At 42.6% G+C, this 288358-nt stretch overlaps 3 protein-coding genes and 2 non-coding genes across 5 annotated transcripts; 2 read left to right on the top strand and 3 right to left on the bottom strand.

Moving 5' to 3' along the window:
• Positions 1-55395: 55395 nt before the first annotated feature.
• TRNAP-UGG (transfer RNA proline (anticodon UGG)) lies at positions 55396-55467 on the bottom strand. The gene has a single exon. It is a non-coding gene; the product is annotated as a tRNA-Pro (tRNA).
• A 16404-nt stretch (positions 55468-71871) lies between these two features.
• On the top strand, positions 71872-187899 carry LOC142743184 (uncharacterized). Its single transcript, XM_075853679.1, has 14 exons — positions 71872-72034; positions 123999-124057; positions 132291-132408; positions 153784-153912; positions 161451-161525; positions 167849-167987; positions 168084-168207; positions 171770-171845; positions 172162-172274; positions 172471-172549; positions 173653-173740; positions 174759-175882; positions 177548-177674; positions 185008-187899. The coding sequence occupies exons 2-13, from the start codon at positions 124021-124023 to the stop codon at positions 177636-177638; spliced, it is 2193 nt and encodes a 730-aa protein (XP_075709794.1). The 5' UTR covers positions 71872-72034; positions 123999-124020; the 3' UTR covers positions 177639-177674; positions 185008-187899.
• Positions 88661-88732, top strand: TRNAP-AGG (transfer RNA proline (anticodon AGG)). Its single transcript has one exon. It is a non-coding gene; the product is annotated as a tRNA-Pro (tRNA).
• A 2476-nt stretch (positions 187900-190375) lies between the features above and the next one.
• LAMB3 (laminin subunit beta 3) lies at positions 190376-281941 on the bottom strand. Its single transcript, XM_075853677.1, has 23 exons — positions 281829-281941; positions 280536-280584; positions 277592-277746; positions 241649-241763; positions 240834-240907; positions 240357-240539; positions 239614-239677; positions 237823-238016; positions 234627-234747; positions 223229-223417; positions 217966-218121; positions 215065-215261; positions 209958-210054; positions 209167-209536; positions 207939-208099; positions 206903-207108; positions 206296-206499; positions 204415-204559; positions 196595-196802; positions 195443-195584; positions 194991-195167; positions 193392-193545; positions 190376-191094 (listed from the first exon to the last, which is right to left on the bottom strand). The coding sequence occupies exons 2-23, from the start codon at positions 280558-280560 to the stop codon at positions 190955-190957; spliced, it is 3477 nt and encodes a 1158-aa protein (XP_075709792.1). The 5' UTR covers positions 280561-280584; positions 281829-281941; the 3' UTR covers positions 190376-190954.
• Positions 227521-231093, bottom strand: LOC142743183 (uncharacterized). The gene is made up of 2 exons (XM_075853678.1): positions 230006-231093; positions 227521-227601 (listed from the first exon to the last, which is right to left on the bottom strand). Coding segments are annotated over exons 1-2 (855 nt in total). The 5' UTR covers positions 230860-231093; the 3' UTR covers positions 227521-227600.
• Positions 281942-288358: the final 6417 nt, after the last annotated feature.

Below are 288358 nucleotides of genomic sequence, written 5' to 3'. Positions count from 1 at the left end.
TACCATTTTGGTGTAAATGTGACGGTTTGATCACTTTTTATTTCATTTTTTGTGGGAGATTAGGTGAACAAAAAATAGAGATTCTGGAGTTTACAATTTATTTTTTTTACGGCGTTCACCGTGCGGGTTAAATAATGATATATTGTAATAGTTCAGACTTTTACGGACGCGGCGATACCAATTATGTTTATTTATTAAATTTTTTTACTATGCTCTAGGGCAGGGGCGTAGCTAGGGGGGGGCAGGCGGGGCCCCCTCTTCCTGCACTATAATTGTACCTGTGTCGCAAGGACACAGGTACAATTAGAAGCAATGAATGACCGGGTACGTTCCGTGCCCGGCCATTCAGCGCCTCTCCACGAATGAAGCGACTGGTACCTTTTGTACCAGTGACGCTTATAGTTACATAGTTACATAGTTTGTACGGTTGAAAAAAGACACATGTCCATCAAGTTCAACCAAGGGATGGGAAAGGGGAAGTAAAAAATTTCTACACATAGCAGTTAATATTTTTTTGTTCTAGGAAATTATCTAAGCCTTTTTTAAAGCCATCTACTGTCCCTGCTGTGACCAGCTCCTGCGGTAGGCTATTACATAGATTCACAGTTCTCACAGTAAAGAAGGCTTGTCGCCTCTGCAGGTTGAACCTTTTTTTCTCCAGACGGAGGGAGTGCCCCCTTGTTTTTTGAGGGGGTTTTACATGGAACAGGATTTCACCATATTTTTTGTATGCGCCATTCATATATTTATATAAGTTAATCATGTCCCCCCTTAGTCGTCTTTTCTCAAGGCTAAATAGGTTTAGTTCTTTTAATCTTTCCTCATAACTTAGATTCTCCATGCCCCTTATTAGCTTTGTTGCTCTTCTTTGTATTTTTTCCAACTCCAGGGCATCCTTTCTATGAACTGGAGCCCAGAACTGGACTGCATATTCTAGATGAGGCCTCACTAATGCTTTGTAAAGTGGTAATATTACATCCCTGTCCCGCGAGTCCATGCCTCTTTTGATACACGACAAGATTTTGCTGGCCTTTGAAGCAGCTGATTGACACTGCATGCTGAAATTTAGTTTATGATTTACAAGTACACCCAGATCCTTCTCAACAATTGACTCCCCCAGTGTAGCTCCCCCTAGGACATATGATGCTTGCAGGTTTTTCGTACCCAGATGCATAACTTTACATTTATCTACATTAAACTTAATTTGCCAAGTGGACGCCCAAACACTTAGTTTGTTTAAATCTGCCTGCAATTCACAAACATCTTCCATAGTCTGAACTATATTGCATTGCTTGGTGTCATCTGCAAAAATAGAAATAGTGCTATTAATCCCATCCTCTATATCATTAATAAATAAGTTGAATAATAGTGGTCCCAGCACTGAACCCTGGGGTACACCACTTATAACTGGGGACCATTCAGAGTAGGAATCATTGACCACAACTCTCTGGATACGGTCCTTGAGCCAATTCTCGATCCAATTACAAACTATATTTTCTAAACCTATAGTCCTTAATTTACCCATTAGGCGTCTATGGGGGACAGTGTCAAATGCCTTTGCAAAGTCCAAAAACACTATATCCACAGCGGCCCCTCTGTCTAGGCTTCTGCTTACCTCTTCATAAAAACAAATCAGGTTGGTTTGACAGCTTCTGTCCTTTGTAAAACCGTGCTGGCTGTCACTTATAATGCTATTTATTGTCACATAATTCTGTATATAGTCCCTCAATAGCCCCTCAAACATTTTCCCCACAATTGATGTTAAGCTTACTGGTCTATAATTACCCGGCGAAGACCTAGAGCCCTTTTTGAAAATAGGCACCACATTTGCCCTGCGCCAGTCCCTTGGCACTATACCACTCATGAGAGACTCTCTAAATATTATGAAGAGGGGGACAGAAATAACTGAACTAAGCTCTTTAAGAACTCTAGGGTGTAACCCATCTGGTCCCGGGGTCTTGTGTACATTTATTTTATTTAATTTAGCTTGGACCATATCTACATTCATCCAATTCAGTATATCAACTGATATATTAACAGCACCGGCAGCGGCTACATCAGCTGCTCCTTCTACTGTTGTATATACAGAGCGGAAGAACCCATTTAGTAACTCTGCCTTCTCTTGATCCCCTGTGACCAACTCCCCATTACCACTATCTAAGGGTCCTACATGTTCAGACCTGGGCTTTTTTGCATTTATATGCTTGAAGAATTTTTTAGGATTTGTTTTACTATCCTTGGCCACCTGCCTTTCATTTTGTATTTTTGCTGATTTTATTACATTTTTACAGATTTTATTAAGCTCTTTATATTTTACAAAGGCTGCAGATGTACCCTCAGATTTGTATTTTTTAAATGCCCTTTTTTTGTCATGTATTGCCCCTTTCACAGAAGGTGTAAGCCATGTGGGGTTTAATTTTAGTCGTTTATACTTGTTACCTATAGGAATAAATTTTGCACTATAATTACCCAAAGTAGATTTGAAAATCTCCCATTTATCATTTGTCCCATTATTTAACATTAGTTCTTCCCAGTCTGTATCCTGAATTGCCGCCCTCATCCTGGGGAATTTGGCTTTCTTAAAATTAAATGTTTTTGCCCTCCCAGCCTGCGTTTGTTTTTTACAGTATAGGTAAAATATAACTATATTATGATCACTGTTACCAAGGTTTTCACGAACATTGACATTCCCAACAAGATCTGCATTATTAGAAATGACCAGATCCAACAGAGCTTCACCTCTAGTCGGGTCTTCCACAAACTGGCACATAAAATTTTCCTGCAACAGGTTGAGGAAATGTCTCCCCTTTGCAGTTGAAGCCGAACCATGACACCAATTAATATCCCGATAATTAAAATCTCCCATTATCACAACAGTACCCGCCTGTGCAGCCCGCTCCATTTGTTTATATATTTGACCTTCTATCTCTTCAGTTATATTGGGGGGTCTATAGATTACACCAAAAGTAATTTTTTCAGTGTTTACTTTCCTTTGTAATTCCACCCACAAGGTTTCAACCTCCTCACAGTCTTCACCCTCTAATGTCTCATTTACACTCACCTTCATATCGCTTCTCACATACAGACATACACCACCACCTTTCCTATTTGCCCTGTCTTTTCGAAACAGTGTAAAACCCTGTAGATTTACAGCCCAGTCATGTGAAGAGTCCAGCCATGTTTCACCAACACCAACTATATCTATATCTTCTTCCAGTATTAAGGCCTCCAGCTCCCCCATTTTGCTTGATAGACTTCTTGCATTTGTGAACATACACTTTAACTTGCCTTTAAATGTTTCACTTTCACTATCAGAAATGTGATTATTTGACATTTGGGCCTTTTTATTTTCACTGCTGTTTTGTAACGAAAGGATCTCCTTAACTTGTTGCCTGGTCCTCTCCCCACCGTCTGTTTCTCCCCCCACCAATATAGTCTGACCCCTCTCTAACCTAACTACCCCTTTATTTCCAACATTGGCCTCCCTCCTCAGCCCTAGTTTAAACACTCCGCCACCCCAGCTAGAATTCTCTCCCCCAGCACAGCGGACCCCCTTCCATTTAGGTGCAAATCATCTGCAGAATACAGTTTGTACCCCAATGAAAAGTCAGTCCAGTGCTCTAGGAACCCAAATCCTTCTCCTCTACACCAAGACTTAAGCCATGCATTTAACTCCCTGAGCTCCCGCTGTCTTTCCTGTGATGCGCATGGCACAGGCAGTATTCCTGAGAATACAACCTTGGAGGTCCTTCCCTTCAGCTTGTAGCCTAGTTCTTTAAAGTTATTCTTAACGCTCCTCCACTTACCATTTATTCTGTCGTTGGTACCGACATGGACCACAACAGCTGGATCATCACCAGCCCCTCCCAGCAATTTGTCCACCCGTTCCACCACATGCCGAACCCTGGCACCAGGGAGACAGCAAACCATTCGGTTGAGGCGGTCTTGGCGACAAATTATTCTATCCGTCTTCCTGATTATAGAATCCCCTACAACTATCAATTGTCTTGGCTTACCTGCATTACCATCCCGCCGACTACTAGCTGGGCTGTTCTCCCAGCTGTTAGGGAGATCAGTATCCACTAGGGCTGCCTTTTCTGAGACTGACACCCTCGCATCATCACCCAACCTGGCAATTTTGCTTGGAATGCCAGAAACCGGATCGGCCTTCCTTGTCTTTGACCCCTTTCTATTGCCCCTAACTACATTAACCCAGCTACTTACCTGATCCTGCTCACCCATGTCTTCACCCTCCAGTTCTAACCCACTAACTGCATGCTCCGTGAGCAGCAAGCTCAGCTCAAGATTGTCTATCCTCCTCAGTGTTGCATTCTGCTCCTTCAGATCTCTAATACGAGCTTCCAGGTGACCAACATGCTCACATCTGCCACAGGGGTATTCACCCTGGAACTCCGGCTCCAGTCGTGTATACATATGGCAAACTGTGCACTGAAGAAAACCTCCAATCTTGCTATCCATTATCCAAGTTACACCAAAACAGTGAACAATTGTCAAAGTAAAAGAAAAGAAGAGTACTTACTGGGGCTTCAACTCCTCTTTTCAACTCCGGTTTTAGAACTCCACTTAGTTCACAAGCCACTTAAAGAGGCTCTGTCACCATATTTTCCAACCCCTATCTGCTATTGCAGCAGATCGGCGCTGCAATGTAGATTACAGTAACGTTTTTATTTTTAAAAAACGAGCATTTTTGGCCAAGTTATGACCATTTTTGTAGTTATGCAAATGAGGCTTGCAAAAGTCCAAGTGGGTGTGTTTAAAAGTAAAAGTCCAAGTGGGCGTGTATTATGTGCGTACATCGGGGCGTTTTTAATACATTTACTAGCTGGCCGTTCTGATGAGAAGTATCATCCACTTCTCTTCAGAACGCCCAGCTTCTGGCAGTGCAGATCTGTGACGTCACTCACAGGTCCTGCATCGTGTCGGACACATCGGCACCAGAGGCTTCAGTTGATTCTGCAGCAGCATCGGCGTTAGCAGGTAAGTCGATGTAGCTACTTACCTGCAAACGCCGATGATGCTGCAGAATCATCTGTAGCCTCTGGTGCCGATGTGTCCCCGCTCGTCTGACACGATGCAGGACCTGTGAGTGACGTCACAGCGTGATCTGGCAGAAGCTGGGCGTTCTGAAGAGAAGTGGCTGATACTTCTCATCAAAACGGCCAGCTAGTAAAAGTATTAAAAACGCACCGATGTACGCACATAATACACGCCCACTTGGACTTTTACTTTTAAACACACCCACTTGGACTTTTGCAAGCCTCATTTGCATAACTACAAAAATGGCCATAACTTGGCCAAAAATGCTCGTTTTTTAAAAATAAAAACGTTACTGTAATCTACATTGCAGCGCCTATCTGCTGCAATAGCAGATAGGGGCTGCAAAATCTGGTGACAGAGCCTCTTTAAACCACCAAGCTCAGAAAGAGCAAGCTCAAAATGAGGTCTGCTGACTAATTTATACCACCTGTGTCCAGTTAACCCCTTCCTCCTAGACAGCTGCTCAATCTGTGTCCAGTTAACCCCTTCCTCCTAGACAGCTGCTCAGCTGGAACGAATCTGTGTCCAGTTAACCCCTTCCTCCTAGACAGCTGCTCAGCTGGAACGAATCTGTGTCCAGTTAACCCCTTCCTCCTAGACAGCTGCTCAGCTGGAACGAATCTGTGTCCAGTTAACCCCTTCCTCCTAGACAGCTGCTCAGCTGGAACGAATCTGTGTCCAGTTAACCCCTTCCTCATAGACAGCTGCTCAGCTGGAACGAATCTGTGTCCAGTTAACCCCTTCCTCCTAGACAGCTGCTCAGCTGGAACGAATCTGTGTCCAGTTAACCCCTTCCTCCTAGACAGCTGCTCAGCTGGAACGAATCTGTGTCCAGTTAACCCCTTCCTCCTAGACAGCTGCTCAGCTGGAACGAATCTGTGTCCAGTTAACCCCTTCCTCCTAGACAGCTGCTCAGCTGGAACGAATCTGTGTCCAGTTAACCCCTTCCTCCTAGACAGCTGCTCAGCTGGAACGAATCTGTGTCCAGTTAACCCCTTCCTCCTAGACAGCTGCTCAGCTGGAACGAATCTGTGTCCAGTTAACCCCTTCCTCCTAGACAGCTGCTCAGCTGGAACGAATCTGTGTCCAGTTAACCCCTTCCTCCTAGACAGCTGCTCAGCTGGAACGAATCTGTGTCCAGTTAACCCCTTCCTCCTAGACAGCTGCTCAGCTGGAACGAATCTGTGTCCAGTTAACCCCTTCCTCCTAGACAGCTGCTCAGCTGGAACGAATCTGTGTCCAGTTAACCCCTTCCTCCTAGACAGCTGCTCAGCTGGAACGAATCTGTGTCCAGTTAACCCCTTCCTCCTAGACAGCTGCTCAGCTGGAACGAATCTGTGTCCAGTTAACCCCTTCCTCCTAGACAGCTGCTCAGCTGGAACGAATCTGTGTCCAGTTAACCCCTTCCTCCTAGACAGCTGCTCAGCTGGAACGAATCTGTGTCCAGTTAACCCCTTCCTCCTAGACAGCTGCTCAGCTGGAACGAATCTGTGTCCAGTTAACCCCTTCCTCCTAGACAGCTGCTCAGCTGGAACGAATCTGTGTCCAGTTAACCCCTTCCTCCTAGACAGTTGCTCAGCTGGAACGAATCTGTGTCCAGTTAACCCCTTCCTCCTAGACAGCTGCTCAGCTGGAACGAATCTGTGTCCAGTTAACCCCTTCCTCCTAGACAGCTGCTCAGCTGGAACGAATCTGTGTCCAGTTAACCCCTTCCTCCTAGACAGCTGCTCAGCTGGAACGAATATGTGTCCAGTTAACCCCTTCCTCCTAGACAGCTGCTCAGCTGGAACGAATCTGCAAGGGAAAAAAAAAATTATACATTTTTTTTTTTTTTAATTGTGTGAGTTTTTGCTATCTTCTATTTGCTAGCAATCAAAACAGATTCACAAACACAGAAATACAGCAACACAATACAGAAGTACAGCAACACAATCCGGTTTTAGAACTCCACTTAGTTCACAAGCCACTTAAACCACCAAGCTCCGTCGATGAAAGGCGCTGACTGACTGGCAGGGAAAGTCATCCTGCCCAGCCAATCACCGCCTTTCATAGACGCTGTGTTCAACCCCCTGGAGACCTGCGCAGAAGAGAGCAGGTCTCCATGGCTGCCGGACGGCGTGGGAGCGGGAATAAGGTGAGTTTGAATTATTTTATTTTATTTTTTTAAATTGTAATAGACGTGTGTGTCTGTATCTGCGGGGGGGACTTTGTCTACGGGGGGTGTCTATCTACAGGGGAACTATATCTACAGGGGGACTATATCTACAGGGCTGGGCTATATACAGGGGGACTATATCTACAGGGGGGCTATATACATTGGGACTATATCTACGTGGGGGGGTGTCTATCTACAGGGGGACTATATCTACAGGGCTGGGCTATATACAGGGGGACTATATCTACAGGACTGGGCTATATACAGGGTGACTATATCTACAGGGCTGGGCTATATACAGGGGGACTATATCTACAGGGGGGCTATATACAGGGGGACTATATCTACAGGAGGGCTATATACAGGGGGACTATATCTACAGGGGGACTATATCTACAGGGCTGGGCTATATACAGGGGGACTATATCTACAGGGGGGCTATATACAGGGGGACTATATCTGTTGGGCTATATACAGGGGGACTATACAGGGGGGCTATATACAGGGGGACTATATCTACAGAGCTGGGATATATACAGGGAGACTATATCTACAGGGCTGGGCCATATACAGGGGGACTATATCTACAGGGCTGAGCTATATACAGGGGGACTATATCTACAGGGCTGGGCTATATACAGGGGGACTATATCTACAGGGGGGCTATATACAGGGGGACTATATCTACAGGGGGACTATATCTACGGGGGGGTGTCTATCTACAGGGGGACTATATCTACAGGGCTGGGCTATATACAGGGGGACTATATCTACAGGGGGGCTATATACAGGGGGACTATATCTACAGGGGGACTATATCTACTAGGCTGGGCTATATACAGGGGGACTATATCTACAGGGCTGGGCTATATACAGGGGGAATATATCTACAGGGGGGCTATATACAGGGGGACTATATCTACAGGGGGCTATATACTGGAGTGGGCTGTCTATAGAGCACCATATACAGGGGTGGGCTACATAGTATATAGCCCCCTGTAGATATAGCCCACCCCTGTATATGGTGCTCCATAGATAGCCCACCCCAGTATATAGCCCCCCCTGTAGATATAGCCCCCTGTAGATATAGCCCCCCTGTAGATATATTCCCCGTTTATAGCCCACCCCTGTGTATAGCCCCCCTCTGTAGATATAGCCCCCCTGTGTATAGCCCACCCCTGTAGATAGCCCCCCCTGTGTATAGCCCAGCCCTGTAGATATGGTCCCCCTGTAGATATGGTCCCCCTGTAGATATGGTCCCCGTGTAGATAGGCCACCCCAGTATATATAGTCCCCCTGTATATATAGCCCACCCCTGTATATAGCCCACCCCTGTATATTGTCCCCCTGTATATATAGCCCACCCCTGTATATAGCCCACCCCTGTATATAGTCCCCCTGTAGATATAGCCCACCCCTGTATATAGTCCCCCTGTAGATATAGCCCACCCCTGTATGTAGTGCTCCACAGATAGCCAACCCTTGTATATAGTATATACAGGGGTGGGCTATCTGTGGAGCACTACATACAGGGGTGGGCTATATCTACAGGGGGACTATATACAGGGGTGGACTATATGTACAAGGGGGGCTATATACAGGGGTGGGCTATCTGTGAAACACTATATACAGGGGTGGACTATATGTGGAGCACTATATACAGGGGTGGGCTATATCTACAGGGGGGCTACATACATGATTGGGCTATCTGTAGAGCTCTATATACAGGGGTGGGCTATATCTACAGGGGGCTATAAACAGGGGTGGGCTATATCTACATGGGGGCTATATACAGGGGTGGGCTATCTGTAGAGCACTATAGGGGGAGTTATTTGTGGGACACTATATACAGGGGTGGGCTCTATGGCAGGCACTATCTACAGGGGGCACAGTGTGTGACACGGTGTATGGTGCTATTATAATTAGAGGTGCAGTGTTTGGCGCTATTATATTTAGGGGCGTAGTGTGTGGTATAATGATAACTTTATATTTATTTATAGGTGCAGAAAAGTGAGAAGCTGAAGACATGTGAGCGGCAAACTGCAGAAATGGTCTGTGACCGGGAGAAGTCACCATAGAGGTCTGGACCGGATGGAGAGAAAGAACTAGAATCTGAGACGTCACCGGTGAGTCACTTAATGTAAATGTTTATTCTGCCTCTAATCAGCACTGTAGTCACTGTATGATCTGCAGCGAGATGATGGGTGGTATGATTATGATAGGATTTATTTTTTGTGAAACGGCATCTCCCAGCATATCCTTACCATTGTTCGGGCCATGCTGGGAGCTGTAGTTTTACGCCGTACACACCTATACGGCAGGGGTTGCACTAAATTGAGCTGTATTTGTGCTGGTGTTGTATATATGTAGTGAGCTAGCTTCTGGGGCTGTATATAGAACTATATTGCTTGTGAAATGTACAAATAATTTTATGCTCGCGTTACATGAAAATAAATGACACGTCGATTGGTAGAGAAAACAAACACGGCGAGGGGGAAGGAGATGTCGGGAAAGAGGTTGGGGAGGGGCGTGAAACTGTATCTTTGCCCCGGGTGCTGGAGAACCTAGCTACGCCTCTGCTCTAGGGGGAAAATGGGAAAAGGTTTTTTTTTTTAACTTCTAATATTTTATTTTTTTTTACACAAAAAAAAATACTTTATTTAACTCATTTTTACATTTTTTATTAGTCCCCCTAGGGTACTTCAACCAGCGATCATTAGATCGCTTGCACGATATACTGCAATACTAATGTATTGCAGTATATCGTGATTCTGACAGTCTCCTATGAAGCCCTGCCGGAGGCAGAGCTTCATAGGAGTACCAAGATGGCGGACCTGGGGGACTTCGTCAGATCCCCAGGCAGCCGTGTGAACCAACGGCTCCCCCCGATCTCGCTGCGGGGGGGCCGTTGAGACGTTACAGGGGGTCGCCCCCCTGATTTTAGTAATTTAAATGCCGCGGTCTCTATTGAACGCGGCATTTAACGGGTTAAACAAGCGGGATCGCCCTAAAGCGCGATCCCGCTCGTAACCCAGAATCGTCGGCTGTAACACACAGCCGACACACTCGCTCCATATTCCCCCACCCGGCGTGCGCCGTATATATACGGCGGATGTCGGGAAGGGGTTAAAGGGCCAGCGTGCACAAGAGGAAATCATCACCATCAACCACATGATTTCCTGGTCTATAAGAAGGCCCCAGCCCTTCTGATCCTTGCCTAAGCGTTGTTAGTTATCCCAAGTCTGTCTTGCAAATGGTTCCTTAGCGTTTCTCGTTCCAGTTGTTACCCGTGCCCTGTTACCTGTTCCTGTATCCCGCGCTGTTCTTGTTCCAGTGCCTACTAGTGTCGGAGTCGTGTCACGTCCTGTGTCATCTGCCACGTCCAGAGGAATTCGCCACGTCTGGCGCAACCTGCGGCATCTGTGTCATCCGCCACGTCCTGTGTCATCTGCCATGTCCTGAGGAATTCGCCACATTTGACGTTACTTTCTGCATCCATCTCCATCAGTGCCAGAGCTGCAGCCACTGTCTGGACTATCCAGGTACCCTTGTGCAGGACATTGTATTACTGGGGTTCCCTGTTGTTTGTTCAGCTGCCTCCCCGCTACGGCGGTACAGCCTAGTGGGTCCACAAACCCACAACGTGACACTCGGTCATCCTGATTGACTTTGTTAAGGGCTATGGAGCCTCTTAATTCCCTTCTAGGGAACCTTGGTCTGCCTCGGTATAGACTTCTGTGATGTCAGAGGGATTTTCACTTTGAACTACCTGAACTGACTGCGGTAATTATTCTACCTTCGTCTTAGAGAAGCTCTCTAAACCTTTAGTCAGCTCGGTCTATTGACTCATACTTTAACTCACAGATGCTGTACTTGGAAGCATTAACTGCGACTCAGAGTTTAAGCTAGAGAGAGTGTCTGCCAGTGGTATATAAGGCCATAGTCCTGTCTGACAACCTTACCAGTTGGAATAGTATCACCCAGGTAGTCAGGGGTCAAATTGATGATATCATCACATGTAACTCCGGCATTTATATCACCTTGGATCTGTTAGAATCCATTTTTAGTGAGCCCTGGAGATTTCCAGAAGTCAATGGAACTAGGCACGTATTCCCAACCAGCTCTCCCATGCTGAACTTGCGAGGATTCAAGCTGATCAACTTCTGCGATCTGACAAGAGCAGGCACCTACAGCCTAGCCCGCCATATTTAGCTTAGCTGTAGGATAGGTATTTTTTACTTTATTTAAAATAGAGTCTTTGGCTGTCAGGAAATGCTGGGAGGTGTAGTCCCACAACAGCTGGAGTGTAACATCTTGCTGTGCACTTCTGCGGTCCGTAATGAATTCTGCTACTTATCCTGCTTAACAGAGTAGACCCTTCAGGCGCACGCTTGGAGATTTGACCTGACTCAGCAGGTACAACAGCCTGGATGGTTTTGGCCATATAATCTTGGAGGAGGACCTCACTGCTTAAGTGTAGCTAATCCAAAGGAAACATGGACCGTATTCAAGATGTTTCCTCTTCTGCCATCATAGCTTTATTCCAAAGCTTCTTCCACTTAGAAAGGCCTAGGCCCCCTAGAGGTGGAGATGAGTGCTTCCCCCTTGTCAACATCCTGGTCCCTTGACCAGATGGACTTCCACAATTTCCATTAGAATGATAAATTGACTTGAGGCATTGCCCCTGGCAACGTTTAGAACTTCCTGAAGAAGGAATCCAAATTCTTCCATTCCGTATGAATCTTTGAATGGTGCTTAAATCACCCGGTCTCCCATACAGGTGCTTGCAAGGCCTTCAGTTGCATCTTTTCGGCACTTTGACACGGACGGGCACATTAGTCTGACATAGCCATGGACATCATCTCGCAGAGATGGTTCACCAGCAAGGATGCAAGGGCGACAATCTTGGCACCTAAAAGTTGCTAGCTACAGGCAGGGAAATAAGACAGTCCCTGCAGCTACTATGCTCTCAATTGGAGTTTTTTTTTCCTTTAACGGGTTCAGGACCGGGCTATTTTGATCCTTCGAAACCAGACACCATTTGGCCATTTTTAGCACGCATTAAACGGCTATAACTTTTTTATTTGTTGGGCTGCGACGTAATTTTTGCGATGTTTTTCCCGTAGACAATGTAGGTTTATTTTTTTATCATTTTTACACACACCCTTTTTGCTATTTTAGACATTTTAGGCCTAAAGTTTGAAAAAAATTGTAAAAAAAAATTAGCTTTTTTACTTTTTAGCTTTTTTTTTTCTGGTAATAACTTAGTTTTAGCCTAAGGCCTCATGCCCACTTCAGTTTTTTCCTTCAGGGTGCTATCCATTTTTGTCACTGATAGCACCCTGAACCCATTCATTTCAATAGGCCCATGCACATTTCCGTTATTTTGACGAATCCGTTGTTCCGTTCCGTCAACAGTAGAGCATGTCCTACTTTGGTCAGTGATTTCATGACCGTGGGGTCCATAGAAAACGTCCGAGAAAACGGTGATGGAAGTGTCCATGAGGCCTTAAATAGACCTTTTATTTGTGCTTGTCCTTGTCTACCAAAAATTTGAATATATTACATGTCTATATTAGGGTAATTGGGTCAGGGCTAGCATTACGAGAATGACTGGCAGGGGAACGTTTTTTTGTGTAGTTATTATTATTTTTTTGCAGTTTATTTTACTTTTATTTTTTTATTATTATGGTTTGTCTCTCAAAGGTCAGAAAAGATCTTTGGGGGACTTTATTTTTTTGGGTTTCTTCTTTTACACCTTTTTTTTTATTGTAACTGGGGCTGCACGGTTACAGAGGAAATCAGCCCTCTCATAGTGACTATTGTCACTAATAGGGCTGTGTTGGGTCTAGTAAGACCCAGCAGCAGTCTGCCACTTACAGCATCTCGACGATCATGTGAGGAGTCCCTGCCTCGCTGCCAGACAACTGTCCCGTACTGAAAACATGTTTTCAGTATGGGACAGTAGTTCCACGGAGAGGCCGGGACTCCTAGCATCGTACATAACTATGATGCTAGGAGCCCGGCTCCCTGCAGTGTGTTCGGTCCGGGACTGGCGGCCGAAATACATTCCGTCCTTTACGGACCGAACATGCTCGTGTGAATCCAGCAGCCTCACACGAAAGTTTTGTATTTTTTTAAGCTGGTTCACAGAAAAAAATAATTGCAAATTCTACTGGACCAACTGCCTATTTAGAGACCGGCAGCAGCTCAGGAGCGCATCATAAGGGTAGTAACACACTAGGCGGATACGCTGAGTAAAACTCCACAGCTTATCCGCCCCGCTAGCCGCAGGGAATTCCACCAGCAAAACCGCACCAAATAGTGGCGCAGGTTTCGTGAGGCATGTCCGCTGCGGGAATCCTGCAGGGAAAAAAAAGTTTAGACTTGCCCCGGCCGTAGTCAAGGCGACGCGTCTATCTTCTGCACGAAGCCCGGCCTCCTGGGATGACGTTGTAGACCATGTGACCGCTGCAGCAGTCACATGGGATGAAACGTCATGACAGGAGGCCGGACTGCGCTAAGAATAGAGGATCGCGTCGCCAGGACTACGGCCGGGGTAAGTCTAAACTTTTTTATAAATTAAAAAAAATACCTTTTTTTTTCTCATTTGTGATTTTTGCGGCAGAACCGCAGCATTTCCGCAACAAAGGAGCAGCGATTCTGCAGCATAAATTGACTTAAAAAAACACACCGCAGGTCAATTTTTTTTGCAGCATGTGGATGAGATTTGTTCAAATCTCATCCACTCTCCTGCGACTGTTATACGCTGTGGATTTTCCGCAATAAAACGTGTTGCATAAAATCCGCAGTGTTCACGCCTAGTGTGTTCCTACCCTAACAATAAGGCCCAGTTCACAGAGTTTTTGGGCCTTGATATTGACTCGGACACTGCGTCGGAATCAGGGCCACAAAACATCCAAAACGGCCTCCCATTGATTTAATCTGAAATCAATGGGAGCCAGTCGTGGAAAAATAAAAAGCGGCACGTCCTCTCTTGCAGCGGTTCCGCATCTGACCTCCCATCGCAATCAATGGGAGGCAGAAAATGCATTTTTCGCTGCGTTTTTTGTCTGCTGTCCTCAATCGCCGCAGGCAAAAAACGCAGCAAAAAACGCAGCAAGATAGTGTGGGCAGGTCAAAATCTGCCTCAAAATTCTTTAAGGAATATTGAGGCAGATTTTTTCTGCCTGCAAAATACTCTGTGTGAACAGGGCCATACATAATCAGCACTTTGAGACACTTTACTCACTGTGTCAGAAGAGCTGCTGGCTCCCACTCCAGTCCTCGTTGTCAGGCTATGTCTTCCAGGCGATGTCTTCGGTCCAGACGTCCAGTCCTTCACTGCCAGCGAGGCTCCAGAAATGGCGGGGATCATAGAATGCCTGCCGCCGCGCTACATTTGGACTCCTCCCCCTCTCCTTACACAGCTACACGGAGGAGGTGGAGGAGGAGGCGGAGGAGGAGGAGGCGGAGGAGGACGAGGCGGAGGAGGAAGAGGCGGAGGACGAGGAGGAGGAGGCGGCTTAGGAGGCGGAGAAGGACGAAGAAGACTCTTATCTGAGAAACACTGAACTCTACGGGCACTTCCACCCTCAGCTTCCTAGAGGGAGGAAAAGTTTAATGTGCATTTTTTTGGAACAACAGCTAAACCACTAATAGCAGGTTGCAGCAGCAGTCTCCAGACTGCATAAGGTTAAAGAGGTTATGTCACCACATTATAATTGCCCTATGTTGTACATAATGTGATCGGCGCTGTAATGTAGGTAACAATTATTTTCACCAAGTTATGACCTATTTTAGCTTTAAGCTAATGACTTTCTTAATGCCCAACTGGGTGTGTTTTTACTTTTGACCATTGTGGAGAGAAGTGTATGACGCTGACCAATCAGCATTATACACTTCTCTCCATTCATTTACTCTGCACATAGTGATCCTGCGTAGTTCACTATGTGCAGTCACATACACACACATTAACGTTACTAAAGTGTCTTAACAGTAAATAGACATCGCGTCCAATCAGGACACGTTGTCTATTCACAATCCCGACACTTCGGTAACGTTTGTGTGGGACTTACATCACAGCAAGCATAGTTTCGCGAGATCTCGCTGTAAATGACAGCTTACAGCGAGATTACGCTTGCTGTGCTGTAAGTCCCACACAAAGGTTACCGAAGTGTCGGGATTGTGAATAGACATCGCGTCCTGGTTGGACGCGATGTCTATTTACTGTCAAGACACTTCAGTAACGTTAATGTGTGTGTATGTGACTGCACGTAGTGAACTACGCAGGATCACTATGTGCAGAGTAAATGAATGTGGAGAAGTGTATGATGCTGATTGGTCACTGATTGGTCAGCGTCATACACTTCTCTCCACAACGCCCACTTGCTCAAAAGTAAAAACACCAGTTTGGCATTAAGAAAGTCATTAGCATAAAGCTAAAATTGTAAAGGATCTGCCAGACACAGCTTCTGTGTCGACGCCCGTGGTTAGTCAGTCTGCACCTGCTCCTAAGTCTGATAGAGTGACTCCTTCTTCTACCACTCAGGCTGGGAGGCTGAGGAGTGGTAGAGCCTATCACAGCCTGGCCAGACGGAGCTAGCTCCCGCCCTCTGTCTACTTATACCTTCATTTCCTGCTTCTCCTTTGCCTGTGATTCTGCTTGTTTCCTGGCTCTGCTGCTGCTGCTTGTACTATTTGTCCTCTGCTTCATATTGACCCTGGCTTTACTGACTACTGTCTTGCTCTGCGTTTGGTACCTCATACACTCCTGGTTTGACTTGGCTGGTTCACTACTCTTGTAGCTCACGGTGTTGCCGTGGGCATCTGCCCCTTTTCCCTTAGCTTCTTTGTACCCTTGTCTGTCGTGCACATAGTGAGAGTAGGGACCATCGCCCAGTTGTACGCCGTCGCCTAGGACGGGCAGTTGCAAGTAGGCAGGGACTGAGTGGCAGGTAGATTAGGGCTCACCTGTCTGTCTCCTTACCCCGTCTTTACATAATACACAATGTGTTTCATGCCTCCCTCCTGAAACGCTGCTCCCCGTCCTTGGCTCCCTCGAGGAAACCTCCGGTCCCTGTTCTCACCCCTGAAGGGGTAGAATTCAAGGTGGCCAAGATTGTGGACAGCAGGATGGTTCAAGGCTCACTCCAGTACCTGGTCCATTGGAGAGGATAGGGGCCTGAGGAGAGGACTTGGGTACCCGCCTGGGATGTTCACGCTGGGGTATTGCTCAAGAGGTTCCATCTTCGGTTCCCCAATAAGCCAGGTCCACCTAGAAAGGGTCCAGTGGCCCCTCATAAAAGGGGGGTACTGTAAAGGATCTGCCAGACACAGCTTCTGTGTCGACGCCCGTGGTTAGTCAGTCTGCACCTGCTCCTAAGTCTCATAGAGTGACTCCTTCTTCTACCACTCAGGCTGGGAGACTGAGGAGTGGGAGAGCCTATCACAGCCTTGCCAGACGGAGCTAGCTCCCGCCCTCTGTCTACTTATACCTTCATTTCCTGTTTCTCCTTTGCCTGTGATTCTGCTTGTTTCCTGGCTCTGCTGCTGCTGCTGCTTGTACTATTTGTCCTCTGCTTCATATTGACCCTGGCTTTACTGACTACTCTCTTTCTCTGCGTTTGGTACCTCGTACACTCCTGGTTTGACTCGGCTCGTTCACTACGCTTGTAGCTCACAATGTTGCCGTGGGCATCTGCCCCTTTTCCCTTAGCTTCTTTGTACCCTTGTCTGTCTGTCATGCACATAGTGAGAGTAGGGACCGTCGCCCAGTTGTACGCCGTCGCCTAGGATGGCCGTTGCAATTAGACAGGGACTGAGTGGCGGGTAGATTAGGGCTCACCTGTCTGTCTCCCTACCCCGTCTTTACAAAAATAGGTCATAACTTGGTGAAAAAAAAATTGTTCTTCTAAATAAAAAACACTGCTGTAATCTACATTACAGCGCCAATCACATTATGTACAAGATAGGGCACTTAGAATCTGGTGACAGAGCCTCTTTAAAACATCCTTAGTACATGTCCCAGGAATGTCAGAAGTTCAGCATAACAATGAAAACAATAACACAAAGCAAACAAGCAGTGCAAACCCATTTTGTCCAAAGGACAGAAAAAAACAAACACAAGGTAGGAGGTGCTAAATGTCCTTATATAGGGAGAAAACTCTAGTTGATTAGTTTGATTAAATAAAAAATTCCATCTGTTCTACTAGTTCACGTGGGCAGAGATACCCCATTATTGTGCTGCTGCAGGACGTAAGGGAACTTTATTTTGCGGGTCGATACGTTTACAGCAATACCAAATATTTCTAGCATTTTTTATGTTTTACTTCTTTTGCACAAAAGACAGCCTACATCAACGTAGCTTTTTGAGGGCTAGTTTTTTGTGAAACCGGTTGAAGTTTTCATGGATACAATTTTGGGATAAATACGAATTTTTTAAAATGTATTATTAACTTTTTTGGGAGGCAGAATGAAAGAATTGCATTGTTCTTTTTGTTTTAGTTTTTCATGGCGTTCATTGTACGGCATCAATAATATTATAAGTTTAAAGTTCGGGTCAACGGATGCGGCGATACCATGTGTAGATTTTTTATTATTTTGAGTATTTTATCTATAAACTCCATAGATATTTTTTTATTCTCTCTATGGGAATTGAATATGTGATTGTTTGATCCCTTCGACAATAGATAGATCCGGAGTTTTATTCTTTGAAACATGGAACAATAAACCACATTTTTGTTTGACATCAATCTCTTGGAGTGCTGCAATCATTTCTTCATATATCTATAGGACCGTTTGGATCAGGATCAGGTTTGCATAGCACCAACCTATACAGCTACGAAGTGCTGCTTGTTTCTTCTACTATATATATATATACACTGCTGGTGTCAGCTTCTGACATTCTGCACTAACGGCTAGGAACAGTGATGGCACTGTTCCTGGCCGTTTAACTAGTTAAATGCCACTGTCAATAGCAACCGCGGCATTTATAGTGGTTTTCCTATGAAGGACATTTATGACATATCCACAGAATATGTCATAAATGTCAGATGTGGGACCCGCATCTATCTCTAGAATGGGCCCCCTAAGCCCCGTTCTATCTTACCCATCTCCTCTGTCTTCCGGCCACTTCATGCTTACATGGTCGAGTCACGGAAACAGCGTAACTCGCTGAGCTCCGCAGTTTCCGTAACTCCCATAGAACTGAATATTAGTTACGGAAACAGCGTAGCATGCTACGCTGCTTCTGTAACTGCCATTAGTATGGGAGTCACGGAAACAGCGTAGCTCAGTGATATAGGCGATGGCGATATAGGCAATTGGCTGGCGGCGGTACGTGGCGCTCGGGGCCCAGCGTCCTAAAAAGCCCATGGAACGGAGCGAGCAGCCAGGTGTCCCCTGAGGAGGAACCTGCGAAGGTAGGTGATCCTCAGCGGGCGGCAGTCCAGTGCCCCTGGAGCACTGTGGCAGCTCAAGCGGTGATATTGTGCGGCCATCTTGATCTCTGACCTCAGACCGGAGCTGCATTGGGGCCTGTCTCCCAAAAATGTCCTGATGTAACCCTGCGGGGGTGAGGGACGGGTAAAGGAGGGTGCCTTGGCTTTCTTGGATGCTTTCCCCATTAAGAGAGCTGGATTGCAGCGGATTTCAGGTAAGCTGGTGTGGGGGAGCTCAGAGAAACACGTCCCCACTCTCTCATAGCTGGCCACGCCCTAATTTAGTTTCTTTTAACTGAAGTTCGTTCACTAAATTTTTGATAGCGTAGCGACAGTTTTAGAGTAAATTTACAGCGTTATAGTTAGTCAGTTAGTGACGGACATTAAGTTTTTTTTAACTGAAGTACGTTCACTAAAATTTTTCACGTTTTTTACAGCTTTAGGGTTCATTGTTTAGTGCCAGGTAGTCAGGAATTATTTACAGTTTTATATTGGACGTTCAGTAAATTTCTTTCTCCTAAATTTTTATCTTATTCTTTTCTTCTTTTTCTTCTCTTCCTTTTTTTTTTTCTATAAATCTCATATACACGTGTAAAAGCACAACACACACAACCACCTCTATAAAAATAAATTAAGTATTAGTTTCCTTTAGCAGCGTAGTTTCCCAAATGGGGTCAATTTGGGGGGGGGGGGTTTCCACTGTTTTGTCCCTTCTCAGCCCTGCCGCGGTACTGTTTTACTCGAAAGAAATTACTTTACAAATTTTGTGGAGCTTTTTCTCCTTTAGTCCTGTTGGAAATTAAAAAACAATTAGCTAAACCTACATTTTATTTGAAAAAATGTAGATTTTCATTTTCACAGCCTACTGCCAAAAATTTCTGCAAAAAACCTGTGGGGTCAAAATGCTTACTATACCCCTAAATAAATTCCTTGAGGGGTGTAGTTTCCCAAATGATGTCACTTTTGGGGGATTTCCACTGTTATGGCACCACAAGACCTCTTCAAACCTGACGTGGTGCCTAAAATATATTCTAATAAAAAGAAAGCCCCAAAATCCACTAGGTGCTCCTTTGATTCTGAGGCCTGTGCTTCAGTCCATTAGCACGCTAGGGCCACATGTGGGACATTTCTTAAAACTGCAGAATCTGGGCAATAAATATTGAGTTTCTCTGGTAAAACCTGTGTTACAAAAAAAAATGGATTAAAAATGTATTTCTGCAAAAAAATATGACATTTGTAAAGTTCACCTCTACATTGCTTTAATTCCTGCGAAATGTCTAAAGGGTTAAGAAACTTCCTAAATGCTGTTTTGAATACTTTGAGGGGTGTAGTTTTGAAAATGGGGTGACTTATTGGGGGGGTTTTCTAATATATAAGGCCCTCAAAGCCACTTCACAACTGAACTGGAACCTGTAAAAATAGCCTTTTGAAATTTTCTTGAAAATGTGAGAAATTGACGCTAAAGTTCTAAGTCTTGTAACAACCTAGAAAAATAAAGGGATGTTCAAAAAACTATGCCAATCTAAAAGTACAAATATGGGGGATGTTAATTAGCGACTGATTTGTGTGGTATAACTACCTGTCTTACAAGCAGTTACATTTAAACTTGGAAAAACAAATTTTGAAAATGTTTCCCTAAATTTTCGTGTTTTTCACAATTAAATACTGAATGCATTGAGCAAATTTTTGCAGTAACATAAAGTCCAATGTGTCACAACAAAACAATTTCAGAATCACTTAGATAGATAAAAACATTCCGAAGATATTACCACATAAAGTGAAATATGTCAGATTTGAAAAATGAGGCTCTGTCAGGAAGGCCAAAAGTGGCCAAAGCGGGAAGGGATTAACTGCTTGGTCTGCCATATTGAAGGTTCCTATCAAGCGTATGGGTTGGTTAGTAGCTTCCCGTTTCCTAGGGATCAATAATTGTTCCCTTTTCAGGGTACATGCATATTTATATGCCTCCTTTAATATTTTTGATGGATAACCTCTTTCTAGGAATCTAGATTCGAAATCTTTGGCATGTATATTAGAACAGTTCCCTCTGAGGCGGAGTTATTGTCCTTTTGGTATAACCAAAATTGATAACCCATGTACGTAAAGTACACGGGGGTAATCCCAAGTGCTTGTCTTTTGCGGACATAATATGTTCATAATATGCAGGATTTTTTACAAATATTTGTATTTTGATACATTGCCGTGAGAAGCGGAAGGGGTTGATGAGGCAAGGTGTGGGTATTTAAGTGTGTGTGCACTGAAGCCCAGTATGCCTTAATATAGCGTCTGGAGGACGTGAAACGGTCGTAGGCTCTATTGTCTTCAAAATCCAGTGTTATGCCTGCATCAACATAGAATAAAAAAAACATTTTTTTTCAAGTGGTGAGTGCCGTGCTGTCTATTCTTCTACATGTTGATAAAAATACTGAATGTATCGACATAATTTTACTACTAACTTAAAGTATAATGTGTCACGAGAAAACAATCTCAGAATCGCTTGGATAGGTATAAGCATTCCAGAGTTATTACCACATAAAGTTACACATGTCAGATTTGAAAAATGGGGCTGCGTCCTGAACGTGCCAACTAGTCCATGTCCTTAAGGCTGGGTTCACACGACCTATTTTCAGGCATAAACGAGGCGTATTATGACTCGAATTACGCCTGGAAATACGGCTCCAATACGTCGGCAAACATCTGCCCATTCATTTGAATGGGTTTGCTGACGTACTGTGCCGACGACCTGTCATTTACGCATCGTCATTTGACAGCTGTCAAACGACGACGCGTAAAATGACTGCCTCGTCAAAGAAGTGCAGGACACTTCTTTGAAGCGTAATTTGAGCCGTTTTTCATTGAAGTCAATGAAGAACAGCTCAAGATTACGGCCGTCAAAGACGCCTCGCAAAATGCGAGGAGGGGCTTTTACGTCTGAAACGACGCAGCTGTTTTCTCCTGAAAACAGTCTGTCTTTTCAGACGTAAAAGCCACTTCTCGTGTGCACATACCCTAAGAGTTTAAAGGGAAGGTGTCATGATTTTTTTTTATTATTATTATCATATTGCTGTTAATATGATAATAACATAAATTTTATTTATTTATATTCTTGTATTCTACTCTTTACTTTGTTCTACTTTTTACTTCTCTATGGGGGCTGCCATTTTTTTTTATCTCTGTATGTGTCGATTAACGACACATACAGAGATGGAATATGGCACATACAACCCCATAGAGAATGCGAACGGGAGCCGTTCCATTCACATCAGCGTACGCCGTCTGTGTGGGAACGGCGCATGCGCCGCTCCCACACAGACCAAAACAAAGCTCGTTCACAGAGCTAAATCCGGCGCCATTTTCTTGTGGACTCGAACCTGCTGCCGGACAGTAATATGACGACTTCCGGACGCGGCTTCCGGCCATATGTTCAAGGGAGCGAAGGAGCAAGGAATAGGAGCAGAGGCGGCAGCGGTGCCAGGAGCAGGTAATTTATGTTTGTGTATGTGATGTGTGTATTATGTTCGTGTATGTTCGTGTTATACTGTCTGCTGATCACAGTATCTAATCCTCCTACACTGTGCAGTCGCTCAGAAAATGGCGGCACACAGTGTAGGAGGTTTGTAGATTCAAACCCCTCCTTCTCCTGGCACTAGCCAGAATAAGGGAGGGGGGATTGTGTGAGGACACTAGAGAATGTGTCTACCCCAAATTTATAGCATAAAGCAATGAGGTTGCTTTACCACATTGACCATGCTGCAAATTTGGGACCTGCTCCCTCTAGTAGCCAGCACATGGAAATGTTATAAATTAGAATCTAATTTATAATATCTCCTGACTTGTGAAAAAATTAAAAAAAATTAAAACAATGTGTAATCACTCAAATAATAATTGTTTAACTAAAAAAAAAATTCTAGCGAAACATTCCCTTTAATGGAGATGGAGGGGGGGTATGTGTAATATTAATACGTATGTATATGTGTATATGTGTGTGTGTGTGTGTGTGTGTATGTGTATGTGTGTGTGTGTGTGTGTGTGTGTGTGTGTGTGTGTGTATATAATACATATATATTTATATATATATTGTGTATGTCTTATTGTCCCATGCACCAGGTCTGTAGAATTCACGGACCTGGTCACGGGAATCCACTCATAGTTACATAGTTAGGCCTTATTCACACGAACGTGTATTACGTCTGTGCTACGTGCGTGGAAATCACGTGCGTCGCACGGGCTTATGTAAGTCAATGGGGCCGTTCTGACAGGTCGTGATTTTCACACAGCGTGTGTCCGCTGCGTAAAACTCACGACATGTCCTAAACTTGCCCGTGTTTCGTGCAGCATGCACCCATTGAAGTCAATGGGTGCGTGCAAATCGCACACGGAAGCACTTCCGGGTGACACGCGTGATTCGCGCTACAGTTGTTAAAGAAGTGAAGGGAAACATAAAAGCACCTCCTTCTTTACTGTTTCGTAACATAAAAACAGAGTGTCATAATGATGCCGACACGCATCCACGCGCCATATACAGATGCCACACTGAACTTTTGCGCGCGCAAAACGCAGCATTTTTTGCGTGCGAAAAACAGACACGTTCATGTGAATAAGGCCTTTCATATATTTTATACGGTTGAAAAAAGACACATGTCCATCAAGTTCAACCAAGGGATGGGAAAGGGGAAGTAAAAAATTTCTACACATAGGAGCTAATATTTTTTTTGTTCCAGGAAATTATCTTAGCCTTTTTTAAAGCCATCTACTGTCCCTGCTGTGACAGCTCCTGCGGTAGACCATTCCATAAATTCACAGTTCTCACAGTAAAGAAGGCTTGTCGCCTCTGCAGGTTGAACCTTTTTTTTCCAGACGGAGGGAGTGCCCCCTTGTTTTTTGAGAGGGTTTTACATGGAACAGGATTTCACCAGATTTTTTGTATGTGCCATTAATATATTTATATAAGTTAATCATGTCCCTCCTTAGTCGTCTTTTTTCAAGGCTAAATAGGTTTAATTTTTTTAATCTTTCCTTATAACTTAGATTCTCCATGCCCCTTATTAGTTTAGTTGCGCTTCTTTGTATTTTTTCCAACTCCAGGGCATCCTTTCTATGAACTGGAGCCCAGAACTGAACTGCATATTCTAGATGAGGCCTTACTAATGCTTTGTAAAGTGGTAATATTATATCCCTGTCCCGCGAGTCCATGCCTCTTTTAATACACGACAATATCTTGCTGGCCCTTGAAGCAGCTGATTGACATTGCATGCTGTTATTTAGTTGTTTATGATTTACAAGTACACCCAGATCCTTCTCAACAAGTGACTCCCCCAGTGTAGCTCCCCCTAGGACATATGATGCATGCAGGTTGTTCGTAGCCAGGTGCATAACTTATATACATTTAGTTACATTAAACCTAATTTGCCAAGTGGACGCCCAAACACTCCGTTTGTTTAAATCCGCTTGCAATTCACGAACATCTTCCATAGACTGAACATTACTACTTAGCTTGGTGTCATCTGCAAAAATAGAAATAGTGCTATTAATCCCATCCTCTATATCATTAATAGATAAGTTGAATAATAGTGGTCCCAGCACTGAACCCTGGGGTACACCAGTTATAACCGGGGACCATTCAGAGTAGGAATCATTTACCACAACTCTCTGTATACGGTCCTTGAGCCAATTCTCAATCTAATTATAAACTATACTTTCTAAACCTGTAGTCCTTAATTTACCCATTAGACATCTATGAGGGACAGTGTCAAATGCCTTTGCAAAGTCCAAAAACACTATTTCCACAGTGGCCCCTTTGTCTAGGCTTCTGCTCACCTCTTCATAAAAACAAATCAGGTTGGTTTGACAGCTTCTGTCCTTAGTAAAACCGTGCTGGCTGTCACTTGTAATACTATTTATTGTCACATAATTCTGTATATAGTCCCTCAATAGCCCCTCAAACACTTTCCCCACAATGAATGTTAAGCTTACTGGTCTATAATTACCCGGAGAAGACCTAGAGCCCTTTTTGAAAATAGGCACCACAGTTGCCCTGCGCAAGTCCCTTGGCACTATACCAGTCACTAGAGAATAACTGAACTAAGCTCCTTAAGAACTCTAGGGTGTAACCCATCTGGTCCTGGGGCCTTATGTACATTTATTTTATTTTATTTAGCTTGCACCATATCTACATTCATCCAATTAAGTATATCAACTGATATATTAACAGCACTGGCACCAGCTACATCAGCTGCTCTTTCTTCTGTTGTATATACAGAGCTGAATAATCCATTTAGTAGCTCTGCCTTCTCTTCATCCCCTGTGACCAACTCCCCTTTACCACTATCTAGGGGACCTACATGTTCAGACCTTGGCTTTTTTGCATTTATATACTTGAAGAATTTTTGGGGATTTGTTGGCCACCTGCCTTTCATTTTGCATTTTTGATGATTTTATTACCTCTTTACAGATTTTATTAAGCTCTTTATAATTTTCAAATGCTACAGCTGTACCCTCAGATTTGTATTTTTCAAATGCCCTTTTTTTGTCATGTTTTGCCCTTTTTACAGAAGGTGTAAGCCATGTGGGGTTTAATTTTAGTCGTTTATACTTGTTAGCTATAGGAATAAATTTTGCACTATAATTACCCAAAGTAGATTTAAAAAACTCCCATTTATAATTTGTACCATTATTTGACATTAGTTCTTCCCAGTCTATATCCTGAATTGCAGCCCTCATCCTGGGGAAATTGGCCTTCTTAAAATGAAGTGTTTTTGCCCTCCCAGCCTGTGTTTGTTTTTTACAGTATAGGTAAAATGTAACTATATTGTGATCACTGTTACCAAGGTTTTCACGAACATTGACATTCCCAACAAGATCTGCATTATTAGAAATGACCAGATCCAACAATGCTTCACCCCTATTTGGGTCTTCCACAAACTGGCCCATAAAATTTTCCTGCAACAGGTTTAGGAAATGTCTCACCTTGGCAGTTATAGCCGAACCATGACATCAATTAATGTCCCGGGAATTAAAATCTCCCATTATCACTACAGTACCAGCCTGTGCAGCCCGCTCCATCTGTTTATATAGCTGAACTTCCATCTCCTCAGTTATATTGGGGGGTCTATAGATTACACCACAAGTAATTTTTTCAGTGTTTACCTCCCTTTGTAATTCCACCCAAAAGGTTTCAACCTCCTCACAATCTTCACCCACAATTGTCTCTTTCACACTCACCTTCATATCGCTTCTCACATACAGACATAAACCACCACATTTCCTATTCGCCCTGTCTTTCCGAAACAGTGTAAAACCCTGTAGATTTACAGCCCAATCATGTGAAGAGCCCAGTCATGTTTCAGCAACTCCAACTATATCTATATATTCTTGCAGTATCAAGGCCTCCAGCTCCCCCATTTTGCTTGCTAGACTTCTGGCATTTGTGAACATACACTTTAACTTGGCTTTAAATGTTTCACTTTCAGTATCAGAAATTTGATTATTTGACATTATTTGGGCATTTTTATTTTCATTTTCACTGCTGTTTTGTAACGAAAGGATCTTCTTATCTTGTTGCCTATTCCTCCCCCCACAGTCTGTTTCTCCCCCCACCAATATAGTCTGACCCCTCTCTAACCTAACTACCCCTTTATTTTCTACATTGACCTCCCTTCTCAGCCCTAGTTTAAATACTCCGCCACCCCGGCTAGAATTCTCTCCCCCATCACAGCGGACCACCTTCCTTTTATGTGCAAATCATCTGCAGAATACAGTGTGTACCCCAATGAAAAGTCAGCCCAGTGCTCTAGGAAACCCAAAGTCTTTTCTTCTACACCAAGACTAAAAGCCATGCATTTAACTCCCTGAGCTCTTTAAAATTATTCTTAAGGCTCCTCCACCACATGCCGAACCCTGGCACCAGGGAGACAGCAAACCATTTGGTTGAGGCGGTCTTGGCGACAAATTATTCTATCCGTCATCCTGATTATAGAATCCCTCTACAACTATCAATTGTCTTGCCTTACCTGAATTACCATCCTGCCGGCTACTGGCTGGGCTGTTCTACCGGCTGTTAGGGAGATCAGTATCCACTAGGGCTGCCATTTCTGAGACCGACACCCTCGCATCATCCAACTTGGCAATTTTGCTTGGAATATCAGAAACAGGATTGGCCTTCCTCTTCTTGGACCCCATTCTACTGTCCCTAACTACATTAACCCAGCAACTTGCCTGATCCTGCTGACCCATGTCTTCACCCTCCAGATCTACCCCACTAACTGCGTTCTCCATGAGCAGCAAGCTCCACTCAAGATTGTCTATCGTCCTCAGTGTTGCATTCTGCTCCTCCAGATCTCTAATGTGAGCTTCCAGGTGACCAACATGCTCACATCTGCCACAGAGTTATTCACCCTGGAACTCAGGCTCCAGTTATTCATACATATGGCAGACTGTGCACTGAAGAAAACCTCCAATCTTGCTGTACAAAAAAACAGTGAACAATTGTTAAAGTAAAAGAAAAGAAGAGTACTTACTGGGGCTTTTACTCCTCTTTTTAACTCCGGTTTTATAACTCCACTTATATCACAAGCCACTAAATTCACCAAACTCAGAACAGAGCCAGCTCAAACTGAGTTCTGCAGGCTAATTTATGTCACCTGAGACCAATTAACCCCTCCCCCTAGTCAGCTGCTCAGCTGGAATGAAGCTGCAAAGAAAAGAATAAAGGTTTTTAAATTGTGTTCGTTTTTGCTATCTTCTTTTTGCAAAGATTCACAGATTCACACACACAGAAATACAGCAACACAATACAGAAATACAGCAACACAATCCGGTTTTATAACTCCACTTATATCACAAGCCACTTAATCCACCAAGTTTAGAACAGGACAATGACAATTAGTCATAGTCCTGAGTTGATTATCAGAGTGGGAGAGGAGATACTGCCTTTGATCTCCTGTCTCTGCACTCTGCAGGGGGTCGGAGAGGTAATTGGGTATGTATCCTATGGTGCACTCGAGGACATCCCCCACTGATTAACTGAAATCCCTCCTCCACGCGCAGATAATGTCATATCACCACGCCAACACATGTGAGTCGGGTGCGAGCAGCGCTATTATGCCTGCGCCTGACTCAGGAGCGAGTGTATCGGCGGGGTTTGAATAGCCCTGCGCCGGTACGCCTGCACTCTCTGTTCCTGCTTGCCCGCACCAACGGACCTCCTCTCCTGTTCTCCTCTGCCTTACTCACCGCTCCACCGACGTTCTCCACTCTCTGCACGGACGCTCCCCGACACCAACGATTCCCTGGACAACGAGCGCTAAGTATCCACGTGTAGCTGCAGCTACACATAACCCTCTCTCCCCTACATAACGAGCATTTCCCCTCACATACCCTTGCTTCTCCCCACTACTCTCCCACTATACAACGACCTTAACGCTTACTTCTTCCCCCTATAAAACGTGTACAAACCCTTTATACCTACACTTCCCTAGTAACCCTTTCCCACCTGCCTGCACATTATCCCCTGGTCCCCTTGTTTCACAACCACAGTAACCCATTCCCCACCTGCCTGCACATATCCCCTGGTCCCATTGTTAACCCTCACATTACCTGTACTTCCCCTGGTACCTGTTTTCCCCACACAGTAACCCTTTCCCACCTGCCTGCACATATCCCCTGGTCCATTGTTAACCCTCACAATACCTGCACTTCCCTTGGTACATGTTTCCACGCACATTAAGCCTTTCCCACCATTTACCTGCATATCCCTTGGTACACATCAACCCATTCCCCTTGTAAACCCTTTATCATCCACATCTCTTGTTAACCCTTAGTGTACAGGGACAATTATAGTTAGGAGAGAGTGGGACAGAAATAGTGAGCGTGTGTGTATTGTAACGTAACTTATATGTATGTTTAGATAAGTGGTTGGTGGTATAGATTAGTATTGTAATACCTTGTTAATAATATTGTGCCACGTGTAGTGTAGTGTAGTGTAGTGTAGTGTAGTGTAGTGTAGTGTAGTATTCAATACATATTAACTTATTATGTGTGTTGGGATACACTGATACTATACTGTGATTATTTACTCTGTTTGGTGTATTTTATATCGGAGTGTGATAACTGTTTGTATTAATAAATATTACCTGTATTTACTATACAGTCGTATACACTTACTTAGCAGGAAAGCAATTAGATTGGCGTTAATACAAGAGAAAGGTAGGGGAAACTAGGCATAACCCTAATGAACCTAAGATAAAGGAGGTAAAAGTATCCTAGTAATATGCCACCACTTTCCAAAGTAAGTGTTGTGGGGTTTTTTTCTACCTGGAAAACTGTGATTGATTAACTGATTTTTATTTATTGTGGATTGTTTTTACTTGTATACTTTTCTTGTTTATTTTACATAAGACAAATAACTTTTTTTTTGTAAGGCTCTGTTCGTTCTCTTCAGTCAGGGTTCAGTTGCTTTTTGACAGTTAGAATTGCATAGCATGCAATTTGTATCCAGTAAAAGAAAACAAAAAAACGGATACCTGACGGAAACATTACTGATTATAAGTCAATAGAGAAAAAACAAATCTAGTCTCCTCTAAGGCTTCGTTCACATATGTGTCAGGACTCTATTCTGATGTTCCGTCAGAGCTTTCCGTCAGAATGGAGCCCTGACTAAAACAAATGGAAACCAGTGGCAATGGTTTCCGTTTGTCTCAGTTGTGAAAGGGTTCCGTCATTTTGATGGAATAAATAGCGTAGTCGACTACAGTATTCACTCCATCAATACGACGGAACCCTTGCACAAACGGAAACCATCGGAAAGACAAACGGAAACCATTGGCACCGGATCCGTCACATTGAAATGGTGATGGAAATGGAAACCTGATGGAAAGCTCCAACAGAACAGAGCCCTGATGCATATGTGAACATATATGGACAGTGATATCCGTAGGAGAGAAGGAGTCCCAGGCAGAGCGCTAGCGGCTCTGCTTCGGGACTCCGTCTCTGGGGAAACTCCTGACATCACTGTCCATATATAGACAGTGATGTCAGGAGCAGAGCTGGAGTCCCAAGCAGAGTTCTAGTAGTGCTCTGCCCCGGACTTGGCATCTGGGGTTGCCCCTGACATCACTATCCATATATGGACAGTGATGTCGAGCTTCCCCAGAGATGGAATACCAGAGCAGAGCCTTTACTAGCACTCTGCCTGGGACTTCAGCACTGCTCTGGACATCACTATCCATATATGGACAGTGATGTCAGGAGCAGAGCAAGAGTCCCAGGCATAGTGCTAGTAGTGCTCTGCCCGGGACTATGGCTCTGGGGTTGCCCCCGACAACGCTGTCCATATATGGACAGTGAAGTCAGGGGCTTCTCCTGAAGCAGAATCTCCAGCCAGAGCTTTGGCAATGCTCTGGCTGGGGATTACACTCCTAGAGGGAACCCCAAAGGTGCTACCTACAGGGAGGGGGGATGTGTGGCACCACCAGGGAGGGGGGCTGTGTGGCACTACCAGTTAGGGTGGGCTGTGTGGCACTACCTGGGAGCAGGGGGCTGTGTGGCACTACATGGGAGGAGGGCGTTGTGTGGCCCTACCTGGGAGGGAGTGCAGTGTGGCACTACCTGGGAGGGGCTGTGTGTCTCTACCTGGGAGGGGTGGCTGTGTGGCACTACCTGGCAGGGTGGGCTGATTTGCACTCCTGGGGGGGGAGCTGTGTGGCACTACCAGGAAGGGGAGCTGTGTGGCACTACCTGGGAGGGGAGCTGTGTGGCACTACCTGGGAGGAGGGGGCTGTGTGGCACTACCTGGGAGGGGGGCTGTGTGGCACTACCTGGGAGGGGGCTGTGTGGCACTACCTGGGAGGGGGGCTATGTGGCACTATCTGCAGAGGGCACTAAATTTATTCGAGTACAAACTGGGGGCCTAACTTCTATATGTGGGCATTAACAGGGTCTAATGTCCATATGAGGGCACAAAGTTAAGTTTTCTGCGATTTTATTGCCGCCGTGAGTTCCCACGAAATGGGGCCTACTAAGTTTGTGTCGCCTTAGGGCCCATGTAAACCTGGAGCCGGCCCTGGCAGGATACATACATATTGGAATTATTTATATGGTTGTATTTACAGTCTATGTTTCCATTGTATATGGGTTGCTAAAATCAAGAGACGATTGTGGCAGAAAAAAAAAATATATGGTTAGAACACAGATCCCAAATATGGCTAGATGTATGTATATTTACAACATGTGAATGTATATTTGCTGGGATGTTCTGCTCTATGACTAACAGGAGCACTAGATAAATATTAAAAAGGATAGGCTCGATTTTTCTACTTTTTTTTCATGCTCTTTAAAGGAACAGTGTCACGAAAAAAAAATGTTTAACATCAGTTTGATTTTAGTCTTTTATTAAAAACTTTTATATTTATTTGTGTGTTTGTGTTTTACTTTTTTTTATTTTTACACTTTTTCTTCCCTATGGGGGCTGCCATTTTTTACTCAATTTCTGTATGTGTCGATTAACGACACATACAGACATGGAATACGGCAGCTACAGTCCCATAGTGAATGCGAACGGGGCCCGCGGCTTCCGGACTTGTGCACTTGGAGCAGCGGCAGCAGACGGAGCAGACGGACCGGAGGGAGCGGCGGCGGCAGGAGCAGGTAAGTGATTTCTATGTATGTTCGTGTTTCAGTGTGTGTTTACTAGTGTATGTAAACCTACTACACTGTGTGTTAGCTCAAAAAATGGCGACACACAGTGTAGGAGGTTTGACCATTCAATCCCCTCGTTTCTCCCGGCACTAGCCAGGATAAAGAAGGGGGGGATTCTGAGAGCTCACTAGAGCGAGGGATTTTTTTCCAATTTTGCAGCATAAAGCAATGTGGTTGCTTTACCACATGCAATGCTGCAATTTTGGGAATTGCTCTATCTAGTGACCAGTGCTGGGAAATATTATAAATTAGAATTTAATTTATAATATTTCCTGACTCGTGAAAAAAATAAACAAAATTAGAACAATGTTTAATCACCTACACACTAATTGTTTAACTAAAAAAAAAAAAAATTTTTTTGCTAACAACACATTCCCTCTAAGAGGTCGTCACATCAGGATACCTGTTTTCTTATGTTTTCCCAAATGTTGTATTATTTAAATCAATGTCCGAGTGGTCTTAGTCAAGGCTCCCTGCTCTAACTAAAAGAGGGTATGAGTTGTCTTGACATACCTTTTCTCAATAACTCATTCTATATAATTGAGAATGGATAAATTCTATAAATGTCTTAAAGGCTCATGGAAATTACAGAAAGAAGGGCTCATCTGGGATTTGAATCGGGGACCTCTCACACCCTAAGCAAGAATCATACCCCTGGACCAACAAGCCTGATGTCAATATTAGTTCCAGGTGTTTTTGTAAATTTCACATCAGCAGGTAGTGTCAGGTTACATTCCATGCTACAGTTTGTACATGAAGGCATGCTAAATCCCAAACGCGTCTTCTATTTGTTATATATCTCCCATTTGCATGTACCCTATTATACCATATGAATGCAATAGTGGCGGACCCTCATTTTTAGCCAGAGCAGAAATGCGCTATAAAGAATGTCTTTGAATCCAGAGCCAGATATAGACAAAATGAGGCTCTGTTCACATCTGCGTTTTGTTTTCCGTTAATCTGTTCTATCATAGGTACAGAATAACGGTATAAAATAGTTCTGTCAAAGTACCCATTGATTTCAATGTTTTCTTTCAGCCTCAGTTGTGCTCAGTTTGGCTTAATTCCGTCAGGTTTCAGTCTTTTTGCAGGAAATAGCATAGACTGCAGCGCTATTTTTTACGTCCAAAATATCAGAAAGGTATTTTAGCATTAAAGCCAATGTTAACGAATATCTTCTGTTAGTATTCATTATGTATTCCGTTCAACTGATTCGTTTTTTACTACTGCACGTGCACGTCACTTCCTACATTCAAAAAAATAAATAAAAATTAACAAATGCTGAAAAAAACAGATATGTTAAAAACTAACTATAATGGATGCCAAACTGAAAGACGTGAATGGAAAAGTTTCAGTTTTTTTGACGGATCCGGCTAACAGATCCGTCAAAAAAACTGAACGGGTACAGTTTGTTTCAGTTTGGCCAGTGTGTTTTTGCATCAGTTTCCGTTAAATTTGACAAGTTCGTTTAAAGTAGAAGAGCAATGCAGATGTCATCTGCAGAGAGGGAGACATTGAATTCACGGTCACAAACAATTATGCTCTGAATATCTGGGTGGTTGCAAATTCGAGACGCCAATGGCTCTTTGCAAACTAAAAGATGGGATAGTGGGCAACCTTGTCTACGACTATTCTAAATTTTTAGGAGAGAAGAGGAGGCATGGGGCAATTTAAAAGTAGCACTTGGTAAAGTGTAAAGGGAGTTAGACCCTTACCGATCAAATATTGATGGCCTATTCTGAGACTAGGCCATCAATTTTATATGACTGGGAAACCCCTTTAAGCGATAAGCTAAAATTTTTGTGTCAATATTTAAATCTGCATTCAACAATTCAATGGGGCGTTTAGAAGAGCAATCGGAAAGGTATTTTCATGGTTTGGGTATTAGAGGACATGGTTCTAATGGCGACACATGTTGGGTTAGCAGACTGTGCCTATCTATGTACAATTTTTAATCACTCGCATGTAAATGCAATATACAAATTGCAGCGAATATCTAAAAAAAAAAGCCACGTTGGGGCGTTTGAGATACACCACCCCACGGGCAGTGTATACAATAGAAAATAGCTGCAAATAGAAGCTTAATAAAGTGGCAACTTTAACACGGCCCTCTTAACTTTTGAGCTTCAATAGTAATACCATAAAGAATTTAGCTTATCTAAGCTTTTAATTACGAGTAATAAAAGTTATGTTTACGCTTGAAGTTAGTGGTAATTCTTATTTTTGGACTACTGGATCTAGTCTAATACATCCCTCCGGCTTTGGTGTCCTGCTCTGGGATATAAATTGTTCTATTGTTTCTATTGTTTATTTCTGCACGGAAATGACAAACACCTATTCTCATATACTATGCCCAGACGAGGCTGGACGCAGCCTGCAGGGCTTAGGGGGAAGCCTCCATGACCTCCCTGGTAGGGAAAGGGTTAGAGGTGAGGGAGAGTTGGAGGGGAGGGACAAGGAGGAGTCAGGGGGCCGTTGCGGAGCTTCCCGCTGTTATCGGCATTGAGCCGGAAGCAGCGGGAGGAGTGACATAGGGAAAGACAAGCTCCCCGTTGCCCGCGCTTATAACAATGTCGGAGGCTGTATTATTAGAGCGGCTGCGAGCCGCTGCTGTGCACCACGGTCCCGGATGGCTTGAGGAGACCGTGGCTGCATTAACTAGGATCCCGGACGCCGTTTTGCCACGTCAGGCCCGGCGTTCGGGGTCTGTTGCAGGGGACAGGCTCCCCTCCCCCGGCCCCCTTACTAGCATTACTATGGCGGCGGGGGGGGAGTCGGCAACAACCGCTCCTGCTCGGAGCAGGCTGAGAGCGTTGCCGGGGGTGACGGCGACTCAGGCCGGGTCGACCCGTCCCTCCCGGCGGTCCCGACCTCCAGAGCGCCTCAGTCCTGAGGCAGTCCCGCGGACACGGCGTCGCAGAGGGAGCCCGATCTCGGACGCTGCAGGCCAGGCAGCTGGGAGGACCGCCCCTTCCCAGGCCCTGCGTCCTGGCAGGAATCCCAAGCCGCGACGGGGTCCGGCGGTAAGCAGGGAGTCGCAGGCCGGGCTCCCTGTCACCCCTCCCCCATCGGATGGAAGATTCGGAGGACAAGGTACGGCCGCCCCGCCTGGTGATGTTCCGGCCAGGGGGCAGGCTTCTTCAGGATCATCGAGACGGACGCCTAGATCTACAGCGACGACGAGGCAACAGGTCCGGTCGGAAGTCTGGGTTCCAGCGGTCGGGCGGCAGGTTGCCGGCCCATCGGTCAGCACTTCATCATCTCCGTTCCGAAGATGTCGGTGGGAAGGCCAGTCGTCTGCAAGAGAAGAGCTGGAGGAAGGTGAACTGGACGCGTATCGTCGAGGTCAGGATGGTCCGGCTGACGGGAACACAGCGCCTGTGCAGCCCGGTGAGTGTATAACTCCATCATTGTCATATCCAGCGATTTTTATGTCGGGTATCGGCGGGGGGGCTGCTAGCGTCGCATCGGTGGCCGGTAGTGGCGCGGGTGGGCGCGATGGCGCGGGTCTGGCAGACTTAGTGGGTTGCTTGAGAGAGCTGGTCGGGCGCCTAGATAGGGCGGTGGCGCCGGTAGTCACGGAAGTGTCCCCGGCGGTAGTTTGGGAGGGTCCCAGGGAAGTGGGATTGTTACAAGCGCGGCCCGTAACGGCGGTTAGAGAGGCGGTCGCGGTGTCGGTACAGACCGAGGCGCAAAAAGATGGCGATCGGGTGCGTATTGATGATCGCGCTCGTGGGGAGGTGTATGTTTGTTTCGAAGGTCCGTTGGGGGCGCATTTAAAGCAGGAGGTGCGTGAGCGGATCTGGAAGGACGAATATGTTGAGATTTTTTCTCTCTTGCCGCTCGCTAAATTTAATTTGGATAAGAGCAAGCGGGACGAGAGTAAAAAGGACGAGGAGGAACGGCGGCGGTATAGGCTTATCCCGCAGACGTTCGTTAATTGGTCGCAGGCGTTCGCCATATTAGCCAGTGTGATAGGGGAAAAGGCGCCGGAAAATTGTTCGGCGTTGTTTTGTTATTTTGATGCTATTGGGGAGGCTCATAGGGCGTATGGGGGCCTGGCGTGGCTGCGATACGACGAGCAATTCCGTCAGCGGAAAGCGGTTCGGCCGGCGATTCGGTGGGACCAGAAGGATATTGCTCTCTGGTTACGGGTTACGGCTCTGGTTAGGCAGTCCTTTCCCGGGAGCGCCGGCCAAGGAGGCCAGTCTAGTCAGGTTGGATAAGGCGGCGGGGGAAAGGCAGGGTTTTGCTGGCAATTTAATGAAGGCCAGTGTAAGTTCGGGGCCACGTGCAAGTTCAAGCACGTGTGTTCCGAGTGTAATGGTGCATCACACGGGGCGGCAAAATGTATGCGAAAAAGGAGGTCAGGGAACCAGTCCTCCGCGGCTGGTCAAGGGGGTGTCACCGGTGAGGGTGGAAAAGATGGCCCCTTATCTAAATGAGTATCCGGACAGGGCGGCGGCTAAGTTGCTTTACGAGGGTTTTCGTGTTGGTTTCGTTATTCCCCCGCCTCCTTATGAGGTTCCGGTTACGCGGAGGAATTTAAAATCGGCTTACTTGCATGCCAAGGTCGTGTCGGACAAATTGTTAAAAGAAGTTTCGTTGGGTCGCATGTCAGGGCCTTTTGTTGATTCGCCAGTAAAAGATTTAGTTGTGTCCCCGTTGGGTATTGTTCCTAAGCGCGAGCCCGGAAAATGTCGTTTAATTCAACACTTATCATATCCCAAGGGTTCGTCGGTAAATGACGGGATAGATCACGAGTTGTGCTCCGTAGTCTATACCTCATTCGATAAGGCGGTGGGTTTAGTGCGGGCTGCGGGTCCGGGCGCGCTGCTAGCCAAAACCGACATCGAGGCGGCGTTCAGGTTGTTGCCAGTTCATCCAGAAAGCCAACGGCTGTTGGGCTGTTTTTGGAATGGGGCTTTTTATGTGGATCGGTGCCTTCCGATGGGGTGTTCCCTTTCTTGTGCATACTTCGAGGCGTTTAGTAGCTTCGTGGAGTGGGTAGCGAGGGGAGTATCCGGGGTCGACTCGTTGATCCATTACTTAGATGATTTCTTGTGCGTTGGCCCGGGGGGTTCGCCGGTTTGCGGTAATTTGCTTTATGCACTACAGAAGGTGGCGAGGTATTTTGGGATCCCTTTGGCGCCAGAAAAAACGGAGGGCCCAGTAGCGACGATTTGTTTTTTGGGAATTGAAATAGATTCGGTGGCAATGGAGTATCGTCTCCCTGCGGATAAGCTGGGTGCTTTGAGGCTGGAGGTACGGCGGGCTTGTAGACTGAAGAAAATGATGCTGCGGGAGCTTCAGTCGCTGCTGGGGAAGTTGAATTTCGCCTGCCGGATTATGCCAATGGGGAGGGTGTTTGGTAGACGGTTGGCAGCGGCAACGGCGGGAGTGCGTGCACCGCATCATTTTGTGCGGCTCAAGGAGGAGCACCGAGCTGATCTTCAGGTTTGGGATGACTTCTTGGGCCAGTACAATGGTCGCTCGCTGTGGATGGCCCCAGCGCAGGATACGAGTGATTTGAATATTTTTACGGATGCGGCTGGGGCGGGCGGTTTTGGAGCTTACGGGGGAGGTCCGTGGTGCGCAGGTCAATGGCCGGCTAGTTGGGTGTCCAGCGGACTCACGCGGAATCTGGCCCTGCTCGAGCTGTTCCCCATCGTGGTGGCGGCAACCATTTGGGGGGACAGGCTCAGGGATAAGAAGGTTCGTTTTTACTGCGACAACATGGGGGTGGTGCTGGCCATTAATAACATCACGGCGTCCTCTCCTCCGGTAGTTCAATTGTTGCGACATTTAGTGTTGGTATGTTTGTCGTTGAACGCGTGGGTGGTGGCGGTGCATGTGCCGGGGGTACGGAATTGTATCGCTGATGCTCTTTCTCGCTCGCAGTGGGACCGGTTTCGGCAATTGGCACCGGGAGCGGAACGTCTCGGTTTGGCTTGTCCGGAACATCTTTGGGATCTGGTCTCGGTCCCGTAGAACAACTGGTACAAAGGTCTTTGGCGCGCACGACGTGGAGTGCTTATTCTGCTTGTTGGAGGCAGTGGGAGGAGTGGGTAAGAGAGTTGGGTGACGTCAATACGGATAGAGACAGGTTGGTGGCACTTTTGTACTGGTTAGGGGACGCCTGGGAGGCGGGGTTTTCAGTGGCAAAGGTGAACCGGTTCATATCTGCGGTGGCGTTTGGTTTTAAGTTACGAGGCTTGCAGGATGTATCTAAGGAATTTTTGGTGCTACAGGCTTTGAAGGGGTTGCGTCGAGGTAAAGTGGAGGCGGATAGTAGAAGGCCTGTGTCGTTTGCGTTGCTTAGCTCGTTGGGCGGTTCATTAGCATCGGTTTGTCGTTCTTCAGACGAAAGGGATTTGTTTCGGTTGGCTTTTTCGTTAGCGTTCTTTGGGGCATTTAGAGTAGGTGAGTTGGTGTCGCCAAGTACCAAACAGGCAGGGGGGCTGAGATCTGGGGAAGTGAGCTTATTCGCAGATCGGCTGGAGGTATGGTTGCGTCGGTCAAAAACTGACCAATTAGGGAAGGGTAAGCTGATAGTTTTGTTCGCCCTTCCGGGGTCGGTTATGTGCCCCGTAGAGTGCATGCAGGGTTTTAAGCCGCGAGCGGGGTCTCCAGATTTGCCTCTGTTACGTCATGTGGACGGGTCGTTTTTGTCAAGGTTTCAGTTTGGAGCTGTATTTAAAAAATGTCTGACGGCGGTTGGTGTCGCGGCGGGCTCATATTCATCTCATTCCTTCAGGATTGGCGCAGCAACTGAAGCGGGGCGCTGGGGGTTGGATGACGAAGGGGTGCGGCGCATTGGTCGTTGGGAGTCCAACAGATTTAAGTCCTATGTCCGCCCCCATTTGTTATGAGGTTTGTTGTTAACGCTTAAGAAATGTTATATGGTGCGTTTTGTTTTCCGTTAATCTGTTCTATCATAGGTACAGAATAACGGTATAAAATAGTTCTGTCAAAGTACCCATTGATTTCAATGTTTTCTTTCAGCCTCAGTTGTGCTCAGTTTGGCTTAATTCCGTCAGGTTTCAGTCTTTTTGCAGGAAATAGCATAGACTGCAGCGCTATTTTTTACGTCCAAAATATCAGAAAGGTATTTTAGCATTAAAGCCAATGTTAACGAATATCTTCTGTTAGTATTCATTATGTATTCCGTTCAACTGATTCGTTTTTTACTACTGCACATGCACATCACTTCCTACATTCAAAAAAATAAATAAAAATTAACAAATGCTGAAAAAAACAGATATGTTAAAAACTAACTATAATGGATGCCAAACTGAAAGACGTGAATGGAAAAGTTTCAGTTTTTTTGACGGATCCGGCTAACAGATCCGTCAAAAAAACTGAACGGGTACAGTTTGTTTCAGTTTGGCCAGTGTGTTTTTGCATCAGTTTCCGTTAAATTTGACAAGTTCGTTTAAAGTAGAAGAGCAATGCAGATGTCATCTGCAGAGAGGGAGACATTGAATTCACGGTCACAAACAATTATGCTCTGAATATCTGGGTGGTTGCAAATTCGAGACGCCAATGGCTCTTTGCAAACTAAAAGATGGGATAGTGGGCAACCTTGTCTACGACTATTCTAAATTTTTAGGAGAGAAGAGGAGGCATGGGGCAATTTAAAAGTAGCACTTGGTAAAGTGTAAAGGGAGTTAGACCCTTACCGATCAAATATTGATGGCCTATTCTGAGACTAGGCCATCAATTTTATATGACTGGGAAACCCCTTTAAGCGATAAGCTAAAATTTTTGTGTCAATATTTAAATCTGCATTCAACAATTCAATGGGGCGTTTAGAAGAGCAATCGGAAAGGTATTTTCATGGTTTGGGTATTAGAGGACATGGTTCTAATGGCGACACATGTTGGGTTAGCAGACTGTGCCTATCTATGTACAATTTTTAATCACTCGCATGTAAATGCAATATACAAATTGCAGCGAATATCTAAAAAAAAAAGCCACGTTGGGGCGTTTGAGATACACCACCCCACGGGCAGTGTATACAATAGAAAATAGCTGCAACAGACCCCGAACGCCGGGCCTGACGTGGCGAAACGGCGTCCGGGATCCTAGTTAATGCAGCCACTGGAATTGAAATAGATTCGGTGGCAATGGAGTATCGTCTCCCTGCGGATAAGCTGGGTGCTTTGAGGCTGGAGGTACGGCGGGCTTGTAGACTGAAGAAAATGATGCTGCGGGAGCTTCAGTCGCTGCTGGGGAAGTTGAATTTCGCCTGCCGGATTATGCCAATGGGGAGGGTGTTTGGTAGACGGTTGGCAGCGGCAACGGCGGGAGTGCGTGCACCGCATCATTTTGTGCGGCTCAAGGAGGAGCACCGAGCTGATCTTCAGGTTTGGGATGACTTCTTGGGCCAGTACAATGGTCGCTCGCTGTGGATGGCCCCAGCGCAGGATACGAGTGATTTGAATATTTTTACGGATGCGGCTGGGGCGGGCGGTTTTGGAGCTTACGGGGGAGGTCCGTGGTGCGCAGGTCAATGGCCGGCTAGTTGGGTGTCCAGCGGACTCACGCGGAATCTGGCCCTGCTCGAGCTGTTCCCCATCGTGGTGGCGGCAACTATTTGGGGGGACAGGCTCAGGGATAAGAAGGTTCGTTTTTACTGCGACAACATGGGGGTGGTGCTGGCCATTAATAACATCACGGCGTCCTCTCCTCCGGTAGTTCAATTGTTGCGACATTTAGTGTTGGTATGTTTGTCGTTGAACGCGTGGGTGGTGGCGGTGCATGTGCCGGGGGTACGGAATTGTATCGCTGATGCTCTTTCTCGCTCGCAGTGGGACCGGTTTCGGCAATTGGCACCGGGAGCGGAACGTCTCGGTTTGGCTTGTCCGGAACATCTTTGGGATCTGGTCTCGGTCCCGTAGAACAACTGGTACAAAGGTCTTTGGCGCGCACGACGTGGAGTGCTTATTCTGCTTGTTGGAGGCAGTGGGAGGAGTGGGTAAGAGAGTTGGGTGACGTCAATACGGATAGAGACAGGTTGGTGGCACTTTTGTACTGGTTAGGGGACGCCTGGGAGGTGGGGTTTTCAGTGGCAAAGGTGAACCGGTTCATATCTGCGGTGGCGTTTGGTTTTAAGTTACGAGGCTTGCAGGATGTATCTAAGGAATTTTTGGTGCTACAGGCTTTGAAGGGGTTGCGTCGAGGTAAAGTGGAGGCGGATAGTAGAAGGCCTGTGTCGTTTGCGTTGCTTAGCTCGTTGGGCGGTTCATTAGCATCGGTTTGTCGTTCTTCAGACGAAAGGGATTTGTTTCGGTTGGCTTTTTCGTTAGCGTTCTTTGGGGCATTTAGAGTAGGTGAGTTGGTGTCGCCAAGTACCAAACAGGCAGGGGGGCTGAGATCTGGGGAAGTGAGCTTATTCGCAGATCGGCTGGAGGTATGGTTGCGTCGGTCAAAAACTGACCAATTAGGGAAGGGTAAGCTGATAGTTTTGTTCGCCCTTCCGGGGTCGGTTATGTGCCCCGTAGAGTGCATGCAGGGTTTTAAGCCGCGAGCGGGGTCTCCAGATTTGCCTCTGTTACGTCATGTGGACGGGTCGTTTTTGTCAAGGTTTCAGTTTGGAGCTGTATTTAAAAAATGTCTGACGGCGGTTGGTGTCGCGGCGGGCTCATATTCATCTCATTCCTTCAGGATTGGCGCAGCAACTGAAGCGGGGCGCTGGGGGTTGGATGACGAAGGGGTGCGGCGCATTGGTCGTTGGGAGTCCAACAGATTTAAGTCCTATGTCCGCCCCCATTTGTTATGAGGTTTGTTGTTAACGCTTAAGAAATGTTATATGGTGGTGTCTAATTGTTTTTTCCGTTTCAGATTCGCCTCCGTGTTTGGTGTGGTTGCTGGGTCATTCTTACGTGCACTGGGGGGCTTTGAGGGCGGACGTCCGCCCGGACGGTCGCCAGTTGCGCATTCCGCGACAGGATGCGGTTGTGCATTGGCTGGGATTTAGAGGTATGTCATGGAGCAGGGTGTTGGCGGAATTCCAGACATATGCCCGGCTTGATAGGGTTCCGGAGGTCTTAGTGTTGCACGTGGGTGGGAATGACTTAGGAGTCCGCCCCTTTCGTGAGTTGGTGCGGGATATCAAACACGATATGTTGTGTTTGTGGGTTTCTTATCCCAAGTTGGTGATAGTGTGGTCGGACATAGTCCCGAGGAAACATTGGCGGTTGGCTAGGTCAGTGGAGAGAGTCAATAAGGCTCGCATTAAAGTTAATAGGGCGGTGTCCCGTTTTGTAGCAAGAAACGGGGGCATTTGTGTGCGGCACAGGGATTTGGAGTCAGGAGTGGGGAACTTCTGGAGGAGTGATGGGGTTCATCTGACCGAGGTTGGCATTGATCTTTGGAGTTTGGCGATAGCAGAAGGAATAGAAAGGGCGGTGGTGGTGTGGCGGAACTCACAGGCTTAAGGTGGTCAAGGCCTGTTTCGCTGTGGCGGGGGGAGTCCTTGAGGCCAGTCAGTACAAAATGGTGGGGGGGTCGCATCGGGGGTATGCGTCCCCCAAAAAATGTACATGGTTGAAGACTTCATCGGGTGTTATCCCTTTGAAGTGGTCTTCTGGTGGAAGGTATATCACTTGAGGGCTTCATCGGGTGTTATCCCTTTGAAGTGGACTTCTAGTGGTTGGAGCCATCTGCAGAGGTGAACGGTGCTTCCGAGCTGGTTTACGGCTGGAGGTAATTGGTGGTTTGCAGATGGCTAACTCGGTGTGTTCTTAAATAAAAGGAATATCTGAAAGGGCTTCAAGGACTTCCTCTGCTCGGGTTAATGTTAACGTTAAATTGTTATTTACGATTCTGACCCATGTTGGGTCATGTGAATTATTAGAAGGAATTCTCTGGTGGATTCCTAACTAGTTATCCGAATGTTTCGGATTTAAATTGTTTTTATAAAACTGTGAAATTAATAAACGGCTGCTGTGGCCATTTCACATCCAACCTCGGTGTCATGTGTCTTTTCTAAAGGTGGGGGTGGAGGGATAGGATGGGTAAGGGAAGGTTCATTAATACACGACTCTACTTAGGCAGGTCATGTAATTTAGACCCTGAGTGAAGAACTAGGGTTGCCAACTGTCCGTAAATTTACAGAAAGTCCGCAAAAACCCAGTGGTTTTTTTCTGCTGTCCATAGTGTCTGGCAGAAAAATCACTGTCCGGGATTTCTTCCGTTGCCTCTGATAATTTGCACTGCGCATGCGACAAAATTTACATGCGCAGACGCAGTGCAAACAAAAAGGGAAGCGGGACCATGGCAGCCCACAGTCAGCAATTAGGAGGAGTGGACTTGGAGCTGAGGAGCAGTGAATGACGGTCTGTGACTTTCTCTGACTGAGGTGACCTTCATTGGGTTGTGCCGGGACCAGGCAGGAGGGGTGCGGGTGCCGATAGATTGTGTATTGGACTCACCAATCACAACACCGCTGGTAGCTTTGATGCGCTTAATTAGCGTGGGAAAGCTACAAGTGGGGCTGTGATTGGTGAGTCTTACTCCCACTCCCAGTACATACTGCATGCAGCAGCGGCAGCCAGCACTGACTGAGCCTGAGCACGCAGTAGACTGCAAACAGACCTCGCAGAGACAGTGGCAGACAGTCTCTGAGCCTGAGATAGTGGCAATGCCGGTCGTAATTGAATTGATGATGAAGAGATGCTACTACTACTACTACTACTACTACTACTACTACTACTACTACTACTACTACTACTACTACTACTACTACTACTACTACTACTACTATTTGGCAAGTTTACTTTACATAATGGGGGTGAGAAGTGAGAATTTCCAATCTTTATGTAGTTATATCATGTACCCAATGCTTCTTATTCCTCACTGACAAATAAGAACCAATTGAGTACATGATGTAACTACATAAAGATTGGAAATTCATATATATAATTCATCTCTGAGTTGTGGGTTATATCTTTATTAGGCATCATGAGGAACTAACTACACTTAGAACCTGTCTAGCATTGTATGGTATAATGTTAGACCGGTTATAAGTGTAGTTAGTACCTCATGATGTAGTTATCACCTCATGATCTATATATACTGTATATATAGATACAAAAAAAAAAATAATTAGCTCAGCACTCCCAAAAAGCTGTAAATCAGGCTAAACGCACACCTAGACAATACATGGAAATATCAAAAATATATAATTTATTGAATACAAGCAGACACAAACACTACCCATTAAAGACAGTTAAAGAGGTAACAACTAAAGACAGCAAATATAATGCTGACTTTTGCACGGCGGCATCTGTGTAGTTCACAGTTGCCTTATTGCCGATGCAGGCAAGTCCTCTATTTTTGTGGTCTTGAGTCTTTTGCCTTTTTAATTGTTTTAAATGGGTAGTGTTTGTGTCTGCTTGTATTCAATAAAATGATATATTTTTGATGCTTTCATATATTGTCTATGTGTGCACTTTTTTTTAGTATGTTGCTCTTTCCTTTTGTTCTGACCGTGTTTTTTTTTTTATAGCCCAGATAACTTGCCGGTCTTAGTTGGAACTTAATGGGTACATTATAATTTAGTTGCCTTTCTTGGATCCCGATAACCGTAATACACCTGCACAGACTGAGATTACTAACTTTTTATTGTGAAATAAAAACACTTTTTTTCATTCATGACGACATCTTTGGACTCGTTTGATCACATTAAAAGGTGTTTCTTATGGTCTTTATCACGAACTCTTGATTTTGTAATGTGTCCGTAAAAATTGTGGTTTGTCCATGATTTTTAGATCAGTTGTCCAGAAATTACTGAAGTGGAGGTTTGCAAGCCTGTGAAGAACACCGGGAGCATGCTATATGGAGATGCATGTGTGCTTAAGTGTATGGACACTGTGTATATTACATTATATGAATGCAGCAGATCCATAGAATTACTGCAGGAATATGCATGGCACCACTAAAATATTTGTGCAATGTAATCATAATAAAATGTAGACGAGAATACCAAGCAAATTCCTTCGAGGACCATATGGCTCCATGGGCTTTAAAATATTTGAGTACTATTTATTTCCTGAGAGAACTTGAACTAGACTGTATACTTGTGCACTTTTTTGTGATTCATATAACACTCTTTTTGTGTACCTGGAGGAGAAATTGTTTTCAACAGACCAAGAATAAATAGGAAATTGGTCTTGTCATCAAAAAAACGAGCCAACGAGCCAAATTTTAACATCTGGTTTTAAATATTGATTGAACTGTCACATCAGCACCAAAGCAGACGTCAAATACTGTATGTATTATATTCGTATGTGGTAATTTAGAAAAATAATTATAGTTTTTTTTTTATAGGTGGAACACGTTAAAAACATGTTTTACCTGAAAAGGGCAGCGCAAACAATGTTTGCATCACAAAACCAAGACAATTTGAGTTATAACATGTGGACCCAGCCTTAGACTGCCCGTCAAGGGTGAAGGGCAAGAATTTGGCATCTGTGTACGCACATCTATCCGTAGGGTCTGAAAAATTGCTCAAAGAAGCAGAGTTAGGTAGAATGGCAGGGCCTTTTGATAACCCTCCGTTGGCGGATTTGACAGTTTTCCCATTGGGCTTGGTGCCTAAAAAGGAGCCTTCCAAATTTAGCTTTATTCATCCTCTGTCTTATCCTGCTGGGCTCTCAGTGATCAATTTCTTGTACCTCGTTCAATTCCGCTGTTGCCTGGGTGCGCAAGTTTGGTCAAGGTGCTCTGTTGGCTAGGACAGATATTGAAGCAGTTTTTTGTTTGCTGCCGGTGCATCCGGACAGTTTTAGGCTACTGGACATTCATTGGAATAAGCAGTATTATGTTGATTGTTGTTTATTGATGGGGTGTTCAATCTCTTGCGCCTATTACAAAACGTTTAGCACGTTTCTGGAATGGTAGGTGAAGCAGGAGGCCGGCTGGTCCTCCGTGCTACGCTATTTTGACGATTTTCTTCTTATTGGCACCCCATGGTCCCAGGGTTGTTCAGTTCAGTAAGTCCCACAGTTCGGTAAAGTTACTGTGGGACTTACTTACAGCACAGCGTGATCTCGCTGTGCTGTGTGATTAAGTCCCAAATAAACTTTACCGAAGTGTCGGGAGTCTGAAAAGATATTGCATCCTGTCTGGAGGCAATGTCTATTCACTCTCAGACACTTCAGTAAAGTTAATTTGGGTGTATGTGACAGCACAGAGTGATCTCGCGAGAATACAAGTGGACATGAATGGAGAGCAGTGTATGACGCTTGGTTAGCGTCATACACTTCTCTTTGCAACGCCCACTTGGTCAAAAGTAAAAAAACGCCCAGTTGGGCATTAAGAAACGAATTAACATAAATCTAAAATTGTTCATAACTTGCTCAAAAATTATACTTTTTCCAAATAAAAACAACTGTTATCTTCATTACAGCGCTGAACAGATTATGTAGACGATAGGGCATTTATAATCTGGTGACAAAGCCTCTTTAAAAGAAGGGCTCGTCCTGGATTTGAACCCCGGACCTCTAGCACCCTAAGCGAAAATCATACCCCTAGACCAACGAGCCAGCTGTGTAGCATGTGTTCCAGATGTGTTTATAAGTTCAGTTTTTATCTGTACTGTACTGTACTGGATACTGAGAATACAGAGGATAGCAAGGAACATTGTTAAACCCTTAACGACAGGCATATAGTGTTTTTACGTCGGTCGTTTAGGGTAGTTCTGTTGAAGTGTCGGCTTTTCACGTCGGCACTTCAGAAGAACTTTCCCCGCATCGTGCGGGGTGCTGCTGAAGCCCGTGCTGTTAGTAACAGCCTCTGATTTCAGGTCAACGATCGGAGACCACTAGCAGTGGTCTCCGATCATATTTAACCCCTCAGATGCTGCACTCAATAGCAAGTTCCGCATCTGAGTGGTTTGGGAGGGATGGGGCTGCATCGGAGCAGTTTTTGCAGGGATCTGAAGTCCGGACTGCTGGTAACAGCCTCGGGCTTCAGGGCAACGATCGGAGACCACTAGCAGTGGTCTCCGATCGTATTTAACCCCTCAGATGCGGCACTCAATAGCAAGTGCCGGCCGCATCTGAGTGGTTTGGGAGGGAGGGGGCCGCATCGGAGCGGTTTTCCCGGTCATCGGGTAATCTGCCTCTGAAGCCAAGGCTGTTAGCAACAGCCTAAGGCTGGGTTCACACATACTATTTACGGACGTAATCGGGCGTTTTGACGCCCCGAATTACGTCCGAAAATGCGGCTCAAATGCGTCGGCAAACATCTGCCCATTCATTTGAATGGGTCTTACGATGTTCTGTGCCGACGGTCATTTTTTTTACGCGTCGTTGTCAAAAGGCGGCGTGTAAAAAAGACGCCCGCGTCAAAGAAGTGCCTGTCACTTCTTCAGACGTAAATGGAGCCGTTTTCCATGGACACCATGGTAAAACAGCTCCAATTACGTCCGTAATGGACGCAGCGAAAGACGCCTGCACATGCCATTACGGCTGAAATTGCGGAGCTGTTTTCTCCTGAAAACAGCTCCGTGATTTCAGCCGTTACGGACGCTGCAGTGTGAACATACCCTAAGGCTTCAGAGTGATGATCGGAGACCATAACAGTGGTCTCCGTTCATGTGATCACTGTGAGAACCATTCACAGTGATCACAAAACGTAAACAATGTGTTTCTCCTCCCTGTCTCTCTGTCTCTCCTCACACTTGTTACTTTGTATGAGAAGAGACAGAGAGAGAATTTTACAGTGACACCAAAGATACTCAATTACTAAAAATCTAATATATATACTTTATATAAACTTCAATTGTATACCTAGGCTAGGCTAGGGTTATCCTTAGGGTTATCCTTAGGGTTATTCTAGGTTCTATTCTAGAATTAGTCTAGGGTTAGCCTAGGTTTAGTTTAGTCTAGGTTTAGCCTAGGGTTTTTGCGTAGCGTACATGTGTGACGTCTGTGTATTTTTTTGTGTCTTTCCATGGCTATAAAAAAGATAACAAAAATGTTACCTATACATATATACCACAAAAAAGAAGCACTACATGTCCCAAGAAAAAAGTGCAAAATTCACATCGATACATAAAACACATACAGAGTTAGGGTATGTGCACACGATAACTGCAATTACGTCTGAAAATATGGAGCTGTTTTCAAGGGAAAACAGCCCCTGATTTTCAGAAGTTTTTTTAGCAACTCGTGTTTTCCGCTGCATTTTTTGCGGCGTTTTCGCAGCGTTTTTTACGCCCGTTTTTGGAGCTGTTTTCATTGGAGTCTATGAGAAAACGGCTCCAAAAACGTCCAAAGAAGTGTCGTTTAGCTCCGTAATCTCGCAAGATTTCGTTTCCATTGCTGGAAATCTCAAAGAAAAGAGTCAGAAGTATCAGGATTCTGAATACACATGACGTCCAGGCTGGATGGTCATGTGTATTCATTATCAGGACACTGTAGTAATGTTAGGGTTTGTGTATGTAGCTGCACATAGTGATATAACTATATCACTAGTGCAGTGTAAATGAATGGAGAGGAGTGCATGATGCCGATTGGTCAGCGTCATGCACTACTCTGTACAACACCCACTTGGTCGAAAGTAAAATTACGCCCACTTGGGCATTAAGCAACTCATTAGCATAAACCAAAATCGCTCCTAACGTTGTGAAAATAGATCGTTTTTTTAAATAAAAAGCATTACTGTCACCTACATTACAGCGCCCATCTCCTTATGTAGGAGATAGGGCACTTATAATGTGGTGACAGAGTCTCTTTAACATAAATCTAAAATTGTTCATAACTTGCTCAAAAATGATCGTTTTTCCAAATAAAAACCACTGTTATCTTCATTACAGCACTGATCAGATTATGTAGGAGATAGGGCATTTATAATCTGGTGACAAAGCCTCTTTAAAAGAAGGGCTCGTCCGGGATTTGAACCCCGGGACCTCTCACACCCTAGGCAAAAATCATACCCCTAGACCAGTGTCTCAAACTCAGCCAGGTAAGTGGGGCACATATAGAAAAAATGTGAAGTGGTCGGGCCACATTACTTTCAAATTTGATACAATACAAAATTATTGTTAATCAATTAGTTATTTGAACTACTATAAAACTATATTACTAGAATAATAATACTACATTGCTATAATAATACCGCTAGATTTAAAATTTGAGATATTTCTCCACATGCTCATTTCAACAATCCAGTTTTCCAGTTTGAGGCTGGGTTCACACGAGCATGTTCGGTCCGTAATGGACGGAACGTATTTCGGCCGCAAGTCCCGGACCGAACACACTGCAGGGAGCCGGGCTCCTAGCATCATAGTTATGTACGACGCTAGTAGTCCCTGCCTCTCCGTGGAACTACTGTCCCGTACTGAAAACATGATTACAGTACGGGACAGTTGTCCTGCAGCGAGGCAGGGACTCCTTGCGTCGTACATAACTATGATGCTAGGAGCCCGGCTCCCTGCAGTGTGTTCGGTCCGGGACTTGCGGCCGAAATACATTCCGTCCATTACGGACGTAACATGCTCGTGTGAACCCCCCTAAGTGTTGCTAAATGCAGTCCGGCGGCTCAGTTAGCAGCGTTTGGCAGACACACATGTCAAGATTGAGCAGCCCCTTTCTAGATAGTGCCACAGTGCCCTCTGCGGATGCTGCTGCAGTGCCCTCTCTGGATGCTGCCGCAGTGCTCTCTCTGGATGCTGCCGCAGTGCCCTCTCTGGATGCTGCCGCAGTGCCCTCTCTGGATGCTGCCGCAGTGCCCTCTGTAGATGCTGCCACAGAGTCCTCTGTAGATGCTGCCACAGTGCCCTCTGTAGATAATGCCACAGTGCCCTATGTAGATAATGTAACACACCCCTAGATAATGCCACAGTGCCCTCTGTAGATAATGCAACACACCCCTAGATAATGCCACAGTGTCCTATGTACATGCTGCCACAGTGCCCTCTGTAGATGCTGCCACAGTGCCCTCTGTAGATGCTGCCCCAGTGCCCTCTGTAGATGCTGCCACAGTGCTCTCTGTAGATGCTGCCACAATTCCCTCTGTAGATGCTGCCACAGTGCCCTCTGTAGATGCTGCCACAGTGCCCTCTGTAGATGCTGCCACAGTGCCCTCCGTATATGCTGCCACAGTGCCCTCCGTAGATCCTGCCACAGTGCCCTCCATAGATGCTGCCACAGTGCTGGGGAAGCCCCTGACATCATTGTCGATGTATGGACACCGATGTCAGGGAATTCCACAGAGTCCCGGAGCAGAGCCGATACTAGCGCTCTGCCCGGGACTCCGCTCTGGGGAAGACCCTGACACACTGTCCATATATGGACAGCAATGTCAGGGAATTCCACAGAGACCCGGAGCAGAGCCGATACTAACGCTCTGCCCGAGACTCCGGCTCTGGGGAAGCCCCAGACATCGCTGTTCATATGTGGACAGCGATGTCAGGGAATTCCAGAGTCTCGGAGCAGAGCCGATACTAGCGGCTCTGTGTCCCGCGGGCCGCAGATGACAGCCCCAGGGGCTGCGTGCTTGAGACCCCTGCCCTAGACCAACGAGCCAGCTGTGTGGCATGCGTTCCAGATGTGTTTATAAGTGCAGTTTGTATATGTACTGTACTGTATTGGATATTAAGAACACAGAGGACAGCAAGGAACATTGTTAAATAAAGCAATATGTTGAAATATCAAAGAAAACCCATCAAAACAAACAAATAAAAAAATAATTAATTAATTAATTAATTAATCAATTCCTGCTGAAAAATTATCCTTTTGTTGCAGTCCTTAAAGGGAACCTGTCAGGAAGATTGAAGCCACTAAACCACCAGCATGTCGTTATGTAGCTGGTGTTTAGTGTTCCAAAACTGCCTACCTCAAAAATAGATGTTTCAGGAATAGTTAGTAAAGTAACTTACAACCTACTGAGAAAAGTCTGACAGCATCAGGCGTATGCACATGAAGCTGAGGACAGTGCACCTCCCTGCGCTGCGCAAGCATAGTGAGTTGTCCTCAGTTTCATGTACACTATGCACATGCTCCCCGGCTCATCTCTCCAAGTTACTTTACTAACTATTGGCCACTGATTGTGGATCATGTGACCCGACCCGTCCATCAGTGGCCATCAAAGGCGTAGCTAGCCGTTTAGCACAGAGGGGTGAAACACATCTGAGTGGGCCCCAAACCAGTGTAATTACCCCTTAGTAGCCCCCATATAGTATAATGACCTTATAGCTGCCCCCACAATGTATAATGCCCCTATAGTGTCTCCCTACACAGTAAAATGCACCTAAAGCTGCCCCATTCACAGTGTAATGGCCCCACAGCTGCTCCCATTCAGTATATTGGCCCATATCGGCCCCCCTCCCCATACCCAGTATAATGCACCCATAGTGCCTAATAGAAAAATAATAAAATAATGACTTACCTATCCACATTCCCACGATGACTGAAGGAGACCCTTCTCCTCCTTTGGTCTGTGCTATGAGTTACTCGGCGCAGACAGGCGCCCACCTACTCTAGATGACAGGATTATGCTAAATTACTCCCGTAGTTTCCAACACCCCAATAATTTATACCACAGTATGCTACCACCACCTATACTTATCTAGGCAATAGGGGCCTAAGTCTCTATGTTCCCTTAACACCAGTTCCTATAACACAGGTTATCTAAATTGCACCTAAAATACAGGTAACGTTCCTCACCTTCGGAAGATTAAGTTCTGTAAGACTACAAGGAAGAGACTTATAAATATTTCAAATTTAATACACAATAGTGCTAGTGCAGTGGTCTTCTTCCGGCTCTGCTCAGTTTCTGACTTTATTAACTCTCCTCTCCCACTTTCTGACCACAATCTTCTCTGCTTTACTATCAAATATTCTCTGCCTCCTCAGGTCATCCCTACGTATCAGACATACAGAAATCTACATGCCATTAACACTGTGAAATTCATAGACAGTCTACAGTCCTCATTGTCCCCTATCTCTTCCCTCTCCTGTCCCAATCTGGCTGCCAAACTTTATAACAACACTCTCAAAAATGCATTGGATGAAGCAGCCCCCACTACACTCCGAACCACCCGACAAAGACGACGACAACCCTGGCACACGCCTCAATCCCGCTTTCTTCAGCGGTGCTTGAGATGTGCCGAACGACTGTGGAGAAAATCGCATTTGGATGCAGATTTCCTCCATTACAAATTTATGCTCAAAACTTACAACTCTGCCCTTCACCGCGCCAAACAAGTCTACTTCACTTCTCTCATCTCCACACTATCTAATAATCCAAAACGCCTCTTTGATACTTTTCACTCCCTCCTTAGTCCTAAAGTGCAGACACCAATCACAGATCTCAGTGCTGAAGACCTGGCCAATTATTTTAAAGTTAAAATTGACAACATCCGGCATGATATTCTCTCCCAGTCCCCTAGTAACATCGATCCCCTTCCCCCCCACACTCCCTCTTCTTCACTCTCAGCATTTGACCCAATAACTGAAGATCCCCTTCCCCCCCACACTCCCTCTTCTTCACTCTCAGCATTTGACCCAATAACTGAAGAAGAAGTCTCGAGGCTCCTCTCTTCTTCTCGTCCTACTACCTGCCCTAGTGATCCTGTCCCCTCACACCTCCTCCAGTCCCTCTCCCCAGCTGTCACTAGTCACCTCACTAAAATATTTAACCTCTCTCTTTCCTCTGGTATCTTTCCCTCCGCTTTTAAACATGCCATTATAAACCCATTATTGAAAAAACCAACACTTGACCCATCCAGCGCTACCAACTACCGACCAGTCTCTAATCTGCCCTTCATCTCCAAACTCCTGGAACGCTTGGTCTACTCTCGCCTTATCCGCTATCTCTCTGCTAACTCCATTCTTGACCCCTTACAATCTGGTTTCCGCACTCTACACTCCACAGAAACTGCCCTTACTAAAGTCTCAAATGATCTCTTGGCGGCTAAATCGGACGGTAAATCCTCTCTCCTGATTCTTTTGGATCTCTCTGCAGCCTTTGACACTGTAGACCACAAACTCCTACTTAACATGCTCCACTCTATTGGCCTCAAGGACGCGGCTCTCTCTTGGTTTTCCTCCTACCTCTCTGACCGCTCATTCAGTGTGTCATTTGCTGGTTCCACTTCTTCTCCTCTTCCCCTTGATATCGGGGTTCCTCAGGGATCAGTCCTAGGTCCACTCCTCTTTTCTCTCTACACAGCTCCTATTGGACAAACCATCAGCAGATTTGGCTTCCAGTACCATCTCTACGCTGATGACACCCAATTATATACCTCTTCCCGTGACATCACCCCTGCTCTAATACAGAACACCAGTGATTGTCTGTCCGCTGTCTCTAACATCATGTCATCTCTCTATCTGAAACTGAATCTTTCTAAAACTGAGCTCCTTGTGTTCCAACCATCTACTAACCTCCCTAAACCTGATGTCTCTATCTCTGTGTGTGGCACTATCATAACTCCTAAGCAGCACGCCCGCTGTCTCGGGGTTATTTTTGACTCAGATCTTTCCTTTACTCCTCACATACAATCACTTTCACGCTCCTGTCATTTTCACCTAAAAAACATCTCCAGAATCCGCTCTTTTCTTACGGAGGAAACTGCCAAAACTCTCATTGTTGCTCTGATTCACTCTCGTCTTGACTACTGTAACTCATTACTAGTCGGTCTTCCCCTCACTAAACTCTCCCCTCTCCAATCTATCCTCAATGCAGCAGCCAGGCTCATCTTTATGACCAACCGCTACACCAACGCCTCTAATCTGTGCCAGTCACTGCACTGGTTGCCCATCCCCTTCCGAATAAAATTCAAACTCATTACTCTCACCCACAAAGCTCTCCACAGTGCTGCACCTCCTTACATCTCCTCCCTCATCTCTGTCTACCACCCTACTCGGGCTCTACGTTCTGCCAACGACCTTAGATTAAAATCCTCCATAATCCGAACCTCCCACTACCGTCTCCAGGATTTCTCTCGTGCTGCACCCGTCCTCTGGAATGTGCTACCCCAGACAATCAGATTAATTCCCAATATCCACAGTTTTAAACGTGCCCTGAAAACACATCTATTTAGACAGGCCTATAAAATTCCCTAATCTGACTCCTTTTCATGGCCCTCCATTTAGATTAGTCATCAGAATAAGATTCCCTCACACTCCTTCTCTTCATGTCCGTCATACACGGATAGTGGCTGGTGACCGGCTCATGCAGCTTTATGATACCACCGCATGTGTATAAAAATGGCCGGACCATTGTACAGAACAAACACTATTACACTTTGTGTCTCCCTTATGTCCTCATAGATTGTAAGCTCTTGCGAGCAGGGTCCTCACTCCCCAGGTTTGAATTGTAAATTAACTTTGTCACTATGTAATGTCTGATATTGTTTTCATGTTCCCTCTACATTGTAAAGTGCTGCGTAATATGTTGGCGCTATATAAATAAAGATTATTATTATTATTATTATTATTACTACATCGCGCCTGTCTGCGCTGAACCACTCATGGCTCGCTGCATAGTGCATGATGGAGCAAGGAGCCATCAGCTCTTTGCTCCAGCATTGAATTCAACTGTATCTGCGTCCTGAGGACTCAGATACAGTACATTTAGAACCAGGACATCGGTTAGTGACTCGCAACCCCCTGGAGGTCTTCACATGACCACCCAGGTGGGTCGTGACTCACAGTTCGGGAAGCCCTGGCCTAAAGTATCTGGCTGCCATTATTTGCAGGTTTTCCTGATGTCTGACACTTTTCATTTTGACAGTGTGGTCTAATTTAGCTCAAACTTGCACCAAATTTATTATAATTACAGTTTGTTATAAATGCATAAGGCAGGTGCAACATTTACCACGCTAAATACCACTGTAAAAGGGATTTTCTAAGTGTCTATTCACATGTGCAGGCTTTTGATCAGGTTTTGTTCAGGTTTTTTATATGCAGTTTTTGAAGCCAAAACCATGAGTGTATTCAAATAAGAGGAGAAGGAGTATCTGTCTTTTCTACTTTCTCTCCCATCCCTGGTTTTGGCTTCAAAAACTGCATCAAAATACCTGATCAAAACCTGTATGTGTAAAGGACCTGTACCAAAAATCTGCATCGATCCTTACATATGGTAAATTAAACTGTCAGTAAAAACACTTTTTATACATGTGCACCTAAGCTTTCGGTTTAGCCATCTCCTTGCTTTTGTTTGTGAACTTATTGTATATAAACATATATCTGCATATATCATCACTAATAAAGTTGTGTTGTATCATTTTCTGGGGGTTAGGAGCTCGATTTGATGCCATTATGCCGTTTTTTTTTATGCTTAATGACGTTTGTTCACGTTTTATAAAGGTTTTAATGCATTTTTTTAAGTTTGAAGAAATGTAAACTGTTTCAAAATGCATTTGTCAGTGCCACATCAGCAGGGAAGCAGAGGTTGTATGTATCATATTACATTCATAAATATGTCGTTTTCTATCAGCACTGTGCTGGGTGCTGAGAAGAGCTGGGCGAATGTACTACACATTTCTATGTAAATCATTTAATTTGGGTGACAATATCTAATCTATTAAATATCTAATTTAAGTAACGTTTTTTTTAACATTTCGTTTTTTCTTTTATATTTGTACAGATTTTATTTGTGATGACATCCCATGTTAATTGATCACGCCATTTGCATGTGAAATTTACAAATAGATGCACATTTTTGGAAACAGCTCTTAGGACTGTAGTGATCGTGCCCTTTATCTGGAGTTGTTCTATAAAAAAAAATCCTTAAGGGCATATTTACATTATTATATAATGTATAAATGACTAATATTGTATTTATATTTTTCAGAAGTACATTTTAGGAGTTCTTGTTCTGTCATTAGAGACATGGAAACCTACAGGATTTGAACACTTCACACTGCCCACAAGTGGTAATCCTATCCCCATACTAATGAGCCATTAACATATGTATGCATTTTTGCTCGTGGTTCATAGGAATCTTATGTGGTTATAGCTCTATACAGCAACAGAGGTTCACATTTTTTTTACTTTAATTATATACGATAGATGTGGAAAAAAAAAATATGGGCTCGTCCGGGATTTGAACCCGGGACCTCTCGCACCCAAAGCGAGAATCATACCCCTAGACCAACGAGCCAACTGCATTAAGTTCAGACTATTCTCTGTTTTGTTCAGTACTAATTCAGTTGCCACATAGTCGCTAGACATGTAGTTGGATCATATTACTAAAAGGTTTTACAGAAAGCTGAGCACAGTGTACTGCTATAGCCTGAAGCAATCCCCTGCACATCTGCAGTAGGCTTCGTTCACATCTGCGTCAGAGCTCCGCACTGGCATTCCGTCGGAGCTTCACATCAGAACGGAACCCTCACTGAAACAAACGGAAACCATAGGTTTCCGTTTGCATCGCAAATTGATTTCAATGGTGACGGATCCGGTGCAAATGGTTTCCGTTTGTCTCAGTTGTGCAAGGGTCATGTTGTTTTGACGGAATAAATACCATACTACGGTATTGCATCTGTCTAAACGACGGAACCCTTGCACAACAGGGAAAAACGGAGTCCATTTGTACCGGATCCGTCACCATTGAAGTCAATGGTGATGCAAACGGAAACCTATGATTTCCATTTTTGTTTCAGTTTGGATTCCGTTCATGGGTTCCCCTGACGGAAAGCTCAGACGGAACCCATGAACGGAGCCCTGACGCAGATGTGAACGAAGCCTTAGGGCCTGCTCACATCACCATTCACTTTCCTTTCCGGGGTTCCGTCGGAGGTTTCAGTCGGGTGAACCCCGCAACAGAAAGTCAAACTGAAACCACAGCTTCCGTTTCCATCACTATTGGTATCAATGGTGACAGAAACATTGCTAATAGTTTCCGTTCATCACCATTCCGTCAGGTTTCCGTTTTTCTGACGGAATCAATAGCGCAGTCGACTCCACTATTGATTCCGCTGTTTTTCCGATGGAATCAATAGCGCAGTCGACTCCGCTATTGATTCCGCCTTTAAAACGGAAACCTGCCGGAATGGTGACGAACGGAAACCATTAGCAATGTTTCCGTCACCATTGATACCAATAGTGACGGAAACGGAAGCTGTGGTTTCACTTTGACTTTCCGTTGCGGGGTTCACCCGACGGAAACCTCCGACGGAATCCCGGAACGGAAAGCCAACGCTGATGTGAACAGGCCCTTAGCCATATGGAAAATATTTGAATAAATCTTATCTACATGCTGCGGAACATTTTCAACACTTAAATCAACAGCATGCCGCAGATTTTCAAATCCACAGCATGCTCATTCTGTTACAGATGTTCACGGCGGTTCACTATTTTCCATGTAAAAGGGATAAAATCCACTTGGAAGCCGCACCAAAATCTGCATGAATCACCAGCAGATTTTTCTATAGTTCCACTGTGGCAAATCTGCAACAAATCCGCTAAGTGTGGGTTCCCTTAAGGAATGTTTACATGTTTAGGATTTTTTCATTGGCAAATCCAACATGAATTTTATAATAGTATCTGACATTTAAATTTCTGCCGCGGATGTGTCAGTGGATCCGCACTCGGATTAGCCCCATTGAGATTGAAAGTACTACACAGAGGCACAAAGGTGGCCTAGCTACTATATAGGGGCAGAAAGGGAACCTAACTACTATATATCGGGGCCCAAATGGGACCTAACTACTATATAGGAGGACAAAGGGGACATAACTAATGTATAGGGTCACACAAAAGTCCTAACTACAATATGGGGGCACAAAGGAAGATCTAACTACTATATAGGGGTACAACGGGATCCTAAGTACTATATGGGTCATAAAGGGGGCATAACTACTCTATAGGGGCAAAAAGGGGTCCTATAGCGCCAATGGCCGCGGACCTCCCCCACTCCAGCGGCTGTGGCCGTCAGCCTGTGGATACCCACCTCTGCTGTCCTCTGCCTCCTTTCTTCGGATGCCGGCGTGCTCTTCTTTCTGCCCCCAGGACTGCGCACCAGAAATATTGCCCTCAGCTTATCCCTGCATATCCTGGACTACATAGGGAACTCTGGCCAATTTCCTAGTGCCTGAGCAATGTTGTTACTAACCCAGTGTTAGACTGCAAAGGTTCCGTATCCTGTATCCTGAGCAGGGGCGCACCATCCACACCATCCATGGGGCGAGATGAGCATCTCACCACAGGCACCGGCCTGCTGTCTCTCTGAGGGGCGGCGGCGCCACTGAAGCCAGCCGCCGCCACCCCCTCCTGCCCTATAATTGTACATACGTTCCATGCCTCACGATTCTTCGCCTTCGAATTTCATAAGTAGCGCGTCATCTCGCTTGCATTTTTGATTGGAACGGCACCCCGCTAATCAGTGCCTTTCAAAGATGCAAGTGGCGCGATGACGTAATTGAAATACGCTTATTGCCAGGGCAGAATGACTTGCGGCCACTCAGCTCCTTTTACAGACGCAAGCGGTGCGATGACGTCATCGCACCGCTTGCGTCGTTAAAAGGCGCTGAGTGGCGGGGCAAGTCAGTCTGCCCTGCCAATCAGCGTCTTTCAACGGCGCGATGGCGCACTTGCATCGTTAAGCCCCAGCAGACTTGCACAGAAGACAGCAGGCCTGCCCTGCGAGAGGACGGCACGGGAACGGGATATGGTGAGCATGTAAAGTAAAAAAAAATTCTGTCTGAGGGGCTATATGTGGAGCGCTATCTACAGGGAGGGGCTATATGTGGAGTGCTATCTACAGGGAGGAGCTATATGCAGTGCACTATCTACAGTGGGGGCTATATGTGTGAGGGGCTATATGTGAAGCACTATCTACAGGGACAGGCTATATGTGTGAGGGCCTATATGTGTGAGGGGCTACATGTGGAGCACTATCTACAGGGGGGGCTATATATGTGAGGGCTATATGTGTGAGGGGCTATATATGGAGCACTATCTACAGGGGGCTATATGTGGAGCACTATCTAAAGGTGGGGCTATATGTGGAGCACTATCTACAGGGGGCTATATGTGAAGCACTATCTACAGGGAGGGGCTATATGTGTGAGGGACTATATGTGTGAGGGCTATATGTGTGAGGGGCAATATGTGTGAGGGGCTACATGTGGAGCACTATCTACAGGGAGGGCTATATGTGTGAAGGCTATATGTGTGAGGGGCTATATGTGGAGCACTATCTACAGGGGGCAATATGTGGAGCACTATCTAAAGGCGGGGCTATATGTGGAGCACTATCTACAGGGGGATCTCTGGGGCACTGTCTACAGGGGGCTCTATGGGAGTCACTGTCTGCAGGGGTTCTTTGGGGGGCACAATCTACATGGGGCACGGTGTGTGTGTGTGTGTGTGTGTGTGTGTGTGTGTGTGTGTGTGTGTGTGACACAGTGTATGGTGCTATTATAATAAGGGACACATTGTATGGTGCTATTATATTTAGGGCGTAGTGTGTGGCACTATGAAAATGTTATCTTCGTTTATAGGTGCAGAAATGTTTGAAAAGTGAGAAGCTGAGGACATCTGAGTGGAAAACTGCAGAAATGGGGTGTGGCCGGGAGAAGTCATCATAGAGGTCTTTTGTGGAACAGCAACTCCCAGCATATCCTTACTATTGCTCAGGCCATGCTGGGAGCTCTAGTTTTATGCCGTACAAACCTATATGGCAGGGGTTTCACTAAATTGAGCTGTATTTGTGCTGGTGCTGTATATATGTACTGAGCTTTTTCTGGTGCTGTATTTATGTATTGAGCTTGGTTCTGGTGTTGTATGTGTGTATTGTGATTGGTTCTGGTGTTGTATTTATGTATTGAGCTTGGTTTTGGTGTTGTATATATGTACTGAGCTTTGTTCTGCTGCTGTTTATATGTACGAAGCTTGGTTCTGGTGTTTTTTTATATGCTGAGCTTGGTTTTGGTGCTTTATATATGTACTGAGCTTACTATACTAATAAGTATAATGGGGCAGTACCGCCATCATGAAGAGTCACATAGTCCTGTCTTAAAACCCACCTTTCTATGCTTGAATGACACCTCCCTGGCTGTTATACATCACTACCAGTCTCCTCTAATTTTCTCGGATGCGCCATTTCCTTGTACTCCATGGGCACGCACCATGCAATGAGGTGTACTCTGCCTGTCGTTGCACCGTGCATGCCAGTGGAGTAAAAGGCAACGGCACATCCGCAAAACTTTGAGGAGGCTGGTAGTGATGTAGAACAGCCAGGACAATGTCAATTAAAATCTGGGGGCGCCATTTAAATTTTTGCCTCAGGCAGCAGTAAAGTTTGAATCGGCCCTGATCCTGAGTCCTGTGTCCATAACCAGTACTGTATCCTGAGTTCCGTAATCCGACAGCAGTCTACTTCCAGTAGTCCGGCACCAGCCTGCTTCCAGTAATCCGGCACCAGCGTGCTACCAGTAATCCGGAACCAGCCTGCTTCCAGCAATTCGGCACCAGCCTGCTTCCAGTAATCCGGCACCAGCTTGTATCTGCTACCTGCAATCTGAGTCCAGCTGCCACCAAGGTACCATCTACCTGTGACTGTATTATACCTGTCTGGCCAGTAGCTACTCCGTTATGATGGAGTAACCCAGTGGATCCACAACCCCATTGGACATTACTGTTTTCTCAGGCCATGAACCACGCTGACAAACCCAAGACTGCTGTTCAAGTCATACAATACGATATGTGACACATCCGATTACGTCAACATCAGCTTTTGCAGGAAGTTAAAGGGGTTTTCCAGCCACTAAAAATCCATGGCCTATCCTCAGGCTAAAGCAGAAAATTACCACAGCACTGGACCACAAGTGGGTGCACGCCTCAATAGGACCGGATCCGTGGTCCCCAATATCAGATAGACAAAATAGACGAGGAGACAGCACTTCCAAAATATGTCAGCTTTTTAATCACCCGTGCGACGTTTCAGTCCAGCAGGACTTTTCTCATGCTTGAGAAAAGTCCTGCTGGACTGAAACGTCGCACGGGTGATTAAAAAGCTGACATATTTTGGAAGTGCTGTCTCCTCGTCTATTTTGTCTATCCTCAGGCTAGGCCATCAATAGATGTTGGGTGTTGGGTTGGGGTCCGCCACTAAATGCGTGTCGACGACTATTACTGCGTTGGGTGACCCTAGATGAGACATACATATATATATAGATATACTCTACAATGAAACACGCTGTTATGGTAATTTGCAATGAATAATTTATGTAATATGTACTGTTACACTATACCTGGCCACCTACACTGCGTCTATTAGTTTGGTAATTGCCTTATATTTGATATGTTTTTAACTATTTGTGTAATAAATATCAGAATTTTTTATTTGATCAATGTTAGTAGATATTTCCGCTTTGGCCAAATAACGCGCTTTGTTTATTTTATAGACCTTACTTTGCCATTGCATAGTGGCTTTTGTGAACTATAATTGGCAGATGTACTGTAAGGGGCTGGAGAGAAGATTGGGTAAAATCGGAGCCACAGAGAGGTAAAAGGAATTGACAGATGAAAAGTAGGTACATGAGAGGTAAAATGTCCTATTTCTGTATCTTATCCTGAAACAACATGAAATCCAAATAATTGGGTGTGCAAAGCTAATATAATCAGCGATGCTGACAAATTGAAGAAGAAAATCATGACTTGATACACAGGTGGACAGAAACGCTAACATACAGGTAGATTATAGATATGTAAACATACAGAAACATATTTTCAATTACTTTTGAAGTCTGACCAGCAGTTCTAAACACACATTTAAGAATGTGCTGTGTCTCAGATGTATAAATAAATCCTTACAGCGTTTATAATGGCTAAAACCTTTTATAATCGGATCCCCATGATACTTTGCAGTGCAATATACGCTAAATAACTGTGTTTGAAGATAATAAATGTAACTAGCATCTTGCTAAAATGTTTTGCATCCTCTCCTATACTATGTCTTTGTATCCTTCTGAGGCTAGCTATGTGCATTACATAAATGTCCAGAATCCATTGTCTAATGTGCGTGGGGCAGCCTGACTATTCCCCAACCAGGGACGGACACAGATAACTGAAGTACTCTTTCCAAGAACAACGCATGGGTCCCATTTCCCTTGACGTTTCTAGGCACCAACTGTAACTGACCAAGGGGCATAGATTCAGATCACCCAATGGTAAAGTCTTAAGTTTAGGATGTTACAAAGGGCTTGTCCCAGTATGTAAATATCATATTTATTTTATAAATCACAAAAAAATGAATAATATTTGCCATTTATATGCTGTTAAAAAAAACAATCTATGACATTTACATACATAACATGGCGCCACCTTATGCTCAAGGTGTATAGCAATATGCACATCTACCAAATGAGCAGTGCTTGGGGAATGCATGCTTAGTCACTCTCCTGACAGGTATCTGTATATGGATCATTTGTTTACTGCAGAGCAGCCATTAGAGAAAGCTTTCTGCCCTGCTTGTCAGGAAAGGAGCAGAGCCCCTGCAGAAGCATGGCAGTATAGCTGAAGAGACTCCTTTTTAGTTTTGTTAGGATTGTAATGCTCTCTACCCTGACCACAGATATAACCATGCACATATGAACTCAGTCTTTATTGTTTTATTTCATTATATTTTGGTTGGTTTCTAAAGGAGTTCATACTGTGGATGTCCCACAGTAAATAATCTTTACTACTTTGAATCTTATGTTATCTATCTGGAGGGAAAGTAAGAAGGGACTATATTGTTAACTGCCAGAGAAGGAAGCTAATTGATTTTGCTTTTTGCCTGGCCCCAGCAGGACAGATTAGTAGCAGCACCAAGACGGCACATGGAAGCAAAAAAACATGAGAAGGGTATTTTTATAAGTTAGAAACACTTCAACTTACTTTAAAACAGCTATTAACAGCATTTCTGGAGTTTTGGCAAAAAAAAAAACGGATTAATAACTCCTTTAATACATTTTATTCCTGGTAGTTTAGAGTGGATAGGTCATCAGTAGTCCGTGCCCGGACAACCCCTTTAAGGGTTGATATCTAAAACCTAGTTGTCTAGAATAGGAAGGTGATTAACCCCTTCCTGACATTTGTCGTAAGTATACGTCATCATTTCCGGATGTCAGCTGTATCTTACGCTGACACCCTACTGTAATGGTGGGGACCAAAGTTAGCTCCGATCCCCGCCATTAACCCCTTAAATACAGCGGTCAAAAGCGATCGCTGCATTTAAGGTGTTTGCAGCTCACCGACACCCCAGCAATGAAATTGCCGGGGTGCCAGTGAATGCAATGGCAACCGGAGGTCTTATACTGGCCTCCTGGTCTGCCTAGTATGGAAGCCTTTCAGGCCCTGCCCAGAGGCGGGGCCTAGAAAGGCTTGCGTAGCCGAGGGCAAGATGGAGCTGGCTCAGGAGCTGAGCCGGTGTCATCAGCGGTGGATATCAGCTGTATGTTACAGCTGACATCCACCTGTAATGGCAGGAACTGGAGCTAGCGACGATTCCTGCCATTGACCCCTTACATGCAGCGATCAAACGATTGCTGCATCTCAGTGGTTGGCAGCAGATCGGCAGCCCTGCCATGCGATTGCAGGGCTGCCAACTGCTGCTATGGCAACAAGAGGCCTAACAATGCCCGGAGGCGAAGCCTGATCGGCTTGCTGTCAGTAAATGACTGACAGATCTAATACATTGCACTACATAAGTATGACCTCTAGCAGAAATACGTAACTAGTATAGGGATAGGTTCCAGAGACAACGGGGTCGTTCTTTTTAGAACGAGTGCCCGATATCGTTGTCAACAGTGAGGGCTGAGACTTTACTTTAGGGTCAGGTAGAATACCACTGTATACACTTACGATCCTGAACAACACTGCTGTATGCACTCTAAGAACGTTTATCTAATATCTATGGGCTGAATACGTAGGGCTATAGGCACTACAACTATATGGAGTAGTAGCTCTAGCTATATTACGGAACTAACTATAGGGATAGGATCCAGAGACAACAGGGTCGTTCTTGTTGGAACGAGTGCCCGATATCGTTGTCAACAGTGAGGGCAGAGATTTAGTCTTAGGGACAAGCAGAGTACCACTGTATAATCCCATGATCCTAAGCTATCCTGCTGAACTCATTCTAGGAACATCTATCTAATATTTATTAAGCTGAATACGTAGGCTGTATATGCAATACAACTATACTAATATTATACACATTGACATTGTTATTCAATTTTTATAGGAAAAATTAAAAGTTATATTTTAAAAAATTAACCTACCTCAATATATTTATTTCAAGTTGGGAGGTATAACGGGAACCAGCCCATTGATTTATTACTGGGAATAAACATGGAACATTTCTCCTGTTTCAAGTGGCGATTTACCAAGGCCCTAAAATTAGGGAACCAGGAAGGGTAGGACTCAAACATACCTGCTGGAAGCGAGGGTGCCCGTATTATACCAGGACAACACTTCCCAGCAAAACTCTGCAAACTGCAAAAGGTGCAGAGTGTGGACCAAAAGGACGTTTATCAGAGCGACACTGGCCTGTGCAGAAAGGATTGCTTCACAGCGTAACACACATCTATGGATTATTTTATTGTTCTTTTTTTTACCCCATTACTATACCACATGACTATGCCCTGATGTACTCTGCCCAGCTTACATGTACCCCAAAATTCTAAACTAAAATGCCAGTAATACCCTAAAAAAAATTATTACCAAGCAAAATCCACGCTTCAAAATCCATATGTCACTGCCTCCCTACTGAGCCCTACAACCGTGTGCCCAAACAGCTGTTTACTTCCACATCTATGGCATTGCCATACCCGGGAGAACCATTTAAAAAAAAATTAGTGTGTGTGTCTCCAGTGGCACAAGCTGGACATTACATATTTGTCACTGAAATGGCATATCTAGTGAAAAATTTAAATTTTGACTTTGCACCATCTGCAGTGCAATCATTAATGGAAAAGACCTGTGGGATGAAAATGCTCACTACACCCCTTAATAAATGCCTTGAGTGGTGTCGTTTCCAAAATGGGGTCACTTCTCAGGGATTTATTTTATTATTTCACATCAGAGCTCTGCAATTGTGAACAAATACTTTGTAAACCGCCAAATTAGGCCTCAATTTTGCATGGTACTTTTTCACTCCTGAGCCCTGTCGAATGTCCAGGCAAAAGATTAGGGCCACATGTAGGGTGTTTCTAAAACCTGGAATAAGAGAGCTGTCTTGTTATGGTGGCACAAGCTGGGCACCACATATTGGCATATCTATGGAAACATTCCCATTTTCACTCTGCAACATTGAGTGCACACTAATTTATGGAAAACACCTGCAGGGCTAACATGTTCATGACACCCCTAGGTAAAAACCTTGAGGGGTGTAGTTTCCAAAATGGGATCACATATGGGCGCTTTCCACTGTTTTGGTCCCACAGAGGCTTTGCAAGTGCAACATATCGACCACAAACCGATCCAGCAAAATCTGCAATCCAAAAGCCAAATTGCGCTCTTTCCCTTCTGAGCCTTATTGTGTGCCCAAACAGCAGTTTTTTTACCACATATGGGGTTTTGCCATACTCGGTAGAACTTTCTTTACAAATGTTAGTTTGTTTTTTCTCCCTTATTTGTTGAGAAAAGAAAAAATTTTGAGCTAAAGCTACGTCTTATTGAAGAAAAATTATTTTTTTTCCATTTTCACCACCCAATTCTAATTAAATCCATGAAACACCTGTGGGGTCAAAACACTCACTACACCCCTAGATGAATTCCTCAAGGGCTCAAGGGGTGTAGCATCCCAAATGTAGTCACTTTTGGGTATTTTCCACTGTTTTGGTGCCACAGGGGCTTTGCAAAAGCAACATGGTACCAAGAAACCAATCCAGCAAAAGCTGTTCTCCAAAAGCGAAATGGCGCTCCTTCCCTTCTGAGCCCTGCCGTGTACCCAAACAGCAGTTTATGCTCACATATGGGGTATTTCCGTACTCCAGAGAGGTTGCTTTATAAATGTTACAGTGCTTTTTTTTCTTTATTCCGTGTGGACGTTTTTTTAGCTAAACCTACATCTTATTGGAAAAATAAAAAAAAATCATTTTCATGTCCAAATTCTAATAAAATCTATTAAACATCTGTGGAGTCAAAATGCTCACTAAACCCCTAGATTAATTCCTTGTGGGTGTAGTTTACAAAATGGGGTATTTTTTGGGGTGTTTCCTTTGTTTTGGCATCACAAGACCACTTCAAACCTGACATGGTGCTTAACTGGTTCCCGACCGCTGGCTGTATTTTTACGGCCTGCGGTCAGGGTCCTTAGAACCCTAGCCATAGACTTTTTACGGCTCGGGTTTTAACTTGCTGCCCGCGCGATCGGGCAGCTGAATGTCGGGTCTCCGGCTGTCAGTGACTGCCGGGGACCCTGAGGAGAAGATAGAAGCAGCTTTAGCTGCTTCTGTCTTCTCCGATGTCTTTTTACACAGCGCTCAATGAACGCTGTGTATAGGAATATAGACAGCAGCAACAGCGCTGTCTCTATTCCTCCCAGTGATCATGTGACTGGTCACATGATCGCCGGGTGCCGTTACTTACAGACTGCTGCTGGGTCTAACAAGACCCAGCACAGCCCTATTAGTGACAATCGTCACTATGAGAGGGCTGATTTCCCCTGTAACTGGGGCTGCTGTGCAGCTCCAGTTACAGTGGAAAAACATGGTGTAAAAGAAAGAAAAAAAATATATAAAGTTCCCCAAAGGTCTTTTTTGACCTTTGGGGGACAGACCATAGTAATAAAAAAATAATAAAGTAAAATGCAAAAAAAAAATACAATAATAAATACACATAAAATACCCACCCCCAAAAAAACAGTTCCCCCCCGCCAATCATTGTTGTAACGCTAGCGCTGACCCAATTACTCTAATATAGACATGTAATATATTAAAATTTACGGTAGACAATGACGATCACAAATAAAAGGTCTATTTTAGGGTAAAACTATGTTATCACCAAAAAAAATAGCTGAAACGTAAAAAAGCTTCTTTTTTGACTATTATTTTCAAACTTTATGAATAAAAATTCTAAAATAGCAAAAAAGGTGTGTATAAAAACAATAAAAATGAAACCTGCATTGTCTACGGAAAAAAACGTCGCAAAAATGACGTCGTTAGCCCAAAAAATAAAAAAGTTATAGCCATTTTACTAACGCGTGTTAAAAAGGGCTAAACAATGTCTGGTCCTGAAGGCGCAAAATAGCCCGGTCCTGAACTGGTTAAAATATATTCTAATAAAAAGAAGGCCCCAAAGTCCTCTAGGTGCTCCTTTGCTTCTGAGGCTGGTGCTTCAGTCCATTAGCACACTAGGGTCAGGTGTGGGATATTTCTAAAAACTGCAGAATCTGGGCAGTAAGTATTGAGTTGCGTTTCTCTGGTAAAACCTTATGTGTTACAGATAAAAAATGATTAAATATCAATTTCTGCCAAAAAAATAACATTTGTAAATTTCACTTCTACTTTGCTTTAATACTTGTGAAATGCTTAAAGGGTTAATAAACATTCTAAATGCTGTTTTGAATACTTTGAGGGGTGCCGTTTTTAAATGGTGTGACTTATGGGGGTTTGTGTTATATAGGCTTTATATATACTTTACAACTGTACTGGTCTCTGTAAAAACAGTCTTTTGAAATTTTCTTGAAAATGTGAGAAATGTCTGCGAAAGTTCTAAGCCTTGTAACATCCTAGAAAAATGAAAGGACGTTAAAAAAAACTATGCAAACATAAAGTAGACATATGGAAAATGTTAATTAGCAACTATTTTGTGTGGTATTACTATCGTTTTTACAAGCAGATACATTTAAACTTAGAAAAAACGCAAATGTTTGCAATTTTTTGGTTTAATTTTGGTGTTGTTCACAATTAAATACTGAATGTATCGACCAAATTTGACCACTAACTTAAAGTACAATGTGTTACGAGAAAACAGTCTCAGAATCGCTTGAACAGGTAAAAGCATTCTAAAGTTATTACAACATAAATTGACACGTCAGATTTGAAAAATGATGCTTTGTCAGGAAGGACAAAAGTGGCTGCAGCGGGAAGGGTTAATTCAAATATCAAGGTTTAAGGTGAATGTGTTGATGATTAGTCGACTACGTTATTGATTCCGTCAAAACGACGGCACCCCTGCCCAATGGAGACAAATGGAAACCATTTACACCGGAAATCAATGGTGATGGAAACGGAAACCTCTGGTTTCCGTTTGTGTCAGTCAGGGCTTCGTTCCGACAGAAAGCTCCGAAGGAACGTCGGAACCGAGCCCTGGCGCAGATGTGAATGCAGCCTTGTCTAGAGTGGTGAAAAAGTTAATAGTAACTCCATTATTGGTCTAAGGAGTTAATGCTGATATGTCATGTGACCTAAGGCCAGGGCTACACCTAGACTTTTTGTAGTGCTGCTGATCGATTCCACCCATTGTAGTGGGAGTGGGATCTCAGCTGTAACTTACAGACGACACCCGCTCAGCCTGTGAGCGCGCTCCATACTTCCCTTTGGCGGCTGTTACGTACGAGGGGGGCAGTACTCGTACAATTGCTGCTTCCCCTTCATTTCTAGAGCTCACACTGTGAATCGCCAACAAACTTGTAGCGGCGGTTCCAAGTATTACAGCTTTCTCCCATTGACTTCAAAGTGAAGTGGGGTCTAGGGTAGTAAAGGGGTTAATGCCAAAAAAACATTGTGATCTACAGTAGTGAAGTGGTTAATGCCAAAATTCGTTTTGATCTAGGTAGTAAAAAGTTACTGCTAAAATTCCTGTTGACTTAGGGTAGTGAAGGGGCTAATGCTAACATACCTGGAGATCTAGGATAGTGAATAGGTTACTTCATAATATGATTAGCTAATGATTTATAAATCTCCTCTGACTCACACTAGCTGTCTATACTATCTGTGAGTGCTGTGTACAGAATGTCTTGTGTATTCCTATGAGATGCTGCTCCTCACTGTCTCCTGTGCAAAAACTGAATATATCACTAGCAGGCTGAAGCTGCACATAGGAATACACTGAGACTCTCCAGTGTGAGAACATAAGTTCTATATCACTGATCTATCACTTACTCCAGATATTACCCAGAGTAGAGCAAGTGCAGTGTGATGATATTTCTCCCACTTTGCCTCTGCACAGAGGCATCATGGGAAAAGCAGGTTGCATTAGGGGAACCATATCATAGGGGAATAAGAAACCAAAATGGCAGACAATTCATAAATGGCCCATCAACTCAACAGGTATACACAAGGCAGACACAAGTGCCTCTACATCATTTTTTAATAATAGCCTGTGCTGCAATACATAGGCAAAAATAAATAAAAAATAAAAAACTGCCAGCAACACCTGTATTGAAAGTTGCAAGATTCTCTCTTGTTTCTCCTTTCCTCTTGCTGCTTCATCCCAGGACTCTGCTTCAGATTGCTGAGGCACACAGACAATGCATCATCCTCTATCAGCCACTCACAGAGCGGCTCAATCGATAATAAACACTCTGTGATTGGCTGATGGGAATCATGCAGTGTCTGTATAATCTGCAGTGGAAGGTGTGCAGTGGACGGGTGTCGCAAATTTATTTTTTTTATATACATTTTATTCTAGTGTGTTATTAAAATAAATGTTATTTATTTGTGTGTTTGTGTTTTACTTTTTTTATTTTTCTAACTTTGACTTCACTATGGGGGCTGCCATTTTTTTTTCATCTCTGTATGCGTCGATTAACGACACATAGAGAGATAGAATACGGCAGCTACAATGCATAGGAGTCAATGAACGGCTCCCGTTCATTGTATCTGCTCTCTGGCTTTGTACTGCGCAGACGCAGGTCTGAGTCACACAGCAGAGCAGCTATTTGCAGGGAGATAGCAGGCGCCATCATGAAAACCAGCTGCACTGCAGGTAAGGTGTGTGTCTCTGTCTGTCCCTCTCCCTCTCTCACAGACCGCCGCTCTCGTGACCCCCGACGGGCCCCCCCTGATGGCCCCCCCACCCGACGGGCCCCCCTGTAATCGTGAAGGAGACTCTGTACAAAGGACGCATGATGTAACTGTCCTTGGAAAGCTGGGTGATAAACAATATGCCCAGCTTTCCCAGACCCCTAAATCTCTCTTGTTCTGCTGAGACTGAGAGGTTCATTAGTCACATCCCCAAACACACTCCAGTAGGAGGGGTAATGATGGTCACCCAGCTTTCCCAGACCCCTGAATGATAAATGTCTCTAGTTGTGCTGAGACTGAGAGGTTCATTAGTCACATTCCCAAACAGTCTCAGCACAACTAGAGAGATTTACCGTTCAGGGGTCTGGGAAAGCTGGGTGACCACCATTACCCTTCCTACTGGAGTGTGAGAGGTTCATTAGTCACATCTCCAAACAGTCTCAGCACAACTAGAGAGATTTACCGTTCAGGGGTATGGGAAAGCTGGGTGACCACCATTACCCCTCCTACTGGAGTGTGAGAGGTTCATTAGTCACATCCCCAAACACTCCAGTATGAGGGGTAATTGTGGTCACCCAGCTTTCCCAGAAGCAGATATAACCAGGAAAGAGCTGGATGGATGGGCTGAGGGTGCACAGGGTTTTTGGTTATCCCCCTCTGTCATGTGATTGGACCTAGGTTACCGGTTCTGATGCAGACGGGGCTCATGTGACTATAAATCTGTCCATAATAAGAGACAGTGCACTCAGGACAAGCCCTACCCTCATGCCGTAGTTGTGTGGTTCTGTCTGCAGTGATGGCGGTGGGTGGCTCTGACACCCGCCTCCCCCGTCGGGTCATCTCAGGACAGAAGGGGTGTCTGGATTGGAGACACAGCGCCGCACCTGTCCTCAGGTTGTGTCTGGTATTGCAGTTCACCTCCATTGAAGTGAATAGGATAGAGCTGTAATACCACACACGACCTGAGGACAGGTGCGGCACCATGTTTTCCTGGACGACACCTTTAAGACTTTTCCCGTGTGTGTGTGTGGCAGAGCGAAGTGTGCACGGGCGCCGCTGATACTTCATAGCCGCTTATCAGCTATTTTGAAGAATCAGCGGCGAGCACCCCCCCCCCACACACACACACACAAATCCCCCCCCAAACACGCAAAATCAAGTGTATTCAAGCGTCTTTTTAATGTGGTTTTTTGCACGTAAAATGTGCAAAAAAAAACACGTGTCAAATACACGGCGTGTGAACCGGTCAACTGAAAAGTCATTCACTTCACTTTCATCATTCTAAGGGTATGTTCACACACAATGTTTTCAGCTGAAAAATCGGAAGCAGAACGCCTACAAGCATCTGCCCATTGGTTTCAATGGGAAATACGGCGTTCTGTCCCGACAGGGCGTTTTTTACGTGGTCGTTTTCCAAAACCGGCATGTAAAAAGACGCCCACCAAAATTAAGTGCATATCACTTCTTGGGACGTTTTTGGAGCCTTTTTTCATTGACCTTATAGAAAAACAGCTCCAAAAATGGCTGTTAAAAAAACGCGAGTTTGATTAAAAGATGGCTGAAAATCAGGATCTGGTTATCCTTTGTTTAGTAAGTGTGTGAACATACCCTTAGCCTTTTGGTGTTCTATAACTTCTGCCAGCTGCAGAATCACAGCCAACTTGGCTGCCGGACACTGCTTAGCAATTTGAAGACACCTTTTCCTGGCTTGTAAGAGGGGGGGGTAAGATTCCCTCCCACATTTACAGCAGCTGTGAGTTAGGTTGCTTTGCCTTATTCACCTTGCTGTAATTCTGGGAAGTGCTCCCCCTGGTGGCCAACATAGGAAAAGATGTCAAATTATTATTTAATTTTTAATACTTTCCACCATATGGAAGAAAAAAAAAATACAGAAAAAACCTAAAAAATATAATAGAAATAAGTAACGACACTTAAAAAAAAAGTTTAATTTGCGACACATTCCCATTAACAATAGTGATTTTAAAACTCCCTGTGGCTAGAATAGGCTCTCTCATGGCCCCGGTGCAGCTGAACAGGAAGTACAGGCAATAATTCCACCCCTGCACTAAACATCTTCTGTTGTGGGAAACAAGGTTAAACTTTAGCATGTCTGATACTTTATTTCCCTAGGCAATAAGCAATAAAGCTAACCCCCTATGGCAATAAATAGGCATATTTCTAATGTTCAGAACTTGCATGTTCATGGGGGAGTTGGGGAAAATAGCTATCGGCCGAACACTAAGCTATCTAACGTGTATAGGAAGCTTTATGTAGCATTAAAAACATAGTAACAGGGGTTGTAGTAACAACAAGCTAAAATATATATATATTTTTAGTTATATTTTATTCTATTTTTCCTATTATGTTATTTATACAAAAAAAATACACTGAGATAAGATGTACACATGGAGTGGATGCAAATATGCAAGTGATATGTCTGCTAGATATGCAATTGACTCAGGTTTCCTATAGAAAAAGAGCGCAGACATGTTAATAAGCTATGGACTTGCACTACAAGCCTTGGCTTTCTCTGCTGATAGCCCTCTTGCATACAAATAAAGACACATAGATCTCCAGTGGAGGTACTGTATGTTATGTGTCTCATTCCTCCTCCTCTGAAAATGCTGCTTAGTAACCATTCAGTGGTAGAAAAACAGCTCTCCTCCTCTCTAATCCTTGATTCTTTCTAGCAGAGGTACCAGGTCTATTCCGATACACTAGGCTAGGAATGAACATCTGAGCCAAACCGTCCTCTCTACCAATTATCAGGTAAGTGCAGTAAAATGTATATTTTACCTACATCTCTTATGTAGCTTTCGTTACAGTTATCCGGTATACGTACAGCTCTGGCATATACACTACTTTAAAGCAGTGGTTTGAGGAAATCTGTGGAATATATTTCATGTTTCTGAATTGTCAGTTTAAGTTTACTGCAGGGGAATCTTGTCCTTGTTGTTACTCCATAGTCTGTTGTATTCTTGACCTTAAGGGCTGAGTTTTGAATATTGAGTAAATGATGATTCTGCTTATGCTGATTTAAGCTTGACCAATCCTAAACGTATCAGCGCATTGCAGGACTTGATCTCCTAGTCATAATGTATCATTTTTCATTAAAGGGTTAACACCAATCACCATTGAAGGCAAGAATAGGCAAGGGTTAGTTTAAACAGCATTCTGATGCAGAGTACAAATTGCTGCAGTGATAAGTTCTGTTATTCCCTATCTCAAAAGAGGGAAAATTGTATTTGAATGATAGTATAAGGGTATGTTCACACGCAGTGACCAAAAACGTCTGAAAATACGGAGCTGATTTCAGGTTAAAACAGCTCCTAATTTTTAGACATTTTTGTGGCAACTCGCATTTTACGGACGTTATTGGAGCTGTTTTTCAATGGGGTCAATGAAAAACGGCTCCAAAAACGTCCCAAGAAGTGACATGCACTTCTTTTTCGCGGGTCATCTTTTTACACGCCGTATTTTGACAGCGACGCGTAAAATAACACCTCGCGGGAGCAGAACACCGTAAAACCCATTGAAAGCAATGGGCAGATGTTTGTAGGTGTAATGGAGACGTTTTTTCAGGCATAATCCCAGGCGTAAGACGCCCAAATTACATCTGAAAACAGTGTGTGTGAACATACCCTTAGAGTAGGTGTTTTATGTTTTGTATGGTACGTTATGGAAGCTCAGGAGTCAAAAAAACACATATTAATAACAATTACAAAAAAAACTCCATCTCTAGTAGTCTTAGGGATAGTTTACTGTTGAAAGCTATTAGGTAAATGTATGATCTATAAAAACTCCTATTTTACCCGTGCCATTTCCATACTGCGGTTAATGCAACAAAACTCTCATATTGCTCTATTGAATGCAATGTTATATTAATTCATTATATTTTCCAAATTAAGTGGTTCCTTTGCTGGTGCATCCTATCATCCCTGGACAGGAGTGCCCATCATTTGTTGTCATCCCCCATCTTCATCACACATCTTGTAAAACAGATTAGAGCCATGACTTTATGGCCATTTCTCCATTTATTTTTTCACGCAGTCCAGCTGATAGAGGAATATGATTAGCCGCAGATGGACCCCATAGCAATTATTTGTTCTACCTTTATCTACAAATTTACTTTTTTGCACAGTTTATGCTCTGTACTTATATGTACTGGAAATCTCTGGTGATAAGTTTTAAGAGGACCCGTCAGCTCTCCTGACATGTCTGTTGTAGTGAACAATTGTATTCCCTGTAATATAACATTTCTGGACCATCTTTTCTTAGATCTCTGTGTTGTGTCATTCCTCTGTTATTCCTCCTAGTAATGTATGAATAAATTGACAACTGGGTGTTACCAGTAGGGGTTGTGCCCCTAGACTGTCTGACAAGGTCCAATCATTGCTGACAGTGGCAGACTGTGCAGGGACCTGTGCCAGATGGTGTAGGTGAATGGTAACACCCAGTGGTTAATTTATTCATCAATTTCTAGTCATAATAATAGAGGAACAGACAGAGATCTAAGAAAAGATGTTCCAAAATTTTTATTTCATGGGGCATACAAGTATTTACTAAAACAAACAAGTCAGGAATGCTGACAGGTCCTCTTTAAAAATACTGTAAAGCTCCAGGAAAACATCCCAAATCTTGGACACATTATTTAGACAAATGCTTCTATTTTGTAGCCATACCAACCTTGTCATTGTTTCAGGATCCACCTTTCTTCAACAGCAATTGTGAGGTCAAGTACAAATAAGTAAAAGAGAAAATTGATTGACACAAATGGTGAGAAAGCAAATCTCAACAATGAATCTACCGAGATATTTATCACAAAGATGCAGTAGCAACAACACACTGAAAAATATGTTTTCATAATTTCACTAAAGAGCTTGATTACATATAATAATTTAGTTACAATTATTGGGCTGTGATGCCGTAGTGGGCATCATTCATACCTCCTTGTATATTATCTCCAAAACTGTAGTGTATTCTGGTTAGCTCTGACACTATGGGGATAATTTATCAACATTTCTATGCCAGTGCATTGAGCTACAATAACTACCATATCCTGTTTGGCTATGCAAAAATAAAATAAAAAATACATTCCAACCACCATATGGGCCCGTATTCCTCATCCATGTTTTAGCTACTATCAGCCTAGCTAAAAAGTGTAACTTAGCCATCAAAATCTTTGCAGGCCGGCTTTCCTGAACTTGTCCATAATTATTTAATAACCAAATAGTTGGCTTGTTCAATACATCAATATTCAATGCCTGTCTTATTATCAATAAAATTTGATGCCAAAATTACGAACCAAAGGGCATTTCCAATACATGTGGGTGAAGCCGTCTACAGGATGATCACACTTTGGGCATATAGAATCTCCCCCTCTTTCAAATTTAGATTATTTTTTTGGGTGTATAATATAAGCAATTATTTATAAAATAGTGAGTATTTCTATGTGATTTATTATAAACAATATTACTAATAAGATTTATACTGTTTTGCTACTTCTCTAGGGGCATTGGTCCTAATTCCATTTCCGATTTCCCATACTGTATTACCCTCTTCAACTTACTGTATATTTTAGACTAAAGGCCCTTATCCCCCCCGTTAATTAAATAAAATCTTTCAAAAAAAATTGTGAACTATCACCTGTAGCTATCACCACATGTTTTAGTTGGATGTAATAAAACATCCAAGATGGCGGTAAGTCATACTTACGCTTAAGGGTATCAAACTCGATCAAGTACCAATTGTGAAATAAATTATCTATTAGGCCACATGCACACGAACGTATTTTTGCGGCCGCAATTCACCCGCAAATCTGCGGGTGAATTGCGGCTCCATTCATTTCAATGGGCCCATTTACACGACCGTGGTTTTCATGTTCCGTGCGTGGCCCAGGAGTCTGTGTTTTGCGGTCGAGGCGCATTGAAATTAATGCACGCGGCTATGTGCACGGCCTGCAATTTGCGGGCGGCCCGCGGGAGACACTCCGTGGCCGTCCAACCCAAAAATCACGTCCATGCACATGGCTACGGTCGTGTGCATGAGGCCTTAATCTCAGCCGTATCTTGTACTAGAATATTACCGCCTGTATTTTGGTTATTTCCAATAGCTTGACATTAAAGAATAGAGGAATACACCATAAAGCCCCCCTGACTTTATACATAGAACAAAACCGTTTTTCTCATCAAATTGCTTGTAAAGAGTTTTCTTAATGGACTCAACCCCAACTGGCCAGACTCTAGAAGCTGAAACAAATAAATCAAAGGGCCTTTACTGACCCTTACCAAATTTATCATAAATTCATATTTCTTCCATCTAATCAAATATTGCATTTGGGCTGCAAAGAAATACGTTTTCAAATCCGGAATTAATAATCCTCCCTCATTTTCTTCCGTTATTAAGCGTTTAAGCTTCATTCGTGGCTTTTTGCCCCTCCAAATCAAATCCCTGATTAACTGCTCAATAATTTTGCAGACCTCACCTCCCACCCAAATTGGACTGTTTACCAGGGGGTAAAGGAGCCGGGAAAGGAGATTCATTTTGACCAGAGCCACACAATCATCTGTTGACATTGACAGTGGAACCCTAAGACATGTTCTAATATTTTCTCTAGTCTTCTTGATCACGTCTGGGACAATATTAATTTCTCAGTACTGATATATATTTTGTGTTATATTTATTCCCAGATATTTAAATGATTCATTCCTCCCCAGTATCTTCACCTCATCAACTGGCATAAGTATCGTCTTAATTCAATTGATTTCTATCCCAAACATTGTATAGTCCAAACACTTCTCAGGGACCATTCAAACTGTATATCTCTATGAAAATAATTTTATAAAGTTTTACAACATAATTAAAACCAGCACAGAGATTGCCAGAGGACAGGTTCAGTATTTGAGATATTTAGGGAATACATACATGCAAAATTCATGTTAGCGTTCATAGGCATTTGAAAATAAAGTTTACCTCTATGATCTTCTTTCTCGGTGTGGATCTGTTGTCTGCTAACTTGATAAATTGAACATATACTTAGAGATTATATGAATTATTATGTAATATATTTAGATTCCACTTTTGTTTTATGGATAATAGACAGGCCTGTCCCATTAAAAGCGTTAACTGCTAAAAACAAACACCCTAGACCTCACAGGGTTTTTCTATAATAAAATAGTCTACCCTACATTGTAAACTGAACTTTAAAAGTAAGCTGCATGCTAACCGAAGACACTAAACATAGCAATATTTATCAGTCTCTTTAGAGACTAAGAAACAGGTTTAAATAAACCAATAACAGACACCTCAAAACCTTGGTTACAGAGACCATAACAAACAGCTAATACACTAAGCACCTCTTAACCACATAATATGAAATATACAACACAAGAGGAAAGATTTCCACTACTGGAATTCCACTACTGGGCATTGCAGATATCTTTCACATGTCCTGGGTCTGTGGAATATTATGAATGACCTTTGGTGGTCTATGCTTGGGGAATTAGTCTTTGGTAGCATGTACACATTGGCATATTCTTAGGAGATGCTGAAGGGCCACTACCAATGTATTGTATAAATGAGATTATCTTAGTGATATTTTTATGTTTACATCTGTATAGGCAGTACTAAAGGGCCTTTTACACCGGCCGATGAGTGGCCGATGCAGCGAGCCCTGATCAACGAGACATCGCTTTCTCCTGTCACACGGAGCAATGGGTGGGGACGAGCAATCGTTACTCTGATCACTCAGCCCTATACATTATTATCATTTCGGCAGCGTGTCTCCCTGTTACACAGGGAGATGTGCTGCAGACAACAATAATCTTTTACTTTTTTAAAACGATACGACCAGCAGATGATGGAGCGTTTTACTCGTTCATCTGCTGATCATTCCCCTGTTTACACAGAGCAATGATCGGTAACGAACGTTATATTAACGCCCCTCTGCCCGATAATCGTCCTGTGCAAAACCCCCTTTACTGTACTACCTTAATAGAATATGGTGGAGCGGCAGGAGAAAATGCCAGTTCAATGCTTGTGGCACCGTGCAGATTTTCTGGAATAATATTTGTGACTTTTGTATCAGATGCAACCATTACAAAGCAGGGACTATGGTGTAGCTTTAAAACATATGCACAATGGCTATGTTAAATGGATTATCATTCTGCTGTTTGTGCAACTGAGTTTAAGCAAATTATTTTATGAAATGCATATCTCAGTATGATGCCCCCTGTGAATTCATATATGCTTAAATATATATTTTTCCGGCATTTGTTGCATGCCTTTATGTATGTACAAATTTAGTGCCATGGCAACCAGGATTAGTTACTGTAGATACTAAGAAAAAATTACAGTTACATAAAATTGAAACATTTTGAATTTTGATCCATCAAAACACTAGTCACACATTTTCATCTTCCTTACTTCACACTTCTACACAATCTGCATGAAAAAAGTATAATTGTGGTGTGTTTTGTCGAGGATTCAGTTCTGGACATATTTCAGCTCAGATTGTAGAAGTATGAGGGTATGTTCACACGACCCATTTTCAGACGTTTTTCGGGCCGTAAACGCCCTGAAAGACGGCTAAAAATGTGGGCGCTGAACGCCTCCAAACATCTGCCCATTTTCTATGAGAAAAACGGCGTTCCGTTCCCATGGGTCGCTTTTTACATGGCAGTTTTTAAAAAGGGCCGCATAAAAAACCGCCTCGTGAAAAGAATTGCAGGTCACTACTTGAGCCGTTTTTGGAGCCGTTTTTCATTGACTCAATAGAAAAAATGCTAAAAGAACGGCCGTAAAAAACGCAGCAAAAACGCAAGTTGGTAAAAAGACCTGCTGAAAATCATCGTGCAGGAAATCCAGCTGTCATCGCCGTCATCGGGGGTCCGCTGTCCTCCTTCTCGAGGTGGGTGACAGGACATCCTCCCCTGCACCGTCGGAGTCGCTCCTTTTCTGCTCCGGGAGTCCCTAGTGTCTCCAGGTAGACACGCCGCCCCAGAGACTGTCGGACATCTTGGGGCCTGCTGTGCTGCCGCGAGTAAGGTTGGCCAGGAGGCTGCGCTGATTCTGCTGCTGCATCCCCTCTCCTCGACGGGGGTCCCGGAGCCCCTGTACCGCTCCCCGGGGAAGCTCTCCTGCCATCACATACTTGCGGGCATCGCGCCGCGGGCGTCATCCTTGCCCGCCACGTGGAGTCGTCGGCCATTTTGAGGCCTATCATCCGGGGCTGGCTGGCCTCTGCTGCTGGTCCTGAGGCGGTTGTAGGGCCCCTCCGCAGCATCTGACACCCCCAGTTGCCTCACGGAGGGGACTGTGAGGAGCACATCATCCCCACTCATAGGGGTCGCGGGAGGGAGCAGGAAACCCTTGCCTGGCGCTACAACGGGGTGGATCTGTGTGGCCTGGCCCCTTCCCCATCATCAGTAGGTTGGCGGACATTTTGAGTGTCTTCATCTTTCACAGTAAAGCACCCGGACCGGAGATATCGCCTGGTACTGAGTGAGTACAGTGTCTCCCCTCTCATGGACTGAGTATAGTTTTCTGCTGAATACGAGGGCCACATAGGGATCTGTTGCGTGCCCATTTTGAACTCTGCTTGTTTCCACCCTGGGCTGTGCGCTTGTACTTTGGCATAAATACCATCTGGATAACTCCATTGCCTGTTGTACTGGCCTGACTGCTGAGACTTCACTATTATCTGGCCTCAGTAATAGCTGAATGCGTGTGATGTTGCTGCCATCTAGTGGTCGTCCTAGTCCTATCTGTTGCACCACTTTTTTGATCTATACATTGCACATTCTGATACCATGCTGATGCCATAACCCTGCAATGTAGGAGATGACCCGCCAAACCTAATCCAGCCCTTCCATCTCTCTCCCTGTCTTGACAATGGACAAATTTCTTCATAGACACGCTCAGCCTCCACGTCTTACTAGGCAATCTCAAGGGACCAACCCTAAACCAGAAACAATGCCGAAGGGAAAAACTGGTAAAGATAAACAGGGGCCTAGACCTCCTCAGACTCCGTCTGCATTGCTGTCTTGTCCTCATTCACCCGAATGACATCACTCCACCGAACCTATCGCCGGCTGACAGTCCTATGTCCTCTCCGCTTATGGATTATCATCATGCCACTGCAGTAGCGGAAGAGGTGTCTCGCTTTAATCATGCCTTTATTTGACAGGAGACTGGATCTGATCCATACCTCCATCAACTCGGCACTGGCGCAGATTACCGCAAACGCACAAAAAATAGCGGATCTGGAAAACCGTGTGCTGGCATGCGAAACCACAGTGTCTGATCTGGAGAACTCGGTGGCTCAACATCAAAATGCAGAAATCATTCTGAGAGATAAGCTGGAGGACCTGGAGAACCGGGACAGGCGGAACAATCTCCGCTTTGTGGGAATTTCCGAAAGTGTTGTGGGCGATGATCTCATGCAGCTTCTCACGGCAGACCTCCCATCCGCCCTCCAACTGGATCTTGCACCGGACCCATTCAGCATTGAGCGTGCTCACAGAATTGGCCCCCCGCGGAGAGAGAGAGAGAGCAGACCTCGCCCAGTGATAGCGAAATATCTGAACTGGGCGATCAAGGAACGTGTCTTAAGGGCTTACAGACAGGCCAGGAACTTGCAGGTCAGGGGATCTAAACTCCTCATTTTCCAGGACTTCTCCTCAGCAGTCTCCTTGAAAAGAAAGGCATTCACGCCAATATGCCGTCATCTACACGAGAAGGGAATACGTTTCCAACTTCTGTACCCGGCTAAGCTCAAGGTGACTGAAAATGGCCGAGCCAACATCTACGAGGATCCTGGAGCAGCTCGACATCACTTCCTCAGAGATGTCCCTGACTGACCGGTCATCATTCTGTGAAAATTTGGGGACTCTTCTACTTCATATTTTTCAGTGCCTTTCCGCATGTTGCGTATTTGCACTGTAATGCTGCTATTGTTTTTTTTTTCACTATGCCTTGCATTGCTGATTTTTGTTATGTGGTGCACATAATGTTCATCTTATTTACCTATGTTTTTTTCTTAACTCAGGTTTTTTCCTACCCCCTCCTTCCCTGGACACGTGTTATCCTCCTAGGTCACTACACCGTGGGATCTACTGCTTGCTGGGACAGTGGACCCCGACTTTTTACCACTTCGCATCTCCACTCTAAGATCGCCCCTACTGGGATAGGATGAGTACCCTCTATAGCACTATAGACACACCTGCCTTCCACACTACGAATGGTCAGCTGGAATGTTGCCGGCTTAAACACTGTGGTCAAGCGTAAAAAGGTCGTAACTCACTTAAAGGGACTGAGACCCCATTTCATCTTCTTACAGGAGACACACTGGCGATAGGGCAATGGGGGTTCACTGAAGGCCACGTGGTTGGGTGACTGTTACACGGCCTCTTACACTTCTAAATCTAGGGGGGTGGCGACTCTCTTTCATAAATCTTTGGACCTGACTGTTCATGATACATACTCAGACCCGGGGGGACATTTCCTGTCTATTGACGCTACTATCAACACGCACAGATATAGCCTGGTTAACATATACGCACCCGTGTACCTTTTACTCCTTTCTTTTCACTTTCCTATTACAGAGACAAACATACACTTTGATTTTGGGAGGCGACTTTAACCTCACCTTGAACTCAGACATTGACCGGTCCAAGCCGACCACACAGGACCGCGCGGGGGCCTCGGTGTTCCTTACACTCATGGAACACCTATCATTGTGTGATCCCTGGCGTGTAACCCACACCACCTCTCGAGAATACACATATTTTTCGCATGTCCACAACACTCACTCTCGCATTGATTATTTTCTTGTGCCGGATTCCCTTTTTCCATCACTCACTTCAGTAGACCTGACGCCCATATGTATATCAGATCACGCTCCAGTATGCATGGAATTTACCACGGGCACTCCAACGTCCTATAGTCGTAATTGGCGGTTCCCTTCCTATCTGTTGACCTCTGAGGATTTCCGCAAGTACCTGACTGTCCACTGGTCTCATTATGTAGTTGACAATATTGCCCACCTAGATGATACGGCTCTTTTTTGGTCCACATCTAAGGCGGTTATGAGAGGACACATTATTTCTTATGTTAATTTTAAACGACGGGAATATCATAAGAAATTTCACTCCTTAAATACAGACATTATCAAGGCTCATAAATTACCGGTGGATACCTGTACTCCTCAGGCTAAAACAGCATATCTAGCAACTAAGTCTCTATTGGAGACCTACCTACAGGGTCAGGCTAGATGGGGCGTGGATATGACCAACAACAGATATTTTAGATGGGGTAACCGTATCGGCTCTCTGCTGGCAAAGATTCACAGGCCTAAGCGCTCGAATCACAACATTGTGAGATTAGTGGATCCCATGTCTCGCTCTGAGATTCTGGACTCTGATCTTATCCGACGGGAGTTCGTGAATTATTTTACGGATTTCTATCGAACAACGACATATGATCAGGAGGAAACTAAATCATTTTTATCCAAGCTTCATCTGCCCAAACTGACTGAAGAGAATAGAACAATGTTAAATACTGATATCACGGAGGCAGAGGTTGCTTTAGCAATTTCTAACTTACCCAATAATAAAGCGCCGGGTCCTGACGGTCTATCGGCGGAATATTACAAACTATTGCCTGATATTATACCGACATTGACGAGGACCTTGCAAGCCATCTTTAGTGGGGAGATCGACGTGCCTGACTTCCCTGAGTTCAGGACCATATTACTTCCCAAACCTGATAGGGACCTAACTCTCCTTTCCTCTTACCGCCCGATCTCCCTTTTAAACCAAGACTATAAGCTCCTAACAAAGATCTTGGCTGACTGCCTCCAAACCATGCTAGGGCCGATCATTGCCCCAACCCAGTTAGGTTTCTTGAGGAATAGACATTCCACTAAAGGTATTCGCCAGGCTGTAGCAGCCACGGTGTCTGCCCTGGACCCCTCCTCCCCAGTGACCATGTTGTTGGGATTTGACGCGGAAAAGGCGTTTGACTCAGTTTCATGGCCATTTCTCACAGCGGTGTTACAGTCCCGGGACTTCGGGGATCGTTTTCTAACATTTCTCTCATGCGCACAGTCCTGCTCTGTCACATCCCTTACCGTTAATGGGCTTAACTCGCCTCCTATCCCTATTTTCAGGGGTGCCCTCTCTCACCATTACTTTTTAACCTTTCCCTAGATCCCCTTCTCCGTCACCTTCAGTCCCTAGCATGTTTTCAGGGTATCCAAATTGGAGGCTCTCAAATTAAACTATTGGCATTTGCAGATGATATTTTGCTGTTCATATCCAACCCTGCCTCTATGCTACAACCAATCCTCCAGGATATCTCACTTTATGGCGCCTTGTCAGGTTTTAAAATTAATATACAAAAATCAGAAGCCCTAATTCTCAAGGGTCCCTCCAGGCCACTCTGGTCTTCGAAACATGCATTTAAATGGAACTCTGACTACATTCCCTATTTGGGGGTGCGCATCACGAGACAACCATCGCGTTTGTATCAACAAAATCTGACTTCCTATGTAGCATGTTTGGAATCCCAACTCGTGGCTTGGAGGCACTTTACTTTATCATTTTTGGGTAGGGCCAATCTATTGAAAATGGTTGTCTTCCCTAAATTGTTATACTTACTACAGTCTTTGTCTATATACTTGAGACCAGTGGACGTTAGGTGGCTGAATGCTCTTTTCCGAGGGTTCATATGGAACCAGAGGAGACCAAGAGTGAGTCTATGTATACTGCAACAACGCTGTGAACATGGTGGGATTAACTTTCCCTAGATTCATTTATACAACATGGCAGCTCAACTGCGAGTGATTGGAAATTGGATTACCAGCAGCTCCTGCTTTACTGATTCGACATTAGATCTACAATTTTCCAGACCCATTTCCTTAACATTACTTTTACACACTCCCTACTCGGCTCTAACGCCTGATCAACGGGCTAACCCTCTAGTCATGTCCGCCTGGAAGACATGGACCAAGGTCAGACAACATTTAGGATTAAACCCTAGATTCTCCCTACTCCTTCCCTGGACCCATAACTCTGACTTCCAAAACGCCAATCCCCATGTGGTCTTTCGTGGATGGGCTCGGAGGGGGTTGACATGTATTAGTCAGATAATTAACACGCTCACTCGCCGTCCCTATTCATTTAATAAACTACGTATTCAATTTGATTTTTTGGCCCGACACCCCTTTTACTACATGCAGGCCTGTAGCTATGCTCATAAGGTCATTAGACATTTACAAGATCAAGACTGGGATGACTTCTTCTGTCACTTAACTCCATCTCACCAATGCCGAAAGAGACTAATCACTACATACTATAATGTTTTAAGACAACCACTGGACTACACTAAATCACGATCAGGTGTATCTTACTGGGTTGACCACTTAGAACACATCACTCATGACGATATCCTGTCATCTGTAACCACAGCCGCTAAAAACCTCCCATCAGCCATGTACTGGGAGATGTCTTTTAAAATAGCACATAGGGCTTACGTGTCCCCTTACAGGGGCTTTCTCATGGGTAACTCCTCTGACCATTCGTGTTTAAAGTGTGGATCACCGCATGCAGACCTGTTACAGTGCCTCTGGTCATGCCCAACTATTGTTGAGTTTTGGCGTATGATTCAATGTTTTGTGTCAAATACCCTGTTCATACAATGCCCCTCAATCCAATCGTGGGGTCTCTTTGGGATCCTGCCACCTTCCATGCTCTATATCCCGAACCATCACAAAAAACTGTTATACTATGTCTCTGTGGCTGCTAGGAAGGCGATTCTCCAGGTTTGGATAACTAACACCCCCCCACCACACATCGTATCTTCCTGGAAAAACTATCTTACCTTTTCCGAATGGATTGGGTGGAAACCTCCCTTCGGAAAGAGCACAAAACTGAGGGATTTTTTTTTAGCTGTGGGAGAATTTTATACCTCTCTTACCACTTCACATTAAGCAAAAGCTGATTGCATGTTTTGGCTCCTCCACTTGGTACCTGGAGCATCAGTTGTCTGGTGTGACACCAATCAGGTTATGAATCCTTAAACATCAGTGTGGAATTGTGGTACTGCTGGGAGATACACGTGTCCATCCTCTCCCCCCCCCCCCTCCCTATTCTATCCTTCCCTTCCCCTTTTTTTATGGTTTCCTTTATGTGTTACATGTCCTATGAACATTGATACTCTTTTTTTTTTCTTTTTTTTGGGGGTAAAATCTCTCGTATTGCTCTAACGAGGATCCTTTGTAATAATTTATATGACTTGTAGGATATATTTTCTGCAACATATTGATATCAGTGTTCAGAGATGTTATTGCCATGGGACATGCTGTTGAATTTTTGAATATTTGTTTATTTGTCTGTAATTGTTGGAAAATAAAAATACATACTTTAAAAAAAAAAAACTGAACTTGTGGGAATTGGCTGAGACTAGATGAATCTGTGAAAAGGCTTTTAGAATTTCATCTTTGGACCCCCGCTCCCTAGTAAAAAAAAAACTTGCACAATCGGCTGCCTAGAGTATTTACAGTGGATTTAAAGTCTATACACCTCTGTTAAAATGTCAGTTTTTGTCATGTTACAAAATCATTACGAGATGAATAATTTCAGAACTTTTTTCACCTTTAATGTCACTTTTAATCTGTACAATTCCATTATAATCTTTTAGGGTGGAAAAATAAAAATAAAAAACAAAAATAATGTGGTTGTATAAATATGCACACCCTTAGGCCTTATTCACACGAGCGTATTTAACATCCATGTTACGCACGTTAAAACAACGGACGTCACACGGACCTATGCAATTCAATGGGGCCATTCAGACATTCAGTGTTTTTCACGCAGCGTGTGTCCGCTGCGTGAAACTCACTGCATGTCCTATACTTGTGCATTTTTTGCACATCACACGTCCATTTAAGTCAATGGGTGCGTGAAAATCACGGACAGCACACAGACGCACATCCGTGTGCTGTCCGTGATTCACGCAACAGTTGCTAAAGAAATGATGAGGAAAAGAAAACCACTTCCTTCAGTTTATTTTGCGGACGTAAAGAACGCGTGACATACGCGCGGAAAAAACACAGGCACTAACTGTACACGGATGTCACATGGAACCGCAATGCAGGAAAAACGCTGCATTTTTTACGCACGCAAAATGGACACGTTCGTGTGAATAAGGCCTTAAACTAATACTTTGTTGAATTACCCTTTGACTTTATGACAGCATTCAGTCTTTTTGGGTAGAAGTCTCTCAGCATGGCACATCTTGACTTGGCAATTGTTACCCACTCTTCCTTGCAAAAACGCTCCAAATCTGTCAGATTGCGAGGGCATCTCCTGTGTACAGTCCTCTTCAGATTTTCAATGGGATTCAGGCCTGGGCTCTGGCTGGGGCATTCATAAACTTTGATCTTCTTCTGGTGAAGCCATTCTTTTGTTGATTTGGAGCTATGCTTTGGGTCGTTGTCATGCTGAAAGGTGACATTCTTCTTCATCTTCAGCTTTTTAGCAGAGGCCTGCAGGTTTTACGCCAATATTGGCTGATATTTGGAACTGTTCATAATTCCCTCCACCTTGACTAAAGCCCCAGTTTCAGCTGCAGAAAAACAGCCCCAAAGCATAATGCTGCCTCCACAATGCTTCACTCTGGGTATTGTCTACTAAATTCGCCTCTGCTACACTGATAAACCTCCAACTATCGCAGTACATGATTTTGGTGTGAAATTTCAGGCTGGTTCCGCAGTGTATTTTATTACAGTGTGTGGCAAGTTAGCCTAAGAGGACCCAGCCAATGAACAAGTAGAGAACTCATATAGAAACACTATACACTATATATATATATATATACTATATGTAGTTCATAATACATAGTGTTATTTTAAATTGGGGTTACCCTGTAGGGTGGGTTTATAAGGTCATTTTGATGTACTTTTTGTGTGCAGTCCTTATCAGCCAAAACTGATTGGCTTCAGAATGATTTTGGCTTAAAATAAAAACAAAAAAAAACACAATGCATCAGCAACTGTTAAACCTGCGATGTGTGAACTATTTCTAAATGTGGCTGTAAATACATGAGTGTTTGTAGTCAGGATAGGAAGGGAACATATCAGAAAGTCAGTCAGTGGTCAGTGTCAGCAACTTATGTGGAGTGCAGTTGATTGCGTGGATCGGACTTCTTCTCTAGAACTTCTGCAGCGTCAATCCGCTGTCACTCAGCCCCTGCAAAGTCTCCTTTTCCTCACCAGCCTCCTCCTGTAGCCCCTCCCCTTCCCTCCCTCTGCAAGGTACAGCTGGCATCATTACACAGGAGAGAAGAGATAACCACCACAGTCCAGCCTGAAGCCCATTGCCAGCACAGCCAACCTAAGCTGAGGAAACCTGGAGACTGCTTTCCTGCACAGCCTGCCCCTGTTACCAACCCTCTCATCAGCTGTAGGATAGGTGAGCCCTGCTGTTCTCCTCCACCATGCATTTATATATAAGTTTTGCTGTGACTTGTATAACCTCAGTGTTCCACTCAGTAATTATTATTTTCTAGTTTTATTTGAATAAAAAATTTAATAAAATCAGTCCTCACCACTTCTCACTTCACCCATTGCTCCGCTACTGGTGACTTCAAGTAGGTGAACAAATGATGATGAGGGACGTCACCAGCTGTGCCCACTCCATTCAGTTACACTAAACTGACATCAAATTACAGGCGTCAGCTCAATATAGGGATAGTTTTTAATTCAAACTCTCTACATAATGCCACTGTGGGGCAGCAGTAGTCTGAGAGTTTCGGCGATATTAGTCGCCATGACTACTGCCAGGATCAAGATTAAGGCTAGGATGTCAGGGCTGAAGATAGCTATTTAGCACTGGCATCATATGTAGAGTTACTGCCTGACCGGACACTCATTTTAAACAGTATTCACAAACATGAAATAATTACCAGATCTAAGTTTGTGTGAAGCCATGCTCTTAAAACCACACCAACTTATTATTACCCTGGCCGAGAAAAGGAATAGCAGTCTTAAAAAAAAAAAAAGTTATTTAGATTTAAACCTGTCAAACTTATACGAAAAGGACACACATACATACCATAAATCGGAATATAAATAGAATAAATATTGATAGATCACTGGAAGACTATGGGGGAATTTAACAACAAATGGCTCAAAAGTAAAAAAAAAAATTAAACTTAAAATGGGCACAGTTAGCGGTTTGGACAGGGCCACCTGTGGTCCGACACATTTACTATAGAAGCTAGATTAAATTTTAACAGAAATTTAAACCCATGGCTGTCGTAGATTTCAATCCGTGGCGAAAGGACAGCTGAAGATATGACAAATTTATTAAGAGGTGTTGCATTTTACTCTAGTTTGTTTACTATTAAGACTGGCGCATGAAACGCAAGTCCTAATAATTCCCCACCATGTTGTGAACAGAGCTTAAAGGTACTCTTATACGGCCCGACGTGGGCCGTGTAACCGAGCGCCGATCAACCAGACAGCTAGTTGATCGGCGCTCGTTTGCTCCTTTCACAAGGAGCTATGTATGGGGACGAGCACTTGTTACTCCGATCGCTCATCCCCATACATTTCTATCATGTCAGCAACACATCTCTCTCTTTACACAGGGAGATGTACTGTCGACAAGGATAATATTTTTGGCATTTAATACGATTGCTCGGTCATCGGCTGATCGTTGCACCTGTTTACACAGGGAAATTATCGGGAACAAGTGTTCTGTGAATGCTCGTTTGCCCGATAATTGACCGGTGTAAAAGAGCCCTTACTGCCAGACAAAGTGTTTTACAGCTTTTTATAAGTTGTCTGTATTAAATAAATTTTAACCAAATGTGACTTTTCTCTGAGGCTAAAACAATAGCTTTTAGAAATATTTCAATACAATTTCTTTTTCAAGCCTTTGTCATGTCAAATTCATCATTTACTTATAATCACTTTGTATTTTTTTTCTCTTTTATATCACAGGGCCAAACAACTTTTCTTTTTATTTAAACACAGAGATGTCCATGGTTGTCATTATTAAGGCATATACGGATGTCATATATGGGTGGTTCCGAAACTTGGGAACAATTGACAATTAGCTAGAGACATTTGAATGACTGGCATGTAATACTACATCTTTCTTGTTGTGACTCCTTTAAATTGGTAACCAGATGTTTAGCTGAAAATTCTTTGCCGCTTCAGTTTTCCAGAGAAGTTTAAACAGTGATTCTCCATGGGAAAGTAAATATCTTCAGGGTCTGAATAGTTAAAGAAGTTTTCCTCCAGACAAGTATGAATGTAATATGATATAACCTCTACCTCAGTGCTGATGTGGCAGTACTATCTCCATCTGGAAAGAGATGCTAACAGCTGGCTCGTTGGTCTAGGGGTATGATTCTCGCTTAGGGTGCGAGAGGTCCCGGGTTCAAATCCCGGACGAGCCCATCTTTTTGTAATTTCAATGAGCCTTTTAGACATTTATACAATTTATCCATTCTGAATTATTTAGAATGAGTTGTTGAGAAATTGTATATCAGGACAACCCCTACCCTCTTTTAGTTAGAGCAGAGAGCCTTGACTAAGGCCCCATGCACACGAACCTGTTTTTGTGGCCGCAATTCCCCCGAAAATCCATTCATTCATTCCTATGGGGCCATGCACACGACCGTGGTTTTCACGGTCCGTGCATGGCCCCGGAGCCCGGACCGCAGAAAGAACAGGCAAGCTTTATTGAAAATAATGGCCGCGGCTATGTGCAGAGCCCGCGATTTGCGGGCGGCTCGCGGCTGTCACTCCGTGGCCGGCCGACCCGGAAATCACGGCCGTGCACATGGCTACGGTCGTGTGCATGACGCCTAAGACCACTCGGACATTGATTTCAATAATACAACATTTGGGAAAACAGTAGAAAACAGGTATCCTGATGGGACGACCTCTTAAAAAGCATTAAAAGAAAAAGTAGAAAAATCGAGGCAGTAAAATCAGGGGCACCTCCTGCAGCAGAATCCCCGGCCAGAGGATTGCCGATGCTCTGGCCAGGGATTCTGCTACTGGAGGAGCCCTTGGCATCACTGTCCCTATATGGACAGTGACTTCAGGGGCTCCTCCAGTAGAGGAATCCCCGACCAGAGCGATGGCAACGCTCTGGCTGGGGATTTCCCTCCTAGAGGGAGCCACAATGGCTCTATCAACAGAGAGGGGGGGTGATGCTATCTACAGGGAGGGAGTCTGTGGCACTATCTACAGGGGGAGTATGTGGCACTATCTACAGGGAGGTGTGTGGCACTATCTAAAGGGGTGTGTGTGGCTTCATCTACAAGGGGCTGTGTGGCATCATCTACAGGGGCTGTGTGGCATCATCTACAGGGGCTGTGTGGCATCTACAGGAGGTCTGTGTGGCCTCATCTACAGGGGGCTTTGTGGCGTCATCTAAAGGGGGCTGCGTGGCTGTATGTACAGGGGGTCTGTGTGGCACTATCTACCAGGGGCTGTGTGGCGCTATCTACAGGGGGGCTGTGTGGCACTATCTACAGAGGGCACTTTGGTATCTACAGTGGGCACTGTGGTATTATCTACAGAGGGCACTGTGGCACTATCTAAAAAAGGGATGTGTGGCAACATCTATAGAGGGCACTGCGGCACTATCTACAGGGGGCCATGTGCCACTATCTACAGGGAGCAGTGTGTGGCAATATCTACTGGGAGCAATGTGTAGCACAAACTACAGGGAGGCTGTGTGGCAATATCTACAGGGAGCAGTGTGTGGCAATATCTACTGGGGCAGTGTGGAGCACCATCTACAGGGGGCTGTGTGGCAATATCTACAGGGAGCAGTTTGTGGCAGGTGACTGGATTGGTCCAGTTCCATCACAGCACTCCCCCACCTCACTCTGACCACCGTGTCATTCCCTCCTTGGCTCCGTCCACCCGCCCTACTCACTCGAAGCGAGGTCAGGTGACTTAAAGGGTTTTTTCTTATCAAGGACAATTATGATATATCCACAGGATATTTCATAAATGTCAGATCGTTGTGGGTCCCACCTCTGAGACCCGCACCTATCTATAGAACGGGGCCATCTAAACCCCATTCTACCTTTGTGTGTTGTGGCTGAAGCTTGTGATTTCCGACCATGAAGAAGAAAACAGCATAGCTTGCTGAGCTACGCTGTTTCCGCATGTCCCATAGGACTGAATAGTAATTATGGAAACAGCGTAACTTGCATGGTACGCTGCTTCTGTAACTACCATTCACCACTATGGGAGTTACGGAAACTGCGCAGCTCATCGAGCTACGCTGTTTTCTTCTTAATGGTCGGAAATCAGCCGGAACACAGAAGGGTAGAACTGGGTTTAGGGGGCCCCCTTCTAGAGATAGATGCGGATCCCAGTGGTGGGACCCGCATCTATCTGACATTTATGACATATCCAGTGGATATAATCCAAAAAATGCAATATTTGAAGCAGCACAAATCCCGTTATCAGGAGCGGTGTCACGCTGTAAAATCAGACAAACCCAGTCTGACGTAATGTAATCTTCAGAAAAAGTGTGGTGAACAGCAGCACACGTCTCCCAAGTTTCAATCAATAAGTTATTTTATTGGTCAAACATCCAGTAAAAAATGCCAACGTTTCGACCCGTGACAAGTGGAGGGGCTTGAGAAAGACCCTCCACTTGTCACGGGTCGAAACGTTGCCATTTTTTACTATATGTTTGACCAATAAAAGAGCTTATTGATTCAAACTTGGGAGACGTGTGCTTCTGTTCACCACGCTTTTTCTGAAGATATCCAGCGGATATGTCATAAATGTCCCTGATGGGAAAACCCCTTTAAGTAAGTAAGTAAGTAAGTCGGAAGAACTCACTTCTGCATGCACTTCTTTTCAAAACTTACCATTGCAAACAGTCCACTGTGCTCCAGACTGACCGACGCAGTAGTAACATCATCAATACCGGATAACATCACACACCTCACCAAATAGAAGCAGCTCCAGCCATCACATTAGGGGTGAGTTAATTAAATGTTTGACCAAATATAGCAGGCTAATTTTGACGTTGATAATTTTGTATGGCGCACGAAAGATGTTATAAATATCCAAATGGCCCTTGTCAGAAAAAAGGTACCCCACCCCTAATTTACAGGGAGCAGTGTGGAGCACCATCTACAGGGGGGCTGTATGGCAATATCAACAGGGAACAGTGTGGAGCACCTTCTACAGGGGGGCTGTGTGGCAATATCTACAAAGAGCAGTGTGTGGCAGTATCTACAGGGAGCAGTGTGTGGTAATATCTACTGTGGGCAGTGTGGAGCACCTTCTACAAGGGGGCTGTGTGGCAATATCTACAGGGAACAGTGTGTGCAATATTTACTGGGGGCAGTGTGGAGCACCATCTACAGGGGGCTGTGTGGCAATATCTACAGGGAGCACTACGGAGTACCATCTGCAAGGCGCACTATTTACGCTTGTTTTTACACTACCAATAGTGGTCAGCACATATCACCTAGCCTGCCTGTGAACAACCAGATAACCAGAGAGATACCGGCCACCATTGTAGTTGTCAGCCAGACTAGTGCAGACATTTGTGTTCGTTTATTTGAATGCAGAAATTCTGGAAAGAAAGCCATTCCCACTATCCGCACCAACCAGATAAGCCACACCCCCATAAGACCCACCGACCAAAGACACCACACCCTGGGTGTCCCTGAAAAAAAATGTCAAATGTTGGTAGCTATGAACAAGGCACTGCACTTGGCTGTTACCCCTCAGCCCCATAGACTTTGAATGGAGCGGCATTGCACCCATTGAAAGTAATAGGCCATATGTGTAATGTATGGATAAGCAGGGTCCTCCATCTCTTAGCAATGGCTCTCTCCTCTGGCTAATTGAGGGGTTCTAAACAGTGGGACTCTATTACATCTATAAGGGTGGTCAACACCCCTGTTGTGATTGCTGTAAAAGTACAGCGCATTGACACGGGAAGTCACCCGTAGCTCGGGAGTTCAGCTCCCGAGCGAAAGAACGCTGCCATTGTCATGACAGCGGCGGTTAGACGCTGGGTGTCATGACGCGTTTGCGCAGGCCGGGCCATGAAGTCTCCGGCAGAGAAGGAGAAGGAGAAGGGGAGAGGAGGAACTGGAAGTGACAGGGGAGATAGCTGGAAGTGGAGAGCGAGGCGGACGGAGAAGCTGAGATCAGCGTGTGGCTGCTAGAGGAACGCTGAGGAAGGAAGACAGGCTAGAGAGGAGACGGCAGCACAGAGAGAGAGAGAGTCAAGGTCTAGGGCCGAGGGACCGGAGACCGCAATGAGCTACACTTGGAAGCAGCACTAGGCCCAGCAGACAGCACCAGCCGAGGAGACAGACCAGAGGGGTACAGGTACTGACTTTCCCCCATTGTCACCTCGTGCCACTGCAGGAACAGGGATTATGGATCCCATACTGCAGGCCGGAATTTCCAGCGCCTGCACTCATACCCACAAGACAAACACAGCCTGAGACGCATTCTCTAACTTCCCAACCTGCCTGTTAGTAACTGCCACGTGCCAGCGTCCCCGCGCTGATTTATGAGAAGTATGTTATCTGAAGTGAGAAGTTTTCAGAAGATTGTTTTGGACTGTTAACTATATCAAGTGTTTAGAGTTAGGAGCAGACAGCAGAAAAAGCAGGGTGAGAGAAGTTAGTATCGGACTAGCACCAGGACTTTGAACAAACTGCATCTGTCCCCTGTGGCTTTTCAGTCGCGTCCTAGGCGTGCTGCGTAGCTTGGACGCCGACTCAGGGAGAGAGAGGGGGTTGCCATTAAAGGTAGCGGATAGCTCCGCAAGAACACGTGGCGAGTGCCTGAAGGCCGTTCGATTTTCTGACCCCCGTGACGCAACCCGTGGCCGAGAGTGTTAGGGTATGTTCACACGCAGTAGCAAAATACGTCTGAAATTACGGAGCTGTTTCCGCCTGAAAAAAGCTCCTGATTTTCAGACGTTTTTGTAACTACGTATTTTATGGACGTTATTGGAGCTGTTTTTCAATGGAGTCAATCAAAAACGGCTCCAAAAACGTCCCAAGAAGTGACATGTACTTCTTTGACGCGGGCGTCTTTTTACGTACCGTCTTTGACAGCGACGCGTAAAATTACACCTCGTGGGAACAGAACATTGTAAAACCCATTGAAAGTAATGGGCAGATGTTTGTAGGCGTAATGGAGACGTTTTTTCAGGCGAAATTCGAGGCGTAATACGCCCAAATTACGTCTGAAAACAGTGCGTGTGAACATACCTTAACTCTTACCTTGGGTTATGCTGGCAATAGTGGATAGCCTCCACCGTGACTGTCAGAGGCGTGCCGATACCAAAGCTTGGTGACGTGGGGGTTAGGAGCAACCTCTCTGCGGTTTGACGTCCTCAACCTCAGTAGTACTGTCTGCTCCGCAGAAGGAAAAGGTCCTTTTCTATTTGTTGCAGTAAACAGTTAAACCAGAAGCTGTGTCGTATCTATTGTTTCGCTACCTAAGGTCAAGTCGCTTACACATCCATATGCTGTAATAGGGCATATAGATATTTCAGGCATGTGGTGATTGCAGTATGACATTAGCAGACAGGAACAAACACCAGGAGCAGAATGAAAAATGCATGTCCTCCTTTATTACTCCTTCTTAAATACCTTTTATTATAAATCATCAAAAGCACTTTAAAAATAATGAAAAAATATGTTACTATAAGATTTAAAAGAGAAAAAGTGGAGTGATTAAAAAATATAATTTGACTCTATTTGAATGAGTGTGTTGCAAGGCAAAATTCTGACTGTGCAGGGATCTATTTTCAGAACAGTGATGGTTCTCCAGGAGATTCTGGGGATTTTTTTAATAAGCGGAGACTCAATTTATGAATTGAAAAATGATAAAGACAGCTTATACGTTGCCATGTAAACAAAAGGGTAATTAAAAAAGATTTTGTTTGCTAGTGATGGTGCTGTATATATATTCATGATACAAGAAAAAAGATGAAGACGCTGCCAACATGGTCTAGTGGTCATGAAATAGAGATTTGTGTGGGCGGAAAAAGTATTGTGAGTGTTTCATGCAAGTGCAAGGGAATAATCTTTTTCATTATAGATATAATATATTTATTATATACTATATAAGTCTATTATTAAAGTATTTGTTGTTCTCATGGATCATGAGTCATTGAAGTGCATCAATGAAAGTGCTGTGTCCTGGCCACCATCTTCCCCTCTCTGGCAACCTAAACTGGAAGTGCTGGCATTTCTGAGTATGCGTAGAGTGTGTAATCGGCCACCACCAACATCTAACTACTACTTCCTTTTTCAGGACACTATCATCACAAATATCACTGCTAAATATAATGTGTTATTTTTATTATAAAATATGCTTACATTCACAGTTAACCAAGCATATATATATTTCAGTAGCCTGAGTGGGGTTGGAAGTACTACATGAGTAAGGGTATGTGCACACACAAAATAAAAAACGTCTGAAAATACGGAGCTGTTTTCAAGGGAAAACAGCTCCTGATTTTCAGACTTTTTTTTAAGCCACTCGCGTTTTTCGCTGCGTTTTTTACAGCGGTTTTTTAAGCTGTTTTTCTATAGAGTCTATGGAAAAACGGCTCCAAAAACAGCTGAAGAAGTGACAGTGACTTCTTTTTCGCTGCCTTTTTTTATGCTGCCGTTTTGAAAAATGGGCACGTAAAAAAACGGCCTGTCGGAACAGAACGCAGTTTTCCCTTTGAAATTAATGTGCAGATGTTTGGAGGCGTTCTGCCTCAGATTTTTCAGCCATTTACGGCCCAAAAAACTTCCGAAAATAAGCCGTGTGAACATACCCTTACAGGTGTATTCTCAAAATCATAAATGATCACCTATTCACAGGATAGGTGATAATTTTCTGATCGCTGGAACTCCCACCTATAGTGAAAACGGGGGTCCCAAAACAAAGAGGCGAAGCCAGGTTCTCCTGCACCTGGGGCAAAGATTCAGATTGGCGCCCTCCCCCCAAATTATTTCCCGACTTTTCCTTCCCCCTTGCCATGTTTGCTTTCTCTACCAATAAGAGGTGTAATTTTTTTTCACAATATTTCTAGTGTAACTCGAGCACAAAGGCATTTCTAAATTTTACAAGCGATATAGTTCTATAAGGGAGTTACCATGACAATAAATTAAAGAGGCCACACACAGCTCCCTGTATATAACACCACACAGCACCCTGTAGATATTACCACACATAGGCCCCTGTAGATAATGCCCCACACAGCCCCCCTTGTAGATAACGCCACACAGACCCCCGTTGTAGATAGCGAAACACAGCCCCCCCCCTGTAAATAGCGCCACACACAGCCCCCTTGTAGATAGTGCCACACTGCCCCCCTTTGTAAACAGCGCCACAGCCCCCCTTCTTGTAAACAGCGGCACACTGCCCCCCCCCTTTGTAAACAGCGCCACACTGCCCCCCTTTGTAAACAGTGCCACACAGCCCCCTTGTACATAGCGTCACACACAGCCCCCCTTGTAAATAGCGCCACACAGCCCCGCTTGTAGATAGCGCCACACAGCCCCCCTTGTAAAAAAAAGCCACGCACAGCCCGCTGCCCCCCTTGTAAATACCACTACCACTCTGCCTGACGTGACACACCGGAGGAGCCGAGAAGGTCATACGGCGCAGGCAGCGGCAGAGTTCCTTCTGACTAGGGTCGGTGACAGCCCAGGAGTGGACCAGTCCAGTCGCCTGATCTGAATCATCTGACCTCATGTCACTGACGTGAGGTCAGGTGACTGGACTGGTCCACTCCCGGGCAATCACCGACCCCAGTCAGAACGCCGCCGCATGAACTCCTAATGCTGATCGCTGCTGCAGGTGTTCGACATAAAGGGCTTCGGCATTCAGTAACTATCAGCTGCTCTGCGGCATCCCCCATTCCTACCACCTAGTTGCGCCCGGGCCATGCCTGCCCCCCCCCCGCAGCTACGCCCCTGTGAAAACCCTGTTCCTGCTCGGCCGCAGTGAGGGGGGCATTGAAAGGAGTGGCTGTTCAGCACACGTGCTGCGGCTCCATTCGAAATCTATGGAGTTGACGGAAACAGCCAAGTACAACACTCGGCTGTTTACGTCATCCTCATAGACAGCGAATGGAACAATGGGCGCATGATAGACCCCCACTCCATTCATGCTCCTCCTGATTGCCAGGAGGTCCATCAGGAAATACTTATATTACCCATGAAACAACAATTCTGAAGCACTTCAAGGTATAACTCTGCATTGCACTGTTAATTGATTTTAACTATCGAATGCCAGCTACAGTCCACAGGATTGCAAGCTTTGTACTGCAGATGTAGCTGTATTGTTAAAATGTATTAGTTGCACTACAAAATGTCTCCAGGTAGGCCAGGCTTTCTTCATACATTTCCAAGAGGAATAACAGAGGAACATAACAACACAGAGTTCTAAGCAAAGATGCTCTAGAATGGCTAATGAAGAATACTAGAATTTACTTTAAAAGACATGTCAGGAGAGGTTAAAGATCCTATATTAATCCCGTGAATCACAGGTGACGTCTTTTCCTTTCTTATCCATTTGGCCCAGACCGCCATAAAGACTTCTCTTAAAGGGTTTTCACCATCTCCAAATTTTCTTCACAATACTGTTAGTTAACTCGTCTAAAAAGTATTGCATGCATTAAATCAATTATTTTAACACTGTTTTATATGTCTGTGTCACACCTTGTTCCCCTGTTTCTCTCGCTTTGTGGGCATCACGCGACAAGCCACGTTCTCGGTGCGCGTTCACAATGCTACTGTATGCAATTACTAGCAGCATTGTGAATAGCAGATCCGTCCAACTTCCCAAACCCTCCTATAGTAAGCCCTGTTTCCACAATGTCCCTCGTTGCCCTCACCAAGTGTATAAAAGTATATAAAAAATAAGTATATAAATAGAGGATAGCCCTAGAAGAGCCCTGATAAGGGCTCTACATGACAGCCCAGGATCAAGCTGGGAAACCAACAAAGAATGCTGCTCAGCTTCCGCCTAGATTGGCCCAAGCCACTTAGATTCTTTTTCCCCGAGCGGATGGAATATCATTACTATACCTGCTTGTAGTTGCAGCAAGACCCGGAGTGTATGTGTTGCCACACTGTCATCAGTAGCGCTGTCTGCACATCTAATCCCATCAGAATAGATAAGACCAGCAGCAGGGTCAGTAGCTAAAGTGCAGGCAGCAACAATAAAAATGGTTGCTGGCACAGCGGGTTTCTAACGTGCAGAACAGGACAGCTCCAGGGCTACTACCCATGCCCAGAAGCTGTCCTATTCTCTTTTATTACAGAGTAGAAAGGTAGCCGGACTGTGAGCTACTGCACATTTGCATGCAATGCGTGCTCCCGACAATCTGACCAGAAACAGGGAAATTTACAGGCAGATCTGCGCAAGTGCTGCTACCGCAGCTCGACCACAGTGGTGGTCATAACCATAGGAGAGACAAATAATACAACTAGGGGGACAGGGATGTTTTTTTCCCTAGCGCTGAAAAGTTGAAAAAAGAAAGTATTTGCAAAAATGCATATATTTACACTTGCCAATCATCGCTGAATTGTTGCCCAGATATCCCCCCCCCCCCTGCTTCTGCAGTCATCCCCAGCTTCTGTAGCCACATAAATAAATTCAGACACCAAATCCATTAATTAATGCAGAGCCCAGACCAGATTCCCCAAATTAAATCAGACACCTGTGTAAATACGTACCCCAGACCAGGCCATAGAGACCCAACCACAGTTATGAGCCCAGACCAGACCCCAGAGATTACCACAGACCAGACTCTAGAGATGACTCCAGAGATAACCTCAGACCAAACACTAATATATTTAGCCTCCTCCTCACTCCCAAGCTCCTCTTCTGTTTGTGCCACCCCACCCATGGTCCTAACTCTGGCAGCGTCTGGACGTTGTGTGGCACACTACATCCTGGCAGTGGACGGCATCAGGACCAAGAGCAACAACTCCTAAAGAGGAACCCAGGGGCAAGAAAACTGGCAAAGAAACATTGTTCAAGTTCCCTTATGGTGCTCATTTTCAACGTGAGAGGAATATTGTGGGCAAAATAGGTACAGCGGGGCTCAGAGGAATACCAGGGCCATTTTGGCAGTGGCTTTTTTCATTGCTGAAGCTGGAAGGCATGGCAATTAGCAATACAAATTATTTCAATACCAATGTTTGTCTTCAGGCATTACATTTATATTAAAATGGTGAAATGCCTGTTAAAAAGTTGCTGTCTACACAAAGACAGAAGAAGGAATAATGGATACCTTAAAACATATCTGGATTATTATGTCTTTTGGGCAGACTTATTATACTGCTATGTGTGTTCATAAAATAAAGATTTCTGCATCGTTTCCTTGGAAGAGTCATTGAATATTAATAATGACTCCCAATCTTCAGCTTTTACTGAGTATTATATTGTAGGAGAAAATGAAGCTGTACAATTGCCCACTAACCTTGGACCACGCCTGTATACGAGTCAGTCTTTTCTTAAAAATACTTGTCCTGACTATATAGTGAGATTTGGCTTTTTCCATTAACAAAATAAAATATCTAACAGATTTTTCAGTGCAAAGAAAGACAATAAAAAAGTTTGATAAGAACATATTAATCTTAAGTTGAACTGGAATAAGTTTACTGATAGCAATGGTCCTCTCTGAACAAACTGTTTTGAGTAAAAGTGGAAATCAGGTATTTCCACTAAAACTGGGCCTATGTAAGCTTTGCGGAGTATTTCAGCGCATAATAAGGTTGTATAATAATAGGGTAAATAAATAATAAAATTAATTATCCATTAATGTGTGATACACTTTAAAGAAATCTACAGGCCAGGTTTTTCAGGGCAGTTGTCACCCTTTTGGAACTCACTCTGCACCTTTGTGGAGTCCTTCCAATGATTGCAGTTTGGGGAAATTGGCTGGGAAAGTGTTACCATGGACGGCTTTCAGCAGAGATGATGACGTTTTGGGGCCGCTGTGCTTGGGCCCCCTCCGTCCTAGTTCTCAAATATTAGGGCCTAGATAATGGCCTCTATAAACTGAAGGAATGTTCCTATCTGGCCCACACATCGGAGATAGCATGTAAGATTATAAAATGCCATCTGTATGATACGGATAGCTTTTTGTACTATGGTATTCGGCTAAGCGGTTAATCAAGGTATTGCACAAAATATCCATGCTCCGGTATTGCCTGATCTTTTGCTACTTCACTAGCAGCATCACAAGGCCCCAAAACATCATCATATCCGCTGCATCTGCAGGATCCACCTGAGTCATCATTTTGCAAAAAACTGCTGGGCCGTCATTTTACATCATTTCGTTCCAAGAGTCATAATGTTTTAATTTTTTCACTTTTTTTTGGCATGTCAGGTTGTATCGATTAATGGGGTACATATAATTTACACTGGTCTATTTGTTTGTTGTTTGTGTGTGGTTAAAAACATTTACTACTGATATGAAGCCAACATATCCAATAAAGTCCAAGTGCATGGTTCCTTTTTGGAGGCATGACTGGTCTGAAAGGGGTTCAATTTATGAGCATGCTGAAATCCACAGGCTTGGTTCTGTTTGGAAATTTCACAGCTCGGGCATCAGCCATGCGCTTTGCCACGTCTATGGCCGCGGACCGTCGTCCTGACTTACCCTTTGACGGCCACGGCCATGGACGAGCGAGTTCCCTCATCATCTCCCTCCTGGAAGATGCCAGCACTCACTTCCTGGTCTGGACACTGTCTCCCACAGGGAGCGCACGCATGGCCTTAAAGAGCCAGTACGCGCACATTTGCAGAATAGCTGCAATTAGCCCTGAATGCCTCTGGACTATAAAAGGGGCTCTGCCCTCTCGATCATTGCCTGAGCGTTGTTGTGTTACCCTTAGTTTGTCCAGTTCCAGTGTTTCCCGTTCCTGACGCCTGTACCCTGTATCCCGTGCTACCGTGCCTTCTAGTGGAGTCATGTTGTGCCCTCCGCTGCATCTACTGTATCGCACCCCGCCGGGTTTCTGTCTACTGCCGAAACCTCATCTTGCCTGAAACTACCACTACTGTCTACATTGCCTTTGGTACCCTTTCTGAACTATAGACTTTGCATATATACCGGTTTGGCCAGCTACTATTCCACTACGCGGTATGGCTCAGTGGGTCCACACCCCACGCCGTGACAGCCACAGGAGACTTTCATCTAAGTGCAGGGTTTCTTTTTGGAGGCATGACTGGTATGAAAAGGCTTCAATTGATGAGAATGCTGAAATCCAGTATAGGTACAGTTCGTTTACGGCGAGTAACATGTCGAGTAAAAAAAATAATGTCTTGTTTGTTATGGAAACCTGGTCTAAAACTGTGTGTATGTGATTGAGGCTATGAAAAAAAGACCTGCAACCTTCTATTGGCTAATACAGGTTATCTGATGTGATATGGAGGAAGGTCCTTGATGTGGAAGCCAGTTGTAATGTCAGGATAGGGAGACAGACAGGTGAGCCCTAATCTACCCGCCACTCAGTCCCTGCCTACTCGCACAGCCCGTCCTAGGCGACGGCGTACAACTGGGCGACGGTCCCTACGCTCACTATGTGCACGACAGACAAACAAGACAAGGGAACACAAAAGCAAAGGAATGTGGGGAGTTGCCCACGGCAACACCGTGAGCAACAGAGTAGTGGACGAGCCGAGTCAAACCAGGAGTGTACGTGGTAACAAATGCAGAGCAGGGGAATAGTCAGTCACACCAGGGTCAATATGAAGCAGAGGTCAATAGTAACAGCAGGAACAGCAGAGCCAGGAAACGGAAGAATCACAGGCAAAGGACAAGCAGCAAAAGACGGTAAGAGTGGACCAAGGGCGGGAGCTAGAACCGTCTGACCAGGCTGCGATAGGCTCTCCCACTCCTCAGCCTACCAGTCTGAGTGGTAGCAGATCAAGTCACTCTAGCAGACCTAGGAACTGATGCAGGCTGATTAACCACGGGCGTCGACACAGAAGCTGTGTAAGGCAAATCCTTCACAGCACCCCCCCCCCTTTTATGAGGGGCAACTGGACCCTTCCTAGGTGGACCTGGCTTGTTGGGGAACCGAAGATGGAACTTCCTGAGTATTAACCCGGAATGAACATCCCGGGCGTGTAGCCAAGTCCTCTCCTCAGGCCCGTATCCTCTTCAATGGACCAGGTACTGGAGGGAGCCTTGGACCATCCTGCTGTCCACAATCTTGGCTACCTCGAATTCTACCCCTTCAGGGGTAAGAACAGGGACCGGAGGTTTCCTCGATGTAGCCAAGGCCGGAGAGCAGCGTTTCAGGAGGGAGGCATGGAACACGTTGTGTATTTGAAAATACGGGGGTATCTCCAGCCAGAAGGAGACAGGGTTAATGACTTCAATGACCTTGTGGGGCCCTATATACCGGGGAGCACATTTTTTGGGACGAAACTGTAAGGCGCAAGTTTTTTTAAGACAGCCATACCCGATCCCCGACCACAAACAAGGGGTTAGCAGAACGTCTTTTATCTGCCTGTCTTTTGTATGCTCTGGGACGCCTCAAGGTTCTTCTGAACCTGGGCCCAGACTGTGCACAGTTCCCGATGAATGACATCTACCTCGGGATTGTTGGAACCACCAGGTGAAACGGAGAACCGTGGATTAAATCCAAAATTACAGTAAAAAGGGGGAGACCCCTGACGAGTTACTGACCCGGTTATTGAGGGAAAATTCGGCGAGGGGAATGAAGGAGAATCAATCATCTTGGCAGTCAGAGATAAAACACCTTAAATATTGTTCTAGAGACTGATTAGTCCTCTCGATTTGGCCATTAGTTTCAGGATGGAAGGACGAGGAGAAGGACAGATCAATCTAAAACTTCTTACAGAAAGCCCTCCAAAACAATGAAACAAACTGTACCCCTCTGTCAGAAACAATATTGACAGGAACCCCATGGAGACGCAGGATGTGTTCAACAAACAAGGTAGCTAACGTCTTGGCATTGGGTAGTTTCTAGAGGGGCACAAAGTGGCACATCTTACTGAAGCGGTCTACAACAACCCACACCACCGTCGTGCCTTGAGATGGAGGCAGATGGGTGATAAAATCTATGTAGATATGGGTCCAAGGTCTCTGGGGAATGGGCAAAGAACATAGTAAGCCCGCTGGTCGGGACCTTGGAATCTTGGACCTAGCACAAATTTCACAAGCGGCGACGTAGGCCCTAACATCTTTAGGCAACCCAGGCCACCAATAGGTTCTAGAAATAAGGTGCTTGGTACCCAGGATGCCTGGATGGCCAGATAGTGCAGAGTCATAATTCTCCCTGAGTACCCTTAACCGGAAATGCAGGGGAACAAACAGCTTGTTCTCAGGAAGGTTCTCGGGAGCTGAACCTTGATCAGCAGCAATTTCGGAGACTAAGTCAGAATCAATAAAGGATATGATTATACCTGGGGGCAAAACACAAGCAGGATCCTCCTCCGGAAGAGGGCTGACCATGAAGCTACGCGACAGCGTATCAGCTTTAACATTTTTAGACCCAGCCCTATAGGTGACCACAAATTTGAATCTAGTAAAAAACAATGCCCACCGAGCTTGTCTCAAGTTTAATCTCTGGGCAGATTCTAGAAAAAACAGATTCTTGTGGTCGGTAAGGACCGTTACCAGGTGCCTAGCCTACTCAAGGAAGTGGCGCCTCTCTTCAAATGCCCATTTAATGGCTAAGAGTTTGCGGTTGCCAACGTCGTAGTTACTCTCGGTGGGGGAGAACTTCCTGGAGAAGTAGGCACAGGGACGGAGATGGGTGAGGGACCTGGTACCCTGGGACAAGACAGCACCCACTCCCACCTCGGAGGTGTCAACCTCCACGACGAATGGCTCCATCTGGTTAGGCTGAATCAGTACTGGAACAGAAATAAAACACCTCTTAAGGACCGCCTCCGGAGGCCAGTGGAGGAGATCGCCACGCTTGCGAGTAAGGTCCGTAAGAGGCTTAGCGATGACCGAGAAGTTAGCAATAAATCTCCTATACTAATTAGCAAACCCCAGGAAGCACTGTAAAGCCTTCAGGGAGGCAGGTTGGACCCATTCAGCCACAGCTTGAACCTTGGCAGGGTCCATGCGGAATTCGTTAGGAGTGAGGATTTGACCCAAAAATGGTATCTCCTGCACCCCAAACACACACTTTTCGGTTTTAGCAAAGAGTTTGTTTTCCCGAAGGGCCTGGAGCACCTTCCTGACATGCTCAATGTGGGAGGACCAGTCCTTGGAAAACACAAGTATATCATCACGGTACACTACAAGAAATACCCCCAGGTAGTTTCTTAAAATCTCATTTATGAAATTCTGGAAGACCGCAGGAGCATTACACAACCAAAGGGCACGACGAGGTATTCGAAATGACCTTCGGGCGTGTTAAACGCAGTCTTCCACTCATCCCCTTCTCTGATTCGGATAAGGTTGTAAGCCCCCCGAAGATCAAACTTAGAGAACCACTGGGCCCCCTGAACCTGATTGAAGAGATCAGGAATCAGAGGAAGGGGATATTGGTTCCTTACAGTGACCTTATTCAAGTTTCGGTAATCGATGCACGGCCTAAGACCACCACCCTTTTTTCCTACGAAGAAGAAGCCAGCACCTACCGGAGAAGTAGAGGGACGAATGTAACCCTTGACCAGGCTTTCCTGGATATATTCTCTCATGGCTTCACGTTCGGGACAAGAGAGATTAAATATCCTACCTTTAGGGAGCTTAGCTCCTGGTACCAAAACGATAGCGCAATCATACTCTCTATGAGGAGGTAACTCTTCGGAAGCTTTTTTAGAAAAAACATCAGCGAAATCCTGAATAAACTCAGGTAGAGTGTTCACCTCCTCAGCGAGAGAAACAAAATTAATAGAAAAACAGGACGTCATGCATTCATTACCCCATTTAGTAAGATCCCCGGTATTCCAGTTAAATGTGGGATTATGCACCTGCAACCAAGGAAGGCCTAAAACCAAATCGGACGATAATCCCTGCATCACCAACACCGAACACTGCTCCGAATGAATGGAGCCCACAATGAGTTCAAAAACAGGGGTATGCTGTGTAAAATAACCATTAGAAAAGTGGAGTGGAGTCGATGCCCACTACCGGGACATGTTTAGGCAAATCAATCAATGGCATGACTAGAGACAGCAAATTCCACAGACATAATATTAGCAGAAGACCCTGAATCCACAAAGGCACTGCTGGTGGCAGAGCTACCGTAAAAAGAGACCTGAAAGGGAAGCAAGATCTTATTAGGTTTCATGTATACGGGAAATACCTGTGCGCCCAAGCGACCTCCCCGATGGTCACTTAAGCGCGGAAGTTTTCCGGCTGCCTATTCTTACGTCTAGGACAGTCGTTCACTTGATGCTTGCCATCCCCACAGTAGAAGCAGAGACCATTCTTCCTGCAGAACTCTCTACGTTGTTGGGGAGACACGGAGGCCCCGAGTTGCATTGGTTCATCCGAGTTTTCCGTGGAAGAACGAAGCAACGAAGCCTCGGGGGCCATCATAGGGAAGCCAGAGGAGAATGCACAAAAACGTTCAAGTCGTCGTTCCCTGAGACGTCGGTCAAGACATACCGCTAAAGCCATAACCTGATCTAGAGAGTCAGAAGAGGGATAATTAACTAACAGGTCTTTCAGAGCGTTCGACAGACCCAATCGAAACTCGCACCTCAAGGCAAGGTCATTCCACTGAGAAGCTACACACCACTTCTTAAAGTCACAACAGTACTCCTCAACGGGTCTCTTACCCTGACATAAGGTCACCAGCTGACTCTCGGCAAAGGCAGTCTTGTCAGTCTCGTCATAGATGAGTCCGAGAGCCAAAAAAAAGGTCAACAGAAGAGAGTTCAGGGGCGTCAGGGGCCAAGGAGAAGGCCCATTCCTGGGGTTCGTCTTGGAGCTGGGACCTAATTATACCCACTCGCTGGCTCTCAGAACCTGAGGAGTGGGGCCTTAAACGGAAATAGAGCCTACAACTTTCCCGAAAGGAGAAAAAAGTCTTCCGGTCCCCTGAGAACTGGTCAGGCAACTTGAGGTGGGGTTCAAGAGGTGGGGTGGAGGGCACTACCTGGGTAGCATCACGCAGGTTGCACCTCTGAGACAGGTCTTGGACCTGAAGGGAGAGACCCTGCATTTGCTGAGCCAGGGCCTCAAGGGGGTCCATAGTGTGTCAGGGACCGGGGTAGAAGCGGTATATGGGCCTGTGATTATGCAATGTCAGGATAGGGAGACAGACAGATGAGCCCTAATCTACCCGTACTCAGTCCCTGCCTACTTGCGTAGCCCGTCCTAGGCAACGGCGTACAACTGGGCGACAGTCCCTACGCTCACTATGGGAACACAAAAGCAAAGGAATGTGGGGAGTTGCCCACGGCAACACCGTGAGCAACAGAGTAGTAGACGAGCCGAGTCAAACCAGGAGTGTACATGGTAACAAATGCAGAGCAGGAGAATAGTCAGTCACACCAGGGTCAATATGAAGCAGAGGTCAATAGTAACAGCAGGAACAGCAGAGCCAGGAAACTGAAGAATCACAGGCAAAGGACAAGCAGCAAAAGACGGTAAGAGTGGACCAAGGGCGGGAGCTAGAACCGTCTGGCCAGGCTGCGATAGGCTCTCCCACTCCTCAGTCTACCAGCCTGAGCGGTAGCAGATCGAGTCACTCTAGCAGACCTAGGAACAGATGCAGGCTTATTAACCACGGGCGTCGACACAGAAGCTGTGTCAGGCAAATCCTTCACACCAGTGGTGCCCAATATGCTTTTGTGAATATTTCGAGAAGGGTAGGTCCTAGAGAGCTGAAACCCGGTCTAAAACCTTCGGAAGCGTGTGCCAAATTTGGTGCAGATTGGTCCAGTCGTTTGGCCGTGCATAAAGAACATGCAACAGACACCAGAGATTCATTTTTTATTTTTATATATATATATATATATATATATATATATATAAAAAATTATTTCTTTATTTATTTTTGTGGCAACTTTACCAATCATGTGGTAATGGCTGATAACAGGGAACAGCAAGGTCAGGATTGGTCTAGTCGTTTGGCTGTGCATAAAGAACATGCAACAGACATCAGAAATTTATATATATATATTTTGACAACTTGGGGGACAACTTAGCTCACAGGATCGCCATCTCCAGGGTGAGATGGTTGACACACATAGAAAGTTCACTCCAACACGTTGAATAAGGGTTCAAACCTGCCGCAGCTAGCTTTATTGTCTTCAACACAGCAAGCAGTGGTACAACAGCTGAAACCAGGTCTAAAACCTTCGGAAGCGCGTGATTTACTTATGTGACAAATTTGGTGCAGATTGGTCGAGTCGTTTGGCCGTGCATTAAGAACATGCAACAGACATCAGAAATTTATATATATATTTTTATATATATTTGAAAAAGTACCCGCCACTGCTCGGGTATAACATGTCGGTCTGTCTGCTTGTGTGTTTATTGGATTTGTTCCAAGGGTGCCCAGGAGGTTAGTCCATGCCCTCGTATTTTCTTGGTTTACGGGATTTTGCTAGTAGCCCTATATACCCCGGCAGTTAAGCATGATTTACTTCAATTTTAACTTCATAAGACTGTGACAGGGCCTGTAGATTAACAACATTGGCAGTTTTATTACCAGTTGGCCATAGACTATGGTTGGATCATAATTAAAAACAGCGTCATGCACTCAATAGAACGCTGAAAATGATGTGCTCTATCAGCTTGCTGACTGGCCTGGGTTCGGGCAGGAGTCTCTGCGCTTCTGTGAGCCATCTGTCTGATCTGTTGCTGAGAAAGCCCGAGTTTGCTGAAGAGTTTCAGCAGCTCGAGCAGCAGTATGACGCATTTGATCAGCTTGGAGTTGGGCAAAAGTGGACTCTGCAGCTAGTAATGCTGCTTTCCTCCTGGCCATCAGTAATCTGATTGGTTGCTATGGGTAATCGCTCCCCTATACCTTCCCATCTAGGATTATCTTGTAAAGTGCACTACCTGCTACTGCCAGATAACAACATCTTTATTATAAAAGCGAATGTCTGGACTCGCTTTTATAGTATTGGATTGTAATCATGTGGTAATGGCTGATAACAGGGAACAGCAAGGTCAGGATTAATCAAGTCGTTTGGCTGTGCATAAAGAACATGCAACAGACATCAGAAATTGATATATATATATATATATATATATATATTATTATTTTTTTGACAACTTGGGGGACAACTTAGCTCACAGGATCGCCATCTCCAGGGTGAGATGGTTGGCACACATAGAAAGTTCACTCCAACATGTGGAATAAGGGTTAAAACCAGCCGCAGCTAGCTTTATTGTCTTCAACACAGCAAGCAGTGTTACAACAAAACCATACAAAGTAAACCCTAGGCCATCCAGCCTCTAGCTAAACATGAAGTGTCCCTCGCTAAGAGACCCTGAGCTTTGTGCCCAGTACCTCAAAACATTCACAGCTTTACCTTACACTGTGATGACTCACAGGCTAGCATGCCTGTCTTCAGTGGCAGATTAAGTAGACCATAGGCCCTGGGCTGTTCCACAAGCTTGGGCCTCCTTCTGCACCACCGCCCTGCCACGTCGTGTCTATATTAAACACCACCTTTCTGTGCGAGCATTGACAAATGAGTGTTACGATTCCCCTTGTCAAAGGGCTGTGTCTCTACACACTGACAGTCTCCAACCATCGCTGACAGTATGACTCGTCCTCCTGACAATGGGAATGGTAACACGCATTTGTCTATTAGTCCTGGCTACACAAAGACTGTTTATAGAATACAAGGATTTCCTATAACAGACATGTCAGGAGAGGGGAAAGCTCTATAAATCCAATGACTCAAGTGATTTCTTTTCTGATGAGATTCGTTCTCTTTTCTGCTCTTCTCCATCTGACACAGACCGTTCTGGCGACTTCTCCTGATGAGAAATCTTTGCCCCTCGATTCTGCAGCCATTTTCAGCGTCTATAACACAAAAAAAAATCAGAAACTAAACACCCTAAATTGTTTTATACCCCAGACCAAACCCCTAAGCAAATTAAGACCCCAGGCCCGTACATTAACTCAGACCAATAAATTCAGTCCCCAAGGTATAACTAAACTTTTAAAAAACTTTTGGCGTCATAGTGATATGTCAGAAATTTTGATCGATGGGGGTCCGAGCATTGAGACTCCCACCGATCACTAAACCAAAGCTGCAGAAGTGCTCGGGTGAGCGCTGTTCCACTTAATTTCTGATAGTCTTTCCTCGGAGCGGAGCACGGACTCATAGACTTTCTATTGAGCCCGTACACCGCTTGCTCAGCTATCAGAGGAAAGACAATCAGAAACAAAGTGGCACAGCATTCACCTGAGCGCTTCTGCCGCTTTGTTTTAGCAATTGGTGGGGTCTCCGTGCCCGGACCCACACCGATAAGAACTTTTGACATGTCACTATGACATGTCCAAGTTTTTTTTTTAAAGTTTAGTTACCCTTTAAAGAGGCTCTGTCACCAGATTTTGCAACCCCTATCTGCTATTGCAGCAGATAGGCGCTGCAATGTAGATTACAGTAACGTTTTTATTTTAAAAAAACGAGCATTTTTGGCCAAGTTATGACCATTTTTGTATTTATGCAAATGAGGCTTGCAAAAGTCCAAGAGGGAGTGTTTAAAGTAAAAGTCCAACTGGGCGTGTATTATGTGTGTACATCGGGGCGTTTTTACTACTTTTACTAGCTGGGCGTTCTGACGAGAAGTATCATCCACTTCTCTTCAGAACGCCCAGCTTCTGGCAGTGCAGACAGCGTGTTCTGTAATCTACATTGCAGCGCCGATCTGCTGCAATAGCAGATAGGGGTTGCCAAATCTGGTGACAGAGCCTCTTTAAGTAGTCAGACACTCCTCCCCTTGCAGTAAAATAACTCCTGAGGGCTATATGGGGGGGATTATACTGCAAGAGGGGGTCTGAGCGTCTGACTGCTGAGTGATCTACACGAGGGCTTGAGCGTCTGACACTTATGGCTCTGGGGGGGAGGAGTTATCCCCCCCTGTAGAGACCTCAGCAGTCATTCAGACGCTCTGACAACCCGCCCCCCTGCAGTACAATAACTACTGAGGGCTCTATATGGGAATAATACTGCAAGGGGGGGGGGGGTCTGAGCATCTTACTGACTGCAGAGGGCTGTATGGATGGGAAACAATTTCACACAAAAATTTAGAAACTAAACATCCTATATACAATTCACACTAACACCACAAACTATATATTCAAACCACACACACTATATACACAGACACTATACCCACACACTTACACTACATAGACTTACATTATACACACACTATAAACTCTATATACACACACACACACACACACACACACACACACACACACTATATTGACTTACATTATATACATAGCACACACTATAAAATATATACACTATACACACATTATATGCAATATACGCACACACTTACACTATATAGACTTACATTATACATACTATAAACTCCATACACATAGCACACACTATATAGACTTGAATTATACACACATCTCCAGGGTGAGATGGTTGGCACACATAGAATGTTCACTCCAACACATTGAATAAGGGTTTAAACCAGCCGCAGCTAGCTTTATAGTCTTCAACACAGCAAGCAGTGTTACAACAAAACCCAGTACCCAGTGCCCAGTACCTCAGAACATTCAGAGCTTTACCTTACACGGCGATGACTCTCACAGGCTAGAATGCCTGTCTTCCCCAGACTGAGAGCCCTGTGTGAACAGCACACACCTCAATTAAAGAGCCGTCTCAGGTGAAGCCTAACTATGCTTTATCAGACAGCCAAAGACATGGACTGTCTGTATGGTGTGGAAGCCGCCCTTCTCCTTCACACTCCAGCAAACCAGGCCCTATTACTGGTTTTACACCCAAGCAACAGCAGAGAAAACCCTCTCTGCTGTACATGTTCCCTGGTAGCTTAAGACCGGACAGTTTCTGCACTGTCCAGTAGCTGCACTGCTACTATATATATATATATATATATATATATATATATATATATATATATAGAGAGAGAGAGAGAGAGAGAGAGAGAGAGGGAGAGAGAGAGAGAGACAGTAATATACACTACCGTTCAAACGATTAGTTTCACTCAGAAATTCCCTTATTTTTGCGGGAAAAGCACAGTTTTTTTCAATGAAGATAACATTAAATTAATCAGAAATACACTCTGTACATTGTTAATGTGCTAAATGACTATTCTAGCTGCAAACGTCTGTTTTTTAATGCAATATATACATAGGTGTATAGAGGCCCATTTCCAGCAACCATCACTCCAGTGTTCTAATGGTACATTGTGTTTGCTAACTGTGTTAGAAGGCTAATGGATGATTAGAAAACACTTGAAAACCCTTGTGCAATTATGTTAGGACCGCTGTAAACAATTTTGCTGTTTAGAGGAGCTATAAAACTGACCTTCCTTTCAGCTAGTTGAGAATCTGGAGCATTACATTTGTGGGTTTGATTAAACTCTCAAAATGGCTAGAAAAAGAGAGCTTTCATGTGAAACTCGACAGTCTATTCTTGTTCTTAGAAATGAAGGCTATTCCATGCGAGAAATTGCCAAGAAACTGAAGATTTCCTACAACGGTGTGTACTACTCCCTTCAGAGGACAGCACAAACAGGCTTTAACCAGAGTAGAAAGAGAAGTGGGAGGCCCCGCTGCACAACTGAGCAACAAGACAAGTACATTAGAGTCTCTAGTTTGAGAAATAGACGTCTCACAGGTCCTCATCTGGCAGCTTCATTAAATAGTACCCACAAAACGCCAGTGTCAACGTCTACAGTGAAGAGGCGACTCCGAGATGCTGGCCTTCAGGGCAGAGTGGCAAAGAAAAAGCCATATCTGAGACTGGCTAATACAGGAAAAGATTAATATGGGCAAAAGCACACAGACATTGGACAGAGGAAGATTGGAAAAAAGTGTTATGGACAGAAGAATCGAAGTTTGAGGTGTTTGGATCACACAGAAGAACATTTGTAAGACGCAGAACAACTGAAAAGATGCTGGAAGAGTGCCTGACGCCATCTGTCAAGCATGGTGGAGGTAATGTGATGGTCTGGGGTTGCTTTGGTGCTGGTAAAGTGGGAGATTTGTACAAGGTAAAAGGGATTTTGAATAAGGAAGGCTATCACTCCATTTTGCAACGCCATGCCATGCGCTGTGGACAGTGCTTGATTGGAGCCAATTTCATCCTACAACAGGACAATGACCCAAAGCACACCTCCAAATTATGCAAGAACTATTTAGCGAAGAAGCAGGCAGCTGGTATTCTATCTGTAATGGAGTGGCCAGCGCAGTCACCAGATCTCAACCCCATAGAGCTGTTGTGGGAGCAGCTTGACCGTATGGTACGCAAGAAGTGCCCATCAAGCCAATCCAACTTGTGGGAGGGGCTTCTGGAAGCATGGGGTGAAATTTCTCCCGATTACCTCATCAAATTAACAGCTAGAATGCCAAAGGTCTGCAATGCTGTAACTGCTGCAAATGGAGCATTCTTTGACGAAAGCAAAGTTTGAAGGAGAAAATTATTATTTGAAATAAAAATCATTATTTGTAACCTTGTCAATGTCTTGACTATATTTTCTAGTCATTTTGCAACTCATTTGATAAATATAAGTGTGAGTTTTCATGGAAAACACAAAATTGTCTGGGTGACCCCAAACTTTTGAACGGTAGTGTACATCTTATTGAAGAAAAAGGATTGTTTTTATTTTCACTGCTCAATTCTAATAAATTTTATGAAACACCTGTGGGGTCAAAATGATCACTACACCCGTACATTAATTCTTCAAGGGGTTTAGTTACCTAAATTGAATCACTTTTTGGGCATTTTCATTGTTTTGTCCCCTCAGGGGCTCTGCAAATGCGACATGGCCTCCGCAAACCATTCCTGCTAAATTTGAGCTCCAAAAGCCAAATGGCGCTCTTTCCCTTCTAAGCCCGGCTGTGTGTCCAAACAGCCGTTTATTACCACATATGGGGTACTATTTTACATGGGAAAAATTGCTTTACAAATTTTGCAATGCTTTTTCTCCTTTTTCCTTGTGGAAATGAGAAAAAATTAGCTAAACCTACATTTTCTTTGAAAGAAGGTAGAGTTTCATTTTTACGGCCTATTTCCAATAATTTCTGCAAAAAAACCTGCAGCGTCAAAATGATAACTATACCCCTATATAATTTCCTCAAGGGGTGTAGTTTCCAAAATTGGGCCACTTATGGGGGGTTTCCACTGTTTTGGTCCCTCAGGGGCATTGCAAATGAGACATGGCCTCCGAAAACCATTCCTGCTAAATTTGAGCTCCAAAAGCCAAATGGCGCTCTTTCCCTTCTAAGCCTTGCCGTGTGTCCAAACAGCCATTTATTACCACATATGGGGTATTGTTTTACTCGGGAGAAATTTCTTTACAAATTTTGCAGTGCTTTTTCTCCTTTAGTCCTTGTGGAAAGGAAAAAAAAAAAAGCTAAACCTACATTTTCTTTGAAAGAATGTAGATTTGCCTTTTCACGGCCTACCTCCAATAATTTATGCAATAAACCTGTAGGGTCAAAATGCTCACTATACCCCTAGATAATTTCCTTAAGGTGTGTAGTTTCCCAAATGGGGTCACTTTTGGGGGATTTCCACTGTTTTGGCACCGCAAGAGCCCTTTAAACCCGACATGGCGCCTAAAATATATTCTAATAAAAAGGAGGCCCAAAATCCTCTAGGTGCTCCTTTGCTTCTGAGGACGGTGCTTCAGTCCATTAGCACTCTAGGGCCACATGTGGGATATTTCCTGAAAATGCAGAATCTGGGCAATAAATATTGAGTTACATTTCTCTGGTAAAACTATGTGTTACAAAAAAATGGATTAAAAATTAATTTCTGCAACAACAAAAAATTTAATTTGTAAATTTCACCTCTACTTTGGTTTAATTCCTGTCAAACGTCTTTTGGGTTAAGAAACTTTCTAAATGCTGTTTTGAATACTTTGAGGGGTGAAGTTTTAAAATGGGGTGACTTTTTGGAGGTTTCTAATAAATAAGGCCCTAAACGCCACTTCACAACTGAACTGACCCCTGTAAAAATAGCCTTTTGAAATTTTCTTGAAAATTTGAGAAATTGCTGCTAAAGTTCTAAGCCTTGTAACGTCATAGAAAAATAAAAGGATGTTAAAAAAAAGCATATAAAGCACTGCTGGAGGACATATCCATGGGAAGCTAGAAATAAAACAGGCTGCCCCACAGGTTTATTAGACATTATTTAGTATCAGAAGCATTTTCTTGAATAACTTGTAATTAATAAAATAATCAACTACCCAGGGGGAATTAGGTACTGTGTAGGAGAACATAGATGGCATCTATTCCTTTGTGGCAGCACAAAGAGGGTATTATTACTGTGTGGCAGCAGAATGGAGGGCACTATTGCCGTGGGACACAAAAGGGGAACAAGTATGTGGGGCACAAAGAGGGGCACCATTTCTTTGTAGGCTGCGCTCATAGGGGTATTGGAGGTAGCAGCAGGATGAAAAGTTTGTGTGCAGGGGAGTCGGGGCTGGAAAAATACATCTTGGCGGTCTGACACAGAGAAGTAAAGGGAAAGTAAACAGCTAGATGTTACCTGTGAGTCACTGGGTGTAACTGTAATAACTTTTCTCTATGTAGAACTGGTATCTCACTGTTATTTACTGACTACATTATCTATGTATACATTCATACATGGAGCTGAGCCGCTGTATCTAAGCCTGCCGTGTTATTAAAGTATGTCATATAAATATGCTAGCTCCGATGTATATTTTTTTTTGTGGGGGGCAAAACGTTTTAAGACTCTAGCAACGCCCCTTGCTGCTAGTGCTGCATCGCTGGGACACTTAAGATTCCCAGCGATGCAGCTGAAAGTTACGGACGTGCTGTGTAAAGAAAAGTTGTATGCAGCTGAAATTGTGCACTTGAGCCCATGAGACTTTAGCTACACCCCTGCTGGTGGCATAACATTTACATTCAACTTAATATAGGGATCTATAAGGGTCAGTTAGCCAATTTTAGCCCAACCCACAGAATACTGTTCTCAATAGGGATAAGGTTGGATTTGAATGTACAGGTAAAACTTCGCATCACACCTGAGTCAGCAAAAGAACAGCTCTCACATCTCTTCACAATTTCCTATAAGCAGCTTTTATGCTTCCTCTCGGCTGCACGTGTATGGTTATAGTAAAGGTGTCAAGCCGGACAGCAATGATACTTAAAACATTATGGTTTCATTGTAAAGGACAAAAGATTTTGCTGTCAAGTGTTTAACAATTGTTTGTACTATGTAACATACAAGTCTTTAGAAATCAGAAATTCTAACTACACACAAATATAAACCTATGTCTGCCTGTTTATGCATAGAGTATATATAATGTGTACAACATATCAGAAGTCTATGTGAAGTTCATGGTGACCATGCAGAAGAATGAAATCACAGTGATCGTTATATTATTTTCATTTATTATATTGCATTATTCCATGCCACTTTATATAGCAGAAGATTTACTAATAATATATTATAACAAACCCATACATACTAAATAATATGGCATTAGTAGGGAATACAATTATACACTATGAACTAGATATATAAGCATTTACAATCTATAAGGAATATGAGGTAGATACAGGGAGTTGGCAAATGAGTAAGTAGCTCTATGCGTGTCTGAAGTAGGCACTGGAGGAAAACCAAGATCAGATTAGATAAGGCACATTTTAAGAGTATGTTTGAAGGTTTGGAGGGGCTGGAAAGGTGTTTATGGAATGATGCAGAGAGAGAAGTCCCTTTTGCAAAAGGAGGTATTTAAGTGTGGTAGATAGGAAAGGTTAGAAGGCAGAATAAAGTTCTATGTCGGATGGCAGAATATAGGCAAGAGAATTGTTGAACAGTGCTTTGTAATTTAAAGTTACGATTTGGAATTGTATTCTTTGCGTAACTGACAGTGGGGAACTGACACATATGGTTGGAATTTAAGGAATGAGAAAGTGGTTAAGTCAAGCAGAAGAATTTATGACAGACTGTAGAGATGTCAGTCTGTTTTATAGGTCTGGGACCTTACTAAAGCCCCCAGGACGGTCCGGTAACAATACTTGTTAGTACATACCTTAGGTATACCCAAACATTTTGTATAATTTATTTAAAATGTTATATATTGACAGACATGATGTAATTGTAATTGTAACACCTCTTGGCACACGATTGAGTTCGAGCCGGGAAAATGGTGTCGGCTGGATTTCCAGACCCGACCACAGCACAGGTGAACGGGACTCCTGCCATCATAGACATTTATGATACTAGGAGTCTCTGCCTCCCCGCGGAACTGCTGTTCCGTACTGTATCATTTTGTTCAGCACTTCCATGGGGAGACAGGGAAAACCCAACATCATAAATGTCTATGATACCAGGAGTCCCGTTCAACTGCATCGCGGTTGGGCCGGGACATCGGGCCGACACACGGACCGTTTTTCACGGCCCAAACTCAATCGTGTGCATGAGGTGTTAGGTGTAAGAACTTGCAGAGGGAAGTACTGTTTATCAAAAGTTAAAGAGGCTCTGTCACCACATTATAAGTGGCCTATATTGTACATGATGTGATCGGCGCTGTGATGTAGATTACAGCAGTGTTTTTTTAATTAGAAAAAAACGATAATTTTTGACGGAGTTATGACCTATATTAGCTTTATGCTGATGAGTTTCTCAATGGACAACTGGGCGTGTTTTACTTTTTGACCAAGTGGGCATTGTACAGAGGAGTGTATGACGCTGACCAATCAGTGACCAATCAGCGTCATACACTTCTCTCCATTCATTTACACAACAGACAGCGATATAGCTATATCGCTATGTGCAGCCACATACACAAAGACTAACGTTACTGCAGTGTCCTGATAATGAATATACATTACCTCCAGCCAGGATGTGATGTGTATTCAGAATCCTGACCACTTCTCTGCACTTCTCTTTAATTTACAGCATAGCAGGTGTAGTCTCGCGAGATTACACTGTAAGCTGTCATTTACAGCGAGATCTCGCTGTGCTGTGCTGTAGATCACAGAGAAGTGCAGAGAAGTGTTCAGGATTCTGAATACACATCACGTCCTGGCTGGAGCTAATGTATATTCACTATCAGGACACTGCAGTAATGTTAGTTAGTGTTTGTGTATGTGGCTGCACATAGTGATATAGCTATGTCGCTATCTGCAGTGTAAATGAATGGAGAGAAGTGTATGACGCTGATTGGTCACTGATTGGTCAATATCAGACACTCCTCTGTACAACGCCCACTTGGTCAAAAAGTAAAACACACCCAGTTGTCCATTGAGAAACTCATTAGCATAAAGTTAATATAGGTCATAACTCCGTAAAAAATGATCGTTTTTCTAAATAAAAAACACTGCTGTAATCTACATTACAGCGCCGATCACATCATGTACAATATAGGCCACTTATAATGTGGTGACAAAGCCTCTTTAAGGTTTCAGAAGTCAGTTCATTTTAATTCTTAGTTGATTTGTTATATCACATTACATACTAAAATCACTTTACATACGAAATACTAAAAAAAAAAAAATCTCTGGGTCAGCCCACCAAGTGTATTTATTGCTTTACTTCAGGTTCCTACTGACAACATGTCCCTTCCGACCAGTTGACTAGTTACTAGAGATCACATTAATGCTACTTAATTTTATGCATGTTCACTTTAAGTTTTGAACTGCAGTTTCATATAAATTCCTGAAAATGACATGCCTATAATTCATGATTGCTTCCATGGTGATGACAAGGTCAACATGTGACTTCATATTATATAGAATTCATACTGATCCATTTATGTTCTCAGGCAGATTACACATAGCAAAAATGTTAGTCAACATGTACTGGTAACATGGCAGAGTGGTAACTAGAGGGCTGCTTCTTAGACCAGATATGGTCAAATTCATTGACCTTCTGGTCCTCTGCCAGCACACAGTGATGGACACCTAAGGAGATTTAAATTGTACAGCTTTGTATTTTAAGATCACACGTGTCTGCCTAGTCCCTGCTGTCTCGTATAATCTGATAGGACACTCCTCTCATTAGCTTCTCCTGCAAGCCTAGCCTAAGACAACATTAGTTTAGTGTTTTGTTTCCTGGGCATACAAGAGAAGCTTGTCTCGCTCAGGACATCAGGTAGGAATTATTTTATACGGGCTTCCTCACAGCTTGAAGTCTATTTCTATACCTCACGTTGTTGCTTGTTTTACTAACAAGTACATATATATATATATATATATATATATATATATATATTAATTTTATTTTTTTTTTATTTTTTTATTTTTTTACATATTTCGCAGGAGGTAAAGATAAAGAGTGATATCTTGTCTGGATAGACCGCTAGTATACCCAGTCCTTGTTATCATTAATTTACTAAAGCTGGCCATAGATGTATTCTTTGTACAATACAATCAAATTTGCCGAATGCCCCATAGACCAAAAGACGAATCATAAACAATTTTGTAGATGCTTGACTGTCTGCCTAAAATCCACAACCAGAGTACTTTTCGCGCCTCATTTGTTAATGAGAAATCAGATTGATATATACATGCCTCTATTACATGATTAACATTAATTATCAAATGTGTCTGACAAATTTTCAGGATTTCTTCAATTGATCATATACAGTTGTTTGGGTATATTAGGCTCATCATTTGTTATATGGTACGACAAATCATTACAATCATGACTAACCTTTGACTCAATAGTGTGGGGGTGTTAGAGCTGCTGTAATATAACTTTCAAAGAACTTGCACAACTTCCTAGTTGTCTCTTTATACCCCACCTGTTTTAATTCAAAGAAGTCTCAGAATATTTTATTATTTTATGACAGCCAGACATCATAATAGTCAAAACCGGCAGGGGACCAGTAGCTGGACTTCCATCGATTTCAAGAAGTTATTGATGGAGTAGAAGCTGTGCATGCACAGGCCACTCTTCATCAAAGTGAATTGGAGTTATAGGAACCAGTAAAGCTTCCTTAAGGCCCATTTACACCGGCCAATAATCGGCGTTCCCAATTATTAGCCCGTGTAAACGGGCAGCGATCAGCCGACAAACGAGCAAACACTCATTCGTCGGCTGATCACATACTTTATGCAGCCTATAAAATGATTGGTGTAGGCAGCACATGTTCCCGTATATGCAATGATGCCCCATACAGAAAGTATCGGTCCATGTAAAAGGGCCAATTAACGAGCGACTTGTTATATCATCGAACGGCTCTCGTTATGGGTAGAAATGTGCCCGTGCCTCTGGGATTATGGTCACACATAGCAGTAGTGGTACAGCATAAACCATGGCAATAACGACATGTTTATCTTTGGTCAGGTGATGCATTTTCTTTAAAGAAGCAGTTGTGAGGCTGGGTTCACACTGTGCATATTTGTTGCGTTTTTAACATGCATTTTTTTGCTTTGGTTGCTGAAATCTCATTGAGAGATATGGGAATTTAGCTACTAAAACAAAAAAATGCACGTTAAAAAAGCAACATGTGAACCCAGTCTTAGATGCATTTATATCCCATATTTTTTCCTTTGAAGTGAATGAGTTGAAGAACCGACATAAAGACCTGATATTTAGAAATAGGGCAGTAAATTTAAAAAAAAAACTTTAATATTGGGTCAGTTTATAACTGCATAGTGTGAATAGGATTTTTCCATTCACTAACAACATCAGTTTTTATGAGGTGGCAAGTGCACACCCGAGTAAATTTTAGCTTGATAGACTTACTGCTGCTGAAAAATATACAGAAACCTGTGAATTACGTGAAAATTCCTAACTGATTCATTGCAATGGGGAAGAAAAGAGCAAAAAACACGGCACCACATTGTGCAGGTCAATAGGTTAAGCAGGTGAAGATGGAATACATTACTATGCTCACCTAAGGCCAAATGTATAAATCGCAAAATAAACCCACAAGTGCTGCTGCCAGATCCGGACCGGTTCCCAGAGGGGACTGCTTGACAAAATGAATGGTGAAGTGGAAAGAAATGGATCTTCTGAAGGCGCTGCTGCGTGGTGAAATCAACGGGGTAGCAAAGAGGTTCAGTCTGGTATAAAAAATCTTTTATTGAAACAAGATGTGGCTACGCGTTTTGACGCTGAACAAGCGTCTTCCTCAGGCCATCATGGATGTTCAGAGCCCCATCTACAGGACCCCACTGATCTGACTTTTATAACTGACACGTCATAAACGTCTATTCTAGGATGGGTTTTATTGCTAGAGTAGACTTTTGGACTTGCATAGCATCATTTCCCAATTATTTTAGACATTTCTGCTCTAACTCTTTCAGTGTTATATACAGTCTTTTAAAATGCACAGTGTAAACATGTCCCAGTTGTCTATATAAATTAACTTTTATGTCTTTAATATTTTATACTGTTCTCCAACCTATTAATGTTTTATGCATTCATCATTTTTATTATTGTACCACATTGTAGCTCTGAGGGGAGGCTGTTTGGAACATCAGAATCATTATTGCTATGGGCCATTTTATTCACTTTGTGTATATATAATAAATACTTCATCCTACAATGTGAGATATCTGAGAACATCAACTTGGAGTCGTAAAATGTATTTTTTCCAAACTTTAGTATGCCAGGAAAGGGTCATTTTGGTTTCACTAATGCAGTGTACAGTAGTGTAGCCTGCAGGGTGTAATGTGAAACATTGTCCGTGTTCACAATATGTTACAATAGAAACACAATTTGAAGACTATTCTTGCCACAGGAAGCCACAAGTAAACAACTATCTCCCTCTACAGCTACTAAAGTGGGAGAACTAAAAGTGTGCACATTATTTGACCCCTATGATTAATGGTGTGGTACTATTAACTCCATTTGCAGACCTTTTTTTTTTTTTCTTCCAAGTAATGCTAAATAAAACTCACAACAAACTAATGCTTGTTTCCACTCAAATACATCTGGCTATATCCTGTAATGTATATAGTACAACAGTTGTGGTCACCAGTAGTCTGTGCAGCTCATAGGAACACGAATTATATAGAAAAGTAGTAAGATGGTAGCAGGCCATTGCAAAAACAGAGAGAACAAGCACAGTATACTATATATATATATATATATATATATATATATATATATATATATATATATATATATATTCGGAATACAATTACCTCAAACAAATCATAAATTGCAGTCAAACACATTTTTCAATAAAACTGTATGCAAAAAAAATTATTATGGAGCAGATTCATTATTTTGTTTGTCTCTCGAATGTATTGAAAAATGCGCAAAATTTGGGCAAAATGTTGCCACTATTTAGTGCATTTTAGTTCTAGTTGGCACATTTTGGCACTGTAAAGGATCTGCCAGACACAGCTTCTGTGTCGACGCCCGTGGTTAGTCAGTCTGCACCTGCTCCTAAGTCTGATCGAGTGATCCCTCCTTCTGATAATCAGTCTGGGAGGCTCAGGAGTGGGAGAGCCTATCACAGCCTGGCCAGACGGAGCTAGCTCCCGCCATCTGTCTATTTATACCTTCACTTCCTGCTCCTCCTTTGCCTGTGATTCTCCTGTTTCCTGGCTCTGCTGCTTGAACTATTTGTCCCTGCTTCATATTGACCCTGGCTTACTGACTACTCTCCTGCTCTGCGTTTGGTACCTCGTACACTCCTGGTTTGACTCGGCTTGTTCACTACTCTCCTGCTCTGCATTTGGTACCTCGTACACTCCTGGTTTGACTCGGCTTGTTCACTTCTCTTGTTGCTCACGGTGTTTCCGTGGGCAACTGCCCCATTTCCCTTAGCTTCTGTGTACCCATGTCTGTTTGTCTGTCGTGCACTTATTGAGCGTAGGGACCGTCGCCCAGTTGTACGCCGTTGCCTAGGACGGGCCGTTGCAAGTAGGCAGGGACTGAGTGGCGGGTAGATTAGGGCTCACCTGTCTGTCTCCCTTCCCCATCATTACAGGCACATTTAATTATAGACTCATTTAAGCAGAGATGTTTGCAGCTCATTCGACACTTTTAAAAAGTGTTGAGAAAGGGTGTGTGGCTTAGCTGGGAAGGAGCGTTGCTTAAATGTGCCAAACTCTGCCAAACAGAAACTAAGCCAACCAAGAGTTGGTATACGGAATAGAAAAAGTGTCTAGGAAGATGAGGCAAATTCATCATATAGCCTGCACCACTGTGATATATTTGGTGCATCTTTAAACTGCCTGGACTAAGTTTATGCTGTCTACATCTGAGACAATTTAGTAAATCTGCCTCCATGCCATATATGTTTAGGCACAGAAGAATATATCCTGGGCATTCATATAGCATATAGCTGACCTTTTCAAACAGTTCCACCAAATGGCCAAATGTGGTATGAATCTAGTCTAACACCAGTATACATAAATATACATCTGTCATTGGATCATTTATCAGTTACTGAAAAAATTTCAGTTTTTATTTTTCATCTATGCCGGTGCTGGGTAGCAACGAATATGCCTGCTATTACATTTCCGGGAGTTGTCACTCATCTTTGTCATTCCTTTTTTTATATATTTTCGCCTTAATAAACTGGTCTATCTCCTTGAACATAATTGTTGTGCCAGTACGGGCCGCTCTGCAGAGTCCTCTATTTAGAACAGAACAGATGGAGTGGTTTGAAGTATATTTAGCTGCTTGGCATGTGTTTATTGGCAGATTACAAGGAGTCTTTTTACCAGTTAGATGCTGTAAGATATTGCTAGTTTTTATGGTAAAGTATCAATATTGCAGGCCTTCCCTCTTAAATCTTTAACAGTGTGAATCACAACCAGAGATGTAGTTTCTTTAAAAAAGGCAGAATTGTTTACGTTACTAACTGATTGGTGCTTTCTGTAGTCACTTGTGCCAATTTAAAATGACTACATTTAGGCCTACTGAGCCTTCCTACTATGAGCAATGTCTACCAATAAGGCAAATGAAAATCCTACAACATTGGTCTTTCGCTAGCTCAAATGATGTCATCATTATTTCAATGCCCCACAAAAATTGTCACTAAGGCCTAATTCACACGAGCATGTCCGTTTTGCACGCATAAGAAATGCAGCGTTTTCCTTTGTTGCAGTTCCGTGTGGCATTCGTGTACGGTGCGCGTCTGCGTTTTTTACACGCGTATGTCATCCGTATGTCACGCGTGTTTTACGTCAGCAAAAAAACTGGAGGAGGTGTTTTATTTTTTCCTAATCATTTCTTTAGCAACTGGTGCGTGAAAAACATGGACAGCACACGGATGGCGTCCATGTGCTGTTCGTGATTTTCACGCACCCATTGGACATCATGGGCAATGTATGCAGTATAATAATTTTACTGTTACTATTTACACAGAAGATTCACCACTGTGCTGCCAGCTATCTACATTGAAAAATACAGGAACCATGAATGATACCTTTACTCAGCTGATCATGCCGAGAGCAGCTGCAGGGAATTGAATTACCCCTCAACTGCTGCCTCTATCACCCCACAGTTTTGCTTCTTCAGCAACCGATTTTTGTAATAAATGTATATTAGGGAATTACTGATAAAGCAGTTCCCTAACATACAAGTGTAGGTTAATTTTAAAAATATCTTATTTATATGTACAGATTATCACAAATCACACAGGCTGTCATGCTTACAATGGAGTACAGTCTGAAAAAGCAGGAATACATGAGATATATGGGGAGCTCGGGTCTAGCAGATATTAGTTGAGAAGGGTTTTAGTTCAGTATTGAAAAATGACTAAATATTATTAACTTTCTCTGCTCCAATTAGGCTTCATTCACATCTGCATCAGGGTCCCGTTCTGACGTTCCGTCAGAGCTTCCGTCAGATTGAGCCCTGGCTTAAACAAATGGATACCATAGATTTGAAAAGCGCAGTCGACTACGCTATTGATTCCGTCAAAACTACGGAACCCTTGCACAACGGAGACAAACAGAAACCATTTGCACTGGATCCATCACCATTGAAATCAGTCAGGGTTCCATTCTGACGGGAAGCTCCGACGAAATGTCAGAACAGGACCCTGACGCAAACGTGAACGAAGCCTTATGTGTTCTTGGGATCCCTTTTCTATGGCCCCTGAAAAGAAAGAAACTTTGCGAGTTAATTGTTTTAGATCAAGGATTTCAAAAAGAGATTACTATTCAGTGATGTTAGCAGTGATAGTGCTGTGTCTTCTAACCATGAGAGAGTAAAAAATAGAATAACTTTTACTGTGAAATTTTCTTTGCAATTGCCACAGTGGTTAACCAGGAATAAAACTATGAGTTTCACCAAGATTCGCAATATTCAATATCCGTTGGAAAACTGATCCAGCATAGCTGTCAACACTCCGTTATAAACTTAAGCCATGACGCTAGTATGATCAGAGTCTAAATTCTTTCTTCTTGGAGATATATTTCTAAATATCGACTTATAAGTTTCAGTTTTAACACCAATAAATCACATTCAGTGTCTGTGAACTACTATAATATATATTTATTTAATATTCTTTCCGTCTAATCTATTTTCCAGTAATTTACCCCGCCACTCAGTGCTTCTATACTATTCCCATAGCATAGTCTTATCAATCATGTCCTAATCAGTTTGTTCTATTTGTTTCAGGTTGGCTCAAACAGCAGTTAAAATGCCAAGTGCCAAGTTAACTTCATTATCCCCAGTTGGTAAGTACATTTTCTATTAAGTAGATAATATCATGGCTATTGAATGCTAAATAGACAGGATTTGGCTGAAAAGAAGTGGTCCATCTAGACGCCATTATATTATGCATATGTTATTTTAATTATCACTTTTGAGATCTCACTTAACCCCTTAAGGACGCAGCCTAGTTTTGGCCTTAAGGCTCAGAGCCCATTTTTCAAATCTGACATATTTCACTTTATGTGGTAATAACGTCGGAATGCTTAAACCTACCCAAGCGATTCTGAGATTGTTTTCTCGTGACACATTGGGCTTCATGTTCGTGGTAAAATTTGGTCGATATATTCAGTGTTTATTGGTGAAAAATTGCAAAATGTAGAGAACATTTTGAAAAAATGGCATTTTTCAGAATTTAAATGCATCTGCTTGTAAAACAGACGGTTATACCACCCAAAATAGTTACTAGTTCACATTTCCCATATGTCTACTTTAGATTGGCATCGTTTTTTGAACATTCTTTTATTTTTCTTGGACGTTACAAGGCTTAGAACATAAACAGCAATTTCTCATATTTTTACGAAAATTTCAAAAGCCTTTTTTTAAGGTACCTCTTGAGTTCTGAAGTGGCTTTGTGGGGCCTATGTATTAGAAACCCTGATAAAACACCCCATTTTAAAAACTAGACCCCTCAAAGTATTCAAAACAGCAGTTAGAAAGTTTTTTAACCCTTCAGGCATTTCACAGGAATTAAAGCAAAGTGGAGGTGAAATTTGCAAATTTCATTTTTCTTGCTGAATTTCAATTTTATTCATTTTTTTTTCTGTAAGACAGAAGGTTTTACCAGAGAAACACTACTAAATATGTATTGTCCAGATTCTGCAGTTTTTAGAAATGTCCCACATGTGGCCCTACTGCGCTCGTGGACTAAAACACAAGCCCTAGAAGCAAAGAAGCACCTAGTGCATTTTGAGTCCTCTTTTTTTATTAGAATATATTTTAGGCAGCATGCCAGGTTTGAAGAGGTGTTGAGGTGTCAAAACAGTAGGAATCCCCCAATAGTGACCCATTTTGGAAACTACACCCCTCAAGGAATTCATTTAGGGTTGTTGTTACCATTTTGACCGCACAGTTTTTTCACAGCACGTATTTGAATTGGGCTCTGAAATGAAAAAAATTTAATTTTTTCCAATAAAATGTCATTTGTGATCAAAATTTCTTATTTTCACAGGGAACAAAATACCCCATTTTGTTGCCCAATTTGTCCTTAGTGTGGCAATACCCCATTTGTGGTGATAAACTGCCATTTGGGCCCATGGGAGGGCTCAGAAGGAAAGGAGCGCTATATGTTTGTTGGAGTCCAGATTTTGTTGGATTGCTTTTCGGGTGCCATGTCGCATTTGCAGAGCCTCAGAGGTATCAAAGCAATGGAAACCCACCAAAAGTGACCCCATTTTGGAAACTACACCCCTCAAGGAATTCATTTATGGTTGTTGTTAGCATTTTGACCACACAGTTTTTTCACAGCACCTATTTCAATTGGGCTGTGACATTAAAAAAATGAAATTTTTTCCAATAAGATGTAATTTTTTACCAAAATTTCTTATTTTCACAGGGAACAAAATACTCAATTTTGTTGCCCAATTTCTCCTGAGTGCATCAATACCCCATTTGTGGCAATAAACTGCCGTTTGGGCCCATGGGAGGCCTCAGAAGGGAAGGAGCGCTGTGTGTTCTTTGGAGTACAGATTTTGCTGGTTTGGTTTTCGGGTGCCATGTCGCATTTGCAGAGCCCCAGAGGTATCAAAGCAATAGAAACCCACCACAAATGACCCCATTTTGGAAACTACACCCCTCAAGGAATTCATTTATGGGTGTTGTGACCATTTTGACCCCATAGTTTTTTCACAGAACTTATTTGAATTGGGCTGGGAATGAAAACAAAATTATTTTTTTCAAATAATATGTAGTTTTGGCTGAAAATTTCTTATTTTCACAAGAAACAAAATACCCCATTCTGTTGCGCAATTCCCCATTTGTGGTGATAAACTGCCGTTTGGGCCCATGGGAGGGCTCAGAAGGAAAGGACCACCATTTGGCCTACTGGGGATTTTCTAGTGCGAAGTCATGTATGCAGAAGCCCCTGAGGTACCAGTACAGTTGAAACCCGCAAGAAGTGACCCCGTTTTAAAAACTACACCCTTAAGGCATTCATCTATAGGTGTAGTGAGCATTTTGACCGGAGACCTACACCCCATAAACTGTAATGTGGGTTCTCCCGGGTATGGCAATACCCTACATGTGGCTGTTATCAGCTGCCTGTACACACAGCAGGGCCCAGAGGGGAAAGACGAGGGGGGATAAGCTGTGTGGAGTGCATCAGGGTAAGTAAAATTGGGGTAAATTATAAACCAAGGGATGTATGATAAATTTTAAAACACTTTCATACAGAGCTCTGGTTATTCGGGACACGTGTCACATTGATATATTGTGTCATCCATTATCGCCCTCTTATAGCAGACTTTGCACCTCTTTTGACTTTTTCCCTTCTTGCCAGTTTGGGGAACTTCTCCTGGAAAGTGTTGCCCTGGTACGATGCGTGTGGGCTCGCTTCCAGAAGTACTGGGTGCCCCCCTTTTTGGTCCCTAAAGATTAGGTTCTTGATAATCACCTCTTGAAATTCCAGGAAAGTTCCCGTCTGGCCTGCACATCGATGTAGCATGTACGCATTGTACAATGCCGTCTGTATGATGTGCCCGGCCAGCTTCTTATACCACACCGCATGGCGCTGTAGGGCTTCAGGGCTTGATCTTACAAGTCCATCCCTCCCATGTACCTATTGTAGTCCAGGATGCAGTCTGGTTTGGGGGTGGCCTTTCCTTCATATATCCTAAACCTGTAGGTATACCCTGATGCACTCTCGCAGCTTATACATCTTCACACCATACCTTGCCCTCTTACCCGGCAGGTACTCGCGGAATTGAACCCTCCCTTTAAAATGTACCAGGGACTCATCAATAGAAATACACTTCTCGGGGGTGTATGCTTGGGAAAACCGGGCACTGGAACGGTCTAATAGGGGTCTCCGTTTATACAAACGGTCAAAACTAGGGTCATCTCAGGGTAGGCACGGCTTATTATCAGTATAATGTAAGAAGCGAAGTATTGCCTCATTTATTTATTTTTTTAGGTTCCAGTTCAGTTCTGAAGTTGCTTTGAGGGGCCCATATATTAGAAACCCCTATCAAATACACCATTTTAGAAACTAGACCCCTCAAAGTATTCACAACAGCATTTAGAAAGTTTATGAACCCTTTAGGTGTTTCACAAAAATTTAGAGCAAAGTAGAGGTGAAATTTACATTTTTTTTTGTCAGAAAATCCTCTTTATACCATTTTTTCTATAACACAAAAGGATTTATCAGTGAAACGCAACTCAATACTTATTGCCCAGATTCTGCAGTTTTGAGAAATATCCCACATGTGGCCCTAGTGCAGTAATGGACTGAAGCGCCGGCCTCCGAAGCAAAGGAGCACTTAGTGGACTTTGAAGCCTCTTTTTTATTAGGCACCATGTCCGGTTTGAAGAGGTCTTGTGGTGCCAAAACATTGGGAACCCCCCAAAAGTGACCCCAATTTGGAAACTAGACTCCTTGAGGAATCCATTGTAGTTTTCTTGGGGTGCATGCGGCTTTTTTATCAGTTTTTATTCTATTTTTAGGTGGCGTGGTGACTAAAAAACAGCAATTGTACGATTGTTTTTTTTTTAGTTTTTTTTTACAGCGTTCACCGTGCGCTATAAATGACATATTCACTTTATTCTGTGGGGCGATACGATTACGCCGATACCAGATGTTTATAGTTTTTTTTAATGTCTTATGGCGTTTGCACAATAAAATACGTTTTGTAAACAATCATTCACTTTTTGTGTTACCTTATTCTAAGAGCCAGAACTTTTTTATTTTTCAATCAATAAAGCCGTGCGAGGACTTATTTTTTGCGTAACGAACTGTAGTTTCGATCAGTACCATTTTTAGGTACATGCGACTTTTTGATCTCTTTTTATTCCATTTTTTGGGAGGTGAAGTGACCAAAGAATTGTGATTGTGGTTCGGTTTATTATTATTTTATTTTACGGCGTTCACCGTGCGCTATAAATAATGAAATAATTTTGTAGTTCAGGCCGTTACGGACGCGGCGATGCCAATTATGTATAGTTTATTTGTTTGTTTATATATTTTTATTAATAATAAAGGACTGGTAAGGGAAAAAGGGGGATTTTTACTTTTATTACTTTTAAATCTTTTATTTTCTTATTTTTACACATCTTTTTTAAACTTTTTTTTTACTTTATTACTTTGTCCCACTAGGGGACATGAGGGCAGGAGGCCCTGATCGCTATTCTAATACACTGCACTACAGTGCAGTGTATTAGAACTGTCAGCTACTCACTGACAGCAAGCATAGTGGGTCCTGACGTTGTCAGGACCCACTAGGCTTCCGTCTATGGCATAGCCGGACGCCATTGTTTGGTGTCCGGTTGCCATAGTCACCATCGCCGGCCGCTATCGCGTAGCAGGCCGGCGATGGCAGCTTAACCCCTAAAAAGCCGCGATCTCTATAGAACGCGGCTTTTAAGGGGTTAATCAGCGGGGACACAGCGATCGGTCCCCGCTGTAGGAGCTGTGACAGCTGCTGAACAAGACAGCAGCGTCACAGCTCCTGTATGTGTCGGGAGGATGGCCGAAACGGCCGTTACTCCCGAGACTTACTATTACGGCATGGAGCGCGAACGATACAGCTGCCATGACGTAATAGTACGTCAAGGAGCGGGAAGGGGTTAAAGAGATTCTGTCACCACCTTATAAGTGCCCTATCTCCTACATAAGGAGATGGGCGCTATAATTGGTATCTCATCTATTGCTGCTATATATTTTTTTATTTGCTAGCATCTTATTATTGTTAGTTTTGCTTGATACCATGATTATGTGTGTTTTTTCTTTTTATTATTTTAATTTTATTGTCACATCTATTAATATTTTTATTAGTATTCTTCAGCTCATTTATTATGAGTTATTATATGCTATACAACACTTGTAATTTTATTATTTCTTGTGTTGGAGTAGTGGGTTATTTTAGTAACGACTATATTACTGTTCACTGTAATATGGATTTATCTAATTATAGTACCTGTTCCGATTATATCTGAATGATGTATATAACTGGTAGATCATTGCCGGTATTTGAGTTGCTGCGATATCATTTCTATTTTATAATGTAATTAGCACCTATACTGGCACATTATCTCTTTAGTTTTGCATCTAGTCTCTCCTTTCCCTACCTTATCTTGTTTTCATCCATGCATGTCGTTTCTGTCATCGCTGGACCTTGACTGGACTGTTGATTGTACGCGTCTGCGCGTGCGCGGTTTCCGGAGCCGCGCATGCGTGGTCGGGTCTTGACGGCTCAGAGCTTGAGTCTCGCGGTGCTTTGTTTCTGACATGCATGGCTGAATCCACTTTTTTCATTGGCTGACGAGATCAGCTGACTCCGTGACCTATCGTATAAAAGAGGGGTAATTTAAATGCTTAAGAACACCCCTTGAGAAAGCCATCTACGCGAAACGCGCGTTGGGGTCTCTCCACACCTGGGAGTCACTACATCCGTGGAACCATATGGGTCAGTACCAGCGTTGATTTTCCTGCAACCTTAATACCTGTAATACTACTTTGCATATCTATCGATACACCTATTTTTTGCACTTAAGATAGGTTCAGTTTAAACACTCTATGTCGATTTAGATAACAGGCTTGATTTTACGGAGACTCTCTCTGTTTACCACTGTGTTCACTCCTCACTGCCTGCTATTAGACATATTGTTTTTGGTGATATGTAACAATACTGTGCATGTTTGCAGCCAATCTTCGCTTTTTTTTTGTATCTATTATACTGCAACTACTCAGAATTACTGATAGAAATTGCTGTCTGTATTGTTATTTGTCTTACTATTGTGACCCGAGTTCCCCTCCTATACTATTGGAGATATACAGTTTCCTCTGATTTGTAGTCTAATTTTAATCATGTTATTTGTACTGTCCAATAAAATGTTTATTTTTCTATGCCATTGGCAATTTATATTATTTAATAGTTTCTGACTCCTTTTTCTCTTGTGTTCTATTGCTATAATGTAGGTGACAGCAGTGCTTTTTATTTTTTAAAAAACGATCTATTTTCACCACTAGCGATATTGGCTTTATGCTAATGAGTTTCTCAATGGACAACTGGGCGTGTTTTACTATATGACCAAGTGGGCGTTGTACAGAGGAGTGTATGACGCTGACCAATCAGCGTCATACACTTCTCTCCATTCATTTAGTCAGCGCATAGGGATCCTTTTAGATTAGTATGTGCTGTCTTATACTAACACATTAACAATACTGAAGTGTTTAGACAGTGAATAGACATTCCACGGGATGTCGATTCACAATCCCGACACTTCATTAATGTTTCTGTGGTAGTTACAGCAGAGCAAGCGTAATCTCGCGAATCCAGCTCTGAATCCAGCAAAAGAGCCCCAGACCATCACGCATCCCCCTCCTTGTTTGACAGTTGGTGTCACACAGTGAGGGAGCATCTTTTTATGTACTCAATGACGTACAAAAAACCCTGCGTGATGTACCAAAGATGTAAAATTTTGATTCATCAGTCCATAAGCCCTTCTTCCATCCTTCAGTAGTCCACTGTAGGTGCTTGGACCAGGCAAGTCTTTTTTTTATTTTGTAATCTTAGCAGTGGCTTTCTTACTGATATTCGACCTGTCAAACATGCAGATAGACGTATTCTCTTCACAGTTGAAATGGAAACTTCTTTATTTTTTTTCTGCATTAAGCCGGGCTTGCAGATTTTTCGCTGTGAGGCGCCGTTCACGTAAACTGTTGATTCTCAAAAACTTGTCATCTGATTTTGTAGTGTCCTTTGGTCTGCCAGACCTCTTCCTGTCAGAGTTTCCACCTTCCAAGTGCCTTTTGATGGTATAGGAAGCTGTACTGACCACCTTGGCTTTCTTGGCTATTTCTCTGTAGGACAGACCTACGCTTCTAAGAGCAATAATTATCTGTCTATCTTCTATTGTTAATTGCCTTTTTCCTGCCATTATGATAGCAATGTGCTCTGTCCTGAAGAGCAAACCTGTCCAAATCCTGCCCTACAGGGTGTTGTAATGCAGTCTGTTCCAACACTTGTTATATAGAATCAGAGGGCTTGAAAGTGATTTCCAAAAGCTGAGACACCTGTAGAAATAGTTTGCATCCAATTTCAAACCATAATTTGCTTTCTATGCTGCACTTGATGTCTTCCCTGAAAAAAGCCTGTTGGTTAAATTAAAAAATTCAGACTAGTGTTGCGTCTGAGGTTTAAAATTCAAAATATTTTTATGTTTTTAACTTAACGTTGACCCATTTCATGTTATTTGCTGTACTAGAACTGTGTTAATGTAAAAAATAACTGGAAAAATGTAGGTGTTCTAAAACTTTTGATCAGTAGTATGTATATATATATATATAATAGTTTGTAAGGCCGAAAAATACATATGTCCATCCAGTTCAGCCTATTATTCTGCAGTATTGTTCCAGAGAAAGGCAAAACGCCTATGAGCCAAAAGTCTGCAATATGACAATCAGTATAAATCCCTGGATCAATGACCTATCTACAGTAATCTAGTAAACATAACTTGTTATAGTATTACACTCAAGAAAGGCGTCTAGGCCTAGAACTCTTTTAGTGAATTCACCATGCCAACTTTCTCTAGCAGAGAGTTCCATAGTCTCACTGCTCTTACAGTAAATAATCCCCTTCTTGCCGGAGTAAAAACCATTTTCCTCTTTAAGTAGGGGATGCTCCCTTGTTATGGTTTCAGTGCTGGGTATAAATAGGTCATGACAGAGATCTCTGTATAGACCTTTGATGTATCACCCCTCATCTGTCTTTTTTCTAAAGTTAATAACCCTAATTTTGATCATCTTTCTGGGTATTGTAGTCCACTCATTCCATTTATTACTTTAGTTGGCCGCCTTTTAACCCACTCAAGCTATACTATGTCTTTCTTGTGCACTAGTGTGCAAAACTGTACATGATGCATATGTATATATATATATATATATATATATATACATACTTTAAATTGAGTATATAATTTAGATTTTGTGTTTTAGTAATACATCTGTATATCAGTTGCTGACATCATCTCATCTTACTTCTGCAGAATTCACGGTATCCACTATAGATAAAATGAGCCGTAAAGAAGAGGAAAATGCTTGCATTTGGAAGAAACAAACAAACAACATACGTGAAACCTTTGTATTTATGGAAGTTCTTGGATCGTAAGTAACACAATTTATTCCTTCTACAATATAATTTTGGTTCAGTTGTGATAGGCCTGTTCTTGTCATTAGCTACCAGCATGCATTTTCAGAATGTTCTCATACTATATGCGCAAATAGCATTATTAATCACAAAGTTTTGTGTATATACACCTGTAAGTCCTATACAATCCCATATTCATCATTATAATGTTTAAATGTGTATAGGGGGTTTCCCCTATGTCGAAGGTAAGAAATATCAGGCATGTTGGATTTTCTGTTCCTGCAGGAGATAAGCTGCTGCCAGAGGTGTCCCCATTGAGAACACATGCATGCTTGGCCAAGCCATGATCGCATGTGTATGAGGAGGACAGGAGGAATAGGTAGAAAGGGAGGCTCTTTTCACTCTGCGTTTAAGGTCTCCATTAGATGTATATGCTAGGATAAGCTCCTGACATATACGCTAAACAGAGGCTGTAATGGATGCCTAAGGGCATGACCACACATGGCGGAATTCCTCCGCAACTGTCCGCATCAATGCCGCACCTAATCCGGGTTGCGGATTACGGCTGCGGATCTGCACAAAATGTGCAGAAAATTGATGCGGACTGGCCGCTGCGGACTGCAGGAAAAGTGCTTCCCTTCTCCCTATCAGTGCAGGATAGAGAGAAGGGACAGCACTTTCCCTAGTGAAAGTAAAAGAAATTCATACTTACCGCCCGTTGTCTTGATGACGCGTCCCTCCTTCGGCATCCAGCCCGACCTCCCTGGATGACGCGGCAGTCCATGTGACCGCTGCAGCCTGTGCTTGGCCTGTGATTGGCTGCAGCCGTCACTTCCACTGAAACGTCATCCTGGGAGGCCGGACTGGAGACAGAAACAGGGAGTTCTCGGTAAGTATGAACTTATATGTTTTTTTACAGATACATGTATATTGGGATCGGTAGTCACTGTCCCGGGTGCAGAAACAGTTACTGCCGATCGCTTAACTCTTTCAGCACCCTGGACAGTGACTATTTACTGACGTCTCCTAGCAACGCTCCCGTCATTACGGGAGCCCCATTGACTTCCTCAGTCTGGCTGTAGACCTAGAAATACATAGGTCCAGCCAGAATGAAGAAATGTCATGTTAAAAAACCAATACGCTCCGCACCACACATAACATGTGCATGACAGCTGCGGACTTCATTGCGGAACTTAGAATCTCCATTGAAGTCAATGGAGAAATTCCGCCATGAGTCCGCAACCAGTCCGCCACTGCTCCGCAACAGACAGAGCATGCTGCGGACACCACATTCCGCTCCGCAGCCTATGCTCCGCAGCGGAATTGTACGCATCGTGTAAACGAACACTGCGAAATTAAAGTGAAAGTCAATGGAGAAACGGCTCCGCTGCGGATTAACGCTGCGGAGTGTCCGCAGCGGAATTTAAGTGAAAATCCGCCATGTGTGAACCCGCCCTTACAGTGGCATCTGTCACTTGTTGGCTATAATGGTATCCGTTTAACACATATGCCATAAACTCTCATGACCCTTTTCATGACATATCTGTTAAACCAATACCATCATAGCCTATGGGTGACAGATGCCACTGTTAGGCATCCATTACAGCCTCTGTTTAACATATACGCCAGGAGCTTTTCTCAGCGTATACGTCAAATGGAGACATCAACGATAGGCTATTAAGGCATCCGTTTAATGTATACGCCATGAAAAACTATTGAAAATGGATGACTATGAAAGATACAGTGGAACCATCACCCATGGAGTACATGTTAAAAAACTGTATACTTTTAACATATGCCAACTACACTATTCTATCCAGCAGAAAAACTGTATGCCTGTAACTTTTTGGGCATTTGTCGGTATAATGGGATCCTATGGATCAGTCGCGTATTTCTTGCGGATGTTTAGTGCGGATTCAACACCAAAAATCTACAACAAATGACAGTATAATGCATGTAATTGGGGTTAAAAAAAAAACAACAACAAAAATACCTGTTGTCATTCAGATTTGAAAAATTCCCAGCATGCCCTAATTGTTGTAGACTTTTGCCATTGATTTTATAAATTGCAATGGAAAAGGCAATATCTGTGGCCAAATCTAAAGAAAAATCCAACTGTAACCTCCATGACATCAGTTAGAACTTCATAACACCCTATTTCTGCTTCGGCATCTAATGTTCAGTAACCCGCATGATCAACAGAATTCAAGCTACATGTGTGAAAGCATCGTGAACACGTGGACAGGTTTTTATTCATGCCAGTGGTTAAGAATGCAAACACGAGGCATTACATGGGCCGCATGTCTCTGACCGCATTTAACATCCCTGCCCGCCATCTGCCCGCTAGGAATCCTAATAATCCTATTAGAGCACTTGGTGTTAAATAGGGACACTAAAATGCAAAAGTGCTTATCAGGGCTCTAGATATTTTTACTAGAAGTCTTTGGCAAATACTTCAATCTTCAGGAAACTACATTAAGATACCGGATGCTCGTGTGGTTCCCAAATATGATAAATTATGTAAAACTAGAATTAACATTTGTGACAAACTCTCCACACGCAATGTCAGAAGACAAAAATGATGTTTTAACTCAAATGACCAAGGATGAACTGGCAACAATGTAAATGCTAATAAGTCTTTGCGAAGGATAACCTGGCCGGCCTCATGAATCATTCTATTAGCCACATAGGAGACCGAAGATCTCTCTCTAAATGGGAAAAACACCTGATGAAGAAGTCATCTGGAACTACTGATGAACTTCACCAAAGTGTCGAGGATCTACTGCCGCCACAACATTATTCAATGATTTAGAATTTTTTAGGCAAAATTTCAAATTCCATTTGATGTATTTATAAACAACTATATTCATTGCTTAGAGACATTGTCGTGCTGCAGTATCTAGTCCCTTCACTCCACAAGTAAGTAAATATCATGATTCTTCTGAGCTAAAAGCTACGGCTGCATTTTCCACAGCCAGACAAATGTCAAAAGGAGGCAATGTAAATGTGAAATAGCCTGAAACTATTAAAGCCAAGATCATTGCTATGCTTAGATCGCTCAGCCTTGGATACACAGATACTGAAGCATTGACGATGGTCGCTTCATATCACTCATAGAGATTGACTCTGGTAGCCAGGCAACACGAGCACTATTATCATTACCGGGGGACTGTGCCGCATCCACTTTACAGCAGCGTAATTTAAAGGAAAAAACACTTGGTGGGGGTTGCAGTCATGAGCTTTGCTAACACTCGGCTTCTGGGTGCTTGCACTATAACGTCTACCACCAGGAAAAAAATACATTGAGCAAATGATCATTTATAAAGATGTCACTTATTTAGACTTCTCTTAGTAAACAGCCCAAGCTGTATTTTTTTACATCACATCTGCTAGTCACCCTTATTGAAGCATTTTCAGCCTATTTATAGAGGATTCAACTGTCCCAGGCCAACCTATCAGTATATCAGTATAAGAAAATTAATAGGAATATGACTTTATAAGTATTTTGACTGGTTTTATTTACAGACCTTGCTGTTGCCATCTCTCCACACATTCGTTTACAGAGTGTAACACACAATTAAATTATGCAGATTTCCATTGCAGCATTTTCTGCGACTGCCTTACTCATCTGAATAGGTGCTGTAAAAATCCATGCACATGCTGCCAAAACAGCCTAAGGCCCTATTCACATGGCTTTATTTCTTTCCGTCAGGGGATACTGGTGGAGACCGCCCGATGTGTACCTCTGACAGAAGGTGGCGATGTATCCCACTGTATATGGATAGTGATATGAGAACTTCTACAGTTCCACAATCCCTGGCTAGAGCTTTTCCGATGCTCTGGCCAAGGAATTCGTACTCGAAAGTCTACGACATCCCTGACATCACTGTCCATATATGGACAGGGACTTTTCCAGTCCCAGAGTCCCCGGCCAGAGCGCTTCCGATGCTTTTGCCGGGGACTCTGTAATTTAAACATCCTAACATCGCATGAACAGTGATGTCGAGGAGCTACCTCAGGTCAGGAATCCCCAGCTCAAACGCTACCTGATTCTCTTCCCGGAGACTCCAGCCCTGGGGAATCTCCCCAACAAATACGTTTAACGTATACCTGTGACGGATGCCATAAAGTGGCATTCCTCACCCATAGTCTCCCATCTTAAAAAAAACATATATACCGTGCGGGAAAAATTGTTTTTGCAGGATCCCTCAGGATAGACTAGTGTAGTCTACTACACCACTCCATCCTTCAAGAAAAAGGTATACCTTACGTATACTAGCGCAAAGAAGACCTAAAGAATACTCTGTGTCACGCTAATGGAGTTCTATGGACACGTTTAGCAGGTATGTCGGGAGCTTTCCTGACATACATTCTAAACGTAGGGTATAAACACGATGTGATTTGGGCCTTATTCACATGTATGGGATGGTATAAAGAGGTTGGTCATACTTTATCGTTATTTAAAAAAAAATATGCTTCACATCACATTTAGACATTTACTCATATAATGTTGTTTGAAGATCTGCGCCAATGTTTGAAGTGTTAGGGTGCAGTCACACGTGGCGTGTTTGCCTTGTCTTTCCGCAGCGTAAAAGTAAACTGCAGAAAACTTTACAATGTAAGCCTAAAGTTAAAATATTGTAAAAAGCAAGAAATTGAGAAATCTGTCTGTTGCGGAACATTTTCTGGACATTGCAAATATGTCACGTGTGACTACATCATTAGGGTATGTTCACACAGGGTGGATATGCAGCGTGAAAGCACACACCGTATCCGTGAAGTTTTTCACCCGGAATGTCCCCCCGCGGAAATCCTGCAATGAAAAAATAATATTATATACTTACCATGGGCACACGTCCCTGACATACTGACGTTCTGCAGCTCTGGGATGACGTTTCATCCCAAGTGACTGCTTCAGCCTGTGATTGCCTGCAGTAGTCACATCGAATGAAGAAGCACAGAGTTCTGGGTAAGTATTAGATTTTGTTTTTTATTCAGATTTGCGATTTTGTGGCGGAATCGGAGCTTTTCTTCCGCAAAAATCGCAACATCTGCTATTTTTTGCGGGTTTTACCTCCTCTTTGAAATCAATGGGGAAAAGCTGCAACAAAAAAGCAGCAATTATGCAAATACAATTGACATGCTGCGGATTAAAAAACCACAAAGCAGGTGAATTTTGAAAAGTGTTTTCCGCTTATCATTTACGTAGCGTGTGGATGAGATTTATTCAAATCTCATCCACTTTGCTGCTACTGTATTATGCTGCACATTTTAATGCAACAAAATCCGTTGCAGAAAATCTGCAGTATTTACGCTACATATGAACTTACCCTTAGGCCTTATTCACACGAGCGTTGAATACGTCTGTGTGATGGCCGTTAAAACAACGACCATCACACGGACGCATGTTTCACAATGGGGCCGTTCACGCGGCCGTTGTTTCAAAGGACCGTGTGAAGGGTCTGTTGAAAAATAGAACCTGTCCAATAATCTTCCGTTTTCACAGATTCCTCCATCGCCTTCATAGGATCCTTGAATATGATTTATTAATTGTCATTTAATAAAGGTTGCTGTGAGCTCCTGCATCCAGAGCTGTCATTCTTAGACTATACTTGCAATATATTTCTTTATATTGCCAGCAGTGTCAACTAGTTACTTGTCTAACGTTGGGTTCCCACAGTGCGGATTTGCTGCAGATTTTGCATACGTTTTTTTTTCTTTTATATATATATTTCTCCTGTTTAGGTTCTGGCTAAAAAAAAAATGCATGCAAAATCTGCAGCAAATCTGCACTGTGGGAACCCAACGTTAATGTAGCCACCTACGTTCTACTAACAGATTCCCAAGACAATGGCCAAGTATTTTAATTCCATCCATGCGGTTCTGCTATCTTAGGCTGGATTCACACAAGCATGTTCGGTCCGTAAAGGACGCAACGTATTTCGGCCGCAAGTCCCGGACCGAACACACTGCAGGGAGCCGGGCTCCTAGCATCATAGTTATGTACAATGCTAGGAGTCCCTGCCTCTCCGTGGAACTACTGTCCCGTACTGAAAACATGATTACAGTACGGGACAGTTGTCCTGCAGCGAGGCAGGGACTCCTAGCGTCGTACATAACTATGATGCTAGGAGCCCGGCTCCCTGCACTGTGTTCGGTCCGGGACTTGCGGCCGAAATACCTTCCGTCCTTTATGAACCGAACATGCTCGTGTGAATCCAGCCTTACTGTCAGATCACTCTGACTTCTAAAGATTTTTAACTAAACATCAGGGAATTGCTGTTCATGTAATCTCCTAGTATATGGACATAAATCAATAGCGCACAAAGTAAACATAAAAGTAGAGAAAACCTTCAGCTTTCCCCTATTTACCCCCATTTGTATATCTGCCATAGTGAGATCTTTTTTTTGTGATTTTAGCGGTTATAGCTGTGCACAATTACTACCAGATTATTATGCAAACCGCATTTTGCCCTAATCTGTGTCCCGTATGGAGCAGAAGATTGCCTTTTATTTTCCTTTTTAGAACCGTAGAGGAGCATAAAACCAAACACAAACGCATTCATGTGATATAATGACACAGTAGTACTGCTCCAGCATGTCACGGCATTGTCCAGTAATATATGATTTCAATGGATTAACGGTTATTTTTAGCTCCCACATTGTCAATGCATTTCCATATCCATTAGAGCTCAGGATCAGGGGAAACTGAAGTGAGAATTATTTGTTTATTTTATTAGACTAGGTTAATGGGCAGGTTTTTTGTTTTGTTTAATTTATAATGCTGTCTTTCAGCTAATAACATACTGTAGGACATACCGGTAGTTAGAAACATAAAGATGTCGCACAACAAGGAGGAGAATTTTTAATCAATTATTATTCTAATAGTGGTACTGAAGAAAATTTGAGAGATCTGCTATAGAAAATGTGACATTTTTAATTCCATGCGTACCATGTAAGGGCATGTTCACATCTGCGTCGGGGCTTTGTTGATGGGTTCCGGTAGACCTTTCCGTTGGAGGAACCCATCAACAGAAAGGCAAACGTAAACCATAGCTATACGCTATTGTTTCCGTAAAAAAACCGGAAACCTTACGGAATGGAAACAAGCGAAAACCATTTGAACCGGCAGCATTACCATTGAAATCAATGATAATGCAAACAGAAGAGATGCTTCCCGTTTGCCTTTCCGTCGATAGGTTCCTCCGATGGAAAGGTCTAACGTAACCCTAACGCTTATGTGAACAGGCCCTAATAGTTTTATAAAATTCTGAGTTGTCTGTATAGTAAAAGTTTTATTATAGAGACAGTAAACCTAGCGTGAACTGTAAGTGCCCTGAACTATCGTATAGTGAAGTAATTTTATATGCGATGTTGAGGTCATCACTTCCATCGACAACTTTATGAGTAAACCTTTGCAGCTACGTAAAGGTGTTTTGAAAGTTTAGTTTAACTTTTATCTTTGGTGTATATCTAGCCTCCCCCCACAATAACATTTTCAAAAGTGCCCCGTTTCTCCAGTCTTGACGCACGTCGGTCACGTGACCTCCGAAGTCACATTTCCTGCTCCCTCTAGTGATGTGCCGTATACAGATCGCAAAGGCTAGAAGCCAATAGTCCTAGCCTAGTATACAGCACGTCACTAGCGTAAGCACCAGCACTTCTCCTGGTGTCTTATACCAATTGCTCAGTGCATGCGCTAAACTGTGTAGTCATTGCAGCAGTCAGGCAAATAACTCCTTCCCTTCACGAATTAACATACAATCCAAATGCACGCTGCTTACAGCGTGCAAGAAATCATGGGAAACAAAGCTAACCCAGAAGCAGAAGTAAACAAGCGGCAGTCAACAGGAATGGGAATGATGGTAAATAACTATATTTTTTTTTACTGGAAAATGGTCTAGAAGTGGTATACAGTGAGGGAAAATGTTTTTTTTTTATACATTTTCATTTTGGGGGGGGGGGGGGTATCTAGGAAAACCCCTTTAAGGTCCCATACACCTTTGCAGCTGCTGGGCCCCTACGAGTTAGACATAAGTCAGCCAAACTCGATCTATTATATATGGAGGTCAACCGACTCGGCAAGCGTGTATCTTTATAGGGGAGTTGCCCAAAAAAATGTTGGCCAACCAAGACAGTTATTTAATGTGTATGGCCACACTTGAGGTGGTTTTACACAGGAGAATATCTGCTCGTATTTAACCATTTAACGGATGCCGATCTACAATACAGCTTGTCAATTGTCCCTGTTTACACTGAGGGATGTGACAAAGATGATTTTTTTTCTGCCACAATTAAGATGCGTTTGCTCGTTTGACGGCTGATCGTTGGACCCTTGTACATGGGTCGATGCTTGGGAATGAATGTTATGTTCCCACAATCATTGGCTCTTGTAAAACGCCTTTAAAAAGCATTTTAGCATTCCCGAATATATTACTATCCTCACTCCATTTATAATTAAAGGGGTTGTGAATATATACACAGGATAGGTCATCAGTAAATGATCGGTGGAGGTCCGACACCCAGACCCTGTACCAATCAGCTGTTCCAGCTGCCAACGTCACCGGAAGATATGCAGTGGTCGGTGCTGGAAGCAGATGACTCCGACCACTGTATAGCGGCCGTGCTGCAGTACTTCAGCTCTGATACTAATCAAGTGAATAGGATCAGAGCTGCAGTAACCCAGCACGGCCGCTATAAAGTGTACAGAGTCATCTGCTTCAGGCACTGGCCACTACATAACTTGCAGTGCCCGGATGCAGCCAGAACAGCTGATCGGTGCAGGGTCTGGTGTCGGACCCCCATCGATCATATACTGATGACTTATCCTTTGGATCGATCATCAGTATGGAAAACCACCCCATGCCTGGACAAACCGTTTAATTAAGAAGCAGATATCCCATGGTGCAATCTCTATCATAACATTTGTTGATGTCAATCCTCAGTGATAATGCTCTCTTGTTAGAGGTTGGTTACAAGATATTAACTAGAGATAAATGGAGCAATTTGCCACATGCAAATTCTATGTAATTAAATCCATTTCGGAAAAGACACACAAGGGTTTTTTTTTTGTTGTATGCATACATGGCTGGGAGAAAAGTAGGACACGGGGAGAGAAGATAATTTGTTGATAAGGCTTTGCTTGGTCAATCCAGGTTTACAGATACAGTGCTAAGGATCTCTTGCATAACCCTTCTTTGTGTAATTAGGATTTCAGCTTTAACTTTTGCTATACTGAAATGTTTCATCGTAAAGTATCCTTAAATCCAAAGCTGAGAATTGGTGCTTTGGGTGGGCTTACTTATCTTTGAACTCTCCATACTGATTTGACTGCAAACCATTCCAAGAATGTATGAATTTTAAAGGCATTATATTAGCACCTTGCATATGGAATTTTTTTTGTAATTATATTGCTTTTTATATAATGTAAAGAAAAAAATGTTTTATTTATGTTGTCAATTTTAACTTTTTAATGTATTAATACTTTTACTTCTCCATGGGGGCTGCCATTTTTTCTCCCTCTCTGTATGTGTCGATTAACGACACATACTAAGATGCTATACGGCACACACAATCCCATAGAGAATGCGAACGGGAGCTGTTCACACACAGACCAGAACGAAGCTCGTTCCTAGAGAGAAATCCGACGCCATTTTCATGTGGAACGGAATCCGCTGCCGGACAGTAAGATGGCGGCTTCCGGCCATATGTTCAACGAAGCTAAGGCACAAGGAAGAGGAGCGTAGGCGGCAAGAACTTGGTAAGACGCTCAGAAAATGGCGGCAGACAGTGTAGGCGGTTTGAAGACATTCAAACCTCTCCCCCGTCTGGCACTAGCCAGAAAAAGGGAGGGGGGATTGTGTGAGGACACTAGAGGAGAGTGTGTCCACCCCAAATTTGCAGCAGAAATCAATGAGGCTGCTTTACCACAGTGACCATGCTGCAATTTTGGGAACTGCTCCCTCTAGTGGCCAGCGCATGGAAATATTATAAATTAGAATCTAATTTATAAGATTTTCTGACGTGAAAAAATTAAAAAACATTAAAACAATGTGTAATCAGTTATATACTCATTGATTAACTGGAAAAAAAAATTCTAGCGACACATTCCCTTTAACCTAAATGCTCTACACCTCTCATATTATGAAGTAAAACATACACTGTACATTGGTCCAACCTTCTTATGACTGTATGTTGTGGCACTTGATATGATTGAAAATTATGATAGAACAAGAATGAAATGTGTTTGTTTTTACCCCTTTTTTATTCACTTTAACTCTAAAAGAAGAAAAGGCCTTCCTTTATTTCCATGACCCCCTGTCTTATCCCTGACATCTGCCATCATAGATATAAATTGTCGACAGATCAAAATCCATGGATAAATATGTCACGTCTATGGCCAGAAGGAAAAAGAACAGACTGTTTGGCAGAAACAGCCTGTCATTTAGTATATGGAGTACTTTTATAGTTTCCCATCCAGGAGTGCGACCTACTGAATGGATTCAGGTCTCCCATTCATATAGGAAAATCTGGCATTGATTTTTCTTCTTAATACTTAAAAATAAGTTATATTACAGTATTACCTGAACTACATGCTTTTAATTATTGAATGTTTTTTTTTTTTTTACAACAGTGTAGAACAATGAAAATTGGTAGAATTTATTGAAACTTGTAAATAATAGCTAAAATTTTGAAATGTGATCTGGCCAGTACAGTGCCAGAGTGGGGGAAGGGGTTCAAAGAGATTCAAAGAACACCAAAGATAGGAGTCATGCATCGCCCCTTCAGGCCCTGCCTAGGTATAATCCAATTAGTCAGATGTACTACTGTGTCAGGGTCTAGAACATGTCAAAAAATACAGCAAATTTTGCCGCAAATTGATGCAGTTTGGTGCAAATCTGATGTTTGCACCTCAGTATACACATTTTATAGCTTCATGTGGAATGGGTGTTGCTTATCGCATGGGCCATGGTTTTAAATGTGCCAATGTGTGCCAAAAAATGGTGCAAAATAAGCCAAATCAAAAGTGGTATAAGAAAGAGAATAATGTCTAACAGGTCATGCAAGATTCGCCAGAATTATCACGCGGCATGCAACACTATGATAAATTTCGTGCATTTTGTGCCTGCCTGGTCTAAGCTTATGCTGTGTATTAGACAGCATAAGTAAATGTGGGCCAATATATCAGATTTTCCTGGAGTGTTCCTTTAAATTCCAAAACAGGCTTTTTCTCATCACATCTGAAAGGTGCAGAAAATTGAACATCATTTTTTTGCGATTTTAGTTCAAACCCTAAGGGTATGTTCACACGGCCAAATTTCAGACGTATACGAGGCGTATAATGCCTCGTTTTACGTCTGAAAATAGGGCTGCAATACGTCGGCAAACATCTGCCCATTCATTTGAATGGGTTTGCCGACGTACTGTGCAGACGACCTGTTATTTACGAGTCGTCGTTTGACAGCTGTCAAACGACGACCCGTAAATTTACTGCCTCGGCAAAGAAGTGCAGGGCACTTCTTTGCCACGTAATTTGAGCCGTTCTTCATTGAAATCAATGAAGCACGGCTCAAGGTTTACGAGCGTCTCAGATGCCTCGTAAATTACGAGGAGGAGCTTTTACGTGTGAAACGAGGCAGCTGTTAACAGTCTGTCTTTTCACACGTAACTGCCTCTCAGCGTGTGAACATACCCTAAAAATACTTGCGCAAACGCTGAACTGTGAATGTTTTGGGAGATAAAGCATTTATATGTCAATTCAAAAATCTAACCTTTTATAATAGTATATCACACATTCGTGAATAACAGTAATAGAGATTGTGAATGTCCTGTTTTATTACAGTAGTGGATAGAATTGTTTCTCTCATTTAATCTTCTGCTTACATTGTGATCATGTTTTGGTTTTGAATAAAATTGCATTTCTACAGCTTTCCACTATTTCAATTACCTCTGTCCATAGGGAAATCGCACTTGTGTTGCAAAATATTTTTTTTCTATTAGGACAGAAACAGCTAAATTTTTTTATTTTTCATTTTCATTTTTCACTCCCCGCCTGCCATAACTTTTCGGCAATAGAGTGATGTGATGGCTTATTTTTTGCGGGAGGAGTTGTCGTTTCTAATGGCACCATTTAAAGTACCATGTAATGTACTGGGAAACTGTAAAGAAATTCTTTGTGGGCTGAAATTGGAAAAAACTGTGATTCCTACATTGCTTTTTGGTTTTCGTTTTTGCAGCTTTCACCGTGCAGTAAAAATGACAACTTAACTTTATTCTGCAGCTCAATATAATTACAGCGATACCAATTTTGTTTATTTTTATTTCATTTTTTACATTACTTTAGAGGAAAAATGTGAAAAAAATAATTTTTTTATTTTTACTTTTTTCACTACTAATAATTGTATTAAACTTTTTTTTACACATCTTATTAGCCCCCCTAGGGGACTTGAACAAGCGATTGTCAGATTGCTGGTACAATACACTGCAATACTAATGTATACTAATACTAATGTACTGCACTATATTGTCATTAGTACAGGCTTCTGTTAACAGGCACGGCTTCACAGAGGCAGACAGAAGGCATTCCTGGGGGCCTTCATTAGGCCCCTGAGCTCCGATGACAACCATCAGCACCCCCTTGATCACGTTGTGGGGCTGCTGATATGTCAGAGGGGGCTGCCCCCCTCTTTTCATCACCTCAGATGCTGCAATTGACCACAGCATTTGAGGTGTTAAAGGGAATGTGTTGCCAGCAAAACATGTTTTTTTTTTTTTAGTTAAACAATTAGTGTGTAGGTGATTAAACATTGTTCTAATTTTTTTTATTTTTTTCACGAGTCAGGAAATATTATAAATTGGATTCAATTTATAATATTTCCCAGCACTGGTCACTAGATGGAGCAATTCCCAAAATTGCAGCATTGCATGTGGTAAAGCAACCACATTGCTTTATGCTGCAAAATTGGGAAAAAATCCCTCGCTCTAGTGAGCTCTCAGAATCCCCCCCTCCTTTATCCTGGCTAGTCCCGGGAGAAACGAGGGGTTTGAACGGTCTAACCTCCTACACTGTGTGTCGCCATTTTTTGAGCTAACACACAGTGTAGAAGGTTTACATACACTAGTAAACACACACTGAAACACGAACATACATAGAAATCACTTACCTGCTCCAGTCGCCGCCGCTCCCTCCGGTCCGTCCGCTCTGTCTGCTGCCGCTGCTCCATGTGCACAAGTCCGGAAGCCGCGACCGGAAGTAGTAATCTTACTGTCCGGACGCGACTTCCGGTCCACAGGAAAATGGCGCCGGACGGCGCGCATTTCAAATTGGACTGTGTGGGAGCGGCGCATGCGCCGTTCCCACACAGACGGCGTACACCATAGTGGATGGAACGGGCCCCATTCGCATACCCTATGGGACTGGAGCTGCCGTATTCCATGTCTGTATGTGTCGTTAATCGACACATACAGAAATGGAAAAAAAAATGGCAGCCCCCATAGGGAAGAAAAAGTGTAAAAATAGAAAAAAGTAACACAAATAAATATAAACATTTTTAATAAAACCCTAACATAAAACTGATATAAAAAAATAAATTTTGGTGACACTGTTCCTTTAAACCGCCAGGAACAGTGCGATCGCTGTTTCTGGCCGTTAGTACTGGGTATCAGTTGTAATACACAGCTGACACCCGGTGAGTATGGAGCGCACTCAGCCCGTGAGCACTCTCCATTCTTTCCTATGATGCTTATCACGTACACTACCGTTCAAATGTTTAAGGTCACTTAGAAATCTCCTTATTTTTGCAAGAAAAGCACAGTTTTTTTCAATGAAGATAACATTAAATTAATCAGAAATACACTCCATACATTGTTAATGTGCTAAATGACTATTCTAGCTGCAAATGTCTGGTTTTTAATGCAATATCTACATAGATGTATAGAGGCCCATTACCAGCAACCATCACTCCAGTGTTCTAATGGTACATTGTGTTTGCTAACTGTGTTAGAAGGCTAATGGATGATTAGAAAACACTTGAAAACCCTTGTGCAAATCTGTTAGCACCGCTGTAAACAGTTTTGCTGTTTAGAGGAGCTATAAAACTGACCTTCCTTTCAGCTAGTTGAGAATCTGGAGCATTACATTTGTGAGTTCGATTAAACTCTCAAAATGGCTAGAAAAAGAGAGCTTTCATGTGAAACTCGACAGTCTATTCTTGTTCTTAGAAATGAAGGCTATTCCATGCGAGAAATTGCCAAGAAACTGAAGATTTCCTACAACGGTGTGTACTACTCCCTTCAGAGGACAGCACAAACAGGCTCTAACCAGAGTAGAAAGAGAAGTGGGAGACCCCGCTGCACAACTGAGCAACAAGACAAGTACATTAGAGTCTCTAGTTTGAGAAATAGACGCCTCACAGGTCCTCAACTGGCAGCTTCATTAAATAGTACCCGCAAAACGCCAGTGTCAACGTCTACAGTGAAGAGGCGACTCCGGGATGCTGGCCTTCAGGGCAGAGTGGCAAAGAAAAAGCCATATCTGAGACTGGCTAATAAAAGGAAAAGATTAATATGGGCAAAAGCACACAGACATTGGACAGAGGAAGATTTGAAAAAAGTGTTATGGACAGTTGAATCGAAGTTTGAGGTTTTTGGATCACACAGAATAACATTTGTGAGATGCAGAACAACTAAAAAGATGCTGGAAGATTGCCTGACGCCATCTGTCAAGCATGGTGGAGGTAATGTGATGGTCTGGGGTTGCTTTGGTGCTGGTAAAGTGGGAGATTTGTACAAGGTAAAAGGGATTTTACAACGCCATGCCATACCCTGTGGACCGCGCTTGATTGGAGCCAATTTCATCCTACAACAGGACAATGACCCAAAGCACACCTCCAAATTATGCAAGAACTATTTAGGGAAGAAGCAGGCAGTTGGTATTCTATCTGTAATGGAGTGGCCAGCGCAGTCACCAGATCTCAACCCCGTAGAGCTGTTGTGGGAGCAGCTTGACCGTATGGTACGAAAGAAGTGCCCATCAAGCCAATCCAACTTGTGGGAGGGGCTTCTGGAAGCATGGGGTGAAATTTCTCCCGATTACCTCAGCAAATTAACAGCTAGAATGCCAAAGGTCTGCAATGCTGTAATTGCTGCAAATGGAGCACTCTTTGACCAAAGCAAAGTTTGAAGGAGAAAATTATTATTTGAAATAGAAATCATTATTTGTAACCTTGTCAATGTCTTGACTATATTTTCTAGTCATTTTGCAACTCATTTGATAAATATAAGTGTGAGTTTTCATGGAAAACACAAAATTGTCTGGGTGACCCCAAACTTTTGAACGGTAGTGTACATGTACTTGATAATGCGTCAAGGGATTAAGAATGTCCACTATATGGACAAAAGTATTGGGACACACTTTTTAATCATTGAATTCAGGTGTTTCATTCAGTCCATTGCCATAGGTGTATAAAATCAGGCACCTAACCATACAGTCTGCCTTTACAAACATCTGTGAAAGAATGAGCCATTCTAAAGAGATCACTGAATTTGAGCGTGGTACTGTCATGGGATGCCACTGTTGAAACAAGTCAGTTAGTGGAATTTCTTTCCTCCTAGATATTCCAAATTCAACTGTGAATGGTATTATTGCAAAGTGGAAGCGTTTAGGAACCACAACAACTCAGATATGAAGTGTCTGACCATGTTAAGTTACAGAGCGGGGTTGTCAAGTGCTGAGCGCACAAAAGTCACCAACGCTCTAACTCAATAACTGGAGCGTTCCAAACCTCCTCTGCCATTAACATCAGCACAAAACCTGTGCGCCGGGAGCCTCATGACATGGGATGGGTTTGCATGGCCGATCAGCTGCATGCCAGCCTTACATCACCAAGCACAATGCCAAGCGTCGGATGGAGTGGTGTAAAGCATGACGCCACTGGACTTTGGAGCAGTGGAAACGTGTTCTGTTAAGCGACAAATCACGCTTCTCTATCTGTTAGTCTGATGGACAAGTCTCGGTTTGGTGAATGCCAGGAGAATGTTATCTGCCTGACTGCACTGTGGCAGTAAGTTTGACATCTGTAGTATGTAAATTATTTGAGGGTATTCTAAGAGATGAACTACAAAAGTATATAGCAGAGAAAAGTCCAATTGCTGATAACCAGCATGGATTAATGAGAAACAGGTCGTACCTAACTAACATGCTCGGTTTCTATAAGGAGGTAAGTGCAAATTTTAATGTTGGTCATGTGGCTCATAGGATTAATTTGGATTTTGCAAAAGCTTTTGATACTGTTCCACACAACAATCTTGTTCTGAAGCTGCAGACATAGTGACTGGGGGAACGTGTATGCAAGTGGGTAAAGAATTGGTTAAGGGACAGAAAACAAAGAGTTGTTATAAATGGAACTTACTCAAATTGGGCTGAAGTCAGCAGTGGGGTACCACAAGGATCGGTGTTAGGCCCAATTCTTTTTAATCTCTTTATTAATGACTTTGTGGATGGGATTGATAGCAAGGTGTCAGTATTTGCTGACGATACAAAACTTTGTAGGATACGTAAAACTCAGCTTGACTATAAAATATTACAGAAAGACCTAGATAAGTTGGCAGCATGGGCAAAAACATGGCAGATGAAATTTAATGTTGATAAATGTAAAGTAATGCACTTAGGAAGCAATAATAGCATTAATTCATATACATTAAATGGTGGAATAAAACTTGGGATAACGGAACAAGAGAAGGACCTGGGTATTCTGGTAACAAATAAAATAAGCAGCAGCACTCAATGTCAGGCAGCTGCTGCAAAAGCAAATAGGATTTTAGGGTGTATAAATAGAGAGATAAAAACCCGGGATTCAAATGTAATATTAACACTCTATAAATCCCTTGTAAGGCCACATCTAGAATATGTAATTCATTTTTGGGCTCCACATTGTAAAAAGGACATAGGAGAACTGGCGGGCAACGAGATTATTAAATGGGATGAGAGGTGTCACTTACAATGAAAGGCTAGTAAAATTGGGCTTGTTCAGCTTGGAAAAAAAGATGTCTTACAGGGGATCTTATTAATATGTATAAGTATATGTGTGGTCAATACAGAGAACTAGCACACATGAATTGTTCTTTCCAGGGACTCTACAAAGGACAAGGGGGCACCCATTGCGTGTGGAAGATAGACTAATAAGACATCAATATAGAAAAGGGTTATTTACAGTTAGAGTGGTCAAGCTATGGAATGCCCTTCCCCAGGAGATAGTGATGGCAGATACTATGTCAGCGTTTATAAAAAGGCTAGATGCTTATTTATTTACGAATGGCATTGAGGGTTATAATTAATCAAGCAATGAATGACGGATAATTTATTGAGAAAGCTGAAGGACCTGTGTCTTTTTTTCAACCTATGTAACTATAACTATATGTAACTGTACAGTTTTGTGGAGGAGGGATAATGCTATGGGGTTGTTTTTCAGGGTTTGACCTAGGCCCCTTGGTTCCAATGAAGGGAAATCCTAATGCTTCAGCATATCAAGACATGTTGGACGATTGTATGCTTCCAACTTTGTGGGAACAGTATGGGAATGGCCCTTTTTGTTATAGCATGACTGTGCCCAGTGCATGAAGCAAAGTCCATAAGTTGGGTGAGCATAGTTGGGTGAGCTTGGTGTGGAAGAAGTTGACTGGTCCACACAGATCCCTGACCTCAACCCCATCAAACACCTTTGGAATGAACTAGAACAGAGATTGTGAGCCAGACACTCATCCAACATCACTGTCTGACCTCACAAATGCTCTTCTGGATGAATGGGAATAAATTCCCACAGACAAACTTGCAAATGTCTATGTATTTAGAATGGAATGTCATAAAAGCTCCTGTAGGTGTAATGTGTAGGTGTCCAAATTATTTTGTCCATATAGTGTATAAGCCATACTAATATTCCCATAGATATCCCTGAGGTTGTATACTAATGCTGCTATCTCATTGCCAGCAACCAATTCTCACTATACCTCTGATATCATGTACTATTCCGGGCACTGAAGAAGTCTAAAGATGTAACTAAAGATGTGTACGCAAGTATACTAGAAGCTGTTTAAATAGCAACTATCAATATTTGGGTCTCTATAGTATATTGATCTACGGAAGTCAAGAGGATTTGTCCATTAAACACTACCCCCTCCCCCCTTAACTTTCATATTGGGAAAGGCTACATTGTCATGTAAGGTTCCATCATGTGGCTTTGTTATTGAAAAACACATCTAAGAATTGTCCCATGTCTTTATCATGAACACACAACAATACTACATAGATTTTTTTTAAGATGTATTGCTCTTTCGGAAAACAATAGTTTGTATTCCAGTATATCTATTATTTTAACAAGTGGTAATTAATTTTTAGACATTATCATGACAATAGATTGCAATAAACTGAGCAAAGTACTTAGATACACAATCGATAACACTGAACAAGATGTTCCTGATTATATTAATACACTTCTTATGCCAGTGTCCCTATCTGAAATCATCAGAAGTTAAGACATTGATGGACTTAGAAAGGATTAGTGGTTGCTAATCAGGGAAAGACGTACTTGATAGTAGTACAGTAGGGGCATGGAAAAGGCTTAATTGTTTATATAATACTGCAATTTAAATCTATAAATGACTACCACATGCAGCTGCACTTAAGTTACATAAGATGCAAAAAATAAATAATGCTTAACCCCTTAGTGACCAGCCCATTTTAGGCCCTAATGACCAAGCTATTTTATTCGTTTTTCTATAGTCGCATTCAAAGAGCTATAACTTTTTTATTTTTTTGCCTACATAGCTGTATGAGGACTTGTTTTTTGCGGGATTAGTTGTGCTTTTTAATAGCACCATTTTTGGGTACATATAATTTTTATATTAACTTTTATTAACCTTTTTGGGGGGGGATTATAAAAAAAACTGAAATTTCGCCATTGTTCTATGCGTTTTTAAATTGACGCCGTTCACTATGCGACATAAATAACATGTTACCTTTATTCTATGGGTCGGTACGATCACGGCGATACCACATATGTAGAGGTTTTTTTATGTTTTACGACTTTTGCACAATAAAAACACTTTTGAACTAAAATTATTTGCTTTTGCATCGTCGCATTCCAAGAGCCGTAATTTTTTTATTTTTCCATCAATGTAGTGATTTTTTGGGCTTGTTTTCTGCGGGACAAGACGTAGTTTTGAATGGTACTGTTTTGGGGTGTATGGCACTTATTGATTCATTTTTATTATGACTTTTTTGGGGGGCAATGGAAAAAAAATTCAATTTCACCATGTTTTTTTGCGTTTTTTTTTACGGTGTTCACTTTGCGGTTTAAATTACATATTAACTTTATTAATGGAGTCATTACGGTCGCGGAGATACCACATATGTGTACTTTTTTTTTTTTTTTACACTTTTTATGGGAAAAAATGGTTTTATTTATTTTTTTACTGTACTTTTTATTAATAATCTTTATTTCACTTTGATGACTGATTTTATTAGTCCCACTAGGGGACTTTACTGTGCGATATTCCGATCGCTGCTATAATGCTCTGGTATACTTTGTATACCAGAGCATTATTGCCTGTCAGTGTAAATCTGACAGGCAATCTGTTAGGACGTGCCTCCGGCGCGTCCTAACAGGCATATGTCCAGGGCAGACCTGGGGGCTTTTATCAAGCCCCCGGCTGCCATGACAGCCCATCGGAGACCCGCGATTGCATTCGCGGGCCGCCGATGGGTGACAGAGGGAGCGCACTCCCTCTGTAAACAAAGTTAAATGCCGCGGTCGCTATTGACGGCGGCATTTAACGGGTCAAACGGCCGCGATCGAAGTAAACTTCGATCGCGGGCGTTGGAGCAGGAGCTCAGCTGTCATCAGACAGCAGAGCCCCGGCTCCTGCCTGCACGGGAGACCCGTGCAGGACTTAGACTAGGCTGACGTGAAAAGGCGTCAGCCTAGCCTAAAGCCCATTAGTGACTCACGTGAAAAGGCGTATTAGTGGTCACTAAGGGGTTAAAGGGTAAATAAACGTTCAACAAACTTCTGACATGTCTGACAAAAGTTTTGATTGGTGGAGGTCCGAGCACTGAGACCCCCACCAATCGCTAGAACGAAGCGGCAGAAGTACTTGTGTGAGCGCTCAAACGCTTCGTATCTGTTCGGGTTTCTCCGGAAATCCGATGTATCGGAGTACGGGCTCATAGACTTTCTATTGAGCCCGTACACCGCTACATCAGCTTCCCGAGAAAAGCCAAACAGAAACTAAGCGGCTCAGCACTCACTGCCTCTTCGTTTTAGCGATCGGTGGGGGTCTCAGTAGTCGGACCCACACAGATCAAAACTGCTGACATGTGTCAGAAGTTTGTTGAATGTTTAGATACCCTTAGGCTATGTTCACACGGAGTATTTTGGGGGAGGAATATCTGCCTCAAAGTTCCAATTGGAATTTTGAGGCAGATATTCCTCCCCCAAAATACTCCGTGTGAACAGCAATTATCGCGCCGTTTTTCGCCCGCGGCCATTGAGCGCCGCGGGCATAAAACACGCTTTCTCCTGCCTCCCATTGAAGTCAATGGGAGGTCGGAGGCGGAAGCGCCCGAAGATAGGGCATGTCGCTTCTTTTTCCCGCGAGGCAGTTTTACTGCTCGCGGGAAAAAGACGCCGACGCCTCCCATTGAAATCAATGGGAGGCGTTCTCGGGCCGTTTCTGCCGAGTTTTGCGACGCGGTTTCCGCGTCAAAAAACTCGGCAAAAGACCCCGTGTGAACATAGCCTTTAAGTCTTTTTATAAATAAAAGTTAGGACAAAAATTCCTTCTTCCCATTTTCACATGAAATAATGTAAACCGTAAAAATAAACATATTGCCACATCTATAAAAGCCCCAAATATTAAAATATCACATTATCTATTGCTTCCTCCAAAAAAAATGAATAAAAAGTGTTTAAATAGTCGTATGTAACCGAACATGGTACCAATATAAACTACCTCACAAAAAACAAGCAAAAAATAAAGACGTTATGGGTCTGAGTAAGGTGATTCAAAACACGTAAAATCAATGGGTGACCATGATGTAATACAAGAGCAGGAGCTGCTCTTTGCAATGGCTCATAAAGGGGGGTGCAGATTGCGGGACCCCATAATAGAACATATGTTAAGGGATTGTTTAGATAGGACAACCCATTTAAGGCCTTAAACAGTAGTTTAAAATATGCACCTGAAAAATTTTATTAAAATAAGATTTTGAAACTGGATATTTTAATCAGGATGGCACAAGCTATGGTTATGGGTTAAAATTGTTTATGAAATGAAGTAGTCAAGATAAGGCAGAAATATCTTTAGAAGTTCATCCATCTCTCCTTCCTCTCTTGCAGTGGGGCCTTTTCAGAGGTGTTTCTTGTAAAGCATAGGGCCACTGGACAGCATTACGCACTGAAGTGTATAAAGAAAGTCAATAGTTCAAGAGATCGGAGCTTGGAAAACGAAATTGCAGTGCTGAAGAGGTAAGACTTCATATGTGGCAGAATTGGTTTTGAGTGTTAATATATAATTCATACATATAAAGCGGCTCTGTCACCACATTATAAGTGCCCTATCTCCTACATAAGGAGATGGGCGCTATAATGTAGGTGACAGTAATGCTTTTTATTTAAAAAAACGATCTGTTTTCACCACTTTATTAGTGATTTTAGATTTATGCTAATGAGTTGCTTAATGCCCGAGTGGGCATATTTTTACTTTAGACCAAGTGGGCGTTGTACAGAGGAGTGCATGACGCTGACCAATCAGCGTCATGCACTTCTCTCTATTCACAATCTCTGCACTTCGTTACTCTGTCTGTGGTAGTTACAGCAGAGGAAACGTAATCTTGTTGTAACCTGTCATCTACCGCGTAATCTCGCGAGACTATGCCTCCTCTGCTGTAACTACCACAGACACTGTCTATTCACTGTCTAAACACTTCAGTATTGTTAATGTGTTAGTATAAGACAGCACATAGCGATCTAAAAGGATCCCTATGTGCTGCTTAAATGAATGGAGAGGAGTGCATGACGCTGATTGGTCGCGGGCCGTCGGGATTACTCACCTCCCGACGCCCACAGCCATGGAACCGTGAGTGCTGGTCCCCATCTCCTTCCTAGAAGACGCCAGCGCTCACTTCCACTCCATTCTGCTGTGTCCCGTAGGGTGCGCGCCCACGCTCGTGCCCGGCCCGCGCAAATAGGAAGTCGTCATCATCATTAACTGCCACGATTTCCTGGTCTATAAGAAGGCCCCAGGCCTTCCAATCCTTGTCTGAGTGTTGTTAGTTTTCCCAGTCTGTCTTGCAAATGGTCCCTTAGCGTTTTCCCTGTTCCTGTTTCCCGTGCTGTGCCTTTAGTATCTAGTCGTGCCGCGTCCTGTGTCATCTGCCACATCCGGAGGAATCCGCCACGTCCTGTGTCATCTGCCACGTCCGGAGGAATCCGCCATGTCCTGTGACATCTGCCACGTCCGGAGGAATCCGCCATGTCCTGTGTCATCTGCCACGTCCAGAGGAATCCGCCACATCCTGTGTCATCTGCCATGTCCGGAGGAATCCGCCACGTCCTGTGTCATCTAACACGTCCGGAGGAATCCGCCACGTCTGGCGCAATCTGCGGCACCTGTGTCATCTGCCACGTTTGGCGTTATCTGCTGCACCCATCTCCATCTGTGCCAGAGCGGCGGCCACCGTCTGGACTATCCAGGTACCCTTGTGCGGGACATTGTATTTCTGGGGTTTCCTGTTGTTTGGCCAGCTGCCTCCCCGCTACGGCGGTACGGCCCAGTGGGTCCACTAACCCGCTTCGTGACAGTACGCTCAGGCCATGGACCCCGCTGGTCAACCTGAGACTTTGACGACACAAGCCATGCTGGCCGAGATGGAGGATCTCCAGTCACGACAAGACCAGCTCCTCCTGTCGGTAAACGCCATAGCCCATCGGCTGCTTGCTCCCACCATAGTCGTCACAGCACACGTTCCTGCGATTCCTCCTGCTACACTACCTGTCAGTACCAGTACCACAGTACCAACCCCCTGTGTTTCTTGCCGCTATCTCCACGCTATGACGGAGATCCGAGGTCCTGCAGGGGATTTTTGAATCAGTGCCTGATCCATTTCAGACTACATGCCAGGTCCTTCTCTTCGGACGACATCAGGATCGCCTTCATCATCTCTCTCCTTACTGGGAAAGCCCTGGCATGGGCTAATTCTCTGTGGGAACATTAGGGACCAGAGACCCGTGACTTGCAGTGCTTTTTACAGACCTTCCGCTCGATCTTTGAGGAACCTGGGAGTGTTTTTTTCGGCTGCTGTATTTTTGCTGACCCTACACCAGGGAGACCTCTCCGTGGGCGAGTAAGCCATTCAGTTCCGTATCCCGGCTGCTGAGTTAACCTGGAACAACGAGGCTTTGTTGGCCACATTCTGGCAGGGACTGTCTTCAGGGATCAAGGACGAGCTGGCTGCTCGCGTTCTGCTATCTACCCTGGACGATCTTATCCTACTTGCCTCCCGGGTTGACATGAGGATCCGGGAACGTTCCCAAGAGGTTCTCCGGGAGAGAGAACTTCATAGGCTGGATTCTACTTTTCAGCAATCTTAGTCGTCCCACCAGAGGATCCGATGCAGAGTAACTTTGTCAAATTGTCTACCCAGGAGAAACAACGCAGACGCACTTCTGGACTTTGTCTGTATTGCGGCCTCAGAGGCCATATTCTGCATTTGTGTCCCCAGAGGCCAGAGAGACCCCATTGCCTAGGATTGGTTGGAGAGAGAACCCTAGATGGAACGGTACCTAATAAAGCCTTCTGTTCCAAGTTGACTATTCCTGTGACCTAGTATCCGGCGAGAGGACGCATCAAGTTTCTGCCTACCTTGACTCTGGTTCCGCCTCAAACTTCATCCAGAAAGAGCTTGTGGATTATCCTCAGTTGCCTACAGTTCCCCTAGAGACGTCTTTGGCTGTTGCCTCAGTTAATGGACTGCCTCTGCCGGATCCCATCGTTTCTAAAACCAAACCATTGAAGCTCCAGGTTGGAGTACTTCATTCTGAATTAATTTCCTTCCTTGTTTTGCCCAAGGCCATCAATCCGGTTCTGCTGGGCCTGCCTTGGCTTCGACTACATGCCCCAGTCCTGGACTGGAGTTCTGGAGAGGTTCTCCAATGGGGCTCCAAGTGCCATGGTCGTTGTCTGTTGCAGATCCATCCTGTCAAGCCTCCTCTGCCTCAGTCATTGGCGGGTCTGCCTCCCCAGTTTGCTCAGTATGCAGATGTTTTCAGCAAAAGGGAGGCTGAGACGCTGCCTCCACATTGGACTTATGACTGCCCCATTGAACTAGTTCCTAATGCCTCCCTCTCCCGTGGACGGGTATATCCTCTCTCCTTGCCAGAGTCTCTATCCATGTCGGCCTATATCAAGGAGAATCTGGAGAGGGGTTTAATACGAAAGTCTTCCTCCCCGGCCGGCGCTGGATTCTTCTTCGTTAAAAAGAAGGACGGATCCCTTCGACCCTGCATTGACTACCGTGGTATCAACCAGATCACAGTCAAGAACAAATACCCGTTGCCACTTATTTCTAAGCTAGACCTGCGGGGGGCTTACAATCTAGTCCAGATTCGCCGGGGTAATGAATGGAAGACAGCATTTAACACCCGGGACGGGCACTACGAATGCCTAGTGATGCCCTTCGGACTGTGTAACGCTCCCGCAGTGTTTCAGGAGTTCGTTAACGATATCTTCCGAGATCTACTCTATGTCTGTGTTGTTGTTTATCTCGATGATATTTTGATTTTCTCCCTAGATCCGACGACTCATCGGAGGCATGTTCGTCAGGTTCTACTACGATTAAGGGAGAATCATTTATATGCCAAGCTGCAGAAGTGCGTCTTTGAGAGAAATTCTCTGCCCTTCCTTGGCTACATCATCTCAGATCAAGGCCTCAAGATGGATCCTGAGAAAGTGAAAGCTGTCCTGGAGTGGCCACGTCCTCAAGGCTTAAGGGCCATACAGCGGTTCCTGGGATTCGCCAATTTCTACCGGCAGTTTATTCCTAACTTCTCTTCTCTGACGGCCCCCATCTCGACCCTGACCAAGAAGGGTGTGAACGCCAAAGTGTGGACTCCAGAGGCAGAGTCCGCATTTATTAGCCTCAAGAAAGCCTTCACTTCAGCCTCGATCCTCCATCATCCTGACGTTTCTTGGCAGTTCTCTCTGGAAGTGGACGCTTCCTCTGTTGGTGCAGGTGCACTTCTGTCCCAAAGGAGCTCCAAAGGAAAGGCAGTAGTATGTGGCTACTACTTAAAGACTTTTTTCTTCTGCTGAGCGCAATTACTCCATTGGAGATCGGGAGCTACTGGCCATCAAATTGGCTCTGGAGGAATGGAGATATCTTCTAGAGGGCGCTGCTCACCCCATCCTGATCTTCACCGACCACAAAAACCTTACCTACCTTCAGTCTGCACAACGACTGAATGCCCGTCAAGCCAGGTGGTCACTGTTCTTCACCCGTTTCCAGTTTGTGCTCCACTACCGTCCAGCGGACAAGAATGTGAGGGCTGATGCCCTGTCCAGATCATTTGAGACGGAAGACACGGTGGAGTCCCTTCAGACTATCATAGACCCGTCCTGCATTGTCACTGCTAATCCTCTGCAGGTTAGAGATATCCCTCCTGGGAGGACTTTTGTTCGGTTGGCAGACAGGAGAAGAATTCTCCGCTGGGGACACAGTTCTAAACTGGCTGGGCACGCTGGTGTCCGTAAAACCCGAGACCTGATTGCTTCTGGTGGCCCACGCTACCTAAAGATGTTCTGGACTTTGTCTCTTCTAGCACGGTGTGTGCCTCTAACAAAGTGACTCACTCTAAGCCTGCCGGCCTGCTTCAACCTCTGCCTGTACCCAATGCCCCCTGGCAGCACATTGCGATGGACTTTCTCACAGACCTTCCCCCCTCAGCAGGATGCAACACTGTCTGGGTGGTGGTGGACCGGTTCTCTAAGATGGCACATTTTAACCCACTGACCGGCCTACCTTCTGCTCCTCGGTTGGCGAGTCTCTTCAGTCTACACATCTTTCGTTTGCATGGCTTGCCTCTTCACATCGTGTCAGATCGGGGCGTTCAGTTTACCTGAAGGTTCTGGAGAGCCCTCTGTAAACTCCTGGATGTGAGTTTGAACTTTTCCTCAGCCTATCACCCCCAGTCCAATGGAAAGTATGAAAGGATCAACCAGATCATGGAGAATTATCTCTGCCACTTCATCTCTTCACAGCACGATAACTGGGTACAGCTTCTTCCATGGGCCGAGTTTTCATACAACAACCACACAAGTGAGTCCACCACTTCCACTCTGTTTCACATTGTATACAGTCAACATCCTAGAGTCCCTCTTCTTGTGTCGACTTAATCTCAGGTACCCGCTGCTGACTCTGCATATGGGGACTTCCTGCAAATCTGGCAACAGACCCGGTACTCTATTTTGCTGGCAGTAGATCGCATGAAGCGAAAGGCAGATACTAGGAGAAGAGAGCCGCCTCAGTATCTTCCGGGGACTAAAGTCTGGCTGTCCTCTCGGAACATTCGCTTTAGGGTGCCTTCATACAAGTTTGATCCCAGGTTCCTTGGTCCTTTCGAGATCCTGCAACAAATCAACCCTGTCTCCTATAAGCTGCGGCTGCCTCCTACCCTCAGAATCCCCAACTCCTTTCATGTGTCCCTCCTGAAACCAGTGGTCCTGAACAGCTACAGCAAGACTTCTAGTTCCAAAGTTGCTCCAAGCTGTCCTTCTGATGTATTCGAGGTAAAAGAGATCCTGGACTGCAAAAGGGTAGGAGGAAGGAATTTCTATTTGGTGGACTGGAGAGGGTTTGGTCCTGAGGTGAGGTCCTGGGAGCCAGAGAACCTCAGCGCTCCTGCTCTTATTAAAAAATTCCTCTCTCGCTCTGGCCCCAAGAAAAGGGGGCGTAAGAGGGGGGATACTGTAGCGTCGATGGCCGCGGGCCGTCGGGTTTACTCACTTCCCGACGTCCGCAGCCATGGATCCGTGAGCGCTGGTCCCCATCTCCTTCCTAGGAGACGCCAGCGCTCACTTCCGCTCCGTTCTGCTGTGTCCCGTAGGGTGCGCGCGCACGCTCGTGCCCGGCCTTAAAGCAAATAGGAAGTCGTCATCATCATCATCAACTGCCACAATTTCCTGGTCTATAAGAAGGCCCCAGGCCTTATAATCCTTGCCTGAGCGTTGTTAGTTTTCCCAGTCTGTCTTGCAAATGGTCCCTTAGTGTTTTCCCGTTCCAGTTGTTACCCGTGCCTTGTTCCCTGTTCCTGTTTCCCGTGCTGTGCCTTTAGTATCTAGTCATGCCACGTCCTGTGTCATCTGCCACATCCGGAGGAATCCGCCACGTCCCGTGTCATCTGCCACGTCCGGAGGAATCCGCCATGTCCTGCGTCATCTGCCACGTCCAGAGGCATCCGCCACATCCTGTGTCATATGCCACGTCCGGAGGAATCCGCCACGTCCTGTGTCATCTGCCACGTCCGGAGGAATCCGCCACGTCTTGTGTCATCAGCCACGTCCAGAGGAATCCACCACGTCTGGCGCAACCTGCGGCACCTGTGTCATCCGCCACGTTTGGCGTTATCTGCGGCACCCATCTCCATCTGTGCCAGAGCGGCGACCACCGTCTGGACTATCCAGGTACCCTTGTGCGGGACATTGTATTTCTGGGGTTTCCTGTTGTTTGGCCAGCTGCCTCCCCGCTACGGCGGTACGGCCTAGTGGGTCCACTAACCCGTTTCGTGACAAGCGTCATACACTCCTCTGTACAACGCCCACTTGGTCTAAAGTAAAATCACGCCCGCTTGGGCATTAAGCAACTCATTAGCATAAATCTAAAATCGCTAATAAAGTGGTATAAAACAGATCGTTTTTTTAAATAAAAAGCATTACTGTCACCTACATTAAAGCGCCCATCTCCTTATGTAGGAGAGAGGGCACTTATAATGTGGTGACAGAGCCTCTTTAATATGCTCCACTTCAAGACTTGCTAACAAAGATCTTATCACCTCACCAAATCATTACTTAAGAATCATATTGATAATAAATGGCTTTAAAGTGGTTTTCTCACCATTACAAGTCATAGTATATAGCTATATGCCATCGCTCCCTGACCGGTGGGGATCTGACTGTCGGTACCCCTGCAATTCTGAGAATGAAGTTTTTCCCTCAGAGCGATGCTTCTGAAGACTCTCTGTACAGGGAACTGCAAAACAGCCCCATTAACTTGTGTTGCAGCCATATTCCATAACTTTATATGATCGGAATACTAATTGAACTGGCTGCAAATGTAAAAGCAATTTGACATTAATCACAAAAACATCAGCTTTTTTTCGTTCTCTGGATCTACATGGAATAAAAATAACAGATTAAACTAGTATTAACATTGTATTTTAGCAACACTTTTATCAGAAATATTTGAAAACAAAATTCATGCTGATGGAATCATGATTTAGTATGTTACATAGGTTCCCTGAAGTACCTATAGAAAATGGCCACCGCAAAGATGTAATAAATGACAATGCACCATTACAATCTCACTAATCCTACAAAATAATGCAGGCTACAGCAAAAGTACAATATTTTATTAATTCATAATGAAAATGAGTATAAAACAAGTTAAAAGACTAAGCATCACATACACTAAAGCGGAAAGAAGACTGACTTTACGATGTATCAATAGAATTATACAGACAGAGTGCATAAGTGTTTGAACATGATAGAAATAAAAAATCAAGAAGACAAACCATCCTCCCAAAAGATATAGGGTAACATTATCAATAAGGGACACCTAAATGCAGCACATTGTGACAAAAATGGAACTGATACAGATGAGGCTGGTTCCCTGAAGGCAATTTCTACTGATGAGACTCATGTTTTTCTCTCTCATAGAAAGTATTTGCGGTTTAATTTGTCAACGTCTTTGTATCAATGTAACTGAACACACTTTTTATCTTCTCCTCATCAGGATTAAACACGATAACATTGTGACTCTTGACGACATCTACGAGAGCTCTTCACACTTCTACCTTGTTATGCAGCTGTAAGTAATCTGCTGCACTGGATTCCAATAGCAACATTTTCATTGCAAAAGAGGTTTTCTCTATAGAAAGAAAATGCTGAGATTTTAAGTGCCTAAATCTATTGTCAGATCATGTCTGCATAAATAAATCCCTAGTCAACATAAGGAGTTGGTATACAAAGTGTCTATCTCTGTAGAGCCCAACCTCTGCATAATAGCTATCCTACAGAAGGAAAAAAAACTCTCTAGTACCAACCTATAGGTAGGTTGCACTAGAGAGACAGTTTTCTTCCTTCTGGAAGAGAGTTATTTTGCCTATTTTTTTCGAGGGAGCATTGCTCTAATGTTCACACATTTCCCAATTCATATGCAGTGAAAAAATTTGCGGGAAAAAAGGACATGCTTATTTTTTTTCTGCGGATTGCGCATGGAAAAGGCGAGGATTAGTCCCACTGTATGACAATGAGGCTAATCCATGTGTGGATCCACTGGCAGATCAATGAGTTTCAGCCTCGGATATCTTTCATGGATTCTTTGTCAAATACATGTCAGGATTTGCCACAGGCAATAGCTTAAGGGCATGACCAGACGTGGTGTATTGTTTCCGCCACTGTCCGCATCAATGCCGTACATAATCTGCGTTGCAGATTCTGTTGCGACTCTGCCTAAAATGGGCGTTAAATTGATGCGGACTAGCCGTTGCGTATTGAGGTGAAGGTACTTTCCCTTCTCTCTATCAGTGCAGGATAGAGAGAAAGGACAGCCCTTTCCCTAGTAAAAGTAAAAGAAACTCATACTTACCCGGCCGTTGTCTTGGTGACGCATCCCTCTCTTGACATCCAGCCCGACCTCCCTGGATGACGCGGCAGTCCATGTGACCGCTGCAGCCTGTGATTGGCTGCAGCCGTCACTTGGACTGAAACGTCATCCCGGGAGGCCGGACTGGAGGAAGAAGCAGGAAGTTCTCGGTAAGTATGAACTTCTATTTTTTTTACAGGTTGATGTATATTGTGATCGGAAGTCACTGTCCAGGGTGCTGAAAGAGTTACTGCCGATCGTTTAACTCTTTCAGCACCCTGGACAGTGACTATTTACTGACGTCGCCTAGCAACGCTCCCGTAATTACGGGTGCACACACGTAGTCACCCGTAATTACGGGAGCCCCATTGACTTCTATGGGCCTGCCCGTGCCTTTAATAATGGCCCGTGATTACGGGCGTTTTTACGTTAAGTGTGCATGGGGCTTCAGTCTGGCTGTAGACCTAGAAATACATAGGTACTGCCAGAATGAAGAAATGTAATGTTCGTAAAACAAATACGCTATGCAGCACACATAACATCTGCGGACTTCATTGCAGAATTTTGACTCTCCATTGAAGTCAATGGAGAAATTCCGCAATGAGTCCGCAACAAGTCCGCTACACGTCCGCAACAGCCAGTGTATGCTGCGGACACCAAATTCGGCACCGCAGCCTATGCTCCGCAGCGGAATTGTCCGCAAGGTGTAAACGAACCTAACAAAAAATGTGTGAAAAAGCTATGGAGAAACGTGTACGCTGCGGATTTCCACAGCGGATTGTCCGCAGCGGAATTCCAGAGCAATTCCGCCACGTCTGGTCATGCCCTAAGACTCCCTACTAGTTCGATCTCCACAAGGAGAATCAGTACCATCTAAGAGTTAGCCCAATCTAGTAGTGTTTTTTTGCTGAGAATCCCTTCACCCAATAAATTCCTATTCTACGGTAATTATTGATGGACTTGTCAATATATACCAACCATTTACAGAGCAATATACATGCAATTCTGAGCAATAACTGATAGGAATGGTCTGGGCTATATGACAAATTGCTTTTAGAAGACATCTTTTTAACTTCAAATAATTATTAGATAATTATCAGATTTTCTATTTCTGGGTGGTAATATGTGTTTATTGAAATGATCAGTCAGGGATTTACATTGAAATGCGTTGCAGAGGAATTTAAAGAGTAGCTCCACGTTTGTATAACAATTGATTTCAATTGCTCTCTTCATCAGCAGGAAACTACTGCTCTGTCTGCTGGGGAAATTAACATTTTCATTAGTTTTGTTTTGTTTTCCTGAGGCTTCTTTCACACTAATGTTAGTATACGTTTACCTCTCTACCATCAGAGGAAGAGAAAATCAATTTTAATTCTTTTGTTTCAGTTGCTTTCCGTTTGTCTCCGTTTGCTAGGTTTCCGTTTTTTCAGACTGCACTTTTGCTTCCGTCAAAAAAAATTAAAACCAGGTGAACGGAGACAAACGGAAAGCAAATGAATCAAAAGAATTACCATTGAAATAATTGGTAATAACGGAACCGTTGCTTTACGTTTAATCTTTCAATCCTTTCTTCCTTTGATGGAAGAGAGGTAAACGTATTTTAACAGTAGTGTGAACTTAACCTAGTTAACAGGCTGCATTTACCACTATCTGTAATCTGCAAATTGAAAGCAGACTAGAGATTGTGCAAACTCAGCTCTACAGGCTACATAGATCCTGAATACGGCTAAGAGCCTGAGACCACTGGCGTAGCTATAGGGGTCGCAGCGGTCGCAATTGCGACCGGGCCCCGAAGCCAGGGGGGCCCACGGCCACCCGCACCACATCAATAAAAAGTTACTATAGTAACTCGGGCCGCGGGCTCCTGTTACTATAGTAACATACTTTACTTACCTTCCTGGTTCCGGATCGCAGCGGAGGTCCTGACGTCAGGCGCTGTGCGCAGCGCATGACGTCACAGCGCTATGCGCCGCGCACAGCATCGAGACGACAGAACTCCCGCCGCGGCCGAAGAGGAAGGTAAGGTTAGCCCTGACTGGCGGGGACCGACTCCCGGGACCCGCCAATCAGCTGTTTTGAAGGGGCCGCAGCACTCGTACGAGAGCTGCTCCCCTTCATTCCTGTCACTTCATTCCGGTCACACTGTGAATCAGTGTCGGCGATTCACAGTGTGAGCGAGTAGTGACATGAAGGGGAAGCAGCTGAAGTGCTGCGGCCCCTTCAAAACAGCTGATTTGCGGGTCCCGGGCGACACATCAGCTATTGATGGCCTATCCTGTGGATAGGCCATCAATGTTTAGGGACTGCACAACCCCTAAGCCTACGATGTAGCAGGCTTAGGGGGCCCATGAGACAGGATCACAGATTGTGTGATGCTGCCTGCTGGGCCCTGTATCTAAGGCAATCACATGGTAGGCTTAGATACATGGCCCATGTGTGATCCTGTCTGCTGGGCCCTGTATCTAAGCCAATCACATGGTAGGCTTAGATACATGGCCCATGTGTGATCCTGTCTGGTGGGCCCTGTATATAAGCCTACCACACTGTAGGCTTAGATACATGGCCCATGCGTGATCCTGTCTGCTGGGCCCTGTATCTAAGCCAATCACATGGTAGGCTTAGATACATGGCCCATGTGTGATCCTGTCTGATGGGCCCTGTATCTAAGCCTACCACACTGTAGGTTTAGATACAGGGCCCCAGCACACAGTAATCTTATACTGTATAAGATTACTGTCTGCTGGACCCTGTATCTAAGCCTACGTTGTGGTAGGCTTAGATACAGGGTCCCACAGACAGTATCACACATGGGCCCTGTATCTAAGCCTAACACACGTGTTACTAATCATTTTTTGTGTGTTTTCTTACAGGTTTGGTCGTTGGACTACGGCGGATTCCAGGACTACTTCGATGACGGCTTTTTTTTTATTATCAATAAAATGGTTAATGAGGGTTGTGTGGGTTTTTTTTTTATTTCAATAAAATATTTTTTCTATGTCTTTGTGTTTTTTTTTAAACTATATTACTACCGCCTTAGTAATGGCCGCCGGCTGATTGACGACGTCCATTGCTAAGGCGGGGCTTAGTGTTAGCCGGTGCAGCGGCTAAAACTAACCCCCTTTATTAACCCGGTACCCACCGCCACCAGGGGTGCTGGGAAGAGCCGGGTACGATCCAGTACCTGACCATCTGTAGTGATGTTAGGCCACTGGGGTGGCCGCAGGCTGGTATTATCAGGAGGGGAAAGGCCAGATACAGTGGCCCTTCCCACCCTGGTGATGCTAGGCTGCTGCTGCTTTATTGTATCTGGCTGGTTATGAAAATTGGAAAGAACGATGTGGGGTCCCCCCCAATTTTCATAACCAGCCAGATGCAACACAGCAGCAGCAGGCAGCATTACCAGGGTGGGAAGGGCCACTGTTTTTGGCCTTCCCCAGCCTAATACTACCAGCCTGCGGCCACCCCGGTGCCTGCCCGTCACTACAGATGGTCGGGTACTGGTTCGTACCCGGCTCTTCCCAGTAGCCCTGGTGGCGGTGGGTACTGGGGTAATAATGGGGGTTAGTGTTAGCCTCTGCACCGGCTAACATTAAGCCCCGCCTTAGTAATGGAGGTTGTCAATCAGCCAGCGGCCATTACTAAGGCGGTGATAATAAAGTTTAAAAAGATACAAGCACATAGAAAAAATATTTTATTGAAATAAAAAAACAACCCTCATTAACCATTTTATTGAGAATAAAAAAAAACGCCGTCATTGAAGTCCTCGTATCCGAAGTCCAACAACCGAACATGTAAAAAAACACAAACACACAAAAATAATCAGTAACACATAAAGAAGCAAAATTATTATTCTTACCTGTTCTGGGTCCAGCGCTGGAGCCGCAATGTCAGCGAGCTGGGCCCTGTATCTAATCCAATCATGTGTGATACTGTCTGCTGAGCTGTGTATCTAATCCAATCATGTGTGATACTGTCTGCTGAGCTGTGTATCTAATCCGATCATGTGTGATACTGTCTGCTGGGCCCTGTATCTAATCGTATCTTGTGTGATACTGTCTGCTGAGCTGTGTATCTAATCCTATCATGTGTGATACTGTCTGCTGAGCCACTGTATCTAATCCTATCATGTGTGATACTGCCTTCTGAGCCACTGTATCTAATCCTATCATGTGTGGTACTGTCTGCTGAGCCACTGTATCTAATCCTATCATGTGTGATACTGTCTGCTGAGCTGTGTATCTAATCCTATCATGTTTGATACTGTCTGCTTAGCCACTGTATCTAATCCTATCATGTGTGATACTGTCTGCTGGGCCACTGTATCTAATCCTATCATGTGTGATACTGCTTTCTGAGCCACTGTATCTAATCCTATCATGTGTGATACTGTCTGCTGGGCCCTATATCTAATCCTATCCTGTGTGATACTGCCTGCTGAGCCACTGTATCTAATCCTATCCATAGTTTATAGGGTCGTAGTGCTATAGATATGCTATGCTTATACACACACTTTTTTTTGGGCGGACACATGTATTGGGGCTATTTCCCCTGACATTTTAAGCCCTGAGGGTATGTTCACACGGCAGCGTCTGTTACGGCTGAAATTACGGTGCTGTTTACAGGAGAAAACAGCACCGTAATTTCAGCCGTAATGGCATGTGCAGGCGTCTTTCGCTGCGTCCATTACGGACGTAATTGGAGCTGTTTTTCTATGGAGTCCATGGAAAACGGCTCCATTTACGTCTGAAGAAGTGACAGGCACTTCTTTGACGCGGGCGTCTTTTTTACGCGCCGCCTTTTGACAGCGGCGCGTAAAAAAAATGACCGTCGGCACAGAACATCGTAATTCAAATGAATGGGCAGATGTTTGCCAACGCTTTTGAGCCGCATTTTCGGACGTAATTCAATGCTAAAACACCCGAATTACGTCCGTAAATAGGGTGTGTGAACCCAGCCTTAGTGACGCCCCCGGCTGCTAGTGCTGCATTGTTGGGTCACTTAGGAGACCCAGCGATGCAGCTGAAAGCTGCGGACCGTCGGCCATGAGAAGTTTGCGGCGGGGGGGGGGGGGGGCCCAGTAAGAATTCTTGCATCGGGGCCCATGAGCCTTTAGCTACGCCCCTGCCTGAGACCTAAATCCAACATTTTTATTTGGGAAAGTGAACCATACTAAAGCATACCTTCATATACAATGGTCACATCTTCACATACAATACCCAGTTCAGATGAGTCAATGCCTCTTCTCTAGCAGAACCAACCCTTTTTGTATCCATGGCAATTCAGACTGCAGATAAATTCAACAGTATGCCAACACATGCGCAGTATGAAGTAGATATTACCAACTTAGAATTCCATTGGTAATGATGTGACATATTATAGATTTGTAGTTGCAGGAAAAAAATTTAATAATTAATTCTACAATGTAATTATTTGGTGTAAGATGTTTTTCTGTTTTATATGTGTACATCTTTCTAAAATGTAATAAATCTTTATTCTATCTAGAATGATATAGTCATAATATTACCTAAATCTCTGTACTATCATAGGGTATCGGGAGGAGAACTCTTCGATCGTATATTGGAACGGGGAGTGTACACGGAGAAAGATGCCAGTAACGTAATCCGTCAGGTTCTGTCAGCTGTGAAATATCTTCATGACAACGGCATTGTTCACAGGGACTTAAAGGTAAAAATACAGAACATAACACATTAAAACTATACCTAATATAAAACAAAAATAGTGTTACTACTATAAAACAAACTCATTTATTGTGCATTTCAGCCAGAAAACCTTCTTTACCTCACACCGGATGAAAATGCGAAGATTATGATAACAGATTTTGGTCTTTCCAAAATGGAGGAAACCGGAATTATGTCCACTGCCTGTGGCACTCCAGGATATGTTGGTAGGCTCAAAAATAATTCTTACTACATGCTAAAGAAACTGTGGAAATAGATGTATTGTGATGTTTTAGTGTATTCTCTCCGATATGGAACAAACTTCTAGCTACTGATATAGGTCAGCCTCATAATGGTCAGAATGGGCCATAAAGGTTATGGAGAACTTTAAAATGGGAAAAATTATTTTTACATGTCAGTGGTTACTTGGAGTTTAAAAAAAATTGCACTAAGTTTCAGGCTGCAATCTCCATGTCTAATTCATTTTGAGACCCCCTGATATTCCATTTGCAACCTACTCCTAGTTTCATACTTTTCTAATGTGTATATTTTCCTCCCCTTAATCCAGGCTGGATGGGAGTCCAGCCTACACTCGCTCATAGCACAGCTTCATTCCTGTACTGCTTTCTCCTTCTACAGCCTGTGAGGTATCTCTTTTCCCTTGTGCTTACAGGCACTGATGCTGAGGAGTGTTTGATCCTCCGCCTGCACAGTCTGCCATGGGTGCTCCCCTTTCTCTCCACACTCATAGACAGCCTTTGTGATCTCTCTGCCCTCCCCTGCAGATTGCTGTGACTGCTCTCTTCCCTATCTACACTGTGATTTAATCCTGCTTGTGTGACCCGCCCTACCTGGTAACTTGGATGCTTTACCCCTCTCCTCTGCTGTGTACAAACTCTTCCCCCTTCCTGCTGCTATATTTAGCATTTAAAGAGGCTCTGTCACCAGATTTTGCAACCCCTATCTGCTATTGCAGCAGATCGGCGCTGCAATGTAGATTACAGTAACGTTTTTATTTTTTAAAAACGAGCATTTTTGGCCAAGTTATGACCATTTTTGTATTTATGCAAATGAGGCTTGCAAAAGTACAACTGGGCGTGTTGAAAAGTAAAAGTACAACTGGGCGTGTATTGTGTGTGTACATCGAGGCGTTTTTACTTCTTTTACTAGCTGGGCGTTAGGAATGGGAGAGTATGAGGCTGACGAATCAGCATCATCCACTTCTGTTCGTTAACACCCAGCTTCTGGCAGTGCAGACACACAGCGTGTTCTCGAGAGATCACGCTGTGACGTCACTCACTTCCTGCCCCAGGTCCTGCATCGTGTCGGCCACATCGGCACCAGAGGCTACAGTTGATTCTGCAGCAGCATCAGCGTTTGCAGGTAAGTAGCTACATCGACTTACCTGCAAACGCTGATGCTGCTGCAGAATCAACTGTAGCCTCTGGTGCCGATGTGTCCTCGCTCGTCCGACACGATGCAGGACCTGGGGCAGGAAGTGAGTGACGACACAGCGTGATCTCTCGAGAACACGCTGTGTCTGCACTGCCAGAAGCTGGGCGTTCTGAAGAGAAGTGGATGATACTTCTTGTCAGAACGCCCAGCTAGTAAAAGAAGTAAACACGCCCAGATGTAACACACATAATACACGCCCAGTTGGACTTTTACTTTAAACACGCCCAGTTGGACTTTAGCAAGCCTCATTTGCATAAATACAAAAATGGTCATAACTTATCTACATTGCAGCGCCGATCTGCTGCAATAGCAGATAGGGGTTGCAAAATCTGGTGACAGAGCCTCTTTAAGTACAACTGGGCGTGTTTAAAGTTATGTCCAAGTGGGCGTGTATTGTGTGTGTACATCTGGGCGTTTTTACTTGTTTTACTAGCTGGGCGTTGTGAATGGAAGTGTATGATGCTGACGAATCAGCATCATCCACTTCTCTTCGTTACCACCCAGCTTCTGGCATTTCACAGACACACAGCGTGTCCTCGCTCATCCGACGCGATGAAGTTCCTGTGGGAGGAAGTGAGTGACATCACAGCGTGATCTCGCGAGGACACGCTGTGTGTCTGTGCACTGCCAGAAGCTGGGTGGTAATGAAGAGAAGTGGATGATGCTGATTCGTCAGCATCATACACTTCCATTCACAACGCCCAGCTAGTAAAACAAGTAAAAACGCCCAGATGTACACACACACAATACACGCCCACTTGGACATAACTTTAAATACGCCCAGTTGTACTTAAGAAAGGCTCATTTGCATAAATATAAAAATGGTCATAACTTGGCCAAAAATGCTAGTTTTTGAAAAAAACAAACTTTACTGTTATCTACATTGCAGTGCCGATCTGCTGCAATAGGAGATAGGGGTTTGAAAATCTGGTGACAGAGCCTCTTTAAAGGGAACCTGTCACCAGCATTTCACCTATTAAACCAGCAACACCTGGTGGAGGTGGGTAAAAAAATAATTTTTATATAGCCTATAATTATCTTTTAAGTTGGCTCTGTACCTTTTAGTATTTCATTTTTTAGTGTTCCCGTGCCATATGCTAATGAGCATAAAGACTCATATTGTCATTCAAAAAGAGTTATATCTTCATTCCTCTCCTTTCCGAGTTTACACCGCCTCCTTACTTTTGATTGACAGCTCCTCGCCTCCCCAGCACACACGAAATCCCACGCTTGCGCATCGATGTCCTGTTCTGGTGCATGCACACAATGGGACACCATAGTGGCGCAACTAGATTTGAGGCCCGGATGAAGTAGGGAAGGGTATTGGACCATACATGACGGGCACATGTACGCTATGTCAGACGAGATTTTGGTATTCAGGGCGGGCCAGTTTTCAGCGGTGGGCGGGGGTAAGAAGAGAAACAAACGAGACTGCCGGATTATTACCATAAAAGGCGCAAAATGTTTGCAGACCGTTACTTACGGTCGGAGGAGGAGTTTAGGATAGGGGATAATGGCAATGAACTTTTGACAGCAGCGGCCAGAGAGGGGTGAGGAGAGTTCAATAGGTGAAATGATGATGACAGGTTCCCTTTAATTTTGCACTAAGGGCCCATGCATATGGCCATACAAAGTATGGGAGCACAGACCATAAAATGCAAAAGATAGGTCATGTCCTATCTTTTTCAGTACACTTCTACCGCCCGGACACCTTCCTGTAAATAAACGGGAAGGTGTCCGTAATTGCGGGCCGTAAATGCGGTCAACAATTACGGACGATTTTTAGGGTTGCGTGCATATTTAGGATGTAAAGTCAGTGCAAAGGTGTCCATAGCCTTTAAATGTTAATGGGGCATAGAAACTGTAATAGCAGTCCCTAGTGGTCAAGTCAGACAAACGGTCATTATGGGGAATGCCCTTGGCATGGTCATGGAATTGTGGTCACTGTATGAGGCTAGAATAGAGTTTCCAGATGTGTTTCTATGCATTTGCTATAATTTAATATTAATTATATGCTATAAGTTATATATTATACTAGATGTCTAAAGAAGGTTCGACAGAGGGAGTCTTGCTCTTTATTTCAGCTATGCAGACTCTGTGACCTTATACAACCCCATACAATTTTGTAAACCGGGTACAAAATAAACTCATTGCTAAAACATTCATTTTTTTGTGTAGTCATCTCCAATTTTTAAAGGTTTAAAGTCCAAAATTAAGTTTACAATATTTCTTCTCATTTGATTTAAATGTTTTTCTTTATAAGTTTTGAGTGTTTTGCATATATATTTTATGTGTAGTCCTGAGATAATATGTTATTTGTGATTTTTCTTTTAGCTCCAGAAGTCCTTGCTCAAAAGCCATATAGTAAAGCAGTGGATTGCTGGTCTATTGGAGTCATAACTTATATTTTGTAAGTAACTTAATTCAGTACATATACTTACATGCATGTTTTGTTATCTGTTTTCTAGGTGCTTAAGCAACAAAGTGTAATATGTTTGTTAAGAGTTTTTTTTCTTCCTTAACCAACAATGTTTTGTGTTGGTCACCAGAACTATGCACATTAATAAATACAATATTTTTAAGAACGCAGTGAGAAAAATATGGCAGGGAACAGCAAAATTTGAGAGGATAGAGTGAAAATATGAATAGTCACATTGAAATAATATGAGGTATGTAAGTGGAATGAATATAGCCAAAGATAAAACTTACTTTATTTTGACTTATAGGCTTTGTGGATATCCGCCTTTTTATGAGGAAACTGAATCTAGACTCTTTGAGAAAATAAAAGATGGAACATATGAATTTGAATCACCATTTTGGGATGATATTTCCAAATCTGGTAAGCGTTTTTTTTTTTTTACATTACATGTTATGCAACATATGTGTACAATTACATATTTGCTCCATTTAACAGCATGGAAAAAAAATAATTAAATAAAATGTAAATATACACTATACTCAACAGCCTTGGGTCTTGAATTGTTACCATTCGGTTGCTTTGATATTTAACTATAATATTGTACATTTCCTTCCAGCAAAAGACTTCATAAACTGTTTGCTGGAAAAAGATCCCAAGAAACGATACGACTGTGAAAGCGCCCTGAAACATCCGTGGTAAGATGTTGTTCCCAACGTCCTCTTTGTAGGGCAGGAGGATTTTACTGCGATTTACCAACATGAACAGCTGTTAGAAACCAACCGAGTGGCACTTCACATTTCAGCACTACACATTTATCCTTAGTGCCATATTAAACTCCCTGCTCTAGCAGAACAGAACTAAATTAGCCAATATACACAGTATAGCAATTTGGAAACATCTCAGTATTATAGTCGTGTCTAATAATTATCATCATCTAATTAGCCAATGCTTGGCAGAGGGAATTACAGACAGTTAATAAATAGCTTTCTTGTAAATAGCTTTCCGAATGCAGAAAATGTACGTCAATGAGTCTGCTGACAAAGACAGCCTTAAAAATAAAAAATGTTTGTGCTGCCCTAGTCTGAGTTTTGTGGGGTGAATTGTAGTATTTATGGTTATCCTTTTGGGGTACATATGACTTTTTTCAATAATTTTTTCTTCCATTTTTTTTTGGAGGTGAAGGTACCAAAGAAAAACAGGAATTCTGGCAGATTAAAACATTATATTTTAAGAGTTTAGATTGTTACGGAAGCAGCGATGTCAATTATGATAATTTTTATTGTTTACATTATTTTATTTAACAAATGGGAAAGGTTTTTTCTTACTTTTAATATTTTTTTTGCATATTGTTGAAAACTATTTTACACTTCTTTTGCCATTTTTTTTAGTCCCACTAGGGGACCTAAACATACGATCAGTGGATCGCTTATACTGTACAATACACTGCAAAATGTGTATAAATATACAGTATATACAGTGTATTGTGCTTTTAACGTTCTCCAATTAAGTCCTTTAATAGGAAGACTAACATAGTAGACTTCGGTAGGCCCCCGGGTGTCTTGACAACCCATTTGCACTCCGTGATCGTGTGGCAGGAGGGGTACGATGGGATGATGGAGGGGGGTTATTTGTCCAGCAGAACCAGTCTCTAACTGACTACTCTTATCAGACAATCCTGGCTGTGTGGGATACTTGTCTGTCCTCTTGCGTCTCTGGGAGATCTCTCCTTATTTTTATGTCTCCCATATATTTCCATATACTCTTTAGTACATTAACAATGGACTTTTATTCTCTGCAGGATTGATGGGAACACAGCTCTCCATCGAGACATCTATCGTTCAGTGAGCATCCAAATCAAGAAGAACTTTGCTAAAAGCAAATGGAGGGTGCGTTATACAATTTTTTTTAATAACTGCAAAGATGTCCACAGAATATTAGAATTTAGGTGTCTTTGTAATTGCATTCTCCAATGTTGAAATATGCTATTCACCACACGATAAAGCATAGAGGCTACAGATATGACACATGGAAGGCTTGTGGCAATGTGTTGCCTCTTAGAATGTAGAGGAAAGAACAGCAAGGTGTCAATATTATCACCAAGCAACCCAGTTTTTTTTTTTCAATCTTAATAGGTCCAAATCCTGTGTTGATATTTTTTCTTACTACATCTTTATAGAAGTCAGAGGTCTATTTTTCAGACAGATCTCCAAATCCCCGGCATAGACATATAGTTAAAAGATAGTATTTCGGCTGCTTGAAGCCATCACTGGAGGCGGGTTTGGGGGTAGTATAGAAGCTTAGTTCATACGTTTTATGCATCAAATAATAAGACCGTATGCAGTGAGCTCCCCTTAGTGGCGGCTTTAGGCAGCCGGAATTTGATCTTTTAACGCTAATTGTATACATTGGATATGGAACTCTGTATCTGAAAAGCTGAGCTCTGATCCATCTAAAAACATATTAAGACATTAACCAGCACAGAATATTGGACCTAAAAATGACATGATCATAAAAGGTGAACTTTAAGCATTAGCAGCAGTTTAGGGTGATTCATTTATATGGTGCATTTATACATTTTTTAATTTTAAAACTGCACAAGAAGTAGTTGAACCATACAGCCCTGCTATATTATTTACATTGACAGATGGGGGTGTATGCCAATCGATAAACATAACTGCCCATTAAGAGTGATGGATATTATTCGGATCCTAAATTTGGAAGGCTTGGTGCAATATTTACATTTCAACAGGGGTACCCATCCCCTTTTTATGTAAAATATGCCCTAATAGTATTATTGGCACATAAGTAATGGGTGCGCGCACAATGGATCTCTAGCGTAAATTATTAGGCCAATGTGGGACATTTTTGTATTTTAATTAAATAGCAATATTATTTATTTTTCAGCAAGCATTTAATGCAGCAACAGTAGTTAATCATATGAAAAAAATGCACATGCATACTGGTCATACCAGCTCTGGATCTGCTTGTGAGGTGAAGAATGGATTACCCACTATTAAAGTGTCTAATGTCACAAGACCATGTACTACTAGTACCAGCATTGAAGAAGAAGGAAACACTCATGGAAACTATACATTGCATCCTAACAGAGAAATGACAGTACATGTATGTGACACAGCCATTGATGAAAATAATCCTGATGTGAACAAAGCAACATTAAAGGAAACATGTCTCCCAAAAGATACTAGTCAAGGGAACATAAGCCAACAGTCACAGCAAAGCAATGCATCTCGTAGGAATTCAAGTGGACAAAAAACATCAGATTGTCAACTGTCCTCCAAATCAAGTCAAGAGGTCCAGAACCCTAAAAAATCTGTGAAGAATGTTACACAAAATTGTGCTACACAAACTAGTCCAGTCCATCCATTGTGTGGTGAAACGTTTGAAACCTGTATCATGAAGGATGGACACTCACAAACAAAATCCAAGACTCTGGCCAACCAGGCTTCCAAGTCTACAACTGTAAATAAACCAGCTACAAATACAAAAGTCAAACAAAGTAATACAAAGCCTAAAGATTTTTCTAATTCACTTGATCTCCCCAATCCACCTGCTTTTAAGAGTGAAACACATCGCAATTCATTAAAGAAAACACCTTCAACCACCACATCATCAAAAAAGTCAATTTCACCAACAACTGTTACAACTAATACCACTCAAAACCCTCCACCACAGGCAGACCTAAATCTACCTTCTCAAGAGAATTCTATGCAAGAAGCCAGTTTCTCAAAAACCCCAACTAAGAAGGTCAATGCCCAATGCTCTGTCCCGGAATGTGCATCAAAGAACAAAAGTACTCCAAAAAAGTTAAACCTGGACTATGATATCTTGTGCATGGAGCTTCCTCAGTGCAAACCTTCTGACTTATCGAATGGGATTGTGAAGCGTGATAAAATTCCAGTTCCCACTAACTTTTTTGTTACTGATGGAATCTCAGTGGAAACATATGAGAAGGAAAAACCTATTTCATGTCCAGAAACAGGCTTGGCTAAGAAAAGTCACAAAAAAACGTAAGTCATGTAAAACAGAACTACTAAGTGGTACTCAATGCTAAAGACCTTTATCTTGTAGACAGGACTGGCATAAGCACCAGACAAACCTGGGCAAATGCCAGGGTACTCATGTGGTCTAGGCAAATACTATGCTTATCAAGCTTGAGTAGGCAAGGGGCCCCACTTTGACCAAAAGACATTAGGCATGGATTTCAAGGAACTAGCGTTTCATACACGCATACTGTTCTGCTAATTTTTATTATGAATGAAACTATACAGTAATTGAAACAAAATCAGTGTTTATATGACTTCCCCCCTTCTAGAGATTCTATATAAATGCCAGATTAATCCACTCTGCTACATGTGTTTTTTAAAGAAACTGTTAAAAATTAACTGTGGCCTCCTTTGAATTGAACTACATATGTGTATTTATATAGTACATCAGGGATGTTTAATATGAAGACAGATAGAGGTAGAAAACGTAATAAAAATATCACTGTGACCCCCACTGATCGCTAGAAAAATGGGGTTTGTGGCACTCATCTGAGGGCTATGCCCCATAGTCTACTGACCAGGGGATCTAGAGAGACCTGAGGGACTCAGAGATACAAAGACTCACAAGGTAAAGACTGCCACTAATAACATCTTCTGTGTAGGCTCAGTGACCCTTGTTCTTAGGATCAGAATCCACAGAAAAGTCTGTTGTGGGTTAAGGATATGTTCAACATCCGGAGTTGCAGTTTTACATAGTTTTGCTATCCAGAGAAATACATATAAAGATTCTTGAACTTGTATCCTTTAAGTGATGGTAGAGGACAAACCTCTGAGTGACAAACCTGAAAATAAAGCCACAAAATAACAAAGTATAAAAATAGCTATGAATATCGCCTCATCATTGTAAGATTCAAAACTGAAGGTGTTAATTTCTCAGTATTAAGCTTGCAATATAATGCTCTTTGAAATGAAGGTATTCGCTTCACAAAGGCTTTAGTAATAAAAGTCCATTAACATGAATTGAAGAAATCCTTGCTTTTTATATGAAAATTCAGGGACTTTTAGAGGAGGACAAACTCATATAACAGCTAAGTATAATCTATATTGGGAGGGGACCAACCAAACAAATCCCCTTTCTCAGCTGTCTGGATCGGATCCATTTGAGTATGACTGTGAGAAACAAGGTACAGATGTAGCCATCTTTATCTTGACTCTGATAACTTGCTGCAGCGTGATATCACACAACAAAACCATTGAAAGGTCATTAAAAAAAGTCAAGATAAAGGATCTTGCCACGGTGTATTTAATGTGTTAATAGTCAAGCTAAAGACTGCTACATCTGCATTGCGTAGGAATAAGGTGCACAAATTAACTTAATCAAGGTGAGAAATAAAAAATGACAATCATGTTAAGAAACATACTTTACCGCAATGTGTATGGATGACATCCAATTGTTTCATCCTCCACCTGTAGCAGAAGTCAGGTCAGAATGAAAAATGATTGTTGCATTGTGAGATAAAAAAAACGTATTATTTCTGAACCAACTTTAAAAGAGGGCATAGTTATCTCAACGTTTGTGGCCCTGTGTATGACTATTTATGAAGGAAATGTGTTCTATCTAGTTGGTTTCATGTATGACCAACTTAATGTTGTTAAGGTTTTGTTAACATATTTTAATTGTCCTCCCAGGACTTTCATGAATGGTGTTACAGCTTCAGTGAAAGGCACAAACTACACACACTGCGGCAGTGGACAAACGGGAGTCTGCTCAATTATGTGACCAACATAACGATGCTTGGACTTACGACATTTCATTGTAAGTATTTATTTCCAAGGTTAATTATATTCAGAATTGCGTGTTCTCTTGTACAGTACTGGAATTTCTGACCGCAACTTTTTTGTGTGTTAAAGAGGCTCTGTCACCAGATTATAAGTGCCATATCTTGTACATAATGTGATCGGCGCTGTCATGTAGATTACAGCAGTGTTTTTCTATTTAGAAAACGATCAATTTTGACGGAGTTATGACCTATTTTAGCTTTATGCTAATGACTTTCTTAATAGACAACTGGGCATTTTTTAGCTTTTGACCAAGTGGGCGTTGTAAAGAGAACTGTATGACGCTGACCAATCAGTGTCATACATTTCTCTCCATTCAGGTACTTAGCATAGAGTGATCTTTCTAGATCATGATTTGCTGTCACTTACTCACACATTAACGTTACTGAAGTGTCTTGAGAGTGAATAGACATTGCTTCCAGCCAGGACGCGATGTCTATTCACAATCCAGACACTTTGGTAACGTTTGTGTGAGACTTAATGACAGCTTACAGTGTGATCTTGCGAGATCACGCTGTAAGCTGTCATTTACAGCGTGATCTCGTGAGATCACGCTTGCTGTCATTAACTCCCACACAAACGTTACCGAAGTGTCGGGATTGTGAATACACATCGCTTCCTGGCTGGAAGCAATGTCTATTCACTGTCAAGAAACTTCAGTAACATTAATGTGTGAGTAAGTCACAGCAGATCATGATCTAGAAAGTCTATGGCGCTGATTGGTCAGCGTCATACACTTCTCTTTACAACGCCCACTTGGTCAAAAGCTAAAAAATGCAGAGTTAGGCATTAAGAAAGTCATTAGCATAAATCTAAAATAGGTCATAACTCCGTCAAAATGTATCGTTTTTCTAAATAAATCTACATTTTCTAAATAAATCTACATTACAGCGCAGCTCACATTATGTAGAAGATAGGACACTTATAATGTGTTGACAGAGCCTCTTTAAATAAAGATTTGAACAGTTAAAAGTGCCAAGTTCCAAGTGAAAATTGCTTGTTTCATTGCTTGTTTCATTGTAACTAAGCAATTAGTGTTAATTATTTTGAGGCTTTGTACACCTTATTGTTCCAGTGCATCTAAAATGAAAAATAAAGCAAAAAATGTCCTGTCATTTTGTGTCTACAGCTGCTATACATCTCTATACGTCTCCATGGTAACAGATAACAAACAATCCCTGTGTAGTCCACTCCCTTCCATCTGTCTCCTGCTTTTTGCTAAGCTATCAAACTTAGGTTAGGAAGAAGTAGGATACAGATAGAAAGAAGTATGACTTCAGGATCAGACTACACAGGGTCTGTTTGTTGTCTGAAACCATGGAGACACATAGGTCTGCATAGGAGATACAGACAAAAAACAGTAGGGCATTTTTAACAAAGCTTATTTATAAAGTTGCTTAAGTTTCCATTTAAGTTGCATTGGTGAAAAAAAAAAAATTGGTTGCAAAGTTGTACATAGCCTTTAAGTAATAATAGTAGCTTTCTGGATCCTTTAAAGGAACAGTGTCATCACCAATATTTTATTTATATGTTAAAGATGTTAGTGCCTTAATATAAACGTTTATTTTCATTTGTGTGTTTGTGTTTTACTGTTTTTTTTTTTCACACTTTTTCTTCCCTATGGGGGCTGCCATTTTTTGTTCCATTTCTGTGTGTGTCGATTAACGACACACACAGACATGGAATACGGCAGCCACAGTCCCATAGGGACTGCGAACGGCTCCCGTCCCATTGACTGCCGTGTACGGCGTCTGTGTGGGAACTGCGCATGCGCCGCTCCCACACAGTCCTATTCGAAATTGGCGCCGTCCGGCGCCATTTTCCTGTGGACCGGAAGTCGCGGCCGGACAGTAATATTACTACTTCCGGTCGCGGCTTCCGGACAAGTGCACATGGGACAGCGGCAGCAAAGGGAGCGGACGGGCCGCGGCGGCAGGAGCAGGTAAGCGATTTCAATGTATGTTAGTGTTTGTGTGTGTTTACTACTGCATGTAAACCTACTACACTGTGGGTTACCTCAAAAAATGGCGACACACAGTGTAGGAGGTTAAACCTTTCAAACCCCTCGTTTATCCCGGCACTAGCCAGGATAAAGGAGGGGGGGATGCTGAGCGCTCACTAGAGCGATAGCTTTTAACCCAATGTTGCAATGCTGCAATTTTGGGAACTAGCTCCAAACAGCTCCATCTAGTGACCAAAAATGGGTAGTATTATAAATTTGAAAAAATTTATAATATTTCCTGACTCGCGAAAAAAATAAAAAAAATTTGAACAATGTTTTATCACCCACACACTAAATGTTTAAATTTAAAAAAAAAAACATGTTTTTGGGGCGACACCATGCCTTTAAAGCGGATCTGTCAGCCCAATATGATTCCCTAGGTAAGGGCAACATATTATTGGGACAGGTCCGGCTAATAAGAACGATCAAAGAATACACTGGCCTCATAGTTTTAAGTCTGGTGTATTCATGAGGAGAGTGCTTTTCCCATCCTATTCTGCGGTGGTAGACGGGCTCAGAGCCGCCATCAGGGGGGTATTAGGGGCCCGTTTTTTTCACCAAAAGAATGTCGTGAGCAGCGGGCCCCCCCTCTCATGGGGGCCGTCAAACACTGCCGACCGATCGCGCGCACCTGCAAACTCCCGCACGTGCGCACTCGCGAGCGTCCGCGAACGCCCGCACTCGCGAACGCCCGCGCACCCGCGAAAGCCCGGAAGCGTGCACCCGCGACAGCCCGGGCGCTCACAGACGCAACAGCCGTGGACACACATGGACCCAACTTACCTGGAGCCTGGCTGGAGGTGAAGGACTGGACGTCTGGACCGAAGGCATCGCCTGGAAGACATCGCCTGACAAGGACTGGAGTGGGAGCAGCTCTTCTGACACAGTGAGTAAAGTGTCTCAAAGTGCTGTTTAACCCGTTAGTGACCGACCCATCGTGTTTCTACGTCGGTCACTAACGGGCCTTATTCCGATGCCATAGACTTTTTACGTCGCGGCATCGGAATAAGTTTACAGAGCAGGGAGCTGTCAGATCTCCCTGCTCTCAGCTGCTAGAGGCAGCTGAGGGCTGGGAGCGTCCCTGCTCTGCCGTGTGAGATCGATATTAGTATCGATCTCACATGTTTAACCCCTCAGATGCGGTGCTCAATAGCGAGCACCGCATCTGAATGGTTTTGGAGAGAGGGAGGGAGCTCCCTCTCTCCCCCACCGACACCCGGCGATACGATCTAATAAAGGCCCCCAGGCTGCCTGGAGTGAATGCCTGCTAGATCATGCCGCAGGCATGACCTAGCAGATGCCTGTCCGTGTTAAACGGACAGGCAGTAATACACTGCAATACAAAAGTATTGCAGTGTATTATAAATGCGATCGCAGAATCGCATATTATAGTCTCCTAATGGGACTAGTAAAAAAGTGAAAAAAAAGTTTAATAAAGTTAATTTTAAAAAAAATGTGAAAAAAATTAAAAACCCAGCTTTTCCCCTTACAAAATGCTTTACTATTAAAAAAACAAAATAAAGTTAAAAAGTTACACATATTTGGTATCGCCGCGTCCGTAACGACCCCGACTATAAATCTATTACATTATTTAACCCGCACGGTGAACGGCGTAAAAAAAATAATAAAAAACTATGGAAAAATTGCTGTTTTCTGTGAATACTGACTTTAAAAAAATGTAATAAAAAGTGATCAAAAAGTCGCATCTACTCCAAAATGGTACCAATAAAAACTACAAGTCGTCCCGCAAAAAAAAAGCCCTCATACAACCGCATCGGCGAAAAAATAAAAACGTTACGGCTCTTCAAATATGGAGACACAAAAACAAATAATTTTGAAAAAAAAACGTTTTTACTGTGTAAAAGTAGTAAAACATACAAAAACTATACAAATTTGGTATCGTTGCAATCGTAACAACCCGCTGAATAAAGTTATTGTGTTATTTATACCACACGGTAAACGGCGTCGATTTAGGACGCAAAAAAGAGTGGCGAAATTTCAGATTTTTTTCTATTCCCCCCCAAAAAAAAGTTAATAAAAGTTAATCAATAAATAATATGTACCTAAAAATGGTGCTATTAAAAAATACAACTTGTCCCGCAAAAAACAAGACCTTATACAGCTATGTCGACGCAAAAATAAGAAGGTTATAACTCTTGGAATGCGACGATTGAAAAACGTAAAAAATAGCTTCGTCATTAAGGTCCAAAATAGGCTGGTTATTAAGGGGTTAAGTATAGCCCTGTTCACACAGAGTATTTTGCAGGCAGAAAAAAATCTGCCTCAAAATTCCTTAAAGAATTTTGAGGCAGATTTTGACCTGCCCAAACTATCTTGCCGCGTTTTTTTGCTGCGTTTTTTGCCCGCGGCGATTGAGGACAGCAGACAAAAAACGCAGCAAAAACTGCATTTTCTGTCTCCCATTGATTTCGATGGGAGGTCAGAGGCGGAACAGCGGCAAGAAAGGACGTGCTGCTTTTTCTTTTTTCCACGACTGGCTCCCATTGATTTCAGATTAAATCAATGGGAGGCGGTTTTGGAAGTTGTTTGGTGCTGATTCTGACGCAGTGTCCGAGTCGATATCAAGGCCCATAAACTTTGTGAACTGGGCCTTATTGTTAGGGTTTATTCAGATGAACGTGTAATACATCCGTGCAACGTGCGTGATTTTCACGCGCCTCGCACGGACCTATCGAAATCAATGGGAGGCAGAAAATTCATTTTTCGCTGCGATTTTTGTCTGCTGTCCTCAATCGCCGTGGGCAAAAAATGTGGCAAGATAGTGTGGGCAGGTCAAAATCTGCCTCAAAATTCGGTGCGCGCTTCCAGGCAGTCACGGGTGCGCGGGCGGTCGCGCACGCTCGCAAGTGCGCACGCGCGGGAGTTTGCGGGTGCGCGCGATCGGTCGCGTGGGCGGTGTTTGACGGCCCCCATGACGAGAGAGGGGGCCCGCAGCTCACGACATTCTTTTGGTGAAAAAAACGGACCCCATTGCAGGGTCCTGTTTTTTTCTACCAAAGGCAAGTCGCGGCAGTTGCCGGGCCCCCCTTTCAATTAGGTTTGGACGGGCCCCTCACATCAGTACCCCTAATACCCCCCTGATGGCGGTCCTGGGTAGCATGATATAGTGCTGGACGGAGTACCGTTAACAGGCGGTGCCACGGTAGGGGGGCCCAGAAAATTTTGCTGTATGGGGCCCTGAAATACCTGATGGCGGCCCTGGACGGGCTGCTGTATATGCAGATACACAGCAGCCAGCCGTAAATCACTGTGAGGAGGCCACGGGCAGAACTCTTCTCATGAATACACCAGACAGAATTGTGAGTCCGGTATATTCTTTGATTGCTCCTATATATTGCTCCTAATATTTTTTTGTGTTTTGACTAATATGAAACCGGACCTGTCCTGTGATATACTGCCCTTACCTAGGGCAATATATTGAGCTGACAGATACGCATTAACCAAGGCTTAGCTAAATGCATGACAATATACTATTATATACACAGAAAAAGCAGAGTACAAAGCCAGGTATATATATATATATATATAAAAGTATAACATTAATTACACAAATCAAACAAACATCTTAAAAACGTACATGAATGGAGAGACTCTATAGTATTGTAAATACAAGTAAACAGATACTCCAGGTATATATGGCAGTAAGTATTGCACTATATTCCTTATAGTGAGGATATATGAAATGGGAGGTGTGTTAACCTATAGGCAAATATTCCCTCATGTAAATACCCATAAGTAATGGACATAATAATAGTTTATCAAAGGGGAGAGCTTGAATGTTATAAATAGTTGTAGAGAACCTTACCCATGTCAATAGTCCTGGAAGCCTGGATAGCTTGTATTAGACCGCTAATAACTCTCCCCTTTGATAAACTGCCCCTCGGACTATTGGGACTATTATGTCCATTACTTATGGGTACTTACTGCCATATATACCTGGAGTATCTGTTTACTTGTATTTACAATACTATAGAGTCTCTCCATTCATGTACCTTTTTAAGATGTTTGTCTGATATGTGTAATTAATAAAATTTGTTATATTTTTATATATATACCTGGCTTTGTACTCCGCTTTTTCTGTGTATGTATATTTATTATGGAGTTGCCTTTTCATTACAAAAGGGAGAGTGGGACATAGGGACATTACCTAGCCCGCTATTATTTTGAATCAGGAGTTTGTAGAATTATAACAATAAACTATTGTTGCTAATATTTATTCCTCTGCAAAGGAATGGATTGTGACAATATATAAAAAATGGCCTTCAGAACACATTTTGGTGATTGTTTATATAAACAATTGTAATGAAATTAATTTACAGAAAACACTCTTTTATAAATTTGGCAGATCTTTAAAGGGCATTTTCGATCAAAGGCCATATATTAGCTAGGCCCCATGCACACGACCGTAAAAATTCTCCGTAATTGCGGATCATAATACGATCCGCAATTACGGACCCATTCAGTTCTATTGGCCGCGGACATGTCCTATCTTTTGCTTTTTACGTGCCATGCTCCCATACTATGTATGGGAGCATGGGCCGAAAATGCGGGCGCCTGTTGGCGGCCGTCGGCTGCCGGCCATGCCCGCAATTGCGGCCCGTGATTAAAGTCACCGCCGTGTGCATGAGGGTCACCTGGCGATAAGCTGATAATCGTAATTGTCCCACTGATGAAACGACCAGCGATCAGATGCAATTTGTAGGTTTAGTGTTCAATGTGCTGCAGTGCCATCACAGGGGAAATGAAGCATTGCATGGTTCCCATTAAAATCAATTGACTGTCTGTGTAATGCATGAACGTGTTGGGTCCTCCAGACAGGGAGAGTTGCTATTTGTGGACGCCTGCTGCTCCGGCTAATGTATAAGTATCCTGAAAGGGGAAACCTCTATTTATTGACTTAGAAGAGTGTATTAAAATGGGTTTCCTAAACCAGACAACCCTTCTTTTAATACTAGAATGGTAAATTTGTAAACTTGTTATACATAGAACATGCTGACTAAAGGACGGTTTTTTGACAGTCTCTGAGCAACGAATTAAGTACCAATTTGGCTACATTTCCTATCTTTACGTTAGCAAACATGCCAATGTCTCTGTTTGTAAAATAAACTTATTTACCAATCTTTGAATTACAGATGTAGTTTTTGTTGTGTGATATCACACTGCAGCAAGTTATACAACTCAAGATAAACTTGGCTACATCTGTACACATTTAAGAATGATTATACAATTGTGATAATGGCTGCTTCAAGGATTAGTTTTTAAATAACATGTACATCTTTCTTTGCAGCAGAAGGGCTACACAGTTAACTCTGTATTGAAGCCAAACATTGATCACGCTTCAGAGGGAAGCATGGGAAGCTTCCTTTCATTTCCTCTTTGAGAACACCGCCTGGATAACAAAGGCATTTTTAGAGGGACACAGCAGTGGTTTTTGTCAAGCAAGGGCTGATCCCTCATCAAGGAGATATTATTGTCTCTGCAGTATCGCCATGGCTAGGCTTGAAAACCATCTACAAGCATTATGGACACTACAAGGAGGACTATGACTACGTGCACAATCAAGACGCTTCCTTGTGCAACTTATGTACAATTGTAAATCACACTGGCAGCAATGCCTTGTATATTGTGTATTTGCAGGTTAGCTTTGTATCACTTTTGTTAAATGTTAGGTTATGTTCACACGCAAACTCAAAAACTTCTTAAAATACGGAGCTGTTTTCAAAAGAAAACAGTTTCTAATTTTCCAAAGTTTTTTAAGCCACTCACGATTCTCGCTGCGTGATTTACGGCCGTTTTTGGAGCTATTTTTCAATGGAGTCACTGAAAAACGCCTCCAAAAACGTCCCAAGAAGTGTCCTGCACTTTTTTTTTTTAAGAGCCGTCATTTTACGCACCTAATTTTGACAGCGACGAGTAAAATAAAGGCTTGTGGGAACAGAACATCGTAATTCCCATTGAAAGCAATGGGCAGATGTTCGTAGGCGTATTAGGGGCGTTTTTTTCAGGCGTAATTCGAGGCGTAAAATGCCCAAATTACGTCTGAAACCACTGCGTGTGAACATACCTTCAGTGTTTTGGATTTGGTAGGATACAGCGACTATCAGGAGCATTTAATAGCTTTACATTGTAAATTGATGTAACACGTTTTCCCATAAAGCTGTTGATAGGCCTGAAGCTTTCACAATGGTAGGTGACTTATGTAGGTGCGCTCTAAGGCCTAGTGCACACTTCAGTCTTTTTCTTCAGGGTGCTAGCCGTTTTTCATTTCAATGGGGCCATGCACACTTCAGTTTTTATTACGGTCCCGTTGCTCCGTTCCGACGAGCATGTCCTACTTTGGTCCGAGATTCCGTGACCGTGAGGCCCATGCAAGTCAATGGGGCCGTCAAAAAAACTGAAGGCACACGGAAGGCATCCGTGTGCTGTCCGTGTGTGACGGAGCCGTTGCCTAGCAACGGCTGGGCGGGCAGAAGTACATTACAGATATATTACACTAATCGGCAGCCACTTCTCTCTATCCAGCACTGATAGAGAGAAGAGGCTGCTGATAAAAATAAAATAAAAAGCAGTTCATACGTACCCCGGTCATTGTCTTGGTGATGAGTCCCTCTTCTTCCTCCAGTCCGACCTTCCTGTATGACACGGCAGCCTGTGATTGGCTGCATAGGCCGCTGCAGCCTGTGATTGGCTGCAGAGGCGGTCACGTGGGATGAAGCGTCATACCTGGAGGCCGGCCTTCTGATGTCATCCAGACTTGCGTGACCGCCACTACAGCCTGTGATTGGCTGCAGCGGTGACATGGGATGAAAAGTCATCCCAGGAGGCCGGACAGGAGGAAAATGCAGGGAGTTCTGGGTAAGCATGAACTGATTTTTTTTATTTCATAAATTGTATTTTGCAAGCGCCGAGCATGGTCATTCTTCAGCGCTAGTCACTGTCCAGGGTGCTGAAAGAGTTACAGCCGATCAGTGCAGCCCATTAACTCTTTCAGCACCCTGTACAGTGACTAGCGCTGAACAACCCTGCTATTTCAGCACCCTGGACAGTACCATGCTTGGTGCTCGGAAACGGAAACACAGGAGTGCACACGGAAATCACACGGCCGCTAAAACGGGCTCATGGACTCGTCAAAAACAGCCGTGAAAACGGTGATGGAAGTGTGCACGAGGCTTAAGAGAAGCTATTGTGCTTGGCCAGTTCTATTCACTTTTATATATAACAGACACCAGAAAGGACAATTGATTTTATGCATGGCTGTCAATAAAGGCAAACAGCACTATATGGTTTCTGACTGAAAGGATCGTGCTGAAAACACAATACAGTCATTTAATCAACAGATAAGAACACAATGAATAAATTAATGAATGAATGAATGAATGAATGTGAATAGTCATATGTCTGTGTTATTTCAGTTTTACAATAGAAAGATTTATTAAATGTAGAGCTACTTACAATGTACTGTACTAGCAAAAATATATCCGCAAATATATTGATTCTAATCCAGCACAAGAAACGGCACTCCAACTATACAGACTTGTGTTTTCTTCTCTAGCAGTAAATATATTGGTGTTATAAATATTGCGTAGTGACAGCTTGGCACCACTTTGTGCCAAGGGCTAAGCCACATTATAGTATTATTGCTCAGGCTAGGAATTATGAAGACCATAAGAAAAAAGTTTGCTGGATATTTCAGACGCAAATGGACTCTGTAAAAGCCTATTTATAGCTTTTTAATGCAGCAATTTTATTAAATATTGACGAGTATGCCTTTGTATATATAAATGCAGTGAAATGGTTCTGCTTCTGTAATTCAGATATAAATGACTTTTTTATGTGGAAATCCTCAGCTTTGTTTTAATCATTGTCTATTTAGCTGGTTACAGCAGTTGTGTATGACCTAAACCTTGGTCTTAAAGGTTCACACAGAGAGAAGAGAGAAGCCTTAAAAAATCTTATCTACATTGAATTTTCTAGAGGCAAATCAGCCTGATTAACTGCGTATCTCATACCTGACACATTGATTCTCCCATTTCTATAGATTAGAGAATATTTAAAGTGAAGGTCCACCATTAAACGTCTTCTGACACTTTGAGAGAAGTCATGCTGTCATATGACGATGCACCAGGACTCGACTAATGCAGATACAACCAGGAGGACCACAGCGGCACAGGGAGAATGATCAGGATAGGTTAGTCCCACAATGGGGAACATGTACTGCTATTTGCAGTGAAATTGTGTGTTTGTAACATAAGGATTTCCCATGGTTATGTGCATATTCTGATAACACAGATGCAGGACTGCTAGGAATTCATAAGAAAAACAAACATGCAGTTTGCTGATGGACGGACAGAAAATCACTGCGAATGTAAAGTCTTCCCAGCTCAATTATGGGAATAGTCATGCTTGGAAACTAAGCAAGCACAACCAAAGATTAGCAAAGATATCCAGGCACACTGAGCACTGATCCTCAAAAAGCTCAGATAGATATGTCATCACCATTTAGGTATAAATTACTACATTTACTAAATGACTACCTTCTTCAGGATTTTTCTGAGACTTTTTTAGTCCTGCTGGTGGGGTCAGTCCTGTTTCTAACCCTGCACGAGATGTAATATACAGGATCTTTTCACTCACAGAATGTCACTTCATCTTTGATGCAGGGTTTTAGAAGATTTATTATATTTCTAATGGCTGGCTTTGCCTGGGGAGGTGAAGAATGACCAGAATACCAGAAGACGAGGGTTGAAAAAAATATTCTAGTCATGGACATGACACACAGAGCACTATAAGTCACTATGGTCTACCAAGAAGAAATTAAAATGTTGCAACTGAAATAAGGAGCGCGGGTTAGGTAGGTCTTGAGGACAGTGAGAAATTGGGCTTTTCTTTATTTTGTCTGCTTATATGCCTTTAACCAATACAGAACTCCGTTATGTCTTGAGCTCTGCAGGATAGTCTTATTTCATGAACCAGTTAAAAGATGAACCATATTAAAGGATAATCCTTTTATATTAAAGTGAAATAGACTAAGCAATATAATGCATGGTTTCTTTATTTTTTTTTCTATTACATACAAATGCAGCTTATGATATAAATAAATATTTAAAAGAATATCAATATTATATTGTTAAATGAGTCTGTGAAAGAATACATCTGGCGTGAACATCGACATTTAAACAACAGCAACAGGAGAATAGACAAAAAATTCAAATAATCCTAAAACATTGTGACCACTTCAAATAATGACAAAAACAATAGAAATAGCGAATAACGCAAAATGTAGGTATAAAAATTTACAATAAATGTGTAGTATTTTTTTGTGGCCGATTCCTTTATCCTTCTTCTCACAAATCTGTGTCTGGCTGTTAAGCTGGCCGTACAAAAGTTTGTTTCGAATTACAGCTATCACCCCGGAACTTTGCTTAAAGGGGTTTAATAAAAAAATTGAAATTAAAGAGGAGACAAGCTGCTGCCAGATACTTCTGACAGCAACTTATCTCCCAACAGAACGTAGGGAGGCATGTTGAAATTTGGGATGTCCGTATCCTCGTATTCCCCATTGTTTGTTGTCGAATAACAGTTGGGCTGCCCCCATACACATTAAATTGTTGATGGATGCAGCAAAATTACTGGGATCTACCAATACTTACTTAAGGTGTATGGGCAGCTTAAGACCCTTTAACACAAAATACCTCTCAGTAAATTTAGGTTTTTTTCCACAATTTTTGCAAAATCTCAGCAATATGGCATTCTTGTGATGGGATTTTCCAAAAATCACAGCAAAACAACACCATATTGCTGCAGCTGCAAAAATTGCTGCAAAAACACATATTGACCACGTCGTATGAACACAGCCCAAGAAAAACGTAAAGAACAGCACCAGATACATTTTAAACAAGGATGCACAACTGCTAAGTTGGGAAGGTCCAACTTCATATTTTTATCCAGGAAGTTAGCAGCAACAGCATCAGTTCAGTAGTAGAATTATTAATTTATTATGAATTTTTTAAGCAAACAAGATGAAAGATCTCCAATATGTCTCCAAAAGGCAGCACTGTCAGAGAAACTTGCAGGCGTTGTATATTTGTGGTTTTTGTGTAATGTGATTCAATCCTATTGCAAGGTTTTCAATGATGTGGTGAAGTACATGTAATAGGTTTAAAAGTTGTGAACAGGATGTTGACCCATGATGCTTTATAATGTAACACTCTTACAATAAATTAATTTTTCTAGTGCATCTGGGGCCACCTCAATGGTCTTTGGCCATCCAAAAGGTGCCCTTTAACTTCTCCAAAGGACTTCACATGAAACAAAAATATACTCAAAGGCTACAAACACCTTTTTTAAAATAAAACAATGTAACAGTGTGCTTAGTGTAACTTTGTAATCGACTTTTTATTCAAAATTATTTTTCCTTTTTCGATACAGCTGCTATGTATTCTGTATACAGAGCAGCTGTATCTAGCGCTGAAACCAGTATCCGTCAGGTCAGTGGGACTCACAAGTTCAGTGACAGTGGGTCCTATATGTCTCTAACACCCAGGATCGAGCTGTTATTGATCACATCTAATGTGATCATTAACAGCTCGATCCTGCGTGTCGGAGACATATAGGACCCACTGTCACTGAGTTCATCAGTTTTGCTGACCTGACGGATACAAGTTTTAGCGCACGATACAGCTGCTCTGTTTGCAGGATAAATAGCAGCTGTATCTGAAAAATTACAAATCATTTTTGATAAAAAGTAATTACAAAGTTGTACCAATCAGACAATTTTTTTTTTTTTTTTACAAAAATCATTTTCAAAGGTGTTCATAGCCTTTAATTATCAGACCTAACCAATGACACTTGATGATTTGGTTGATATAACAAGACAATTAGCCAATGGCAGTCTTTGACAATTGAACTAGTAGTGCATGGCTCCAAAGTGGAGGAATCCTGACTTATTATGTCAAGTGTCACGTGTTACAAGTGACCAGATAAATTACCCTCAAGATCTAAGTTAAAAGGTTAACTACTGAAAGGTTGCTTATGGCTACTGGGCTGACTACTAGTTAGATGAACTATTTACTGATTGGTAATGACTGCAGTAGCAGACACGAATTTACTTTGTTAGAGGGTGTTAGAACTCACCCATGAAATTTGAAATAATAACTGTTTGTGTACAAGCAGAGACGTGAAGACTATTCAAGTAAAATTCAGATATAGACAAATGGAAATGCCCCACTGTTTTTTTAATCTCTGCAGGTTGCGTAATTGTCAGCTTTGGTACGGATGTGATCTCGGATGCCCCTGACCTCATCTTCCAAGTCCTGAAGCTTGGAAATTTTGTTCATCACGGATTGCTGGCCCTCTCGAAGCTCGTCTTCAATTTCTGTTAGAAAATAAATAATTAACCTTAGTTACTGGCCATGCAATATTTTGGCTGTGAACCAACAGCATCATGGATAACCAGCTTTAAAGAAATTGAGTGTACAGAAATCTGCTTGTCAATCTGTTGCTTCCCCAAATCTTATCCTTATCTTAAAGCAAACAGAATTTGTAATGAACACAGATATTAGATAACAATCATAGGTAAAAACAATAAACCACTAATAATACAAATTGTGTGTAAAGGATCTGCCAGGCACTGCTTCTGTATCAACGCCCATAGGTAATCAGTCTGCACCTGCTTCTATGTCTGTGAGACTGACTCCATCTTCCACCACTCAGGATGGCAGGCTTAGGAGTGGGAGAGCCTATCACAGCCTGGCCAGACGGAGCTAGCTCCCGCCCTCTGTCTATGTATACCTGCCTTTCCTGTTCCTCCTTGCTTGTGATTCTTCTCTGTTGGTTTCCTGGCCCTGCTGCAGCTTCTTGAACTATTTGTCCCTGTTTCGTATTGACCCTGACTTGCTGACTACTCTCCTGCTCTGCGTTTGGTACCTCGTGCTCTCCTGGTTTGACTCGGCTTGTTCACTACTCTCCTGCTCTGCGTTTGGCACCTCGTACTCTCCTGGTTTGACTCGGCTCGTTTACTACTCTTGTTGCTCACGGTGTTGCCGTGGGCAACTGCCCCGTTTCCCTTAGGTTCTGTGTTCCCTTGTCTGTTTGTCTGTCGTGCACTTATTGAGTGTAGGGACCGTCGCCCAGTTGTACCCCGTCGCCTAGGGCGGGTCGTTGCAAGTAGGCAGGGACTGAGTGGCGGGTAGATTAGGGCTCACTTGTCTGTTTCCCTATCCCTGTCATTACATTGTGGGTGGCATAATTGTTAGTAATTCTTTCCAGCTTTGGGTCAAGCACATAAATTAAAGTGAGATAACAAATCCTTGAAGATGTTTACTTTGCCCTCATAGTTTTGTTTTCCGCCTGACACTTTTTAAATGAGACCAGAAAGTGACATATAAATCATAATTTCAGAGAACACATTACCATGCTCCAGAGTCCGATGACAGTGTACTTTACACTACCCAAGCCGCCACTTGGCATTGTGCATCGTGATCTTAGGCTTTTGTGCTGCTACTGCTGCTGCTGCTGCTGCTGCTGCTGGACCATGGAAACTCATTTCATAAAGCTCCTGATGCATAGTCCTTGTGCTGATGACACTTCGTGAAGCAGTTAGGAACTTTATAGTGAGCGATACAACAGAGGATAGTTTTTTTTACACTCCACGTGATTCAGCACTCAGTGTCTCTGCTCTGGGAGTTTGCGTGGTCTACAGCTTGCGGCTGTGCTGTTGTTAACCCTAGACACTTCCGCTCTATAATAATAGCACTTGCAGTTAATTAGAAATTTCAGAAACTAACTTGTGGCAACGGTGGCATCCTATGACGGTGCCACATTTAAAGTCACTGAGTACTACCCATACTACAAGAATGTTTGTCTATGGCTGTGTGCTTCGTTTTATACACCTGTTTGCAATGGGTGTAGCTAAAACACCTGAATTAATTAATTGGGAGGGATGTTCACATAAGTTTGTCCATATAGTGTATACATGCCCTGTGTGCCTAAAGGCCCTATTACACGTTACTACGATCCCCAAACCTTTCTATCATGTCGGCAGCGCATCTCCCTATTTACACAGGGAGATGTGCTGCCGACAATGATAACATTTTATGCTGCATAAACTATACAACTAGCCAATGAATGATCGTTTGCTCGTTCATTGGCTGATCGTTGCCCTTTTTACACAGGGCAATTACTGGGAAAGAGCGTCTTGTGAATGCTCGTTTGCCCGATAATTGGGTGTAAAAGTTTTTGATGCCAAGAATAATGTAGTCTGCAGCGGAAACCTAACGGACCCCATCATTAGTCAATGTGATCCATCAAGATCTGTTTAAAAACAGATCCATCATAGCTGTCATGGCTCCATTATGAATAGAAGCCATGATAACAGTGCTAACAGACTGGGCAGCTTCAGACTGAACAGAAGGCCTATGGCTATCTTCGAAGGAACATATTGCTAAGACTCTCCGACGCTTCTACAAAATGTGTGGGAAGCTTTCAGATCAATACAGACAGAAAGACGTCAGATGGTGCCATTCAGTATGTTGCTCCCATAGTAAGCAATAATTAACTGTTTTTCCTCCTGACAGATTGAAGCCCTACAGTACGTACACTATTAATATAACCTGATACAGCATAGGGTGAACAGTTGTCTAGCATGCACGGGTACAAACAAGTTTCTCTTACCATTCATCTTTCTCAGAATATTTTCAGATTCTTTAAAAAGCTGATCAGCCTCTATCTTGATATTTGTGACCTTCTGGCCCTGAGCACCAAGTTTGGATGCTTGGCCTAAGCGGTTCTTTAGGAGGGCATATTTGTCCTTTACAGCATCTAGACCCTGTATGATAGATATCATAGTGTTTAATTACAATAGCATTACAATGGCTATACATAGATGGTCCTTGAGCCAATTGTAACTACAGAATTTGTGTGGTGCAGGCTTGCTACAGATTGTTTCTATTCTCATTGTGAGACGCATAAGTCACCATGTACACTTGTCTAGAAGAGTCAATTTCTTCACCAGTGTTATTCATGCAATCTAGACAATCTTCTGTGATACAGAAGCACAAATCTCTCTACAAAATATCAGTGCAGGGAAAATGTATCAGTCTTGAATTTAACTTATAATGAAACTCATATAAATTCCCCACAAGCAACAGGTTCCTCTGCATGAGGTAAATCCAGACTTGGAGGTGCAACTTGAAGCACCTGAGCCTCAATAGAAAATATGTGACAAGACTCCCCAATCATTAGGTGCTGTGTTTTTGGTACCAATGTGGCTGTTGGGTTGCCCAATGTACAGGTGTGACTTTAACCCCTAGTTATGCCCCTGTTTGAAGTCCATAGTTTTCTTTAAAGTGAATATCCACAAAATTCTGTGCTGATTAATTTCTTAATACATATAATATTATTACTTTGTTTTATGTTAAGCTCCAGACCCCCTGAATAGACGGAGTTAAAAGAAGACATTACTGTATACCGTTTTATTTTTGAGTTCAATGTATAAAAGTATGGAGTTAGCTCTTAAGTCCATCTACCGGTAGTTGAATACAGCCTAATGAAAGCCCCTAGGTCGGCCATCTTAGTCCTTCTATTAAGCTGTGTTAGAGGCAGGGATTCATGTGAAAGCGGTAAAAGTACAATACACTGCAATATTAGAGTGCATTGTACAAGGGATCGAACAATTGCATGTTTAAATCCTCAAGTGGAATTAAAAAAGGTTTTAAAAATGAGCTAAACAAAGTTTTTACTAAGATAGGAAAAAAAATGAAACATATTCCCCTAAAGTAATGTAAAAATTAAAAAAATAAACATAATTGGCATGGCTGCATCGGTAAAAGTCTGAACTATTACAATATAACATTATTTATCCGGCAGGATGAACTCTGTTGCTGTTTTTTTTTTATCACCTCTGCCAAAATAAATGGAATAAAAAGTGATAAAAAAGACTTCTGCACCTGAAAATGGTACAAATAAAACCCACAGCCCTCACACAGCACTTTTGATGGAAAATGTAAAAGTTATAGGTCTCAGAATACGGCGACACAATTTTTTAACAAATGTTTTTTATTTTTATTTTTTATCAAGTGAATAGGAGCAGAGCTGCAGTTCGACAGCACGGCCGTTATGCAATGTACGGAGCCAACTGCTTCCGGCTCTGTACATTGCATACTGTGCAATGACATCCGGTGGATAGGTCATCAGTTGTCCGGTAGTGGAAAACCACTTTAAGTGCATGTCACTAAACTGAATAAGTATTCATCAATCCGATTCTACAAGTACCTGTTGTGCATCCATAGCTTTCCTATGCGCTTCCTCAGCTCCATGCTTGGCCTGACCAGCTTGCTGTAGACTTTCTGCAGTTCCTTCACGTAATTTCTCTACTCGCTGTGTAAAGACCTGGAGCTGACCATGAACATCTGTCAACCCCTTTTCTACAGGGCCTAGAACTTGCTCAATCTGCAATGGAAATTCATGTTGGTCAGTTTGGTGCATCACAAGAATTTTTTTTATAGCCCCATATAAATTAAAATATAGATATTAGCCTTCTTGGACATGTGAAAATGTATTTTTATTTTAAAAACCATGCGGTGACACATCCTTCATCTTGGAGCCAAAAGCTCTTCACAAAAAAAAAAAAAAGATATTCTAAGAGGATTTAGCTATAACTTCAGTCAGTAATGGTGCAATACATAATGGGATACAATAAGTAGCATGTCTCTACTGGGTCTCACCTCTTGCATACGATCTTGAATTTGCAGCAAAGATGTGCTTGATCCACGGATTTTATCTTCTGCTTCCTGGAGGATTTTTTTCGCTTGCCTAATATTGTCTACCACACCATCCACATTTTCTTCAACACGGATTGCTGTGTTCCTAAGGTTGAGGATCGTAAAGAGACCCATTATTCAGGACCCAGTATTGATTTAACTATTTAAGTAAAATGATGGGATAGTTAGGCCTGTACCCTGAATTTACAGCCAGCCCAGGACACTAGACGTTTGGACTCCACCTTTGTGTCTATCATGATTCTACTACCCGTCATCTGATGCTGATTATACACATTAGAGACTTTTTGTCAGGATCTGCTGACTATATACAGTAGTATGTATAAGAGCAGCTTGACTGTCACCTGACATGTGCCACCAGGAAAAACAAGGATGGGGCATGTTGATAACTTTCTTACGCGTATAGCCAGGGGTCCTTATTTCACTGAACTTTAAGTATCCATGCATAAGATTATTCCAGTACCTACAACTTTTTTTTATGTGTATGGCCATCCCAATGGAGTTTTCCCACCACTGGATGTGATGGCATATTGCTAGGGCCCCTCATTGATCCTCGGAATGCTGAAGCCAAGATGTTGAAACTCCTTCACAGTTTTTTCCTGCACATTTTGATTTCCATCAACCCACCATAACACAGCCCCATTCACTTGAATGTAACTTTGTTGCAGTTCCCTGCACAGTGAGTAGACGGAAGCGCTTCTGTGAGGAGAAAAATAACTTGATCTAGTTTGTACACAGCAGCCATCAGCCTGAAAGTCCCCAAATGTCTGCCATCATGGAAAACAAGGATGGGGCATGTTGATTTTCAACAGGGTTCGTTTGACGAAAATCTTATGTGTATGGCCATTTTAAAGGGGTTTTTCACCATGGCCAGTGATGGCACCGCTTGGATGATCTCTTGATGATCTCCAGTATTTCAACATGTATTCTGCTAGACTACACTGTTCTTATACAATATACTTCATGGACTTCATGAACTAGTATAAAAAAAGGCAAGTATTTAACCTCAAGACAAAGGTCCACTTTACTTTGTTCTGTTCTTTATTGGTGTAATTCTATTATCTGGCATTATATTTCATCAGGTCTTTCTGAACATACCTGGCTTCCTCAGCCTCACTTTGTAGTTTCTTAGCTTTGGCAATGTCCTCTTTGGTTTGTGACAGCACCGCATCAATATTAGGCAACTTTCCTGCTATGTTACGTATTTCATTTATTTTCCTCTGAAGGGAGAAAGCATCAACGGGTAGCCTGATGGACAACACATACTCGCTGACCTTTTGGATAGTGGCTGGATCTGTGGAAGGCTCTAAGAACAGACAGATGCACAATGACCCTTTTGTTTTCATACATTAAATACAGGACAACTTTATATATTTAGCTATAGCTAAGCCTTATTTGTCACTGTGTCCTAATGGCTTGTAATATTGTTTCATTATTTTAATATGTGAGTTTTAATGGACTATTGAAGTGCTGTCTTTATGAAGTTAGAAGAAAGTGGCAAATAGTGTTGGCGAAATGGCTATTTCTTCACAATCATGTAATATTAATATCCATACAGTCATTTCCCTTTAAATGACCAAATTTTCTAGAATTTTACATGGTTTCAATTTCAATAGATTTTAAACAAGCACACTATGTCCGGACGTCAGCATCCTGACGCATGTAGCAGAGGCGTGGAGTTTAAAGGGAGCTGGAAGCCACTGACTTTCAGGTAAATACAAGTGAATAGTGGATGTGCAGCATTCCTTAGATTGTATGCAGCACATCCTCCGTAGTCCTTGAACGATCTCCACCCCTCTCTGCACTTTGTACAGCAACTGCCGAAGCTTCCTCCAGCGGTCGGGTCGGAGAAGAAAGAGGAGGCAGGCTCACGAGTCACAGCAGTCTTAGATAAACAGCATGTCAGGACAAGAGGAAACTTTGCCTTTTCTGTTCTGTCCCTCTCCTCCATGATTTCTGCAGCTGGTTATCAGCTGCTTTTTTAATTTATTTTTATCTATGCTCCTATTCACGGGTGTCCTGGGGTGGGGGAAGTGTAAAAGGATCTCATCTGCGAACCTGGACTGCCTACATGTCAGATCTTTCATAAAAGGTTAAGTCATATATGAGTCTGTATAAGTGCTCATGTATTTGTGTGTATATGTATGTATGTATGTATGTATGTATGTATGTGTGTATATATATATATTTATCTAGTGTGTGTATGTGTGTGTGTGTGTATGTGTGTGTGTGTGCGTGTGTGTGTGAATATTAGTGTGTATATTTGTTATTTATATATGTATGATACTGCATTTATAACGAGAAATGTAGAAATGTGTGTATATATATATATATATATATATATATATATATATATATATATAGAAAAAATCGAGCAAAGAAGCAGCACTCAATAGCAAAAAATGAAATTTATTCACCCAACACAGCAACGTTTCACTTCCTCCATGGAAGCATTTTCAAGCGTACTTTATTTTTTATGTTATTGTATATATATTCCCCAGCCCAAAAAAGCTTAAAGGGTACCTCCAATGTTGCTGTGTTCCTGACATTCTATAAATTGAGGGGGCCCGTGCCACCTGGCCCGACATAACATTATGTGCTAGGCTGCGTGGCATGGGCCCCCTCACCCGGTGGCATCACTAGCACCGGGCAGCCGGGGGCCTCTGGCGACTGCCACGTTTAATTGTATCTGCGTCCTTAGGACGAGGATACAATTGAACACTATTGCAGAGCAGGGAGATAGCTCCCTGCTCTGCCGTTTACCTGACTACAGGCCATGTTAGGCCCACAGCCTATAAGGTGCAGGGACAGGATACCTGTGCAGGCAAGCGTGGTGATGTGATCATTAAGCTGGCCTATGCAAGTGTCCCGTCTCAGGCTGCGGAGGAGCTGAGGCTCCATTCGTCGCGGGTACAGGGCTGAGCATACGTTTTTTTTATTTGTTTGGGGTGGCACTATCTACAAGTGGGGGCTCCTTGGGCTATGTGGCACTATCTACAAGGGGGGCTGTGTGGCCCTATCTACAGGAATGTGTCCCGGTGCTTTAAGTTTTGGGTCAGTTTTTTTTCAGCTATTAGGGCAGATACAGACGGACGTTGCGTTTTTGCGCGCGCAAACAACGCAGCGTTTTGCGCGCGCAAAAAAACATTTGACAGCTGCGTGTGTCATCCGTGTATGATGCGCGGCTGCGTGATTTTCGCGCTGCCGCCATCATAGAGATGAGGCTAGTCGACGCCCGTCACTGTCCAAGGTGCTGAAAGAGCTAACTGATCGGCAGTAACTCTTTCAGCACCCTCGACAGTGAATGCCGAACACAATATACAGCAACCTGTTAAAAAAAAAGAAAAAGTTTGTACTTACCGAGAACTTCCCGGCCGTTGCCTTGGTGACGCATCCTTGGTGACGCGCCTCTCTTGACATCGGGCCCCACCTCCCTGGATGACGCGGCAGTCCATGTGACCGCTGCAGCCTGTGCTTGGCCTGTGATTGGCTGGAGCTGTCACTTGGACTGAATTGTCATCCCGGGAGGTCAGACTGGAGGAAGAAGCCGGGAGTTATCGGTAAGTCAGAACTTCGTTTTTTTTTACAGGTTCATGTTTATTGGGATCGGTAGTCACTGGCCATGGTGCTGAAACAGTTTAACTCTTTCAGCACCCTGGACAGTGACTATCTCCGGACGTCGCGTACCGGAAATTTTTTTGCCGGGTTCGGCCAAAACGAGTTCGGCCGAACCCGGTGAAGTTCGGTTCGATTGTCCGGGTTCGCTCATCTCAAAGACACTCCATTTGGATGTTTGGAAACAGAAAAGTACGTGGTGCTTTTCTGGTTACATTCATCCTTTTGACAGCTGGTGCGCTGTTTCAGTCGGTTCGCACGGAAGTGCTTCCGTGCGACCTGCGTGGTTTTCACGCACCCATTGACTTCAACGGGTGCGTGATGCGCGAAATACGCGGAGATATTGAACCTGTCGCGCTTTTTGCGCAGCTGACAAACGCTGCGCAAAAACCACGGACTGTCTGTACTGCCCCATAGACTTGTATTGGTCTGTGCGTGGCGCGTGAAAACCACGCTGCCCGCACGGACCGAATACACGCTCGTGTGAATCCCCCCATATGACTATGAAAGAACATAATTATGTGATAACAGATGTTAGAATATCAGTGCTAAACTGTTTGTTGCAATTTTTGTAACCCTGTAACTAAAGGTTAATAAGAGTACACTAGTGGCCTAGCTGTATTTTTACATTGCACACAAAACTGATAAATGTTCATTGTCGGGGGATGGGGGAGTAGAAGATGTGGGGTGGGGGGTGTTTTTTGCGTGCAAGGGGGGGGGCCAGTCAAAAGTTTGCTATGGGGCCCAGTCATTCCTAGTTACGCCCCTGTTCACACGCTTAGCAAAAAACATCTGGAAATACGAAGCTGTTTTCAGAGAAAACAGCCTCTGATTTTCAGGCATTTTTGAAGCTGAAAATGAAGCTTCTCTATGTTCACACTGAGTTTTTTTATTTTTTTTTGACGCGGAAACCGTTCCGCAAAACTCGTCAAAAACGGCCCTAAAATACCTCCCATTGATTTCAATGGGAGGCGGCACGCGGTTTCCTCCCGGGAGTGGTAAAACCGCCTAGCGGGAGAAAGAAGGGACATGCCCTATCTTTGGGCGTTTACGCCTCTGACCTCCCATTGACATCAATGGGAGGCAGAGAAAGCGTGTTTCGCTGCGTTTTATGTCCGCGGCGCTTAATGGCCGCGGGCGAAAAACGCAGCGAAAATCGGCGTGCAGGGAGAGGAAAATCTGCCTCAAACGTCCAAACGCAATTTTGAGGCAGAAATTCCGCCTGCAAAAAACTCAGTGTGAACATAGCCTTAATTTAAAGTTTCTTTTGAGGCCTCTTTTCAGGCATTTTTTGAGGCGTTTATTGAGGCGTTTTTCATAGTATTCAATGGAAAAAAACGTCTCAAGAAGTGACATGCTACTTCTTTTTACGGAGCGTCTTTTTACACTCTGTTTTTGAATACAGCGACGTAAAAAGACGCCCCCATATTAACTAAATGCTGTCTTTCTCATTGCTTTCAATGGGCAGATGTTTGTAGGCAGCTTCCGTTTTTTCAGCCATTTTTCGAGGCGTAAACGCCCCGAAATACGCCTGAAAACACTGTGTGTGAACATACACTCATAGTAATAAGAAATGCAGCAACCCTCAAAAGCACTAGTTGTGTAAATGGAAAATTCATATATTCCCATTAGTGTAAGGGTATGTTCACACGATGTGTTTTCAGACGTAATTCGGGCCGTTTACGCCTCGAATTATGCCTGAAAAAACTGCACCATTACGCCTCCAAACATATGCCCACTGCTTGCAATGGGATTTACGGTGTTCTGTTCCCACGAGGCGGAATTTTACGCGTCGTTTTCAAAATACGGCGCATAAAAAGAAGTGCAGGTCATTTCTTGGGCCGTTTTTGGAGCCGTTTTTCATTGACTCCATTGAAAAATAGCTCCAATAACGGCCGTAAAATACGACGCGAAAAACGCAAGTTGCTACAAAAACTTCTGAAAATCAGGAGCTGTTTTCACTTGAAAACAGCTCCGTATTTTTAGACGTATTTTGCTAAGCCGTGTGAACATACCCTAAATGTAACATCAACCTATTGTGTTTTCTTCCAAGTAAAATAATGCAGCAGCAAATTAAAACGTTATCATAGCCCTATGTGAACCTGACCAACAGCATATGTTAAGGCTTAAAAACATGAAGCGGATTTCAAAAGAAAACAACCTCTGAATTGACGCCGTTTTTTGGAGCTGATTGTTAAGGCGTTTTTGTGCGTATTTTGAGACGTTTGCTCAAAACTGATTTTTGAATTGTCAATGGGAAATGGGAAAAACAAACATAAAACGAAGTGCCATATCGCTTCTTTTTTAAAGAGCATATTTTTACAAGGCGTTTTTCAATTTAGCAGCATAAAAATGCGTCTCATATGTACTACACAGTGTTTTTTTTCCATTAAAATCAATGGGAAACTGTTTGCGGACGCCTGAAATTATGCAGTGTGAACATGGCCTTAGAATTGACTGGGTTAGATACAACTCTCTTTGTCAGCATATATTACTGGACTAAATTTAAAGTGACAATCTGGTTATGGGGTCATAGTGTGTGGGGCTGTATTCAGCCTCAACCATTTATTTCTGTAAAAGATAGTAGCCATGGCGATTGATGATACCATAACTTCAGACTAACGCTTTTCCCCTTAAGGCTGGGTTCACACGTGGCGGAATTTCACTAGAATTCCGCTGCGGACACTCCGCAGCGTTAATCCGCAGCGGAGCCGTTTCTGCATTGACTTCCACTTCTATTTAGAAGTGTTCGTTTAGACGATGCGTAAAATTCCGCTGCGGAGCATAGGCTGCGGAGCGGAATTTGGTGTCCGCAGCATGCTCTGTCTGTTGCGGAGCAGTGGCGGACTCATGGCGGAATTTCTCCATTGACTTCGATGGAGATTCTAATTTCCGCAATGAAGTCCGCAGCTGTCATGCACATGTCATGTGTGCTGCGGATGCGTCTTGCTTTTTTAACTTGACATTTCTTCATTCTGGCTGGACCTATGTATTTCTAGGTCTACAGCCAGACTGAGGAAGTCAATGGGGCTCCCGTAATGACGGGAGCGTTGCTAGGAGACGTCTGTAAATAGTCACTGTCCAGGGTGCTGAAAGAGTTAAGCGATCGGCAGTAACTGTTTCTGCACCCGGGACAGTGACTACCGATCCCAATATACAGCAACCTGTAAAAAAAATAGAAGTTCATACTTACCGAGAACTCCCTGCTTCTGTCTCCAGTCCGGCCTCCCAGGATGACGTTTCAGTCTAAGTGACGGCTGCAGCCAATCACAGGCCAAGCACAGGCTGCAGCGGTCACATGGACTGGCGCGTCATCCAGGGAGGTCGGGCTGGATGCCGAAAGAGGGACGCGTCACCAAGACAACGGCCGGTAAGTATGAAATTTGTTTACTTTCACTAGGGAAAGTGCTGTCCCTTCTCTCTATCCTGCACTGATAGGGAGAAGGGAAGCACTTTTCCCGCAGTCCGCAGCAGCTAGTCCGAATCAATTTTCTGCACATTTTGGGCAGATCCGCAGCCGTAATCCGCATCCCGGATTAGGTGCGGCATTGATGCGGACAGTTGCGGAGGAAATCCGCCACGTGTGGTCATGCCCTAAAACATAGGGGGAAGCAATAGTCCATATTAGGCCTCATCACAGCTTTCTGTATGGAGCAGACGGGCACAGGCTGGAGGCATCAATGACCAGTTTCTGCCTGCCTACACTGCAGTACCAAAAAGAAGTCATATATTTATTTTTTGCAAGCAGAAATATGCACCACACGTTATAGGGGATCTAAAATAAATCTGCTTTAATATACATTGTTTCTGGATATGTATTTATACTAAAAGTAATGCATTAAGAATGGTCATCGTCAAGCACCGCTCAGCTACAACTATGACAGTGTGTACTATATGTTGTATCATAATTATATACTGATACTAGAGCTTATTCTGGCCTGCCCTTCCACTGTAAAATCCTCCTTCACAGCAGAGTTCTGTAGGATCCCAATGTACTGTGTAAGCTGCCAATGGCATCGTTTTTAAAGCTCGTCTGAATGATCTGACAGTAATACCTGGCACAAGTCTGATCTCTCCCTGTCATATATTCTATAAAACCAAAGCAGGTGAATCTACAGTAACGGACTTCACTCTAAACCAAAACAGGTAAGTAGAAAGGCCATAATGATCTATGATCCAAATGAATGATAAGAAAGATATTCTAGCACACAGTAATATTATTTATTCATCAAAACTTGTGTAGCAACTCTACTGAGTTTAAATATATATATATATCCATGAAATTGTGGGGTCATTTGTTTACTTTGTCTGATACAGTATAATCAACCGTGTTCCAGAAGCCCTCACTCTGAAGGACTGTAGTCGTCCATTGAAATCAAGAACAACTGACACATCAATGTTTATTTTGGAATTTACTCAGTGGAAGCCTGCAATCCAGCAAATATAAATACGGAAAGGATTCAATGGCTTCTTGTTTGAAAACTGCTTTGTTGTCCAGTGTTTACAATGTGACCATCCAAATGTGGGTGGGACTGCACTATGATTGACAGCTCTGCTATGAAACTACAGTTCCTGTTATGACTGTCCTGTGTTTGGAGATCACTACATGCATCCTGCAGCTTATAAAACATCATCTTGTCAATAAACCAGATACTACAAGTTAACGGACATTTCAATATATCAAGAAAAGTACAGAATGTCATAGTCTCCTGGTAGACATCGCTCTTTATAATCTGCCAAAGTTTGTGGTAATGAGTCAGAGCAGAGAAAGATGTGGGTTGTGGGAACTCACATCTAGTGTCTGATCAAACTTTCTAGCAAAAGAATGAAAACAAGATGTGTTAAAAACCCACAGCGATCTGCATTATGTACTTTATATTAACCCAAAAAAAAACAACTCATATTTCACAAACTCAAACAGTTCAACACTGCATGTAATGGCCCAAGCATCTACATTGCACCAAAGAAATAAGAGCGTTTGTCTCCTACTGTGGAGACATGATCTAGTTCAGAAAAGTAATCCCACAGAGGCTGCCCTGTTATTAATATGATAAGCTGATATTGTAAAAAGTCAGCAGCTTGGCTCAGACATGTAGTCTGATTAAGTAGTCTGCACAAGGAGCACCTGAATGCACAGCACGTGTTCAGTTCTCCACAGGTATAACATACCTAGAATATAACAGTCACTAGATACTATGTTGTATTCATAGACTTCACTACTTTACCAGAAAAATACAAATGATTCCAAAGTGTACACAAACTTGTCAAAACACACATCTATAAATTATAGTTCCCATGCTTACCTGTCAAAAAGTCTCTAACTTGCTGTATAAACTGTCTGGTACTTTCAATATCTTGTTCCATGCGGGTCCTCGTCCGGGTCACTTGTTCTGACAATTGTTGGGCGCTATCCTTGATCTGATTGGATGTTTTCTCGGCTTCTTTTATCTATTAAACAGACATTGCAGAACTCAAGTAAGTTCTTTATCAGTATACATCTCCTTAAAACGGTTGTCCACTTTGGACAATGCTTTTTTGTTGAATAGAGTCCCTCAAAAATAAGTCAATCACAGGGAGTCCTGCTGCTGGGACACCAAGCGGTCAGCTGTGATCTACAGGGGAAGCTGGCAGCAAGTGATTAATTTCCCAAATACTAAACGAAAAGTATATCTAGCTTCATCCTATGTAAATAAAATGAGAAACGTTTTAAAGGAATTATATAATAATAGCAAGTGTCCTACTAACTTTAGTAACTATGCTTTGCGATTACCACCAGCATCTTCGGAAAAGATGTACAAGCAGCGTAAATAAAAATCAATGAGAATATAACTAATAATAAGACCGATTTGCTTTGAATTGCAAGAGTAAAACATTATAATCAATATAAAATGTTACACATTTAGAATTCAACGACTTGACATCCTAAATCAGGACTCCATTTCTCTCAAAGGGGTACTCCGGGACATTATCGTTTATGACCTATCCTAAGGGTGTTGTAGGGGTCCAACGTCCGGGACCCTCCACAATCCATACAATGAAGGGGCACTGTGCAGACTTGTACTACAGCTCGACTTTTTCAACTTGAATGGGACAAGCTGTAGTACCAGGTACAGCCACATTTAGAGATGAGCCACTGTGTGTACGTGTTAACAATTAACAAATGCTTAACAAAAAAATAGAGAAAGACCTTTGTAGTTGGCGTTTAAAAAACTTTGAATATATAGAAAAATTGCCAATAGAAACCCGTTTTTTTTTCCCAACTACTTGCTACCTAGTAGAATAGTTAAATTGTAAAAACATACCTTTATTTAAATGAAGTAGGGACAAACAACATAAAATGTAAAACTACAATGTGTGCCGACTAGTAATAGTATCAATGTTCCTATGCCATACAAGAGATAAGAATAGCCCAATGCAAATCATAAGCACTGAGTAAAAGTACCAGCTGTAGTCAATAGTATAGATCAGCTATCACTAAGTAAAGGTACTAACTATGGTCAATAGTAAAGGTCAGCTGTTAACATTGCTCTAAAATAGGATTAATATGGCCCCCCTGACTCGTTTCGCTTTACTTAGTGATAGCTGATCTATGCTATTGACTACAGCTGGTACTTTTACTCAGTGCTTATGATTTGCATTGGGTTATTCTTATCTCTTGTATGGCATCCGAACATTGATACTGTTACTGGTCAGCACACATTGTAGTTTTAAATTCTATGTTGTTTGTCCCTACGTATATTTTTTACAATTTAACTATTCTACTAAGTAGCAAGTAGTTGGGGAAAAAACTGTGTTTTTATTGCTTCTGGCAATTTTTCTATAGACAAAATTTAACAAATAGCACCCATAACCCCCAATCACCAATTCAAGAAGTATCTGTAGTTTATAGACACTTATATCCTGAACATTTGTCACAAAGGAAAATATTTAATGGATGTGACTCTAATTATTGGGAGACGGAGGAAACGGATACTACCTGATGGCTTTTGAGATGTAAACTTTTCATTTAGGGCTTGAGAAAAACTAGATCTAACCTAGAGTACTAGGGTTGATAATGAGTTCATACAGGGATGCTATGTACTTGAATTCAATACAAGTAGGGAACGTTGAGAACCCTGGAATGGAGAAATCATCATCCCTTACTTCCAGCTTTAGCATACCATATTACAATAAGTGTTATTTACCAACTGTGTGTTCTTCAGCAGTTGGCTATTCAGGTCCTGGAGTTCTTTAGCAGTTTTCTGTGTATTCTTTAGTGCATTCATGGACAAAGGAAATGCCCCTCTGCAGCTGGATCCCACCTTGCACAATGTAATATTGTTCCTGTGACAGACAGTGCCGAGGCAATTCTCTGGGGTGCAGGGCTCTGTTCTTACACCCTCACAGATCTGCATAAAGTTTTTAAATCAGTCAGTGTTATCTAAGCGTTCCATCTGAAATAATATTTTCCATACGATAAAATAGCACATATGGTGGGTTTATTGGAAATGAAGGATAAGCTCTAGAAGAAGATTGATATCATCATTGAATCTGAAGAGAACAACACTAATAGTGAGACATCTACCTATCCCCAAACCCCTTGCACCAGCAAGTGATGTTCAGTATCCCCCTTCATGTTGTTAGATATCTACCACTTACATAGTCGGATTCTTGTCCAATCGTCAGATCAGTCCAAAAATCAGGCCATATATGACCAAGTAGAGTATGTGTAAAGAATATTAGAAATTTTACCAACATAGCCATCTAATAAACGGCACCATGTGATATAAGAATAGTGGCATGTACAATTACCCTGTTGATGGTTGGAGTAAGATTTGGGTAGGATAGCTCGTCTTTTAGTGTCTCCAGGTCAAGCAATGCTTCTTGGGTCGTCCCTTCAAGGCCATTTACCCCTCTCCTGCTTTCCTTTGATTGGGATACAGTTGTCTGAGCCACTGTTACTCTCTCAGCTGCCTCTAGTGAGGATTGGTAGGCTGCATTAACGGTGCTGAATAGACCTAGAAACATAGAGGGAGATTTATTATGCATTTTTTTTGGTGGAAAAAAAGTAGCAAATTTTGTGACGGTTTTCAATTTTACGCTGCTCTTGCCGTTTTTCTAAAAAGTGGGTGGGACTTAGGTGGGACCACTCACAGCCTGACAAATTTATTAGAATGTATGCCAGAAATTGGTATAAATTATAGCGTAAATCTTTGCCAGCTCATAGTTGTTCAGTTTGTGGCACACAGACAGCCCGAGATGTGACAAATTTATTATAGGGACTTTCCACTACTGTACAATTGACGACCTATCCACGGGATAGTTCATCAGTATATGATCAGTGCGTGTCCGACACCCGGACCCTGCACCGATCAGCTGCTCCAGCTGCCTGCGGGCACCGGATGTCACACCCCCTTGAACATGAACACGGCCGCTATGCAGTGTTCGGAGCCATCTGCTTCCAGCTCCAAAAACTGCATACCATTCAAAACATCCGGTGCCAGGAGGCAGCCGGATCAACTGATCTGCACGGGGTCTGGGTGTCGGACCCACACCGATCATGTACTTATGACCTATCCGGTGGCTAGGTCATCAGTTGTCCGGTAGTGGGAAAACCCCTTTAAGAGGTGTGCGCCTCTTAATAAATTTAGCACATCTTACTCCACAATCCTTCTTTTTTGAGACTGGTTTGTAAAGCTCCAGTCTTAGTATCATTCACCTCATAATGCCTAAGCTTCAGGTGCCATTAATCTTCACATTCTGTTCAAGGTCTTTGCCTCTTGCTATAATTTGCTGGTACAAGTCTGTAGTACAAATAAGGAAGGTCACACCAAGGGCAATAGTCTACCTAAGGCATTTGTAGAGATGCTGTTCCCATGCTGGGTCACTTTCCTCTCGTAAAGCTCATTAATGTTGTTAAAATTAAACCTCAATGAATTTAAGTCAGCTGAAAGAGAACCAAAGCTATCCACCAAGTGCTGGTCCGGCTTTAGTTGTGACATGTCTTCCCTGTAAAAAAAAAAAAAAAAAAGATAGTTTGTTGTTTTAAAATATTTTAACCTAGAAGAGCTATACAGAAACCATTTAACCTACTTGTATGCTCGAGTCTTCTGTCTTCTCAGAGACATATTAGGGCAGATGTACTAAGGCAGTCTAAGATTTAGACAGTCTAAACTTAGACCAGGCAGTCAGAAGATGCACTAAATTCTTCCCAGTGGTGCACGTTGTATGAGAAATTTGGCGCATCTTACTTAACCTGCTAGACACTTTTACGTCTTATACTACAGAATTTTGAGCCAGTGTCCTTGACGCATAATGTCCTTTTTAGCATAGCCACTCCCCTTTTTCAGAACACTTTTAAAAAGTGTTCAGCGAGGCACAAACATCTGGTTTAAACGAAAAATATGCCAAACTGTGACAAGATTTTGGCACAATTTATGACACATTAGAACTGCAGACACATTAGTATATATGCCCAATTATACTTAAAAATCCAACCCACCAAGAGGCATCAGGTATACTCATGTATGAAAAACAAATAATGTCTCTGTTCCTATAAAATCGCATTTGGCTGCTTTGAAACATCTAAAAGATTTAGCATTTCACTGTTGTTACTGACTTTTTTGTGTTGCTGCCTGATTCAGTCAAAGCAACACTAAGGTCTCATGCACATGGCAACCAACAAGTTATATGGAGCAGTATTATGGCACCCATGGAAATCTATGAGGCCATGCTTCCTTATGAATCCAACATTGAACGTTGTATTATAGAGGTATTCTTCTCAATAATCACTGCTTCTAGGGGGGATATCTCCATAATACGGTGCTGTAGTGAGCACCATAAGGTGTCTATGTCTCTGTAGTAATAATAATGTGGCTCTGTGGAGTGAATATCTCGAAATAAAGCAGTGAAGCAAATCATACCTTTTCTTCAATTTCCTACAACACTCTGAAGATTCAATATTATAGGTTGTTCTATAGCTATGATAAATTGAGTGTAAACGGACACATAAATGGCTCCAGACCACCAATTGGCTCCAGCATTATGTTACCCATTGTAACAAAACTAACATTTACCTCATTTTTGTCAGACGATTCTCCATGCGCAAGATCTCACTGTCCGAGATACCAGAACCACTAGACAGCCTCTGGATACGCTGAAGTTCAGCTTCAACATTGTTCACCCGAGGTCCAAAGTCCACATCAAAGTTCCCTATTTGTCCAGAAGTGGTGTTCTGGAAAGTTTGCATTTGTGTGCCCAAACTTCTAAGCTCATAGTCATAAAACTGGAAGCAAGAATGGCAAGGCTTGCAGTTAGGGAATGTATCAGTGTAACCTCTTTGGCACGAGTCACACCGTTCTCCCACAAATCCTGGCCGACACAAGCATTTCCCAGTTGCCTTATCACAACCATTTTCAAAAGTTCCTTGGAAGTTACAGTTGCATTCTGCATTGAAAAAAATGTAAACAAAGCATGAAATCCACGGGCCGTATATCACGGTACAACGCCACCAATGATTATCCTGCTCTTCCAACATACTTGGAAGGTATATATTTCTGAGGTGCACAGTATACACAAACATTCTTGATATTGATATTTAACAGTTAACTACATAAGGTAATGACTTATTCTGCATGTGTGATATAAATACAGTATACAGAGCATGGTCCAATCTTGTCCCATTGTATTCCCCTTTGATGTTCAATAGTACAGACATAAAAATTCTGTGAACATGATAATTAAATTTATTATGCTTTGAAGCTCTTCTTAATTTGCATATATTATTCATTCGTATTGAAGACTTATCCTTGAATTGAACTTTTATGCTGCAGCATAAGGGGGTTCTCATGTAGAAAACAGAACAAACCTCGGCATCCGGACTGTAGGGTTCCATACATCCTGTCCGAGCACTCAGTGCAGAGTTGGCCACCAAAGCCCTCTCTGCACAGACATTGTCCAGTGACCTACATGGAGCAAGATAAGATTTGTTATTAGATGCTAATCCACTAGTCTGATATAAGCACTGATCGACGTCATTACAATTATGATGATTATTATTTGGGCTCAGTGTCTGATCCCTGGGGAAACCACACATTGGGACAGCATGGACCTTTCTTCCATTACCTGAATATCCTACTCTTTGGTGATATTATAACCCCTTTATACAAAATTATGGTTGTTAAATGTTACAATGTTATACGGAAATATACTTTTTTGACATGGCAGGCATATTGGGGTGGATTTATTAAAGTGATGTACGCCAATATTCTGGACTTTAACTGCAGAAAAATGTGAGAATTTTACTTTTACGCCATACAAAAAAAATGGATGTGGTTCATCAGAAAAGGGTGAGGCCAAGCCCCAAGTAATTTTCTATATTTTATGCCAGAAAGAGGTAAAAAAAAAATTATATAGGTCCCCAATGTCTATTAGATCACATGTAAGGGGCTTTGCTCTTTCTTATCTATGTCTTGTTACTGGTGGATTGGTACAGTGGTGAAGGATACTCTGGAGATCCATGAATGAGGTAATCTATTGAAAAAATCCCACTATCATCTATTTAGTATTTGGAAATACATTTACTATTCTTGTACTCTGTCATTGGTGTCTGCCCCTTGGTAAGCTACTGTGATATCACAAGAGTGTTTCAGTCTAGTAGGCAGCCAATTTATTAAGGCTGGTGCTTCATATACCAGTCTTAATAGTAACAAAAGTTAAAGTAAACTGCGGCACATTTATTAAAAGGCGATAACCATAAAAATAAAAAACCCACATACACACCTCAGTGCTTTTCCTCTCCGGCTCCCTTATCACTCCGACGCCGCTCATACAAGGGCTTTATATGTGATGCAGCACATCAACGTCATCAGTGCTGTGTCACAAACAACGTCCTGACGCTGCTCGGCATCATTATGTTGTATGAGCAGCGCTGGAGTTAAGAGGTAGTCAGAGGGAAAAAGAGGAGCAGAGATGAGAGTATAATTTTTTTTATTTATAATGTCCAATTTGGTAGGGGGCAAAGTAGTGGCCCAGCAAGAGCCTCTACCTTGCTATTCTCCGTAGAGTAAAATATTCACCAGCTAGGAGCAGGCGTAGATTTCCACTATAATTTCGCCAGTTGGCATAAATTATAATAAATTTGCCGGGCCTTGGTGGCCACGCTTCCTATTAAAGGTGGTGAGGGGTTGCAGAAAAAGACTGCAAATTGTGACTTTTGGGCCCTTTTGCGACTTTTCTACACCAAAAAACTAGCGTAGAAATGTTGAGATATTACCCCCATTGTGTATTTACATAAGACTCACTACTTTACTCTGCAGAGATATTCTCTATGTTCTTATTTAAATAAATAATAATTAGTTACATAATCTCGGTACTTAAGTGAGCTATCTCTTAGATCCAGGTGATCATATCTAAGAAACACTGCAAACAGGGCTGGCCTTAGAGGTGTGCGACCTGTGCGATTGCACAGGGCGCTGCACCCTCTCAGCATATAGGGGGTGCCACTGGGCTCTGCCTCTACTCTGTCCTCTGCTTAGTTACACACACGGAGTAAATAAGAGCTGAGGAGCAAGAGAAGCTCTGCCACAGCCCATCCTGCAAGAATCCTGTGATCCTGTCAGCAAGGAGAGATGCTTAGTGTCTATGTGTGTGTATGTGTGTATGTGTGTGTATACAGTATGTGTCTCTGTGTTTGTATGTGTATATGTTACAGTTTGTGTGTGTATATATGTGTCTGCATTGGTTTATGTCTCTTTGTAAAAGTGTGTGTTCAATATTAAGGTAGAACAGATAAAATGAAGATATCTGTGCTGGCCCCTACATACCCTTCTGCCCCTATATACCCTGCTGCTCCTTATATGCCCTGCTGCCCGTTATATACCTTGCTGCTTCCTATATACCCTGCTGCCCACTATATACCCTGTTGCCCCCTATATACCTTGCTGCCCCTATATACCCTGCTGCCCCATATATCCTGTTGCCCCTTATATACCCTGTTGCCCCTTATATACCTTGCTGCCTCCTATATACCCTGCTGCCCTCTATATACCCTACTAACCCTATATACCCTGTGGCCCCTTATATAAGCAGCTGCCTCCTATATACCCTGCTGCCCCTATATACCCTGTTGCCCCTTATATACACTGCTGCCTCCTATATACCCTGCTCCCTATATATCCTGCTGCCCCTTATATACCCTGCTGCTCCTTATATGCCCTTCTGCCCCTATATACCCTTCTGCCTCCTATATACCCTGCTGCCCCTTTATACACTGCTGCCCCTTTATACCCTGCTGCCCCTTTATACCCTGCTGCCCCTATATACCCTGCTGCCCCCATATACCCTGCTGCCCCTATATACCCTGTTGCCCCCTATATACCCTACTGTCCCATATACACACTGATGCCCTATATACCCTGCTGCCCCTTATATACTCTGATGCCCCTTATATACTCTGCTGTTTTTTATATACTCTGCTGTTTTTTATATACTCTGCTGTTTTTTATATACTCTGCTGTCCCTTATATACTCTGGTTTCCCTTATATACCCTGCTGCCCCTTATATACTCTGCTGCCTCTATATACTCTGCTGCCTCTATATACTCTGCTGCCCCTATATACACTGCTGTCCATTATATACTCTGCTGCCCCCTATATACCCTGCTGCCTCTTATATACTCTGCTGCCCCTTATATATCCTGCTGCTTCTTATATACCCTGCTGCCCCTTATATACTCTGCTTTCCCTTATATACCCTGATGCCCCTTATATACTCTGTGCCCTTAAGGGAAACACCACATTTTTATATATAGTAATCTATAAAACTTTAACCAATTCATGACAATTAATTAATGGAAATAATATAAGGTGTATCTCCAGTTTGGAAGTGCACTGCATGATATACATACATATATGTACGTACGTATACACACACACACACACACACACACACACACATACATACATACACATACATACATACATACATACATACATACATACATACATATATATATATACATACATGTGCCTCTGCGTGTGTTTATATGTGCCTGCGGGTATAGTTATCATCTACAACATTATCTGTACTTAGAGATTTATCACTGTGCTATCTGTGGTGTTACATTGGACTGCAGGTAATACTACTACATTATCTGTTCTCAGAGAGTTATCACTGTGTTATCAGCAGTGTTACATGGGACTGCAGGTGACACTACTACATTATCTGTACTTAGAGATTTATCACTGTTATCGGTGGTGTTACATAGGACTGCAGGTAACACTATTACATTATCTGTACTCAGAGTTATCACTGTGTTATCTGTGCTGTTACATAGGGCTGCAGGTAACGTCTACTACATTAGCTCTACTCAGATAGTTATCACTGTGTATTCTGTGGTGTTACATAGGACTGCATGTGAAATCTACTACATTATCTGTACTGTGTATATATGTGCCTGTGTGGGTATATATGGGTCTGTTTGTGAATGCATCTTTGTGCTTGTATATAAGTGCCTTCTATGTATTTTCATATGTTCCCGTCTGTGTATTTATCTGCCGGGGTGTGTGTGTGTGTGTGTGTGTGTGTGTGTGTGTGTGTGTGTGTGTATATATGTGTTTGTACATCCATATATTTACCTGTATGTATGTATGTATGTATATTTGCCTGTATGTCTAAATATCTGTCTTTATGTATGTACAGTATATATGCTCCAGTATATGCGTGTCTATATATGTGGTTAATGTTTGGTTGTGTAGGGGGCGGCAATAGAGAGTCCCACACAGGGCGCCATCCGACCTAAGGCCGGCCCTGACTGCAAAACACTTCAATGTCTCATTCCTTATTCATTTACATCCATAGTAAGAGTACTTATGAACCAAAATAATATACTTCTACTTTAATACTTTTAATTATATCCCCCCAAACACACACATTTCATTACTACTCGTAATTAGCTCAGAACCTTTTTGAAAAGGGGAAAGGGTTGCTGGTAGAGAGCTGCCAAAAAACAATCCTTAATGACAGGATTTGATTGCCTATTTTACTCATTAATTGCATAATAATTCTTATATCATATTAAAACAAATGTGTGTTCATCTCTTCATGATATTTCAAGTGCACATTAATAATTCTAGTGGTACTCTAAAAGAGTGTTGCTCAACTCCTGTACTCAAGTACTCCCAACGGGTCTTATGGATAGAATACCTACGGCAATTTCTGATGCACTGAAAACAAGGAAATTAGCGATGCAATACTAAGCAAAGCCTGAAATCATGACCTGTTGGGGATACTTGAGAACCGGAGTTGAGAAAAACTGCTCAATGTGCCTCTCATTATTAGTCATTGGTAATTGTTATAATCGGCTGTGAGGGACAAGTAGCGCTACTAGCTGGTGCCATTCACACTATGCCTAACAGAGCAGGGCAGGGGAGGAGCTTAGCTGTGCATGATGAAGGCATGGGTGTGTCCAAAAAGTAACATATTAACAAATTCAAAAAGTGGATGCTATTACTTTTATGGGGACAAAAACATTTCTAGCACCACACATGCGTCTATATATCCTCATCGAAGCTCTGCACTGTTATTTATATGTAATTATGTCGTTCTGACCAATTTTTATAATATTTATTAATTGTGTTTGTGTTTTGGGGTTCTCCTGGGGAGCTAACAAATAAATATCAATGTACTTTATTACATGAGTCACATCTGGAAATCCTGACTTTTTCATTAGGCTAATAAGGCTCAAATGCACTAGTTGCTTGATCACATAACTCAAATTACACAAAAAGTAAATCCCATACTGAAAAGTCAGGCCACCTTCGTATACTGTCTGCTACCCTCAGTTGACTGACAGAAATTAAATAGCCCGATTCCTTCTGCTTTGTGTTTGGATAGAGATAGCAACTGTCTAATATTTTTGCAGCCTATAACTGCCCATGTCACATATTAAGAACTGTGTAATGATGGCCTTTACCTGATTACATTGGGGACTGTAAGAATTCCTAGTATGACAGCCACACATCTGACATCCCTTCCCACTGACAATATTCCAGTAGTGGGAGGCGCACTGGTCACAACGCAGACCTATGACATTTGGAAGACACCGACATTGTCCTGTTTCACTGTCACATGTCTGGTCTCTCTCAGTGCCTTGGGGGTTACAATCACACTCTGTAACAACATGAAATCGCCAAATTAGCACATGCATTGATTAAACTGTAACCCAGGTCTCTACAAACCATATAAATGTTGATGAAATATTACCTTGTGAGTGAGACTTAGCATTTAGTGAACATGGCATATCTAATGTATGGATGTAGTAGAGCCTACGCTGCAATGCAGGCCGAGTCTGTCTTTTGGTGTCATGTTCTGGGAGTTGTTAAATAACGGTAAACCTACTGAGTATTTTGAGTTAAAGACTAAATTTAAAATTCTATTTGGCTTTTGTTACACAAAACTACCAACACTTACGTTACAAATCTTATACTCTAGTTTTCTTCGTCATGGTTTGACATCTGAATTCAGGAGTACTGCATTTCACCAGAACATAGGCTCAGGGGTTAGCACTGTTGGCTTGCAGCACTGGGGTCCTAGACACATCTATTATGGAGTTTGTATGTTCTCCCTGCATAAGTGTTTTCTCTGTCACTTCAAAAATCATACTGATAGGTTAAATGACTTCCTATGAAATTGATTCTAATGTGTGAGTTTGAAAAAAAAAAACTACCTGGCGATAGGGAGTGACGTAAAAAGGAAAATAAATAGCAAATGTATCTGCCTTCAGTCCCTCAGACAACATCAGTTTAGAAATGCAATCTCCCTCAAACTATGGAACTCACTACCAGTTGAGGACTAATTTTTTGGGCTACTTTAAACTAAACTAACCTAAAAAAGACAGTTGATTGAAAAAACAGCATCTTTATTGGAAGCTAAGCCATGTGAAGGCTGAAAGAAGAAAGCTATATTTATGTTTGAATTGCTGATTTCACATTTTACACCGATTAGCCATAACATTAAAACCACCTGCCTAATATTGTGAAGGTCCTCTTTGTCCCACCAAAACAACTTTGGCATGTCAAGGAATGGATTCCACAAGACTCCTGAAGGTGTCCTGGGGTATCTGGCACCAAGACGTTAGCAGCAGATCCTATAAGTCGTGTAATTTGCGGGGTTGGACTTTTCAGCGCATCCCACAGATGCTCGATCGAATTGAGATCTGGGGAGTCGACACCTTGAACTGTTTGTCAAGTTTCTCAAACCATTACTGAAAATTTTTGCAGTGTGGCAGGGCACATTATCCAGCTGAAAGAGGTCACTGCCATTAGGGAATACCATCGCCATGAAAGGGTGTACTTGGCCCATGTTTAGGTAGGAGGTATGTATCAAAGTAATATCCACATTAATGCCAGTATATAAGGTTCCCAGTAGAGCATTGCCATAAGCATCACACTGCCTCCACCAGCTTGCCTTCATCCCATAGTGCGTCCGGTGCCATCTCTTACCCAGGAAAGCAACGTACACACACCCAGCCATCCACATGATGCAAAAGAAAACGTGATTCATCAGACCAGTCACTTTCTTCCATTGCTCCATAGTCCTGTTCTGATGTTCACGTGCCAATTGTAGATGTTTTCGGCAGTGGTCAGTATAGGCACTCTGACTGGTCTGCGGCTATGCAGCCCAAAATGCAGCAAGCTATGATGTACTCTGTGTACTGACATTTGTATTATAGTCAACATTTACTTTTTCCCCAAATTGTGCTATAGTAGCACTTCTGTAAGGATCAAACCAGAAAGGCTAGCCTTCGCTCCCAACGCCCATCATTAAGCATTGGGACTCCATGACCCTGTCGCCAGTTCACCGGTTGTCCTTCCTTGGACAACTTTTAGTAGGAAATAACTACTGCTGTTTTGGAGATGTTCTGACCCAGTCGTCTAGCCATCACAATTTGGCCCTTGGCAAAGTCACTCAGATTCATATGCTTGCCCATTTTTCCTGCTTTCAAACGCATCAACTTTAAGAACTGACTGTTCACTTGTTGCCTAATATCTCCCACCCCTTGACATATGCCTTGGTAATGAGATAATCAATGTTATTCACTTCACCTGTCAGTGGTTTTTAGGTTGTGGCTGAACTGTGTATAATACAAAAACAGCTATTCAAAAGTATTCTAATTCTTAAAGTAAAAAATATAAAATAAACTATATAAAAATCAGAGCCCTAAGTAACTTTTACAGTTTAAAACTATTGTGTTAAGCTGTGTATTTCTTTTTCAATGACAATTACTGCCCTCTGGTGGATTTTAAAATTAACAGTGGGTAGCTACATATTTATATCTGCTACATTTTTCATTGTCAAGGCCAGTTTTAGAAAGAGTGTGGCCCTGGGCAAAATTAAAATTGGGTCCCCAAAAGCTGAGTTATTGTTTCAACGATGCAGTCAATTCAAAAGGCGGGTGTACAAAAAGCTACAGCGCTGATTTCTAGTGCGTCCATGAGGGTTGCAAGCCACGAAGCATATGTCCCCTCTCATACACAAAAAAATAATCTATATACATATAGTTATTAAATCATACAACTATACTAGGATCAAATATTTCCACCATACAGAGATTAAATATTACCTACATACTGTTACTAAACACATCTATTCACTATACAAAGACCAATATTACCAATAATACTATACAATGGGGTGCGACCGGGCCCAAAAGGAAAGAGGTATCAAGTATATCTCTGTCAGTGGGCCCCTGAGGGAATGTGGGCCATGGGCAATTGCCTAGTTTGCCCCTTGCCCTGTTCATTGTGCTATGAGAAACAGAAAGAAAATCCATATCGTGTTGAATACCATATAGATAAAGGTCTATACTACTTACTAGTACAACCCTGTGGGTTGGCAGCACTTAATTGGTAATATCCTGGTTTGCATTGATCACAGCGCTCTCCTCCAATGTTTTCTTTACATATACATTTTCCATTCATAGGGTTACAGCTGCCACCTTCTACACTGCCCTCCGGATCACAATCACATGCTAAAAAATAGATAAAACATTCATGCTTTTAACAAACATAAAAAGAAAGATGAAAAACATTAAAGTAAAAAGTCGTATTACGAACAAAATACAAATCTGTTTTAGAAAATCTGTGTTTTCAATGGAAAAACATCCTCTGATTTCAAGGTGTTTTTGAACCTGAAAATGGCATTTTTTTAATTTGAAGCTTATTGTGAGGCTATTTTGAGGTGTTTTTTGTAGTGTCAGAGTATTCACACGTACTTTTTACAGACGTATTTCTGAGCATAAACGTCTTACACCTGGAAAAACACCAGTAAAACGCCTACAAACAGCTTACCCTTAAATTCAATGGGAAATAGACTGTGCTGTTCACATGAGGTGTCATTTTTTGCTGCTGAATTAAAAAAACGCCTCGAAAAAAAAAATTGCATGTCACTTCTTGAGGCGTTTTTGGAGCTGATTTTCCATTGACACTATGAAAAATGCCTCAAAAAGAGAGCGAGAGGGAGATGGAGAGAGAGAGAGAGAGAGAGAGAGAGAAAATGTTTAGTGCTTTAACTGTCCTCATTCCAGCAAGTTAAATATATCTTCATATTTTTGAACACTATACATTTTTATTAATTAGTTATTGAATGCTATTTCTCTGCTCTTATGAAAAAAAAATTGAAAAATATAACTTAACATTTTAGTTATAATTTAAAGAGGATCTGTCACTAGTTTAGTAATGCCCTATCTCTTGGCTATTCTAATAGGCGCTGTCACACTGATAATGTTATTGAAAATCGTGTCCCAAAATTATTATAATATTATAAAAGTTAGGAGCGTTTTTCTAAATATGTAAATGAGGCTATACTTGACAAGTGGGTGTCAACACCAGCGATTCTCCTGATGTGGAGAACCATGGAAAGGTGAGCTTGTTCAATCTGTACACATGTTGTGGTACTGTGTGTTTGTGTCTGTCGCTGTGGTGCTGCACTTGTGGGGGATGTGGCTCAGAGCCAAGGAAGATTGGCGTGGAACGACAGCATGGGTGCTTTTGGGCCTCTGGGATGCTCCCTCTGCAGGAGTGGTGTTGCAGTGGCAGCGACCGCCACGCGGTGCTGCAACCAGTAGAGTAGGGACACACTTTTTGAGAGTTCGCAAGTGGGCTTATACAATTTGATCAAAATGTTAACAAAGCATGTTCATATTTATAAATTTTTGCCTAGCTGCTATAGATCAATGTATTACAAGCGGATGTGTGGTCCATGTCTAGTCTCTCATATTGATATTCTCCTGAGATGGAGCTACATCACAGCCTCTGACACTGTCCTATCAGCATGAAGCTGCTTCACGCACAGTGTCAGAGACTGAGGCTGGAGGGAAGTGGGATCACTTAAAACTGTCAAATCTTGGGCTGTGGACTACCTAGTCAGGGTTGGCCTTAGGGGTGTGCGACCTGTGCCATTGCACAGGGCGCTTCACTCCAGCAGGTGGAAGGGGGCGCTGCGCTGGCTCACTTCCCTTGCTTGTTTCAGAAGCGCCTGGCATCGGCCTTTCTGCCCGAGCGCTTCTTCACTCAGTGGCGTCGCTACGGCTGTAGCAGGCATGGCAGCCGCTTGATGTCTCTGTCAATATATGGACAGTGACATCAGGGATAACTCCTGTAGCGGAATCCCCATCCACAGCGCTGCCGACTCTGTGACCGATGATTCCAGTCCAGGAGAAGCCCTTGATGTCACTGGGGGCCACAGGGGGATTCCGCTCCTTTAGGGAGCTACAGTGGCGCTATCTACAAGAAGGGGGGTGCTATCTGCAAGGGGCCTGTGGGCTGTGTGGCACTACCTACAAGGGGACTGTGTGGCACTACCTACAAGGGGGCTGTGTGGCACTAACTACAAGGGGGCTGTGTGGCACTACCTACAAGGGGGTTGTGTGTCACTACCTACAAGGGGGCTGTGTGGCACTACCTACAAGGGGGCTGTGTGGCACTACCTACAAGAGGGCTGTGTGGCACTACCTACAAGGGGCCTGTGTGGCACTACCTACAAGGGGCCTGTGTGGCACTACCTACAAGGGGGCTGTGTGGCACCACCTAGAAGGGGGCTGTGTGGCACTACCTACCAGGGGGCTGTGTGGCACTACCTACCAGGGGGCTGTGTGGCACTACCTACCAGGGGGCTGTGTGGCACTAACTACCAGGGGGCTGTGTGGCACTAACTACCAGGGGGCTGTGTGGCACTACCTACCAGGGGGCTGTGTGGCACTACATACCAGGGGGCTGTGTGGCACTACATACCAGGGCACTGTGTGGCACTACCTACAGGGGGCTGTGTGGCACTACCTACAAGGGGGCTGTGTGGCACTACCTACAAGGGGGCTGTGTGGCACTACCTACAAGGGGGCTGTGTGGCACTTCCTACAGGGGAGCTGTGTGGCACTATCTACAGGGGGCTGTGTGGCACTATCTACAGGGGGCTGTGTGGCACTACGTACAGGGGGCTGTGTGGCACTACTTACTGGGGGCTGTCTGGCGCTACCTACAAGGGGCTGTGTGTCACTATCTACAGGGGGCTGTGTGGCACTACCTACAAGGGGGCTGTGTAGCACTATCTACAGGGGGAATCTGTGAGTGGCGGCCTGATAATCATTTTACTGTGAGTGGGGGGCTGATAGTCATTTTACTGTGAGTGGCGGTCTGATGGTCATTTTACTGTGAGTGGGGGGCTGATTGTCATTTTACTGTGAGTAGCAGGCTGATAGTAATTTTACTGTGAGTGGCAGGCTGATGGTTATTTTACTGTGAGTGATTGGCTGATGGTCATTTTACTGTGGGTGGGGGTCTGATAGTCTTCAAGTGGTTTCCACCTCTAAGCTCCAATTGAAATGAATATGAGGCTGAAAATGCCTGTGACGCTCGTTTAGAGCTTTTTTTGCCTGTGTCTTTTGAATTAGCTTCAACGGCTTAAAAAAAATGACAAAAAAAAAGTCAAACAACGTTGTCAATTCAAAATCTGCTTCAAAATTCCTAAAGGAATTTTGAGTCTGATTTTTTTTGCCTTACAAAAAACGCTGTGTGGACATACCCTAAGAGTGTAGTTTTTTTATTTTTTTTTCTGTCTTTCTCGAAACAATTTTTGTTAGAGGTGACCTGAGAAAATTTTATTTTTCCAGTGGTGTTCAAGTCCGAAAAGGTCAGAAAACTCTGTAATAGGCTACAGGATCACGCTGACCTACGCAAGGAACCCGTCGTGGAGCAGCCCAGTTCATCGTGGAAACGGGGCCTAGGTGAATAAAAATTTTTGGGGTTGTGGGCACTGTGTACAAGGGGGAGGTGGGGGGCTATATGGCACGATCTACAAGAAGGAGGTGGGGGATTATGGCACTGTCTACAGGGAGTCTGTATGGCACAATTTACAGGGGGGCACTATCTACAAGGGGGGCTGTGTGTGGCAGCCAGGGAAGGGGGGCATTATACTGTGTGGTGGCCACTAAGCGGGCATTATACTCTGTAGGGGTACTACAGGGGGTAATATACTGTGTGTGTGTGTGTGTGTGTGTGTGTGTGTGTGTGGGGGGCACTTAGGGGGCATAATACTGTGTGGGCACAATCAGAGGGCAAAATACTGTGTCCTTGAAGGAGTTATAATATATTATTAAATATTATTATTATACTGTATGGGGGGCACTAAAGGGGCATTATACTGTGTGGGTGCACTATACAGGGAATTATACTGTGGGGGGCATTATGCTTTTATTATGGGACATCTTTTTTATGATGGGGTGGGGCTTCGAAAGATAATTTTGCACGGGTCGCCATCTATCCTAAGGCCGGCCCTGTACCTAGAACAGTGGTTCTGGTATCACCAGTTGAAAACACAGTCGGGAATAGAAGCTGTATACTATATAATCACGCTGTGTTGCTGGGCTGGGAAGAGGAGAACTGTAGGACTGATTGGACAGCGTCATACAGAAAACATTACACGGCCCTGAGTGAAAAGAAAGAGTTACCTCCCATTAGGCTATTATAGCCAAATCCCCATAATTAGAAAAATGCACATAACTTTGCAAATAAACATTTTAAAAAACCCAAAAAATACTGTAGTTATCAGCATCATAGCGCCTATTAAATTAGTTAGGAGATAGGGCATTAATAAACTGGTGACAGATCCTCTTTAAAGTTCATTATTAAATGTTCTAAATTGCACAAAGTCTCTGTCACACCTAGGGCTTGTCCACACACAACTTAACTGCTGCAGAAAATTTCAGCAGCAATTACGATGAAAAACGCAGACATTCCGCTGTGGCAAAAACGCACCATTTCCTGCGGTTTTTATGGCAGAAAATGGTGCGTATTTTGCTCTGTTTTTCACAATGCTCGGAGATGGTGACATCTCCTCTGAAAAACACAGAAATTCTGGCCACTTTCCGCAGCAGGAATTGACATGCTGCAGTCTGAAAAATACGCACCGAAGGTCAATTTCTGCTCTGAATTTTTTTCGCAGCGTGTGGATGAGACTTGTTAAATCTCATCCACTATGCTGCCACAGTATTCTGCTGTGTTTTTTCCGTCTGGAATTCCGTCAGGAAAAAAAGCGGCAATTCCGCAGCGTGTGGACGAGCCCCTATAATAGCTCTGATTTGTATAATTTAATTTTTATTTTACTGTTGTTTAATCAGATTTGTGATAACTGAAAGCTTGCAAAGTTGAATGTTGTTGCACAGATTTTTTTTTTACCTTCCCCCCATGCGTTATAGGGGGAGATTTATTAAGTCTTAATATAAAGATAGCTGGAATAATGATGCGCCTAATTTATTATCAAGAGCACGCATCTAATTAAATTTGGCTTATTTTTGGCTGTTCGTGTGCCTGAAAGGGAAATCTATGCCAGCATCAAGCTAGCGCAGATTTCTGGAAAAATTTATGACCACTTCTGCCGTCATTTATAGTAAATTTGTCAGGCCGCTGCAAATTGCGACTTTTGATGCATTCGCTACTTTTCTACGCCGGAAAACCAGCGTAGAAATTTTAATAATTCCCTCCATAGTGTCTTAGTTCAGAAACTCCAAACTGGTTACCAATGGAAGACATCTACTTTTTGTCCTGAACAAATTCACACCTATGGATTATAAATAAGGGACTCACAGATGCAGGCATCCCTGTTGCTCATGTCCTGATTTGGTTTCCTATAATAGTCAGACTTGCACCTCTCGCAGTTCTTCCCGGTAGTGCCATCAGCACAATCCTCACAAACACCTCCACTCTCTCTACCACTGGCTTCATACACCGCAGGGTCAAAGTGGCATTTGTCAGAGTGATTGTTGCAGTTACAGCCTGTCATGAGGCAAGAAAAATGAATTATTAATAGATGAAAATAGCATATCACAATAAATACAATATAAATGACTAACCAATATTACAATAAGTCATCCAGTACCAGAACTTTGCCGTACAGTTTGAGATTTCAAACAATGAGGCAGGTGATCAATAAGAAATGTAACATATTGTAATATTTGTAATAATAGCAGTGAAATTACAATGATCGTTGTCGATCTATTCATTTTGCGTCCTGTTGGGGCACTTTAATATAAAATGCAACATTAACATACAAATTTAAAGCTGTTGACATTACAGCACACAGACATCCCATGTTGGATTACAGTTTATAGAGCTTGCCACAAGGTGGTGATAACAGACTGTATTAAATATGTCATCTCCATGTCTGCATTTCTATATCTAAGAGATGAGGTGAGTATTTAATTAAAGGTCAATGAGCCCTTGTAAACTGTTATGATACAGTACAGCCCATCAGAAGGAGTGTTCCTTAGGCTGGGTTCACACGACCTATTTTCAGACGTAAACGAGGCGTATTATGCCTCGTTTTACGCCTGAAAATAAGGCTACAATACGTCGGCAAACATCTGCCCATTCATCTGAATGGGTTTGCCGACGTACTGTGCAGATGACCTGTCATTTACGTGTCGTAGTTTGACAGCTGTCAAACGACGACGCGTAAAAATACAGCCTCATCAAAAGAAGTGCAGGACACTTATATACATTATATGCAGGACACTTATATACATTATATGCAGGACACTTCTTTCAGACGTAATTTGAGCCGTTCTTCATTCAACTCAATGAAGCACAGCTCAAAATTTACGGCTGTCAGAGAAGCCTCGCAAAATGCGAGGTGGAGCATTTACGTCTGAAACGAGGCAGCTGTTTTCTCCTGAAAACAGTCTGTCATTTCAGCCGTAAAAGCCTGCTACCGTGTGCACATACCCTTACAGCTATGGGGAAGTTCCACTATTTTTATGTCTCATCTAGAGAAAACGCTCCACACAAGGAGTTGACTGGAGTTTTTGGAGCCTAGAAATTCATAAATAATTTGGATGGCAGATTCAGTAAAGTACATCTGACATCAGAAAGGTCAGACTACTCTGAAAGTCATAATGATAAATGTCTGTAAATGTTAATATCTATGTCTACAGGTATGACTACAGCTGAGGGGATTAGAGAACAAGGTCTGGCTTTTTTTTTTTATTAACTATCAATGCAGTTACTACCTTGTAAGCATTCAGGTGACTTCTTTATAGCAACATTTTATATAGGTTGAATGATCCATTTTTGATGGTCTCGAATGGTAGAGCGTGTTTAATAGACTATGGCAGAAGGATACATGTATTGTTTCTCTTCTACTTTAGGAGGACACCTACATTATGTTGCTTTATCCCTCTACTACTAGTAAATTATTTGTAAAAGAATGCAAGAACTTGCATTATTTCATTTAAAGAGGCTCTGTCCCCAGATTTTGCAACCCCTATCTACTATTGCAGCAGATAGGCGCTGCAATGTAGATTACAGTAACGTTTTTATTTTAAAAAAACGAGCATTTTTGGCCAAGTTATGACCGTTTTTGTAGTTATGCAAATGAGGCTTGCAAAAGTCCAAGTGGGTGTGTTTAAAAGTAAAAGTCCAAGTGGGCGTGTATTATGTGCGTACATCGGGGCGTTTTTAATACTTTCACTAGCTGGGCGCTCTGAAGAGAAGTAACATCCTCTTCTCTTCAGAACGCCCAGCTTGTGACAGTGCAGATCTGTGACGTCACTCACAGGTCCTGCATCGTGACGGCCACATCGGCACCAGAGGCTACAGTTGATTCTGCAGCAGCATCAGCGTTTGCAGGTAAGTCGATCTTACCTGCAAACGCTGATGCTGCTGCCGAATCAACTTTTATACCGATAAGAGGCCAGTGCAGCAAGCGCCGATCAACGAGACATCGTTGATCGGCGCTCGTTTGCTCCTGTGACACGGAGCTATGGATGGGGACGAGCGCTCGTTACTCCGATCGCTAGTTCCCATACATTATTATCATGTCGGCAGCGCGTCTCCCTGTTTACAGATGTGCTGCCGACAACAATAATATTTCACTTTTTTAAAACGATACGACCAGCAGATGATCGAGTCTTTGCTCGTTCATCTGCTGATGGTTCCCCTGTTTACACAGGGCAATTATCAGCAACGAGTGTTCTGTGAGTGATAATCATCCAGTGTAAAAACCCCTTTAGGCTATGTTCACAAGGAGTATTTTGCCGAGTTTTTTGACGCGGAAACCGCGTCGCAAAACTCGGCAAAAACGGCCCGAAAACACCTCCCATTGATTTCAATGGGAGGCGTCGGCGTCTTTTTCCCGCGAGCAGTAAAACTGCCTCGCGGGAAAAAGAAGCGACATGCTCTATCTTCGGGCGTTTACGCCTCTGACCTCCCATTGACTTCAATGGGAGGCAGAGAAAGCGTATTTCACTGTGTTTTATGCCCGCGGCGCTCAATGGCCGCGGGCGAAAAACGGCGCGAAAATCGCCGCGAAAATCGGCGTGCAGGGAGAGGAAAATCTGCCTCAAAGTTCCAAACGGAATTTTGAGGCAGATATTCCTCCTCCAAAATACTCCGTGTGAACATAGCCTAAGGCTTAGTCCTGGACAAAGACAATGAAATAGATAAGAAGCATTGATGTAGTTATGTGAAAAGAAAAGCATTCCCGATAAAAATAAAGTAGATAACTAGCTTACTGATCACCTTTTGCAGGGTGAAGTACAAATCAAGGCAAATCCTATGAATATATGACATACACGTAATGATTCAGTTCTAAGCAATCCAAGGTATTGATAACAATAATTGTTCAGTGTAAATGAGCAAAACGAAAATAAAAATAAATAAATATATATATATGTATATATATATATATATATATACATATATATATATATATATATATATATATATATATAGCACACAAGAAGACAGCAGCACTCACTAATGAATAATCGACCAGGTGCCCAGCAAAACGTCCCGATCCTAGGACGTATAATGATATATAGCAGAAGAAAATTTGCAGCACTCCAACATGAAAAAAATGGTGGTTTATTCAATCCAAACTAACAGCAACGTTTCAATCCTACAATAGGATCTTTATCAAGCCTAGTGACACATCTACTCAGCAAGTTTATATATGTTTGAGACTCTTTTACATAATTAGTCTCATTATAAAACAATCAAATACAAAGTGTATGAAAACAAACATCATATATTGTGTACGGTATCATCATAAACATAGACATGATACAGAAAATACAGAAGTGTGTATGTGACATCGTGAATAACAATACATAATAACAAAAACATTAAAAACAACTGATTACATTATAATCATTTATGCAGCAGTGGTGTAAAATCCATTGGCATATCCTCACTCACCAATCAGAACTTCAGACTCAACTACTCCATTCAAGTGTGTTACAGCACTCTGCTGCATCCCTCGTGGTAATTGAAATTCGACACATCAGTGTAATCCCCCGAGGCGGAAGTAAATCATCACTCCGCAGCAGAGAGCATAGATCGCATCCATATGATGTAATGCGTGTCAATGCGTTCCACTGAGTAGCCCCATGTATCATGGCATCGTAAGTTGCTAAGCAACTGCTGTAACATTACTATAAACATCCATTGACACGGCTATGTCAGTCAAAAAGTCATGAATGTAAAAAATACAGATATATTAGTAAATGCTCCCTATAGTAAGTGATGGAGATATTAGGAATATCTAAAAGTAGCTTTATATCGGCTTTTAAAGATGATCCACACGTGGGTTCAAAGACCTCTGTATACAACCAAGTACTCAGAACGATCTTGTTCCCAGAGTTATGGGACCACATAGACACGTCTTCACGTGTCCAGGATGTCACATTATCCTCATACGTGTAACGGACCCATATTATCACACTAGTGATATGATATATCATAAGACAAAAGAATGCATGAGAATCCCTCTCGCTTTTAATATCTCTCTATCACTTAGAAACCTAATAGGAGACTAGAAACAATTCAACAAATAATAAACATATTTTATTGATGCAATAAGACTTGATGCATTGAACATAGCCCCGTCAAATATCATAGTACAATAACATTGAAAAATAATTAAAGAAGTTCCGAAGTTCTGTTGGGAGTGGTATTCCAATCTAAAAAAATACAAAACATAATTGTTTTTAGTATTTATAAGACATTGACAGTAAATATGAGATATAGATATTGATATTAATGTGTCAACAATCATCATACTGAAGAGAACATCAAGAGAACACGAGGGAACGGAGCTCATAAGGCTATTCTATCTACAACAAATTCTACATTAAGTCCACAAGGTTTTAAGGAGTTCAGTAAAAAAATCCATCTTAATTCTTTTTTGTGTAAAACCAGATGGCGATCACCGCCAAATTGTAATGGAGGAACATGGTCCAGAATCATAAATGTTAGATCCCTTTCATTGTGACCATGTTCCGAAAAATGTTTAGCTACAGGTAAATCAAGTTTCTTTTTACGTATAGAAAAACGGTGATTGTTTAGACGAGTTTTAAAGGAACAGGTGGTTTCACCCACATAAAGGAGGCCACAGGGACACCATAGCACATATATGACCCACTCTGAGTCACAGGTGAAATTGTGTTTAATTTTAAACTGTTGTCCAGTCAACGGATGTCTAAAAAATTCCCCTTTGCACATCAAAGCACAATTAACACATCTGTAACATGGAATATTGCCAGGTTTTAGTGGTTTAAAAATAGGTTGTGTCGTTTTCTTATGATCTGGCATTCTGGTTTTCACCAGTCTATCTCGAAGATTTTGTGGGCGTCTATAGGACATAAGTGGATCATTATTCAATACATCAATGTGTCCAAAACTATTGCTAATAATTGGCCAATGTCTATTCATAATTTTGGAAATGTCTCCACTCCTATCATTATAAGTAGAGATAAATGGAATACGTTTCCGTTTTTCATGTGCTGACGGTTTTTTAGACTGCAATAAACTGTCCCTCGCTACATTATCAATCTTCTTTCTATGTGTCCACAGTAATGTTTTGGGGTAACCTCTTTGTAAAAAGTTACTAACCATAGTGTCTAAAGATATATCAAGATCCTCCTGTCTGTCGGTATTGCGTTTGGCCCTAATCATTTGGCTGTACGGCAAGGACCTTACCATACTTCTCGGATGGCAACTATCAAATCGTAACAGAGTGTTCCTATCGGTCTCTTTCGTGTACATTTTAGTTCTAATTATATTATTCACAATAGATACAGTAACATCCAAGAATTGGATATTATCCATAGAATGTATCATCGTAAATTGAATATCATCATCTATTGAATTAAGAAACCTATGAAAATCAATTAATGTAGTGACAGTGTCAGTCCAAATGAGGAAGATGTCATCTATGTATCGCCACCACTTCAAAACATGTGAGAAGTGGTGGGATACATAGACCGACCCCTCCTCAATGTTGTCCATGAAAATGTTGGCGTACGTGGGAGCCATGTTAGACCCCATGGCCGTTCCTTTCAACTGAATATAATAACTCTCTTTGAATATGAAATAGTTAGATGTCAAAATAAGTTCCACTAATGAAATAATAAACTCACAAGTAGCATGGTCATAGTCAGAAGTCAATAATTTACGTCGTACAGCATCAAGACCCTTGTTGTGATCAATCGAGGTATAAAGAGATGTAACATCAAAGGAGACCAAAATGGACCCCTCTGGTAGTTTTATAGATTTTAATTTCTGTAGAAAATCAGTGGTGTCTCTAATATAAGATTTGGAGTTAATAGCAAAATTTCTCAGCACTTTGTCCACAAAGATAGAGATGTTACTTATTAATGAGCCCCGGCCAGATACAATAGGGCGACCTGGTGGGTTCATTAAATCTTTGTGGATTTTTGGTAATATATATAAGCAAGGAGTAACAGGAAATTCAACAGTGAGAAATTTATGTAGCATTTGATCAATTATATCTTCATCTAGAGCTGTTTTAATAAGTGAAGTAATTCTTTTTGAAATATCCTGTCTAGGATCATTTTTTAGTACTCTATATACATTGGTATCTGCTAGTTGTCTGTAACATTCTCTCAAGTACATATCTGAATCCATAACCACGATTGCTCCACCCTTATCAGCAGGTTTTATAGTGAGATCATGGTTATGGATCAACTCATCTAATGCCACCATATCAAGAGTAGTCATATTAGGCTGTTTAAAGCTCAATTCACACGTTTGAGACCTAAGTAAAGCAATATCTTTCTGTACTAGTTCTCTAAAGGTTTCTATCGCATGTGATGCTATAGGAGGTTGGAACACACTCTTATTAAATAACCCCAGTTTATTAAGTGATAGTATCGGAAGGGTATCCTGTATTACTGTATTAACCGGTTGTGTTTCAAACCAGACCTTCAATTTAATAGATCTGACAAAACTGTAAATATCCAACTCTAATTGAAACCAATCAATATGCTGATTAGGGCAAAATGACAACCCTTTTGATAATAATTGTAATTGTGTATGAGACAATTGATGTTGAGAGATATTTACCACTGTGGTTTGGGCAGAGTCCTCTTGGTGCTGTCCTGCACCGGTTTCTGCCCTTTCTGATGAGTAGATTTTTGAAAACGGGTTCTTCCTTCCTCTGCTTCTCCTACGACCTGCTCGTCTGGTTTTCTTCTTTTTGATTTGTCCAGTGGGCTGGAATCTAAAAAATCTTCATTATTACTTGGAGGATATTTCTTAGTATGGAATTGATTACGGGAATCGCTTTTATTGAAAGCCGGTTCATTGCTTCTTTTGTTGTCACGTCTAAAGGCTCCATCAGCATAATTGAGAGAATTGTCCCAAGTGTAAACACGTCCCATAGAATAATCTGTTTGATCACGGAACCATTTCTTCTTTTTGGTTTCTTCTATATCCATCCTCACTTTATTGAGCGTCATACGTAATTTCTCCATGTGTACATTAAAATCATCAGTTTGCACCAACGTTTTGAGTGTGTTCTCCAAATCTTGTACTTTCACCCTTAAAGATCTCAGATCTCTCTGCAAAAAATCCATATTAAGTAATATGGTTTCCAAGGCATATTTGCTTGCGAGTTGCTCATTTTTATTCCTGAACTCTTCGTGTTGCATATGCATCGTTGGTTTAAGTAAAATTCTCATCCCCCGTGGGATCATGTTGTTTCTATAGTATTGTCCCAATGTGAGTAGATGTAATTCAACATTAATCAGACGTCGTGACTCAAATTCCAGATTTCTCTTGATGTCAGTAATAGAAGGAACACTTAAAAATGACACATCACCCTCCGCTCCACTCAGGATTCTTTCAATGTCCTCTTCAGTAAAAACAGCAGCAGTATTGGATGAAACATTCCCAGCAGGTATATTGACCTGCTCCATGTTAAACGAGTAAATGATGGTTGAAAAAACGTGGTGCAAGCTAATGGAATCCAGATATAGCACACAAGAAGACAGCAGCACTCACTAATGAATAATCGACCAGGTGCCCAGCAAAACGTCCCGATCCTAGGACGTATAATGATATATAGCAGAAGAAAATTTGCAGCACTCCAACATGAAAAAAATGGTGGTTTATTCAATCCAAACTAACAGCAACGTTTCAATCCTACAATAGGATCTTTATCAAGCCTAGTGACACATCTACTCAGCAAGTTTATATATGTTTGAGACTCTTTTACATAATTAGTCTCATTATAAAACAATCAAATACAAAGTGTATGAAAACAAACATCATATATTGTGTACGGTATCATCATAAACATAGACATGATACAGAAAATACAGAAGTGTGTATGTGACATCGTGAATAACAATACATAATAACAAAAACATTAAAAACAACTGATTACATTATAATCATTTATGCAGCAGTGGTGTAAAATCCATTGGCATATCCTCACTCACCAATCAGAACTTCAGACTCAACTACTCCATTCAAGTGTGTTACAGCACTCTGCTGCATCCCTCGTGGTAATTGAAATTCGACACATCAGTGTAATCCCCCGAGGCGGAAGTAAATCATCACTCCGCAGCAGAGAGCATAGATCGCATCCATACGTAATTTCTCCATGTGTACATTAAAATCATAATGTTTTTAATGTTTTTGTTATTATGTATTGTTATTCACGATGTCACATACACACTTCTGTATTTTCTGTATCATGTCTATGTTTATGATGATACCGTACACAATATATGATGTTTGTTTTCATACACTTTGTATTTGATTGTTTTATAATGAGACTAATTATGTAAAAGAGTCTCAAACATATATAAACTTGCTGAGTAGATGTGTCACTAGGCTTGATAAAGATCCTATTGTAGGATTGAAACGTTGCTGTTAGTTTGGATTGAATAAACCACCATTTTTTTCATGTTGGAGTGCTGCAAATTTTCTTCTGCTATATATATATATATATATATATATACACTACCGTTCAAAAGTTTGAGGTCACTTAGAAATTTCCTTATTTTTGCAAAAAAAGCACAGTTTTTTTCAATGAAGATAACATTAAATTAATCAGAAATACACTCTATACATTGTTAATGTGCTAAATGACTATTCTAGCTGCAAACGTCTGGTTTTTAATGCAATATCTACATAGGTGTATAGAGGCCTATTTCCAGCAACCATCACTCCAGTGTTCTAATGGTACATTGTGTTTGCTAACTGGATGATTAGAAAACACTTGAAAACCCTTGTGCAATTATGTTAGCACCGCTGTAAACAGTTTTGCTGTTTAGAGGAGCTATAAAACTGACCTGCCTTTGAGCTAGTTGAGAATCTGGAACATTACATTTGTGGGTTCGATTAAACTCTCAAAATGGCTAGAAAAAGAGAACTTTCATGTGAAACTCGACAGTCTATTCTTGTTCTTAGGGCACGGCCAGACGTGGCGGATTTCCTCCGCAGCTGTCCGCATCAATGCCGCACCTAATCCGGGTTGCGGATTACGGCTGCGGATCTGCCCAAAATGTGCAGAAAATTGATGCGGCTAGCTGCTGCGGACTGCGGAAAAAGTGCTTCCCTTCTCTCTATCAGTGCAGGATAGAGAGAAGGGACAGCACTTTCCCTAGTGAAAGTAAACGCATTTCATACTTACCGGCCGTTGTCTTGGTGACGCGTCCCTCTTTCGGCATCCAGCCCTACCTCCCTGGATGACGCGGCAGTCCATGTGACCGCTGCAGCCTGTGATTGGCTGCAGCCGTCACTTAGACTGAAACGTCATCCTGGGAGGCCGGACTGGAGATAGAAGCAGGGAGTTCTCGGTAAGTATGAACTTATATTTTTTTACAGGTTGCTGTATATTGGGATCGGTAGTCACTGTCCCGGGTGCAGAAACAGTTACTGCCGATCGCTTAACTCTTTCAGCACCCTGGACAGTGACTATTTACAGACGTCTCCTAGCAACGCTCCCGTCATTACGGGAGCCCCATTGACTTCCTCAGTCTGGCTGTAGACCTAGAAATACATAGGTCCAGCCAGAATGAAGAAATGTCAAGTTAAAAAAGCAAGACGCATCCGCAGCACACATAACATGTGCATGACAGCTGCGGACTTCATTGCGGAAATTAGAATCTCCATTGAAGTCAATGGAGAAATTCCGCCATGAGTCCGCCACTGCTCCGCAACAGACAGAGCATGCTGCGGACACCAAATTCCGCTCCGCAGCCTATGCTCCGCAGCGGAATTTTACGCATCGTCTAAACGAACACTGCTAAATTAAAGTGGAAGTCAATGGAGAAACGGCTCCGCTGCGGATTAACGCTGCGGAGTGTCCGCAGCGGAATTTAAGTGAAATTCCGCCACGTGTGAACCCAGCCTTAGAAATGAAGGCTATTCCATGCGAGAAATTGCCAAGAAACTGAAGATTTCCTACAACGGTGTGTACTACTCCCTTCAGAGGACAGCACACACAGGCTCTAACCAGAGTAGAAAGAGAAGTGGGAGGCCCCGCTGCACAACTGAGCAACAAGACAAGTACATTAGAGTCTCTAGTTTGAGAAATAGACGCCTCACAGGTCCTCAACTGGCAGCTTCATTAAATAGTACCCGCAAAACGCCAGTGTCAACGTCTACAGTGAGGAGGCGACTCCGGGATGCTGGCCTTCAGGGCAGAGTGGCAAAGAAAAAGCCATATCTGAGACTGGCTAATAAAAGGAAAAGATTAATATGGGCAAAAGCACACAGACATTGGACAGAGGAAGTTTGGAAAAAAGTGTTATGGACAGACGAATAGAAGTTTGAGGTGTTTGGATCACACAGAAGAACATTTGTGAGACGCAGAACAACTGAAAAGATGCTGGAAGAGTGCCTGACGCCATCTGTCAAGCATGGTGGAGGTAATGTGATGGTCTGGGGTTGCTTTGGTGCTGGTAAAGTGGGAGATTTGTACAAGGTAAAAGGGATTTTGAATAAGGAAGGCTATCACTCCATTTTGCAACGCCATGCCATAACCTGTGGACAGCGCTTGATTGGAGCGAATTTCATCCTACAACAGGACAATGACCCAAAGCACACCTCCAAATTATGCAAGAACTATTTAGGGAAGAAGCAGGCAGCTGGTATTCTATCTGTAATGGAGTGGCCAGCGCAGTCACCAGATCTCAACCCCATAGAGCTGTTGTGGGAGCAGCTTGACCGTATTGTACGCAAGAAGTGCCCATCAAGCCAATCCAACTTGTGGGAGGGGCTTCTGGAAGCATGGGGTGAAATTTCTCCCGATTACCTCAGCAAATTAACAGCTAGAGTGCCAAAGGTCTGCAATGCTGTAATTGCTGCAAATGGAGCATTCTTTGACGAAAGCAAAATTATTATTTGAAATAAAAATCATTATTTGTAACCTTGTCAATGTCTTGACTATATTTTCTAGTCATTTTGCAACTCATTTGATAAATATAAGTGTGAGTTTTTATGGAAAACACAAAATTGTCTGGGTGACCCCAAACTTTTGAACGGTAGTATATATATATATATATATATATATATATATATATATATATATATATATACATACATATACATATACATACATACATACATGCATATATATATATTTGGAGCTCACTTACTAGTTTGTAGCCAGGCTAAAACTGTATATAATGTACTGGCTGATCACTTGTATAGAGGTGTACAGGATACTTACGTTTGCACACATTTGGATTGTTTTCATCAGCAGGGCTCCAGGGCAGGTCATTGTAGAGGTCAGCACAACGCTCACAGTTAACTCCAGCTGTATTATGTTGGCATGCACATGTACCATGTATCTACAGTAATGACATAAGCAACATACATTGTTAGTTAGGGCCTGTTCACATCAGCGTTCAGGTTCCGTTCAACCTTTCCGTCAGAAGGACCGATGAACGGAAACTATCGCTTCCGTTTGCATTACCATTGATTTCAAAGGTAATGCTTCCATTTCAGTATGTTTCAGTTTGTTTCCGTTCCGTAAAGTTTCCGTTTTTTTTCACAGAAACAAACTGAAATGAAAGCAATCGTTTCCTTTCAGCTTTACGTTCATCGGTTCCTCTGACGGAAAGGTTGAACGAAACAGATGAACGGAAGCCGAACGCTCATGTGAACAGGCCCTTAAAAGTGCTGTACAAAATGTTCACATGACATAAAGTAAATATTAATTATTATTACTTTTATTATTTGCATTATTATTAGTTTGGTGTCTTGGTATCCATAATAGCAAATCTTCTAAAATTATATTTACTAATATGCATTCATTGTAATTGTGTTGAAAAGTTGTATGGATCTCTAATACAGCAGCTATAGACTGCTGAGAGCCCATACTGTACTTCTGCATGCCTCCAATTTTATATAAGGTTGCATATTTTTTTTTCTCAAGGATTCACGCAGAATATGTGAGAAAAAGACATTGTGGCATGTTTTAACGCATACCGTATTACAAAAGTACCCTGCCTCCCCTTTAGTATCATTTGCTTCTATGATAAAATACACGGAACACGACATGCCCACAGCTCAGTAATAGGGACACGTGTGTCGCTGGCTCAGTGATAGGGACTCTGTGTGTTACCGTATAGGGTATGTGTACACAGTTTTGCCGTGTGCTTGAGCCCTGAGTATGCAGTTGCTGTTTTGGCCTCTAATCTGTCTTATTTTCAGAGCAGAGGAGGAAATCCATCAGTCAAGGAATGCAGCCAACAAGGAGATCATTGACTTCTATGGAAAGCAGCTGCCTGGTGCATGATGAATGCCATGCATTGAACATCCAGAGTACCTTCTCTTTTCACAGGGAAAAAGTGCAACATGCTACTATATTGAGCCATGGTGCATGCAGCCTTAGGGTATGTTCACACGCTGAGAGGCAGTTACGTGTGAAAAGACAGACTGTTAACAGCTGCCTCGTTTCACACGTAAAAGCTCCTCCTGGTAATTTACGAGGCGTCTGAGACGCTCGTAAACCTTGAGCCGTGCTTCATTGATTTCAATGAAGAACGGCTCAAATTACGTGGCAAAGAAGTGCCCTGCACTTCTTTGCCGAGGCAGTAAATTTACACGTCGTCGTTTGACAGCTGTCAAACGACGACGCGTAAATTACAGGTCGTCTGCACAGTACGTCGGCAAACCCATTCAAATGAATGGGCAGATGTTTGCCGACGTATTGCAGCCCTATTTTCAGACGTAAAACGAGGCATAATACGCCTCGTATACGTCTGAAATTTGGCCGTGTGAGGGTATGTGCACACGATAGCAGGCTTTTACGGCTGAAATGACAGACTGTTTTCAGGAGAAAACAGCTGCCTCGTTTCAGACGTAAATGCTCCACCTCGCATTTTGTGAGGCTTCTCTGACAGCCGTAAATTTTGAGCTGTGCTTCATTGAGTTGAATGAAGAACGGCTCAAATTACGTCTGAAAGAAGTGTCCTGCACTTCTTTTGATGAGGCTGTATTTTTACGCGTCGTCGTTTGACAGCTGTCAAACTACGACACGTAAATGACAGGTCATCTGCACAGTACGTCGGCAAACCCATTCAGATGAATGGGCAGATGTTTGCCGACGTATTGTAGCCTTATTTTCAGGCGTAAAACGAGGCATAATACGCCTCGTTTACGTCTGAAAATAGGTAGTGTGAACCCAGCCTGAACATACCCTAATGCAGTAAAATTCCATAAATCTAGTGCTTAATAAGGCTTTGTTCACATCTTCGTTGGGACTCTGTTCATGGGCTCCGTCGGACTTTTCCATCAAGGGGGGAAGTCATGAACGGAATCCAAACGGAAACAAACAGAAACCATTGTTTAAGGGTTCCGTCGTTTGGTTGATGGAATCAATACCGTGGTTGACTGCGTTATCCATTCCATCAAAACGACGGAAACCCTTAAACAACAGTGACAAACGGAAGTAAACCATTTGCACCACATCCGTCGCCATTGAAATCAACGGTGATGCAAACGGAAACCTTTGTTTCAGTTTGGATTCCTTTTATGGGTTCCCCAGACAGAAAGGACAGACGGAACCCTTGAACGGAGTCCCAACGCAGATGTGAATGAAGCCTTATGCGGCAATTCTGATAATACAGCATTTGTTTTCAAGACAAACTTAAGATAATATTTTTAATATTTGTTTTTTGGTTTCATCAAATAAAGCTTATTCACTGGGTAATAAAAGTTATGCAATGTTTTAATATACTCATTGTATCAATTCTACACAACATCTCTGCCTCTAGTCATTGAATGGGAACCTTCATTGTTTACTTCTCGGTCATGTGATGGACACACCGGTGCCCCGCTTGTTACAGAAACAGCTCTTGTTACCAACTCTGATAACTGTACTGTAAAAAGCCCTGCAACTGTGGAATTATCACAAGACCACAACAGATTTTCATCCTCTAGAAGTAACAAGGAAGGTATCTTCACATGATGTGGTTATGGTGCGGCGAAGAGGTGCACCATTTCTGCCAAACCACATGTAAATACATAAGGTTTTTGCAAAAAAGTAAATCCGCTGTGAAACAGCATATATTTACACACTATTTGTCACGGCTCTCTGCTGTAAATATATCCAGAAGGTTCCATTGAATGACTGCAAGAATAGATCTTGAAAATTGATAGGAATTGATACACAAAGCACATTAGAATATTGTATATTTTTCTATAATACAATAATAAACCTTAAAAAAAAAATGATAAAGGAATCTTTTCTATTAGCATTTTATTGTTGGCTATAATCCTCTAGGGTGTCTACCCTTATAAAGAAATGTAATATATTTTTCTATCACCATCCAGTAATTCAGAATAGTTGACAATCTGGCACATGTTTTAAAGAGAACTTCAGTGTATTTACATTTACATAATATACTTCTTATATTTACCTGGATGTCACCGAATGGATCTCTTTCTAGCTCATTGTCTGGTAGGCAGCGGTCTGCATGACCATAACAGAAGCAGCTGCCATGCACACGCATCTCATCCACTGCATAGAACGCGCTGGGCGTTCGATATCTCTGGGGGGGCAGGTGTGTGAGTTGAGAGAAATTGATTCTCAGGTTGGTGAACTGTCCAAGCTCTGCAAAAATAGATACGATTAAATCAGAGGCGGACATACCATTGGTGCAACCCGTATAAATTTTCTGGCTAACAATTACTGATGGATTATAAGAGAGACATAAGGGATGATTTATTATAAAATACTGGAAAGCAAGGGGCCCATATACTCTTTTTGCACAGGGGCCGTCAGATGTCTGTGTCCGCCCTGAATTAAATAGCAAGCAGAAAGGAAAAAATACGGATTTTTCTGTGGATCAGCGCTGTCGATTGAGGCCAATAATTGCGATTACCGCAGATGGAGATGGAAAAGAGAAACTCAGGAACAAAATGCTTGAGCCACCGTAGTAAAGGATGACATGCGTTTTATTCCAATACAGGCAATACAGCGACTGGTTTCGAAATTGTACCGACTTATTCCTCAGGCTGGTAAAACACATCAAAAACACTGGATCGAATAATCATTGTTCTGAATGGGATGTAAATTGCAGACAGTGATCAAGTAAACTGGAAGCCTTAGGAGGATTAAATCATGGATTTTGGTGATAAATGAACCCATTCTCTAAAGGCCCTTTACACGGGCCAATTATCAGGCAAACAATCGTTCATATAAACGCTCGTTCCTGATAATTGCCCTGTGTACACAGGGCAGCGATCAGCAGATGAATGAGCAAACGCTTGTTCACCTGCTGATCGTATCGTTTTAAAAAGGTAAAATATTATCATTGTCGGCAGCATATCTCCCTGTGTAAATAGGGAGACGTGCTGCCGACATTATAATGTATGGGGAAGAGCGATCGGATCGGAGTGACAAGCGCTCATCCCCATACATAGTTCCTTGTGAAAGGATCAAATAAGAACAAATCAACGAGCTGTCTTGTTGGTCGGCACTCGTTTACACAGCCCAGGATTGGGTGAGAGGATCTTCACTGTCAAAAGCTTATCTCAATACTGATCCATATGGCAATAGCTTAACTGGCAAGGGCTAGTAGTGTCACCATATTTGATGACATCATGTACTGTATGCAGATTTTAAAGCAATGTATTTATTTCTATATTGAGATATTTTACTATTATATGCTATTGTAACTTGAGCAGGATTTCCAGACACAGGGGAATGGTTAAAATTGGATCTTTCTATGACTACATCATTGAACTTTATTCTAAATCGCAACCTATAGTCTGAATTGATCTTACAACCACTATTTTCAGACGTAAGCGAGGCGTATTATGCCTCGTTTTACGTCTGAAAATAGGGCTAGAATACGTCGGCAAACATCTGCCCATTCATTTGAATGGGTTTGCCGACATACTGTGCAGACGACCTGTAATTTACGCGTCGTCGTTTGACAGCTGTCAAACGACGACGCGTAAATTGACTGCCTCGGCAAAGAAGTGCAGGGCACTTCTTTGCAACGTAATTTGAGCCGTTCTTCATTGAAGTCAATGAAGAGCAGCTCAAGATTTACAAGCGTCACAGACGCCTCGCATAATGCGAGGAGGAGCTTTTACGTCTGAAACGAGGCAGCTGTTTTCTCCTGAAAACAGTCTGTCTTTTCAGACGTAAAAGACAGTTCACATGTGCACATACCCTAACAGTAAGTGGTTTGTATTCTTACCGTGGATTTGTTCACTTTTAGATACAGGAACTGAGAAGACCATTGCCATTGGGCTAAATCGTATCTGTAAAAGAAATTCAGAAAATGAACATATGCGTATGCTTCAATATTTTTAGTATCTACAATTTATAGAACTCGTCAGGTCATCATTGAAGAACAACCACAGTAGAATATGAGCTGTGTTCAAAGCAAGAAGTATCAGCGTTGCCTAGGGATGACTCGACAATTTGGGCATATTAAGGATTCAGCAAACTATACAGATGCTCTGTATACAGGATACAAAGCAGCTGTATCTCAAAAAGTAAAAATAATTTTTAATAAAAACTAGTTTGAAAGTTGCACAAAACACACTGACATTTTTATTGAAAAAAAAAAAAAATAACTCACTTTCAATAGCCTTCAAAGCTTCCAAATGATTTACTGAAAATATTACCATATTGTCACCACTAATTTATTTGAGTCAGAGTTCATGGTCATAGTAAGACATTGAAGGACATTTGTTCATCCACTAAAGATCTCACTATATATACCATAAGCCAATGTTTATTCTGCTTATTACATTGCATTGTGACAGATCGTATAATGAAATAGGAATTGGAGTATTACATAAATATTTAATGGCACAGGTTTCATTTTTATAAAATGTTTTCCGTCTTTTTTACTACGCATTTTTTATCAGAGGTGTCTCATAATAATATCACAAGATATTCACCGCAAGTAAACAGATGCTGCCTTTAGTTTACCTTGCCCCCATGTGTTGGGTTCCCTTGGAGTTCTTGACACCGTACATCCTCAAGGTTTTGGGGTCGACCTTGTCTTATGTGTGGAAAAGAGGCAGCACAGTCAAAGGCTAAATACTGATACACCTGCCAAGTCTTCCCAAAGTCAGAGGATCGCTCGATCAGCATGCCAGCTGGCCGGGGGCTCTGTAAGGAGCAAACGAAAGGAGGAGACTCAGAGAAAAGCAAGCAACAACCGAGAGAGAAAATGAACAGAGGAAATACTACATTTTGTTGGTAACTCTTAGCAGTCATCTATCAAACAATTAACCACATTAACTCTCTTAGCATGCACAGGACACTTCTTTCTATATGCGATTAACATATATATACTGTTGAATATTTGCAGCAATCTCTTGAGGCTATGGCAAAGATAAAGGAGACAGCCACACCGGCTTCTGCCTGTCATCACATATTTGCCATATCTAATATGGAACATACCCTGAAATCCAAAGTGACATCATTGAGCTGAAACTTCCTGTTCAAGTCAAATTGCAGGGAAACAGCATCAACCTCTGTGTAAAGAATAAAGTACATCACACTTATTAAATTACTATGAGTGACAGACTATGGGGATTACTGAGTTACATAAAACTAGTATGCGTCTGGCTTTTTATTAATCATTTTTCTAATTATCTCTACAAAAAGCCGCCCAGGAATCGGCTTACATTGCCGTGGTAAGTTTTGTCCGGTCACATAATTGTGGTATTACATGGCGCCCTTTAAGATGAATGGACTACCATGTAATGTATGGTCATGCCAAGTCTATCGGAATGGGAACCGCTCTTGTTTAGTGGCTCTTTGCTATGGCTCATTGAGAGGGTCATGAGAAGAAGAACCCTCCTCTATGACATTTATATGCCCTAATTGGGGACATTGACAGGGGTTGTCTTTATGGGACAACCCATTTAACATAAATCTCCATGTCTTACATTACATCTCTAATAAGAGCAGTGTTATATATGTGTATAATATCTCACTACTAGTGACAAGATCACTGAGTCAAGATCAAAATGTTTTTCTAATAAAATATTCTGCGATGTCGTGAGCATTCTGATTATGTAAGGAACATTAAAACAGAAGATTGAAAATAAGGCTTCTAATTTTTTTTATTTATTTTCAGAATAAAAAAATTAAATTAAAAGTTTGGTTGACGAATAATTGTCCTAACGTTGGCATCATATGAAAAAAAAATCTCCCCCAATTATCCAGTTTATATCATTGGTACAATGATATAGTGACTCATTAGAACATACCATTCTCAGATTGCCACCAACGAAGATGACCAATTGAGGAGACCACATTAATGATCCGATGACTCACTGCTGTAAACGGTTCTTGAGAATCACAACGACAACATTTCAACTGGGCCTGAAAGAAGAAACTTACAGTTATTCCAAAAATTTCCACAGAACAACCATAATATTGTCATTTCCAGATATACCCATAATCTAGGCCTCTGAATAGTATTGGTTTCTACATAGTGCTCATTTTCACTCCTACTTCAAGGTTTAAGGCTAACTCCACCCAGCTCACTCTACTTTACTACGGTTTAATCGAGAATCCACATTTTGATAAGTCACTACCAACATACATCAACTACGGTGCTGCGCTCACTTTCAGCTTTCTGTTCTCCCATTTCCAAAAATAATGATACATTACGGTACCATGGCCCTGCCCCAGTTATTAGTATCAGCAAGTAATAATGTGAACTTGCTTACTAATGGAAAACACATTTATATACATCTCAATGATAACCTATTAAAGCTATGGTATGCTTCTGCTTTCCCACAGAAGGATGTGATCGTGATCGTGATGGCATGCATAATATTTTATATTAGTCTTTGTCGTAAAACAACTCCTGTTTACACATAAACTATGCCAACTCTACCACAAATACACATTTTAGTGTCTAATCCAAGCCAGCTTCTAACACCATTCAGTATTTATTTACCCAGCAGCCATCCTGACTTATTCATTCATGATAATCATGTGCGCTGCACATCGCTAAGTGAGACTACTGGGTTCAGGGCAAAGATACAGTCAACTTTATACAGGGCAATACCTTTGGCATCACTTACAAATGAACTAGTGATATATAAAACAATATAAACAATGTGTAAGTAGCATAAAGAACTTTACTTGATGATTCATTGAAAAGATAACGAGTTCATATATTATATGATATCATATTATATTATGTATAATATTTTCCAGTTTAAATAAATAATTATTCTGCTTTAAACTTTAAGCAATTTTCTAAATACTGTACATTGTATTATTTACCCTGTACTGATCCTGAGCAAGGGTGCCCAAACATATTGGAGGAAAGTCCGCTAAATTCGATTTCAACATGCCTGATCCTTTGTTCCTGCGGGAGATAAACCGCTACCAGAGGTGTGTGGCAGCAGTTTTTCCTCTCTTCCCATTGAAAACCCATAAACGCGCAGCCAAGCCAAATCAGGCATAATAGCTGTCGGATGAACGAGCATTCGGACGACAGCTATTGTGAGTGTATAACGTCCACGGTCGCAGAGCGCAGACTCCTATCATCCTGCAGATGTCTTCCTCACCCAGAGATGCTAGCACATGTGGCTGTCCTATCCTGCAGTGACCACTAGGGTGCGTGCTCGAGCTCATTCCCGGCCTTAATGGGCCAGAGCACACACATGTTTTAGATTGACTGATTGCTCCCATGATCACCCTGGACTATAAGAAGGGCCCAGCCCCTTCCTTCATTGCCTGAGCGTTGTGTTTACCCGTGTTAGTCTTTGCAAATGGTCCCTTAGTCTTTTCCAGTTCCCAGTGTTCACGTTGCTGGTACATGTATCCTGTATCCCGTGCTACCTTGTTCCTGTGCCGTAGAGTGTTGGAGTCGTGTTGTATCGTATACTACGCCTGCTGTATTTTACCGCACCTGATGTCTGCCTGCTGCCAAGGTCCCATCCGAGCCTGCCATCGCTACTGTCTGCATTGCCACAGGTACCCTTATTCGAACTATTGACTTTGCCTTGGTATCCTGTTTGGCCAGCTGCTATCCCGCTACAGCGGTACGGCCTAGTGGGTCCACACACCCATCGTGACAGTGTGTTAAGGCTGTTTTACAGCCTCTATTATAATCCGAAGCTGCTTTCACAATTCTGAATCCTTTGTTTCCATGGGAGACATGGGAGAGGGGCTTGGCAGAGGCTTATTGCCCTCTGCCCACTGAAATAAACATGCATGCCCAGCTGAGCGTTTGGCTAACTTTAGGGATCTGTTGTCTGTTGACAGTGATAACCAGCAGAAATGAGAATTACAACCCTGGACTGAAAAATAGGCTGTAATTCAGGATTATTATGAGATACGGAAAAAAATGTAGTTCAGAACTTATGTTCAGCATATGCACTGAAAAATCTCTTGGCCCATACACTGAACGTATCCATTGACCTGACATTTTTATATATATATATATATATATATATATATATATATATATATATATATATATATATGTATGTGTGTGTGTGTGTGTGTGTATAAAAAAAATAAAGAATTTGTAGTAAACCAGTATGAAATCAGTTCTATGTGGGCATTTTCTTTAATTACGGAACTATAAAGTCCTAGGAGAAACATGTGGAACATGTCACCTTACCGGAATAGGCTATATAAATAGTCTCAATAGGGGTCTTACGTAACAGGGTGACAGTTATTTAGGGTAATGAAGTGAAATTTACCAAGGACCACAAACAGACCTTTGTAGTGGCTTTTGTCTGCATCCATGCCAGGAACTAGGTGAAAGGTTACTGGGTAACAAGTCAGTCTGTATAAGGATTGCTATGGTCTGTGCAATGGCGGCAAGCTGCATGCTATGAATTCCCACAGACACAGCTGCTTGTAACATATAACACTTCTATGGAGGATCACGTTTCCACAACAAAAAAATGTCCCATTTAGATATGTTGTACTTTTACTTATGTATCAAAATACGGGATTTCACTGTGTTCATGACTGAGATGCCTCTGTCTGCAACTGGACTTGTATAAATCAGGCACGGTGGTTATTAGAGCTTCCTCCAGGGTTCATTTCTACTCAGACATTTACATAACACAAAGAAGAGCAGTGTTAAATGTGTAAAAGGGGCAGAGAATGTGGACCACTACTCTGCTTAGGTGTAAAATGATACCTAGTCAATGAATAAAACAGGCATTTTCTTAGCTTTTTATATAAAGATGTACAGCTCCAACTCAATTCTGCAACTCACAAACATTTCCAGTCAAAATATCACTTATTCAATTCATGCTAGCGTATTGCACAGGAGGACAATGACCCCATAGCTGCCTCCAACACAGTATAATGCCCCATAGTGCCCCCCACAAAGTATAATGCCCCCATAGTGCCTTCCACACAGTATAATGCCACATAATACCCCATAGTGCCTCCCACACAGTATAATGCCATATAGCTGCCCTCACACAATATAACGACCCCATAGCTGCCCTAATACAGTACCATGAACTCATAAATGCCCCTATACAGTATGATGCCCACACAGAAGCCCGATAGATTCCCCCATACAGTATAATGCCCCCATAGCTGCTCCATACAGTTGAATGTCCCATAGCTGCTGTCATTCAGTATAATGCCCCAACAGCTGCCACCATACATTATAATGCCTCAATAGTGCCTAATAAAAAAATAATAAAATACTTACTACCACGACGACTGGAGGAGATCCCTCTGCACCCCCGGTCTGTGCTATGGGATGAGTGGCTCGGCACAGACATTGCGCCTGTCTGTACCGAGACGCTTACGGCCGGCGTTACATAGTGAATGGTGAAGCAGGGAGCTTCACCATTGGATTCAACTGTATCTGTGTCCTGAGGATGCAGATACAGTTGACACTGGAACATACCACTGGCTGCCCAGGACAGCGGGACTGAATCCGGGACAGTTGGGAGGTATGACATAGAGAAGAGGCTAAAGATGAAATTGTGCCCCCATTTCTGGTGTTGGCTGATGTCACCACATCCGTGCCCACCTGGTACAATATGTCTTGCTGCTTCTTCCCCTTCCATTGTCATTCAGCCAAACCTCCACATGTTTGCATAAGTTGCAGTAGCCATTGAGAAGGAAAACATGGCCGAGTGCCATCAATGTTTTAGTGCCAGAAAACCCATTTAATAAAACATTATACTCATCTATCCACCAGGGCTGTGAAATGCATATAACTGCAGATAAATTGATCACACCAAGGACAAACTATATAACCAATGATACTGCAGCCTGGTACAGGTAACAATACTTGCCTGGCCCAAGGGCATCTGCTACATTTCATTTATTCCATAATTTAGCTATTTTTACTTTCATAGCGTTATGAAATTCTAGACAATAAAATATTCGAGATAAAGGGATACAGATGATGCAAATTTCAAGTCAGCATTCCTTTTCTCTGCCTCATTTACTATAATTCCATCATGTAAACAGCAAATACATCAATGTTCTAATGACGGTGATGTTCCGAAATCAGTGGAAAAAACTGAATTTGTCATAGATTGCAGCAGTATCCATAATAGTATAACCTTTGTTCTAATATTCTGATATAATTGTCATTTGACAATAGTTTGTACTGTGCTAGAACAAGTGGTAACAAGAAGGATATGTAATACCATCTTATGACTTTTGACTCATAGTTTGAACATCTTATGTTTTAATACCAAAATGTACTGCATTCTAAAAGTTAAGAGTTTATCCAAATGTCTGGCCCTAGACTGCACTCCTGAGGGACTCAAATAGGTTGTATAGGATCAGGAAAAAGGGTCTGCTTGTCCATCAGCTGTGTCTACAAATAGCAGTTTGTAAGTGGTGTACTTACCTGTAGTGCCGGGGGGCAACGCAGGGACACGGGCCGGTCTGTAGTTTGGGAGTTCGGCTCCCGAGCAGAGGAGCATCTTGGGAGTCATGGCAACGGCCGCTCTGCCGGCAGCCACGACGCATGCCCTCCGGCGGTGAAGCAGGGTGAAGTCTCGCGATGCGAGATTGGAGAAGAGGAGGAAGTAAGGAGATGCCGACACGTGGACGGAGGAGGGAGAGACCGGAAGTGCGGGGGAGCGGAGAGAGCGGGCGGAAGTGAGGGAGAGAGGCGCGAAAGTCAGGAGCAAGGAGAAAAGAGGAGAGCGGCGTGCAGGAGCGAGAGAGAGAGGAGAGAGACCAGGAGAGACCAGTGCCCGTACGAATGACAAGGGGGAGGCCCGCAGCTTGGGCTGCCTGATACAGCAGGGCAGAGGACTGCTGGATAGCGTGCTTCTAGAGCAGCATCAGATGAGGGATCGTGGCAGCATCAGAGGACCGTATGAAGAGGAGCGTGCCTCCCTGCAGCAAGTCCAAAAGCAGAGGTCATTGCAGCCGCTGAGGACTGACCGGAACGGAAGCGGAGGGTGCCATCAGCATCCACCACAGGTACCGGTCATAGACCGTAAACTCCCTGACAAGGACCCTAGGTCCCTCCCCAGAGACAGTACCAGTACCCATATTACAGCCAGTGACCCTCCAAAAGAAGTGACGTCCCTCGTTCATCCTGGTCACAGTGCGCATAGAAGTCTAATCCTGAAATTAACAGACGACTTAGCCTGAGCTAGGCCCAAGAGCAGTCTCGCTACCTCATTACCCATGCCGGTGTCCCTGCGTTTACCCCAGAGTGTATAACTTCTGTAATCAGAGCCTGTAGGAATTGCTTTGAACTGTTATTGGCGAATATTGTTGGATCAGGAGCGGACAGAAGGAACGGTCAGGTTGACGGGACTTTATTGGACTATTAACCGGACTTTGTGCAAACGTTAGTATCAACCTCACCTGTTCAGTTGCGTCCTACATGTATCTGACGTTCGGGCCGCCGACTGAGGAGAGAGAGGTTTTGTCACGAAAGGTAGCGGATAGCTCCACAAGGACCTCGTGGCTGTGCCAGCAGGTACGGGTAGTTCACTGATTCCCACGACGCGACCACCGGGCCGAGAGTGTGACTCTTAGCCAAGGGTAGGCTGACAGTAGTGGGTAGCTCCCACCGTGACTGACAGCGGCGTGTTCGCTGCAAAGATTGGCAACATGGGTTCAGCCAAGACCTCTCTCCAGGGGATTTCCAGTGGATTTGAATTCCCCAACCTCTGCTCCAAAGAAGAGAATTTCCTGTTACCTGTTCATTACAGTAAAGAAGTTGAACAAAAGAAGTTGTGTCTCTTCTATTGCATCACCGAGAGCAGTAATTCTCCCTACAAGTTCAGCCGCTTTCATTAGGGCTGAGCTGCAATACTATATACAGCCCGTTGACAAGTGCTTGCTGGAAAAAATAGTCGACCTAATCTAATCCTTGGCAATTCCTAATATTGCCTCATATATTTCATAGGCAGTTTTATACTAACTATGACGTCTCTATTTAGGATATATAAGACCCTTAGGAGCAGATCAAATATGGGAAAACAAAGGGCCAGATTTATTAATATTGCCTTTTACATGGGCCAATTATTGGGCAGACGACCGTTCACAGAATGCTCGTTCCTGATCATTGCCCTGTGTAACAGGGCAACGATCAGCTAAAGAATGAGCAAACATTCGTTCATCGGCTAGTTGTATAGTATATGCAGCCTAAAATATTATCGTTGTCGGAAGCACATCTCCCTGTGTAAACAGGGAGATGTGCTGCCGACATGATAGAAATGTATGGGGACGAGCGATCGTAGTAACAAGCGCTCATCCCCATACATAGCTCCTTGTGAAAGGAGCAAATGTGCACCAATCAACGAGCTGTCCTGTTGAGTAGCGCTCGTTTACACGGACACGTCGGTCCGTGTCAGAGGACCCTTATACAGCTTAAAATTAGTCCAGCCATACAGAAGAAGCGCCAAATGTATCATTGATGCGCCATGTATGATAAGCTTGGCTAGACATGTTACACACTTTTCTTCTCCTTACACCACTTCTTAGTTGGCTTATTCTAGACCAACATTTTGTGTGCAATTTGAGACATTTTAAGCCAATCCTATTTTTCTAAGCCACGCCCTTTTAAAGACCCTTCTAAAACTATCAATTGAGGCGCAAAAAGTGTCACACATAATAAATCTGGCGCAATGTATGTATGACAGTTTGACGCAAACTGAGACAGAATTCTGGCACATTTAGCATAGTAAATCTCACCCAAAGCTTTTTCTCTATAATTTACTTTTTATTACTGTTATTAGTGCTTAGGGTTAAAGAAACACTTCCTGTCCTGTATTCTCGGAATATAATGTAATGATAGGAACTGTATGGGGATCCAAGTCACTATACTGTAATGACCGGGGGGTAGGGAAACGGACAAGTGAGCCCTAATCTACCCGCCACTCTGTCGCTGCCTACTTGCAACGACCCGCCCTAGGCGACGGGGTACAACTGGGCGGCGGTCCCTGCACTCAGTAAGTGCACGACAAACACGACGAACATACAAGGGAATACAAGCAAGGGAAAGGGGCAGTTGCCCACGGCAACACCGTGAGCAACCAGAGTGGTGAACGAGCCGAGTCAAGCCAGGAGTGTGCGAGGTACCAAACGAAGAGCAGAAGAGTAGTCAGTAAGCCAGGGTCTGTATGGAGCAGGAACAAAATAGAAGGAGCTGTAGCTGGGCCAGGAAACCACACGAAAAAGAATCACAAGCACTGGAGGAACAGGAAAGGCAGGCTTAAATAGACCGAGGGCGGGAGCTAGCTGAGTCTGGCCAGGTTGCGATAGGCTCTCCCACTCCTAAGCCTGCCAGCCTGAGTGGTGGAAGCTGGAGTCAGTCTCAGGGATGTAGATTCAGGTGCTGACTGATTAATTAAGGGAGTTAACCCCGAAGCTGTGCCTGGCAGATCCTTTACATATACACATTAATATTTCTATAAAACCTATGTGTCGTCTGTACCTTATTCAAGAAATACATTGTTAAATCCATACTGATATCTCATATCTGATATTCTAGAATGGTTTCAGCATTTCGTATTTGCACTATTGTATTTCAAAATAAGTGGCAAATGTGTTAGACTCTTTATTAGTTTATTGGTCAAAAATTACTGTCTACTGTTCATCAGAGGGATATTCTATGCCTGCTGTCAAAATCTCTACTCATTGACCTGTAGTTGTCAGCTCTTTCTCAATAATGTAAACACCAGACAAGTGTTGCGATCAAGGTCACACAAATTTTGGGACACCCAAGCTGGAACAGAATACTTTCAGAAATAGTAATCTTTCAATTTCTGAGTCCCGCAGCCATGTTTTTCTTATCGTTCTCTCTCAGGAAGCTACTGCTTTTATTTCTTAGTTCTGTGTGAATGAATAGATGCAGCGGTAATACTTCCCACAGGCGACAACCGCGACCTGTCCCTAAAGGAAAGGTGGCCCATCCTGGATCCCCTAAAGCTGCCTCAACATGCCATCTGTACTGCAGCGCAAACAAGGTTCTGACGGCGGGCAGCATCAGAACATTATATGTGACACAGCACAGATGGCCTGATGTGACAGTCTGAGATGATCCAGGGGCCCACTGCGGACAAAAGAAAACAGGACAAGTGAGTAAAACCTTTTTTTTTTTTTACTTTTTTTTAATGCCTGATCTGGGGGGCCTGATCTGGAAGGGTGAGCACGAGGCCCAACACTCCCTAGTTCCACCAATAAACATATAACATGACTGCGGTGACCAATTACAGTTTGCGACAAGAATTTTCTGCAACTGCCGTCACAGTGGATAGCACGTCATCACGCAGCTTTCCAAACAACAATTAGCATGAGAGCAAGAATACCAGAGGAGGAGAAAAGTAGAATAAATTATTAGGTAAGTATATAAGAAGACCCATTGAAGACTTATTTCTCGGAAAAACCCTTTAAAGTGACTCTGTCACCAGATTCTCAAATCCCTATCTCCTATTGCATGTGATCGGCGCTGCAATGTAGATAACAGTAAAGTTTTTGTTTTTTTTAAAACGTTCATTTTTGGCCAAGTTATGAGCTATTTTATATATATATGCAAATGAGCTTTGAAATGGACAACTGGGCGTTTTTATTTCGTTATGTCCAACTGGGCGTGTATTGTGTTTTTAACTGGGCGTGTTTATGTGTATCATGCTGACCAACCAGTGACCAGTCAGCATCATACACTCCTCTCCATTCATTTACAAGCAGCACAGTGTTCTTACAAGAACGATGTGCAGCCAGATACACAAGTGTCCTGATAATGAATACACATGAAATCCAGCCTGGACGTCATGTGTACTCAGAATACTGACACTTCTGAATCTTTTCTCTGAGATTGCAGCAAGAGAAACGAAATCTCGCGAGGTTACGGAGCTAAACGAGATTTTGTTTCTCTTGCGAGTCAGAAGTGTCAGGATTCTGAATACACATGACGTCCAGGCTGGATGGTCATGTGTATTCATTATCAGGACACTAGATTAACGTTAATCAAGTGTCCTGATAATGAATACACATGACCATCCAGCCTGGACGTCATGTGTATTGAGAATCCTGACACTTCTGACTCTTTTCTCTGAGATTTCCAGCAAGAGATTACGCGTGGCTTGCTGGAAATCTCACAGAAAAGATTCAGAAGTGTCAGGATTCTGAGTACACATGACGTCCAGGCTGGATTTCATGTGTATTCATTATCAGGACACTTGTGTATGTGGCTGCACATCGTTCTAGTAAGAACGCTGTGCTGCTTGTAAATCAATGGAGATGAGTGTATGATGCTGACTGGTCACTGATTGGCCAGCGTCATACACATAAACACGCCGAGTAAAAAACACAATACACGCCCAGTTGGACATAACGAAATAAAAACGCCCAGTTGTCCATTTCAAAGCTCATTTGCATATATATAAAATAGCTCATAACTTGGCCAAAAATGAATGTCTTTTTTTTTTAAAAAACGTTACTGTTATCTACATTGCAGCGCCGATCACATGCAAGATGAGATAGGGATTTGAGAATCTGGTGACAGAGCCTCTTTAATTGATTAGGGTCCCCATCTCATCTGCACATTTTACCTTGTAAACATAGCAGGTATGAAACAACAGAGTCTGGTGAAATGTTCATGAAAAATGTGATTAGTTATCCTTGTCTATCATGTTTATAATGTTTTCAATATTTCTATCCGCTCAGGATTCCAGGAATTTACGTCTTTAGCTTAAAGCTCTGATTAACTTTTAGCCTAAGCCCTGACCTAACACAATCCTAATGTGCTTCACAGTTAATACTTAACAATCAGTTCAGGGGCTAGTGTTCGTGAAGAGTGACAGTGAGCTACATATAAGTCCTCTATATATGTGTTTGGCCAGTATGAGATCGATATGGCTAATAAGAGGCAGAATAAATGTTTCTGAGGGAGAATATCTTTGCACTGGGTGGTGGCATATGGAGTTCCTAAAGCTAGATTCCTAGGGTCCCTGTGTGCCTTAAAGGGAAGGTGTCATGATTTTTTTTTTTTTAGTATTATTATTATTATATTGCTTTTAATATGATATTAACATAAATTTTATTTATTTGTGTTCTCATGTTCTACTTATTACTGTGTTCTTACTTTTACTTCTCTATGGGGGCTGCCATTTTTTTTTCATCTTTGTATGTGTCGATTAACGACAGATACAGAGATGCTATACTGCACATACAACCCCATAGAGAATGCGAACGGGAGCCGTTCCATTCTCAGAAGCGTGCGCCGTCTGTGTGAAAACGGTTCATGCGCCACTCCCACATGGATCAAAACGAAGCTCTTTCGTAGAGCAAAATCCAGCGCCATTTTCATGTGGACTGGAAGCCGCTGCCGGACAGTAAGATGACGACTTCCGGCCGCGTTTTCCGGCCATATGTTCAACGAAGCGAAGGCGCAAGGAAGAGGAGTGTAGCCAGCGGAGGCGGCGGCAGGAGCAGGTCATTTATGTTTGTGTATGATGTGTGTATTATGGTCGTGTATGATGTGTGTATTATGTTCGTGTATGTTCATGTAATACTGTCTGCTGAGCCCTGTATCTAATCCTCCTAGCACTGTGCAGTCGCTCAGAAAATGGTGGCACACGGTGAAGGAGGTTTGAAGACATTCAAGCCCCTCCTTCTCCTGGCACTAGCCAGAAAACGGGAGGGGGAATTGTGTGAGGACACTAGAGGAGAGTGTGTCCACCCCAAATTTGCAGCATAAATCAATGAGGTTGCTTTACCACAGTGACCATGCTGCATTTCTGGGAACTGCTCCCTCTAGTGGCCAGCACATGGAAATTTTATAAATTAGAATCTAATTTATAATATTTCCTGACTTGTGAAAAAATTAAAAAAATTAAAACAATGTGTAATCACTTAAATACTAATTGTTTAACTGAAAGAAATATATAATAATTTCTAGCGTCACATTCCCTTTAATACATGCTCCACATTCACACGGCTCTGCTGTGTGAATGAGCTGTGACCTCATCAGCGACTCTTTGTACGTCTGTTATGTATTATGGGTCTTTTATTTCATTCTGCTATCTCAAACCTACTAATTTTTTCCTTCCACTTTTGTAGTGCCGTTGGAGTATTTTTCCTATATAACTGTTATAAGGAAATATTTATATGGGTCGATAATGGTGCTACAGAGAGTCGCATCATTATTGCACCAAAAACAACTGCCGCAAAACCAAAAGTAAATGCATGCATTTTTTTACTCTGTTCTACCATGACCACAATTGGGGTAAAACTAGCACAAATTGCATGCATTTACATGCAGTTTTGTAACACTTGTTATCAGAATAGAGAGTAGGGCAGCTTCAGAGAATTTAAGTGCAGAAATCCTGTCAGCCCGACTGTAGACTATAGACTGCCATAAATGGCAGTCTAAAGCTTGAAGGGACTGTCCCATCAGGGAAAACAACTTTACTCATGCAACTCCTCCTGACGGTCAGCTGTTATTGAGAGGAAAAGCTATTATCACCTATTATCACAATGCTGTAGGGGAAATGTGGTATTACCTGGGTACTATGAAAATGAATGGGTATCTATTTAATTTATAGTTGTGCCAAGCATTCCAAATTGACGGCCATTTTATGCAGTGGCCCTTTGTCTAATAAAGGGGGGCAACCCTAATGCGGTATATGGACTTGAGAATCTCTTTGATGACGGGAGTTGAGGGCTTTACCTTCCCCAAAACTGCACTATAAAAATATAAGAAGACAGATTATAATGCAAAAAGTAGCTAAAGACTAAAGCAAAGAATATTGCTTGTTCGTTGAAATATATTTTATTATTAACATGTTCCGTAGGATTAATAGTGGAAGGGTTAACATTTGCATTAATATTTATTTTATTTATTTCATGTAATAATCATTGTAATTGTCAGGAAGCTATGTATTTTTGCCCAAAAATGCTGAAAACATTCAACTCTTTGCATCAGGCTTTGTTCACATCTGCGTCAGGACTTCGTCCATGGATTCCGTCGGGCCTTTCCTTCAGGGGAACCCATGAACAGAATCCAAACTGAAAAAACAAAAACCATAGGTTTCCGTTTGCATCACCATTGATTTCAATGGTGAAGGATCCGGTGCAAATGGTTGCGGTTTGTCACCGTTTTTCCTTTTTTTGACGGAATCAATACCGTAGTCGACTGTGCTATTCATTCCGTCAAAACCACGGAACCCTTACACAGCGGTGACAAACGGAAACCATGTGCACCGGAGCCGTCACCATTGAAATTAATGGTGATGCAAATGGAAACCTATGGTTTACGTTTGTTTCAGTTTGGATTCCGTTCATGGGTTCCCCTGACGGAAAGCTCAGACGGATGTCATTAACGAAAGCCTGACGCAGATGTGAACAAAGCCTTAGTAGTACAATACAATAGTGGGTACAAAGTATAATCCAAACAGAAAAACTAGAATGCGTATAAAAAAAAAGAAGACAGAGAGCACATATCCAGCAAGTACTGATCATATACAGCGTATGGGCTGTGGAAGAATTCACATACAGCACCGCAGATATGAATATCTACTGATCACGCCATACAATACAAAATTAGGTTTCAAATGAGGACAATAAACTCCAGACTATAGTCTGCAAGTATTTCTATGCATATTGCATAATGTAAATAGTACATCTAAAATCACAGATAAGCAGTTGAAACTAAACACTAGAGGCTAAGAGCTTTGATAAAGAGTTTTGTCATCAAGTTAACTAGAACCATACATGAAATGCAACACTAGATACATGGACTTAAAGGTTATGTCTCCTGAATTTAATTTTAGTTTCATTAATAAGATTTATATACTGTGTTTATTTTCTTTTTAAATGTTCTAAAAATGTCCCTGCAGGTGGCCGTATTGGAAGGACAGACTTCCTTTATTGTATAGATAGTGCAGCAGAATGTGGATGCTTTATGGCAGCTGAAATTAATGGGAGTTAATTGACAGAGAAATGTCACAGATTACTAAAGTCACCAGGAAGTGATGCGCTACTAGCAGTACTATAGAGCTCATTTAAGGCTATGTACACTTTTGAGGGGCATATAAAAATAAATGTATATATATATGTATATATATATATATATATATATATATATATATATATAAACAGGTCAGTCAGAGTGTTTGGTGTAACTTTATAATTAGCCTTTATTAAAAATGTGGTTTACTTTTTGCGATACAGCTGCTCTGTATTCTCTATACACGGCAGCTGTGTCTTTCGTTTTTACCTGAATCTGTCAGTCCCACGGACCTGAAGGGTTCAGTGTCAGTGGGTCCTGCATGTCTCTGACACGCAGGATCCACCTGTAATCTATCACTTCTAAGTTATAAACATGTCAGAGACACGCGGGACCAGCTATCACTGAACCCGTCTGGGCGTGTTTTTACTTTTTACCAACTGGGCGTTGTACAGAGGAGTGTATGACGCTGACCAATCAGCGTCATACACTTCTCATTGTTCCAGCCCATTGTTACAGTGTGATTGTGCAGTGAAAGAAGCTGGGCTGGAACAAAGAGAAGTGTAGGACGCTGATTGGTCACTGATTGGTTAGCGTCATACACTCCTCTGTACAACGCCCAGTTGGTAAAAAGTAAAAACACGCCCAGTTGGTCATTAAGAAACTAATTAGCATAAATCTAAAATTGCTCCTAACTTGCTCAAAAATTATCGTTTTTCAAAATAAAAACCACTGTTGTTATCTACATTACAGCGCCGATCACAAAATCCAAACCGTTTGCATCACCATTGATTTCAATGGTGACAGATCCGGTGCAAATGGTTGCGGTTTGCCACCGTTTTGTAAAGGTCCCATCTTTTTGACGGAATCAATACCGTAGTCGACTGTGCTATTCATTCCGTCAAAACCACGGAACCCTTACATAGTGGTGACAAACGGAAACCATTTGCACCGGATCCGTCACCATTGAAATCAATGGTGATGCAAACGGAAACGTATGGTTTACGTTTGTTTCAGTTTGGATTCCGTTCATGGGTTCCCCTGATGGAAAGCTCCGACGGGAGCCATTCACGAAAGCCTGACGCAGATGTGAACAAAGCCTTAGTAGTACAATACAATAGTGGGTACAAAGTATAATCCAAACAGAAAAACTAGAATGCATATAAAAAAAGAAGACAGAGAGCACATATCCAGCAAGTACTGATCATATACAGCGTATGGGCTGTGGAAGAATTCACATACAGCACCGCAGATATGAATATCTACTGATCACGCCATACAATACAAAATTAGGTTTCAAATGAGGACAATAAACTCCAGACTATAGTCTGCAAGTATTTCTATGCATATTGCATAATGTAAATAGTACATCTAAAATCACAGATAAGCAGTTGAAACTAAACACTAGAGGCTAAGAGCTTTGATAAAGAGTTTTGTCATCAAGTTAACTAGAACCATACATGAAATGCAACACTAGATACATGGACTTAAAGGTTATGTCTCCTGAATTTAATTTTAGTTTCATTAATAAGATTTATATACAGTGTTTATTTTATTTTTAAATGTTCTAAAATTGGGCGTTGTACAGAGGAGTGTATGACGCTGACCAATCAGCGACCAATCAGCATCATACACTTCTCATTTTTCCAGCCCATTGTTACAGTGTGATTGTGCAGTGAAAGAAGCTTGACTGGAACAATGAGAAGTGTAGGACACTGATTAGTCACTGATTGGTTAGCCTCATACACTCCTCTGTACAACGCCCAGTTGGTAAAAAGTAAAAACATGCCCAATTGTCTATTAAGAAACTAATTAGCATAAATCTAAAATTGCTCCTAACTTGCTCAAAAATGATTGTTTTTCCAAATAAAAACCACTGTTGTTATCTACATTACAGCGCCGATCAGATTATGTAGGAGATAGGGCACTTATAATTTGGGGACAGAGCCTCTTTAAAGTAAAGTCAATAAACTTGTCAATGTGTTCTTCCAGATTGTGGAAGGAGACCAAGAAGGAAAGGTGAGCATACAAACTCTATCAGCCCCACTGGGCACATTTTGCTTTAAAATAGCTACTGAAATATTCTACTCCCTTTAGAAGTCAAATTATTGCCTATATCTGAAATATATGATCTATTGACTTTATCAGAAGGCGTCGTTACCAAAAAAGTCACCGGTATATAGTTGTGTGGTATACCTAGGCAGTAAAACATATTCTCTACTGTCCTGCAGACCAACCTGCATTACCTTAACACTGCACATAATACTTTGATTATACTCTTACCCAGTAGACTGAAAGCATTCACTATTCTCTACATGTCAAAGCTATTCAATTACGTAAATGTGCCTGCAATACTAAAACATAGCAATTTTCCAATTAAAACATTGGGGAGGGTTAGTTATGTGCATGTATAAACGTGCCTGTTTCTGGGTGTTAAACAGGACTCGTCTTCAGGTATTGCAGCATTGTTTTCCTTTACTATACAGTGCACTGTGCACTAAAGAAAAAGTAACCACAGACCCACTGACCACCTTGCATAAGGCGTCTTTCACACTTGTGTAATTAGGTCAGGATTTTGCAAATTACTTCAGTAGTAGTAGTTGTAAGCTAAAACCAGGAGCAGAACATAAACAGAGAAAAGTATAATGTAAGGATTTGTACCTCATTCATGATTTGAACCCACTCCTTGTTTTACAGATACTAGGGCAAAATACTGACCAAAATACACAAGTGTGAATGAGGCCTTTGGGTGGATTCACATATGGCAGATTTTGCTGCAAACATTTCTGCTACATAAAGGGAATCTGTCACTAATTTCTCAAAAAACACATTTATTCATTAAGTGTCATATGCTTATTAGTCACAAAGAGCCCACTGGACCAGGAAGTGTATTGTATCCTATTTGTAATGCAGCCCCTTCCCCTGCCGTTCCTTCCCTTGTACACTTGCCTGACGTAGATACAGACTGTACAGCGCAGGCACAGGATTGGGTTAAAGCAGCAGCGTGGAAGATACGTCAGGCAAGTTTACAGGGGAAGAAATTAGGGAAATGTGTTACGTTGCCGAGTAAGATGCAGGAAAATTCCTGGTCCAGAGGACTCTTTGGGGGGAAGTTAACAAGGTTTCTAAGCCAGTTTTCTGACATAAAAATGTCACGAATAGCCCAAAAGCCCGAAAAATAAAGATGTTGGTGCCATTTCCCTGCCTTTTGAAGTTATTTTAAAGTAGGGTGTGACCACAACGACCTGGCGCAATTACTATATTATAAATTTGTCGCATCTTACTCCAGTTTGTTTTTAATTAAGACTGGCACAGTAATAATACATCATTAATGAGTCATTTTTGGAATACTTTAAAAAAGCCATTGCTTCTTCCAATTCCACCATGTGTGTGTAAACACCGTAAAGGCATCTGCCCCCAAAAATATATAATTTTTGGACCGCTTGTTAAAAAGCCATTGCTTTGTCCGATACTACCATTTGTGTATAAACACCGGCTGGCATCGGCCACTAATAAGAGATAATTTTTTAACCTTTTTTTTTAATTAAAAAAGTATAAAAAAATCTGTCAGTGCATTGTGTTTTTAAACAGGCTGTTTGTTACCACCGGCTACTATCTGTTTGTTCATAGTCATATATGTTGCTGACACTTTGAGATTACTAATGCTGTCTTGGTGCTAAGGAGATTTAAAGGGGTTGGATACAGTCCTAGAAGACCCAGAGTGTCATACACGACGTTCAGGGCAATCGGGGCACATAAAAGTGTCTAAAACAGTTAATAAATGTGGTGCATAGCGTGTGTGCCAGAATTTTGGCTAAATTCAAGCCAGAATTTTGGCGCATTAAAAAGTAAATATGTCTCAATGTGCCCCCATCCTCCTGAGCTGTAGTTCCCTAAGGCCTCATGCACATGGGGAGCCAGAATAGGGCTTCCTTTTTAGTGATTTCATTTGGTGGCAGAGTCTAATTTTTGGTCGGATTTAGTACAAACCTGACAAAAAAATGGTGGCATGATCCATCGCATACCCTATGTACGGAGGTATTCCCTCCTAAAATCATTGCTTCATACTATGGAGCTGCACAGCCTCCATGCCCTGACCTATAGAATCCTGGCACATGTGTGCATGAGGCTCTATACTCATCTTAACCGTTGCTCATTTTGCCTAATTTATTTTGTGTTGTTTGCTGTCTATAGGTTTGTCCTGAGGAACCTAGCTTTCCTCAAAAGCAGCACAGGCAATACTGCCACAAATATAGATATTTTATATTGATTATAATGTATTTACAGTTGGTTGTTCCATAGGCATTGTGTGTGTGACTATATCCTATATTAGCAAGTTTTCCACTAATTATGTTTAAGCCGATAAATCAATTCTTCACACTCGATCCATATTATTCTGACTGGAAATGTCTGATGTGACAAAATAGCAAACAGGAACAATGAACATACAATGCATTCGGAAATTCTTCACACCCTTTATATTTTTTCACATTTTGTTATGTTGTGGCTTTGTGGTAAAAAAAAAATAATCTAGTTTTTCCCCATCATCCTGCACTCAATACCCCATAATGACAAAGTGAAAACAGAATGTTAGTAATCTTTGTTAATTTATACAAAAGGAAAAACTAAAATATTGTGTTGACATAAGTATTCAGACCCTTTACTCAGTTCTTAGTTGAAGCCTCTTTTGCAGCGATAACAGCCTCCAGTCTTCTTGGGTTTGATGCCACAAGGTTTGCACACCTGGATTTGGGGATATTCTGCCATTTTACTCTGCAAATCCTCTCAAGCTCGGTCAGGTTGGATGGGGACCATCAGTGGATAGCCATTTTCAGGTCTCTCCAGAGATGTTCAATTGGATTCATGTCAGAGCTCTGGCTGAGCCACTAAAGACATTCACAGAGTTGTCCCTAAGCCACTCCTGTGTTGTCTTGGCTATGTGCTTAGAGTCAGTGTCTTGTTGGAAGGTGAACCTTCGGCCAGCCTGAGGTCCAAAGCACTCTGGATCAGGTTTTCATTAAGTATATATCTGTACTTTGCTCCATTCATCGTTCCCTCAACCCTGACCAGTCTGCTTGTCCCAGTCGTTGAAAAACACCTCCAGTGCATGATGCTGCCACCACCATGCTTCACTGTAAGGATGGTATTGGGCAGGGGATGAGCAGTGCCTGGTCTCCTCCAGAAATGCTGCTTAGAATTGAGGCTAAAATTTTCAATCTTGGTGTCACCAGACCACAAAATCTTGTTTCTCACAGACTGAGAGTCTTTTAGGTGCTTTTTTTTTTTTTTTAGCAAACTCCAGGCGGGCTTTCATGTGTCTGTTACTGAGGAGGCTTCTTTCTGGCCACGCTGCCATAAAGACCAGATTGGTGGTGCGCTGCAGTGATGGTTGACCTTCTGGAAGTTTCTCCCATCTGCACACAGGATCTTTGGAGCTCTGCCATTGTGTTCTTGGTCACCTCTCTTACCAAGGATCTTCTCCCCCGATTACTTAGTTTGGTGGGGTGGCTATCTCTAGGAAGAGTACTGGTTGTTCCAAACTTCTTTTATATAAGAATCATGGAGGTCACTGTGCTCTTGGGGACTTTCAGTGCAGCAGAAATGTTTTTCTACCCTTCTCCAGATCTGTGACTCCACACAATCCTGTCTCTGACGTCTCCGAGCTCTACAGGCAGTTCATTCCTCCTCATGGCCTGGTTTTCTACCTGATATGCATTGTCAGCTGTAAGACCTTATATAGACAGGGGTGTGTCTTTCCAAATCATGTCCAATCAATGAATTTAGCACAGTTGGAGAAACATTTCACAGATGATCTAGAGAAATGGACGGCCCCCAGAGCTAAGTTTCAAGTGTCATAGCAAAGCGCCTGAATACTTATATCCATGCGAAATGTAAATTTTACATTTTTAATAAATTTTCTAAAATTCTGTATTCACTTTGTCATTATGGGGTATTGAGAGCAGAATGATGGGAAAAAAACTTGAATTCTTTTTTATTTTAGCACAAGCCCTCAACATAAGAAATTGTGAAAAAAGTGAAAGAGTCTAAAGACATTCCGAATGCACTGTAGAAGCATTCTGAGCTTATATATAGACACCTACGTGAACCATTTTATCTTGGGCTGCACTGACCATTCATAATATGTCAAATACAACCAGGCAGCGTAACTTATTTATGTATATATATATAAAGCAGAAAGCTGGAGCAGCACTGTAGCCAAAAGACTTCACGGCGGGTACAGAGCCTCAATGCGTGCGGCCTCTCCTCCCAATACGTACAAAAAAGTGAGCAAGGAAGCAGCACTCCAAAGGTAAGGGTCAGCTAACACAGTTGTGTGACACGTTTTTTGACGCAGAAACCGGGTCGGAAAATGCACCAAAAAACTGCTGAAAATGCCTCCTATTGATTTCCACGGGAGGCGGAGGCGTTTTTTTCCCGTGAGCGGAAAAAAACGGCTCGCGGGGAAGAAGAAGCGACATGCCCTATCTTTGGGCGTTTACGTCTCTGACCTCCCATTGACATCAATGGGAGGCAGAGAAAGCGTATTTCGCTGTTGTTTTTGCCCGCTCGACGGCAGCGGGCGAAAAAACGCTGCGAAAATCGGCGTGCCGGCAGAGCAAAATCTGCCTCAAAATCCCAAACGAAATTTTGAGGCAGATTTTCTGCCTGCAAAAAACTCAGTGTGAACCCAGCCTAAAAAAGGTTTATTCACCAACACATCTCGGTGCAACGTCTCACCCTCACAATGAGGGCATTTTCAAGCATTGAAAATGCCCTCATTGTGAGGGTGAAACGTTGCACCAAGATATGTGGTGACTAAACCTTTTTTTTACCTTTGAAGTGCAGCTTCCTTGCTCACTTGTGTGTGTATATATATATATATATATATATATATATCTGTACTGTTATTTAGTCGTCTGGACTGTAAATAGAGGATGCAGAATATCTTCTGCCTGCCCAGAATGTGTGTATGTGCGCCTGTGTGTATGCTTGCACTAAGGGGTGGATGCATTGCAAAATTTGTCACCTGCAGACATACATGGTAAATAAAATGCTACTGCGTATAGAAATGTTCTAATGTCATAAATGTATATTCAGTCAGCTACTTTATATAGTGTCTTTTTTTGCGTGCAAGAATTTATGGCTTTAAGGCAGATTAACAGCACACAAGAGCATCACCTGTGATGAAAGCTTCCCAGACGCTGGGCATAGTACAAATGTACAGCAATCCTGGAGTCAGCACCTTTTGTACCTAACAGTTGAGAGCACATGAGTCATGAGATAAGAGATTAATGTTAAGGGCTTATTCAGACAAACGTGATATACGTCCGTGCAACGCGCGTGATTTTCACACGCGTCGCACGGACCTATATTAGTCTATGAGGCAGTGCAGATAGTTGCGTGATTTTTACGCAGCGTGAATCCGCTGCGTAAAAGTCACGACATGTCCGTTCTTTCTGCGTTTTTCACGCATCACGCACCCATTGAAGTCAATGGGTGCGTGAAAACCACGCATGTCCCACGGAAGCACTTCCGTGGGACAAGTGTGATTTGCGCAACAGCAGTGAAAAGGATGAATGAAAACAGAAAAGCACCACGTGCTTTTCTGTTTACAAACATCCAAATGGAGTGTCATAATGGTGGCGGCTGCGCGAAACTCACGCAGTCGCGCATCATACGCTGATGACACACGGAGCTGTTAAGTGCCTTTTGCGCAGGCAAAATGCAGCGTTTTTTGCGTGCGCACGCTCGTGTGAATCCAGCCTTAAAGAGGCTCTGTCACCAGATTATCAAATCCATATCTCCTATCACATGTGATCGGCGCTGCAATGTAGATTACAGTAACGTGTTTTTTTTTTAAAAAACGATAATTTTTGGCCAAGTTATGAGCTATTTTATATTTATGCAAATGAGCCTTTCTAATGGACAACTGGGCGTGTTTTCTCTTATTTCCAACTGGGCGTGTATTGTGTTTGTAACATCGGGGCGTGTTTACTTGTTTTACTAGCTGGGCGTTGTGAATAGAAGTGTATGATGCTGACATATGATGCTGACATATGAAGCTGACAATCATTAGACCAGGGATCTCAAACTCGGCCGGGTAAATGGGCCGCACATAGAGAAAATTTGAAATTGACGTGCCGCATTACTTTCAAACTTGATACAATACAAAAGTATTGTTAATCAATTAGTTATTCGAACTACTATAAGAATACTACATTACTATAACATTGCATATATTGAGAAAAGAAAGAGTCCTAAAGCTATATGTAAAGTAGAAAAGATGAATTTTATTACACATAGATTATACATCAAACAAATTGATAAAAAACATGGCGAGGTTTCTAAAAAGAAGAAGTTGCTTGTGGGTCACGTAAGAGTAATATATAACCATGGGGACCTAGGCATAGAACAGGAACCACCCCTGAGTAAGCTGATACAGCGAAACGCGCGTTGGGGTGGTTATTTTCTGCACGTGGATCACGATTATTACCTCTTTAACCATGGGTGAGTGCTTTCCTTCTGGCTCTCTCTGGTGATTCCAGATGAGTAGCTTTGCATACCCTGTATACCTTGCATACCTATTGAAGCTACACTTGGACTGGATGGTACTCTTTTTTCTCGGGGATTCTCTGTATGGTACTTTCACTTAGATATTAAGATTTGATGTTTTCCCTTCGAGTATCATTGAGGATGCCCGGATCTGGTAGATATGCATTTGAGAAAGGGGTTATTCTTATGGACCCCCTTTCTCTGGAATGATATAGACACTTTGGATTTATATCTGATAGACAGCAGCTCTTCTGTAATTATTAATTACTATATTACTATATTGTACTTCTGCATGCTCCTCTACCATTTATATCCAATTATGCCTTGGTCCCCATGGTTATATATTACTCTTACGTGACCCACAAGCAACTTCTTCTTTTTAGAAACCTCGCCATGTTTTTTATCAATTTATTTGATGTATAATCTATGTGTAATAAAATTCATCTTTTCTACTTTACATATAGCTTTAGGACTCTTTCTTTTCTCAATATATGCTATGCTATTAGTGAGTCTGCTATTCTGTGACATTTTGGAGGTGCTGTTATTCGGCAAGATACGCCATGCCTGACGACCAGCACATTATCCCTCCACGTATTACACATAGTACTGACACCCCATGTACTATTCACAGCACTGACCCCTATTCATCACATTTATTTATTTATTTATTTTTATTACATTATTACACAGTTCTGACACTTTCATACATACATATTTATTTTTTACCATCCATTCACACCCTAGCACTACACTGACACTCATTTATCGCACACCTTTGAGCACTTAGTCCGCCACTCCCCTCAAGACTAGTGGGAGGGGCTATCACTATTTAATGCACACTCCTTCTGCAGCATTCTTTGACCCGTCTGCGTCCTGATGGGAACGGGTTTTTACCCACCCACCTACCTAGTGAGTATGGCCTTTTTTGTGGTTTTGATGATCTTTATGTCCCATTTTTTCTGTTTGTGTTTTTAAATTAGGAACGAAAAGTTCTGGTTAGGGACTCGCAAGGCACTGGGGACCCTTGACGTTGGGTTGCGAGCTTTGCGTATTTTGGCCAAAATAACAACTAATACCCCATGTTTCATGGATATTTCTTACTACGTATACTATACTTTTTTTCAGGACGCAGCCGGGTCTTATATGCTGGGAGGGCATGATGTGCTGGCGTTTGGTTTGGAATGCAGAGCAGCCCGCTTTAGCTAACACTAGCGGCGTTACAAATAGGCTGTTATTCGGCAAGATACGCCATGCCTGACGACCAGCACATTATCCCTCCACGTATTACACATAGTACTGACACCCCATGTACTATTCACAGCACTGACCCCTATTCATCACATTTATTTATTTATTTATTTTTATTACATTATTACACAGTTCTGACACTTTCATACATACATATTTATTTTTTACCATCCATTCACACCCTAGCACTACACTGACACTCATTTATCGCACACCTTTGAGCACTTAGTCCGCCACTCCCCTCAAGACTAGTGGGAGGGGCTATCACTATTTAATGCACACTCCTTCTGCAGCATTCTTTGACCCGTCTGCGTCCTGATGGGAACGGGTTTTTACCCACCCACCTACCTAGTGAGTATGGCCTTTTTTGTGGTTTTGATGATCTTTATGTCCCATTTTTTCTGTTTGTGTTTTTAAATTAGGAACGAAAAGTTCTGGTTAGGGACTCGCAAGGCACTGGGGACCCTTGACGTTGGGTTGCGAGCTTTGCGTATTTTGGCCAAAATAACAACTAATACCCCATGTTTCATGGATATTTCTTACTACGTATACTATACTTTTTTTCAGGACGCAGCCGGGTCTTATATGCTGGGAGGGCATGATGTGCTGGCGTTTGGTTTGGAATGCAGAGCAGCCCGCTTTAGCTAACACTAGCGGCGTTACAAATAGGCTGTTATTCGGCAAGATACGCCATGCCTGACGACCAGCACATTATCCCTCCACGTATTACACATAGTACTGACACCCCATGTACTATTCACAGCACTGACCCCTATTCATCACATTTATTTATTTATTTATTTTTATTACATTATTACACAGTTCTGACACTTTCATACATACATATTTATTTTTTACCATCCATTCACACCCTAGCACTACACTGACACTCATTTATCGCACACCTTTGAGCACTTAGTCCGCCACTCCCCTCAAGACTAGTGGGAGGGGCTATCACTATTTAATGCACACTCCTTCTGCAGCATTCTTTGACCCGTCTGCGTCCTGATGGGAACGGGTTTTTACCCACCCACCTACCTAGTGAGTATGGCCTTTTTTGTGGTTTTGATGATCTTTATGTCCCATTTTTTCTGTTTCTACTTTACATATAGCTTTAGGACTCTTTCTTTTCTCAATATATGCTATGCTATTAGTGAGTCTGCTATTCTGTGATATTTTGGAGGTGCCTGATACCAATGTTGGTCGCACCTAACCAGTTACTTGTCCCTGTGAGACATTTGTCTATAAAATTACTATAACATTACTACATTACTAGAACAATACTAGATTACTATAATAATACTACATTACTATACTAATACTACATTACTATAACAATACTACATTACTACTATAATACCAAATTACATTACTATAATAATAACGGAAATAACGGAAATTTGCGCATTTACTCCATGTGCTTATGTTAACAATCCAGTTTTCCAGTTTAAGGCTATGTTCACATGGGGTATTTTGCCGATTTTTTTGACGCGGAAACCGCGTCGCAAAACTCGCCAAAAACGGCCCGAAAATGCCTCCCATTGATTTCAATGGGAGGCGTCGGCGTCTTTTTCCCGCGAGCAGTAAAACTGCCTCGCAGGAGAAAGAAGGGACATGCCCTATCTTCGGGCGCTTCCGTCTCTGACCTCCCATTGACTTCAATTGGAGGCAGAGAAAGCGTATTTTGCGCTGTTTTATGCCCGCGGCGCTCAATGGCCGCGGGCGAAAAACGTCGTGAAAAACTCAGCGAAAATCGGCGTGCAGGGAGAGGAATATCTGCCTCAAACTTCCAAACGGAATTTTGAGGCAGATATTCCTCCTGCAAAATACCACGTGTGAACATAGCCTAAGTGTCGCTAAATGCAGTCTGGCTGCCCAGTTGGCAGCGTTTGGCAGACACAAGAATATCAAGATTGTGCAGTCACTTTTTACATAGTGCCACAGTGCTCTCTGTAGATAATGCTACAGTGGCCACTGTAGAGAATGCCACGGTGCTCTCTGTAAATACTGCTACACACCCACCCGTAGATAATACCACAGTGCCCTATGTAGATAATGCCACTGTACCCACTATAGATAATGCCACACCCCCCCTAGATAATGCCACTGTGCCCTCTGTAAATAATGCCACAGTGCCCTCTGTAGATAGTGCCACACACACACCTCCCTGTAAATAGCTCTATTGGGGCTCCTCCTAGGAGTGTAATCCCCAGCCAGAGCGTTGGAGCCCCTGACGTCACTGTCCATAGACAGTGATGTCAGGGGATCCTTCTGGACCGGAATGTGATGTCAGCGGCAACCCCAGAGCCGGAGTCCCAGAGCAGAGCACTAGTATAGGATCTGCTCCTGAAATTTGGGGAAGCCCCTGACATCACTGTCCATATATGGACAGTGATGTCAGGGGCAAGCCCAGAGCCGAGTCTCGGGCAGAGCGCTATTAGAGCTCTGCCTGGGACTCCAGCTCTGCTCCTGACATCACTGTCCATATATGGACAGTGATGTGAGGGGCAAGCCCAGAGCCGGAGTCCCAGGCAGGGCGCTACTAGCGCTCTTTCTGGGACTCCAGCTCTGCCCCAGACATCACTGTCCATATATGGACAGTGATGTCAGGGGCTTCCTCAGACCAGGAGTCCCGGAGCCGAGCGCTAGTATAAGCTCTGCTCTGGGACTTCATGAAGGAGTGCCGGTGCACTCATCCTTTGGCCTGCTCTGCCCCTTGGGCTGCAGATGACAGCCTCAGGGGCCACATGTGGCCTGCATTAGACAGTACAAAGCTGTTTTTAAGGTGGCAATGGACGCCCCTACCTACTGGGCCCCTTTGCAGCTGAACAGGTTGCACCAATGTCATGTCCGCCCCTGTCCAAATATAATGTAAAAAACAAAAACTGTGTAAAATATGACAGTATTCAGCCTACACACTGTAATGCTACTATTTTCTTATGTGACCCTAAGGTGGTAGGCATCTCAGCAGTATGAACCAGTTGCAATGTCACCTCTGCATCCCCTGTAGTTATTCCACTGCATACTTCTGACAATGATCTATGAATAATGAGTGATGGTTTGCTTTTTTTTTTTTTATTATTCGTATAACACACAAGACATTTTAACATCGATCCAAGAGAATTGATATTGTGCCCTGGAGAAAATAGACCCTCCTGTAAATTTCGTTCACCAATTATCCCTAGATTCCTAGTACTGTTCCACTGTTGAAGCACGAAGGTAAAGGGGTCTTCTCATCTTAAATATTTATAGCTCATTCTCAAGGACATGCCATAGAAGATTAATAGGTCTAGGTCTTACCTATTGGTAAAATGGGGGCCCTAACCCTTGTGCAGTCTCAATAGGATTCAATGGAGAAATCACCGCACTCTTGATAGCTGAGGTTTCATCAGGTGGGACCCAGGCATTTATGACATATCCTTTGGGTGAGAAGGATGTTTAAGATGGGAATACCAAGGATCACACAGAAAGTTTTGCTGCCGTGTTTGGCTCTGTTTTTGAGCCGAACACAGCAGTGGACACAAAAGAAAGGAGATACATGAGGCTTTTATTTACACCTTTTCTTCCCTTTGGATCCACTTCTGGCTTTGGCTCAACAAACTGAGCCAAAAACTGCAACAAAACTGTGTGTATGATCCCGACCTAAAGCATTGTACAGGGTGGGCCATTTATATGGATACACCTAAATAAAATGGGAATGGTTGGTGATATTAACTTCCTGTTTGTGGCACATTAGTATATGGGAGGGGGGAAACTTTTCAAGCTGGGTGTTGACCATGGCGGCCATTTTGAAGTCGGCCATTTTGTATCCAACTTTAGTTTTTTCAATGGGAAGAGGGTCATGTGACACATCAAACTTATCGAGAATTTCACAAGAAAAACAATGGTGTGCTTGGTTTTAACGTTACTTTATTCTTTCATGAGTTATTTACAAGTTTCTGACCACTTATAAAGTGTGTTCAAAGTGCTGCCCATTGTGTTGGATTGTCAATGCAACCCTCTTCTCCCACTCTTCACACACTGATAGCAACACTGCAGAAGAAATGCTAGCACAGGCTTCCAGTATCCGTAGTTTCAGTTGCTGCACATCTCGTATCTTCACAGCATAGACAATTGCCTTCAGATGACCCCAAAGATAAAAGTCTAAGGGGGTCAGATCGGGAGGCATTTCTTCTGTGGTGTTGCTATCAGTGTGTGAAGATTGGGAGAAGAGGGTTGCATTGACAATCCAACACAATGGGCAGCACTTTGAACACATTTTATAAGTGGTCAGAAACTTGTAAATAACTCATGAAAGAATAAAGTAACATTAAAACCAAGCACACCATTGTTTTTCTTGTGAAATTTTCGATAAGTTTGATGTGTCACATGACCCTCTTCCCATTGAAAAAACTAACGTTGGATACAAAATGGCCGACTTCAAAATGGCCGCCATGGTCAACACCCAGCTTGAAAAGTTTCCCCCCTCCCATATACTAATGTGCCACAAACAGGAAGTTAATATCACCAACCATTCCCATTTTATTTAGGTGCATCCATATAAATGGCCCACCCTGTATATGTAAACCTTACTTGAGGCTTTTATTTTTTTTCTTTATATAGATGTTAAATGCAATGGCAGTACATGAATATAGGTATTACCACATATACTTTAAATTAAATATAATATTAATAATAACGTAGCAACATGCCAAATACCATGCTAGTACAATCTGACCATTTCAAAATTCAAGTCAGCAGCACTTGGCTTTTAGCCACCACTCTCGGAAGCCAGGAGTCTAAGCACGTATTAACAGTGGGTGGATGAAGTTACATAAAGCTGCAGACTAAGGATGTCAAATGCAAACCCTCAGAATAACATGATTAGAATAGCACAATTTACCCATACTGTGCATGAAAAGGATAATTTCTGTCAGCACCGTGACAAACCATGAGATCTTGGTGATATACACTACTGTTCAAAAGTTTAGGGTCACTTAGAAATTTCCTTATTTTTGAAAGAAAAGCACAGTTTTTTTTCAATGAAGATAACAATAAATTAATCAGAATTACACCATATACATTGTTAATGTGGTAAATGACTATTCTAGCTGCAAACGTCTGGTTTTTAATGCAATATCTACATAGGTGTATAGAGGCCCATTTCCAGCAACCATCACTCCAGTGTTCTAATGGTACATTGTGTTTGCTAACTGTGTTAGAAGGCTAATGGATGATTAGAAAACACTTGAAAACCCTTGTGCAATTATGTTAGCACCGCTGTAAACTGTTTTGCTGTTTAGAGGAGCTATAAAACTGACCTTCCTTTAAACTAGTTGAGAATCTGGAGCATTACATTTGTGGTTTCGATTAAACTCTCAAAATGGCTAGAAAAAGAGAGCTTTCATGTGAAACTCGACAGTCTATTCTTGTTCTTAGAAATGAAGGCTATTCCATGCGAGAAATTGCCAAGAAACTGAAGATTTTCTACAACGGTGTGTACTACTCCCTTCAGAGGACAGCACACACAGGCTCTAACCAGAGTAGAAAGAGAAGTGGGAGGCCCCGCTGCACAACTGAGCAACAAGACAAGTACATTAGAGTCTCTAGTTTGAGAAATAGACGCCTCACAGGTCCACAACTGGCAGCTTCATTAAATAGTACCCGCAAAACGCCAGTGTCAACGTCTACAGTGAAGAGGCGACTCTGGGATGCTAGCCTTCAGGGCAGAGTGGCAAAGAAAAAGCCATATCTGAGACTGGCTAATAAAAGGAAAAGATTAATATGGGCAAAAGCACACAGACATTGGACAGAGGAAGATTGGAAAAAAGTGTTATGGACAGACGAATCGAAGTTTGAGGTGTTTAGATCACACAGAAGAACATTTATTAGATGCAGAACAACTGAAAAGATGCTGGAAGAGTGCCTGACGCCATCTGTCAAGCATGGTGGAGGTAATGTGATGGTCTGGGGTTGCTTTGGTGCTGGTAAAGTGGGAGATTTGTACAAGGTAAAAGGGATTTTGAATAAGGAAGGCTATCACTCCATTTTGCAACGCCATGCCATACCCTGTGGACAGCGCTTGATTGGAGCCAATTTCATCCTACAACAGGACAATGACCCAAAGCACACCTCCAAATTATGCAAGAACTATTTAGGGAAGAAGCAGGCAGCTGGTATTCTATCTGTAATGGAGTGGCCAGCGCAGTCACCAGATCTCAACCCCATAGAGCTGTTGTGGGAGCAGCTTGACCGTATGGTACGCAAGAAGTGCCCATCAAGCCAATCCACCTTGTGGGAGGGGCTTCTGGAAGCATTGGGTGAAATTTCTCCCGATTACCTCAGCAAATTAACAGCTAGAATGCCAAAGGTCTGCAATGCTGTAATTGCTGCAAATGGAGCATTCTTTGACGAAAGCAAAGTTTGAAGGAGAAAATTATTATTTGAAATAAAAATCATTATTTGTAACCTTGTCAATGTCTTGACTATATTTTCTAGTCATTTTGCAACTCATTTGATAAATATAAGTGTGAGTTTTCATGGAAAACACAAAATTGTCTGGGTGACCCCAAACTTTTGAACGGTAGTGTAGGTGATGGGGAAGAAGACTGTGACAGACATGAAAATATTTAGTAACTCACATACACTCTTCATACATAGATGCTACCTTTTCATTAGTTCATCTGCTATTCCTCCTGCAAATGTATGAATATATAAACAATTACAACAAAAACAACTTACTCCCTGTCAATAGTGTGTGTCACTACACAGTTTGACATTGTCAGCACTGATTGGACAGTGCTAGAGTGTAAAGGGACAGCCTCATTGACAATAGGAATGGTGACATCCAGTTGTCATACATTTCCAGGTGGAATAACAGAGGAATGGAACATTGCAGAATTCTAAGGGCCTGTTCACATCAGCATTGGCCTTCTTTTTGTTAGACCTTTCCGTTGGAATGGGAGAAAAGGCTGCAATACCTGTGAATCATCGCTAAATGCATGTCGACAATTCACAGTGAGCAAGAAGAAATGAAGGGGAAGCTCGTACGAGTTCTGCGGCCCTACAAAACAGCTGATCAGCGGAGGTCCTGAATGTTGGACCCCGACCCATCAGCTATTGATGGCCTATCCTGAGGATAGGCCATCAATTTTTAGCGGCTGTAAAAAAATATAGAACTTTCCTGTCCAAGCCCTTCCCTTAGGTACAGAAATCTGTAAAAATTCTAACCTGCAGCTTCATTTGAGAGAGTTATACTACAGGTGTTACATGCATGGGCATGTATATGCAGACATATTATTCTTCATTTCCATGCTATGGAATATAAGATTAGATTATGCTTCAATTTGGATCTATTTAATAAAACTAATTCAAATAATTTTGTCACAGACATGATAACTTGAAAAAAAAAAATGGACTTATTAAGAATTTGGTATGCCTGTTCTTAAAGATATGAGGTCAGTCCCATCCCACTAGCTATCTGTATATATTAACTAATGTTATAAACAACAGTCAGCTCTGTTCACAAAGTATCCCTGACGGATCCGTTCTGTTGCAGATCCTTATAGATGTCTTTGATTTATAATTGTTTCGTCACGTTTGCATTTCTTTTTCTAGGTCGATTAACACAACAGACCATACTATTCAGCCCATCAGAAGCAACAGAGACCAGACAGAAGTGTGAACAGAGCCTAATATTTATGTTTCTGTGCAGACAATACAATTTTTTTTTAATTTTTTTTAAATAGTGACGAGATTCAACTCAATGACTAGACAAGGCACGAAACCACCACAATATTCATGTACTGTCTAATGCTTTGTGAGTTGTACGTTGCTCTCTTTTAGGGTGTCGTCACACTGGCCCAATGCGGGTGCATTTTAGTGTATGCTATGCATTGCGGCCTCGAGAGCCAGAATCAGTGTGGTTCAAGTGAAATAGATATAGACATTGTTTTATGCACCCATATTACAGCCATGTGAAAGCAGCCTGACTAAGATGCAAGGTTACTATGCAAAGACAATGGTTCATATGGAACCACAACAAAATGGATCTGTTATATCTGTCATAGATCCTTTGTGATCTGTGATCTGGCAGTAATCCTTCTATTAGATAACAATTATCATCCACATTGTCTTATATAGAAATGTATTTGAAGTGACTTTGCAGTAAAATTCACTAAGGGGCCAATACAAGTCACAGTTCAGGGAATTCAGAATGGGGATTCTAAAATATCACTTGCCCCAGAGAGGAACATAAACAATACTAGTTCATTTCTGAGAATACATTTACTGTGCAAACTGTATTTCCTGTTATCTCCAGGAAGACTTCAGGAATTTTTTTGAGAAATCATCATAATGACTCTTAGGCTATGTTCACACGGGGTCTTTTGCCGAGTTTTTTGACGCGGAAACCGCGTCGCAAAACTCGGCAGAAACGGCCCGAGAACGCCTCCCATTGATTTCAATGGGAGGCGTCGGCGTCTTTTTCCCGCGAGCAGTAAAACTGCCTCGCGGGAAAAAGAAGCGACATGCCCTATCTTCGGGCGCTTCCGCGTCCGACCTCCCATTGACTTCAATGGGAGGCAGGAGAAAGCGTGTTTTATGCCCGCGGCGCTCAATGGCCGCGGGCGAAAAACGGCGCGATAATTGCTATTCACACGGAGTATTTTGGGGGAGGAATATCTGCCTCAAAATTCCGTTTGGAGCTTTGAGGCAGATATTCCTCCCCCAAAATACTCCGTGTGAACATAGCCTTACATTTTTTTTTATTGTTGAAACATATTTTGTATTGTAGCAGATCAGTCCTGAGTAGCATATACCCAAAGAGGGACAAGGGGAAGGCTGCAGACTGTGCTAAATATTGTAAGATGTGTACCACAATGTTCAGCTTTATTTTATTAGAGGCAACAAACAGCCGTACATGACTTAAGTTGGGGCCTACTTCATAGTCGGAATCCAAGGGTCAGGTCACACGGCAGATTTTGCATGGTGGGTTCCGCTGCGAAATCCACCACGGAATTATTGCTGTCGTCGGCAGGAAGTTTCCTCCTCCCATTCACTTCACTCGGAGGTTCGGGTGGAATTCGCCCGAAGATCAGGCAGGACGCTTCTTTTTCCCACTAGCTGATAAAATCAGCTAGCAGGAAACAGAAGCGTCCGGCTCCCATTGAAATGAATGGGAGGCAGAATTTTGCGGAAGGAGGCAGAATTCTGCACTTAGAGGCTCCTGAAATGTAAATCTGGTTCTGCCTGCAATATTATATAAAGAATATGCAATGAGCCTGGAAATTAAGTATATGAGTCTGTAGTATTTAGATGAAAGTATAGCAAGATCTGCCATCTTAAAGAGTAATAACAGTTTGTACATAAAAAAAAAAATGGTCTTGGTAGAAAAACAATTCATGCAGCCATTTTTAATATTTTTTGCACAAATATAAACCTAAAATAAAAATGAATCAATACTCCAAGGTATAACCACAATTAAAAGAAATCTATCACTAGAAAAGACCCGTTTCTCTTAGGACATCTAAAAGAGCACAATAGGATGGCATACAAAAGCACGTCCTGTATAGTAAAATGGGCATCTCATTCCATTCATACTATGTCACCATAACTACGGCACCCAACACACTAAAGTGCCATGTTTGTGGTTAGCCAATGAGGGTGGTCAATTACCACTGACCCACCTTTTTGTTTCTCCAAACAGGGATGGATTCGGGTGCTCAGTGGATGCTTTTTACTTGGGGCATCTTTTATTATATCTTCTCTGTTGCTGATATAGAGTTGAGACATGAAAATCTACCATTCTGTGTTCTATATTAATAACACCACAGTGTAAAGAACAAGCAACCATTTTACAACATGTCAAGAGCCCTGGATAACCTACAAATATACAAAAAAAATCCATATGCCAAAACTCGTAAATACAAATAGTGGAATGACAAGCTTTTATCCCTAAATTATAGCCCAAAAATATAATGCAATAACATTGTTTTTCAGCACGTGCCTTTCAACCTAACCACCCTGACCTCTACCTAAGGGAATTTTTGGCAAATCAAAGTCTGTATTTATCATATATTTCACAGAAAAAACAGGTTAAAATAATTAACAAATAATTAACAAATTTTGAAGATAATGATCTACATATAATCACTGCTTATACCTACAAAACCCTGCATGTGTACAGTGTCAGCCAGAAGTGTACATGAGTAGAGGTATTGGATACACAGACATATTTTAGATTTGCTTCAGCTTGCAAAACTATATTTCAATACCATTCATTTTGGCACAGAATCCAGACAGTACACACGGAGGCGGTGGTGTGTGTGGCAAGCAATGACCTCTATCATTGGAACACAGCCAAGTGACATGTCAAGGGTTTATTTACCATTTATAGACAAGTTTAGTCTTACAATGCTAACAGTGATCAGATGCTACTTTATATATGAAGCGATACTCCAAGTACGTAGCATTATCGGCAATGTTATAATATATAAAGTGAAATTATGTAAAGTATTTAAATCCGTTGAAGTGCTATATCTGGTACCCACAACAACTAGTAAACAATATATCACATACTTTGTTGAGAAATTGTTAAAATTAAGCAACAAAAATATAAGGAACAAACAAAGCTGCAAAATGCAAAATCTATAACGGCCCCCTCAACTATCACACTTGTCCTTTATAGTATTGCTGTTCTCTTATGTGGCAGGGGGCCTTCTGCACGCCCTATAATTATGCCCTTGTGATGTACAACATTGTTTACTTATTCCAGCTCCTGAAATTCCTGTAACCGGCTTATTACTAAAATCATTTTGTTACATGCCTTCACTTGCTATGTGCTTTTTTTCATTGTTGGTGGCCTCAGGTTTTTTTTTTCCGCTTGATAGATATACTGTGTACACTGGGCGGTTCTGCAGAGCAGCACAAGTGGCCGCCATTTTATAGTTACAAACTACAATTCCCACAAGCCTCCTGGCTGCATGTGCTCTCTGTGGTGTGCCCTGGTGTAAAATGCCCAGTCCATCCACAATTATTTCATTGTGGTTCAGGTGTACTTCCTTTGCGCACGCTCCACTGCTGCTATTATATAGTCGAGTGGCGCTCGGAGAGTACAGGGGAGCGGATTAGGCTTCTTTCACACTACCGTTAGTATACATTTTACTCTCTTTCGTCAGAGGAAAAGAGTATCGAAAGACTAAACGGAAAGCAACGGTTCCATTAGAATTACCATTTATTTCAATGGTAATTCTGTTGTTTCAGTTGCTTTTCGTTTGTCTCCGTTCGCTAGGTTTACAGGTTTTTTCACGGAAACAAAAGTTCTGCAGACTGCACAGCAAAGGGACAGCTTTAGGATCTGTAGGGTCACTGATGGCCCGTCCCCTAATACTAAGCCCTGCCCACTTTTTTTACAAAACTGTCACGAGTCGCAGAAAAGCAAAAAAAAGTCTCACTTTTTTTGCGCACGACAGGCTTGCGCAAAGATTTGCAACTTTTTTCTCAACAGAAAACTGGTGAAAATCACTTAATAAATCTCCACCTCCGTATTTGGAATTTGTGATATATAAGTGGTCACTGTTTCAAGAAGGAATTGCTGTACTTTCTGATCTTTCAATGGAGGTCTATTTAGTTCCTTAGGCCCCATTTACACGAGAGTATCAGATTCATGCGCGTGAAAAACGCACATGAATCTGGTCCGTGTGTATTGCGTTATGCGTCAGTGTGCTTTGCGAGTGGCATGCGTTATTCACGTACTCGGAAAGCACATCTTTTATTTTTGTATTTTCAATCGAATTGATGCGCAATTCACGCATTGCACACGAATGTACATCAGTGTGCAGTGTGTGGTTTTCACGCACCCATAGACTTCAATGGGCGCGTAGGTGCGTGAAAACGCACCAATATAGGACATGCAGTGAGTTTCACGCAGCGTACTCTCGCTGCGTGAAAACTCACGCATGTCTGAACGGCCCCATTGAAATCAATGAGTCCATGTGCTACGCGTGATTTCCATGCGCAGCACACGGACGTGATTCACACTCGTGTGAATAGGCCCTTACCTCCCATCTTACAACGATTGTTACTACGTCCTCATGCATTTGACTCATGTTGGCAGCACATCTCCCTGTTTACACAGGTAGATGTGGTGCCGACTAGCGACCGTTTTATTGTCCGCATAAAAGATCTGATCCGCCAAAGAACAAGCGTTTGCTCATTTATGAGCTGATAATTGCCCTAATTACGCATCATGATCCTTCTCCCATGTAAAAGGCCCTTATTTCTGGTTTATGGATGGAAACTAGGCTGCCAACTGAAACATAGGGCAATCACGTTAAATGAATAAGGGAAAAATGTAACTCTCAATTCCTCTGCAAGGGTCAGACAGAGCAGACACGTTTTACAAAATAAGTCTGCAGTTTCTCCCATTTGACTGTGTGCAAGGGGCATTGTCCTCTAAGATACTTTCTTTGTGAACTGTTCTGTCCTAGGCATGGAAATCCACCCCCTAGTCATACAACCCATATTAAATATTTATCAAGTGAAAGTTATGTAAGTGTATGAAAGGTTACACATTAAAAATAGACTTGCTGACAATAGTTGGATTTCAGTACGGCTGTCAAACTCAACTGTAATAACTGAAACTTCAATTGCCAAATGATATTAAATAGTACTATTTATGTGTCTGAGATGACAGCTTGATAGTCACTAAAGGGCCCTGACTTAGTAAAGGTAACAGGTAACAGGTAACTGCATTTTTATTATACAAAATGGAAAATTCAATAATTAAGATTTTATCATCCAAACACTGACCCGTTATCAGTTTATTACAGGGATTATTCTTGTACACAGCTTGACAAAGGATCTCAATGGTCCGAAACATCACTTCATGTCATTGGAGCAGCAAAAAAATTGTGCGCCATTTTTCATTATTTAAACTATGTGCTGTTCCAAGACCAGGCTTCAAAAGTGTTATATTCAAACATGTTTGTGTACCAACCTCTCCAAAGGGAGTGCAGTAAGTTTCTGGCCTTCCCATTCCACAAGTAGAAGAAGCTCTCAGGTGATCTGTTCTTCCAATAAGAAGATCACCCACTGCAGGATAACATCCTCCACGAGAGCAGTCTTGTTGTGCATTCACAAGATATGCAAATCCTACATAAGATGCAAAAATAAAATTAAATAGAGTAAATTCAAAACATTTAAAGGCCTTCGAAAGTGATTTATATATATATATATATATATATATATGTATGTATATATATGTATATATATATATATATATATATGTATATATATATATATATATATATATATATATATAGCAGTCAGTGTGTATGGTGCAACTTTCAAATTTGTTTTTATTTAAAACTATTTTTACTTTTTGAGGTACAGCTGCTCTGTATCCTGTATACAGAGCAGCTGTATCGTTCGTTAAGACCCGAATCCATCAGGTCAGCGGGACTGACAGGTTTGGTATTATCGCGTCCTGCGTGACTCTGACACACAGGGTCTACCAGTAATCTATCACATATAAGTTATGAATTAGATGTGATCGTTAACAGCTTGACAGGACCTGCTGACAATGAACCCGTCAGTCCCGCTGACCTGACGAATACAAGATTCAGCTAACAATACAGCTGTTCTGTATACAGGATACAGAACAGCTGTACCTCAAAAAGTAAAAATAAATCTAATTTATGATATATATATATGTATGTACATATATATATATATATATGTACAAACATATATATATATATATATATATATATATATATATATATATATATATATATATATTTAAACACTTTCAAAGTGTATAAAAAAAAAGACCAACTTCAAGTGTAATACTGTCACTTAATTTTTTGTTGGTCACGAGAGGTCTTAAAAAATACATTTTGGCAATCAGTTCTTTAATTAATGTTTGACTGTTTTCTAGCTAAATTTATCAGAGCAATTTTGAAACATAATGGGGCAGATTTATAATTGTATTTATGCCTCGGTTCTGCCGTGTCAAGCACCTATTTTCTTGCCATATAAATTGTTGCCCAGCTTTATTAATGCCTGCGCTAGATAGAACCTTGATTTGTAACATGCGCACCACATCGGATCGCATACTTAGAATATGGCTGTGAATTTGTCGAGTCGTGAAATGCAGATTTAACCAGTTTTGTGGTGCAGTATACTGGTCTGAAGTATACCACCCAAAAGGCGGTGTAAAGAAGGGAAAGGTGTCTAACATGCGGCAAGATGTGCCAAGTCTATCAGCGTGCACATCATTAAAAATTTGTCACATCTTCAGCTTAGTACCTCCAGCTATCTATTATTAATAAATCTGCCTCAATAACTCTTTTCACACTGGAATCCAAACACTACGGCCATACAAAGCCATGAAGAAAATAACGCAACCATAATTTGGAAACAAGCCCATAGTCACACCAATCAATCATTTGTATAAATAAGTCTACATTGCCCTAATAAAGAGAGATTGAAGCTTTGTAATGGCAGAAGTCCAAAATTAAAGATTTCTGCTAAAGAAAATATTCTCCCTCATAAAACTCTAAATGACTCAAGATAGAATGAAGTTTCTCCCGGCATAGTGACGCTGACAGCCGCTGGCTGAATGGAGCTCGGCCTCTTTATTCTCAGGATCAACGGGGATCCCAGAGGTCGGACCCCCACTGATCACAATGTTATGGTATATCCTAGTGATATTATATAACATTACAAAATGATAATACCGGAAATTGATGCTGGTCTGAGATCACAGACATCGCTTTTTCCTTGCCATTGTTCAGGTCCTCTGCCACATCTCTGTTTACATGCCTGCTTGATAACGTGTCAGCGATAAGAAGGACACGTCATGTGAGCGGGCCAGTAAATAACCCCCCCCCCCCTTTGGTGACGTCACTATGGACTGTTATTGGTTGGCCTGCTCATGTGACTGTAAATGTGTATTGACATATTTATTATGAACATTTTGGTTTCAGTTAGGTTCTCTTCTCCTAGGTAAACTTCTTTAATTTTAAATGTATTTCCTGTTAAGCCTACATTTATCTTTCTGGAGAAGGAATGCTTAGCTCCCTGGCTCTATAAGACAAGGAGCCATTGACTGGCAGTATCCCTTTAAGGGGAAGGGGGACAATCTGTTTCCCGCTGTGGTCTGAGGCTATTACTGGCTATTGGCCATGTCTGGGTGGCCTTTATGTTTATTATAAGGGCGCTGTGGAGGACGTCCGGTCTCTTTGGTCTCTTGGGCAAAAAACTTTTCCTACCACAGGTTTTTTGGCCTTTTATGTTTTTATTTTAGGATTTGTTTCTTGTGAAATTCTTTGTGCACTTGGTAATTGTGTATCTTTAACCTTAGGTGTCACAGCGTATGTATGGTAGGACTTTGTGCCTTTTTGATAGAAAGAAGCATTTGTGTATGTCACCTGACAGACCAACTAGGACATGCTGTGGTCGTGTTGGCATGCTGGGTGATCGTATGAACAAGATACATCTACGGGCAAGGTTCTCAATATGCATTTTTTTTTAAAAAAGCTGTGGCGAGTCCCCACTTGTCTCCACAATATAAGTGTCCTGTTTCTTTATTTTTTTTAAAGAATTGAAATAGAAGATTGTTTGTTGAAGTATTATGTAGGCGTCTGGGTTTTTAGGTTTGTTATACCACTACTGTCAGTCTGTTGTGCCTAAACACGTGAACAAGAACTTTGATCATGTCCAAAATAGTCTAACATTTTTGACAAGTAAAATTCTTTCAGTCTTACTTTTTAACAAGGCATGTAGTTTAGTTGATCGAGGTAACAAAAAATAAATGCGTGAGAGTCAACAAAACATTTCATATTGCAGACATGCACAAAATATGTTTCATAAAATGTGCGATACATATAATTAGTGTAAAATAATCCACCCTGAAGGGACACAGACAAAAACCTCACCTAGAAGTATGATGTATAACCACATCCTTTGTTCCTGAGCTCTGCACACCTGTGGAAGAAGTTTAAGATCACATATTAACTCCATAGAATTCTTATTACTGCTGAGAAACATCTGTTTTCACAATAGTCTTATGTACTTATAATCTAATTCAGAACAGGTTTTATAGAAAGGCTATAGTGATATAACACATTCTATTTCTGTGGTTTCACAGAGGAGCAAGGCAAATAACATATATGGGATAGGTAATAACATGTATCGGAGTTCTTACCAGATTTATTCCACAGTTTCAAAGTTAGGATGAATAGTAAATTATTGCTAATTTATTCTCTCCCGCCATTAACATGATCACCCATGTCAAACGTTTCGACACATAGTGTGTGGTAGATTTTATTTATGGTCTTTGCATAGGACAAAGTTCACATACAAAATGCCATAATAAATACTATAAACTGACCTGGTAAGATATATAACAGAATGCAGAATTCAAGATTCAGAAGCTAAATTTAGTATTGGCAAGTTGTCCAGAGGACAAGATTTCTTAGTGATCTAATTCGAGTGACCTTGCCTGTGTGCTTGTGTGTGGGTGGGAGTGAGATTAAAAGGGTGTCATTTGTTACTAATCATAAAATGGTCCACAAAAACGACCTGGCTCCCAAATGTGCCCATAGACAATCGATATATGTTGGCAGGTCCAGACAATTTTGACATTCTTTGCTTATAATCCAATGTAGATGGTCAATCATAGACAATAGATTGTCATTAGATCTCACTAAAATTGTTTAGATCTGCCAAACAATGTCTATGATAATTTTAAGATTCTTTAGCACATTCACAGGTCATTGACCTTACTGAAACTGATATATTAAAGCATTTGACCTCAAACTTTCACTCTGCCCCACGTCACAATCAGACGTTCAAGACCTATAGATCTATGTTGCTGTAGGCAATATCCACCCCCCCTATGAGCTAACATGGAAGGAATAAACTAGAAAACAGTGATTATTTATTTTTGCCCTTTCAGGTCACTATATTGTTATTCAGGGAATAAAGTGCACCAGTGACCACCTTGTGCACTCAATCCTTCAAATACAGAGTCAGCCATAGGAGATCTCCAATGTGAGGAACCCTCCAAGCAGATGCCTATTCAATTCTAGGCAATATATCCATTATTTTTTCTTTATAAATCAGCCTGGTAACTCCCTATTGGATTAATGTTGTCTGTAGACAGAACCACAGTTGTTAAAATGAATACAACAGCTACGCATAATTTGCAGGACTATTGCGAGACTCACCTGGACTTTCACTTTTCTCTGATATCCTCTTCTTGGAGCTTGTTTCTTTCTCCACTACAAATCCCAACTGCAATTTTCCTTCCTCGAGCTGGCTTTTTAAACCACGGCTCACCTAGATCCTCTGCAGTGTAGTGATAAGGGAGTGTGTCAGTATCCTCATCAGACGCACACACCCAAACATAGTTACTCATCACATACCACATCCTAGACGCAGCATGCCTGCTCCACACAGTACAGGTACACCTTTATGTACAGGACCATAACACAATACTCAACCTCTAGGGAGCAATTAATCATTATGGGACTATCACTCACCCCCAGGTGTGAACCAAACTATAACATTTAGGAGTTAACCGTAAATTTTAGGGGAAGAGCTGGAATGTACACGTTCTTTTACCAAGTACAGATTATACAAGACTGCTAAAATAGGCGGGTGGTGTGAATTTTCCATCCTGACTAAAGCTTTACTACATCTACCCAACTAAGCAAAGAAAGAAAACAAGTCTTACATGGACATGACCCTCAAAGCTACCTATCCTTTGCGTCATACCTCTAAATTGTCAGGACACATGTAATATTGTATAAATACTTAGAATATAAAGCAGTTCTTGCTCTTTCTAATTATATTGAGGACTCCATTGATGACTTTTGTGATTATAAATGTGATTGCATGTCTGAGTTACATGAAAAGCTTGCATGAAGTGCTGTACAATGATATCTATGCAAAACCAGATTGGTTATGTTAGGTGAGACCAAGCAGTTCATATGATTCTCAAAATACCCAAACCGGTTACACACGAATGGTTCACCCAACTCACAGCCAGATCAATGTCCACTATCTGGATTCTAGAGGTACACAAGGACAGCATCTCATGACTGAAGCCGCACTCACCCAGTCTGACATAGAAAATTCTTTAATGGATTTTAAAAAAGGTGTGGGGGGAAGACAAAGACAATGTCAGGCAACAGCCGTTTCACGTACAGCGCTTTCTTAAGCGTTTGAGAAAGCGTTGTACGTGAAACGGCTGTTGCTTAACACTGTCTTCGTCTTCCCCCCACACCTTTTTTACAGGCATTAAAGAATTTTCTACGTGAGACCGGGTGAGTGCAGCTTTTTTCCCTCTACTTGCATTGTGTTACATATGTCTTGTATTGTGTTTGTGTTGTATTATTTACATTGTGGTTCACAGGCAATGATGTCTTGCTCCTGTAGCTTTAAAATATTTAGAGCCAGAGAACTGGCTCAAATGCCATGTTGGTAAGGTTTTATTGCCATTGGGCATGTAACAAAGTGTGGCTTCATGCGTCCTCATGCTGGGAGAGGTGCTAAGTGTTTAAAAGATGACTGTTCCTGCTTAATGGGGTTCAGTGAGCAGATTATGCCCAAAGGACAAGCACTGTGTGTGCAGAATGCTGAGTTAGTGCCATACGGCACAAGTGGGGGCCCTGAGCGTCGGAGAGGGTCTGTAGTGATTGGCGGGTGATGGGCAGGAGACTTCACGTTTGAAATGACGTGATTGGCGGGTGGATTGGCAGGAGCCTACCTACAAGCCTATTGTGGATAGACTGAACCAAGTAAGGGCCTGTGATTGAAGAGAACATACCCCAGTATCAGGGAGAAGTGCTTTAGACTGTACTACAACTGACTGTTCAGTTAGCTATCATTGCCTAAACCAGGACCAGGTTATAGCAAGTTAAAGAGACTGTACCCTTCATGTATCCTGAGAAGTGTTGTGTTGTTATCTGCTTGCGACCATGTCTAAGAGCAACCCAGCCTAAGTAAAGTAACTTTGTTTTTGACATCTATTCCTGGTATCCGTTCCATCTTTCCACAACTAAACTGCACATTGGCCTACAACCAACTTGGCCTTTATTACAGAGTTTTCTTGAGGCTGCGCCAGTCAAATTTAGTCAGATTTAGTCAACCTGTGCCCACTTATAGTAGGCAACAAATACCCCAAAAAAAACATTCTCTTGATTTTTAAAGAAAATTGGTGCAGGCAGGGGTGAACCTAGCCTTTTTCTGCCTGAGACACATGCTGCCTCCCTAACATGCAAGGTGGGGTGATGCGCCTGATGCCAAGTTCTTACCTTGCCTCATGGATGGTGCACCCCTGCATGCAGAAACGAAGTTGTCAAACACACTAAATATCTGATGTGCTATTTTACCTTAGTTATATGAAGAAAAATATTGTGCCAAATAATGTTAGGGCAGGATTAGGCTGGCACGTAAAGTTTTGCATGTGGATGTGTAACTTGCTTATCTGGTCTCCCAGGTTCTTTTTTACTACATTTGGGTCATGTTACCCAGGAGGCAATAAGATACGTATTTATTAAATCAAGCTATTAAAGAAATTAACTTAACAAAGATATAAGTTCACTATTAATTTGATTATCCTTGGTTTACCTACGCATTTGATCCTAAATTCACCATGTGCACCATGTTAACACATGACTATATGATACAAATATATACTAACAAACATAAAATTTTCATGAAATAGACATTGTCCCCACCATAGCAAAGTACATAAGCAGTATATTTGTAATAATCATCCACAAGCGAGAAAAGAAAACCTGGACCGCACATACACTTTTATATATAGATGCATATATACATAGTCTGTCTTTTTTTCTGGCACCACCACTCCTCCCCCATTTGGCCCAGTGTCTTTAATAGCAGGAAACTGCATAAAAAGGGTTCCTACCTAATTGTTCTCAGTTGGCCGCTGAGACTACAAGGAAAGGTGAGCTTTTTCCATCTGTTCATTTTTTTTGTGGTATTGTGTGGTAATCTTTCGTTGTTGTGGTGCTGTATCTGTGGGGGGACGTGGTCCAGAACCAAGGTGGCATGGATGCTGTCGGTCTCCTGGGTTGCTCCCTCTTGGTTGCCATGGGATACTACACTTGGTAAAGTAGGGACCCAATTGAAAGAGGTCGTCGTGAAGTGGCAAGTGGGCTTATACTGTTTGATCAAAATGTTTACTAAGAACCTCATGTTCGTACATTTTATTTTGTGGAGCTGCAATAGATCAAGTATAGCAAGTGGATGTGCGGACCAGGTTTTCTTCTCTCCCTTGTGGATATATTTATAATGATATTTCCACTATTGTGCTATATACTCGAAGCTATGTCGCTCTTCCAGACCCCATTAACTTAGAAGCCGTCCCATTGTTTCACGGCATGAATAGTACTGCAGGTTGCACTATTCTTGGCATCAAATGTGACAGAACTGTTCACTAATCATATTATTATCATCTGGAGAAATATAGGATCAAAACGAAATCAAACCATTACAAAGGTGGTCATTGCATTGGCAATGTTCATGTTGACATAACTCAACTGGAAAATTTGGTCACAGAGTAAAATAAAGGCTGAAATGAAGGAACCTGATGGTTGAATTGCCAGAATTCACCATATGCGAATATATACTCTAGCCGGATACTCATCTCTCATGTTAAGTCTCTAATCTAAGTTGCTTATGGCCATCATAATATGCAATGATTATTTTAACTGTTCTAACACACATTTTGATAATGGTTAATTACTGTATGTGGTAGATTAAGACCTTATTCAGACAGCCGTGTTTGGTCCGTGATATACACACCGTGTTTCGGTCATATTTCCCAGACCGACCACAGTTGAGGGAGCCAGGCTCACAGCATCATAGTTATCTATGATTCTTGGAGTCCCTGCCTCCCTCCGGGAATACTGTCCCGTACTGTAATCCTCTTTTTCCATGATGTAATCATATTCCCATGGGGAGGCAGGGACTCCTAGCATCACAGATAACTATGATGCTAGGAGCCTGGCTCCCTGAACTGTGGTCGGTCCTGGAAATACGACTGACAGACGATCTGTATATCATGGACCAAACACGACTGTCTGAATAAGGCCTGATATATATGCGCATAACTTTTGAAGGCGATCTTCCTTGAATTCTAGCAGATATCTTCAAGTAAGGCCACTTTCACACGATAGTATTTTGGTCAGTGTTTGATCAGTATTTGGAAGCCAAAACCAGGAGTCGGTGTGAAATATGGTAGAGGTGCAAATCTTTCCATTATACTGTTCCCTCTGTGTAGATGACACTCCTGGTTTTGGTTACCAAATACTGATGAAAAATACTGACCAAATACTAACCAAAATACTGCTGTGTGAAATCGACCTAACAATTACTACGTATAGAGCTGAAGTATTTCTTGATAATTGACAGTTTTTTGCTACCATAATGTGAGAAAGAGATTTTTACAAATCTCATTCACTACAATGTAACATCTGGCCGCTGTGGTAAATTAACAGTCCCCACCCAAAAAGGTGAACCAAGTCTAAGTTATATGTAAATACATATAGTACATATATTGTGCATAGACTCAAAATATGAATTCACAGAGAAATACAGACAGCATTTACGTTGAAAAGTCGGGATGGGACTTTTGGTAAGAAAATAGTTAATGTTACACTTTCACAAGAATTACAGGGCACCACCCTAATGACATAAATAACATGCCCTCAAGGTATAAAAGAGTTCATAATCTGACTGCCTGATTTCCTGTACTGCTCAGTGTGTAGTCTCGTACTTCTGCACCTTCCAGGGTGTGTCCGTTGTCTGAGTTCAGGTAAAGAAAAAATGCTTCTAATACACATAGCTTGAAGTGAAGTCACTTTCCTGAGTTATTGCAAACAAACAATTTCAGGGAATATGGTTGAGGTAAAGATATCTGCATGGGGTGACTAAATGCATCGAATGTTGCCAGTGTTCTGTATACAGAGTATATTTAACATTTTGAGACACATTTATAATCTGTAACAAGTAAGAAAAAAGTAGCAAAAGCAGAATTGAGTTTTCCTACAGGCCCTGCCGGAAACTATGACGCTGTCCTGGCAGTAGCCGACAGCTGGAGCAAGTCACATGGGAGCAGCATCTGATAAGTCAATCCTTGTGACTTCCTGTTTTAGGGTTCAGAGAGTATACTCTTATGTCTAGTGGCACATGACTATCGTGCCCATGTTATGTGGATTCTGCACTGCCTGTAAAACAGGCACAATAGAATTTTCCTGCTGACTCCCCGATTAACCTCAAACGGGGGCAAAAGAATGGTAATAACAGGGTGCATGCTTTAGTCACACTTGCTAGGGTGAGGTTCTTATTTAAAGGGGTTGTACTGGATTAGAATAATATGGAAGTCGACTACGGTATTCATCCTGTCAAAACGACGGAACCAGTGGCGTAACTACCGTAACTACCGCCGTAGCAGCAGTAGCGGTTGCTACGGGGCCCGCGGCATGAGGGGGCCCGTGTCGCCCGCCGGCACGGGCCTCCAGCATGGCCGGAGGCTCCGCTAGCAGCCGCTATGGCTGCTACAGCGGGACGCCACTGAACACTACGGCAGAGCAGGGAGGTATCTCCCCGCTCTGCCATTAACTGGTTCCCGACCGCTGGCTGTATTTTTACGGCCAGTGGTCAGGGTCCTTAAAACCCGAGCCATAGATTTTCTACGGCTCGGGTTTTAGCTTGCTGCCCGCGCGATCGGGCAGCTGAATGTCGGGTCTCCGGCTGTCAGTGACTGCCGAGGACCCTGAGGAGAGAATAGAAGCAGCTTTCACTGCTTCTGTCTTCTCTGATCACTTGTACACAGCACTGAATGTGCGCTGTGTACAGGAATAGAGACAGCAGCAGCGGCGGTGTCTCTATTCCTCACAGTGATCATGTGACTGGTCACATGATCGCCGGGTGCCGTTAGTGGCAGACTGCTGCTGGGTCTTACTAGACCCAGCACAGCTCTATTAGTGACAATCGTCACTATGAGAGGGCTGATTTCCCCTGTAACTGGGGCTGCTGTGCAGCTCCAGTTACAGTGGAAAAACATGGTGTAAAAGAAAGAAAAAAAATATATAAAGTAAAGTGCAAAAAAAATGTAAATAATAAATGCACATAAAATACCCACCCCAAAAAAAAAACGTTCCCCCCCCCGCCAATCATTGTTGTAACGCTAGCGCTGACCCAATTACCCTAATATAGACATGTAATATATAAAAATTTACGGTAGACAATGACGATCACAAATAAAAGGTCTATTTTAGGGTAAAACTATGTTATTACCAAAAAAAAAATTGCTGAAATGTAAAAAAGCTTATTTTTTTACTATTATTTTCAAACTTTATGAATAAAAATTCTAAAATAGCAAAAAAGGTGTGTATAAAAACGATAAAAAATGAAACCTGCATTGTCTACGGAAAAAACGTCGCAAAAATCACGTCGTTAGCACAACAAATAAAAAAGTTATAGCCATTTAACTAACACGTGCTAAAAATGGCTAAACGGTATCTGGTCCTGAAGGCGCAAAATAGAGCAAAAGACATGTATCCCCTATCCACAGGACATGTATCCCCTCTCCACAGGATCTCCACAGGACAGGGGATACATGTGTGATCGCTGGCAGGGATAGGGAGAACGGGGGACTGAAATTCGCCTGAAGTTCTCCATCACAAACCTCGGACTTCTGGGGTCTGTGTCGGCAGCTCCGTAG

The sequence above is a fragment of the Rhinoderma darwinii genome, chromosome 2, assembly GCF_050947455.1.
Source record: "Rhinoderma darwinii isolate aRhiDar2 chromosome 2, aRhiDar2.hap1, whole genome shotgun sequence".
Taxonomy (NCBI): Eukaryota; Metazoa; Chordata; class Amphibia; order Anura; family Rhinodermatidae; genus Rhinoderma; species Rhinoderma darwinii.
Note: the sequence above shows the minus strand (reverse complement) of the source record. Positions and strands in the feature narration are given on the sequence as shown.

Bases quoted from the DNA above. Each gene is read 5' to 3' on its own strand.
- LOC142743184 (XM_075853679.1), top strand. From the start codon at position 124,021: ATGCCAAGTGCCAAGTTAACTTCATTATCCCCAGTTG. The intron at 161,526-167,848 runs GTAAGTAATCTG...GTACTATCATAG, and splicing joins TTCTACCTTGTTATGCAGCT to GGTATCGGGAGGAGAACTCT. The intron at 173,741-174,758 runs GTGCGTTATACA...TTTATTTTTCAG, and splicing joins TTGCTAAAAGCAAATGGAGG to CAAGCATTTAATGCAGCAAC.
- LOC142743183 (XM_075853678.1), bottom strand. From the start codon at position 230,859: ATGGAGCAGGTCAATATACCTGCTGGGAATGTTTCATCCAATACTGCT.
- LAMB3 (XM_075853677.1), bottom strand. From the start codon at position 280,560: ATGTGGTTATACATCATACTTCTAG. The intron at 241,764-277,591 runs GTTGGTACACAA...TTCTTCTTTCAG, and splicing joins ACTGCACTCCCTTTGGAGAG to GCCCAGTTGAAATGTTGTCG. The intron at 193,546-194,990 runs GTACTTGTAGAA...TCTATCATACAG, and splicing joins AAGCTATGGATGCACAACAG to GGTCTAGATGCTGTAAAGGA.